At 41.7% G+C, this 275,612-nt stretch overlaps 17 protein-coding genes and 2 long non-coding RNA genes across 30 annotated transcripts; 9 read left to right on the plus strand and 10 right to left on the minus strand.

Moving 5' to 3' along the window:
- Positions 1-737: 737 nt before the first annotated feature.
- On the plus strand, positions 738-2,820 carry LOC106564950 (uncharacterized). Its single transcript, XM_014131498.3, has 3 exons — positions 738-1,079; positions 1,396-1,512; positions 1,733-2,820. The coding sequence occupies exons 1-3, from the start codon at positions 990-992 to the stop codon at positions 1,916-1,918; spliced, it is 393 nt and encodes a 130-aa protein (XP_013986973.1). The 5' UTR covers positions 738-989; the 3' UTR covers positions 1,919-2,820.
- Positions 2,821-3,854: 1,034 nt separating this feature from the next.
- On the minus strand, positions 3,855-13,084 carry LOC106564949 (polycomb complex protein BMI-1). The gene is made up of 9 exons (XM_014131497.3): positions 12,957-13,084; positions 12,128-12,255; positions 11,871-11,967; positions 11,682-11,737; positions 6,282-6,420; positions 5,281-5,317; positions 4,919-5,017; positions 4,610-4,690; positions 3,855-4,439 (listed from the first exon to the last, which is right to left on the minus strand). The coding sequence occupies exons 2-9, from the start codon at positions 12,243-12,245 to the stop codon at positions 4,065-4,067; spliced, it is 1,002 nt and encodes a 333-aa protein (XP_013986972.1). The 5' UTR covers positions 12,246-12,255; positions 12,957-13,084; the 3' UTR covers positions 3,855-4,064.
- A 549-nt stretch (positions 13,085-13,633) lies between these two features.
- LOC106564947 (phosphatidylinositol 5-phosphate 4-kinase type-2 beta) lies at positions 13,634-25,743 on the plus strand. The gene is made up of 10 exons (XM_014131495.3): positions 13,634-14,294; positions 16,769-16,866; positions 18,105-18,201; positions 19,120-19,272; positions 19,576-19,722; positions 20,336-20,374; positions 21,063-21,176; positions 21,439-21,697; positions 24,398-24,501; positions 24,666-25,743. Exons 1-10 carry the CDS (start codon positions 14,151-14,153, stop codon positions 24,744-24,746), a joined length of 1,236 nt encoding a protein of 411 aa, XP_013986970.1. The 5' UTR covers positions 13,634-14,150; the 3' UTR covers positions 24,747-25,743.
- A 337-nt stretch (positions 25,744-26,080) lies between these two features.
- Positions 26,081-28,072, minus strand: LOC106564948 (proteasome subunit beta type-3). Its single transcript, XM_014131496.3, has 6 exons — positions 27,867-28,072; positions 27,109-27,293; positions 26,888-26,995; positions 26,607-26,784; positions 26,421-26,515; positions 26,081-26,250 (listed from the first exon to the last, which is right to left on the minus strand). Exons 1-6 carry the CDS (start codon positions 27,867-27,869, stop codon positions 26,202-26,204), a joined length of 618 nt encoding a protein of 205 aa, XP_013986971.1. The 5' UTR covers positions 27,870-28,072; the 3' UTR covers positions 26,081-26,201.
- Positions 28,073-28,428: 356 nt separating this feature from the next.
- On the minus strand, positions 28,429-32,830 carry ccd49 (Coiled-coil domain-containing protein 49). Its single transcript, NM_001141796.1, has 9 exons — positions 32,665-32,830; positions 32,097-32,269; positions 31,640-31,876; positions 31,449-31,518; positions 31,193-31,341; positions 29,822-29,903; positions 29,431-29,699; positions 29,125-29,298; positions 28,429-29,035 (listed from the first exon to the last, which is right to left on the minus strand). The coding sequence occupies exons 1-9, from the start codon at positions 32,680-32,682 to the stop codon at positions 28,921-28,923; spliced, it is 1,287 nt and encodes a 428-aa protein (NP_001135268.1). The 5' UTR covers positions 32,683-32,830; the 3' UTR covers positions 28,429-28,920.
- A 3,666-nt stretch (positions 32,831-36,496) lies between these two features.
- Positions 36,497-50,873, minus strand: LOC106564946 (transcription factor Sp6). The gene is made up of 2 exons (XM_014131494.3): positions 50,641-50,873; positions 36,497-42,266 (listed from the first exon to the last, which is right to left on the minus strand). Exon 2 carries the CDS (start codon positions 42,093-42,095, stop codon positions 41,178-41,180), a length of 918 nt encoding a protein of 305 aa, XP_013986969.1. The 5' UTR covers positions 42,096-42,266; positions 50,641-50,873; the 3' UTR covers positions 36,497-41,177.
- Positions 50,874-57,598: 6,725 nt separating this feature from the next.
- Positions 57,599-58,688, minus strand: LOC106564945 (gamma-crystallin M2). The gene is made up of 3 exons (XM_014131493.3): positions 58,547-58,688; positions 58,084-58,326; positions 57,599-57,944 (listed from the first exon to the last, which is right to left on the minus strand). The coding sequence occupies exons 1-3, from the start codon at positions 58,574-58,576 to the stop codon at positions 57,645-57,647; spliced, it is 573 nt and encodes a 190-aa protein (XP_013986968.2). The 5' UTR covers positions 58,577-58,688; the 3' UTR covers positions 57,599-57,644.
- A 1,577-nt stretch (positions 58,689-60,265) lies between these two features.
- On the plus strand, positions 60,266-68,285 carry LOC106564944 (secernin-2). 2 transcript variants are annotated; one of them, XM_014131489.3, is made up of 9 exons: positions 60,266-60,367; positions 61,203-61,371; positions 61,920-62,101; positions 63,673-63,872; positions 64,456-64,671; positions 65,027-65,192; positions 65,657-65,837; positions 66,130-66,289; positions 66,408-68,285. In XM_014131489.3, exons 2-8 carry the CDS (start codon positions 61,204-61,206, stop codon positions 66,283-66,285), a joined length of 1,269 nt encoding a protein of 422 aa, XP_013986964.2. In that variant the 5' UTR covers positions 60,266-60,367; position 61,203; the 3' UTR covers positions 66,286-66,289; positions 66,408-68,285. The 2 variants fall into 2 exon arrangements, with proteins under 2 accessions (XP_013986964.2, XP_082814973.1); XM_082958847.1 differs by lacking the exons at positions 66,130-66,289; positions 66,408-68,285 and having other exon boundaries at positions 65,372-65,837.
- An 836-nt stretch (positions 68,286-69,121) lies between these two features.
- LOC106564943 (uncharacterized) lies at positions 69,122-75,853 on the plus strand. Its single transcript, XM_014131488.3, has 4 exons — positions 69,122-69,385; positions 72,169-74,788; positions 74,957-75,031; positions 75,261-75,853. Exons 1-2 carry the CDS (start codon positions 69,323-69,325, stop codon positions 74,488-74,490), a joined length of 2,385 nt encoding a protein of 794 aa, XP_013986963.3. The 5' UTR covers positions 69,122-69,322; the 3' UTR covers positions 74,491-74,788; positions 74,957-75,031; positions 75,261-75,853.
- Positions 75,854-84,272: 8,419 nt separating this feature from the next.
- LOC106564941 (uncharacterized) lies at positions 84,273-108,554 on the plus strand. 3 transcript variants are annotated; one of them, XM_014131486.3, is made up of 6 exons: positions 95,098-95,340; positions 97,446-98,022; positions 100,923-101,066; positions 103,926-106,927; positions 107,156-107,209; positions 107,303-108,554. In XM_014131486.3, exons 2-5 carry the CDS (start codon positions 97,486-97,488, stop codon positions 107,172-107,174), a joined length of 3,702 nt encoding a protein of 1,233 aa, XP_013986961.3. In that variant the 5' UTR covers positions 95,098-95,340; positions 97,446-97,485; the 3' UTR covers positions 107,175-107,209; positions 107,303-108,554. The 3 variants fall into 3 exon arrangements, with proteins under 3 accessions (XP_082814974.1, XP_013986961.3, XP_013986959.3); XM_014131484.3 differs by having other exon boundaries at positions 95,100-95,340; positions 97,446-98,157; XM_082958848.1 differs by lacking the exons at positions 95,098-95,340; positions 97,446-98,022; positions 100,923-101,066 and adding exons at positions 84,273-88,584; positions 90,295-90,423.
- A 93-nt stretch (positions 108,555-108,647) lies between these two features.
- On the plus strand, positions 108,648-117,033 carry LOC106564940 (uncharacterized). Of its 2 annotated transcripts, XM_082958849.1 has the most exons (5): positions 108,648-108,893; positions 109,332-112,865; positions 113,026-115,508; positions 115,791-115,896; positions 116,067-117,033. In XM_082958849.1, exons 2-3 carry the CDS (start codon positions 112,731-112,733, stop codon positions 113,719-113,721), a joined length of 831 nt encoding a protein of 276 aa, XP_082814975.1. In that variant the 5' UTR covers positions 108,648-108,893; positions 109,332-112,730; the 3' UTR covers positions 113,722-115,508; positions 115,791-115,896; positions 116,067-117,033. The 2 variants fall into 2 exon arrangements, with proteins under 2 accessions (XP_082814975.1, XP_013986955.2); XM_014131480.3 differs by having other exon boundaries at positions 108,648-112,865.
- Positions 117,034-120,261: 3,228 nt separating this feature from the next.
- Positions 120,262-123,397, minus strand: LOC106564939 (group XIIB secretory phospholipase A2-like protein). 2 transcript variants are annotated; one of them, XM_014131479.3, is made up of 4 exons: positions 123,006-123,397; positions 121,966-122,042; positions 120,970-121,135; positions 120,262-120,630 (listed from the first exon to the last, which is right to left on the minus strand). In XM_014131479.3, exons 1-4 carry the CDS (start codon positions 123,259-123,261, stop codon positions 120,512-120,514), a joined length of 618 nt encoding a protein of 205 aa, XP_013986954.1. In that variant the 5' UTR covers positions 123,262-123,397; the 3' UTR covers positions 120,262-120,511. The 2 variants fall into 2 exon arrangements, with proteins under 2 accessions (XP_013986954.1, XP_013986953.1); XM_014131478.3 differs by having other exon boundaries at positions 121,954-122,042; positions 123,006-123,394.
- A 447-nt stretch (positions 123,398-123,844) lies between these two features.
- On the plus strand, positions 123,845-134,250 carry LOC106564938 (uncharacterized). Of its 3 annotated transcripts, none has more exons than XM_045691257.2 (11): positions 123,845-124,386; positions 124,543-124,669; positions 125,119-125,350; positions 125,444-125,799; positions 125,951-126,067; positions 126,250-126,364; positions 126,552-126,661; positions 126,769-126,908; positions 127,298-128,979; positions 129,077-129,178; positions 131,192-134,250. In XM_045691257.2, the coding sequence occupies exons 1-11, from the start codon at positions 124,313-124,315 to the stop codon at positions 131,773-131,775; spliced, it is 3,639 nt and encodes a 1,212-aa protein (XP_045547213.2). In that variant the 5' UTR covers positions 123,845-124,312; the 3' UTR covers positions 131,776-134,250. The 3 variants fall into 3 exon arrangements, with proteins under 3 accessions (XP_045547213.2, XP_013986951.2, XP_013986950.2); XM_014131476.3 differs by having other exon boundaries at positions 131,249-134,250; XM_014131475.3 differs by having other exon boundaries at positions 123,846-124,386; positions 125,444-125,784.
- LOC106564975 (integrin alpha-L) lies at positions 132,573-167,009 on the minus strand. Its single transcript, XM_045691258.2, is given in 32 exon segments — positions 132,573-133,834; positions 133,939-134,049; positions 134,147-134,176; positions 134,277-134,390; positions 135,247-135,372; positions 135,494-135,535; positions 135,637-135,744; positions 135,987-136,065; positions 136,169-136,246; positions 136,448-136,527; positions 140,889-140,987; positions 142,554-142,695; positions 142,812-142,841; positions 142,843-142,880; positions 143,035-143,157; positions 143,369-143,535; positions 145,140-145,294; positions 145,471-145,601; positions 145,722-145,919; positions 146,113-146,253; positions 146,491-146,633; positions 148,428-148,551; positions 148,717-148,793; positions 148,995-149,130; positions 154,182-154,332; positions 154,463-154,605; positions 155,426-155,556; positions 155,774-155,888; positions 156,274-156,341; positions 156,578-156,675; positions 158,707-158,821; positions 163,688-167,009. Coding segments are annotated over 32 exon segments (3,402 nt in total). The 5' UTR covers positions 163,737-167,009; the 3' UTR covers positions 132,573-133,774.
- A 5,617-nt stretch (positions 167,010-172,626) lies between these two features.
- LOC106564937 (uncharacterized) lies at positions 172,627-178,086 on the plus strand. Its single transcript, XR_001319567.3, has 4 exons — positions 172,627-173,261; positions 174,076-174,238; positions 174,831-174,967; positions 175,830-178,086. It is a non-coding gene; the product is annotated as an uncharacterized LOC106564937 (long non-coding RNA).
- A 13,758-nt stretch (positions 178,087-191,844) lies between these two features.
- Positions 191,845-219,911, minus strand: LOC106564936 (integrin alpha-L). Its single transcript, XM_045691260.2, is given in 32 exon segments — positions 191,845-194,583; positions 194,586-194,846; positions 194,942-195,052; positions 195,151-195,180; positions 195,283-195,396; positions 196,500-196,619; positions 196,741-196,782; positions 196,884-196,991; positions 198,704-198,782; positions 198,887-198,964; positions 199,189-199,268; positions 199,620-199,718; positions 200,139-200,280; positions 200,397-200,467; positions 200,622-200,744; positions 200,956-201,122; positions 201,552-201,706; positions 201,882-202,012; positions 202,133-202,330; positions 202,524-202,664; positions 202,899-203,041; positions 204,844-204,967; positions 205,133-205,209; positions 205,412-205,547; positions 210,591-210,741; positions 210,872-211,014; positions 211,835-211,965; positions 212,183-212,297; positions 212,683-212,750; positions 212,987-213,084; positions 218,517-218,631; positions 219,789-219,911. Coding segments are annotated over 32 exon segments (3,624 nt in total). The 5' UTR covers positions 219,838-219,911; the 3' UTR covers positions 191,845-194,559.
- A 9,759-nt stretch (positions 219,912-229,670) lies between these two features.
- On the minus strand, positions 229,671-234,645 carry LOC106564935 (uncharacterized). Of its 2 annotated transcripts, XR_001319566.3 has the most exons (5): positions 233,262-234,645; positions 231,697-232,450; positions 231,334-231,399; positions 231,120-231,182; positions 229,743-230,873 (listed from the first exon to the last, which is right to left on the minus strand). It is a non-coding gene; the product is annotated as an uncharacterized LOC106564935 (long non-coding RNA). The 2 variants fall into 2 exon arrangements; XR_014379678.1 differs by lacking the exon at positions 233,262-234,645 and having other exon boundaries at positions 229,671-230,873; positions 231,697-233,255.
- An 11,097-nt stretch (positions 234,646-245,742) lies between these two features.
- LOC106564934 (nicotinate-nucleotide pyrophosphorylase [carboxylating]) lies at positions 245,743-253,837 on the minus strand. Of its 3 annotated transcripts, none has more exons than XM_082958851.1 (5): positions 253,231-253,837; positions 247,389-247,675; positions 246,807-247,148; positions 246,419-246,550; positions 245,743-246,162 (listed from the first exon to the last, which is right to left on the minus strand). In XM_082958851.1, the coding sequence occupies exons 2-5, from the start codon at positions 247,413-247,415 to the stop codon at positions 245,947-245,949; spliced, it is 717 nt and encodes a 238-aa protein (XP_082814977.1). In that variant the 5' UTR covers positions 247,416-247,675; positions 253,231-253,837; the 3' UTR covers positions 245,743-245,946. The 3 variants fall into 3 exon arrangements, with proteins under 3 accessions (XP_082814977.1, XP_082814976.1, XP_013986944.3); XM_082958850.1 differs by having other exon boundaries at positions 246,807-247,117; positions 253,231-253,836; XM_014131469.3 differs by lacking the exon at positions 253,231-253,837 and having other exon boundaries at positions 246,807-247,117; positions 247,389-248,247.
- Positions 253,838-262,615: 8,778 nt separating this feature from the next.
- LOC106564933 (protein phosphatase 1 regulatory subunit 12C) lies at positions 262,616-275,005 on the plus strand. 2 transcript variants are annotated; one of them, XM_014131466.3, is made up of 20 exons: positions 262,616-263,194; positions 263,730-263,904; positions 264,015-264,145; positions 264,427-264,545; positions 264,833-264,992; positions 265,203-265,347; positions 265,728-265,802; positions 266,115-266,194; positions 267,762-267,871; positions 267,971-268,035; positions 268,302-268,435; positions 269,709-269,796; positions 269,923-270,040; positions 271,356-271,465; positions 271,987-272,051; positions 272,144-272,183; positions 272,413-272,517; positions 272,997-273,047; positions 273,238-273,288; positions 273,738-275,005. In XM_014131466.3, exons 1-20 carry the CDS (start codon positions 262,971-262,973, stop codon positions 273,822-273,824), a joined length of 2,133 nt encoding a protein of 710 aa, XP_013986941.1. In that variant the 5' UTR covers positions 262,616-262,970; the 3' UTR covers positions 273,825-275,005. The 2 variants fall into 2 exon arrangements, with proteins under 2 accessions (XP_013986941.1, XP_013986942.1); XM_014131467.3 differs by having other exon boundaries at positions 262,618-263,194; positions 268,305-268,435.
- The last annotated feature ends 607 nt before the right edge of the window (positions 275,006-275,612 follow it).

Below are 275,612 nucleotides of genomic sequence, written 5' to 3' on the forward strand. Positions count from 1 at the left end.
AGCAACCAGTGGTTGCCAGCTCACTTCCCACCAGATTTTCCCAGTCGGACCTGAGATTCGAACTTGCAACCCTCCGGCCACTGGCTCACCTCTCTAACCGCCAGGCTACCTACATGTGTGTTGTCAAGAAGGCAGCACAGTGCATTGTCCAGAAACATATACAACATCTTTTCCATAAAATATATGTTTGTTTTTTCAAACTAGTTTTCATTGGGAAGGCAGATAAACGTTTGAATCTCATCATGGACAACTGTGCAACTACTTAGCATGTTAGCTCACCCTTCGCCTAACCTTAACCCTTTAACCTAACTCCTAACCTTGACTCAAACCTCAAGCCTAGCTTGGTTGCCACCGAGCTAACATTAGCTACAACAAATTGGAATTCGTAACATATCAAACGTTTTGCAAATTTGTAACATATTGTACGAACTGCAATTCGTAACATATTATACGAATTGTAAACCGTAACATATCATACAAAATGGATTATGCATATCTGCTAATTAATACATACAATACGAAATGTCATGTATACTAATTGAGTATCCCGGATTACGTTTACTATGTTACATATACCCCGGAGTCCAGGTTGCAAGCTCAGGAAGCAGCCCAGTTCCAAACTAATTCACTTTTCACTCGGTGAAACTCGTTCCAACGGGGTAACTCGGGACAGATAATCGAATCCCCTCAATGCCGCGCATCTTGGTTGGAGAGAAGCGCATGCGGCGGCTCACGTGACTAATTCCCGGAAGCCACCTCTACATGACCAGCGGTTAGCTACACAAAGTCTCCGCTCGTCCTTATCTCAAATTCAGCTAACGTTGGTTGTTTGTTTGTTGTTGATGCCATTTTCATGTTGTTACTAAATGTCTGTCACTAATATGAATACGTTGAATTTGAAGGCTTTATTTGGTTGTAAATAACAATATACAGACCACAGAGTAGAAGCCGCAGGCTACTTAATTAATAGCACGCACCCACAACCAAACATGAACACGATCATATCAGACAGAGTGCGCAAATTAGTTTCTGCAACCTTGATACAACCTTGGACATGGCCGATTATTACCGCCCCAAAGGTAAGCAAACGATTAAAGTCTCAAGGAAGAAGTTTGACATGGTCGACAACAAACACAACCTCTCTTGTGCGTGTAAACAAGTTGTCTTTGGTTACAATGTTGCAAGGGTTGCAAGTCAAATGTTGGGTTACAATGTTGAGGTGAGGATTTCCTCCTACTCTACAGCATTGGGAGGAAGTTACTTATTTTTATCTGTCGTAATAGAATTTTCCATGTTCTTGTTTGCTGACCACACAGGCATTTGTAGGATGCATTCACTTAATTTGCATAAAGGAAATCAGTTTTGCTTCCCTAAATCTGAAACTTATCGTTACAGGTCCAGCTCTCCAGTCTATCCAGTGAGCCTGTCATCGCTTCCAAAAAGCCTTTCAAGGTGGAGCTTGTAGGGGGAAAGCGTCACTCATGGTGCACTTGTGGACACAGCAAGAAGCAGGTGAGGGCCCTGCAATCATGCCACCATGAGCCCATTGCTCTTTCAATGAAACGGGTTCATTGAACTCTGTTATGATCCCAATGTGGTATTGGATCAGATTTGCTTTAGTATACCAACCCAGAAGATTATTCAGTAATGACCACAGAATCTAGCAGCAGTAACTAATTTAGCATTAGAGGTCCTCAGTTGCTGGCTTGTTTCTCCCATCTTTCTGTCTTAGCCTTTCTGTGATGGAACCCACAAGACTAAAGCCCAGGGCCTGATGCCTCTGCGCTTCATTCCTGAGAAGGACTCCAAAGCTTGGCTGTGTGGCTGCAAGTACACCGCTAACCCACCATACTGCGACGGCACTCACAAGCAGGAATTCATCCAGTCTGCCCTGCTCCCAGAGAACACAGACTCCTGAATGGATAGGCACTGAATATTTTTTTGTCCTATTCACTGAGGTGTGGGTCCTCTGAGTTCTGGTCCTGGAGATGTAGGACCAGAATCACTGGTTCATAAAGTAGCTCTGCACTTGGGTGATTGATGGCAAACAGATGACTTATATACATATCTTACATACTGTGACATGCTTAGATCGGATGTGAAAAGAGCTGATGTGATTGGTCAAAAGACTGATTAGTGGAAAAAATATCAGAATTGGGCTACCTGTCTAAACGCAGCCTTGGGAAACTGGGCTTAGCACTAGCTTCGAAAAAATCTCCCATTGTCATCCATACAAGATTTGCATGACATAAGAGCTCTGTGAACAACTCAATTAAGGATTCATCCTATGATAGGCAATCTGCAAAGTGATACTTGTTATGGGGCAATTCCACGATAACAGAATGATTCAGATATTTCACTTCTTCAGAATGTAAAAACCAATGATTAAAGATAATCAAACCATTCAACTTTATGCATAAGGACTAGTTTTAACAATTTCCACAAAACACATTTACTTGAAGAGTGCAGATGCAAAGTTTGGCAAAATAATCATTTGTTTTATCATTCTTTGCAATCATTGGTTTATGTTTGGCATACATTTTAAAGTGAAAAATCTGAGTCACGGCATCGTTCTGTTACCGTGGAATTGACCTGTGTGTGGTATGCACTGGTGCTTCTGTAAATGTTTGAAATTGTGATGAAACATATTTAAAATGTTAATGCTCTGCTAATGATACGCACAAGTATTGTAATAGAACACTAAATCTTAGGCTTGCTGTAAGTTGAATTGTTTAAGATGTGTTTTTATAGATCTAAAAAAAAGTATTATTCCCTCCATGTTGTATTCTGTCTGTGTTGAAATTAAAACGATCAAATACATTTTTTACTTTCTCTTACTTACTCACATTTTGCTATGCTATAACCGGTTTTGTACGTCACTTGTGAAGAAATGCAATGTTTCAACCTAAAACATCCTCTGCATTGAAGTCATGAAAATCCACAGCACAGTGGCCATGGATCCCAAGTTAAACATTCCTAAATAGCAGCATAATGATAATACATGCTTTAAAGCTCTGCTACTCATGAATTGTTGTTGATAGCAAGTTAACAGATTTCTATGTATTAAAGGTCCAAATGGAGACTTATCACAAGAGCACTGGCGAGTAATGATATTTGAACTACTCAAGAACATAACCCAAAAACGAATCAGAATGGGACACTGAACTCAAAACCAAGTAAGTAAACTTTTTAATGACCTAAACATGCACATATGGCTGATATTTTAGAATAATATCATTGAATGGTCAAAATATACATTGAGGGAATGTCAAAAGTGTATGAAAATACATGGTCAGATATACAATTCCCTTTGAGCTAATTTCTCTAAGTAGTACCGGTATGTAATGTTGAAAAACATGTACGGTAAGCTACGTTTTTCAGACAATTGTAGTGCTGCTTGGGGCTTGATAAATAATGGCTTTTCTAATGTCAAAGCACAGGGAAGTTCAGTACTCGTATACTGTGATCTGCATTTCAAAGAAAGTGCATCAAACGTTTTGTACATATCTATTGTCCTTGGTGATTGGGGCCATTACCAGTAGAAAGTACTGCATCTATCTACATACACCAGAGTTATATACAGTATGACTGACGGCAAGAAGACAGATCTTGCTTTTTTATTTCTAGATAATATTTATATATATATGGAAATTGGCATTGCAATGCCATTCAGCATTTTGTCAAAATTGATATTTTAAAGCCAAATTAATTCTGAAGAACTGGGGGAAGGAATCATTGAACCGACTGCATATTATACAGTTACAAAACAGTTACAATATCCTGTATAAAAGATACTCTATATACATGACCAGGTATGCACGAATGCTCACATTGGATGCATATTGTACATTTTGTATGTATGTTTTACTCTAACACACAGTCACACACACATTGAAATTAAATGTCTATTTGGCTGCACTTGACAGTCTTTTTGCTGATCACAATCGCCCTCAGTACTCTCTTGGCAGATTTTCTCCTTGTCTGTCCATTGGTCCATTGAGGGGCTACTCCGACATTTTGGGGCAATTCCGTTCCACTCTCCATTTTTCTGGGATTTATCAGATTTAGGTTGGGGGTGGTACAGCCCCTTTGTCCCCTCCCCTAGTCTCAGTCGCCGCTCCATTGCTTTTGCCGTTGACATTCACCTTGCGGGCGTTGCTTCCTGACTTGGAGGCTAGAGGGAGCCGTTGAGTACCGTTGGGTCCTGTGGTACCGCTGGGGCTCTGAAGGGTAGAGGGTTGGCCTCGGAGGGCAGGGCTGGGCAGGGTGGAGGCTCTGGGGGCCTGACCAGCCGGGCTCAGGGCCTTGTCGCTGTGGGAGTCGCTCTCAGAGGTGGGGCTTGTGTTGACACCGTCGGAGTGGGCCTGGGCGGCACCTTGGGACAGCCTTCGACGCTTCCGGGTGGGCTTGACCCAGTACTGCAGGGGGAGGGGGCCATTCTGCAAAGAGTCACAGAGAGAAGATGAGAACTCTCCAGACACGTGAAAGATCACTCAGATCCTAGGACCTAGCAACGTAGATGTTTAGTGAAGTTGGGATTAGGGTTGGAAGTGACAACTGAAGCTTGGTCAGTGTTGTTGTTATAGCCAGTGTGTCAGTTGGCACTTACACGTCGCCAAGAATACATGTAGGCAATATCCATCAACGTGTAGTAGTCCTTTAAGGGCTCATCAGCGTACAGCACTTCAATCTGTCAAGGTAGAGAGCACTATTACACATTAATAGCACACAAGTCCAAGAGAAGGGTGTGAAGTATGGGAATATTAGGGCTAGTCTAACTAAGCGAAAGCATGCATGATCTACTGTATAGGAATGCAGCTTGTCACTAAAATACAGTATTGCGACAAAGCTGTTGTTGGTGTATACTATGGCTTTCTATGGAGTTGTGAGGCGATTCTGTGCAGCCTGTAGGAATTACCCGTAAGGTGTTTGGAATGTCCATCTTGCTACGCAGGAACTTGGCTAAGTGCAGGACTGTCATGGCTGCCGGGCATTGCAGGAAGCGTTTGCTGTTGGTCTGAAAATGAAGAGAACAGTACGTGTGGTTAGAACAGATGTATAACTAGAGGGTAAGGGCAGGACATAATATGAAAGGTTATAAAAATGTGGTCCTGTATGGCTCAGTTGGTAGAGCATGGAGCTTGCAATGTATGCACGCATGACAGTCGCTTTTAAAAGCGTATGCTAAATGAGATGTATTGTCATTTAGATAGTGTGGACGACAAATTGACATTAGCGTTGGCATTTATTGGGTTAGCATTTTATGGTTGAATCACTCACATTGTCTCCTTCTGTATCCACAGGTTGTGTGTCACTTCTATAAGCAAATAGAAAAACAGCATGGGTTAAGATGAGCATAGCTTTGTTTTGAAATGATTTTTTTACCCAGCTTTCTGTTAACAAACTTGTGACCATGGACAACACCCTGTCGTTCTCCGCTAACATCAAGGCGGTGACCCGATCCTGTAGGTTCATGCTATACAACATTCGCAGAGTACGACCCTGCCTTACACAGGAAGCGGCGCAGGTCCTAATCCAGGCACTTGTCATCTCCCGTCTGGATTACTGCAACTCCCTGTTGGCGGGGCTCCCTGCCTGTGCCATTAAACCCCATACAACTCATCCAGAACGCCGCAGCCCGTCTGGTGTTCAACCTTCCCAAGTTCTCTCACATCACCCCGCTCCTCCGCACACTCCACTGGCTTCCAGTTGAAGCTCGCATCTGCTACAAGACCATGGTGCTTGCATACGGAGCTGTGAGGGGAACGGCACCTTCGTACCTTCAGGCTCTGATCAGGCCCTACACCCAAACAAGGGCACTGCGTTCATCCACCTCTGGCCTGCTGGCCCCCCTACCTCTGTGGAAGCACAGTTCCCGCTCAGCCCAGTCAAAACTGTTCGCTGCTCTGGCACCCCAATGGTGGAACAAGCTCCCTCACGACGCCAGGACAGCGGAGTCAATCACCACCTTCCGGAGACACCTGAAACCCCACCTCTTTAAGGAATACCTGGGATAGGATATAGTAATCCTTCTAACCCCCCCCAAAAAAAGATATAGATGTACTATTGTAAAGTGGTTGTTCCATTGGATATCATAAGGTGAATGCACCAATTTGTAAGTCGCTCTGGATAAGAGCGTCTGCTAAATGACGTAAATGTAAATTAGCACATAGAGATACAGCCCTATTGTAACACATTTGGTCTGTTCTATATGCAACAGAAACATCCTATCTAATTGGTTGCATGAAAAAGATTAAGAGATCACACATTCTAGAACTTACTTGTTCTTCTCATGGAACTGAATGGAGAGACTGATGATTTCATCTTCTGCAATAATAGTTGGCTCCTCCACCACTTCTCCTGGCTCCAGGTGTTGGTTTTCCTGGTTTGTGTAGAAGTCCCGCCTTCGTTTCATCTCATCTGATGTAAAAAAAAAGTCAGAGTGAAAAAGAAGTTGGCACATGTCCACTTTTAATTATTAAAAGGGGGCAACTGTTCATGTAGTGTCGGTCCCATTTTTCATGAGCTGAAATAAAATATTTAAAAAAATGTCCCATACGCACAAAAAACGTATTTCTCTCAAATTGTGCACCCACATTTGTTTACATCCCTGTTAGTAAGCATTTCTCATTTGCCAAAATACCTGACGTGTGGCATATCAAGAAGCCGATTAAACACCATGATCATTACACAGGTGCACCTTGTGCTGTGGACAATTAAAGGCCACAACACAATGCCACATGTCTCAAGTTTTGATGGAGCGTGCAATTGGCATGCTGACTGCAGGAATGTCCAACAGAGCTATTGCCAGAGAATTGAATGTTAATTTCTCTACCATAAGCCACATCATAAGTTGTTTAGTGAATTTGGAAGTACATCCAACAGATTACAACCTCTCACTTTTGGTTATTTGAAAATGAAATAATCGAAGAAATATTGCCATTTTTAAAACAAGTCTTAAAGTTGGTTGCAATTTCAGTTTAATCCACCAGAAAAGACTGAACAAATATTACAACAAATATTATGGTTAAACTCAAATATACTAACTGATCAAAGAAAAATTGAGAGAAAAAAATAAAAACTGTATAATCTTTGTAAATGACATCATAAATAGGACTGGTGGAGTCACACTAGCAGCTAACAGAAATATATGGAAATGTCTTACAACCAACTAATTGCAGCATTACCGCAGAGGAAGGGGGAAAGAGGAAAAACCTGTGTGTCGGCCCTGCATTATAGACCATAATTGGTTAAAGAAAATTGTGATAAAAAAGCATACCAGTTTCATTTAAGGACCAGACAATTGACAGCTGTGCCATTCAGATTGCAAAATAGTTGGGAAGAGATTAGGGATGTACTGATTCCATTGCACATGGTTTACGAACAGATACACAAAATGACGGCGAAAGTTAAATTAAAATTATTATACACAATTCTAGCAACCAATAGTATGAGATGTAATATATATATACACATACAGTTGAAGTCGGAGGTTTACATACACCTTAGCCAAATACATTTAAACTCACGTTTGTCACCATTCCTGACATTTAATCCTAGTAAGAATTCCCTGTTTAGGTCAGTTAGGATCACTTTATTTTAAAAAATGTTAAATGTCAGAATAATAATGATTTATTTCAGCTTTTATTTCTTTCATCACATTCCCAGTGGGTCAGAAGTTTATATACACTCAATAAGTATTTGGTAGCATTGCCTTTAAATTGTTTAACTTGGGTCAAACGTTTCGGGTAGCCTTCCACAAGCTTCCCACAAGTTGGGTGAATTTTGGCCCATACCCCCTGACAGAGCTGGTGTAACTGAGTCAGGTTTGTGGGCCTCCTTGCTCGCACACGTTTTTTCAGTTCTGCCCACAAATTTTCCATAGGATTGAGGTCAGGGCTTTGTGATGGCCACTCCAATACCTTGACTTTGTTGTCCTTAAGCCATTTTGCCACAACTTTGGAAGTATGCTTGTGGTCATTGTCCATTTGGAAGACCCATTTGCGACCAAGCTTTACCTTCCTGACTGATATCTTGAGATGTTGCTTCAATTTATCCACATCATTTCCCTCCCTCATGATGCCATCTATTTTGTGAAGTGCACCAGTCCCTCCTGCAGCAAAGCACCCCCACAACATGATGCTGCCACCCCCGTGCTTCACAGTTGGGATGGTGTTCTTTGGCTTGCAAGTCTCCCCCTTTTTCCTCCAAACATAATGATGGTCATTATGGCCAAACAGTTCTATTTTTGTTTCATCAGACCAGAGGACATTTCTCCAAAAAATATGATCTTTGTCCTCATGTGCAGTTTCAAACCGTAGTCTGGCTTTTTTAATGGCGGTTTTGGAGCAGTGGCTTCTTCCTTGCTGAGCGGCCTTTCAGGTTATGTCGATATAGGACTCTTTACTGTGGATATAGATACTTTTGTACCCATTTCCTTCAGCATCTTCACAAGGTCCTTTGCTGTTGTTCTGGGATTGATTTGCACTTTTCGCACCAATGTACTTTCATCTCTAGGAGACAGAATGCGTCTCCTTCCTGAGCGGTATGACGGCTGCGTGGTCCCATGGTGTTTATACTTGCGTACTATTGTTTGTACAGATGATTAGAGGTTGACCGATTAATCGGAATGGCCGATTAATTAGGGCCGATTTCAAGTTTTCATACCAATCGGTATTTTTGGCCACCGATTTCCCAATTTAAAAAAAATAATAATTACAACTTTATTTAACTAGGCAAGTCAGATTAAGAACACATTCTTATTTTCAATGACGGCCTAGGAACGGGGGTTAACTGCCTTGTTCAGGGGGGATTCGGGGATTCGTTTTTGCAACCTTCCAGGTTACTAGTCCAATGCTCTAACCACCTGCCTTACATTGCACTCCATGAGGAGCCTGCATTGCAGGCTGACTACCTGTTATGCGAGGGCAGCAAGAAGCCAAGGTAAGTTGCTATTTAGCATTAAACTTATCTTATAAAAAAACAATCAATCTTAAGATAATCACTAGTTAACTACACATGGTTGATGATATTACTAGTTTATCTAACGTGTCCTGTGTTGCATATAATCGATGCGGTGCCTGTTAATTTCTCATCGAATCACAGCCTACTTCGACAAACGGGTGATGATTTAACAAGTTCATTTGCGAAAAAAGCACTGTCGTTGCACCAATGTACCTAACCATAAACACCAATGCCTTTCTTTAAAATCAATTCACAAGTATATATTTTTAAACCTGCATATTTAGTTAATATTGCCTGCTAACATGAATTTGTGTCACTTCTCTAGTGTTCCATGCAAGCAGTCAGGGTATATACAGCAGTTTGGGCCGCCTGGCTCATTGCAGACTGTGTGAAGTCCATTTATTCCTAACAAAGGCCGTAATTAATTTGCCAGAATTGTACATAATTATGACATAACATTGAAGGTTGTGCAATGTAACAGGAATATTTAGACTTAGGGATGCCACCCGTTAGATAAAATACGGAACGGTTCCATATTTCACTGAAATAATAAACGTTTAGTTTTCGAAATGATAGTTTCCGGATTCGACCATATTAGAGACCAAAGGCTCGTATTTCTGTGTGTTATTATGTTATAATTAAGACTATGATTTGATATAGCAGTCTGACTGAGCGATGGTAGGCAGCAGCAGGCTCGTAAGCATTCATTCAAACAGCACCTTCGTGCGTTTTGCCAGCAGCTCTTCGCAATTCTTCAAGCATTGCGCTGTTTATGACTTCAAGCCTATCAACTCCCAAGATTAGGCTGGTGTAACCGATGTGAAATGGCTAGCTAGTTAGCGGGTGCGCGCTAATAGCGTTTCAAACGTAACTCGCTCTGAGACTTGGAGTAGTTGTTCCCCTTGCTCTACATGGGTAACGCTGCTTCGAGGGTGGCTGTTGTCGATGTGTTCCTGGTTTGAGCCAAGGTAGGAGCGAGGAGAGGGATGGAAGCTATACTGTTACACTGGCAATACTAAAGTGCCTATAAGAACATCCAATAGTCTAAGGTATATGAAATACAAATCGTAAAGAGAGAAATAGTCCTAATTCCTATAATAACTATAATTCCTATAATAACTACAACCTAAAACTTCTTACCTAGGAATATTGAAGACTCATGTTAAAAGGAACCACCAGCTTTCATATGTTCTCATGTTCTGAGCAAGGAACTTAAACGTTAGCTTTTTTTACATGGCACATATTGCACTTTTACTTCTCCAATACTTTGTTTTTGCATTATTTAAACCAAACTGGACATGTTTCATTATTTATATGAGGCTAAATTGATAGTATTTCTGTATTATATTAAGTTAAAATAAGTGTTCATTCAGTATTGTTGTAATTGTCATTATTACAAATAAAAAAATAAAAAATAAAAAATTGTAAAAAAATAAACTAAATAAAATAAGGCATAATAATCGGTATCGTTTTTTTTTTTGGTCCTCCAATAATCGGTATTGGCATTGAAAAATCATAATCGGTCGACCTCTAGTACAGATGAACGTGGTACATTCAGGTGTTTGGAAATTGCTCCCAAAGGATGAACCAGACTTGTGAAGGTCTACAATCTTTTTCTGAGGTCTTGGCTGATTTCTTTTGATTTTCCCATGATATCAAGCAAAGAGGCACTGAGTTTGAAGGTAGGCCTTGAAATACATCCACAGGTACACCTCCAATTTACTCAAATTATGTCAATTAGCCAATCAGAAGCTTCTAAAGCCATGATTTTCCAAGCTGTTTAAAGGCACAGTCAATTTAGTGTATGTAAACTTCTGACCCACTGGAATTGTGATACAGTGAAGTATAAGTGAAATAATCTGTCTAAACAATTGTTGGAAAAATTACTTGTGTCATGCACAAAGTAGATGTCCTAACCGACTTGCCAAAACTATAGTTTGTTAACAAGAAATTTGTGGTTAAAAAAGAGTGGTTAGTGGTAAAGTGGTTAAAAAAACGAGTTTTAACGAATACAACCTAACGAATACAACCTAAGTGTATGTAAACTTCTGACTTCAACTGTATGTATGTATGCATGTATGTACGTACACACACACACACACACAGTACCAGTCAAAAGTTTGGACACACCTACTCATTACAATATAGAATAATAGTGAAGACATCAAAACTATGAAATAACACACATGGAATCATGTAGTAACCAAAAAAAGTGTTAAACAAATCAAAATATATTTTATATTTGAGATTCCTCAAAGTAGCCACCTTTTGCCTTGATGACAGATATTTATATATATATATATATATATATATATAATATATATATATATATATATATATATATATATATATATATATATATAATGTAATTGTCTGCATCATTTCCAAAACCATACATATATATAGTCAATTTAAATAAATTCATTAGCCCTAATCTATGGATTTCACATGACTGGGCAGGGGCACTGGGGAGCCAGGCCGAGCCAATCCGAATGAGTTCCTCCCCCCCCCATTGGCCTGTGCCCTCCCAGGCCCACCCATCGCTGTGCCCCTGCCCAGTCATGTGAAATCCATAGATTAGGGCCTAATGAATTTATTTAAATTGACTGATTTCCTTCTATGAACTGTAACTCAGTAAAATCTTTGAAATAGTTGAGTTTATATTTTGTGTTCAGTATTTGTATAGAAAACCCCTTACTCAAGAGATATGGGTTTACCTTTGAATAATCCAGGCACCAGCTTGTATACAATGTCCTGTAGAGTCTTGTCTGACCTGAAAAAGGATATGTAAATGATAAAGCCACTTACTAAAGATAAGACCATATTGGTTGCACTTATAGACGCATAATAACATAAGTACTCCGAGAGAGACGTGTGCGCGCACACACACATGCAATGTAACTAACCTGATGCTGAGCTGTGGACACGTCTTGTGTACTTGCACATCACATCTGGGGCAGAACTTGTTGGTTTCCAGGAAGGCAACAATGCACGTCTTGCAGACTGGAGTAAGAAGACAGACTTAATGTAGGTGACTTACTATAGGACTTTTTACGAAAACAAAATGCATTGTAAATCTACATTCCTTTTCTACATCAGTTAATAGGCCATATAGTCTAGCCCATATGCATTTAGAATAATGCAGTGGCCTTAGGAATCTTACATGAGTGCAAACACTCCACGATGGTTGTGGCATCGATGAAGTAGCCCACACACAGTGGGCATATCAGGTTAGGATTCAGCTCTGTGATTTTTAGCCGACTGGGTTGCATTTTATCCATCTGGAAGGATCTGCAAAAAGAACAACCATCAGCCAAAGAATTACTTTGATTATTTATTGAGTAGCAAGATTTGAACCACTAAAGTACATGACACATTTAGTGACCTTTTTGTGCTGTTGTTGAATTGTTTTCAAACACAAAGCCTACACATACAAAATGTGTACTGACATATTGATGTGGTCCACGGATATTGTCTATAATATTATGGATCACTTGTTTTTGTTAGAAGCACTTATACTTCTTGTAATGGACCAGTGTCATAGCTACTACACAGAATGGCTACTAGTATATGACCATTTATTTTGTAATTATTTCCAGCCTGGTTGTTTTTTAGATATTACCCATCCACCAATGTAACAAAATACGTTTGGAACTGCTGTAGTCTAGACCCGACTACCCCAGTGGGGCCTCCTGTGCACGGTGAGGCACGTACCCCAAACCCCGAGAAGACCCACAATGAGCCCCTCCCGTTCCAGTGGGTTCTTATGCATTATAGAACATTTTTATAAAACTATGTAAAGATAGACGAAAAATAAGCTTAGATGGATAGTGGGAAACAAAGCAGCCATCTTAAATTCAGTGACAGGACTGGATGAGAAACGAACAAGAGAGAATCCAAACATAACACCGAGTACCTCAGTTTGTGAGTTGATGTACCTGTGCATCGCGTTATGCGAATAAAAACAATTGATGCTTTTCTTTGCTTCCTACCTGATTTGACATGAAAAAACACCCGTACCGCCCGACGTGGATACAGGTAAATTATTTTGAGTCGGTTAACGTTAGATTTTGCAGCAGCGCCAGAAAATGGCTTTTTTTTCCCCCCACATAGTCAGAGGACCGCCCATTGTGGTCACGTGATATTATTTTCAGTCCCTGCCGCCTGCCATATACAATGTATTTGCTACATTTTTTTTTTTAAATACAACTGTCGCTGATAAGTCGCTAAAACACCCCCTCTCTATACATGAACCACATTTGTTCATGAAGGAGTCATTGCATACGTTTTATTTTTGACAACCATCCCTAGACGGAATACCACGCCCCCTAGACAATGCTCCCCTTGAGAGAATCCTGAAGTTTTTACTACAGACCATTGATTACTATATTATTGGATTTATTGTAGAATTCTGCGGGTCAATTTGACTGTAAAAAGTGCAAGCTTCATAGCCATAGGCCTACACATGAAATGTATGCATTTCGGCTTCATCGCCATTCAATTAGAATGAGACATTTACTCTGATAAATCCTGATATCTGACTCATAGTATTCATTTTGCCATCAGCAGCTTTTACAAACACAGAGATTTACTCACCAAAATGTCGCTGCCTCGCACTTTCAAGGTACCAAACTACAGCACGAGCGCTTCTACTCTCTGCCTCTTGGGGGCGCACTTCGTTGCGATGTTCAGTCCAGACGCCATCTTGAGGAGACCCCAAAACTGGTGACAACAATCTCAGGCGCATCATAATGGGATTACTAACCTCGAAATAAAATCACCTCAAATCGTTGTGTGTAGCAGACGACACCAGAAAGGAGAGGAGTCGTCCACCAAGAGTGTATTACTTATCAAAGAAGACCGCGGCTTAGCTAAAGGCAACCTTTCCTGTAGCTAGATGGCCGGCTAACAATCTATGCCAGAAGCTGGTCTGTGTGCCGCTCCGGACTGAAACCGTGTGGCCTGCTCTGGAGGAAGGGTGGTGACCGCGCAACATGCAATCCCGTTAATTTACCACAGAATCTAATTTGATTCAAAGACCCTGCAAATCGGATAGCGGATACGACAATGCACTTATAGATATCACGCTCTTACTGAAAATTTCGTTGTCTGGAGTGATAAGACCCAGCTAGCCTGTTTGATTACAGTGCTGTCTTGCGTTGCCTAAATTATTCCCAACAGGAGACATGTCATCCAACTGTACCAGCGTTGCGCCGGTGAGCGCTAGCAAAACGAAGACGAAAAAGAAACATTTTATAGGACAGAAAGTGAAATTATTCCGTGCAAGTGAGCCTATTCTCAGCGTTTTAATGTGGGGTGTCAACCATACGGTAAATGTATTTTTGTTCATGTTCCCAAGCTAGCTTGTTTGTCTATGTGGTGTTTTGACTAGCTAACGGTAACGCGATAGCCAGCTGCTTGATTGACAAAAGCCAATTTTAGAACTCATCCATCGTCTGTAGTGTATGGGTGTTAGCCAGGTACTTAGTCTTATGCTCAGGTGAAAGCTGTTAACCCTTCATTCACCATTCTCCCTGGTCAGGAATATAAATGTAGCAACAATCTAGCTATTTGGTGTGCCAGTCGCGTGCGCTTTAAAAATGTGCAGCAGATAGCTGCGACGTTGAACATAAACATTTGACATTACCCGCGCACTTTGCAGGCATTATTTGGCACAAGCTGCATAACGTCTTCTGTTCTGTGGGATGTTTGGTTGTTTGAAAGTTAGTTGGTTAGGAGAGGAGGTCGTGATCACTGCTCCAACCTAAGCATGCATTCTGTCTAGCGCAGGCCAGAGAGGGGTGTGACTGTTGGAGAGCAGCAGGTTGTATTGAGTCCCAACCGCAGCCTGCCTGCCTATTATTTTACAGGCATCAATGAATGAGAAAGCGGCAAATCTAACATTTGGATATTCTAGCCTATATTCCTGATTTTAATGTGGTTTAGTCTGAAGTACACAATCGAACACTCAACCATAAAAATAATAGGTTCACAGTCTAATTTGAGTGGGAGAAGGATGGACAGTGTCTTCAACACATCCTAAAAGACACTTTATTGATACAGTTTTTCACCAAATGTATCACGTTTCTCACTCATATGAATGCAGCGATCACCAAATGGATTGCAGAGAGCTTCAAGGCTCCATTTTTGTGGCCAGCGGTAGTAGGCGAACACACCCCCTTCCCTGCTTGACTGACACCTCCAGATCAATATCTCTGGCATGAATTTGATGCCCCAGGCTTGCCGTTTTTGATTCACTTCACTCACCATTTGAATAACAGTGCTGATGCATAATTTCACTTCCAATGTTTGCATGCATTTCAATATGTTGCCTACACTAACATGTACATTACATCTTGCATGTACTATTGTCTGTAATTATTCTTGATTTCCCCCTCTATTTGCTGTGTTTTTAGTGAGCCTATTTTATGTATATTTCAATACCTTATATAAGAAAGATAAGGATAAATATAGACTATAGTCAAACACAGTTATTGTATGGAGAAGACAATGGCATTTAATTAACCAATTAGCATATTTAGTGAAGCTGTAATAATCATCCTGTGATGCATTCTGCAATAATCATCGTCGACAAGTTCAGTTTGTGTTGGATGCTGGGTGTAGATTGAAGGTGTAGGCGGCAGGCTAATTTAGGCGATTTACAAGAAAGACGTCAAAGAGCCTTCTCCTCAAAGCTCTCATAACCAGAATATATTTCATCTTGGTATTCAGTCGTAACATTGTTCTGCTAGTCACAAAGCTGGATGAATTCAGTTCTAAGCTAAGCTTTTGCTCAGAGAAGACCTTTGTCAGTCAGAGCATATAGCCAAATACAGATTTAATTGAAACTCCCTTCAAAAACAGATTCAGTCTTGATGGTAGGTAATGCCAGCCTTACAGGCTTTCCAACACCGGGAATAGCCTACATCTTCAAATCTGATATGAGCCTTCTTCATACTTATAATAAAATCTGCCATTTAGCAGACACTTTTATCTTTGGCGACTTACAGTCATGCGTGCATACATTTTACGGATGGGTGGTCCCAGGAATCGAACCCACAACCCTGCCTTTACAAGCGCCGTGCTCTACCAACTGAGCGACAAAGGACCACCTTCATCAAACTTTGTGTAGGTTGATTAGACATAATCCAACATATAGTCAGGATATCGATTGTCTGCCTGCTGAAGGCATTAAGCTATGCCTCTAATGACAAATAAATATGATACTTTTGAAGGACACAGTCTCTACCAGAGCTTAACCTGTGGGCATGTTAGACAGTGATTCCTTATAGCATGTCAGACAGTTGAATGAGAGTCTATCCCTTGAAGCAGCAGCTCTATGAGCATATTCCATACAACTCGATGTGTTTGTGCTCCATATGCTATTAATTTTCCACCTTCCACCTCCAAGATAACTTTTTAAATGTCTCCCCTATTTTAGTAATGTCTGTGTCTTCTGGATGTGTTCTTGTCTCCTTTTTCTTTGAAGCGTTTATTCACGTTCCCTCCCGGCCACTCCTCTTACTGTCTGGAGTTTATAAATCTATGAAGAAGGCTCACTCGGGGAATCAGTCTGTTCCTTACAGTGAATCTGTCTCGGTAGATAAGATCAACAGTGTGACAAGGGACTCAGCCAGAGAGCACTGCTGTCAGTTCACTTTGGTCCAAAGTGAATGATTGTCAGTAAATAGACACTGGTTCACTGCAATTTGGTCTGGTGTGGGGATTAGTGTGTTGACCTCCTCTTCCCTGCTCTACCATTCTATTCTGATCTCCTGCTCTTTCTATCTCCCCTCTGTTTCAGATCAACGAGTTAAGTAACGTGCCTGTACCAGTAATGCTGATGCCTGATGATTTTAAAGCCTACAGTAAGATCAAAGTGGACAACCACCTATTTAACAAGTAGGTATCCTGAGATCTAACTTTGCAACCTGCCATACCATATTACTGCACACCATATTACTGCCCATATAAACTCAAACAAGAGGCCAATTTAGCTGCATTGTCTAAAATATACAGTACGGTACTACCTGAAATCTGTTAACTCTATGTTATGCTACTGATTAGGAGAAAAAAGGTCTTGGCTTGGTTGGCCCAATGGTTTATGATGTGGTGTGCTTTTAAATCACTAGCAAGATCAAGCTCCTCTATCACCTGTAATATAACTCACCGTGGGTCTAGCGATCCCCACTACACTGGAGTTCTAGTCAAAACATTAGTTGAACACTTAACTGAGCAGCTTTGCAATGCAAATAATCCTTGTAGTGAAGCACCTCTAGTATGCTGGTCAAGAGCTTCTCACATTTCCTTTATCTAGTCCAGTGGGTTCCTCAGATTACATCAACACTCTGACTCTGCTAATGGACTAACTATAGAATTAGAATAATAGAATGGACATGAACCTTCATATGGTGGGATAACAGTCAGCCATTTGGGTCAGGGAGTTGGTCAACCATGATTTGCCAGTGCTGTGATAAGATATTGTGTAAAGTAATGCATTTGAAGAATTTAGCTAGCCAGACCGTTTTAGAGGAATGATTCCATACATTTTTCAAACGAACTGCCAATATGCCAACATTCCATTCAAACAATGCAATCAATCCACAGCCATAAACTGGCTGAAATCAGTTGATGATAGGACTTAGACAAGTTGTAATGTAACAAGTACTGATATTATGTCATGTAATAGCACTCCAAGAAAACAACACAAATTGAGACAATAATGGTCTGTTTACATATATTTTAGAAGCTATTTTTACCGAAAATTGGTTTAAATCCCGGATTAACTGTATGATTATATGACTATTTTAGCTTGGTAATAATTATATTACACATCTTCTGATATATCACATTCCTTACTTTGATTTTCCTGCATAAGTAAAATCAAGATTATGCCTCTGGCGATCTCTATTACGCTACACTATACTGGAGTTGTAGTCAAAACATTAATTGAACACTTAACTGTGCATCTTTGCATTGCAAATCATCCTCGTAGTGAAGCACCTCTAGTATGCTGGTCAAGAGCTTCTCACATTTCCGTTATCTATTCCAATGATTCCTCAGATTACATCAACACTCTGAATGCTAATGGGATAACACACTCTTCTATATTAACACTTCAACACTCTTGTACCTCTCAGAGAAAACCTGCCCAGCCGCTTTAAATTCAAAGAGTACTGCCCTATGGTGTTCCGTAACCTGAGGGAGAGGTTCTGCATCGATGACCAGGATTACCAGGTAAAATATGGTCTCCTGTGTGGCAATTAAGGGGAAGAATGTAGGATGGGTTAACTGAAGAGAAAGACCATTGAGGATGGGTTAACAGTAGTGAACTGAAAGACAGAATGAGGATAGACGTTTGCTTGGCACGGCTCAGTAATGTCAAAAGGGTACAGGACAATTAAGGAGAGAGCAGATCAGAGTACCAGAGGGAACTCTCTGTTGTTCCCTGCCCAGTTTGACTCATTGCAGATTCCAATTCTTCCCTCAGCCCAATGTAGTAAGGCTTTATCAGCATTTCATCCCTCAACCCAATGTAGTAAGGCTTTATCAGCATTTCATCCCTCAACCCAATGTAGTAAGGCCTTCTCAGCATTTGATCATTCAACCCAATGTAGTAAGGCTTTCTCAGCATTTCATCCCTCAACCCAATGTAGTAAGGCTTTCTCAGTATTTCATCCCTCAACCCATTGTAGTAAGGCTTTCTCAGTATTTCATCCTTCAACCCAATGTAGTAAGGCTTTCTCAGTATTTCATCCTTCAACCCAATGTAGTAAGGCTTTCTCAGTATTTCATCCATCAACCCAATGTAGTAAGGCTTTATCAGCATTTGTTGATATAGAACTAAAAGACTGTCCACTTTTTACTGAGTTCTCACACGTAAACAGTGGGTGTTTTTAGTGTTTAGCGATACCAAGCATAGTTTATCACATTAAGTTCAACTAACTTTGTAGCCTTGCTGAATGGATCGCTATGTGAAGTGTTTTTTGTTTAGCTTGGAATAGCTCTATGTAAATGAAATCCATTGATCCATTACTAACTTGTGAAATAATTCTGAAACATTCTTTATAGGCTTTTCATTCATGTCAAAGGCTCAATTTTCTGCTCTGTATGTCTCTCTCCCCCGGGCTCCCTCCTGTGGTGGATCATCATCAGAACTCTCTGACGAGGAGCGCCCCGCTGAACAGCGACTCCCAGGGGCGCTTTGGCAACCGCTTCCTGTCCAGCTACGACCACCGCTTCGTCATCAAGACGGTGTCCAGCGAAGACATCGCCGAGATGCACAACATCCTCAAGAAGTACCACCAGGTGGGAGAGTTACCACATACACAAATATAACACGTTTGAATTTTTTAAAGATATTTTCTGTACAAACATACACCCTCTTAATACATGTTGAAGGGAGCATGTTGGCTTCAAATATTGAGGACCTTTCAATGTGGTGCTGAAGAAATATCGGTGAATTGTTCAATTTGGTGGGACTATCCGTTTGTAATAGCTAACAATTTATGCCGACTTCATTACTGGAGCTCTCTCCCTGTTTCCTTTGCATTACTCATTCCCCTTCCTCTTTCCCCTCTCTCTCGCCTTTCCTCCATTGGGTGTCTCCAGTTCATAGTGGAGTGTCATGGCAGCACTCTGCTCCCTCAGTTCCTCGGCATGTATCGGCTAACAGTGGACGGGGTTGAGACGTACATGGTGGTGACCCGTAATGTATTCAGCCACCGTCTCACCGTGCACCGCAAGTACGACCTGAAGGTAGGTGTCGATATGCACACTAGCTTGGAGGGAACCAACCGAGAGAACACTTACTGGTAGTACACTAACTCCAGTAGGGCACTAGGAGCACACTTACAGCTGTAACACTGTTAGCGCTCATTGTGCTAAGGGCATTTGAAACAAGCTCAATGCATGGGGTTCTTGCAGAGTACTCCCCCTATGGGACCAATCACGGCCGGATGTGATACAGCCTGGAATCGAGCCAGAGACTGTAGTGACGAGATGCAGTGCCTTAGACCGCTGCACCACCCTGGAGCATTATCTAGAAGGGGAAATGGTTAAGAATGCTGCTCTTGTGGAAAAGCTCAGCAAATCTGTCTCTTTTTGCACGGGCAACAACACTGAGAACAGAGGTGTGACGGCGTGCATGCCTATTGGCTCTCAGAACACCATTTCCCGTACAACAAACAACTCTGTCGCTGCCAGACATTCTCAGGGGGAAACAGTTCTGCTTTCTGAAGTATGACAATGTTATAACCAAACTGTCAAGTCCAGGAGAAACAAAGGGGGAACAAAGATGCAAAGAATGTCTGTTTCTAACTCTGCATTCTGTTACATCTCTGTGAATTATCTATTTTTTTCTCTCATTCAGGGTTCCACGGTCTCAAGGGAAGCCAGTGACAAAGAGAAGGTGCGTTCTTTTACATATGTACGATGATGAGAGGAGTGTTGGGGTACAATGACAGCACCCCAAAAATAACTGTGTGGATCGTGCTAAAAAAAGCATCAAACTAACCAGCTAAAAACAAAACTCATTTACAGGCCAAAATACTTTTAGAAAAGTACAGAAATAATGATTTTTCCATCTAATGATAATGAAGCACAAATGAAATAACACATCCACAGTTGGGCCATGTCCGACTGCTGTCTATGCTGCGCAGAGGGGGAAGTCAAAAGGGGGTGAGTGTAGTCCATGTGGAATAGTTAGCTGTGTGTGCTCTAGTAGTATCCACCATGCGAGTTACATTACCCGCTCTGAAACCTAGAAGTAGTTATTTCCCTTCCTGGCTACGTCTTTTGTAGAGCGGTGCGTAAATATTGCTTTGTGAGTGCTGAGTTGTTGTTGGGAACAGAAGGTTGCTGGTTCACGCCCCGTGAGGGATGGACTGAACCTGGTGGAGCCATTGTCACTGGTCGTACTGCGGACCTCGCGATCGAGAAACCCAACGTCTTAACCATTACACCAAGAGGAAATACCTGAAATGGTTGTTCTTCCTAAAAAGTCAATCCAAGGATAATGAGTGGAAACAAAATCAAGACCTCTGTCATTTGTGCCAATCTCAGAATATTTTGATTCTAATTTCTATCACTCTGCTCAGGCCAAGGAACTCCCCACCTTTAAGGACAACGACTTTCTGAACGAGGGCCAGAAGCTGCAGATAGGAGATGACAACAAGAAGTACTTCTTGGAGAAACTAAAGCGTGACGTAGAGGTAGGAGACATCCCATGGCTGCTCGATTTGATGTTGTTTTTATTATCATTACAGTCATTGTTAAAATATCCGGGTAAATGGACTTCTGCACATTGTGTTTTGTTTCTAGTCCTTTCAACCAGTTTCACCTAAGTACCTGTGAACAAAGACATGACTTTAGGTTGACAAATAGAAGAAGAATAGTGAGTTTAATGTCCTCCAAATTTCCCAAAAGAACATTTGTTACAATATCTGACATCTCTCCCCTGTTTGTGTACATCAGTTCCTGGCCACTCTAAAGATCATGGACTACAGTCTGCTGGTGGGGATCCATGATGTGGACCGGGCAGAGCAGGAGGAGATGGAGGTGGAGGCAGGAGGAGAGGAGGAGGAGTACGAGAACGATGGGATGGGAGGAGCACTCACCGGCTCCTTCGGCACCCCTCCAGACAGCCCTGGGAACCCCCTCAACTTTGGCGGGTTCTTCGGCCCTGGCGAGTTCGACCCCTCCGTGGACGTCTACGCAATCAAGAGCAACGATAGTAAGAGACTCTCTTTCTTGAGTTTTGTCAAGTGATTTTTTTTTTTATGCAATTGTGCTATATTTGTGCTACTCTCTATCTACAGTGCCTTCAGAAAGTATTGACACCTTGACTTTTTCCACATTTTGTTGTGTTACAGCCTGAATTTAAAATGGATTAAACTTGAGATTTTGTCACTGGCCTGCACACAATAAATACCCCATGATGTCGAAGTGGACTTATGTTTTTCGAAATGTTTACATATTAATAAAAAATTGAAAGCTGAAATGCCTCGCAAAGAAGGGCACCTATTGATAGGTACAGTGGGGCAAAAAAGTATTTAGTCAGCCACCAATTGTGCAAGTTCTCCCACTTAAAAAGATGAGAGAGGCCTGTAATTTTCATCATAGGTACACGTCAACTATGACAGACAAAATGAGAAAGAAAATTCCAGAAAATCACATTGTAGGATTTTTAATGAATTTATTTGCAAATTATGGTGGAAAATAAGTATTTGGTCACCTACAAACAAGCAAGATTTCTTTCTCTCACACACCTGTAACTTCTTCTTTAAGAGGCTCCTCTGTCCTCCACTCGTTACCTGTATTAATGGCACCTGTTTGAACTTGTTATCAGTATAAAGGACACCTGTCCACCTCAAACAGTCACACTCCAAACTCCACTATGGCCAAGACCAAAGAGCTGTCAAAGGACACCAGAAACAAAATTGTAGACCTGCACCAGGCTGGGAAGACTGAATCTGCAATAGGTAAGCAGCTTGGTTTGAAGAAATCAACTGTGGGAGCAATTATTAGGAAATGGAAGACATACAAGACCACTGATAATCTCCCTCGATCTGGGGCTCCACGGAAGATCTCACCCCGTGGGGTCAAAATGATCACAAGAACGGTGAGCAAAAATCCCAGAACCACACGGGGGGACCTAGTGAATGACCTGCAGAGAGCTGGGACCAAAGTAACAAAGCCTACCATCAGTAACACACTATGCCGCCAGGGACTCAAATCCTGCAGTGCCAGACGTGTCCCCCTGCTTAAGCCAGTACATGTCCAGGCCCGTCTGAAGTTTACTAGAGAGCATTTGGATGATCCAGAAGAGGATTGGGAGAATGTCATATGGTCAGATGAAACCAAAATATAACTTTTTGGTAAAAACTCAACTCGTCGTGTTTGGAGGACAAAGAATGCTGAGTTGCATCCAAAGAACACCATACCTACTGTGAAGCATGGGGGTGGAAACATCATGCTTTGGGGCTGTTTTTCTGCAAAGGGACCAGGACGACTGATCCATGTAAAGGAAAGAATGAATGGGGCCATGTATCGTGAGATTTTGAGTGAAAACCTCCTTCCATCAGCAAGGGCATTGAAGATGAAACGTGGCTGGGTCTTTCAGCATGACAATGATCCCAAACACACCGCCCGGGCAACGAAGGAGTGGCTTCATAAGAAGCATTTCAAGGTCCTGGAGTGGCCTAGCCAGTCTCCAGATCTCAACCCCATAGAACATCTTTGGAGAGAGTTGAAAGTCCGTGTTGCCCAGTGACAGCCCCAAAACATCACTGCTCTAGAGGAGATCTGCATGGAGGAATGGGACAAAATACCAGCAACAGTGTGTGAAAACCTTGTGAAGACTTACAGAAAACGTGTTGACCTGTGTCATTGCCAACAAAGGGTATATAACAAAGTATTGAGATAAACTTTTGTTATTGAACAAATACTTATTTTCCACCATAATTTGCAAATAAATTCACTAAAAATCCTACAATGTGATTTTCTGGATTTTTTTTTTTCTAATTTTGTCTGTCATAGTTGAAGTGCACCTATGATGAAAATGACAGGCCTCTCTCATCTTTTTAAGTGGGAGAACTTGCACAATTGGTGGCTGACTAAATACTTTTTTGCCCCACTGTATGCAAAAAATACAGACATTGAATATGCCTTTGAGGAATGGTAAAGTTATTAATTCCACTTTGGATGGTGTATCAATACACCCAGTCACTACAAAGATACAGGCGTTCTTCCCAACTGGAGAGGAAGGAAACCACTCAGGGATTTCACCATGAGGCCCATGGTGACTTTAAAACAGTTACAGAGTTTAATATCTGTGATAAGAGAGAACTGAGGATGGATCAACAACATTGAAGTTACTCCACAATACTAACCTAATTGACAGAGTGAAAAGGAAGCCTGTACAGAATAAAACATATTCCAAAACATGGATCCTGTTTGCAATAAGTCACTTAAATAATACTGCAAAAAAGGACCTGGAAATAGTTGTCTTGCAGTGATTAACAACCAATTTGACAGAGCTTTAATATTTAAAAAAAAATAACAATGGGCAAATGTTGCGCAATCCAGTTGTGAAAAGCTCTTAGAGACTTACCCTTAAAGACTCATAGCTGTAATCGCTGCCAACGGTGCTTCTACAAAGTATTTACTCAGTGGTGTGAATACTTATGTAAATTAGATATTTCTGTATTTCATTTTCAATACATTTGCAAAAAACATGTTTTCACTTTGTCATTATGGTGTATTGTGTGTAGATGGGTAAGCAACCAGGAAATGCTGGAGCAATTTCTGTATAGTGCATCTTTAATTAACATTGAGCATTAAACTAATTTTAGAACAGACATCATGGGACTGCACAGTGAAAAGTAATACTTGCTATTTATACTCCTATGCACTGTCTTGCTCCTTGTGATAGGTGCTGTGAAGAAAGAAGTGTACTTCATGGCTATCATCGACATCCTCACACACTACGATGCTAAGAAAAAAGCTGCACATGCTGCCAAAACTGTGAAACATGGGGTGAGTAATGGACTAGCTTTGACCAAACATGAAGCCAAGTGTTTAGGCTGCAAAGATGCTAGATCATATAGTAGTTTCAAGGAGATGTGTTATTACATATCAATTGTAGTTGTATGTTCCTAATGTGAATATGTTTACACTGAACTATGTTGTCCCTACTTCAGGCCGGGGCAGAGATCTCCACCGTAAACCCAGAGCAGTACTCCAAAAGATTCTTTGAGTTCATGTCCAACATCCTGTCATAGAATCAGCTCTCCTACCCCAGCCAATCACATCCTGTCATCAGCCACACCCATCCCTCTCTCGCTCCTCCTGCCCCTCCCACCTGACTTAGCCCCACCCCTTACCCTCCCACTCTGGGGATGACAGACTGAAAGGATGCACAGACGACGAGCCTGTTACATTGACCCACAGAGAGGGGGCGCAGGACTTTTTCTTCTTCAAAAAAAAAGCTACGCGTCTCTTCTCCCCACTCCCCCTGCCTGCCTTCTCTGCCTCCTCAGTCTGAGCGCTCGACAAGGAAGGCTTGTGAAACAGAGTTCAATAGGATATTTGAGACCCTCCCCCTTTCTGCCTTCCCCACCACCTTATACTAGTCCTCACGCCAGCACGGGAACTGTCTCACTAATGCCTTGAAAGAGTGTTAGCTTCAGCAGTAGGAGTCTGTTTAGTACCGTCTGTTCGTTTCCGTTCATTATTATTTTCAGACACACACAAGTACACACACAAACCTCTCACAGACACAGAAGCGGTCAGATCGCATGAATCTTTTGACCGAACTCTGCCTCCTTGACTTGTCAGGAGATCCGCAGCCGACAGTATCAAAATTGGAAATGCAGGAGATTAATATAAGGGTTTTACGTAAATAAATGCAATATCAAAATGCATGGCTGAAATGTACATGACTCCGCCAGTTAGTTGAAACGTCAAACCACTGAATTTAGCATTATGACTAAAAAAGAAAAAACTTAAGTGTCTGAATGTTACGTTGCCATATTGTTCTGAAAACTTTTGACATTTTTACCGTGAACTTGGTTGGTAAAGGAAAATCCACATAAAAAAAAGGGGAATACTAAAGTAAATGCTTGTTTTATTACCATAAGAATCATTTTTATATCTTGTTTACATTAATGTAGCATTTGTGTTTGTATACAGTATTGTTTTGTAACAGACATTAGATCAGAAAAGTTACTTGAAAAGGATTCATTACATATTAAAGGGAGTTATTGTTTTTTTCCTGAATCCAATTTAATTCATTTTCTCACCTTTGACTAACAAAGATCATTCCTTTGTGCCTTGTAGCGGTGGTTTTAAATTAGGTTATTATGACTTATTCAGTGTCGAGAGACAATTGTCAGATAATAGCCATTTAGCCGCTCAATTCATTCAAATTAGTCCCTGGAGACTGTTCTTCTCACAAGGTTACTGAATTAGGCTCCTGGCTATCTTTCCCTGTTTTATTAAGTCACCACAGCACAGGTAATCCACACAATTATCAATCTGATAAATCTGTCATTTAACAAAGTTAAGCCCTCATCTTTCATTACTTGCTCACAAATAACATACCAGGCAAACCAGAGACATTGTAACACTAATAGTCATTTATTTTATTGAACACTATCTTAAGAAAAACAGTACACGCAGTGTTGATCACTTTCATACAAAATAGTGGGAGTTGGTAGAGATGAGGGAGAGGAGCTTTAATCCATTCTGGCCTTCAGGGTACGTGTGGTGATCTTGTCCTTCTCACTGTCAAAATAAGTCAATCAAGATATTGTCACTACAACAACACTGACCAGAGCATTACTAATATCACCATCTAAATGTCATTTGTATGAATCCTCTGATTAATTACACATTTGGCAGGTATTTCATCCAAAATGTAGGCAGTGGAAGAGGAAAAGTATGACTGTACTTACATGACTTGCACAATGACACCCATGCCTGAAACGGCATCCCTGTCCACTGCATTCAGCATGGCTTGGGAGATGGTCTCAAACAGGTCCTCTGGTTCCTGCAGGTGTCAAAAATAACCATTGTAAATAAAGACAGAGATAATCAACTATCACTCAATGTATTATCTTACAATACAGTTCACAACCTACCATGTCTGGCTCCCAGAGAGATTCACACATGCCGTACATCTGCTCTGAGCAAGTGCCGCTCACAACAAAGTCCTCTGTCACCATGGGGCAGCCAATCAGGTCCAGCGAGCAGATAAATGGCTCAAAGGTCTTGGGGTCCAGCCCAGCGATCACAGGCTCAATGTAGTATGGCCCAAATCTGAGACAAGGGATTCACGTTAGATCAGTCAAAGACTTGCCACCAAGGCGGAAGTGTAGACTTGTATATGAAATACTGTGCTTCTTCACATCAGTAAACTCACCTCCTCTCATACAGCAGGTTGGAGACCATGCTCATGAATGTCTTGGGTTTGATCTGACGCCCCTCCTTCAGCTCATAGAGGTTCAATCTGAACTTGAGCCTCTGGGAACTGTTAGAAAAATAAAGTGGATGATTAATATCACCTGCAAGGTCAATCTGTTGCACTAACTATCCAAATACTCTGGAACTTGGGAGAGAAGAGGTGCACTGATGGACACTTACACTGTCTGTACGTCAGTAGCCAGGCCAGCCAGGCCAATGTAGAGTCTGTCTCCCATGGGAAAGATCTTCTGGAAGTCTGTGGTCACCATCTGCGCCTGTACACCGAATCTTCGATCTGCTGCAATGGCTACACATTGCTTACCCTTCATCGCCATGACGGCACCACCATTATAGGACATAATAGACTGGAGATGGAACACAAGGAAGGAAACGAGGGAGAGAAGTTATGAGTAGCAATCATGACTGGGACAATTTCAAAACCCAAACAACATTGTTTCCATCACTAACTATTGAGTTAGTTACTAACTTTGACGGGTGACCTTGATTACTTCAAACATTGGTGAATCAGTAGAAACATTGGTATAACTATTAACTAGGCACGTCAAGATTATAAACTTCCATCAGACTCAAGTTGCATGATGTTGCATCCCTCTTCAGATAGCAAGTGCTAACATTAGCTAGTCAGCTCATTCATAGACTAGCGTTAGTGACAATAATCCAGTTTATAGCCAACTACGTAGCGAGTTACTGTTGTAGTTACGTTTGGAAAATGATTAATACTAGTTACTTTTTCGTTGAACTTGTTTGCCATGCCAAAAGTCACCTGCAATGGTAACTAGCTAGCTAAGGTTAGCAAGCTAAATGCTAGCTATCATACTGATTAGGCAGCCGGTTGCTAACGTTAGCTGAGCTAGTTTTACAAACCAATCTACGGACCACAAGTACTAGCTACATGCATACATTATTTGACATCTTACCATTGTGAATACGTTGAAATATCTTGTAAATGTTCACTATTTTTAATAACTGCAGATAACAATCCCACAGTGACTACAGGATTTGGAACAGTCTGAAATCAGCCAACCTTTCTGTTTGAAACGTCATTCGGTACTACACGATGATTGGGTTTGTAAAAGGTTCCGGGTGGCCATTGGTGTTATCGTTGACGGTTGTTAGGGGACTGTGCAAACGTTCCTAGTTTGTTTGAAGCGTGCTAAAGTGAAACAATAATGGAAATAAAGACAAGTTACGGGACCATACATTGAAAAAATGTACAGTAAGCTATGAGCCTGTGACTAAAACACCAAACCACTGGAGATGGGAACCTCTTAAATCCGGCATTATTATCCTATAAAACAAAAGGCTTTCATGATAGTCATTCAATAATGTATGTCTACTTTATGATGATGCTGGTGACAGTGTGCCTGAGAATTTCTTTATTTCGTCTTCATAGGACGTTTTCAATTATCATAGTTTTCTGAAGGTGTATCAAAGCAGTAATCAGCTTCACATACAACACATGTAAACTCAAAGACAGTATTTAGTTTGTTAGTCCCCAACTCAAGAACTTTAGGAACAATTTTTTATTAAGATACACAATTCTTCTCCATTACAGCAATACACTAAAGATTTCCAAGGAACATCATTTACAAAAGGGTTGTGTGTGATAAAAGTTTGAATAATTCTAACCATTACAGAGAACACAATATACAATTTCCACTTAAAATAAATCCAACATTGCTCATTCTATAAAGGTGAGTATGGCTTGCTGTTGCTGGTGAATGGCACGGGTGAGTTTTTCCCATTACAGAGGAAGTCAGATCCTTTGCATTGCTTTAGTCAGGGCAATGGTTAAGGGGCAGTTTCACAGGGCCCGAGTGCAAATGCATGGTGCCTCTGCAGTGTCTGTTTTGTTTATTAAATTATAAATTAGTTGGCAGTCCTGGCAAACCGGTGCACATATTTCAGTGTGGTAGCTGGTGCATATTTTTACTCTCTCCTCCATCAACCCATTCCTGCTTCTTCTAGTTCTCATCTCCTCATGAAATTCTTCTCCAGGGATGCGGGGGTCCTCTGTATGGAGTGGATGTTTCTCTTGACTCGATCCTCCAAGGAAGAGGTGGAGGCACTCTCCAGCTTCATGTTACTGCAGGGACGGACGCAACAGTTTTAGAGGACCAGACAACAGCCAGAGTAAGCATGCAATACGTGCGTGTCAGTCAGTGAGATACTTACTGGATAAAGCCAGCGTTGTGGTCATGCTTGCCACCTTTCTCTTTCTCCCGCTCCTTCTCCTGTTCATCCTGTCGTTTGTAACTTCTAATGTTGCTTTCACGCTCTTCGTCTCTCTGTTTGGCAAAGTCCATCATCTCCCTCCTCTTCTTCTCCAGCTCTTCAGCAGAGAGACATCTAAGAGAATATCAGACAGATAAATATAGGGATAAGAAAACACTTTAGGATGGGGTGGTGTGATTACCATTAGTTCACTGATGATTGAACCCAAGTGTGATAATTGTATAAACAGGTGCTGTGGACTCTTACTTGGTGGTACTGCTCTGATGCCTTTGGTAGCGATCTTTCTGTGGGCTGGGCGGGGCTTTGGGGCGCTGGAACTGTGGAACTTTGAACTGGTCTGTCCTGTGGGATGAGTGGTTCTCTGATTTGTGAGAGGAGTGGTTGTCTGTCCTGTGAGAGGAATGATGGCCGTTCCCGTCTGTCCTTTGAGGCGATCGAGAGCGGCTCCTCTCCTGAGAACGGTGCCTTAAGTGTTTGGGGGGCTTTGAAGACTGATGAAGCCTCACAGCTGGAAACTGAGGAGAGAAATTAGGCGATGAGCGGTACGCATCTCTCAGGAGGATTTAAGTAACTTTGAATTGATTGGACTAAGATCTAACAACGTTCACTGTCAATATATAGATTGAGCCGTACTGACCTGTAGTCCATAGCCAGCGGGGACACTGCGATGGTGGGAATGTGAGTGGGTTGTTTCTTTCGATTCCTCTTTAGAATGGTGCCTAAGTAAAGATACATCACTCAGTTAACCCAACGAGTCCCACCACAACGCTGGAATGTTTTGGACTTCTAACCCCTTTTAAACATTGTGTTTGAGCTACATACTTATGGGTTGTACCATTGGATTAATCTACTTATTCTGCATCCGTAGGTACTAAACATTAGTCTGTGTGATTATTAACAGCGGCTGAGCTAGAGCGGTGTTTGTGAGACAAGGGCGAATGTCTGTAGAGTCCGAATGGTTTCAGCTACCCATCTGTGAAAAGCTCAAGAACACACACGTAACATGTTTTGCTCTATGACGCTCACAAGCTACAAAGGAGTCATTAGAAGGTAAGAGGTTCTTCTACCTAGAATATCATAGGAAATCCAAAGACAGTGTCTATAATACTGAAATAAGCTCAGTTGTCCCTCACGACACCAGGACAGCGGAGTCAATCACCACCTTCCGTAGACACCTGAAACCCCACCTCTTTAAGGAATACCTGGGATAGGATAAAGTAATCCTTATAACCCCCCCCCCCCCCAAAAAAAAGATATAGATGTACTATTGTAAAGTGGTTCTTCCACTGGATATCTTAAGGTGAATGTACCAATTTGTAAGTCGCTCTGGATAAGAGCGTCTGCTAAATGACGTAAATGTAAATGTTGTCACTGACTAGTTGGATATCCATTTCCCGGTGAGCAAACAATTTCTGTAATTACAGCATTAATATATATTCATTTTTATCAGGTTTTTGCTTTGGCGGACCTTTTTTCTTTATGGACATTTGTCAATTAACGCAACTACTTAAGTCAAATTGTTTTGTGTTCTACTTGTAGCCCTGGTTGTCCTGAAAAGAAAAGAGTAAAACACTTCACTGACAGGCTAAATATAAGGGCTAGACATGCAGCATTTTGCTGGGGTCTAAGGACTGATAGGATTGGGGCGGCAGGTAGCCTAGTGGTTAAGAGCGTTGGGCCAGTAACTGAAAGGTTGCTAGATCGAATCCCCAAGCTGACAAGGTAAAACTCTGTCGTTCTTCCCCTGAACAAGGCAGTTAACCCACTGTTCCTAGGCCATCATTGTAAATAAGAATTTGTTCTTAACTGACTTGCCTAGTTAAATAAAGGTTAAATAAAATTCAAAAAAAATAACAATCTACCCCATCCAGAAGTTGCTGTCAACAATAGAAGCTGCAAGCTAGATTTTGTAAACTATCACAAAATGCTTTCAAGATCAAAACAGTTCAACTGAACATCTGTTTACTGATCCTGAGAAACCTCTATTGAAGTTAGGTTTCAGGTGCACCTGTGTTTTTTGTCTTCGTCCACAGAGCTTGAGCTCAAGCTCCTTCTCTTATGCTTCTTCTCCTTTCTCCTCTCTTTCTCCTCCCTTTTCTCCTTCTTGTCCTTCTTCCTCTTCTTTTTCTTGTCTTTCTTTTCAAGATTCTGACGCAGCTGAAAGAAAATAAAAAGTGAAAAACTATTGCTGCTTTAGAACCCAGTTCATCTGAAACTACAACAGGCTGAAACTGATTTCATCCCAGTTTGAATGGAGAACTTACCATTTCTTTGATCTTCTTCATTTTCACTGGGTTTGTCAAGACCTCCCTTTTCTTCTCCTCCTCCCGTTTCCTTGAAAAATATGACGTGTCATTATCATCAGCTCTTGGCTAACAGCAGAACATCAATGTATGGTATAACAGTTGCTAGCTGGACACACTAAATGGTAAAGAAAGAGACAAGAGTGACTGACTTGATATCAAACAGCGGGTCCTCTCTGATCTTGGCGGCCATGTCGAGGTTGGATGCAGGGGTGGAGGGGTTGAAGATTGAGCCAGGCAGGAGGCCGGTTTGTTCGGATGGACCGCTCTCTGGCTCCTCAAACTGCTGGGTGATCTGCTTGTCGACGGGGCGGCCCAGCAAGTACTCATCACGGGACACCTGACCACCTGGCCCCTGGTACATCCAGTCCAACCGGTCATCTTTTTTCCTGGAGTAAAACAAAAAAAAGCAGTTGTGTTAGTGACAACATCCAAGGGTAGTATCTCTGTCCATTTGTCTGTGGTGAGGGCACACATGAAAATTGGAAAAGTATCAAATAAAGCTAACTCATTTGACTTTTAAACCTAGACAGAACAGTGGTTTCTCTATAAAGGTGAGACCTATTACTTCCTCCTCATCATCATAAGGGTCTGTGAGGTGAGCATTACTTTAGAGCCCCAGTCTGCTGAGCGAATCTGGTTATATCTTCTCGAGCTCGTTCCTCTCTCAGCTCCTTCTGAAGCTCCTCAATCTTTTTCACCTCAGCCTCGTGCTTCTGTTCAGCCTTCCATACCCGCTCTATGTTTTTCATAGTCTGGGGATGCCAGCTCTTCTTCAAGTTCTGACAGAGATAAGGGAAAGTGATATTCGATATAATTAAACAAACAGGGAAAGACAACCATCATTTCTGAATTCCAATTGTTCTTCAGGGAAGGTAAGGAATTACTACTTCTGAGTAACGTTAACCATCTAGGTAGTTGTGTAACATAACTGGGAAAATATAAAATAAACACCTTCAAAATGTAATTTAGTTAGGGGGTCAACATAGTTAACTAGCTACGCCAACTAGTTGTCGTGGCAGTGATAGCGTTTCTCTTCACTAAACGCAAGTTCATAAGTTGGCAGTAATTGAATTGTATCGAACTTTTAGGTGGTTTTGTGATTAGTTAGCTTGCTAGACACAAACAAAACAAGCAAGTTAGTTAGCTTTGTAAGCTAATATTTGATCATACTTACGAGGTCACCTCCTCCCATCTTGACTTAGATCGTCCAATTGAGAAATACGATATGAATAAGCGTGTCCTCTACCTATGTGGTTATTGTACCTGACAAAACAATTGTATGTTATTATCTATATAACATCGACATTTGCATGCTAGGTTAGCGTGTTGTGTTTTTCTTTGTACTTCCGGACTTTCTGATTATTTTTCCGGTTGTTTAAGAGTGCGTTCTTCTTCTTCTTCTTCTTCTTATTATTATTATTATTTGGCTTCTTCTTCTTGGGGATTGGGTTGGCGGATAGCATCAAACTTTGAAGGTGCATACACCGCCACCTACTGTACTGGAGTGTGAGGCCAGTCACGGTGAAACTATACTGCTCAAAAAAATAAAGGGAACACTTAAACAACACATCCTAGATCTGAATGAATGAAATAATCTTATTAAATACTTTTTTCTTTACATAGTTGAATGTGCTGACAACAAAATCACACAAAAATAATCAATGGAAATCCAATTTATCAACCCATGGATTTCTGGATTTGGAGTCACACTCAAAATTAAAGTGGAAAACCACACTACAGGCTGATCCAACTTTGATGTAATGTCCTTAAAACAAGTCAAAATGAGGCTCAGTAGTGTGTGTGGCCTCCACGTGCCTGTATGACCTCCCTACAACGCCTGGGCATGCTCCTGATGAGGTGGCGGATGGTCTCCTGAGGGATCTCCTCCCAGACCTGGACTAAAGCATCCGCCAACTCCTGGACAGTCTGTGGTGCAACATGGCGTTGGTGGATGGAGCGAGACATGATGTCCCAGATGTGCTCAATTGGATTGAGCACATCTGGGGAACGGGTGGGCCAGTCCATAGCATCAATGCCTTCCTCTTGCAGGAACTGCTGACACACTCCAGCCACATGAGGTCTAGCATTGTCTTGCATTAGGAGGAACCCAGGGCCAACCGCACCAGCATATGGTCTCACAAGGGGTCTGAGGATCTCATCTCGGTACCTAATGGCAGTCAGGCTACCTCTGGCGAGCACATGGAGGGCTGTGCGGCCCCGCAAAGAAATGTCACCCCACACCATGACTGACCCACCGCCAAACCGGTCATGCTGGAGGATGTTGCAGGCAGCAGAACGTTCTCCACGGCGTCTCCAGACTCTGTCACGTCTGTCACGTGTTCAGTGTGAACCTGCTTTCATCTGTGAAGAGCATAGGGCGCCAGTGGCGAATTTGCCAATCTTGGTGTTCTCTGGCAAATGCCAAACGTCCTGCACGGTGTTGGGCTGTAAGCACAACCCCCACCTGTGGACGTCGGGCCCTCATACCACCCTCATGGAGTCTGTTTCTGACCGTTTGAGCAGACACATGCACATTTGTGGCCTGCTGCAGGTCATTTTGCAGGGCTCTGGCAGTGCTTCTCCTGCTCCTCCTTGCACAAAGGCGGAGGTAGCGGTCCTGCTGCTGGGTTGTTGCCTTCCTACGGCCTCCTCCACGTCTCCTGATGTACTGGCCTGTCTCCTGGTAGCGCCTCCATGCTCTGGACACTACGCTGACAGACACAGCAAACCTTCTTGCCACAGCTCGCATTGATGTGCCATCCTGGATGAGCTGCACTACCTGAGCCACTTGTGTGGGTTGTAGACTCCGTCTCATGCTACCACTAGAGTGAAAACACCGCCAGCATTCAAAAGTGACCAAAACATCAGCCAGGAAGCATAAGAACTGAGAAGTGGTCTGTGGTCACCAACTGCCGAACCACTCCTTTATTGGGGGTGTCTTGCTAATTGCCTATAATTTCTACCTGTTGTCTATTCCATTTGCACAACAGCATGTGAAATGTATTGTCAATCAGTGTTGCTTCCTAAGTGGACAGTTTGATTTCACAGAAGTGTGATTGACTTGGAGTTACATTGTGTTGTTTAAGTGTTCCCTTTATTTTTTTGAGCAGTGTATATTAAATTCCCTTCATTAGTCCTGTTCCTCTAAGAAAGTGAAATAGAGCCGTAGACACCACTTCCCTCCCCTTTCCTCCCCCACTACACCACCCAAACCCCAACCCCGTCCAGCCTCTCTGACCCTTTCACACAATCTCTCCCTGTCTACATCATACAATTCACAAAATATCAACACAGGCTCCACCTTTTTCTCCATTAAACATTCATCATACAGACCTGTTTCACGTCTCCCTATTATCCACAACATGGCATTCAAACCTGTGTGCCCAAATCGTAGTCTACTACACACAACTTCCTCTGTCCTACATCCCATACTCCCCACCTCTTACTTTACTGACCGATGCATGCAATAAAATGGCCTCCCCTTACTACTAGCATCCCACTCCCTTTGCCAAAAATGTAGCCCTTTTGCTCAGATCAAGGACTTAACTTCCCTGCGGCCCAGTGGGACCTGAATATCTACCCCCTCTCTCCTCACAGCACTCTTAGTCACCACATCGGCCTTCTCATTACCCTCCACACCCACATGGGCAGGAACCCAACAAAAGCTTGCCACCACTCCCATCCTTTCGAGTCTCATTAACAGCACCAAGTCTCCCCTATCCGACCTGCCCGTCTTCCTTCCTCCCGTCTTTAGTCCCCCTGTCCCACCTTCTTAAATCTGTCATCTATGATCAGGGTGAACAACATCGGACTAACCACACTTCCCTGAGGAGTACCATTGTCCACTTCAAACCGCATTGACAATTCTAACTCCACCCTCACCCGTATGACTCGATCGAACAGGAAATTCATGATCCAGTTATACAGACGTCCCCCAATTCTCAATGAACTCAACTGGATCAACAACCCTTCTCTCCACACGATATCTTAAGATTTCTCAATGTCAAAATACACAACACTCATCACCTCTTTTATTGTCAGGGCGCTGGTTATCTCTGTACTAACTGTCACCAGGGCAACCATGGCAGACCTCCCTCTCCTGAACGAGAGGAGGCTGGTGGGAGGAGCTATAGGAGGACAGTCTCATTGTAATAGCTGGTATGGAATAAATGGAACGGTATCAAACATATGGTAACCACGTTTGACTCCGTTACATTTATCCAATTCCATCCATTACAATGAACCTGTCCTCCTATATCTCCCCCAACCAGCCTCCACTGTCCTGAACCCTCTCTGTGCTAAGCTCATCAAACCCCTAACTCCCAAGAAATACATAATCCTACTCACTATCTTCTTTTCCATCAACATGTTGGTTGTCAGTGCGATAGGCCTATAACTGCCCGCCCTAGTGGGATCTGCACGTTTTCCACCCAACAGGGATCACCCCAGTCTTCTACACCTTGTTATACAACCCTAACACTGTTTCCAACACGCTGTCCGGTGCATGCTTAAACATCACATAACACACTTTATCTTCTCCACAGCCCTCCAACGCCCTTGTCATCTCAAACATAGAAAACTCTGCCTCCATTGCTTCTCCTGACTCCCCTTTTCTCTTTAAGACATCTCCATGCTCCTTTAACTTTCCCTTTGTCTACTCTTACTCACAGAATGTGTTCAAGACAAGAGCCGCTTCAAAAACCAGTACCGGGTGCGTTCAAGGACAATGCACAGCGCAGCATTGCGCGCACACACACACACACACACACACACACACACACACACACACACACACACACACACACACACACACACATACACACACACACATACACACACACACACACACACATACACACACACACACACACACACACACACACACACACACACACACACACACACACACACATACACATACACATATACACACGAGCTGGTTCCAGCAGTGTGTCTTATAATAAATCATGATGAAGTACTGAATAAATACACAACATACTACTTAGTGATATTTCTATTTTTATTTCCATAAAGGACATTTCTCGATTAAAATTACAAGCAAGTCTTAAAACCAAGCAATAGTACAGCAGTACTTAAATTATTACAAAATATTGTGTAAATTCATATCTACTGCGACAACATACTACAGTAATCCTTAAAATAAGGTAAGTTTTAAATAATATTTTAATCATCTTCAATCTGCTCCTATCTAACACATACAACTCAATAATAGCATTTATGATAATAATAATAGAGATAGCCAATAGGCCTATTTAATACATGTATCAAGTGTTCCTAGGTAGGCCTATTGGAAATGCAAAGCTACAACGGGGGTATTCCGACCCGAGTTAAGCGTGTGTAGAAGGGAATGTAATTCCCTTTTTATGCACTTTTCTCTCTACAGGTATTCTGACCTTGAACTTAAGCATGAGAATAGCATGCTATTTACTTGCTATTTGTTTGGGGTAGACATTTAAAAAAATGAAGGTGTGGGGAAGGTGTGTCTACAGATACGCCATATTCTTTTTATTTTAGTATTTTTCTCCCCAATTTTGATCTTGTCTCATCGTTGCAACTCCCCAACGGGCTCGGAAAGCAAAGGTCGAGTCATGCGTCCTCCAAAACATGACCCGCCAAACCCTGACAACCAAGGTCAGCCTGCAGGTGCCCGGCCCGCCACAAGGAGTCGCAAGAGCACGATGAGCCAAGTAAAGCCCCACCGGCAAAACCCTCCCTTAACCCGGAGGACGCTGGGCCAATTGTGCGGCGCCCTATGGGACTTCCGATCACGGAGGGTTGTGATACAGCCCAGGATCGAACCCGGGGTCTGTAGTGATGCCTCTAGCATTGCGATGCAGTGCCTTAGACCTCTGTGCCACTTGGGAGGCCCTCAGATACGCCATATTTGAACCTTGTCTTGGCTTAATTCCCTCATAATTCCACCACCTTTACCCAATGAAATGATGAATAAGGTCGAGCTTCCTGTTTGTTCCAAGTGGAACAACATCTAGTTAATTGTTTCTGAAAGAAGTAACACCATTCTCCACGCACTGTCATTTACACATTGATAAGAGCTTTTGATAAGAGCTAGGTAAATGAGTAAGCCGTTTGGATAAGGGGATTGTAAATATAAATGACAATTGTTTTCGATCTATTTTATCTTGTGATAGCTGGAGACAAATGTGAAACCAGTCATATGGCAGCAAACTGAAGAGTATCAACCTAATCTATCACCTTTTCCACAGTGAAGTTTATGAAATGCTGGCCTTACACTGTAATTTGGAAGGATGAATTGTGATTTCTAGAATGTTTTAATTATATACCTGGACTTTTCACTGTATTTTTTACAATTGGTTTTATTATTAGCCACTCTCTGTAGACACTGTCAGTTATACCCACATACTGTGCACTTTGCATTATTCCATTGCATCGTTAGTTTACCTTTTTTTCCTCTGTCACATTTGTGTGGTTGTTCCTGAGGATAGCTAGCAATAGTGGATCATATTAGGCTAACGTATTACAAGTTGGGCAATAATTTGGGACATGTAATCTATTTGAAACATTATGGAACGCAGACCATATGTAGCAGTTTAAATCTGGAGCCTGGTGCACAGTTTGGACGAATGGACCGTTATCATCAAAGTTACATGATTAGTGAGGATTATTAGGGTAGATTTATAGGACTACTGTTCAACCCCTATTGTACACTTTTCTCACCTCCCAATATTTCAGAATTGAACAATGGAATTTGGCAACTTTCAGGATAAATCAAACCACTGTATTTTTGATTCACCAATATATTTATCGAGTAAAGGCTCTCCAAACCTGTTTTTTTATTATTATTCACAGTGGTATAAAGTACTTAATTAAAAATACTTTACTTCTTTACTTTACTATTTATATTTTTGACATCTTTTACTTCACTACATTCCTAAATTAAATATTGTACTTTTTACTCCATACATTTTTCCTGACACCCAAAAGTACTACATACATTTTGAATGAAAGGAAAGGGAAATGGTCCACTTATCGAGAGAATATCCCTGGTCATCTCTACTGCCTCTGACCTGGCGGACTCAAATTCTTCGTATGAAAATGATGTGTGCCCCTAGCTATCTTTAAATGGAAAAAAAAACATGATCATTGTGCCGTCTGGTTTGCTTAATTAATATAAGGAATTTCAAATGATTTATACTTTAACTTTTGATACTTAAGTATATTTTACTAATTACATTTACTTTTGATTCTTAAGTATATTTCAAACCTAATACTTTTAGAATTTTACCCAAGAAGTATTTTACTGGGTGACTTTCACTTTTACTTGAGTCATTTTCTATTAAGGTATCTTTACTTTTACTCAAGTATGACACGGGGTACTTTTCCACCACTGATTATTCATAAATACTTTCCTAAATAATATACAAGATCTACCAATTGGTGCTGAAAAGGAGATGAATATGCGTGTATTTAGGCCTACATGGCTTTCTTTCGTTGATCCCTAATATTCTGAACTGTTCTATCCATATATTCTAATGAGTCTGTCGAGACAATTCTATTAAAGGTACACCAAATTTAAAGGGATCGCTTTAGATAAATGTACTGGAAACCCTATGGAAAGAAAACTCCACAACAAAATCTATTGGCCAGCATGTGGGAGGGTTTTCAGCGGTTTAATTAAATGTATCAACACGCGCAAGGGAACCGCACCTGCATAAGGTAAGACTGAATACCAACTACTGTGAAGTGCGTAGGAAAGACATGTGTAGCAAAGGCGTACATTTCCTAAGTCTGAATCGGGCCCCAAGTGATTTGCAATAGATGAGTCTCAAGGTGATGTCCTTTCATCACATTTGATACACAAAATGCAAGTAAACCATCAAAAAACATTATATTTAAATTTATTTATGGATGTTTCTAATGGGGACTACAATAAACACCTCAGTAAGAGATCTATACATAGCTAAACCTCAGCTCAGACCCTTTTAAGCACATTTTGACTAAGTCACTACTCAAAATGCAACAATGTTTTCCTAACAAGGCTAATTTGTTTTACAGTGAGCACTATAAGCTAAGAAGCCTAAACCACGACACACAGGCCTAAGCCTATTTAGAAAGGTCTATACTGGATTCCTAAAACTTTATCGAAGTGCATCTTCTATCAAGATATAAATGATTATTTATGACTATTAATATCAAAATGGGTTCTAAACAATTCCACTCTATCTGTTTTTGGCTTTATGCTTGAACAACCTTGGAGGAGGAATTGTTGCTTATCCTGGAAGTTGTTGTTGTGACAAAATATGGTTTACATAACTTCCTCTCAATTAGGGATTTCAGTTCAGCTTACATTTCAGTCTAGCGTACATTTCATGAGTAGTGATGCATCCAGCCTGTCTTTTGTCCGAGGAAATCCTTATCAACCTGTTACTACAGTAGGTTCTGTGAAGTGTGAACTTGGTATTGTGTGGATCATACACTATCAGGGACAAGACCATGGAATTACCCATTTCCTGTGAATGAGATCTGCTGTCATCATGTAACATTCACACCTGCATAGCCGAGATAAGGAGTGTCAAAAGATGAGCAACGGTGCTTTTCAGTCACAGTTGAGGGATATTTAAACATGATGATACATACGGTGCATTTAAGTGAAATACATTGATAACACAATTAATGTCTTCTTACTGTACATTAAACAGAAAATATATTTTTGACCTAAAACATGGAGTATGAATACCATGCCATAATGTGCTGTAGTGGGACATCTCTGCACTTCAAGTGCCATACTTTTAATTCATTTGCCATCTACAGAGCAAATGCAGTCATTTTTATTTGCACCGCCCACATACCGCACCAAAATGAATTTTAGTGGTGCTTACTGTGGTGTTCTTTGGCAAAAGGTTGATGCCAACATTGTGCGTGGTCAAAACCAAAAATACAGTGTGGAATTTTCCAGTGACATGTTCATACACTCACATACAGTATATTATACACAGCAAGTCAAGGGGGTGGGTTAAAGGGTGGGAAAATGAAGCCAACACAACATACCAACATATTCTAACCTTCTACTTCCATTGCCTTAAATTCAGTTAGATGTGTGCAGTGGAGACTGGAGAGATTGATGGCTTCTTGGAAATAAATATCTCTCCAAGTAGCTAGTAGTTTTACTGTAAACACATCAAGCACCATCTTCCGTTTAACTCGTTCTCAAAGTCTCTGTGGATGGATGGTATAATAGTAGTAGCAGCAATGGAAGTCCTAGCAGCTAGCAAGCTTTGGCTCTGGTTTGGTTGCCACCAAAGCTATCCTTAAATGGAAGACAACATCTGAAAAATAATTTTCCTTGATTCCTTAGATGGATATCCTTCCAGTAAAGCACTTGACAGCTTGTCCTCTGTTGGTGATGTAACATATGCTCTTTGGTTTTATGTCTGTCTATGCTGTATGGTGCTGTTATATGTGATATGATGCATTCTTAATATCAGAGGGGCCTTTGTTGCCTTATGTTGTTCAATGCATCTGGTAGAAATAAACTATCAATTTATAATATAAAACCCCCTATGATTCTACCTCCACTGGACTACATGTATTATAAACTATGGATTCTCTGTCTGATAGAAAGGGGCTGATAGTAGCCTACTGACTGTACATTATCTGTATAGCATTCCAGATGTGGGCGGGATACAGTTAGCTGGACTGTCCTGTCCCAGAGGGGTCTTTCTCACATTTCGGCTGCTTAAGGGATGCCTCTGTGTCAGAGGCAGTGGCGTGGGAGGGCTGAGGAGAAGGCGTGTCAAAGCTCTTCCCCATCCTGCCCCCCTCTCCATACATCCTCTCCTCCCCTGGCCCGGATGGAGACTCGTGCATGCGCATGTGCTTGGCCAGGTGGTCGTTGCGCATGAACACGCGGGGGCACATGGTGCAGCTGAACTTCTTGGCACCGGTGTGTGTCTGCAGGTGTCGCTGAAGTTCGTCGGAGCGCGTGAAGCGCTTGCCGCAGAAGAGCCAGTTGCAGACGAAGGGCCGGTCCCCGCTGTGCCAGCGCAGGTGGGCCTTCAGGTGGGAGGTCTTGGCGTAGGCCTTGCCACAGCCCGGGATGTGGCAGTTGTGCATGTGTTTCCTCCGGTCGTCATCAGTGCTCTGGCCCATCTGCTCGGCGTGGACACAGTTGGGGCACCGGCACACAGACTGGCCCGAGCCCCTGGAGGCAGAGCGGCGCTGGGGCTTGGGCCGGACCGAGGTGGCACCCTCCTGTGGCTCCTCCAGGGAGTATGACTCCGGCTGCAGGAGCTCAGGTCCTCCCAGCGGCTCCATCTTGAAGCCATCCTGGGGGTAGAGGTGAGAGTGAGCTGAGTGTGAGGCTGGGGCCAGCTGGGCTAGCTGAGCAGAAGTACACAGCTGGGGCTCGGAGCCGTAAGGCCCCAGGGAGGACTGCAGCCCCATGGAGCTCTGACCAACTGCCTGTAAGCCCACACCCTGGCCCGCCTGCAGGTCCATCCAGCTCCCTGGCCCGGTGTGGAGGTCCCACCATGAGGGAACGTTCATCTCGTCTGAGCTGCCACCAGGGGGTGCGGTCCGTAACCAGGGTTCATAGGGGTGGGCCATGAGACCAGCTGCTGTCTGTGGGATACTGTTGTTGAAGGCTGAGTCTGGTGAGGAGTGAGCGGTGGCCGGGTGGGTCCGGGGTGTGGTGGGCTGACTGATAACTGGGTAAAGATGTGTAGACTACCACATGGCTGGATGGAGAGCTTGAGGGTCCTGTTCACGATTACAGACCTGTGGGCAAAAAAATGGAATGTCAAATTGTAAAATGGTGTAGTAAATTCTTGTAAGATTACTGCTTCTAGCCAAATGACTTGAAATACTGTTGGGCTACAATGTAACAAACACAAAACATGCAAATACTCCTCCAACCACATGTAACCCCCCCCCAAACCCAACAGACACGCCCCCGTCTTTATGGACACCCCACCCCAGTTCTCACGCTGCCTGGCCGAGGAGAGAGCAGACAGAATGAGGGGAAGGAGACGAGGGGAAACGTGTCCGGACAGAAACCTGCCAAATGCATCCGATGCCAGGTACTTCCCATGGTGGAGGACAGTCAAAGAGAAAACAAAGAAAACAACTTCAGCAGCCCTATGAAGAGGCAGAGGCAGAGTGGAGATAAATACGAAAGGTGGTGGAGGAAGGAGGAGGAGAGCGAGAAAGAGAGAGAGGAGTGTTGACAGGAACAGCCCCGTGCAGAGATGGAGGTAAAAAGGAAGAAGATCCAGGGAGGTAATGGCTGCGGGCCAAGATCTACAGTGTTTGTACGTCTCTGAGATTTTCGGAGATGAAGCCTAGCAGACAGAAGAACCTGTTTTTTATGAATCACACATGATTTACAACAACATCCCTTCGAGGCGACTAACAAAAAAAAGAGACGTTGCGAGGAAAAACCGCCTCCTATACACTGGCGGCAGCATGCATCAACAGTTGCTGACTGATGGCTTTCAGGAGCCTGCGAATACAAGTCCAACAATAACACAAGAACAATGACTTTATCCATATAATTATGGCAGCATGCTCTAAGACAGTCAGCATCTTGTCCCCATTGCATTGCAGTGCGTAAACTCCAATAGACCATACAAATGCTATAATACATACCCCACAAATGAGGTTACCTTAGAATTTTGAGAGGTGACGGAATGCACCTGTTCAAATTATAGGAGTCGAGAGAACTTTTTGTCAAAAAGCTGTAACCCAATCTACAGGAGACGCTACCTTGGTTCAAAACACGAAAATGATTCCAAAAATATTCTGGCCCAAAATTATGTTGGCGTCCACCCCCCAAATATATGCCATTATTTTTACTGCAGGAAACAGTAAAGCAGTCTGGGTCTGAAAAGGTTACTACCTTGTTCGTCTGAAGATCCTAGGTTGTGATACCATATCTGGGAGAGAGAGACCATACAGCATTGGCCACTCAGACAATCAAGCTTCAATAGAAGGGTCAAGGTTCAATGGTAGACCTGCATCCTGTCCCTTGTCCACAAAACCATTAAAGCCAAGCTATTTCCACAACTTACAGAAACTTTGAAAATATAGCATACAACTTGCGAGATTCAGATTCACTCTTATCCCTTCCAGTGCTTGAAAGGGAATGGAAAAGGTATCAGTACAAGTTAGGTACTGGTACTCAAGCAATAGAACATTTGGGGTGTGGGTACTCCCTACCCATGAGCATGGGCCCAACTCAAGTGCTGATCCCTTCAATTGATTTTGAATTTGCTGAGACAACAAACAAGGCCTTGAAGACCAACAGGATTACGAGCTATGCTTAGAACTGGTCTTCCCATGGCCCTCTTCAGACACTAGAGAGGAGATGCTCTTGAGTTGGAATGAAATCGTAAAACGATTAGTTTGGAATTCCAGAATTAGAGGTCTGGTGTTAAAGGTCAAGCTGATTTATTTCATGTCGCCCCGGAGCCAGAGCTCCGCCGATGCTCTGTAATTTTGGGGGAATGCGAGTCAGATGCACCGTGGCGTGAAGCGTCCCCCTCTTTCTCTCTCTCTTCCCCCTCCTCTCGTTCGCTCTCTGATATAATAGCCCTGTAAACAAGTAAGAAAGTGGCCGATCCTCCTCCATTCACAAAAGTGGCTGGCTGGAACACTCAAGAGTATCCTGAGAGTAACAGCTGGCATGGGGCCCCTGGGGGTGGGGAGCCGGGGAGGAGGAAGGTGCAGGACGACAGGGGTGCATCGTAAAACCTGCCCGACCAAGACCTAACAAAGTCCCCGGTTTACTAGTCTGCCAGAGACAGAGGAGGCTCTGCCCTACCAAGACCCAGCACAGCCCCCCACCCACCCTCCCCTGGTTTACTAGTCTGCCAGAGACAGAGGAGGCTCTTCCCTACCAAGACCCAGCACAGCCCCCCACCCACCCTCCCCTGGTTTACTAGTCTGCCAGAGAGGAGAAGATGCTCCAGGGGAGGAACGCATCACGGTAGATGACGAACTGACTTTGGGGTTATTCCATGTTGGTTATCGTTCTGATTCAGACAGTAAAGGGAAAAGTACAGATACAGTTTAATAGCAGAATAAGATTCCCAGTCTTAGCTGTCACACCAATGAATAAAAACTGATAATGGACCGGAGTTTGTGGATTCTCCATACTTTTCTTTTTACCATCCTAAATGTATTTCTATCAAACACAGCCATTTAGAATTGTCAGTACAGTATGAAGTATCTGTACGCCTACTTCTAAATATCTATGTTTGTGTTTGAATGGTGTTTGAGTTGAGAAACTCTTGTAGTTTAGTCTGATATGTGATATAACGTCACCGGGTCCAGGACGTTATAGAAGACTAAGATCCCTGTAGGATAGTGACCGTCTTACAGTCGTTTGTCCACTAGTATCACGGACAAATGCAACAACCTTGATTTGTTGTATGTTCCTGTGGTTTTACATCAAATGTTGTAAATGTTACGCATTATGTGTCCAAATTTGAGCATATTTGTAAACACTCTTGCACAGACATGAAATTCCAATTCAAATACTCAATCAAAATGTGAAGATGGAGTAGAGGAAGTGTCTCAACTGGCGTGTCAATAAATCATCATGACTCATATCGAGACAGGTCTACACAGAGGAGCACAACCCATGTGTTGACAGTTGGACATAGAGTACATAAGTGATATGACACCTCCTGTCTCATTGTGTTAGACTACGAAAGAACCTTCTAATACACCTTCACATTTCTATGATTGAATGGGAAAACTCCATAGCCATTGTGAAAACCGTGAGACTTAGGGTCCTCTGAGGCCTGTCAACTTTGACATTTAAATGTCATTTAGAAAGTCAAGTGCTCTGGTAGGTTTGGCCCCCAAATTCCTTTTACACTTAATAACAAATTAGGGTATCCTTCTTAAACACCTATGTTTGAGGTAAGTATTTAGCTGTTTGACAATAAGCCCTAAATCGATCTCCAAGGTTGAGCTTACACAAGTAAGGCTAGTATAGCGATTATTGTGTAGGCCTACCATACACTGATTGATCAGTAGTCTACTCAAACTCACAAGTAGCTATGTACCTTGTACTGAGGAGTATTTATTTTGTTCGCTCATACAGGAGTAGTAAAGCTCTAGTTCACACAGGAGTAATACCATTTTGTGACTTACAAAATGTTTTATTTGTATTCAATTTCTATTTATCAAAGGGGTGCTGCAGCACCCTCAGCACCCCTACTTCGAATAACAGGAAGTGGTTGAAGAGCTTTATGTTAAGTGATGATAATAAACAATTATTTGTCAATCATCATTTATTTGAAAAACACAGTTTCCATCATCATTTGTCACAATAAAGAAAGTTAGACAAAATAAATATCCACCCGTCGAATGGATAAAAATGTTGTCGATCATGAGAAAAATGTGCTTATTACTGCCGTTTCCATTACACATGTCGCAATGATTTATTCAACATTCCTTTTGTCAAATAAACCTGGGTCAATGGAAACCTGCCTAGACAGTCTACAGGGAGGAGGTAAGAGCCTGGCAGACTGGTGCCAGGAAAATAGCCTCTCCTTCAATGTAAAAAAAACAAAGGAGTTGATCGTGACACTCTCCCAGTCAAAAGCTTCAAATTCCTTGGCGTGCACATCACTGAGGACCTGAAATGGTCCCACCACACCGACACCGTGGTGAAGAAGGCGCAACAGCGTCTATACAACCTCAGACGGCTGAAAAAAATCAACATGGCCCCTAAGACCCTCACAAACTTTTACAGATGCACCATTGAGAGCTTTCTGTCAGGCTGCATCACCAATGAGTACGGCAACTGCACCGCCCTCAACCAAATCGCTCTCTAGACGGTGGTGCGGTCTGCACAACACATCACCGGGGCACACGAGTCACGGTCTGTTCACTCTGCAACCAGCAGACAGAGACACTACAGGTGCATCAAAGCTGGGACAGAAAGAGTGAAAAACAGCTTCTATCTCCAGGCCATCAGACTGTTCAGCAGCCATCGAGACATCTTCTGTAGTAAGAGAAAAAGATAGACTCACTCACACAAAACACACACACACGAGCTTACACGCACACACACACCTCATACACACACAGACTCCTGTCTCACAAATAGACTCCCAAACACATGCACATAGTACACACACACACTCACACACACTCACACACACACACACACAGCCAACGCTGCTGTCCCATGTATATAGAGACATTAAACACTGGACCGTTTATTTTATACTTTTGTTTACTCTGTGTATTCATATACTGTATTCTTCATATAGCTCATTGTAATATACAGTGCCTTCAGAAAGTTTTCACACCCCTTTACTTATTTCACATTTTGTTACAGCCTGAATTCAAAATGGATTAAATATATGTTTTTTCTCACCCATCTACATACAATACAGAATCTATTGAAAATGTATTGAAAATGAAATACATAACTATCTAATTTACATACTCTACTGTTCAAAAGTTTGGGGTCACTTAGAAATTTCCCTGTTTTTGAAAGAAAAGCAATTTTTTTGTGGCTTAAAATAACATCAAATTGATCAGAAATACAGTGTAGACATTGTTAATGTTGTAATTGACTATTGTAGCTGGAAACTGGCAGCTTCATTAAATAGTTCCCACAAAACACCAGTCTCAACGTCAACAGTGAAGAGGCGACTCCGGGATGCTGGTCTTCTAGGCAGAGTTCCTCTGTCCAGTGTCTGTGTTCTTTTGCTCATCTTAATCTTTTCTTTTCATTGGCCAGTCTGAGATATGGCTTTTTTTAGCAACTCTGCCTAGAAGGCCAGCATCCCGGAGTCGCCTTTTCACTGTTGACGTTGAGACTGGTGTTTTGTGGGAACTATTTAATGAAGCTGCCAGTTGAGGACTTGTGAGGCTTCTGTTTCTCAAACTAGACACTCTAATATACTTGTCCTCTTGCTCAGCTGTGCACCGGGTCCTCCCACTCCTCTTTATATTCTTGTTAGAGCCAGTTTGCGCTGTTCTGTGAAGGGAGTAGTACACAGCGTTGTATGAGATCTTCAGCTTCTTGGCAATTTCTCGCTTGGAATAGCCTTCATTTCTCAGAACAAGAATAGACTGACGAGTTTCAGAAGATTACAGGCCATTTTGAGCCTGTAATCGAACCCACAACTGCTGATGCTCCAGATACTCAGCTAGTCTAAAGAAGGCCAGTTTTATTGCTTCTTTAATCAGGACAACAGTTTTCAGCTGTGCTAACATAAATGATAAACTTAGATTAGCTAACTCAACGTGCCATTGGAACACAGGAGTGATGGTTGCTGATAATGGGCCTCTGTACGCCTATGTAGATATTTCATTAAAAATCAACCGTTTCCAGCTACAATAGTCATTTACAACATTATCAATGTCTACACTGTATTTCTGATCAATTTCATGTTATTTTAATGGACAAAAATATGCTTTTCTTTCAAAAACAAGGACATTTCTAAGTGACTCCAAACTTTTGAACGGTAGTGTAAATATTCACACCCCTGAGTCAATACATGTTAGAGTCACCTTTGGCAGCGATTACAGCTGTGAATATTTCTGGGTAAGTCTCTAAGAGCTTTGCACACCTGGATTGTACGATATTGGCACATTATTATTTTTAAAATTCTTCAAGCTCTGTCAAGTTGGTTGTTAATCATTGCTAGACAGACATTTTCAAGTCTTGCCATAGATTTTCAAGCCAATTTAAGTCAAAACTGTAACTAGCCTACTCAGAACATTCAATGTCATCTTGGTAAGTATATTTGGCCATGTGTTTTAAGTTATTGTCTTGCTGAAAGGTGAATTTGTCTCCCAGTGTCTGGTGGAAAGCTAAACCAGGTTTTCCTCAAGGATTTTGTCTGTGCTTAGCTCTATTCTGTTTATTTTTATCCTAAAAACTCTCTAGTCCTTGCCAATGACAAGCATACCCATAACATGATGCAGCCACCACCTTGCTTGAAAATATGAAGAGTGGTACTCAGTGATGTGTTGTGTTGGATTTGCCCCAAACATAACGCTTTATAATCAGGACATAAAGTTTTTTGGCCACATTTCTTGCAGTTTTACTTTAGTGCTTTATATCAAACAGCATGCATGTTTTGGAATATTTTTAGTCTGTCATTTAGGTTAGTATTGTGGAGTAACTACAATGATGTTGATACATCCAAATGTTTTTCCTATCACAGCCATTAAACTCTGTAACTGTTTTAAAGTCACCATTGGACTGGTGAAATCCCTAAGCGGTTTCCTTCCTCTCCAGCAACTGCGAAGGACGACTGTATCTTTGTAGTAACTGGGTGTATTGACACACCATCCAAAGTGTAAGTAATAACTTCACCATGCTCAAAGAGATATTCAATATCTGCGTTTTTATTTTTACCCATCTACCAATAGGTGCCCTTCTATGCGAGGCGTTGGAAAACCTCCCTGGTCTTTGTGGTTGAATCTGTGTTAGAAATTCACTGCTCGACTGAGGGACCTTAAAGATAATTGTATGTGGGGTACAGAGACGAGGTAGTCATTCAAAAATCATGTTAAACACTATTATTGCACACAGAGTGAGTCCATGCAAGTTATTATGTGAGTTGTTAAGCACATTTTTACCCCTGAACTTATTTAGGCTTGCCATAATATACTTATTGACTCAAGATATTTCAGCTTTTCATTTTTCCACTTTGACATTATGGGGTATTGTGTATAGGTCAGTGACACAAAATCTAAATGGAATACATTTTAAATGTAGGCTGTAACATAACAATAATCTACTACTGTACATTGCATTCTGTTACATGTACTGGATTCTTGATCTACCGCTGTACATATTGTTTTTGGTGTATATACGCATAGATTGCATTTGGATTTCTAATACAGTGTTATTTGGGTTGTCAACTGGATTAGTTCTGACATTTGGGATTTCTTGTTTCTTGTTTTTGTACTTAAAATCACCTATGATTATATCATTCCCTTTCACTGAATGGGTTGTTCCCTGCCCCTGTTGATTACACATACATTATCAAGGTCCTGAATGTCTTGGATCAATCTGGGTTGAAGAGAATCAGGCCTACGCAGGTCTATATGAGGCATGATGTAATGTTGTTTTATTTTTGTCAACTAAAAGTCACCTCGTTATGCATTTCAGTCACCATAACATTCATACTGTAGTTTTGTAGTCTACTACAGCATTGGAATATATTGTATGAGAGGGTGCAAGATAGGCTACTCCCCTATACAAATTGGTAAAAGATTCACTATAATATATTCTAATGACTGGAATACCATTCATTGTAAAATAAAAAATGATTAGGAAAAAAAGTACCTAAAATGCTTTTTTGTTTATTTTGATTGTTGGTTTTGATGGTGATGATGGTTCACCATCATTCTCAGTGTGCTTTTCAACATTGGAAGACATACAGATTACTGGTGCTAATTGTTTCCCTCAATCATAATGAATACCCCTGTGTGCGATGAACAATTTCTAAATCGAGGTCTTTGGGGTGGTGAAAACACATAAAAACATGAGACATTCAGCAACCTTTTAGGGCCTCTTTACCTCCTGCTTTATGTTTCATCTGTGACCAGGAAACATTCCCCTAAATATTAACTCAAACTGGAAAGGAGATTTATTCAAATTTCTACTTTATTCTACTTTATTTTGATGCAAATTGTACAAATTATACTATTTTCAAATATGGTCTCAAATGCACAACCTGTCACTCAAACCCAATCCTTTCCATAAGTGGGGAATGAATTTGAACTAGGCCTACAATAATATATATAAATATATATATTCATGACTTCATGACTTTCATTACAAATTCTGAATTTAAATAGGTCTTTCCAAATCTAAATTAAAATATAAATTGAAGATAATAAATACTTATACTAAGATATTTCCAATATTTGTTTCATACTTTTTCTTAAAAACAAATACTTAAATATTTCCCATATTTCTTTATTTCAAGTGGTTCTAGTTATTCCAGGTACAGTCCTCTGTTTCATTGTTCATGCAATGCAATGCAATACCCGTCACTTCGATATTGTTCCACTACACAAGAAATAAAATGCGCACGGTTACCTCATTGGTAAACAATGCAATGCTTATGAAACAAAAACTTTATATTGAAACATATATAGCTACCTGTTTATCCAATGGTGCCCGTAGTTCTATTCCCGACGCGATGTAGGAATAGCTTTTTGTAGCCTATTATATTGACTGGTATGAAAATAAATAATTCACCTTGGCAGAAGTCAAGTAAAAGCCTTTGATAAAAATAAAAAAACTCGAATAAAGAAATAGATATCCTCGTATATCATAAAGTCCCCTCCATCTCGAGCAGTTCAGGTGAGACAAGACAACGCTTCCACGTACAGGTAAGCATACTCAATGGTGGCAAAGTTTATAATAGGCTATGTATCTTTTTCTCTTCGCAGGCTCCGCCCTCTTTCGGTGTGTGTCTTTCCTTGGAAGATGGTACATGGGCATGGATCTCTTACGTTACAATATTCGGACCCATTAGAAAGTTGACAACTCTTTGAACACTCTTGTTACATCATTTGGGGTTGTCTCAGTGTATGATACTTGTATTTCAAATGGCTCTAATGTTTGCCCACTGCAACTTACTCTCAGAAAAACTTTATTCAAAGCAATTCCATAATGAATTATGTCGCAATGCACTAATGCATTACTAGTAGCTAGTCACTTACAATACAGTAGCCTACTTGTTTATTTGATTGCGTGTTAAAAATAATAAATCATTTATAACTGAATAAACTAGGAATCATTAAAAAACATCAAAGCTGAGTTCACCAATACATGTCACATCTTCTTGACCCCATGGTGACACAGTGGCATCTGGTACCATTGCAATGGTCATTATTGTCACTGGTCTGGTCACCATGTAGGCTCCTATGTCATCCTATGTAAACTACTGGCAACAGGTCTCTATAGCACAGATTGTATCTCTTAATTGTTATGCATACTTAATCTACTGTAACCTGTTTATATAACCTTCAGTATCAGTTTAATTCTCAATCGTCAAGAGAGCACAATTTACAAAACAGTATCATATCCTTTCATCTTCTGCATGTTACAGGCAGTGTAGGTGCCTTTTCAAAGCTCAGTGGTGCCCAAATACATAGCTGGTCCTCTTACTTTTGCCAAATGAGAGGAAACACTTGTTAACTGTTGTCATACCAATGAAAATACGGAATAAATCCAATCCAACATCACTGCTCTTCACTGCTTTATTAGCCTCTTCTTCTAAAGATTTTATTTTTTCCCTCTCTCAGTTAATTCCTTTCCTGTCACAGCATGTTGGTGGAGTGACTTCAAATCAACTGACAAACAGAGACCACAGACAGAACGGCGGGAAGTGGTTTACTTACTGCCATCTTCTTCTCTTTCTCTGAAGCAGCAGTTTTTAAAACTCTGAGTTTGTATGAATGATGCCTGTACATTGTGTCTACGGTTTGGACTGCAACATAATAGGATACAGATGTATTTTGTTTTGTATCAAATTATGAAATATTGACTCTGATTCACGTTTTCAGTAAAAACAAAAAAGTCCTGATCATAACCATGAATGATACAGGGCCTTCAGAAAGTATTCATAGCCCTAAACTTATTCCACATTTTGTTGTGTTACAACCTGAATTCAAAATGCATTAAATGTATGTTTTTTTTTCACACCCATCTACACACAATACCCAATAATGACAAAGTGAAAACATGCTTTTCAAAATCTTTGCAAATTTACAGCCATTTTCAAGTCTTGCCGTAGAGTTTGTAGCAGATTTAAGTCAAAACTGTAACTCGGTCACTCAGGAACATTTACCATCTTCTTGGTAATCAGTGTGGATTTGCCTTGTGTTTTAGGTTATTGTCCTGCTGAAAGGTGAATTCATTTCCCAGTGTCTGGTGGAAAGCAGATTGAACCAGGTTTTCCTCTAGGGTTTTGCCTGTGCTTAGCTTCATTCTATTTATTTTTTATCCTGAAAAACACCCCAGTCCTTAACGATTACAAGCATACACATAACATGATGCAGCCACCACTATGCTTGAAAATATGGAGAGTGGTACTCAGTAATGTCTTGCATTGGATTTTCCCCAGACATAACACTTTGTAGTAAGGACAAAAAGTAAGTTACTTTGTCACATATTTTGCAGTATTACTTTAGTGCCTTGTTGCAAACAGGATGCATGTTTTGGAATATTTTTATTCTGTACAGGCTTCCTTCTTTTCACTCTGTCAATTAGGTTAGTATTGTGGAGTAACTACAATGTTGTGGATCCATCCTCAATTTTCTCCTATCACAGTCATTAAACTCTGTAACTCTTTTAAAGTTCACCATTTGCCTCATGGTGAAATCCCTGAGGGTTTCCTTCCTCTCCAGCAACTGAGTTAGGAAGGATGCCTGTATCTTTGTAGTGACCGGGTGTATTAATACCCATCAAAAGTGTGATGAATAACTTCACCATGTTCAAAGGGATATTCAATGTCTGATTTATTTTATTTTCTACCAATAGGTGCCCTTCTTTGTGAGGCAACGGAAAACCTCCCTGGTCTTTACGGTTGAATCTGTGTTTGAAATTCACTGCTCGACTGAGGGACCTTACAGATAATTGTATGTGTGGGGTACAGAGATGAGGTAGTCATTCAAATATCATGTTAAACACTATTATTGCACACAGAGTGAGACACAAAACCTCAATTTAATCCATTTTAAATTCAGGCTGTAACACAACAAAATGTGGACAGTCAATGGGTGTGAATACTTTCTGAAGGCACTGTATGTGCGTAGCGTGTTTCAATAAAACAGACTGACTGTGTATTACAACAGAAAACTGTAGCCTACATGCACCGTGCTATAAACGTGCTAAGTGATAAGGGATGTAGGCTTTTCTTCTATACTTACTATCTTTTCCAACCTGTATTGAAAAGTTCACGCAGAAAGAATTCCTTTCAATAGGGGATTGATCTTGTGTGCGTTCTCACTAGTGAAATTAATCTGGATACGCATGTACACAGAGAGGGATCAAGTTGCTGAATTGGGGACCACACACAATGCCTAAATGATGTTTACCAATGTCTTTCAATAGTCAGGCATATTTCCTTGTGAATAAAATTCTTCCAACTCCAAAAGAGACTGTTTAATAACATTTAATTACAGTGCATTTAAGATCAATTACAAGGGGCTTACAAATTCTCTTATGGTTTTAAATCTGTTTAGATGGCACGTTGGCCCCTTTTCTGTCAGTAGTTGCATTTTTTTAAGCGTCTTTCATAAGGTTGTGTGTGTTTCTAAATTGTCTGAGTATGTTCGTGGATTTGACCTTCAACCCCTCAAACTGACATCAAATACCATTTGATAGGGCTTGTACTTAAACTGTAGTCTGTTCAGATGTCAAAGGTGGTTTACCTAAAATTCGGTCCGCCCTCTTCCAGGCGTAGAGCTACTAGTAGGCCTATACACTGTTCACAGCTGGATTTGAACCTCTAGCAGTTGGTCGGAGATGCTTAGTCATATACTGTAAATATATAGTATATCGTATATACTGACAGTACACTGTCTCACAGACTCCATTTCAGGACAGGACACACCATAATTTTGTACCTTAAATCCTTCAGCTATAACCCGGGTGCCAAGAACCCACTATAGACCTCATCCACCCTATGTGTCAACTCATATAAATCCATTCACACTCTCGGAGGCTTATATAGCTCTCTAGTCCTGAGGCACATTCTGTATAGCTGAATCTCTCTAGTCGAATGCGGCAGAAGAATCCCACAAATCCCTATGAAATGAATCATCTATCACGTCGTTGTCACATTGTTGGCCATTCTCCTTGGATTAAAGCTGTTTCATTGAAGTATCCAGAGATAAACAATTCAAGGAACTTATCTTTTGTAGTTTTCTGTTACACCGTTGCCTTCATTCTCCGGTATCATTAAGAGGCGTCTAGATGGATACAAAAAATAAAAATAAATGCAAATGATAAAAGAAGACTATTATCATAATCGTACTCATAGTTGATGTGTTCATGTCTATGGTGTACTAGTTTATTTTCGTTTATGTCTATAGCTTATTTAACTTTTATTTGTACAGATTTGTCTCATAGAGATAAAAAAAATCTAATTTAAATCTAACCTGTTGTAAGTAGCCTAACATTGACTAACCAACCATGAAGCATGTTTTACGTGAGTCCCACGGGAACTACAATGGTGTCTCAGCTAAAGCCTAATATCACCGTTGGAGCCTCCAGAGGGATTGGCCAGGTAAAGCCTCATTTCCCCTCTGAGGGAAAAAAAAGTCAACTAGAGTACACAGTAAGTGTACAGTAGTAGACTTCCTATATCCTTGTTTACTATTCAAAATCCCATAAGAGGAGGTACCGGCTGCCGGGGGTTCTGAGTCTGACTGAGTCACGTTTTTTTTCTTCCCTTCTTCATGCAAACACACCTAGACACTCACTCACCACAGCAGCCCCCTCTCCCTCGCTCTCTGCCTCCCCTTTCAACTTCAAACCCAGTCATTTCTGCAAGCTGCTACTTTGATTGTACCAAACACCTGTATTTTTGGGGAGAGACTTCCTCAGTAGCCCCCGCCTCCCATCTTTGATTGTTAAACAGCAGTGGCGCCGCCATTACTGTCTGAGAGACTGATGCCGCCCTGCTTCCCCTCCTCCTCCTCCACTTAAGTTCCTTTTAAACCAGAACTTGAATTGGTCTCGGAGTACGGCGAGCTCCATTTTATTTTAACCAAATTCCACCATTCCAAAGTATCTCAGTTGTAGATAAAGACTTTGAATCTCATATTCCTGTCTGTGACAGCTGCGTAAATCAGAAAGAATCATAAAATAATCATCATGCCAGGAAGCAGAGCCATAACATTCTAGCTCTAAATCAGCTAGATCATGACTATTCTCCTGAATGTGAGGAAAGTGAGAATCAGAGGTAACTTTAGTAGAAAATGCTGTCAGAGTTGTTTGCCCTGTCTTAGGTTGTATAAACAGTGCAGAAAGAGTGTGAACAGACAAGACACACACACACACACACACACACACACACACACACACACACACACACACACACACACACACACACACACACACACACACACACACACACACACACACACACACACACACACACACACACGGCCCTCTTCCCCTCGCCCTTAATACCAGGCTTTATTATCCAACCTCTCATCCCTGCCATCCTGTCTTCCCCTCCAGATTAATGTCCTCTCCGTTCTCCACCAGCTGTTTCCGTGCCAGAACACCCCTCATCTTCCCGGGCCGCTGGCCTCTTGGTTCAGGTGGTGGATGGTAGTCAGTCTCTGGGGTTGGGCCATAGGGCCGCATTGTCGCAGTGCCTGCGTGTCTGTGAGAAAATAGCCGCCCTCACGCCCATTAGCAGGAGTGTCAGTGTGTTGACATCGCCACATGCCAGAGCACCTATGTAAATAAGAATTTGGTCATAATTGAGGTTATTTAAAAATTAATTACCTGTATAGACAGCTTTAAGGGAAGAGCCTTGTGCTACATAGCTAAACGTTTTGGAGGGCCCCCACCTTTTGTTGATGAAATAAAATTAAATGAAAGCCTTTCACTTTATTCATTTGGACTAAATCAGAAAATGTTACATTTTAGATTACAATACCATTTTGTTCATCATAATGCAACTAAATATAGAGATGTAATGTTAACTTACGTAAATATGCTGTGTACGTCATCAACCGGTGTTTGTTTTGAGAGTGACTTGGGGTGGGGGGGTGTACGCCCACTGTGTGTTTGTTTGTTATAAAGTGTGTCTGTTTTGTTTAGTCTGTGTGTGGTATACGTGAGTGCGTAAGTGTGTGTCTGACTGTGTGTGCATGTGTGTGTGTGTGTGTGTGTGTGTGCGTGCGTGCGTGCGTGCGTGCGTGCGTGTGTGCGTGTGTGTGTGTGTGTGTGTGTGTGCGTGCGTGCGTGTGTCAGTCTGAGCGGTGTTAACTGGGTGTGGCTGTCTGTGCCAGAGGTGGGTGTTTACTTTTCAGGGCTTTTAGTTTATTGTTTGTGTCTTAGCACAGACAGGATGTGCAGAGGTTGTCAGCATGGTTCATGAGATGAAAGAGCGGGGGGGGTGTAGTCGAGCCAGTTAGATAGCAGGCTGTCTACCTGAAAGAATCCAAGCCTGCTGCCTCCACCTCTACATACATTCCAAATGTGCTGCACAGTGCCACAAGGAAACACCTTTCACCACCTTAGTGCTTTGACATTCTTTTTCCTAGACACTCAACACCCAAACAAAGCTGGGCATAGCTGAGCACTGATATGGCCAAGTGTTCAACGACAACTGGAATCACAAGCCAAAAACCTGGAGGTTAAAGGTGTTTGTGTTTATACTTCACTTTCACAGGTATCATTTCATATGTGTGGACGACATTAGGCTTAGGCAACAACGGGAAATCCATTAGCTATTGATCAAAGCGCGTGAAGAGACTTGTAGACTTGTAGACTTGGAATGGACTCAACCCCTTTACTGGTGCCAAACATATTAGTTACAGAATGTAATAACAATGTCCTAAACTTAATTTTGACAGCAATTTCAGAAATGCTGTTTGGCTGGTTTATATAGTTTCCTTTTGTATTGCCAAGTTACTTCCATCGAGTATCATTGTCAAAACAAATAAACTCACAGACAGGGTCAGTGTCCTGAGGCTGACAGTCTAGTCCAGCTACAAGACCACCAACTGTGATGTAACATTGAGAGTTTTAGCACTGAAACAATTTGCATAGAAGGCCTAGTGCATGTTTTGCACGACAATGAGTGACAACTAGATACATACATACGTCATATCTTAATTTGATCACTCTGTTGTTGCTGCGAATCTTCCTGCGCTAAATGAAAATACCATCAAATAAAAGATGGCATTATGTACTGTCGCATCATATGAAACATTTCATCTCAAATCCAAAATACTCCAAATTTTAATTCTTAGCTTCACTGTCCAAATACATATGTAGGAGAGTGTATATGACAAGGGATGAAGGTGTGTGAACAACAAATCAGCAGGCACATTTTTTGTCACATAAAAAAAGGGAAAGATTTAATAGGTTTGTGAATTATTTTATTCAATGGCTTTACTGGCTACGGGTATTTAGTACCAGGAGTCCATGATACGCCTCATGCTCATGAACCTCATACCACTCATGCCGCCCATGGCTCCCATTCCCATGCCCATGCTGAAGTTGCTGTACTCTCCAGGCCTCATGTACATCATCCTGCCTCTGAAGTGGGGCTGCTCGTACATCAGCCAGTGGCCTTCCATCACGTTGCAGGACTGGCATTTGGACATGCGATAATGATCCATGATGTTGTCGCAGTCGTCCATCATCTCGTGCATCTGACCTCCGAAGTTCTCTCTCTCGTAGATCCTCATCCTGTAGTTTCGTCTGTGCTGTTGGGATAAAAGTACAGCTTTCATTGACGAGATCATTATTTAGAACATTGTTTAATATGAGAGTGTGAACTTTAAAATATGTTTTACCTTCAATGACAAGATGTGACTATTTTAAGCTGAGATATTTTCAACCTACCATGGCGATCATGCGGCAGGACTTGATGCAGTCACTCATTCCAAAGTGCTGAATGTAGTCAGGGTACTCGCCCCTCCTCATGAAGTACTGGTTTCCCATGTAGTTGTTGCGGTTGTACAGCATCCAACAGCCACTCTCAACCCTGCAGGAGTAGCACCTGCTCAGGTAGGAGCTCATGTCACTGCAGTCACTGCTGCACTCATAGGAACGACCCTGGAAATTCCTGTCCTCGTAGAAGATGATCTGAAAATAAAATGGAATAATTATGAATTCAATAATTGTATGAAAGAAACATTTTTAGAGACATTTGAGATAGTCTACTATTCAGTCACAATGGCAACCAGGATATTAGGATGAGTCAAACATTAATGTTTTAGTTTGTGGTGCTAGAGCACTAGAGCCCTTTTGTATACCAATCTAGAAAAATGTTGGTATGTATTTTCAAAACTTTCCCAGTGCTTACCTTGCCCATGTTCATGTTGGTGGTGGACATGTTTGCTAACTGTGCTGCTGGTCGCTGCTCCTGAACTGACTTCCTACCTGGTTTAACCCTTTATTTTATACCAGACCAAACCCAAAGAATCGTTAGCTTCATTGTTCAAACCCCTGACCCAGCAACATGCTATGGAGGCCTATTGAGGCCACTGAGGTTACATCCACCTTTCCAGAAAGGCAGCTTTTCAATTGGTTGTTTATCTTACAAAGTAACATAAAGCCTTTTGAGAGTTTACTCTCAAATTACTCTCAAATTTGAAAGTTCTTCATACATAAGTTTTCAAATCGTACTTGAAAGATAACTTTTATTGACTAAAAAAGGACATTTCCTGAAGTAAATTTGTGTGCTTGAAAGTCTTGAAGTATTTATGGTTGTGAAATAGTAGTATAGTGGTAGTGGTAGCAACAGCTGTAGTAATGGTAGGAATAGTATTGGTAGTAATTGGATTTTCATAGGCTATGGGTTAGTTATAGTTACCTATTTTGGGGTGGTTTGTTGGTTTGGAGTTATTATAGTGGGTTATAGTGGGCTAGTATAGTAAGATAGAGTGAGTACTATAGCATCATTAGCCATATTATGTGTTTTTAAGCTCTCAAAGGTCTTTAGTTTGAACATTCTGAAAGTTTTGTGGTAGTGATTTCAGTTTAGAATGTTGAACCCTGCGTTCTGCCTTTAAAATGAAATGGGATATAACAAGCTTTATAGTTTATGAAGTATGAATGGTCGCAACTAACTGTGTTGATTCAGTCCGCACATGTCCACATTGGGTTGGTGTTTTAAATTATTATAGTTCAAAAAGTACATGTGGTATAAACAATCTTCTGAAAAGCAATCTAAGTTGAGTCAGTCTGCACATTTCAACTTTGGGTTGGTGTTTGTAGCTGAAACAGTTCAAAAGCAGGGGCAAATCCACATTTTGCTTTAAATCTATGGAGCTTTTATGCAAATTTCAAACAGTTATGTTCAAAAAGTATACATAGTATCAAAAGGCTGCATACAAGCACACAATTACAGACCATCTGCACGTCTTAAAGATTGAATGGAGATTCTAGTTTTAACGGTTCTAGAGGAGTAGCGGCTCCATTTTTTACCTGTCCTCTCCATTTACACCTATGGCCATTAAAAGTTATTGGGGTTTATGCTAGTGTTTGTAGTGTGAAAGGTAAGCTATAAGTAGTATAAAAAAGTATTGTTCTTACAACCTGAAGACAGCAAGCCTGCACGTTTTAAAGTTGTTTTGGTGTTGGTTGCTTTTACAGTTTTGGGCTACAGGTGGAAACAGAAGGAGAATAATAAGTATGTCGGATTGTCGAAGTTGTTCTGGCTTTCAGCAAGCACATCCAATGATTTTACATGTTAGCACAAACAGATCTGGGACCAGGCTATTAGTGCGCTGAGAATAAAAACATTCTGGTTATTAATCATTATAGTGTAGCCTACATTCCATGGATCGGATGGATATGCACTTTTTGAGCAATTCAATTGTCTATTTGATAATAGAATATAGAGGACTTAAATCTAAAAAGTTGTGATGATGTATTCTTGAATCATGTGGCAATGTTTCCAATTACTTTATTTGGAACAATTTATTTGTGTGCTTGTTACACCAACATTTGTTGTCTAATTGTTGAAAAGGGCTATACACTTGTTTTTCTGTTATGTATTTGCAGCAAGTAATCAACGAGCCGAGACCTTTAAATACAACCTTTGGATACGATCACGTGGTACAGTAGCTCCACTACAACCTGCCTTCTCTTTGCTACCGCGTCTGGTTTTGCGATTAAAAAGGTAACAATTTTCCTGTAGGAATTTGCAACATATCAGTAGCTACAGTAGCCCTATTGCTCAACAGATTATAATGACAGCCAACCCTTGGATTGAAGTGAAATGACAGTCGTTTATTTGTGCATTTTAGCGTGATATCTCCTGAAACCGGGAAGGGACAAGGGCACATCGCTAACGTTACCGGTTTATATAGGCCCTATTTTAAATAAACGTTTGACTAAAGGCCATTTTAGGATATAATGTCTCCACAAGACTTCGATCACTTTGGTTCAAATGCTTCCGAATTTTATAATAGGATAGCGTTACTAAATAGCCATGTTGATAAGAAGAAGGAGACGACAAGGACCATTCGGATTTGTAAAGATTACCGAGAAGTGCAGTGCTCAAGACTGCCTCCTTATCGCTCTGTTTGTGAAGGGATGGGCAATGCACAAGTTGACAGGAAGAACATATTATACCTGAGACTTCCCTAAAGATACTGTATCTTTACAGTTATGGATGCCTTATGTCACGTGTGCCCATTCTATAGGCTTCTTAGGCTATATACAATAGTCAGAGTGGGAAATGAAACGGGAAAACTGTAAAAACATGACTAATTGATAGTGAATAGTGACAGTGATACACAGTATGTGTATATTATTGAGTTTGCTTAAACGCTTCTACAATTTATTGACCAACATAACTATGAGTCTTCCTGAATTTACCGATGTATGACTAAGGCTAGGACTTTTTCCTGATCATTTGACCTGACCAGGAAAAACTCCTGGCCTCCGATATGATAGCAGATTATTTCCTGGTAATATATTTATGGTGTTTGTTTGTCCTCTTGTTCGTGCAGGATGGCAGAGCATGAGCCACCCCTCTCGTGTGACTGCTTTGTGTCCTTGCCCCCTGGCTCGCAAGATGATCACGTGATTTTTGGGAAGAACTCAGACCGTCCTAGAGATGAGGTCCAGGAGGTTCTTTACTACCCTGCAACCAGTCACCCATCTGGGACCATGCTGGAGGTAAGCTAGGCCTAGCTTCACTTCTCCCCATAGATTGACCCTGCTGCAAATTACAAGCCTGCTACCATCTTGGATCGGGGCTCTCTTGAAAAAGAGATTTGATCCCAATGAGATTAAACCTGGATGAAGCATGGTTAAAGAACTCAATCTGCCCTCTGAACATTGTATGTAGGCCTGTAGTCAGAGTTATGTTAAAAATGGTCACAACAGGTGTTTTGCTCTGTGACCAACATCACTAATTGGATTAGAGTTGTTTTCACTAGTCAGTCTGGGCAATATAATGGAGAAGGGTTATCAAACCTCTAAAATACCCCACCTTGGTATACACAATCAACATTTTCTAATTTACTATTCTCAAAGTTTAAAGTTTGAATGATAGACTATAATTTATATGTATTTTCACGCCTTTGTGTTATCAACGGTTTATACGACAGGCTTAAGGTATTGGCTGAGTATGTGTTGGTATGGTTTGCCAGTAGATTTGATGTTACAATCAAAAACAAAAGAGAATTGGACAACAATGTAAGTCTCCATCTCGCCTCCTGCAGTGCACGTACGTTCAGATCCCCCAAGCAGAACACACCCATGCTGTGGTCCTCAGCCGGCCTTCCTGGCTGTGGGGGGCTGAGATGGGGGCCAACGACAAGGGGGTCTGCATTGGAAACGAGGCTGTGTGGACCCGCGAAGCTATCGATCCAGGGGAAGCCCTGCTAGGAATGGACCTGGTTCGGTAAGCACAGCTAACCGTAGGCCAGCATACCAAACAGTAGTGTTGTTTTGGGGACCAAGGAAATCCTAACTTCAGAATCACCTCCCGATCCGAAAGATAGAGAGACGAGCTGGCTGGGCTAGCTGGCTGTTTGGTCAGGTTCCAGGTTCCTGACCGAGCGGTCTGATTGAATGACTTGCCGGGCTATTTCAGACAACATTGGATCCGAGGACCAGGAACGATAGGGTAGCACTACCCTTTGAGAATCAATTTACTAACTTCAGAATCACATCACTCAAAGTTTGGTGTGAATAATCAATGCATTGATGTAATTGGAACATTTGTTGAAAAGTAGATATACTTAGTCAGCCCGTAGTCAGAAAAGCAATATAGGGCTATGCAGTAGCAGATGGGCTACAGTAAATGTACAAGGTAGACTTCCTTCATCACAGGTTAATACTTACATGTGTGCGTAGGGACTAGTCATGTAAACAAAGATAGGCCTACTGCCGAAACATTTCTATAGGAGTTTTGATTGAATCTGGCCCAAGTGTGTTTTCACTTATGTCATAAAGCTGTCTTTACATTGTCATAAGCATAACATTTAAAGGATTTTATAACGCTCACGCACCATGGAGCGTATTGAAGTGTAACGCTGAACAAATCATTGTAACAGTTAGCAGTTGGCAATGGCAGCCGCAGGTTGGTCCTGTTGTACCACTGACTGCAGTGATATAGCAGCAGCAGGACTAACCTACTCCAGGGGTTGCTGCTCTGTGGCTGACCCTATGCTGCTCTGTGGCTGACCCTATGCTGCTCTGTGGCTGACCCTATGCTGCTCTGTGGCTGACCCTATGCTGCTCTGTGGCTGACCCTATGCTGCTCTGTGGCTGACCCTATGCTGCTCTGTGGCTGACCCTATGCTGCTCTGTGGCTGACCCTATGCTGCTCTGTGGCTGACTCTATGCTGCTCTGTGGCTGACCCTATGCTGCTCTGTGGCTGACCCTATGCTGCTCTGTGGCTGCCCCTATGCTGCTCTGTGGCTGACCCTGTGTTGCTACCAGCCTCGCAGCTGTGTGTATGTGTGGTGTCCGTGGAATAATATAAGACAGAATTTTCTATTCTATTTGATTCTATTCTACTCATGATCTATTCTATTCTACCACTATTCTATTCCAGTTTCCCAACCCTGGTCCTCGAGTACCACCAACAGTACACATTTTTATTGTAACCCTGGACAAGCACACCTGATTCAACTTGTCAACTAATCATCAAGCCCTCAATGAGCTGAATGAGGTGTGTTTGTCAAGAGCTACAACAAAAAATTTGTACTGTTGGGGGCACTCGAGGACCAGGGCTGGGAAACACTGTTCTATTCTACCGGTATTCTACTCTGCTCTACTCTATTCTACTCTATTCTACTCTACTCCTTTCTACTGCTCTACTCTACTCCTCTACTCTACTCTATTCTACTCTATTCTACTCTACTCCTTTCTACTGCTCTACTCTACTCTATTCTACTCTACTCTACTCTACTCTACTCTACTCTACTCTACTCTACTCTACTCTACTCTATTCTATTGCTTGACAGCTTGGGGCTTGAGCGTGCGGACACTGCCTGGGGGGCGGTGAGTGTGATCACTGGTCTGCTGGAGCAGCACGGCCAGGGGGGGCCATGCAGGGAGGACCCGGCGCCCTTCAGCTACCACAACTCCTTCCTCCTGGTGGACCGCAGCGAGGCCTGGGTCCTGGAGACTGCCGGCAAGCTCTGGGTGGCACAGAAAGTCACAGGTGAGGAAACTGTTGTAACACCGTGGGAGCTGTAGTGTGAATGGACTTTGGGGGGGGGGGGGACTGAGGGTGGCACAGGAAGTTACATGGTGAGAAAATTGCTCTAACATCACTGGAGCTGTAGTGTGAACATAAGTTTTGAATCAGAGGTTAGTTTTGGGGTAATGTCTGTTAAGAAGTAAAATCTCACGTAACCTGGTCAGCTGAGTTATTCATTTCTTTGTTCATTCAGTCCGTGTTAGAAATTGAGAGTGGGAAATATGAAGTCCCCACCCTCGCATAAAGAAATCTCTCAGCCAAAGAAGTTTTAGCACCGCCTTCACCCAATCATGATACATGCAAATAACCAGTGACGAAAACCCCAAAACCAGAACTAATGCTGCTCCTTATCTCATACATCCCATTCAGTCTCTGCAGATTCTTCAGTCTACAAGCAACATCTGCCCACAGGAGATTATTTTTGTGGTTTTACCCTTATGGTTAGGATAGTGGGAGGGTAAGCTGTGTATATCTGTGCATATTTGAGCAACTTCTACCAGCAGCATACAACCATGCACCCCCCACCTGTCTTTGCTTCCCACAGAGGGGGTGAAGAACATCTCCAATGCACTGACCATCGGGACGGATATCTCGGCTGAGCACCCAGAGCTGCGGAGTGTGGCCCAGGCCCAGGGTTGGTGGAGCGGCGAGGGAGAGTTCTGCTTCAACGAGGTGTTCAAGTCTGAAAACCCCCCCGCCAGGATGGAACTGGCCAAGAAGCGCTACAGTGGGGGCACACAGCTCCTCCAACAGCATGATGGTGAGGGAGACTATTCTTTCTATTCTAATCTAATCTCATTCAACTTATTCAACTCCTTAGAACTGTAAAAACTCCCAAAATGATGTTAAAGCAGGCTCTATTAACAACACTATACATGGTTGGTTTGGGTGCCGTATTGTTTATACAGCTATTTTTATTACATGTAATAAAGGCCTGGTATCCCCTCTTACCATAGAAAGTACATCACATGTAACTAGCTATGTAATTTCCTGTCTCCTGCCATTTCCTGTCTCCTGCCATTTCATGTCTCCTGCCATTTCCTCTCCGGTCGGCATTCCCATAAAAATAGACGACTAATAACCTACTTAGACGATACATTTTCTGGGTTCCCCAGGTTCTGTGACGGCCGAGGTGATGATGTCCATCCTGAGGGACAAGCCCAGTGGAATCTGCATGGACTCTGGGGGGTTCCGCACAACTGGCAGCATGGTGTCCATCCTGCCCCGCGACCCCAGCCTGCCGTGCATCCACTTCCTCACTGCCACCCCCGACCCCTCCAGGTGCGTCACCTCACCGGCCTGGTCCCAAACGAATCACTCTGACCCTAACCCCCTTGTTGTCTACTCCTTGTGTTTAATCTTAATGAGCTGGATAAGTGTGTGAGAAATGTTTAGGAAACTCCTCCTAGCTTACCAGAGAGCTATGTGGTAATGTTGCTATTTTGCTGATACCTTTCCAGTTTTTTCAGATTGGCAAGAGGGACTCAACAAGGGTGTAGGAGAAGTGGCAAGGGATTGGTTTGGAACCAGGCCCAGGAACCCCTCAGGCTATCTGGAAGTGCTTCTTAAGATTCAGACTCAGATACGCTCTTTGCCATTTATCTCTGTATCGCTCTTTTTCATCTTCATCATTTCCCCCTTTGGCAAAACTGTGTCTTGATAGGAGTTTCTCTGTGTCTGTGTGTTTCATTTGGTCCTTACCACCTCCCCTCCTCCTCCTACGGGGCTGTCCTCCGTCCTGCCAGGTCTGTTTTCAAGCCTTTTATCTTCTCTGAGTCTGTGACCCCAGTGTCGAGGGTGATCTCCCCACAGTACGGCCCAGACGACCCGGTCAGGAAGCAGCCGCGCTTCCAGAGCCAAGTGGACCGCAGGCACGACCTGTACAAGGCCCATGAGGGGGCCCTGCAGACTATGGAGACCAACCCGGTACGTGTAGAAGGGGTTAGAATGAAATATGGGTCGAATATGCCACGGCCGAATGTAATAGGCTACACTTTCATAGAGTAGTTTTAAAAAAATATATATATATTTTTTTTACATTGATGAGTGTGGGTATGGACTGATGGATATTGTGTTACGTACATCACCGACTTTGAACTTTTATAATTCCCTATAAACTTCACAAATTGCTGTTTGTCAGGTCTTGTCTGCTTGTGCTTGTGTGTGGGGGGGCATTCATGTGTGTATTTTTGCGTGTGTGTGTGTTTCTGTACCTCAGGACGCAGGGAATGCTCTGACGGAGACATTGAGGATGTTGGAGGGCCAGTGTCTGACGGACATATCAGCCCTGCTCAGTGGAGAAATACCAGCAGATGAGGAACTGGGGGACCTGTTCTTTGACTGTGTGGACACGGAGCTGAAATTCTACCAGTGAGGAGGTAAGAACTGTGTGTGTGTGTGTGTGTGTGTGTGTGTGTGTGTGTGTGTGTGTGTGTGTCAGAAGTACAGTGACCTTCTCATTACGCCAATGCTGCCTCCAATTTCTCTCTGTTACAGCGCCCTCATGTGGAGATTGCTAGTGCTTGCAGATCGGCAGGAGATGGCCCTGGGACTGTTACATCTTGTGCTCCTGTTAGATTGGCTCCCTTCCGTCTCACGCATACGAACCCCCTGATGCCATTCCATCCATCATTAACACAGAATATAAATGTCTTAACGTTCCATGGGATTGGAGCATCATTATCATTTGTATCACTTTAGGGAGCAATGCTCGCCCCACATTAGTGAGTATGTGATAGACCACTACAGGAGTGTACATTATCAGTCAAAAGTTTGGACACACCTACTCATTCAAGGGTTTTTCTTATTTTACCATTTTCTACATTGTAGAATAGTAGTGAAGACGTCAAAACTATGAAATAACACACATGGAATCATGTAGTAACCAAAAAAGTGTTAAACAAATCAAAATATATTTGATATTCTTCAAAGTAGCCAGCCTTTGCCTTGATGACAGCTTTGCACACTCCTGGCATTCTCTCAACCAGCTTCACCTGGAATGCTTTTCCAACAGTCTTGAAGGAGTTCCCACATATGCTGAGCCCTTGTTGGCTGCTTTTCCTTCACTCTGCGGTCCATCTCATCCCAAACCATCTCAATTGGGTTGAGGTCGGGTGATTGTGGAGCCAGGTCATCTAATGCAGCACTCCATCACTCTCCTTCTTGGTAAAATAGCCCTTACACAGCCTGGAGGTGTGTTGGGTCATTGTCCTTGAAAAACAAATGAGAGACCCACTAAGCGCAAACAAGATGGGATGGCGTATCGCTGCAGAGTTCTGTGGTAGCCATGCTGGTTAAGTGTGCCTTCAATTCTAAATAAATCACTGACAGTGTCACTAGCAAAGCACCCCCACACCATCACACCTCCTCCTCCATGCTACACGGTGGGAACCACACATGCGGAGATCATCCGTTCACCTACTCTGCGTCTCACAAAGACACAGTGGGTGGAACCAAAAATCTCACATTTGGACTCTCAGATTTCCACCGGTTTCTTTGCAGCAATTTGACCATGAAGGCCTGATTCACGCAGTCTCCTCTGAACAGGTGATGTTGAGATGTGTCTTACTTGAACTCTGAAGCTTTTATTTGGGCTGCAATCTGAGGTGCAATTAACTCTAATGGACTTATCCTCTAAAGCAGAGGTAACTGTGGGTCTTCCTTTCCTGTGGTGGTTCTCATGAGAGCCAGTTGCATCATAGTGCTTGATGGTTTTCGCGACTGCACTTGAAGAAACTTTCAAAGTTCTTGAAATGTTCCGGGTGGACTGACCAGTAATGATGGACTGTTATTTTCTCTTTGCTTATTTGAGCTGTTCTTGCCATAATATGGACTTGGTCTTTTACCAAATAGGGCTAACTTCTGTATACCACCCCTACTTTGTCACAACACAACCGATTGCCTCAAATGCATTAAGAAGGAAAGAAATTCTATAAATTAACATTTAACAAGGCACACCTGTTAATTGAAATGCATTCCAGGTGACTACCTCATGAAGCTGGTTGAGAGAATGCCAAGAGTGTGCAACGCTGTCATCAAGGCAAAGGGTGGCTACTTTGAAGAATCTCAAATATAAAATATATTTTGATTTGTTTAACACTTTTTTTGGTAACTACACAATTCCAAATGTGTTATTTCATAGTTTTGATGTCTTCACTATTATTCTACAATGTGGAAAATAGTGAAAATAAAGAAAAACCCTTGAATGAGTAGGTGTTCCAAACTTTACTGGTACTGTATGTATGTGACTATGTGTAGATCTGTTTCACATTAAAACACCTACTGTAAGTACACCATTTGTAAAATGTGCTATTCATTGTTACAAGTGAATGGGGGATAGTTGACTGACTGCCCCGATAAAATTTTAGCTCTGTCTGCTGATGTGTCCTGTATTTATTAACACTGTAGTTTAAAACAAACACTGCGGTATTCAATTCAGTGATTCAGTATGTGATTCAGTAAATTCTAACTCCGTCCTGTTGGTGGCAGTTTTGCACTTCCAATCCTATAAAATATCCTAGCTCACAGCTTCAGAAGTCACCTAACCAAAGATTGTCTATTATATTGACAAGATCTTTAAGTGACCGCTCTAACAATGAAAATGGAAATACATGTCCTAAAAAATTGAAGACAGGTTTGAGGCGGCGAGATCAGGTGGGACCATTCAGCCAATGAGAGGGCAGATACGCGTTTGAACAACACCCATAGAGATTGATAGAAGACATCTCTTTATCTGCTATTTTTGTATCGGTAAATTTTATTTTTCGTTGTCTGAGTTCTTCCAACTCATTGGAATGCCCACCCAGTTGACTACTTTAAAATAGTGGAAGCCCTCAATTTCAATGTCCATGCTAAAACAGGTTACATCCATGATGTGTCCTCTATCTCTATGGCACAACTCTGATATAAAATCTTTCTGTTTTAAATTGCCGAAATGCCACGTGCATCCACTTATATTGGTGCATTCGCATAAACCTAGCCATTACGGAACTTCTATTCGATCAAATAGGCCTGACGTAGCAAATAAGGATAAAAAAATTTGTTGACCAAATTTGACACGCTCTCATTGACCTCAATACAAAAATTCCTCACTTCCTGGGCTTATTATTGTCATTGCCAGATTTTGGGTGGAGTAAAACCTCAAATCTTGCCTCTTGCTCTCTGACCTTACGTAGTCCCCACATCTGTTTTTCAGTGGAAACGGAAGTTAGGCTGAAAATACTGTATCCGTGAAAACCGGAAACATCCGCTTTCTCCCAACCCCGCTGGAGAGGTATGACTGGGAAAGCTAACTAGCTGTGAAACCACAGTTTATAAACCTTTTTATTTCTACTATAATACTTCAATGTTGTTTTCAAGTCAAAGAGCTCAGAGGTAGGGCGATCAACATTTTTGAACCCTCAAAATCCAGAATGAGACGACACACAACATATGATGAAGACCTGCGAGATGCTACCAGGAGGAAAAGCGAGAAAGTAAATAATCATTTTTGTCACTTCTTGCACATGCATTTCCAGAAGTATTGGCAATGTGACTATTTACATTTGGTGATTTAATTTATTTGCCGGTACCTTCCTGACTGGCATACTTATGTTTACATAGCCAGCCTGCTCTGAAAATGACATTAGCTAACGTTAGCTAATCTAACGTAAGATAGCTAGTTGCTAGGAAACTCTGATCTGCTTCTAAAATATGTGGACAGGATTTTTTTTAATATAATGTTTTTACAAGTTTAATTCAATGTAACGGGTATGACAACCAACTAAACTGTGTCTGACCTACCACATGCATGCACATCCACATCCAAGCATTCCTTACCAATTCGCTCAATTACCAAACTTCAGGTTTTATTTTGAAGATGCATATATTGTACATTTTGCAAGTTAGGAAAATAGTGGTTTGCCAAGTGTTCCCTGTGGCTCAGTTGGTAGAGCATGGTGTTTGCAACGCCAGGGTTGTGGGTTCGATTCCCACGGGGGGGGGGGGGGCAGTACAAAAAAAAAATGTATGCATTCACTACTGTAAGTCGCTCTGGATAAGAACGTCTGCTAAATGACTAAAATGTAAAATGTAAATGTAAGTGGATTCTTCTGTTCCATGCGCTGGCAGTCGAAATACAGAACAGAGAACAGTGTAGGTATGAGTTTCCTCCGTGTATTTCCAACACACAAAACTAACGCACAGCTAACTGTCTCACTTACTATTTACTACATCTACTACTACAAACCCAAGGTTATTATTTTATTTTATTAGGCGCCCTGTTAGCTGTTGTCAAGGCAGCAGCTACTCTTCCTGGGGAACGCAGAAATAAAACGTCATACCACCGGTGTAAAATAAACCGATGGCTGTCCATGGTGCTGAAATTGCGAGGGCATCTCTAGCTTTGCTTTGGCTAATGGATAAATGTTTATTGGTAGGCCTATTTGGTAGTCATTTTCTCATGTTAAGCCTAACATTTCAGGAAGCTATACATGTTGTCGCAATGTTGCCATTTTTAGACTGCTGACTGGTGCCAATAATGTAATTACTTGTCCAGTAATTAAAGTTGGAAATTCAAACATTGCAGATGGTAAAATAATGTTTTTACGCAACAGCATACTAATCAGCTACCAATGGATTGTTTATAATATACAACTGTCCTGTTTAGGCTACCTGAACCTGCATGACATGAGCCGTCCTCGTGCTCTCTCCTAGCTTGGATAGAAAGTTGTTGTGCGTAAAACCAGTCTATTAATGCCAAGTAATAGTCAGTCCACCCTCAAAACACTAGTTTACTAGGGATTGTTTCATTATTCAGTGTACATTCTATAGCTATGTACTGTATTTAGCTGCTTTTTGATAAAAAATTACACATCAAATAGCCTAACAAGTTTTCTCCCGAGTGGCGCAGTGGTCTAAGGCACTGCATCTCAGTGCTAGAGGCGAAACAACAGACCCTGGTTTGATCTCGGGCTGTATCACAACCGGCAGTGATCGGGAGTCCCATAGGGTGGCACACAATTAACCCAGCGTTGTCCAGGTTAGGGGAGGGTTTGGCCGGGGTAGGCCGTCGTTGTAAATAAGATTTTGTTCTTAACTGACTTGCCTAGTTAAAATAAAAACTGGGAAAAAGTATTTGGCTTGAGGGTAAAATCAGCCACTATTTATTGATGAACTCAGCGGGTTTTGACTGGCTAATAGCTTACACAAATAGGCTGCAATATTCAAGGTAAATTAAATCTAACTTGAGAGTCTCCTGAAGTCCTCATTTTTTTTGTGCAAATCTTTTCACCGCGGCCTGTAGATCCTTGCGGCCCCGACTGTTTTATTCTTGAATAATACATGCCAAGATATACCTGAGAGAAGGGACTGTTCATATTTGCAACCACACAACTCAAACACCGGTTCACCAGTATGAACGAAATCGCAAACCGCTTTTTTTGTTCAAGCCTCAAGAACGGTTGTCCGCTAAATATGATAATCTGAGTTTGCATCTGCAAATGTATTGTCTGTCCATTTATCCAGACGACCTGTCCATAGAGCTTTCTATACGTTAATTTCTTTCCGTAACGTGTTGAAGCCGGCAATTAAGGCGAATGAGAGGCACAATTAAAGATGTTGCAGAACTGCGGTATTTGAAGCACAACTCACTTCTGACCAGTTTCCCGGATGTTGCTATGGCAATCAATCTGTTTTTACAATCCTTTAACAGTCGCTTCTGCGGAGAGATCGTTTTCTAAACTAAAATTCATAAAGAACTAACTTCGAAGCATTAGGTTCTCGGTCTGATATGCGCATTTGAACACACGAGTAAACTCCACTCATTACACTGGCGCCGTCGTAGCCTTGACCTCGGCATTTGTTCACCGATATCCCCTCAATCAGTGATTGTTTTTTTTATGTTCTTCAAGGCCTGAGGCACTTTTTCGTTCACATTCCTGAAGCTCAAGAAACAAACACTTAGCTTACATATGGAAATTAAAAACGTTAATATTAATTACTTTTTTGAGTGTTACTGTCAAAGTGATGATTAAACGAGAGAAAATAGATGATCTACTTTGAGCCAGGATAGACTGACATACTGACATCCGTGTACATTTAAGGGCCAGACATGCTACTCTGTTCTGGGCCAACTGTACTTTGCCTATGTCTGTCTTTGCAGCACTTGACCATATAACTGGTATGAATCTTGTCAACCTTCATCAATTTTTAAGGTATAAAGCAAGCAGCTGTCTTAGTGGATGGTTATCCATTGATATTCTCTCATGTCTCCTGTTAGGACCCTGAGGATAAACAACACGAATCCACCATTTACTCATTCAGGACACAGGAGCAGGACACAGCAGCCACAGGCTTCCAGCGCTTCCTCAATGTCCTCAACAAAGGGGTGGACATCAACAAGCTCTCAAAGATTGTGAACAACGTGAATGAGTTACCCCCTATGCAGGAGGGCCATCCCAAGACTACCTACAGGAGTGAGTATAAGGGGGGGCCAGCTCAGAGCTCTCAGGATTGCTTGGGGCCCCACAGTAGAGCTCTGCCACAGGACCACAGTCACTCACACATTCGTGGAGAAAGGAGGCCGGATCTCCCACACAGCCAGCTCCAGAGCCTGCTGGAGTCCATCGGGCTAGACCTGGGGGTGGAGGAGTTGGGCCGACTGTCAGACCGGACCAAGGAGAGGCTGTACGGGATGAAGAGAGACCAGGAGAGGAGTCCCTTGATGTCAGACAGGCACTCTAGAACTAGAGACTGGGACAGAGAACGAGACGAGGACACAGAGAGGGACGGATCTAAGAGAAACGGAGAAAGAGACAGAGAGAGAGACTGGGCCAGTTCTGAGCGCGACCGAGAGAGAGACGGGGACAAATCTGAGAGAGATAGGGACAGGCGTTCTAATACCAGAGACAGAGACAGACACTCTGGTCCCAGGGACAGGCGCTCTAGTACCAGGGACAGACACTCTGGTACCAAGGACACTACCAGGGACAGACACTCTGGTTCTAGACACTCTGGTACCAGGGACAGCAACAGGGACAGGCGCTCTAGTACCAGGGACAGCGAGAGAGATAGGCACTCTGATACCAGGGACAGCGAGAGGGACAGGCACTCTGGTACCAGGGGCAGGCGCTCTAGTACCAGGGACAGAGACGAGGACAGGCGCTCTAGTACCAGGGACAGAGACGAGGACAGGCGCTCTAGTGCCAGGGACAGAGACGAGGACAGGCGCTCTAGTACCAGGGACAGAGACGGGGACAGGCGCTCTAGTACCAGGGACAGGCGCTCTAGTACCAGGGACAGGCGCTCTAGTACCAGGGACAGGCGCTCTAGTACCAGAGACAGGGACAGGCGTTCTAGTAGCAGCGACAGAGACAGGGACAGGCGCTCTAGTAGCAGGGATAGAGACAGGGACAGGCGCTCTAGTAACAGGGATAGAGACAGGGACAGGCGCTCTAGTAACAGGGATAGAGACAGGGACAGGCGCTCTAGTAACAGGGATAGAGACAGGGACAGGCGCTCTAGTAACAGGGATAGAGACAGGAACAGGCGCTGTAGTACAAGGGACTGTGACAGAGATGGCGACTGGGACGAAGAAAGTGACATGGATTGGTATAGGAACAAGTCCAAGGAAAGTTCTGCTGAGCTCAACACATACTCCAAGGACCCTATATATCCTTTTTCTCACCCTCCTAATGCATCTATGATGGCAACCTTCTCCACCACCCAGTTCTCTCTGTATACCTGCAAACCCTACGCCAATGCCTTCCCTCCAGGTTGGGGTTATCCCCCTGGCCTTATGCCCCCTGGCTTTAGGCCCCCTGGCTTTAGGCCCCCTGGCTTTATGCCCCCTGGTACCATGCCCCCTGGTATTAGGCCCCCTGGTATTAGGCCCCCTGGTATTATGCCCCCTTTTACCATGCCCCCTGGTACCATGCCCCCTGGTATTAGGCCCCCTGGTATTATGCCCCCTTTTACCATGCCCCCTGGTACCATGCCTCCCTTCCCATACCCCCCCCCTGGGTATCCACCCTACCCCAGCGCCCCACCACATTACTCTAATAGTACAGCAGCCTTAAGCCAGACATACGCATACACGCAGGCTGCTAGAAACCTCCAGCTCTCATCTACTCAGCCTGCTAGTAACCACCAGTTAGCATATATCCCACTCCCATACAACCAGCCCACTGGCACCCTCCAGCAGCTAAACACCAAGTCCACTGGCAACCTGCTCCAGCTCATGAACCTCCAACTCCCAAACAGCAAGCCCGCTAGCACCCGCCAGCTTACATACATTCAGCCAGCTAGCAACCCCCAGGTCAAATCTATCCAGCCTGGTGGGACCCGGCAGCTTACATACATTCAGCCCACTAGCAACCCCCAGGTCACATCTACCAAGCCCGCTAGCACCCGCCAGCTTACATACATCCATCCTGCTAGCAATCCCCAGGTCACATCTACCCAGCCTGATAGCGAACTCAAGTTCACAAGCACGGCTGTACTGACGCCAGCACTGAAAGTGTTGACCCCAGGCCCCATCTCCTTGAGCAAGGCCCAACAACTGAAGGAGCTGTCACCCCCCCCGCTGTCTGCATTACGTTAAGACGGTGGTGCCCAAGGGCAGCAAACGCCGCATGAGACGGTCAAGAGTCACGAGAAACAGGCAGGCGTTTGAAGAAAGGTGTAATAAATACAGGAAAGAGGTTCTGAGAAAGAGGAGAATATATCGAGATCTCCAAGGGAAGAGAGATGGACTGATTGCAAGAGCAGCAGCGAAAGTGGCCGCTCAGTTGGCTGCAAAGTATCCCAGGGCCCTCTCTGAAGCGGAGGCAGAGAGCGATGTTGAAGGGGAGAAAAAACCAATGCCTGAAGAAGTGATTAAAGGGAAACTAAAGAAGAAGGTTTGTGTAATTACTTCTGGAAGTACAGTATTATCATTGGTATGATAGACTTTGGCTTACTTCTATGCTGTTCTCATTTTGTCATTATTGCTTGTGTCTTTTTACTAACGATATTACTCACCATTCAGTCATATTTTTATTGACATGCGATTGTATACCCTTTCTCAGCTTGAAGAGTTCAACCTGAAGATGAAGCGGAAATCGACTCAACAGACACCAACATAAACTCAAAGGCAGTTTGTTGTAAGTAAAAGCAGTAGAAATACTCCATTTATTTAATCAAAGAATCCGTATTCTGGCGTGTTTACTCCACTTTGGTGAAATTTGTAAAGTTGAGTTGTTTCTTAAGTTAATGACCCTGGAATATTTGATTTGGGTCAGTTATGCAGTGATTCTCTTATCAAATCAAGAAAGCATGACTGTTTTTCTATAATAGCGAGTCATTCGTCTCAACTCTTCCTCTTTTCTGCAGATCTTCACTTGGCATCATGAGCTCATCTCCCACTAGAATAGAACCTGCTGCTGACCCATCCAGACGCTATGGACATCAGTTGGCTTACATTGATACCTATCATCCATTTATTGATTTGTAATGACGCTAACAAAGGATTTGTTATCTTTGAGCCACATCCTTTAAGGCTACATATTGAAGATTTTTTTTCAGTGTATGTTCAGATTGGATTTATATGTAGTAGCATGGGTATGGTCAGGGGCTTTTCTTGAAAATGTGATCTGACTAGCAAAAATGATTCCGTATATAGGCTTTTAGCTTTAATTAGGGCCTGGAGTTTTCCTAGGCTAATCATTTGGTCAGGAAAAACTCTTAACCCATTTCTGTGGATCCTCTTTCACTGTGTATATATACAAATAAAGAGTTATTTTATTTCTTTCTTTCTTTTTCTCAAAAAGTAACTTCAATATGGAAGTCATGCTGATGCTCTAAACTATGCTCCACACTCCGTCCTGTTGGTGGCAGTATTGGAATTTGAATCATAAGAAGGTGAAAAAAATCTACAAAAGCAGGTACAGCAGGAAAATAAAATACTTCTTGTCTTTGGCTAGCTAGATCGTTGCTTTTGTACTAGCTAATATATGCATTTTTATGCAATTGCGTGGAACTTGTTTGACGCCTCAAATTCTAAAGTGACACGGCGAACATAATGAGATGGTACCCTCTTTAAGGCCTAAGACGAACGCGGGTGAGGTTGCAGATTGGAGGTAAACAATAGTTTTATAGCTACTGCTTGCACATTATTTTTAAGAATGAGGTAATGTGTTTGGTTATGTTATAAACATTTATTGGGCTATATGCTTTTGTCACGCTCACAGCATGTTCTGAAAATGGCATAGCTACAAGCTAACGTTAGCTACCTAGCTTAGTAGAAGAGGTTCTGTTTCAGATTCATGCAGCTTTAGTATTCTGATCATAGTTAGCATTTATGGCTAACATTTGAAGCCAGCAATCGCGTTCCTCACGCTAGGAACGAATTTCCTCAAGTTATAATGAAAAAGTGCCAGTCGGTCCCAAAACACAAGTTTTATGGAGACTTGTGGGAGTACTGCTTATGACGTCGCCCACTATGCGCTTTCGTTAGCCTGATTGCATCCAGACTGAGAAGTCCGCATTGCATTCCGTGGTCAGCAAGATCTGAACACAATCAGCACAAAGCCACTTCTGAGAAGGTGACAACATTTGGTGCGATTATTCGCAAATGGAAGAAACACAAAAGAACTGTCAATATCCCTCGGCCAGGGGCTCCATTCAAGATCTCACCTCGTGGGGTTGCAAGGATCATGAGAACGGTGAGGAATCAACCCAGAACTACACGGGAGGATCTTGTCAATGATCTCAAGGCAGCTTGAGAATACATATACATGCCCGTCTGAAGTTTGCCAATGAACATCTGAATGATTCAGAGGACAACTGGTGAAAGTGTTGTGGTCAGATGAGACCAAAATGGAGCTCTTTTGCATCAACTCAACTCGCCGTGTTTGGAGGAGGAGGATTGCTGCCTATGACCCCAAGAACACCATCCCCACCGTCAAACATGGAGGTGGAAACATTATGCTTTGTGGGTGTTTTTCTGCTAAGGGGACAGGACAACTTCACCGCATCAAAGGGACGATGGACGGGGCCATGTAAACACACGGCCAAGGCAACAAAGGAGTGGCTCAAGAAGAAGCACAGGTTAAGGTCCTGGAGTGGCCTAGCCAGTCTCCAGACCTTAATCCCATAGAAAATCTGTGGAGGGAGCTGAAGGTTCGAGTTGCCAAACGTCAGCCTCAACCTTAATGACTTGGAGAAGATCTGCAAAGAGGAGTGGGACAAAATCCCTCCTGAGATGTGTGCAAACCTGGTGGCCAACGACAAGAAACGTCTGACCTCTGTGATTGCCAACAAGGGTTTTGCCACCAAGTACTAAGTCATGTTTTGCAAAGGGGTCAAATACTTATTTCCCTCATTAAAATGCAAATAATTTTATATTTTTGACATGCGTTTTTCTGGATTTTTTTGTTGTTGTTCTGTCTCTCACTGTTGAAATAAACCTACTATTAAAATTATAGACTGATCATTTCTTTGTAAGTGGGCAAACGTACAAAATCAGCAGGGGATCAAATACTTTTTCACCCCACTGTAAGTATCAAGTGTAGACACCAGGTCGTGTCTACACTTGACACTTACATGCGACTTATGGTATCAGCAGGGGTGCAACTTCCACTGGGGACGGCGGGACATTCTGAAATTGCATTTTTGTCATTGCTCCCCCCAATTTTGTCATTGCTGTGATACAAAACACAGTATCAGTGTGCTTTAGGACCATGCAGACGCCTTAGAGAGGTCGGGTAGGCTCTTTGGTGGTATCAGCCAGCTGGATTTAGGACCACGCCGACACCACAGAGCGTGCGGACAGGCTCTGTGAAGGAAAAGCTTCTGAAAGGCTGGCTTATAGGACCGTCACTGGAGAGATGAACAAAGGCAGGTGCTATGTGTTGTGCTTTTTCTTTGAGTTGTAAAAGCAAGCAGAGCAGAAACTGGCTACCCTTTATTTGACTGATGCAAGGTAACTGCTGTTTGACTTAACGGGAAAAAATTATTTATTCCCAGTGCTGAGCTAGTAGTGTAGCTAACTGACATGTAACATTAGCTAATGTTTCATCCCCTCTCGACTGAAGTTCTGTCTAAAGTGAATTAACTAGCTACAGTGGCTAGCTAGTAGTTACCACAACCAGTTCAGCTATAGCTATCTCAGCATCTGTCAGGTAGCAGAATTTAACAGCTGTTGTGTGAATGGAAATATTTTGTTTTGTCCTGTTTCAACAGAAGTAAATTAACTTGGCTAGTTTTTGCCAGTTGATGTACCATTAGAGCTAGCCAAAAGTTGTCTGATGCTAGCTAGCTCACTAACTTCAGCTATTATTTTTGCCTCAATCACACTAGATGAAACCAGCAGCCAAACGATTGAAGACTAACATTCAGACATTTTTTTTGACAGTGCAATGTGAGTTTATTAGAGTCAGTATATCAATGTAACGTTATTGATCTGGCGCAACTACATGACAGCAGTTTAAAGCTACAGTCTAGGATCTGTGAATAATGGTCATTTCAATTATTGAACCATTGGTTCTATTCTTGGGTAATAATGTATAAATGTACACAAAGGTAATTATTTGTAATGCCTCATTTTAACAGGATCAGATTGTGACCGGGGTCTCAGCAGGATCAAGAAACCAAGGAAGACCAGTCTGTGGTGCGGTAGGGTGAACTTATATGTTATGCTCTTGTGAAGGCTGGCAAAGAGTGTTATTTTATCTCAGCATATCTACAGATTCTCCTTTCTCCCTGTTTTTCTTTGCTTGGAAATGTTGATACTGGAGACTGATATCAGAAGAAACTATGTAACCTAGCATTTATAGCGGCTAAGAAATGCATCGCTATTAATTGGAAGGCTGGTTATCCTCCGACAATGTCACAAAGGATGGCAGAAATGTAAAGATTAAGGGTATACTGTGCAACTTTCATAAGGTCTGGATGCCTTATATGGAATACTGTACGCATGAAAACATGCCCACGTCAGGGGAGATACCTATTTAGGCAATCTCTAGCTGCTGGGCTGCTCAGTTCTGGCCCAGGGGTCAGCCGTACTGTTGGTTGTCATTCTGACCTTGGCCTAACACACCTGAAACCAATAATAAATGTTTCACTAAGATCCTAAAGCTGAGTAGGGACAAGACGGGGCGATCCAGCTATATTGTGTGCAAGTAAAAAGAGCTCTACAGTACTATTAGGCCTATGATATGAATTACAGTGCCCTCAGTAATTATTGGGACAATGAAGCATTTTTTTCTTATTTTGGCTCTATCCTCCAAAAGTTTGGATTTTAAATCAAACAATGACTATGAAGTTAAAGTGCAGACTGTCAGCATTAATTTGAGGTTATTTTCATCCATATCGGGTGGACTGTTTAGAAATGACAGCACTTTTTGTACATAGTCCCCCATTTTAGGGGACCGAAAGTATTGGGACAAATTCACTTGTATGTGTAGTAAAAAGTGAAGTATTTGGTCCCCAAATTCATAGCATGCAATGACAACATCAAGATTGTGAGTCTACAATTTTGTTGGATGCATTTGCTGTTTGTTTTGGTTGTGTTTCAGATTATTTTGTGCCCAATAGAAATTAATGGTAAATTATGTATTATGTCTATTTGGAGTCACTTATTGTAAATAAGAATATAATTTGTTTCTAAAAGCTTTTACATTAATGTGGATGCTACCATGATTACGGATAATTCTAAATGAATCATGAATAATTATGAGAGAGAAAGTTAGATGCACAAATATCATACCCCCAAGACATGCTAACCTCTCACCATTACATTAACATGGGAGGCTAGAATTTTTTTTGGGGGGTATGATGTCTATAACTTTCTCACTCATCATTATTCACAATTCATTCAGGTTTATCCATAACCATGGTAGCATCCACACTCATGTAGAAGCGTTTGGAAACATATTATTTACAGTAAGTGACCACAAAATTATGCCAAAAGGGTCATATTAGATTGTGTAGAAATGCAGGAAATTTGTTTGATGTCCCAAAAAATTGAGGGAGGACCCCCAGTCCCCCCTCCAGGTTATGTCCCCCCTCACTTCTAAAACCAAAGTTGCGCCCCTGGCTATCAGAATATGAAGATATCACAGAGAAGACTGGTCTAGACGCACAGAAGAAGCTGCTTGGCGACGTTGTAGCCCATTCCAGCCTTGTGTAGGTCTACAATCTTTTCCCTGACATCCTTGGAGAGCTCTTTGGTCTTGGCCATGGTGGAGAGTTTGGAATCTGATTGATTGCTTCTGTGGACAGGTGTCTTTTTTACAGGTAACAAGCTGCGGTTAGGAGCACTCCCTTTAAGAGTGTGCTCCTAATCTCAGCTCGTTACCTGTATAAAAGACACCTGGGAGCCAGAAATCTTTCTGATTGAGAGGGGGTCCCTGCCATCCAGGACATCTACACTATATACTGTACTATATATACAGTACAGTTACATTCTAGACGATTCTGTGCTTCCAACTTAGTGGTAACAGTTTAGGGAAGACTCTTTCTTGTTTCAGCGTGACAATGCCCCCGTGCACAAAGTGAGGTTCATACAGAAATGGTTTGTTGAGATTGGTGTGGAAGAACTTCACTGGCTTGCACAGAGCCCTGACCTGAACCCGATCGAACGTCAACTACGAACCAGGCCTAATCACCCAACATCAGTGCCCGACCTCACTAATGCTCTTGTGGCTGAATGGAAGCAAGTCCCCGCAGCAATGTTCCAACATCTAGTGGAAAGATGTTTTCTATCTATTCCCGGGTATTATCAGCTCATTGTTATGGATGTATCCAAATGAATGTCAATAGAAAACAGCTACTTTGCTGTTATTCTGCCTGCAGAGGTAGTGACTGTGTTAGCCGCAAGTAAGGGATAGGAATGTTGCCAGAGAGCATGGCAACAGAACATAAAGAACAAACGACTGGGTCGTGTCCAAAAGATGATAAAGTATGAATTTGTTGATATAAATGAAAATATCAACCTTTTTTTTCTACCTGTAAATGTGTGCTTAGTATTGTTTCTTTGGCAACAGTGGTATAAGCTGGATAAACTGCTGTTATTCTAGCTGCAGAGGTAATGACCGTGTAGCAGTAGCAAGTTGGCTGGCTAGCTAGCAGCAAGCATGGGATAAGAACGGAATATTAAGAACGAACGAGTGGGTCGCGTCTGTAAATATCAATCTAATCGAACGAACGACTGGGTCGCGTCTCTAGCAAACCAAAAGAAGAGAAAGTATGAATTTGCTTAAGAAAATATCAGCGAAAGATATGTATTTTTACCGGTAAATGTGTGCTTTCATATTGTTTTCTTTGGCAACTGTGGTATAAGCTGGATAAACGCCTCCGTTCTGTACATTACCTTGGAAAAAGGGACTCTGCTCCACCTCGTCCCGCTGCATCGTCCATTATTTCCAAGGTAATTTACAGAACATCGGCGTTTATCCCTTACATGTACTACGGGTATGACAAAACATTTATTTTTACTCTTCTAATTACATTGTTAAACAGTTTATAATAGCAATAAGGCAGGCACCTCTGGGGTTTGTTTTATATGGCCAATATACCAAGTCTAAGGGCTGTATCCAGCCACTCCGCATTGCATCGTGCATATAACAGCCCATAGCCACGGTACTGTGCATTCGGAAAGTATTCAGACCCCTTGACTTTTTCCACATTTTGTTACATTACAGCCTTACATGCTGACCACACCGCTCACGTGTGCGAGCTTTGCAAAATAAATGTACACATGCATGTTATTCAATCATTGCACCCACACTGCTCGCGCGCCTCAGCGAGCGTCTGGGTGGCCAGGCGCTAAAATAGAAATAGGTTCTATTTGTGACTCTCAATGCGTTGCAAAGTCCGGCCTCTCCAATCTCCTCATTGGTTTTTAGGAGCATATACTTACGTGGCATCTCCTCATTGGTTTTTAGGAGCATATACCCACGTGGCATCTCCTCATTGGTTTTTAGGAGTATATACCCACGTGAGTGATTGAAAGATGAACTGACGTCCACACTCCAATCGGTTGTAGTAATGCACTGTAAATTTGGTTGCCAACCACCATATAAAGTCCAAAGAAGTAAAAAAGAAGCTTGAGGAGAGATGACGAAAAAGGAATTCAGTTTACCGTTTTATCTGTGGATTAATTGTCGGAGTAGAGCACCTTGTGCATTTCAGGTAAAATAACAACCCACTGTTTATATCCCAGGACAAATTAGCTAGCAACAGCAAGCTAGCTAGCTAAACTGCCATAAATGTTTAATGCTTTTCGACTTGTCCCCAAATGAATATAATTGGTTCAGAGTTTGTTTTGATATTTCAACCTGCGTGTCCTGATTGTGTCTGGTGTGGGGGTACAAAATCAACCTGCGTGTCCTGGTCGTGTCTGGTGTGGGGGTACAAAATCAACCTGCGTGTCCTGGTCGTGTCTGGTGTGGGGGTACAAAATCAACCTGCGTGTCCTGGTCGTGTCTGGTGTGGGGGTACAAAATCAACCTGCGTGTCCTGGTCGTGTCTGGTGTGGGGGTACAAAATCAACCTGCGTGTCCTGGTCGTGTCTGGTGTGGGGGTACAAAATCAACCTGCGTGTCCTGGTCGTGTCTGGTGTGGGGGTACAAAATCAACATGCGTGTCCTGGTCGTGTCTGGTGTGGGGGTACAAAATCAACCTGCGTGCGATGGCGCATGCAGGCGCACGCGTGTCCGGTTTGGTCAGCATGTTATTCTAAAATTGATTAAATAACATTTCCTCATCAATCTACACACAATACCCAATAATGACAAAGCAAAAACAGGTTTTTATAAATTTTTACAAAAAATAAATAAAATAAAAACATACCTTATTTACATAAGTATTGCCTTGGTCAGGGAGGTGACCAAGAACTCGATGGTCACTCTGACAGAGCTCAAATTCCTCTGTAGAGATGGGAGAACCTTCCAGAAGGACAACCATCTCTGCAGCACTCCACCAATCAGGCGTTTATGGTAGAGTGGCCAGATGGAAGCCACTCCTCAGTAAAAGGCACATGACAGCCCGCATGCATTGTGCTAAAAGGCACCTAAAGTACTCTCAGACCACGAGAAACAAGATTGAGCTCTTTGGCCTGAATGCCAAGCGTCACGTCTGGAGGAAACCTGGCACCATACTTACGGTGAAGCATGGTGGTGGCACCATCATGCTGTGGGGATGTTTTTCAGCAGCAGGGTCTGGGAGACTAGTCAGGATCGAGGGAAAGATGAACGGAGCAAAGTACAGAGAGATCCTTGATGAAAACCTGCTCCACAGAGCTCAGGACCTCAGACTGGGGCGGAGATTCACCTTCCAACAGGACAATGACCCTAAGCACACAGCCAAGACAAGCCGGGAGTGGCTTCGGGACAAGTATATGAATGTCCTTGAGTGGCCCAGCCAGAGCCCGGACTTGAACCCGATCAAACATCTCTGGAGAGTCCTGAAAATAGCTGTGCAGTGACGCTCCCCATCCAACCTGACAGATCTTGAGAGGATCTGCAGAGAAGAATGGGATAAACTCCCCAAATGCAGGTGTGCCAAGCTTGTAGAGTCATGCCCAAGAAGACTCGAGGTTGTAACCGCTGCCAAAGGTGCTTCAACAAAGTACTGAGTAAAGGGTCTGAATACTTAAGTAAATGTGATAATTCAGTATTTATTTTTTATTTTCCAAAATGTCTAAAAACCTGTTTTTGCTTTGTCATTATGGGGTGTTGTGTGTAGATTGAGGGGGGAAAAAAACATTTAAATCCATTTTAGAATAAGGCTGTAACAGAGGAACTCTGGAGCTCTGTCAGTGACCATTGGGTTCTTGGTCACCTCCCTGACTAAGGCCCTTCTCCCCCGATTACTCAGTTTGGATGGGCGGTCAGCTCTAGGAATAGTCTTGGTGGTTCCAAACTTCTTCCATTTTAAGAATGATGGAGGCCACTGTGTTCTTGGGGGCCTTCAATCCTGCATACAATTTTTGGCACCCTTCCCCAGATCTGTGCCTCGATACAATCCTGTCTTGGAGCTCTACGGAAAATTCCTTCAACCTCATGGCTTGGTTTATGCTCTGACATGCACTGTCAACTGTGGGACCTTATACAGACAGGTGTGTGCCTCTCCAAATCATGTTGAATCAATTCAATTTACCACAGGTTGTCTCCATTCAAGTTGTAGAAACACCTCAAGGATGATCAATGGAAACAGGATGCACCTGAGCACAATGTCGATTAATTATTTATTTATTTATATATATTTTTATACATTTGCAAAAAAATCTAAAAACCGGTTTTCACTTTGTCATTATGGAATATTGTGTGTAGATTGATTTTTTTTTAATTAATACATTTTAGAATAAGGCTGTAACGTAACAAAATGTGGAAAAAGTCAAGGGGTCTGAATACTTTCCAAATGCACTGTACGTATAAAGCTATGATGGTAGAATTTTATAAATGCCAAAAGATAATTTGGTCGTTCGACATGGTGGGATCTTTTTGTGTCAGTAAATGTATTTTGCAAGAAATGGTGGTAGAAACGCCTTTATGCGCAAATATTGATCTAATGACCATCATATTAAAGTTGGAGTCACACGATGACACTGTGTGGTCCTGCCACTATGACTTGGGAGACCATGCAGTTTATTAGACTACAGCTGAGTTATGAAGAACTTCACGGTGTGATGAAGGTGAATGGTAGTGCTGAGCAATTAGTGCTTTTTGAGGTAGGTTTCGGTTTGATTATTAAAAAAATAACGGTTTTCGATTTAGGTTTTGAGGATTTTTAAATTAAATTCACTATGCATTATGTGGGTTGAATGCGCTAACATTGAATAGAATAATTAATTAATCGTAGTGACTGCCAATTACTGCTTATCAGTTATTAACCAACATTTATTCATATTACTTTAATAAAATATTTCAGTTGTGTATATTACATTTGTTTTATTTGATTCATATTATTTCATTCCAAGTCATCTCTATAGAGCTGCGGCCTTTGCCGTCTGACAAAATCACTTTTGTAGTTCAAAGTTAATAAGGCATGACTGGTGAATACCAACTATCAATCATTTAGATCATGTATTTTCAGTTAGAGATACGGTGAAAAGCAATAGCTGCTCTATATCCCCTTGCGATGGTGCATTCCTCTGCCTCTTCTGTAAAAAAAACAGACCGGACAAGTAGATGCACAATGAATTGTGGTCATTGTAGTTAATTGCCATGTTTTATGCTATAAACTATGATGAATATTGGCCCTGTTGGAAACTACAATTCCCTACCACATCGCACAGTTCAGACTGGATCTGATTTATCTCTAGAGAAACTGCTATGTGTTCATTGAGCTCACAGAAAAAAACAGAACAAAATGGAATTCAAATAATTGAACCGACATTGGTCAATTAGTTGTTGTTTAAAAAACAAAATATTGTAGTTTAAAAACAGAAAAAAATGACATTTAATTGCCCAGCACTAGTGCATGGTGATCTTGATGCTCCTTTCCAATAAATATTGAAGGTCTTATTAATGAAAAAAAATATATATTTCACCTTTATTTAACCAGGTAGGCTAGTTGATAACAAGTTCTCATTTACAACTGCAACCTGGCCAAGATAAAGCAAAGCAGTTTGACACACACAACAAAGAATTACACATGGAATAAACAAACATACAGTAGGAAAAAAGTCTATATACATTGTGTGCAAATGAGGTAAGATAAGGGAGTTAAGGCAATAAATAGGCCATGGTGACAAAGTCATTACAATGTAGCAATTAAACACTGGAGTGATAGATGTGCAGAAGATGAATGTGCAAGTAGAGATACTGGGGTGCAAAGGAGCAAGATTATAATAAATACAGTATGGTGATGAGGTAGTTGGATGGGCTGTTTACAGATGGGCTATGTACAGGTGCAGTGATCTGTGAGCTGCTCTGACAGCTGGTGCTTAAAGTTAGGGAGGGAGATATGAGTCTCCAGCTTCAGTGATTTTTGCAGTTCGTTCCAGTCATTGGCAGCAGAGAACTGGAAGGAAAGGCGGCCAAAGGAGGTATTGGCTTTGGGGGTGACCAGTGAAATATACCTGCTGGAGCGCGTGCTACTGATGGGTGCTGCTATGGTGACCAGTGAGCTGAGATAAGGCGGGGCTTTACCTAGCACAGACTTGTAGATGACCTGGAGACGATGGGTTTGGCAACGAGTATGAAGTGAGGGCCAACCAACGAGAGCGTACAGGTCGCAGTGGTGGGTAGTATATGGGGCTTTGGTGACAAAACAGATGGCACTGTGATAGACTGCATCCAATTTGAGTAGAGTGTTGGAGGCTATTTTGTAAATGACAACGCCGAAGTCGAGGAACGGTAGGATGGTCAGTTTTACGAGGGTATGTTTGGCAGCATGAGTGAAGGATGCTTTGTTGCGAAATTTTGGATTGGAGATGCTTAATGTGAGTCTGGAAGGAGAGTTTACAGTCTAACCAGACACCTAGGTATTTGTAGTTGTCCACATATTCTAAGTCAGAACCGTCCAGAGTAGTGATGCTGGACGGGTGGGCAGGTGCGGGTAGCGATCAGTTGTAGGGCATGCATTTAGTTTTACTTGCATTTAAGAGCAGTTGGAGGCCGCGGAAGGAGAGTTGTATGGCAATGAAGCTCGTCTGGAGGTTAGTTAACACAGTGTCCAAAGAAGGGCCAGAAGTATACAGAATTGTGTCGTCTGCGTAGAGGTGGCTCAGAATCACAGGCAGCAAGCGCGACATCATTGATGTATACAGAGAAGATAGTCGGCCCGAGAATTGAATCCTGTGGCACCTCCATAGAGACTGCCAGAGGTCTGGACAACAGGCCCTCCGATTTGACACACTGAACTCTATCAGAGAAGTAGTTGGTGAACCAGGCGAGGCAGTCATTTGAGAAACCAAGGCTGTTGAGTCTGCCTATAAGAATGTGGTGATTGACAGAGTCGAAAGTCTTGGCCAGGTCGATGAATACGGCTGCACAGTATTGTCTCTTATCGATGGCGGTTATGATATCGTTTAGGACCTTGAGCGTGGCTGAGGTGCACCCATGTCCAGCTCTGAAACCAGATTGCATAGTGGAGAAGGTACGGTGGGATTCGAAATGGTCGGTGATCTGTTTTGTTAACTTGGCTTTCGAAGACCTTAGAAAGGCAGGGTAGGATAGATATAGGTCTGTAGCAGTTTGGGTCGAGTGTCACCCCCTTTGAAAAGGGGGATGACCGCGGCAATCTCAGACGATACGAAAGAGAGGTTGAACAAGTGACATGATGATCGATGTTTGACTAATTTGACAAATAAAAAATATTCTCGTTCTTCTCCATAATAATCTCATCGTGTAGACTAGCCTACCAGCACAACCTACCTGCACTGTATCTGTGAGCTGTTGGCTAGAGCACATGTGCCGATACTAGTGTAAACACATTTGCTATTTTACACAACAGTTTTTGTGCCAAAACTATCGGTAGAGTTGAAAATGCGATAGAATTCAGTTCATGAAAACTTAGCGAAAAGGTACTTTTTGTGTGCACTGTATCATCACACACTGATTTCTATGACACCACTGGTTGGAAAATGCGCATATTTTCTTTATCCATATTCTCGAATATTCGCATAAATCTGTCTCCAAATGGATGGAAACCAAGCTAGTGACTGCCATTATTGAAGTTGTTTGTGGTGATGTCAAAATTAGGGTTGTACAAAACAGTCATCAGCGATTGGATCATTTCTAACCAGAGTATCAAAGCCAATAACGAATTTTAAAAACCCAATTGATCGGTTTCTGGGACCAATCGGAACGGTTAGAATGTGATTGCGTTCTAGAAATTGTCGGGGAGATACTCAGATCCAGACGGTTGTCACTAGTTACCACAACCACAAAGTCATAAACCCTGCCTATTTCTGAAATGTCTTTAAACCAAACCCTAACCACACTGATAATCTCATGCCTAACCTTAAATTAAGACCAAACAGCTTGTTTTTGTTTTCTTGAATCTTTAGATATAGCCAATTTTGACTTTGTGGCTGTGGCAACCAATCCATTGCAGATAAATGCATTAACATCCTTGGGCATAGCGTTTGGCCGGAGCAAGGAGTTTGGGTAGCCAGGCAACCTAGCACAACAGTACACAACAACATGTAGCTTACATTAAGTTTACCAATGTCTTCTTACATTTTTATTTTATGCTGCAGTGAACCTGAAGAGTCATCCCAGCTCAGGCACGCTGGAAGATAACATACCAAATGGAACCAGAGAGGTTTGGTGCTTCCTCTGCTATGAGCTACATTATGGATCCATCGTCCAGAGACGGGATCAAAGGCTCATTGAGGGGTAGCAGTGCTCCCCTCTCCACAGACACAGATGGGGATGTTGATGGCGATCCTGTGCAGCCCAGTGTGGACCTGGAACTCGCTCGTAAGAAGAAGGAGCTGGAGGTCATAGAGGAAAAGATAGCTCGCAAGAAAGCTGTTCTTGCTACACGACAGCTTAAACACGGAGCTAAGGACATGCCTAAAAAACAGACTGCATCCACAACAGTGAAGGGCATCTCTAAACAGACCAAGATAAACAATACAATATTCAAAACATACAACCATGTCACCGACAAGTCGTCACGCGTATGCCTACCTCTTAAACGGAGGGTGCTGGACATTCTGAGTAAGTTCAGAAGAACACCAGTTCGGTACCTACTGCGTAAGGTATGTACCTATTAGTTCTGTATTTATTAATCAGGGTTGGGGTCAATTCTGAATTTAGTTGCTAATTGGTCTTTCATTTCCATAAAATGTTGGGATTTTAATTGAATTGGCCACACACCACAGGAAGCAGAATTTAATTTGAATTAAAGGGATAGTTTTGGTCAAATTCCCCTTTGAGTTGTCTGTAGAATTGAATTAAATGAAATTCAAATAGATAATTTATTCCATACATCATTATGTTCATGTTGACATCATGTATGGTGACCAATAGTGTTTGACATGTTGTAGCCCTACAAGCTCGCCGTCATGTATACAGTTAATAACGTGCAAGTACATTTATTTAACGTTCATTCTTCGGGCGTTCAAGTTAAGTCACACTGAAATGACTACCTGTTTTAGCAGCACGTGTCTGTTGAAGATGTATTCATAGTCGGAAGACCGTTCTTATTAAATCGCCATTCCTCACATTACCTGTGCACAAGAAAGTATTAAAATCAAACGTGTACACTACCGTTCAAAAGTTTGGGGTCACTTAGAAATGTCCTTGTTTTTGAAAGAAAAGCAAACATTTTTTGTCCATTTAAAATAACATCAAATTGATCAGAAATACAGTGTAGACATTGTTAATGTTGTAAATGATTATTGTAGCTGGAAACGGCTGATTTTTAATGGAATAGCTACATAGGCGTATAGAGGCCCATTATCAGCAACCATCACTCCTGTGTTCCAATGGCACGTTGTTAGCTAATCCAAGTTTACTGTTACTCTGTAAATGTTGTTTATATTTTTGTTCAGTATAATTCACAATTCACTTTACGTGTTATTAAATGTAATGATAGAACATACATTTCTCAGAATGCATTAGATCAAACGCTCCATGACAAAAATACAAACAAAATACTGTTTGACATCATTGAGTTATAATCAAACTAGCATTTTAAAATGGTGTCTGTATTCTTTAGCTAGAGGTGGCAAATTATTTTGGCAAAGGTATTTGTCAATGGATTGAGACTCATATTCATGTCTCAGTTGAATTTCTTTGATTTGAATTAAATTCTACTTCCTTTATTTCAAATTCTGCTTCCTGTGGGGTGTGACCAATTCAAATTTCAATGAATGTCTTGAATATAATTTTTATCCCGAATTGACGTCAACCCTGTCATGAATAGATATTTCCTGATAGATCAAAAAGAAGTTGATGCTTAATAGTAAATAATTACAAAAAAGCATTTGTGCAAAAAACTTCCAGAATTAATCAAGGCGTGTAGTGGAAAAAAGTAAAACGCCTTTATTGTTTACGGCTTATGCGGAGCAAGAATAAAAAAAGAAGCACAATCAGGGTGACCACCAGATCTTTCTTGGTGTTTGGATTCTGATGTTTCTACTACATGGACTTAATAGTTAATGTAAGAACCAGGTTTTTCTACTGCTAAGAATCTAAGAGGTAAATAAAAACTGACCTTGGATCACTATCCAGGGGCAACTTCCTTACACATACTAAAATGGTCCTTTTAGTATGTGGTCCTTTGTAGATCAGTAGGTAGAGCGTGGCGCTTGTAACGCCAGGGTACTAGGTTCGATTCCTGGGACCACGCATATGTAAAATGTAGGCACGCATGACTGTAAATCGCTTTGGATTAAACGTCCGCTAAATGGCATATATTATATTAAAATATTCTCTCTTTTTTCCTCCGGGATACCCCTACCAAGCTGAAGAAACAAAACAAGATGCGAGCATTGGAGCTGATGATTAGAGCTCCCCTAGAAAATGAAGAGGCCCATCCTCTGAGACTGAGAGTGACGGCTTTAATGAACCAAAGACGCTCTCCCAACAATGAGGTATGTAGCCATCACAAAACAGAGGTCGGCAAAAGTATCATAAGGAAGTCAAGAAAACCATGGTTCCCCGATTTAATGCAATGGATTTCTGCGATTTGTCACCCATCCCACATATGCTAGATATTAACTGTCTACCTACTTGTACGCATCATAATCTTTTTTTGTGTTTTTATAGGCCTACAGTGTTGTCTAGAATGTCATGGCTATATTAGTGTCATCTCCGTCAACCACCTGCATGAAAATGTTGTTTTCCTTTCAGATGCATCAATTGCTACCTATCATGCTAACAGTCATTGAGATGGACTTGTAGCATAGCTAGTCAGATAACAGCCAATCATTGCTGAATGAGTAATTATGAGTAAAATGCAGTTGACAGAATGCAACCAATACTGTGCACTCCGTAATTATTGGGACAGTGAAGCATTTTCTTATTTTGTGTCTATTCCACAGGTTTGGATTTAGAAACAAACAATGACTGTGGGATTAAAGTGCAGACTGCCCGCTTTAATTTTAGGGTATTTTTATCCATATCGAGTAAACCGTTTAGAAGTTACAGCACTTTCTGATCATAGTCTCCATTTTAGGGGACTAAAAGAATTGGGACAAATTCATTTATGTGTATTAAAGTAGTAAAAAGTGAAGTATTTGGTCCCATATTCATAGCACACAATGACGACATCAAACTTTGTTAGATGCATTTGCTGTTTGTTTTGGTTGTGTTTCAGATTATTTTGTGCCCAATAGAAATGAATGGTAAATAATGTGTTGTCATTTTGGAGTCACTTTTATTGTAAATAAGAATAGAAAATATTTCTGAACACTTCTACATTCATGTGGATCCTACCGTGATTATGGATAATCCTGAATGAATTGGGAATAATTCTGAGTGAAAAAGTTAGATACACAAATATCATACCCACAAGACTAACCTCCCGTTATTGTAATGGTGAGAGGATAGCATGTCTTGGGGGTATGATATATTTGTGCGTCTGTAACTTTCTCACTCATCATTATTCACGATTCATTCAGGATTATCTGTAATCACGGTAGGAGCCACATTAATGCAGAAGTATTTAGAAACATTTTCTATTCTTATTTACAATAAAAGTGACTCCAAAATGACACAATACATTATTTACCATTCATTTCTATTGGGCACAAAATAATAGCAAGCCCATGATAACAAAGGTAGGGTGAAATGCACACACAAACGATACGTAAATGAAGTTTGATGGGCCGTCTTGATGATGCAAGCAGATCATACACTTTTTGTTTGTTTATAGCTGAAGTAGATAGATATTCATTGATGTTTCCTCATGTCTCCTGTTAGGTGGTTCCTGATGATAAACAGCATAATCCAACCATTCAGAGGCCAGTTCACTCACTCAGGACACAGGAGAAAGACATAGCAGCCACAGGCTTCCAGCGCTTCCTCAATGTCCTCAATGAAGGTGTGGACATCAACAAGCTCTCAAAGATCGTCAACGACGAAAATGAGCTACTCATTGTGGGCGAGGAGCTACCACAAGTTTGCCCGACTCTGCTCGAGGGTCATGTTGACTCCAGCAGTAGATCCAAGTCTTCTCCAGTTGAGGAGAAGGTGGTGAGGCTTGAGGATGAGCAGCGGTACGAGCAGATGCAGACCCTGCTGGAGATCGTTGGGCTGGACTTGGGGGTTGAGGAGTTGGGTCGGCTGACAGACAGGACCAATGATAGGCTGTATGGGAAGATGGGAGACTTGAAAGGGAAGGAGTTTGAGAATGAGAAGGGAAAAGAGAAAAAGGAGAGCGAGCCCTCATTAAAACATCTCGGCACTTCCACATTACCATCAGACAGCGCCAGCCCTAGCCCCCTTCTAAACCAGCACTCAAACATGACCGTTGAATACAGCAGCTCTAGTAACAGGGTATGGGACATAGAGACACACAGGGACAAATCTGAGAGGGACTGGCACCAACACTCTGGTACCAGAGATGAGGACAGAGAGAGGGAGGAGGATATAGTCAGAGAAATGGAGAGATCTGAAAGAGATGGAGAGAGAGATGGGCACAGAGATCGGGACAGAGAGGACAGCGCCAGAGAAGGGGACAGTCCTACGAGAGGGAGATACAGGAAAAGATGCTCTAGTACCAGAGACAAGGACAGAGTCAGAGAAAGGGACAGATCTGAGAGAAACCGAAAGGGAGACGGGCACAGACACTCTAGTACCAGAGAGCGAGACAAGGACATACCGGTAGTCAGAGAAACGAACAGATCAGAAAGGAACAGAGATAAAGACGGGGACGGAGACCCAGAGAAGGACTGGGACGGAGGCCGAGAGAGAGACCGGGACAGATCTAGGAGAGACGGGGGCAGATACAGATCTGAGAGAGACAGGGACAGAGACCCAGAGAAAGGCAGGGACGGAGGCCGAGAGAAAGCCCGGGACAGAGTGAGAGACCGGGACAGATGCAGATCTGAGAGAGAAAGAAACCGAGATATAGACAAGGATATAGAAAGGTGGCTGCAAAGGACCAGAGACAGAGACAAAACCTCTAGGGCCAGAGACTGGGACAGCGAGAGCGACTGGAACAGCCACTCTAGTACTAGAGACTGGGACAGAGCGAGATCTGAGAGGGATTGGTATGGGGATGAGTCCAGGGAAAGCTCCATTGAGCTCTACTCATACTCCATGGACCCTATATACCCTGTTTCTCATCCTCATCCATTTATGATGGCAAACTACTCCCCCACCCAGTACTCTCAGTATATGACATACCACAGCAATCCCTACACCATCGCCTTCCCTCCAGGGTGGGGTTATCCACCTGGTACCATGCCCGCTGGTATTATGCCCCCTGGTAACATGCCGCCTGGTACCATGCTTCCTGGTATTATGCTCCCTGTTACCATGCCACCTGGAATCATGCCAGCTGGTGCCATGCTGCCTAGTAACAAGCCCCTCCTACCTAACCCCCCTGGGGATCCACCCTACCCCAGCGCCCCCCCATATTACTCTTATGGCACTGCAGCCTTAAACCAGACATACGCATACACCCAGCCTGCTAGCAACCTCCAGCTCTCATCTACCCAGCCTGCTAGCAACCTCCAGCTCTCATCTACCCAGCCTGCTAGCAACCTCCAGCTCTCATATACCCAACCTGCTAGCAACCTCCAGCTCACATCTACCCAGCCTGCTACTAGCAACCTCCATCTCTCATCTACCCAACCTGCTAGCAACCTCCAGCTCACATCTACCCAGCCTGCTACTAGCAACCTCCATCTCTCATCTACCCAGCCTGCCAGCACTGCAGCAGTCTTGCCTGTCCTACGTAACCCCCCCATTTGTCACAAGAAACTAGCTCCCTGGTATAAAGAAAAGAACCATGCCCTGAAGCAAGTTTGCAGACAAATGGAACGGAAATGGCGCTCCACCAATTTGGAAGTCTTCCAACTAGCTTGGAAAGACAGTAAAAGGCAATATCGAAAAGCCCTCAATGCTGCTCGATTAGCCTACTTTTCCAACCAGATTGAGGAGAATAAAAACAATCCAAAATGTATTTTAGATACTGTTGAAAAGCTAACTAAAAAGCAGCATTCCCCAAGTGAGGATGGCCTTCACGTCACCTAAGCAGTTACATCCTGCCTGGTTGGCCCTGTCTGGGGGTATCTTCGGACTGGGCCACATTGTCTAAGCACTGGGTTCTGTCTAAGCACTGACATTTACTGGTGAAAAAGGCTTTATAAATACATTCATTTGATTGGTTGATCTTAACTCAGAGATACACATACATACAACCCTCTAGCAACCACCATCTCGCATACACCCAGCCCTCTAGCAACTGCAAGATGTAGTGAAAGTGTCCTGTCAGATGGTGACAAAGAAGTCCCCCTCTGAACCAGGGTGAATGAAGAAAGCAAAGGGGGTAAACAACATATTCTTCACATGTATTTTCATGAAGAGTTATCACAATCATAAGGCTCACCAGCACAAAATAAAGTGACTGCTTGCAGATGCGGCAGGGAAAGTGGCTCCTCAGGTGGCTGTAAAGGATTTCCCCTTTGGAGAGGAGCCCAAGATCCAGAAGGAGTAGCAATGATAGATGGGGAGAATCTACATGCTGACACTGTAGAAGAAGTGGTCCCTAAGAAGCTAGATGTGTAATGACACTAGCAAAAGATTTGTTATAGTTTAACCTCATCCTTAAATGCTTCATGTTGAAGCTATTTTCAGTGTAATGTTTTGTATTGTATGTGGTATGGGTAGGGCCAGTGGTTTTTCTTTACTATTATATCTGCTCAGCAAACGCATTTTCTCTCCCGTTATAAACCAAATAATAAGGGCGTGGCGTTTACTTGGTCTGGTCATGTGGTCAGGAAAAACCCCTGGCCCTGGGCATAGTACGTGTGTCAATGCAATGAAAAGACCATTGATGACATGTTTGTAAGTTCTCATGCCTGATAGCTGAAAGCAAGAAAACTGCCCATGTTTCATTCCCCACTTCAGTCTATAGATCAACTTTTACTTTGTATATATTTAATTGAATAAAATATTCTGTCTAATATTGTAAGTGTGGAGTATGTGAAAGGAATTTAACCAAGGCATTAAGCTTCACATTTCTTTTCAGGCATAACTTTCATTGGTTTGGTATTAGAAAATGCCATGCTCTTCGCACTCCGTTCAATTGGTGGCAGTATAGGAATGTCGATCCTATGAAACTGAAATCATAGACCAATAGATAGGAAACGAGTTTGTTGGTTGACCAGTTGCCGTTGTAACAAATTTAACCTAATCTATATAATTGATATGAAAGTCAAAGCATTCAGATTTTTAAGAGAGACTGGTATGCTAATTGTTTGACACCACAATATCCAGAATGAGACCGCAAAGACCTGCGCGAGGGTAGAATCAGCGCAGGAGAAGGGGGCAGACTCGAGGTAAACAATCACTAGCTATAGTCAATGTTTTCCACCACTTATTATGGAAAATGTGCAATGTAACTATTTCAATGTGGCAATTGAATGTATTTGTCGATATTCTATCTGGCATGCTTGCATTTACAGACGTTAGCTAGCAAGGTATATGCCAGGCTGCTCTGAAGATTACATTACAAACTAGCTAGGTAGTTAGCTATAGTTAACGTTAGCTGGCTAACGCTTGCACATTTCAGCTGACATTCAGAACAATAACGTACAAGCATTATAGAAGACAAATGCAACTACCTACTGTTGAGGTCGGAAATTTTACATACGCCTTAGCCAAATACATTTAAACTGGGTTTTTCACAATTCCTGACATTTCATCCTCGTAAAAAAATCCCGGTCTTAGGTCAGTTAGGATCACCACTATTTTAAGAATGTGAAATGTCAGAATAATAGTAGCGACTGATTTATTTCAGCTTTTATTTCTTTAATCACATTCCCAGTGGGTCAGAAGTTTACATACACTCAATTAGTATTTGGTAGCATTGCTTTTAAATTGTTTATCTTGGGTCAAACGTTTCGGGTAGCCTTCCACAAGCTTCCTACAATAAGTTGGGTGAATTTTAGCCCATCCTCCTGACACAGCTGGTGTAACTGAGTCAGGTTTGTAGGCCTCCTTGCTCGTACACGCTTTTTCAGTTCTGCCCACAAATGTTCTATAGGATTGAGGTCAGAGCTTTGTGATGGCCACTCCAATACCTTGACTTTGTTGTCCTTAAGCCATTATGCCACAACTTTGGAAGTATGCTTGGGGTCATTGTCCATTTGGAAGACCCATTTGCGACCAATCTTTAACTTCCTGACTGTCTTGAGATGGTGCTTCAATATATCCACATAATTTTCCTCCCTCATGATGCCATCTATTTTGTGAAGTGCACCAGTCCCTCCTGCAGCAAAGCACCCCCACAACATGATGCTGCCACACCCGTGCTTCACAGTTGGGATGGTGTTCTTCGGCTTGCAAGCCTACCCCTTTTTCCTCCAAACATAACGATGGTGATTATGCCAAACAGTTCTATTTTTGTTTCATCAGACCAGAGGACATTTCTCCAAAAAGTACTTTCTTTGTCCCAATGTGCAGTTGCAAACCGTAGTCTGGCGGTTTTGGAGCTGTGGCTTCTTCCTTGCTGAGCGGCCTTTCAGGTTATGTCGATATAGGACTCGTTTTACTGTGGATATAGATACTTTTGTACCGGTTTCCTCCAGCATCTTCACAAGGTCCGTTGCTGTTGTTCTGGGATTGATTTGCACTTTTCGCACCAAAGTATTTTCATCTCTAGGAGACAGGACGCGTCTCCTTCCTGAGCAGTATGACGGCTGCGTGGTCCCATGGTGTTTATACTTGCGTACTATTGTTTGTACAGATGAACGTGGTGCCTTCAGGCGTTTGGAAATTGTTCCCAAGGATGAACCAGACTTGAGGTCTACAATTTTTTTCTGAGGTCTTGGCTGATTTCTTTTGATTTTCCCATGATGTCAAGCAAAGAGGCACTGAGTTTGAAGGTAGGCCTTGAAATACATCCACAGGTACACCGCCAATTGACTCAAATGATGTCAATTAGCCTATCAGAAGCTTATAAAGCCATGACATAATTTTCTGGAATTTTCCAAGCTGTTTAAATGCACAGTCAATTTAGTGTATGTAAACTTCTGACCAAATAGAATTGTGATACAGTGAAATAATCTGTAAACAATTGTTGGAAAAATTACTTGTCATGCACAAAGTAGATGTCCTAACCGACTTGCCAAAACTATAGTTTCTTAACAACAAATTTGTGGAGTGGTTGAAAAACAAGTTTTAATGACTCCAACCTAAGTGTATGTACATTTCTGACTTCAACTGTATATATTGGAACTCAACTTGTTTGTTTAGAAGCCTGTTAATTCGTTTAAGTCTTTAGTGATGTCTTGCCTTGAACATGCATATATGGGCAAATAACATCCAATACATCCATAATCAACAGCAAACATGTTTATATTCATCACATACTTAACGTTAGTGTTTATATAGTTGTCACCCAGACACACAGTACAGTTCAGCACCTCTTTATTCTCTGCAGTGAACCTGGAGTATCAGCCCAGCTCAGGCACCTTGGCAGAATGTACCCAATGGATCCAGAGAAGCACAGTCACCAGAGGGAGTATGGAGAACCAGAGAAATGCAGTCAGCGGAGGGAGTATGGAGAACCGGAGAGGTACAGTCGGCGGAGGGAGTACGGAGGACCGAGCTCAGGACAATGGGACGATAGCCTTGAGAAGAGAGGCAATGGCCAGGCTATGCCCCGAAAGCCCTACAGTGACTACTCCAGCATGAGGAGGACTAGAGAAGGTGGGAAGGAGTATGGCGCTTCCTCTGCTATGAGCTACATCATGGACCCATCATCCAGAGACTGGGGCAAAGGCTCATTGAGGGGTAGCAGTGCTCCCTTCTCCCCAGACACAGATGGAGATACTGTGGACCTCAGTGTAGAGGACCTGGAGCTCGCTCGTAAGAAGAAGGAGCTGAAGGTCATAGAGGAAAAGATAGCTCGCAAGAAAGCTGTTCTTGCTATGCAAAAAGTTAAACGCGGAGCTAAGGACATGCCTGAAACACAGACTGCATCCGCAACAGCGAAGGGCATGTCTAAACAGAGGAAGGTGAACAATACAACATTCCAAAGATACAGTAATGTCACAGACCAGTCATCACGCATATGCCTACCTCTTAAACGGAGGGTGCTAGACATTCTGAGTAAGCTCAGAAGAACACCGGTGCGGTACCTACCTCGTAAGGTATGTACCTATTAGTTCAATATTTATTAATCGGGGTAGGGTTCAATTCTGAATTGGTAATTGGTCTTTAATTCCCATAAAAGTATTGGATTTTAATTGGTCACACCCCACAGGAAGCAGAATTAAATTTGAATTAAAGGAATAGTTCATGCAAAAATCTAGATTTGGGTCGAATTATCCATAATTTATTCTATAAATCATTATGTTCATGTTGACGTTGTAGCCCTACAAGCTCGCCGTCATGTATACAGTTAATAACGTTTAAGTACATTTATTTAACGTTCCGTCTTGGGGCGTGACATTGGAGTAGCGTTCAAGTTAAGTCACGCTGAAATTACTATTAATCAAAGATGGATTTCAATGTTTGCTCAAATGTTTGCTCGCACACACTCCATTTCTACTTCCTGTCTGTTGCAGCATGTCGCCCGTATTGAGAGGCTGATTAGTTAGGCCAAACAGGTGGGAAACACACAGGTGTGCGCGCAAAGCAATAACAGAAATTGGAATCCATGTTTGATTTGGAGGGGAGGGGGGTAGCATCCATCAATTGAATTTAATTATTTCCTGGGCACTGCTCGGCGAATCAACCATCTACCAACCACGGAAAGTCCCTCCGAAGTGGGAAAAGTGTCACCAAACAGGCACAATCTAGGGTCGGGAAATAAGACGCAAGGTGGGTAAGGGCTAGAGGTCGACCGATTATGTTTTTGTTTTTTTCACCACCGATACCGATTATTGGAGGGCCAAAAAAAAGCCGATACCGATTAATCAGCCGTTTTTTATTTATTTTTATTTGTAATAATGACAATTACAACAATACTGAATGAACACCTATTTTAACTTAATATAATGCATCAATAAAATCAATTTAGCCTCAAATAAATAATGAAACATGTTCAATTTGGTTTAAATAATGCAAAAACAAAGTGTTGGAGAAGAAAGTAAAAGTGCAATATGTGCCATGTAAGAAAGCTAACGTTTAAGTTCCTTGCTCAGAACATGGGAACATATGAAAGCTGGTGGTTCCTTTTAACATGAGTCTTCAATATTCCCAGGTAAGAAGTTTTAGGTTGTAGTTATTATAGGAATTATAGGACTATTTCTCTCTATACGATTTGTATTTCATATACCTTTGACTATTGGATGTTCTTATAGGCACTTTAGTATTGCCAGTGTAACAGTATAGCTTCCGTCCCTCTCCTCGCTCCTACCTGGGCTCGAACCAGGAACACATCGACAACAGCCACCCACAAAGCAGCGTTACCCATGTAGAGCAAGGGGAACAACTACTCCAAGTCTCAGAGCGAGTGACGTTTGAAATGCTATTAGCGCGCACCCGCTAACTAGCTAGCCATTTCACATCGGTTACACCAGCCTAATCTTGGGAGTTGAAAGGCTTGAAGTCATAAACAGCGCAATGCATTGCGAAGAGCTGCTGGCAAAATGCACGAAAGTGCTGTTTGAATGAATGCTTACGAGCCTGCTGGTGCCTACCATCGCTCAGTCAGACTGCTCTATCAAATCATAGACTTAATTATAATATAATGAACACACAGAAATACGAGCCTTAGGTCATTAATATGGTCGAATCCGGAAACTATCATCTCGAAAACAAAATGTTTTTTTCTTTCAGTGAAATACAGAACCGGTCCGTATTTTATCTAACAGGTGGCATCCCTAAGTCTAAATATTCCTGTTATATTGCACAACCTTCAATGGTATGTCATAATTACGGAAAATTCTGGCAAATTAGTTCGCAACGAGCCAGGCGGTCCAAACTGTTGCATATACCCTGACTCTGCGTGCAATGAACGCAAGAGCAGTGACACAATTTCATGTTAGCAGGCAATATTAACTAAATATGCAGGTTTAAAAATATATACTTGTGTATTGATTTAAAAAAAAGGCATTGATGTTTATGGTTAGGTACATTGGTGCAACGACAGTGCTTTTTCCGCAAATGCGCTTGTTAAATCATCACTCGTTTGTCGAAGTAGGCTGTGATTTGATGAGAAATGAACAGGCACCGCATCGATTATATGCAATGCAGGACACGTAAGATAACTACACATGGTTGATGATAATACTAGTTTAACTAGTGATTATGTTAAGATAGGTTTAATGCTAGCTAGCAACTTACCTTGGCTTCTTGCTGCCCTCACGTAACAGGTAGTCAGCCTGCCATGCAGGCTTCTCGTGGAGTGCAATGTAAGGCAGGTGGTTAGAGCGTTGGACTAGTAACCGGAAGGTTGCAAAAACGAATCCCCGAATCCCCCCTGAACAAGGCAGTTAACCCCCGTTCCTAGGCCGTCATTGAAAATAAGAATGTGTTCTTAATCTGACTTGCCTAGTTAAATAAAGGTGTAAAAAAAAAAAAAAAAACGGCAAATCGGTGGCCAAAAATACCGATTACCGATTGTTATGAAAACTTGAAATCGGCCCTAATTAATCGGCCATTCCGATTAATCGGTTGACCTCTAGTAAGGGCTATACTGCTAGACCCCTGGGCTGAACATGTTCTTCAAACACTTCATTTTTTAAAAACTCATCCTCCTAAAACAAGTTATAATTTCAGTGGTCTGCAGATATTCAAAGTTAGTTATATAGGTTGTCTGTAATTATGAATCATTCACTTTACGTGTTATTAAATGTAATGATAGATAAACATACATTAAGAGTCTGAGGTAAATAAAAACTGACCTTAGATCACTATTTAGAGACAACCGCATTACACATATTAAAATATTGTCTCTATTTTCCTCCAGGATACCCCTGCCAAGCTGAAGAAACAAAACAAGATGCGAGCATTGGAGCTGATGATTAGAGCTCCCCTAGAAAATGAAGAGGCCCATCCTCTGAGACTGAGAGTGAAGGTTTTAATGAACCAAAGACGCTCTCCCAACAATGAGGTATGTAGCCATCACAAAACAGAGGTCGGCAAAAGTATCATAAGGAAGTCAAGAAACCATGTCCCCCGATTAATGCAATTGATTTCTCCCATTGACTCCCTTTCCAAATACGCAGGATATGAAGTGCCTACTTACTTGTACGCTTCATAATATTTGTGTTTTTATAAGCCAATAGTTTTTTCTAAAATGGCACGGCTATATTAGTGTTATCCCTGTCAGCCACCTGATGCATCAATTGCTACCTAGCGTGCGAACAGTCATTGAGATGGACTTGTAGCATAGCTAGCCAGCTAAAAGCCAAACATTGCTGAATGAGTCATTCTGAGTAAAATGCAGTTGACAAAATGCAACCAAATACATTCGTTGTGACAATCAGATGAACATAGCAAGCCCATGATAACACAAAGGTAGTGTGAAATGCACACATGCAGTGAGGGAAAAAAGTATTTGATCCCCTGCTGATTTTGTACGTTTGCCCACTTACAAAGAAATGATCAGTCTATAATTTTAATGGTAGGTTTATTTGAATAGTGAGAGACAGAATAACAAAAAAAAAATCCAGAAAAACGCATGTCAAAAATGTTATAAAATGATTTGCATTTTAATGGGGGAAATAAGTATTTGACCCCTCTGCAAAACATGACTTAGTACTTGGTGGCAAAACCCTTGTTGGCAATCACAGAGGTCAGACATTTCTTGTAGTTGGCCACCAGGTTTGCACACATCTCAGGAGGGATTTTGTCCCACTCCTCTTTGCAGATCTTCTCCAAGTCATTAAGGTTTCGAGGCTGACGTTTGGCATCTCGAACCTTCAGCTCCCTCCACAGATTTTCTATGGGATTAAGGTCTGGAGACTGGCTAGGCCACTCCAGGACCTTAATGTGCTTCTTCTTGAGCCACTCCTTTGTTACCTTGGCCGTGTGTTTTGGGTCAATGTCATGCTGGAATACCCATCCACGACCCATTTTCAATGCCCTGGCTGAGGGAAGGATGTTCTCACCCAAGATTAGACGGTCCATGGCCCCGTCCATCGTCCCTTTGATGCCGTGAAGTTGTCCTGTCCCCTTAGCAAAAAAACACCCCCAAAGCATAATGTTTCCACCTCCATGTTTGACGGTGGAGATGGTGTTCTTGGGGTCATAGGCAGCATTCCTCCTCCTCCAAACACGGCGAGTTGAGTTGATGCCAAAGAGCTCCATTTTGGTCTCATCTGACCACAACACTTTCACCAGTTGTCCTTTGAATCATTCAGATGTTCATTGGGAAACTTCAGACGGGCATATATATGTATTCTTGAGCAGGCGGACCTTGCGGGCACTGCAGGATTTCAGTCCTTCACGGCGTAGTGTGTTACCAATTGTTTTCTTGGTGACTATGGTCCCAGCTGCCTTGATCATTGACAAGATCCCCCCATGTAGTTCTGGGCTGATTCCTCACCGTTCTCATGATCATTGCAACCCCACGAGGTGAGATCTTGCATGGAGCCCCAGGCCGAGGGATATTGACAGTTCTTTTGTGTTTCTTCCATTTGCGAATAATTGCACCAAATGTTGTCACCTTCTCACCAAGCTGCTTGGCGATGGTCTTGTAGCCCATTCCAGCCTTGTGTAGGTCTACAATCTTGTCCCTGACATCCTTGGAGAGCTCTTTGGTCTTGGCCATGGTGGAGAGTTTGGAATCTGATTGATTGATTGCTTCTGTGGACAGGTGTCTTTTTTACAGGTAACAAGCTGCGGTTAGGAGCACTCCCTTTTAAGAGTGTGCTCCTAATCTCAGCTCTTTACCTGTATAAAAGACATCTTTCTGATTGAGAGGGGGTCAAATACTTATTTCCCTCATTAAAATGCAAATTAATTTATACAATTTTTGACATGCATTTTTCTGGATATTTTTGTTGTTCTTCTGTCTCTCACTGTTCAAATAAAACTACCACTAAAATTATAGGCTGATCCTTACTTTATCAGTGGGCAAACGTACAAAATCGGCAGGGGATCAAATACTTTTTTCCCCCACTGTAAGTGATACGTAAATGAAGTTACGTTTGATGGGGCGGTATTAATGCAAGCGGCTCAAACACATTTTGTTTGTTTTAGTGCTGAGCGATTAGTGCTTTTTCGGGTTTTGATTATTCATTTTTTTAAACATTAAATGCATTGTGGGTTGAATGCTCTAACAGAGTAAAACAATTCATAGAAGTACCATGATGGTAGTGACTGCCAATTACTGCTTATCACTTATTAACCATAATTTATTCACATTACTTTAATTTAATAAAATATTTCAGTTGTGTATATTACATTTGTTTTATTTTATGACTTTATTTCATTCCAAGTCATCATCTCGTCTCTATAGAGCTGCTGCCAATGCTGTCTTACAAAATTGCTATTTTGTAGTTCTTCAAAGTAAATAAGGCATACTTTTATGACTACCTGAAAATACATGATCTAGTTGGTATTCAGCAGAGATGCCTCACAGAGCAACAGCTGCTCTCTATATCACCTTGCTATTGTGCATTCTTCTCTCTTCAGTAGCAGGCATAAAAGAAACAGACCGGACAAGTAGATGTGCATTGGATTATGGTCATTGTAGTTAATTATCACATTTTATGCGCTAAACCATGTATAATATTGGCCTGTTGGAAACTACAATTCCCTACTACATCGCACAGTTCAGTCTGGATCTGATTTATCTTGAGAGAAACTGTGCGATGTCCGCATTGAGCTCACAGAAAAAAACTGAACGAAATGGTATTCAAATAATTGAACATATGCAAAATTTTGGTTAATCACCCAGCATTAGTTTGTTTATAGCTGAAGTGGATAGATATTCATTGATATTTCCTCATATGTTTCCTGTTAGGTATTCCCTAATGATAAACAACATAATCCAACCATTCAGAGGCCAGTTCACTCACTCAGGACACAGGAGAAAGACATAGCAGCCACAGGCTTCCAGCGCTTCCTCAATGTCCTCAATGAAGGTGTGGACATCAACAAGCTCTCAAAGATCGTCAACGACGAAAATGAGCTACTCATTGTGGGCGAGGAGCTACCACAAGTTTGGCCGACTCTGCTCGAGGGTCATGTTGACTCCAGCAGTAGATCCAAGTCTTCTCCAGTTGAGGAGAAGGTGGTGAGGCTTGAGGATGAGCAGCGGTACGAGCGGATGCAGACCCTGCTAGAGATCGTTGGGCTGGACTTGGGGGTTGAGGAGTTGGGTCGGCTGACAGACAGGACCAATGATAGGCTGTATGGGAAGATGGGAGACTTGAAAAGGGACAGAGCCAGAGAAGGGGACAGTCCTACGAGAGGGAGATACAGGCAAAGATGCTCTAGTACCAGAGACAATGACAGAGTCAGAGAAAGGGACAGATCTGAGAGAAACCGAAAGGGAGACGGGCACAGACACTCTAGTACCAGAGAGCGAGACAAGGACATACTGGTAGTCAGAGAAACTAACAGATCAGAAAGGAACCGAGATAAAGACGGGGACGGAGACCCAGAGAAGGACTGGGACGGAGGCCGAGAGAGAGACCGGGACAGATCTAGGAGAGACGGGGGCAGATACAGATCTGAGAGAGACAGGGACAGAGACCCAGAGAAAGGCAGGGACGGAGGCCGAGAGAAAGACCGGGACAGAGTGAGAGACCAGGACAGATACAGAAACCGAGATATAGACAAGGATATAGGCAGGTGGCTGCAAAGGACCAGAGACGGAGACAAACGCTCTAGGGCCAGAGACTGGGACAGCGAGAGCGACTGGAACAGCCACTCTAGTACTAGAGACTGTGACAGAGAAAGATCTGAGAGGGATAGGTATGGGGATGAGCCCAGGGAAAGCTCCATTGGGCTCTACTCATACTCCAAGGACCCTATATTCCCTGTTTCTCATCCTCATGCATCTATGATGGCTACCTACTCCACCAACCAATGCTCTCAGTATATAGCATACCACAGCAGCCCCTACCCCATTGCCTTCCCTCCAGGGTGGGGTTATCCCCCTGGTACCATGCCCCCTGGTACCATGCCTCCTGGTACCATGCTTCCTGGAATCATGCCTGCTGGTGCCATGCTGCCTAGTAACAAGCCCCTCCAACGTAACCCCCCTGGGTATTCACCCTACACCAACTTCCCCCCATATTACTCTAATGGCACCACAGCCTTAAACCAGACATACGCATACACCCAGCCTGCTTGCAACCTCCAGCTCTCATCTACCCAGCCTGCCAGCACTCAAGCAGTCTTCCGTAAGAGATGCAGATACATCCAACCTGCTAGCAACCGCAAGAAAAAGGCACAGAAGCATGAAAGAGCCCTAGTGAAAGTGTCCTGTCAGATGGTGACAAAGAAGTCCCCCGCGGTATTGACCACTCAGATGGCGACAAAGAAGTCCCCTTCTGAACCAGGGTCCAAGATTAAAGCAAAGGGGAGAAACAATATATTCTTCACAGGTATATTCATGAAGAGTTATCACAGTCATCAAAGAAAGTTTCAGTATAATATGAAACAGCTTGCGAAGAAGAGGAATAAGGCTCACCAGCGCAAAAGAAAGCGATTGCTTGCAGAAGCAGCAGGGAAAGTGGCCCCTCACTTCCCCTTTGAACCGGAGCCCAAGAAAGACCAAGAAGGAGAAGCAATGATAGATGGGGAGAAACTACATGCTGACACTGCTGGAGAAGTGATCCCTCAGGAAGCTGTAAAGAATTTGGAGGCAGCATCTGAAACCGGGCCTAAGAAAGAACCAGAAGGCGAGAAACTACATGCTGATGCTGCAGAGAAAGTGGCTCCTCAGGTGACTGCAATGGACTCTGCGGCCTCCTCTGAAGAAGTGGTCCCTCAGGAAGCTGCAAATAATTTGGAGGCACAATCTGAAACAGGGTCTAAGAAAGAACCAGAAGGTGAGAAACTACATGCTGACACTGCTGAAGAAGTGGTCCCTCAGGAAGCTGCAAATAATTTGGAGGCACCATCTGAAACAGGGCCTAAGAAAGAACCAGAAGGCGAGAAACTACATGCTGATGCTGCAGAGAAAGTGGCTCCTCAGGTGACTGCAATGGACTCTGCGGCCCCCTCTGAAATCGTCCCCAAGAAAAAAAAGTTGTATCCAGGTATCTTCATGAGGATTCTAATGAGACGTCTAAAGAGGCATCAGTACAAGATAAAAGGGAAGAAGAAGCATTTTGCAAAGAGGAGGAAAAAGGCTTTCCAGTACAAAGGGAAGAGACCATTGGTAGACACTAAGGAGAAAGTGCCTCTTCTAGAGGCTGCAAAGGACTCTGGGAACCCCTCTGAACCATGGCCCAAGAAAAAGAAAAAAAAGAAAACACTAGAGGAAAAAGGAGGTATATACTACCCAGGGATATTCATAAGGGTACACAGAACCTATTTGACAAGGGGGAAACTGTCAAAGGCAAAAGCAGCTGCTGAAGGCACTGAGGCCATTTCTGAACCAGCACCCAAGATTGAAGGGGAGGGAGGAATGACAGAAGGGGAGGAACTGCTTGCAGACACAATAGAGAAAGGGGTTCCTCAAGTGGCTACAAATGACTCTGGGCTTTCCTCTGAACCAGGGCCCAACAAAGTTTCTTCCTCTCTTTCTGGTTCTATGTTAGAAGAGGAGAAACTGCTTGCAGATCATGTGGCGAAAGTGTCTGTAAAGGGCCCTCAGGTCCTTTTGGAACCAAAGGCTGAGAAAGACCGAGAAGGAGAGGACGACGCAATTATAGATGGCGAGAAACTGCTAGCAGACCCTGTGGAGAAAGCGGCTGTAACGGGCCCTGGCTTCCTCTCTGAACCAGAGGCTGAGAAGGAGACAAGGGGAGAAACAACAAGTGGCATGAGAATTGATGGAGGAACAATAAGGTTGGTGCTTTTTTTTCTTTTATTTTTAACATTTGTATTGCATTGTAATGTCTTTGGTATGGAAGTGAAGTTCTCCCTTGGTTATCTGAATTAACCTCATCTTAGTAAAAACCTGGGTATGTTGACCTTTTGTCTACCTATAACTTAGCGTTCACCATTCAACCACATTTTGTCCTTGTTACGGCAAAAAGCCTTTTAATGACATTGAATTTCTTAAATGTTCCTCAGCTTGAAGAGTTCAACCTGAAGATGGGCACGCCTAACATAGCCTGGCTAGCTGTTGTAAGTAAAAGCACCAGAAATACATCTGTTTCAAGAGAACATGATTGTATTCTATAGCAAGTCATTCATCTCAACTGTTTCTCTATTCTGCAGATCTTCACTTGGTATCATGAGCTCATCTCCCACTAGAATAGAACCTGCTGCTGACCCATCCAGACCCTATGGACATCAGTTGGCTTACATTCTTACCTATCAACCATTTATAGATTTGTAATGACGCTAACAAAGGATTTGTTCAAGTTTAGCCTTATCCTTAAATGCTTCGCATTGAAGTTATTTTCAGTGTAATTTATTGGTATTGTGTGTGGGGTATGGGTAGGGTCTAGCACATTCATATATGCTAAGTACCTTTAGCGCCTATTGATGATAATATCTTCTGGCCGGGGGAGTTTAATTAAGAGCCCCGACCCTTGCACTAAACGTTAACACGCATCGCTTGCGGTCCGATTTTGGAACATAAGGAACTATCTTTCATATCAGCAGGACAAAAATGCAAATTTATTGGGTTAGGGTTCCCACATGGCCATATTTCCATGTTACAGTGCTTGTTTACGGGAAACGGACAGAAGACGGAGTCGACTACCTGTGCTAATTACCGATCTGCATCCCCAAAACCCTGTGTGTAAACGAAAGATGGACACCACAAACTCGTTGTCACTGAAAAATACTGTCGGCTGCAACCGAAAAAAAAAGTTTTATAAACTGGGTGGTTTGAGGCTTGAATTCTGATTGGCTGAAAGCCATGGTATATCAGACCATATTCCATGGGTATGACTAAACATTTAGTTTTACTGCTCTAATTACATTGGTAACCAGTTTATAATAGCAATAAGTCTCCTCTGGGGTTTGATGTATGGCCAATATACCACAGCTAAGGGCTGTGTCCAGGCACTCCGTGTTGCGTTGTGCTTAAGAACAGTCCTTAGGCGTGGTATATTGGCCATATACCACAACTCCTCGGGCCTTATTGCTTAAATAACAGTAGAGTAAGTGTATATTTTGCATATGAAAGTAGATGGCTTTATGTTTATAGAACCGTACTGCAATTTAGACGGAGTATTTGGCTGCCAGAGACAATTTGCCTGTTTATAAACCAAATAAGGGCGTGGAGTTTACTTGGTCTGGTCATGTGGTCAGGAAAAATTCCTGGCCCTAGGCATAGTGCATGTGTATCAATGCGATGAAAAGACTATTGATGGCATTATGTTTGTAAGTTATCATGCCTGATAGCTAAAAGTAAGAACTGCCCTTGTTTCATTCCCCAGTGCAGTCAGCCCTCCTATTTCTATAGATCATCTTTCACTTTGTAAATAAGGATTTGAATAAAATATTCTGTCTATTGTAAGTGTGTAGTGTATAATATTTCTAATTAACTTCAACCCATTGAGCTTCACATTCCTTTTCAGGGACAACTTCCATTGGTTTTGTATTAGAAAATTCCATGCACTTTCGCATTCTGCCCTATTGATGGCAGTATTGGATTTTTGATCCTATGAAACTAAAATTTAACTAGAAGTAGGGTCCTGGAAACGAAACGAGTTTGTTTGATTCCAAGTCAAAGCACTCAGATTTTTCAGACTGGTTGTGTGCATGCAAGTTGTTTGAACAGATCCAGAATAAGACAGCGAACACACAAAGGCCTGCGCGAGGGTAGCATTAGCGCAGGAGAAGGGGCAGATTAGAGGTAAACAATAATTACAAGCAATGCTTGCACCTTTAAGTGGCAACGTGACTATTTCGATTGGGTTATTTTATACATTTGTCGATATTCTCCTACATGGCATGCTTACATTTACACTATTTAGCTAGCAAGCTATATGCGGGCCTGCACTGAAAATGGCATAACTAACCAGCACATTTCAGCTGACATTCAAAACAATATCTTACAAGCGGGTTAGCATTATATAAGGCAAATGCAACTACCTATATATTGGAACTTGTTTGTTAGAAGCCTGTTAATTAGTTTGAGTCCTTATGTCTTGCCTTGAACATGCATATCTGGGCAAAGAACATCATATATCATCAACGACAGACATGTTTATATTCATCACATACTTAACGTTAATGTTATAGTTGTCACCCAGACACACAGTACAGTTCAGCACCTCTTTATTCTCTGCAGTGAACCTGGAGTATCAGCCCAGCTCAGGCACCTTGGCAGAATGTACCCAATGGATCCAGAGAAGCACAGTCACCAGAGGGTATAGTATAGAGAACCAGAGACATGCAGTCACCAGAGGGAGTATAGAGAACCAGAGACATGCAGTCACCAGAGGGAGTATAGAGAACCAGAGACATGCAGTCACCAGAGGGAGTATAGAGAACCAGAGACATGCAGTCACCAGAGGGAGTATAGAGAACCAGAGACATGCAGTCACCAGAGGGAGTATAGAGAACCAGAGACATGCAGTCACCAGAGGGAGTATAGAGAACCAGAGACATGCAGTCACCAGAGGTAGTATAGAGAACCAGAGACATGCAGTCACCAGAGGGAGTATGGAGAACCAGAGAGATGCAGTCAGCGGATGGAGTATGGAGAACCAGAGACATGCAGTCAGAGGAGGGAGTATGGAGAACTGAGCTCAGGGCAATGGGACAATGGCCTTGAGAAGAGAGACAATGGCCAGGCTATGCCCCGAGAGCCCTACAGTGAATACTGTAGCATGAGGAGGACTAGAGAAGGTGGGGAGGAGTATGGCGCTTCCTCTACTATGAGCTACATCATGGATCCATCGTCCAGAGACTGGAGCAAAGGCTCATTGAGGGCTAGCAGTGCTCCCTTCTCCCCAGACAGAGATGTGGACGTTGATGGAGATCCTATGGAGCTCAGTGGGGAGGACCTGGAGTTCCTCCGTAAGAGGATGGAGCTGGAGATCATAGAGGAACAGATTGCTGGCAAAAAAAGATGCTCTTGCTATGGAAACGTTTGGGCCTGAATCAAAGGCCATCCGTAAACAGAAGACGAAGGACAAGGAAAATCCAATAAGGATGTTACTCTTAAAGCGAGGGTGAATAGCATTTTGAGAAAGCGGGCATGGACCAATGAATGTCACTCAAAGATATGTGCATGTTACATCTGTATTTATGAATAGATTTATTTCCTGATGTTTGGATGCACTGTTCTGTTCCATTACATAGACTAAGGAGAGGCAGCAGAATAACCCCCAAGTGCAGATCTAGAATCAATTACCCATAAACCTGTTCCATTAACCATTTAAAGGTAAAAATACTAAACTGACCTTAGATCAGTATTCAGGGACAACGTAGGCTTGATCAGCATCATACATCTTCAAATTATTTCTTAATTCTTTATTGTATGTCCCTTTCAGGAAATTTGTCTTACATCACAAACTCAACAGCACAACTTCACCACATATACATAAATACAATAGGGATGTGCTTCTTTCCCTTTCAAGATGATTCGATATGTATCTAGATACATGGGCTCTGATATGATACGGGAACGATATGTTTTAGTTTGAAATGATTCGGTTTGGTTAGAGAATTAATAGATTTGGTGCATAGACACGTTCATTTTCCATTCTAAACTCAAATATGCTTCTGAATGAAGCTCATGAGCTGGGCCTCTGAGCTGTGTGTGTGTAAATTGTATACAGTGCCTTCGGAAAGTATTCAGACCCCTTGACTTTTTCCACATTTTGTTAGGTTAGTCTGATTAAAAAAATTATGAAATCGTTTTTTTCCCTCATCAATCTACACATAATACCCCATAAGGACAAGCAAAAACTGGTTTTTATGCATTTTTGCTCATTTATAATTGAAAAAAAACCCGGAAATTATATATACATAAGTATTCAGACCCTTTACTCAGTACTTTGTTGAAGCACATTTGACAGCGACTACAGCCTCGAGTCTTACTGGGTATGACTCTACAAGCTTGGCACGCATGTATTTGGGGAGTTTCTCCCATTCTTCTCTGCAGATCCTCTCAAGCTCTGTCAGGTTGGATGGGGAGAGTTGCTGCATAGCTATTTTCAGGTCTCTCCAGAGATGTTCAAGTCCGGTCTCTGGCTGGGCCAATCAAGGACTTTCAGAGACTTTTCCCAAAGCCACTCTTGCGTTGTCTTGGCTGTGTGCTTACAGTCGTTGTCCTGTTGGAAGGTGAACCTTCGCCCCCAGTCTGAGGTCCTGAGCGCTCTGGAGCAGGTTTCCATCAAGGCTCTCTCTGTACTTTGCTCCGTTCATCTTTCCCTCGATCCTGTCTAGTCTCCCAGTCCCTGCCACTGAAAAACATCCCCACAGCATGATGCTGCCACCGCCATGCTTAACCGTAGGGATGGTGCCAGGTTTCTTCCAGACGTGACGCTTGGCATTCAGGTCAAAGAGTTCAATCTTGGTTTCATCAGACCAGATAATCTTGTTTCTCATGGTCTGAGAGTCTTTAGGTGCCTTTTGGCAAACTGCAAGCGGGCTGTCATCGGCTTTTTACTGAGGAGTGGCTTCCGTCTGGCCACTTTGCCATAAAAGCCTTATTGGTGGAGTGCTGCAGAGATGTTTGCCCTTCTAGAAGGTTCTCCCATCTCCACAGAGATGGGAGAACAGGATGGAAACAATGGAAACAGGATGCACCTGAGCACAATTTTGAGTCTCATAGCAAAGGGTCTGAATACTTACAGTTGAAGTCAGAAGTTTGCATACACCTTAGCCAAATATTTAAACTCAGTTTTCACAATTCCTGACATTTAATCCCAGTAAAAATTCCGTCTTAGGTCAGTTAGGATCACCACTTTATTTTAAGAATGTGAAATATCAGAATAATAGTAGAAAGAATTATTTATTTCAGCTTTTATTTCTTTCATCACATACTCATTGGGTCAGAAGTTTACTTACACTCAATTAGTATTTGGTAGCGTTGCATTTAAACAGTTTAACTTGGGTCAAACCTTTCGGGTAGCCTTCCACAAGCTTCCCACAATAAGTTGGGTGAATTTTAGCCCATTCCTCCTGACAGAGCCGGTGTGACTGAGTCAGGTTTGTAGGCCCCCTTGCTCGCACACACTTTTTCAGTTCTGCCCACAAATATTCTATAGGATTCAGGTCAGGGCATTGTGATGGCCACTCCAATACCTTGACTTTGTTGTCCTTAAGCCATTTTGCCACAACTTTGGAAGTATGCTTAGGGTCATTGTCCATTTAGAAGAACCATTTGCGACCAAGCTTTAACTTCTTTGGGATAGGGGGCGGTATTTTGACGTGCGGATGAAAAGTGTGCCCAAAGTAAATGTATAGTAATGTATCAATAGTTATCATTTACAAATGATCTATGACATAGCCAATGAATATATAGCACAACTTTGGATTTCACCCCATCTCAAAATTGAATGGTTTCAAAATCAAATGTTTTTATTTTTGGTTGGAATTGTTTGTTTAATTCTCTGATACTGGTGGTATTGGTACTTTCAATATTTTCCTCAATTTACTCCAGGAGGCTGCTGACCAGCAGGTCCCTCCCAAGCTTGTTCTCCATCCTCCCAAAGTGGTCAAAAGCTTTGTGGAACGGATGAACGAGTCCATCCTGCGCAAAGACAGCATAGTGAAGGACAACCTTACCCTGGACGTCCATGAAGAGGAGCATCCTCTGAAACTCAAAGTGGCTTTATTGGAACAGCGACGCAATCCCACGGTGAATAAGGAGGTATGTACTATGTAGCATATCTGGGATCAATTGTGTTTTGAGAGTCACCTCACGCTTAAAGAAGCGGACCAGCATACACATTTAAAATGTATATATCTGTTGCAGTGGTTGGTTATTTGTTGATGTTTCCTCATGTTTGGTCCCTTATCCCATTGTTCAGGACAAAGCAGCCAAGGGCTTCCAGTACATCCTCAATGTCCTCAACAAAGGGGGGGGGGACATCGACAGGCTCTCAAAGATTGTCAACAATTTCAAGGATTTACCCTCTGTGGGAGAGGAGCTGCCACAAGGTCAGCCGTTTCCACTTGATGGCCAGCCCGAGACCACCTCTAAGAGTGAGAGGAAGGTGCCCTCTCGCAAAAGGTGCTCCCGGTTTGATGGGCTCCCGCTAGGTTGGCTCAATATACTCTGGGGTCAGCCCACTCTACTCGGGGTTCAGCCCAATCCGCTTGGGGGTCTGTTGCGTAAAGTGGTCCCAGCAGGTAGCGTTCTGCCACAAGACCACAGTCTCTTACAAAGTGGAGAAGGAGAGATTGGGCAACATAGCCTTAGCTTGGGCTTCATCCAGGCTAAGGATAGCCCAAAAAACAAAACGCCCAAGTCTCCACAGGTGGAGGAGAAGAGGAAAAGGAGGCATAAGTCCAAGTCTCCACCTGTTGAGGAGAAGAGGAAAGAGAGGCATAAGTCCAAGTCTCCACCTGTTGAGGAGAAGAGGAAAGAGAGGCATAAGTCCAAGTCTCCACCTGTTGAGGAGAAGAGGAAAGAGAGGCATAAGTCCAAGTCTCCACCTGTTGAGAAGAAGAGGAAAGAGAGGCATAAGTCCATGTCTCCACCTGTTGAGGAAAGGGAGGCATAAGTCCATGTCTCCACCTGTTGAGGAAAGGGAGGCATAAGTCCATGTCTCCACCTGTTGAGGAAAGGGAGGCATAAGTCCATGTCTCCACCTGTTGAGGAGAAGAGGAAAATGAGGCCTGAGGATGAGCAGAAGTACAGACAGATCTATAGCCTGCTGCAGACAATTGGTCTGGATCTGGGGGTTGAGGAGTTGGGCCAACTGAACGACAGGACCCAGGAGAGACTGTATGGGAAGAAGAGAGACCAGGAGAAGAAGGGGGGCAAGAAAGAAAGCGTGTGGGAGGTTGAGAAGGATTGCAAGAAGGAGAAAGAGGAGAGCGAGAAAGATAAACAGAAAGAGGAAGAGGAGAGCGAGAAAGGGAAAGATAAAGAGGAGAGAGCATGCTCAAGCAAATGTCACAGTATTTCCTTGTTATCAGATAGCTCCAACTCCAGCCCCCCTTGCCATCGGTGGACCGCCGAATACAAACGCTCTAGCACCAGAGACCAGGACAGAGAGACTGGGGCAGATCTGAGAGAAACAGAGACAGACGCTCTAGTACCAGAGACCTGGATAGATATAGATGGTGGGAGACAGACAGAAAAATACGCTCTAGTACTAGAGATGGGGACAGAGAGTGGGACAGGAGCAGATCTAAGAGAGACAGAAACAGACTATCTAGTACCAGAAACGGATCAGAGAAAGATGGTGATAGAGACAGATCTGAGACAAGGACAGAGAGAGATGGTGGGAGCGAGGCAAAGACTGGGATGGGGACAAAGAAGGCTTCATGGGGCTTTACCCATACTCCAACGATCCTACACACCCTCATGCATCTTTGATGGCAACCTACTCAGTGTAGTACTCTAAGTACATGGCATACCACAGCAGCCACTATGCCAGCACCTTCCCTCCAAGGTGTGGCTTTTCCCCTGGTACCGTGCCCCCTGGTACCGTGCCCCATGGTACCATGCCCCCTGGTACCGTGCCCCCTGGTACCGTGCCCCATGGTAACATGCCCCTCCTCCCTAACCCCCTTGGGTATCCACTCTACCCCAACTGCCCACCTTATTACTATAATGGCACTTTAGAAATGTTTTTCCAGGCATACATACAGGCCACTGGAAACCCCCAGTTCACAAACATGGATGTACAAGTGCAGGATCCAGACCTATCCCTGAGCATCCCTGAACAGGACATAGAGACTGTGTGGCCCAGACTTGTCGATCCCAGCATAAACCAAGACTCAAAACCTGTCGGACTTAACCAGTTGAGTATAAACACGCATCTAAAGAGGCATCGCTATAAGATGAATTTGAGGCGTCGCAAAAATATACAAGGTGGCTGCCAAGGAGCCCCCCTCTGAGCCAGGTACAAAGAAAGAGCCGGAAGGAGAGGCAGTCATAGAAGGGGAGAAACTGCATTCTGTGGTCCCTCCGGTGGCTACAAAGGATTCTGAGGCACCCTCTAGAACAGGATCCCAAAATAGAAAATGGAGAAAAGAGAAAACACTGGAAGAAAAAGGAGGTATATACAACCAAGGTTTATCCATGAGGGTGAACAGAACCTATATGACAAGGCGGAAATTGCGTTTGGTGGAAGGGGTTGCAAAAGGCCTTGGGCTCTGGTTCAGAGGGGACCTCAAGACAGAGCCAGAAGCGGAGGACAAATCATTGACAGAGAATGTTTGCAGACGCTGTGGCGAATGTGACTGCAACGGATCTGAACCAGAGGCTGAGAAAAAACCTGACTGGGAGACCGAGCAGAAAAGGACAGACGAAGAGATGAAGGCAAAATTAAAGAAAACGGTTTGTGACATTTAGAGTTTGAGACTACATTTGCTCTAAAGAATCAAAGTACTGTGTTTGCTATGAAGGTACTTCACTAACCTGTGATGTCTTCTATTGGCTATGAAGAATGCATGTCTGCGTCTATTCTAAATGTTAATACATTTCATCCCCAGAAAGTGGCAGAAACACCAAAACCTTGACATATGTCCCGCTTGATTTCTACTAATTAAATAGTGAGGATTTAATATATCAATATGACAAAGCCTTTTTCAAGTCAATAATTCTGTAGTTTTTTCCCAGCTTGGCGAGTTCAACCTGAAGATGAAGCAATCAACACATTTAAAAGAAGCCCCAACAGAAGCCCCAACAGAAGCCCCAACAGAACCTGAAAGGGCGGTTGTTGTAGGTAAAATAGCTTGAAATACAACATCTGTTTCATATCAATGAATGTGTGTTCATATCATACCTTAAAAAGTAAGATGTCACTAATAATACCCATACAGTCTTTTATTTGTGACACTTATGCAATGACAACCATTCATCTCACGTCTTCTTCTTTTCTGCTGATCTTCACAGTGCGTCATGAGCTCACCTCCCCCTCAAACCTGCTGCTGACCCATCCAGACCCTGTGGACATCCGTTTGGCTAACATTCTCCATATCTATCTATACTCACTGGCCAGTTTATTAGGTACATACTGGGTTGGACCCTCCTTTTCCTCCAGGACAGCCTGAATTTTTGGGGGCATTCTACAAGTTGTCTGAAACGTTCCACAGGGATGTTGGTTCATGCTGACGCGATGGCATCACGCAGTTGCTGCAGATTGGACAGTGATACATTCATGCTGCGAACAGCCCATTCCATCTCATCCCAAAGATGCTGTATTGGGTTGAGGTCTGGGGACTACGCAGGCCACTCAAGTAAACTGAACTTGCTGTCATGCTCCAGGCAATGTTTTTCCACTCCTCGATTGTCTAGTCTTGGTGATCACGTGCCCACTGGGGCCACTTCTTGTTTTTAGCTGATAAGAGTGGAACCCGGTGTGATTGTCTGCTGCAATAGCCCATCCGTGATAATCATTGACGAGTTGTACGTTCCGAGATGCTGTTTGGCACACCACTGCTGTACTGCACAATTATTTGTCTGTTTGTGGCCCGCATGTTAGCTTAAACGATTCTTGCCATTCTCATTCGAACTCTCTCATTAACAAGCTGTTTTCGCCAACAGGACTGCCACAGAATGGATGTTTTTTGTTTGTCGCACCATTCTCAGTAAACCCTAGACACTGTTGTGCGTGAAAAGCCCAGGTAGGCGGCCGTTTCTGAGGTACAGGAGCGTTTGGCACCGACGATCATAACATGCTTAAAGTCGCTTAGGTCACTAGTTTTTCCCATTCTAACGTTCAACCGAACAGTAACTGAATGCCTTGATGCCTGTCTGCCTGCTTTATATAGTGAGTCACAGCGACGTGACTCACTTTCAGTAAGAGCGATCCATTTTCGTAAATGGGGTGGTGTACCAAATAAACTGGCCGATGAGTAGATTTTTGGGGTATCTGTACTTTACTATTTACTTCACTACATTCCTAAAGAAAAATAATGTACTTTTTACTCAATACATTTTCCCTGACCCCCAAAAGTACTCGTTACATTTTGAATACTTAGCAGGACAGGAAAATGGTCTAATTCACACACTTATCAAGAGAACGTCCCTGGTCAACTCTACTGCCTCTGATCTGGCGGACTCACTAAACACACATGCTTCATTTGTAAATTATGCCTGAGTGTTGGAGTGTGCCCCTGGCTATCCGTAAATTAAGAAAACACATTGTGCCTTCTGGTTTGCTTAATATACCTCTATGGGCTAGGTGGGACGCTAGCGTGCCACCCGTGGTGCACTCCATCAACAGCAGGTGCATTTCAAGAGCGGCAAATTTGAATCCAAATAAATGTCAAAATTCAAATTTTTCAAACATACAACTATTTTACACCCTTTGAAAGATAAACATCTCCTTAATCTAACCACGTTTTACGATTTCAAAAAGGTTTTACGGCGAAAGCATAAATTTAGAGTATGTTAGGACAGTACATTTACAAGAGTTGTGTGTAATGTTTTGTCAAGTCAAAGACAGGGTCACCAAAACCATAAAACCAGCTAAAAGGATGCACTAACCTTTTACAATCTCCATCAGATGACACTCCTAGGACATTATGTTAGACAATGCATGCATTTTTAGTTCTATCAAGTTCATATTTATATCCAAAAACAGCGTTTTACTATGGCATTGATGTTGAGGAAATCGTTTCCCTCCAATAACCGGCAGTCAAGTCAGCGTCACAAATGAAATAATTAAAATTAGAAAACATTGGTAAAATATTATATTGTCATTTAAAGAATTATAGATTTACATCTCTTGAACGCAATCAACTTGCCAGATTTAAAAATAACCTTACTGGGAAATCACACTTTGCAATAATCTGAGCACTGCGCCCAGAAAAATACGCCTTGCGATACAGACTAGACGTCATGTTGGGGAGATCTAAAATCGAAAATACTATGTAAATAATCCATTACCTTTGGATTACCTTCATCAGATGTCACTTCCAGGTATCACAGGTCCATAACGAATGTAGTTTTATTCAAAAAAGCTCATCATTTATGTCCAAAAATCTCCGTCTTGTTAGCACATGATCTAAGCCAGCCGGACTTCTCGTCATGAACGAGGGGAAAAAATATATTTACGTTCGTTCAAACATGTCAAACGTTGTATAGCATAAATCATTAGGGCCTTTTTTAACCAGAACATGAATAATATTCAAGGTGGACGAATGCATACTCTTTTATAACGTATTGGAACGAGGGTACCCAACATGAACTCGCGCGCCAGGTGTCTAATGGGACATCATCGTTCCATGGCTCTTGTTCGGTCAGATCTCCCTCCAGAAGACTCAAAACACTTTGTAAAGGCTGGTGACATCTAGTGGAAGCAATAGGAAGTGCCAAAATATTCCTCAGCCCCTGTGTTTTTCAATGGGATAGGTTTAAAGGTAATACAACACATCAGGTATCCACTTCCTGTCAGAAAATGTCTCAGGGTTTTGCCTGCCAAATGAGTTCTGTTATACTCACAGACACCATTCAAACAGTTTTAGAAACTTTAGAGTGTTTTCTATCCATATATAATAAGTATATGCATATTCTAGTTACTGGGTAGGATTAGTAACCAGATTAAATCGGGTACATTTTTTTTATCCAGACGTGCAAATGCTGCCCCCTAGCCCTAACAGGTTATTAATATAAGGAAGTAGAATTTTTACTTTTGATACTTAAGTATATTTTAGCAATTATATTTACTTTTGATTTACTTATGTAAATTTAAAACCCAAATACTTTAAGACTTTTTACTCAAGTAGTATTTTACTGGGTGACTTTTACTTGAGTCATTTTCTATTAAGGTAACTTTACTCAAGTATCAGAATTTGGTCGTTTTTCCACCAGATTGCATTCTACCATCTGGAATGTCATTGCATTCTACCACCAGAATATTTCTAGATTTGTACACTGAACAAAAATATAAACGCAACATGTAAAGTGCTGAAGAAAAAAAAATCCCTGAAATATTCCACATGCACAAAAAGCTTATTTCGCTCAAGTTTTGTGCACACATTTGTTTACATCCTTGTTAGTGAGCTTTTCTCCTTTGCCAAGATAATCCATCCACCTGACAGGTGTGTCATATAAAGAAGCTGATTAAACAGCATGATCATTACACAGGTGCACCTTGTGCAGAGGACAATAAAAGGCCACTTTAAAATGTACAGTTTTGTCATGCAACACAATGCCACAGATGTCTGAAGTTTTGAGGGAGCGTGCAGTTGGCATGCTGACTGCAGGAATGTCCACCAGAGCTGTTGCCAGAGAATTTAGCAGTACGTCCAACCGGCCTCACAACCGCAGACTACGTGGGGGGTGCTGTGGAGCATTTTTGTCTGTAATAAAGCCCTTTTGTGGGGAAAAAAACTTTCTGATTGCCTGGGCCAGGCTGTGGGTGGGCCTGGCTGCCAAGTGGGTGGGCTTATGCCCTCCGAGGCCCACCCATGGCTACACCCCTGCCCAGTCATGTGAAATCCATAAGTTAGGGCCTAATGAATTTATTCAAATGACTTATTTCCTTATATGAACTCTAACTCTGTAAAAACTTTGAAATTGCTGCATGTTGCTATTACATTTTTGGTCAGTATAATAATACTACCCTAGGATTTGTCTTCTGGCCGTATCCTCTGAGGATTCATATTGAAGCTTTTTTCAGTGTACTGTATGTTCAGATTGCTTCTATGTTATTATGGCATGGGCAGTACCAGGAGGTTGTTTTAGTTATAAAAGCCAGGAAACTGTCTGACTATTTTTAATTCCGAGCTTCTATTTCTATAGAACCTGTCCTGTTTCACTTTGTATATATTTAACTGAATAAACTGATGTCTTTGTATCTCAGGACTAAGTGAGGAGTAATGTATAATTTCTACCTAATGGGACTAATAATTTTTTTTTAATCATGAATTAAGTTATGGCGAGACATAAAACACATTTGAACTTAATATAAGATAATGTGTGGCCGTCATCTTTGTAAGTTCATGTACAGTATATTTGTATAGTTTATAGTTTGAACTTCAGATTTGTGTGCATTCTGTGTTCCCCTGTTTTCAGGAAGAGATGCAATCTGAAGCACATGGCATTCTCAGATTTTCCACAACTCAAGAAGACAAATACAAGATTGTATTGTAGTACATGTTTTTTTTGCAGATTTAAAAAATAAACCCAACAGTTGTTGCAAATATACAGCACTTGATCTGTTAAACAAAACCAGGTAAAACACACCAAATAAATTACACAAATAGCCAAGTCGCATCTCCAGCAGTCATTTGGAGTGACATATCCCATATTACTTGGTGAATAGGAGAGCTGTGCGTGTGTGTTGTGTGCATATATATGCGAGTGTGTGTGTGTATGTCTATAACCCTAATTTAAAGCTCATCCCTCTCCTCTCCTTCACAGAGGCAGGCTTCCCTCTGGCTGTTCATGTAGGGCCTGCAGCCCAGAGTCCAGACTGTGTTGAACAGGGTGTCTGCTACCGTCTCACAGGCTAGAAGGTAAAGAGGGACATGGGGATGAGAGTTAATTACTGGCCTATTTAAACATCTTGAGCAAAATATCAATAGGCCTGATGAAAGTGCAATGAAGTTCAGGTATAGGGCTGTAGGTGTAATCTGTGGCTCTGTATGAAAGTGTACAAGCTGTCAAATCTTTGATTTTTCCTCAATTCCTTGCACCCCCTCAAAGTTCATTGGAGAAAGTTTGTTGGGGAGGGATGTTGGAGCCTCCTGCAATGAACTTTGAGAGGGAGTTGAGGAATCAAGGGCTTGACGGCTTCTACACTTTTCAGACTTTGGAACTTTCCATGTACACTGCACTGTTGACTGACCTTCGGCCTTTGACATGAAGCCCAGGCTCTTCTTGAGGTCAGAGCAGATGCTGTGGAGACACCAGCGGAACTTGGAGTCGCAGCGGTACTTGTTGGAGCCGCAGGTGTCGTAACACATATCCAGCTGGTTGCAGCACTTAGTCATGGCAGGGATACCCAGATCAACCTTGATGGAACAGGACAAGGGTGGTGAGTGAGTGAGTGAGTGAGTGAGTGAGTGAGTGAGTGAGTGAGTGAGTGAGTGAGTGAGTGAGTGAGTGAGTGAGTGAGTGAGTGAGTGAGTGAGTGAGTGAGTGAGTGAGTGAGTGAGTATGCGTGCTATGATGGTGTTATACACTGAGTGTACAAAACATTAAGAACACCTTCCTAATATTGAGTTGCACCACCTTTTGCCCTCAAAACAGCCTCCATTTGTCAGGCATGGACTCCACAAGGTGTCGAAAGCGTTCCACGGGAATGCTGGCCCATGATGACTCCAATGCTCAAGTTGGCTGGATGTCCTTTGAGTGATGGACTATTCTTGATACACACAGGAAACTGTTGAGTGTTTAAAAACCCAATAGCATTGCAGTTCTTGACACACTCAAACCAGTGCGCCAGGCACCTAGTACCATACCCTGTTCAAATACACTTAAATCTTTTGTCTTGCTCATTCACGGTCTGAATAGCACTCATAAACAATCCATAGCTCAATTGTCTCAAGGCTTAAAAATCCTTCTTTAACCTGTCTCCTCCCCATCATCTACACTGATTGAAGTGGATTTAACAAGTGACATCAATAAGGGATCATAGCTTTCACCTGGTCAGTGTTCCTATTGTTTTGTACCCTCAGTGAATGTGTACTGTTCAATCTGTATATTATTGGAGTTGTATGACCAATATACTATTTTGATTTGCATTCTATAAAAATACTTGATTGTGGAAATGTTTCACTGAGCATTAAAGTGTGTGTGCGTGTGTTTCCAATCATCTATATTTGCATACACTATTGGGTACCGGAAGGCCTAGGAAGTAGGAGCTGCATCCGTTGGGCTCCTGCATCTGGTAGTCAGGGCGAGGAAGAGCAGCTTTACCTGAGGTAGAAAGAATGTTACAGACATCAGTTCCCTTCAATTCAAGAAATGCCATGAGGAATATTTTAATTCCACTTATGTTTTTAAAATCCAATGAGGAAAAATAGGAACTGGAATTTCCGTTTACTTCATAAATTGACTGAATTGACTTGAACTGGAACGGAACCCAACCTTGATCGCCATCCACACTTGATTGATCAACCCAGCAAAGGCAGCCCACTGGGCACAGATGTAAATTCAAAGTCTAATCCACATTGGTTCAACGTAATTTCATTGACATGATGTGGAAACAATGTTGATTCAACCACTGTGTGCCCAATGGGAGGTTGGATGTCCGTAAGTTATATGTCAGACAACAGACATTGTTGGGGAAGATTATCAGTTCATAAATGGTGGTAACCAAAACAGGGTCCATGGTCAATACAGGTAAAGTCCATAGACATATGATATCAATGGTGAAGACTACAGTCTAGCTGTGAATCGCTGAGTATTTCACACTTTACCTCATGACACCTCTGCTAGCTATCTCTCCTTGCTCATAGTCCACTGACTAAGGTGCATTATCAGATGTGAGGTGATAAAGGTTATAAGTAATGTCAAAGGAATTCCTAGTATAAGCTCTACCTAATCAGTTATATGGTGTTCTTGCATTTAAGAGTTTGAATGGCTTTAACATGAGGATGTGTTAAGGCTTCAGAAAATCTTGATGTCCATGTTTATCTCCATTGTGTACCATCTCCCTAATCTATAATGGATCTCTACCTGCCGGATAATCATTACACAATTTGAATTTAGGATCAGATGGAAGCGGTCTGTACAAAACAGAATATCTCGGCTAACTAATCACAAGCCTGATTTAGATCTAGATGGGCTTGTTTAGCTAACTCCTCTGACTATCGTTGGCATGCCACGCATATGATACATGTATGATAGGCTAGCCAGAGGAGTTGGTCATGTTCTTACCATATCGACAGCGGTACTGGCATACTCCATCGCGTCCGCCCATAAGCTCCAGCATGGAGTCAAAGTATCCATTGACGGCTTCAAAGCCTCCCCTAACGGAGTTCAGTCCCCACTCGTCCTCCTCCTCTGCCTGGGAGGGGTCGACAGGGGCCTGGCTTGGGTCCACTGGTGCAGGTTCCTCAGCATCCTGGGAGAGGGTCCCCTGGATGGAGAGGCCCAAAACCAGAAGGAGAGCAAGGGAGGCCCAGTGTGTCATATTGAGGTTCAGAGAAGCGGAGGGACAGCTAGGGACACAGCGTTGATCCACAGAGTTCAGCTGGAGGAATGAGAGAAGCACAAATACACAGAGAGAGAGAGGGAACGAGACAACTCACTCTGTCGCGTCAACCGGCACCCAGACCTGGACTTTGAGCTAGACACCGGGACAGCCTCCACTGTGGAGGAACGAAGGTCAGCTCCTATCTAGATTGTATTTATGTTTTAAAGGTGCCCAAGGTGTGCTATATTTATCTGTCAGTAATGTTACTGTGCTTCATTGTAATCATATTGGTCTCAGTGTTTTGACTATGATCCTATAAAGACTGATGATCTGTCACCAATTTTGACTATAACAATAGACTGGTGATTATGGCATGAAACAGTCAACTAACTAATTGTACTTCACACAAATGACGGTTAGAAAAATAATCAATGCACTGCATTACTAGACATGACTTATTCAACAAATTCAAAGATAACATAGGCAAAGCTTGGCCCAGAGACCTAATGGTGTCATGAATACGACTGATAATTATCTTTCAACATGTTCCAGTGTGCTGTAGAACGTGCACTTCGACCAGTACTAGTTCTGAAGGAACGCAGTTGGCAGTGGCAGGTAGGCGGCGACGTAGTGCACACGTGTTCGGAAGTAAGCAAGGAAAACGTAATGTCGTTCTCTGGTGAGTTGTTTGTTTGGTGACAGCACTGGCTTCGTAATCGAAATTATATTTTGGGAGTACTTGTCATGGAAACATGTTTGTGCTGTTCGCTCGTCTAACATATCGAACCGTTTGCAAGTGAAGTGCGCGAGCGTCAAGATAGAGGGGTGCAGGTGCACGAGCCAACACACGCATGCAACGTTGTCTGCAGTGAGCATTAGTACAACATTGGCTAGCTACTGTTTTAAACCGTTAGCAAGCAACCTGGCTAGCTACTGCAGTATATAACTATGACCTAGACACATTTTGTAGTGGTCATGAATGAATAACCACTCATTTCTATTTGGAGGAGACGAGTAGGCCTACCCGACACAACAGTTTGTCAGCAACATGGCATTCACCAGTCTTTTTTCAAGTCTTCCAAACAAAGAATTTGACACGGCGCCTTGTGAGCCGAGAGAGAGGTAAGCTACTATAATACAAGTAGTAATTATTTCTACCGTCTCTCTTATACTATGCTGGATTAATGTAACTAGCCATCTAACTTAGTCAAGTGTTTCAGCTTTGAATTGGGAGTACATAGCCAACTGTGAGAATTGATTGTATCCAATTTTTCTCAGATTTCAAAGGGATGAAAGGCAACTGGAACCAGTTAAACTGGAGGAGAACGAAAGGGATGCCCAGTCCAGTCCATTGCTAAGGGGTCAGCAGAGTGGCCCCAGGAAGAGGAAAAAAGGGGACCAACAGGTGAACTTGTCATGTACTAAACAGGTGCTGAATAGGCCAGTTCAGAATGGAGAAGTTTTTTTGCTGAACATTGACATAAGCCTGACTAACACAGGCCTATCTTGCGTTTGTGCCGTGCTTTATACTACTAGGCGAATTGCACACCACATACCTGTAGATCAGGCCTCTCCAACCCTGTTCCTGGAGCGATACTCTCCTGTAGGTTTTCGCTCCTATCCCAGTTGTAAGTAACCTGATTCAGTTTATCAACCAGCTAATTATTAGATTGAGCTGTGCCATATTAAGGTTGGGGTAACAACCTACAGGACGGTAACTCTACAGGAACGTGGTTGGCGAGCCCTACTGTAGATTAAAAAGTTGGTGTAGCCTATTTCTATAAACCATTACCATTTGGTATTGCCCCTTTTGATTTTATGTTATAACGTTACCCTTTTTCTGTTTTTCTGCAGGAGCAGTGTGGCCAGGCCAAGAAAAGTAAGCTTCATAAATGCCCACCACAATCTTATAAAGACTTTGACTCTGTGGCCCGAGACTACAACATGGTGAAGTGTGATTTCGAGCAACCAGGCTTTGACTTCAGTAGAGACCTGGACTTCTACAGTGATAGCAAGGAGGGTGCATCCCCAGGTCATGCTACAGAGAAGTCATGTAGGAAGAACATGAGGCCCGGAGAAGCCAAGGGTGGGTTTTTATGGATTAACCCTTTACTATTAGCAATTCATTCAGACTTTAAAAGGTGTGTAGGATTTTAATTTCATTTAACTTTTTCCACAGATCCTGATCAGAACAAGGATGTTCAAGGTGAAAACGAGAAGAAAGGACAAGAGCAGAAGAAGCAGCGATGGGAGCCCCAGCAGCAGAGACTTGACAACCAGGCCAGAGGCAGAGGGGGAAACTCTGCCAGGAGGGGTGGGGATTTTAGCGGAATGGGTGGATGCGGAACTAACCAGCCCAGAGACTTCTCTCACAGGGGTGGAGGTGGTTCCAACAGGGGTGGAGAGTGGAGCAATAGAGGCCGGGGCTGTGACAAGAGGGGCGGTTTTCTCAGAAGAGGTGATTGGTCAAAGCGAGGCACTGACCGGTCACGTAGAGGTGAACGACAGTTCCCAAATGATGTACGTTTAACACTGGTAATTCAAAATGAAATCATGCATACTTCCTTGTCAATACCCATAGAAATGTCATTTGTAGCTTTACGATGTGCTCGGTTACAGCTAAGGTTCCCAAGTCGGTGATTTCAGTCTAATGTACATTTTCACAGCTGATTCCAACCTCTTCCAGGAAACTTTGACTGGAAAGGGGAAGAAGAACATGACAAAGGAATTCAAAGACCAGAATGCTTTGGAGATTGACGGAAGGTTAATCTGTCGACATTTCCTCAGGGGAAAGTGCATCAAGGCAGGTTTCTGTATTTTATCATTAGAAATTGTAACAATATTAATGGCCACTTGTCATTGAACCTAAACCCAATATATTCAAATGATAGTCGGGTATGTTTATGTTGACTTCTTTTACAGTCAATACTGTCAGTGGCCTAACCCATTTGTATAGAGACCCCAACAACTTATTTTGTTTTGCAGGGTGATGACTGCCAGCTAGAACATGCTCTGGACGTCAACTACTCGATCAACGAAGTGTGTAAATTCTACGTCCAGGGATCCTGTTCGAAAGGAGAGAGCTGCATATACATGCACAATATCCTTTTCTCAGCTTATTCTAAATGTCCCTTATGTAGTGGTTGACACTGGGTGGGTGAGGGGGGGAAATGACTGTACTCTGTTTTTAGTGCTGTTTCCTTGTGTATCTGTCCTTTTTCCTCTTGTTATATTTTGTGGGGGTAGATGCAGATGTTTTTGCTTTATTTCCTTGACCAAGTACCCACAGAGTTTCCCCTGCAAGTTCTTCCATACTTATGAGAAGTGCTATCAAGGAGACCAGTGCAGGTTTTCCCATGAACCCCTGACTGAGCTTACCAAACAGCTACTGGAGGCAGTCAGTAACTGTCTACCCTGAGAGACACTCCTGCCCTTACACAGACTGACATATTGGTGCTCCCTGTTACCATTATCTACTAACTAGGGCTTATGTCTCCAATGCAGGCATTGAAGAGGGACAAGGACATTGAGGAACTGGCTAAAAAGGACAAGCCAATCAGCATGGAGGAGCCAGTGGCCACAAAGGAGTCGGTGACCGCTGAGGAGACAAAGCCTGTCATTGCCATATTCCTGAATCCGCTAAGGTTAAGAATGCGAGTGCACGCGCACACGTTTCTTTTACTGTCCTTGTGGGGACTGAAAATGTATTTTCATTCATTTTCCCTAACCTTTAATCCTAATTGTAACCCTAGGCTTATAATAGCTTAAGTTCTCATCGCAACCTGAGAAATGTCCCCACGAAGGAGTATTTTCCTTGCTTTACTAGCCCACACACCACAGTAGTGTATTAGAATAGTAAACATAGTAAGCCCCCCGCACCACAGTGGTGTATTAGAATAGTAAGCCCCCCGCACCACAGTGGTGTATTAGAATAGTAGTGTATGTATGTGGTTGAGCTTTACATTTTACACTTGATAGTAAATCAACGTTATTCACTAGTTTTATTGATTTGCTACGTTTGTCTGGATTTCAGGCCAAACTTTTACAACAGCTCATGCCCCTCTGAGCCACATGGTGAGGAAAGTACCCCCGTGTGTCAGAATGAAGTGTCAGTTGAGGTCGTGGAGAAGGAAATTTCCCCTCCTACAGAGTCCGTTCGGTCTCCTGATCCTCCCCCAAACGCTGGCTTTAAGAAACCGGTTTCTTATTCAGTTGAGGCTGTGCTTGGGTCCCATAGGCCCCTTGAAAAACCCTTCCGCAGCTTCTTTGCAGCCTCTATCAGCCAGACCTCACAGACCCAACCAGATCCCCCCACAACTACATTAGTTCCTCCAGACTCTATCCACCCTCGTGATCCACCCCTGAACTCTACATGCGGCAAGAGAAATGTTCCTTATTCAGTCGAAGCTGTGCTTGGATTCCAGAAGCCTGTAGAAAAACCCTTCTGCAGCCAATTTTCAGGATCCATCACCCAGACCTTCACACTCCCCACACAGATCCAATCAGATTCCCCCAGCACTACATTCGTTTCTCCAGACCCCATTAGTTCGTCTGATCCTCGTCTGAATAAGAGGCAGGCTTCTTATTCAGTTGATGCTTTCTCTACGACCCAGAAGCCAGTGAAAAAACCCTTTTGCAGTCTCTTTGCAGGGACGATCAGCCAGACCTCCACTACACCTCTCATACAGAACTCTGCTAATTCTCCAATCAACACCCTAAAGTCCCACAAGCCTGTGGATAACCCTGTCACCAGCCTCGTTGCAGGCCCCATCACCCAGTTCTCTCGCCACTCTGATATACAGACCCAGCTAGATCGTCCTAGCACTACATTAAATCCTCCAGACTCCATTCGGCCCCCTGATCCTCCTTCAGTCTATAAGAGGCCGGCTTATTATTCAGCTAAAGCTGTGCTTGGATCTCCTAAACCTTTGAAACCATCCTTCAGCAGCCTCTTTGCAAGCCCCATCAGCCAGACATCTCCCCAACCTTCCACACAGACCCAACCAGATTCCCCTAGCACTACATTTGGTCCTTCAGTCTCTGCTCCTCCTGCAGGCTGTAAAAGGCCGGAGTCGTATTATGTTACGGCTGTGCTTGAGCCCTATAAGCCTGTGGAAAATCCCTTCTGCAGCCTTTTTGCAGGAACCATCAGCCAGACCAATATCGACCCTCCCTCACAGTCCCTAAACTCCCCAGGTTGTAAGGCACCAGCTTCTAAAAAGCCCATGGGAAAACCCTTCCTTAGCCTCTTTGCAGGCCCCATCAGCCAGACAACCCTCCCTGACCCTCCCAGACAGACACAACCAAATCCCCCCAGAACTGCATTTGGTCCTTCAGACCCCATTCGGTCTTCTGAGCCTCTTCCAGTATGCAAGAGACGGACATCCTCAGTTGAGGCTGTCAGTGAGTCCCAAAAGTCCATGGAAAAACCATTCCGTAGCCTCTTTGCCGTCCCGCTCACACAGACCTCCACTTCCGGCCATCCAACACAGACCCAACCAGATCCCCCTAGAAATTTCACTGGTTGTAATAGACCAGCTTCTGATTCAGTTGAGGCTATGCTTGAGACTCAGAAGCCAGTGGGAAAACCCTTTCGCAGCCTCTTTGAGGGCCCCATCAGCCAGACAACCCTCCCTGACCCTCCAACACAGACCTGGCCTTATCCCCCAATAGTCAAGCCTAAACCGGAGGTGCCAGACCCAACACCGCTCACCGGTAAGGGCCTGCTTTACTCAATACAATACTTTAAATGTCCCTTTGCGGGAAATGCAACTATATTACTGACATTTCATCACCACTTCTTGGCCTCCAGAGCCATCCACAACCCATTCTGTTCTGAGGACCCTCTTCCTACGCCTGAGCCCATGCCGCCAGGAGGGGGAGCAGGCGATCAGTAACGGCTGCAAAGATCCAGGTACAGTCGGACACATCATGCTACAAGTAGTGCATTTGTCAATTTGTAATTATTTATTTTTTTACCTAAATGCATTGTGGTGAGTTTGCATAGATTTTTATTTTATTTCACCTTTATTTAACCAGGTAGGCCAGTTGAGAACGAGTTACACATGGGATAAACAAACGTACAGTCAATAACACAATAAACTCTATATGCAGTGTGTGCAAATGAGGTAAGATTAGGGAGGTAAGGCAGTAAATAGGCCGTAGTGGCGAAGTAATTACAATTCAGCAATTAAACATTGGAGTGATAGATGTGCAGAACATGAATGTGCAAGCAAAGATACTGGGGAGCAAAGGAGCAAAAAATAATAATATAGGGATGGGCTATTTACAGGTGCAATGATCTGTAAGCTGCTCTGACAGCTGATGCTCAGTTAGTAAAGGAGATATGGGTCTCCAGCTTCAGTGATTTTTGCAATTCATTCCAGTCATTGGCAGCAGAGAACTGGAAGGAAAGGCGGCCAAAGGAGGAATTGGCTTTGGGGGAGACCAGTGAAATATACCTGCTGGAGCGCGTGCTACGGGTGGGTGCTGCTATGGTGACCAGTGAGCTGAGATAAGGCGGTGCTTTACCTAGCAGACTTATAGATGACCTGGAGCCAGTAGGTTTGGCGACCCAATATGAAGCGAGGGCCAGCCAATGAGAGCATACAGGTCGCAGTGGTGGGTAGTATATGGGGCTTTGGTGACAAAACGGATGGCACTGTGATAGACTGCATCCAATTTGCTGAGTAGAGTGTTGGAGGCTATTTTGTAAGTGACATCGCCAAAGTCAAGGATCGGTAGGATAGTCGGTTTTGCGAAGGAATGTTTGGCAGCATGATTGAAGGATGCTTTGTTGCGAAATAGGAAGCCGATTCTAGATTTAATTCTGGACTGGAGATGCTTAATGTGAGTCTGGAAGGAGAGTTTACAGTCTAACTAGACACCTAGTTATTTGTAGTTGTCCACATATTCTAAGTAAGAACCGTCCAGAGTAGTGATGCTAGACGGGCGGGCAGGTGCGGGCAGCGATCGGTTGAAGAGCATGCATTTAGTTTTACTTCTATTTAAGAGCAGTTGGAGGCCACGGAAGGAGAGTTTTATGGCACTGAAGCTCGTCTGGAGGGTAGTTAACACAGTGTCCAAAGAAGGGCCAGAAGTATACAGAATTGTGTCGTCGTGGGGCGGCAGGTAGCCTGGTGGTTAGAGCGTTGGACTAGTAACCGAAAGGTTGCAAGATCGAATCCCCGAGCTGACAAGGTAAAAATCTGTTGTTCTGCCCCTGAACAAGGCAGTTAACCCACTGTTCCTAGGCCGTCATTGAAAATAAGAATTTGTTCTTAACTGACTTGCCTAGTTAAAGGTACATTTAAAAAAAAAAATGTTTTAAGTCTGCGTAGAGGTGGATCAGAGAATCACCAGCAGCAAGTGCGACATTGATGTATACAGAGAAGAGTCGGCCTGAGAATTGAACCCAGTGGCTCCCCATAGAGACTGCCAGAGGTCCGGTCAACAGGCCCTCTGATTTGACATACTGAACTCTATCGGAGAAGTAGTTGGTGAACCAAGCGAGGCAGTCATTTGAGAAACCAAGGCTGTTGAGTCTGCCGATAAGAATGTGGTGATTGACAGTCGAAAGCCTTGGCCAGGTCGATGAATACGGCGGCACAGTATTGTCTTTTATCGATGGCGGTTATGATATCGTTTAGAACCTTGAGCGTGGCTGAGGTGCACCCATGACCAGCTCTGTAAAAAGCATATATACAAAAAGAAAAAATATATACATGCATACATACACGGGACAAGACAAAGACGTCTGACTGCTACGCCATCTTGGATGAGACAATGTTTTTTTATACTTATTTTCTCTCACCTACTTCTGGCTAAACTATTCTAATTTTTTTGGCTCGTAGTGTGTATCAAAATATATTCAGGATTGTGTCCGTTACCGTTGGAAGTGTGTCAGACCTGTTGTGACCGCTTTCAGGAGGCGATGGCCTGTGTTCCCGTGAAGACAAAATCACCAGAGGATCTACTTCCACAGGACAGCAGCGGCAGAGCCAAGAGGTGGAGGTTCATGAGCTGGAGAGTGAGCGAGAGGAGCCAGAGGAGTGCGTTCTGAGAGATGAGCTGTTGGTGATTCCATTAGAACCGTTAGTGCCTTACGTGCCACTCGGTGACCCTCGCCACCATCGCCAGGCTGATATCACCCTGCCACGGTCCACCTTTGCTCGGGACGGGGTGTGGTCCTTTGAAGACCTTGTCCCTCTTCCTCCCCCCTCACTCAATAACCAGCCGTCTGTCCCTCTGGCCTCCCCCTCTACTGAGAGAACATCAGGTCCTGCTGTTGGACTGTCCAGCCCTGCAGGACTCAGGCCACAGCCTTCCCCACAGGACTCCAACTCTCAGGAGCATCTCATTCCCTCCAGGAATTCAGGTAGGAGACAGGTCCAGGTGGATACCCCCGGCATTCACAACCTTCCAATCCAAGCGATGATACGGCTCACTCGACGTAACACTGATGTACAATCAAATCGACTGTCTGGCAACTGGTGGGCATTAGGCTTCTAAGGCTGAACCAGCAGAGTGTGTTTTAATTACAGTGCTTGAAAAAGTATTTGGCCCACATCACTTTTTCACATTTAAGTCTCACAGCCTTGGATTTTGATGCATTAGATTGGGAACTTTTATTTGTGAGTCACACTCTTCAGAACCCCCCCCCCCCCCCCCCCCTCCAGTCAGGGCTTCTTCCTTGCCACTCTGCCATAAAGATCCTTTTTGTGGAATGCCTTGGAGATTGTTGATACATCATCGTCCATTGCAGCCACTGACTAATGTAACTCATTTAGAGTCACAGTTGGCCTCACAGTAGCTTCCGTAAGTGCCTTTCCTGTCCGGCAGCTAAGTTAAGAGTGGGGGCCTGATCTAGGGAGTGTTGTGGTAGTTTATTTTTTTCACTCGGACTGCACTGAGCTCAGAGGGACTTTCAGTGACGTTGAAATGGTTGTGTACCCTTCCCCAGATTTGTGCTTCTCTATAATCACATCTCTGACTTGCTCCTTCTTTTGAAAGTCTCTATCATACTGTGGGACCATACAGAGAGGCGCTATTTATCCTTACAGATTAATTTAAGGCAGGTGATCTATACATTTCTTACACAGGTGGAGTCCAACACATTGTGACTTGTTGAGGAAATGTAAGCTTTAGGCTTTCAATTACAAAGGGTATGAATACCTTTTTTAATCTGATTTCCACCATCTCACACATTGCACCTGGGCTGCCACCATGAAGACATTACAAAAGGCACATAACTACAAAGTATTGATCATTTTGATAATCTCAAAGCACAAGTAATAAATCCAGCACAATTAAAAAAAAAATTGGACCTTTATTTAACTAGGCAAGTCAGTTAAAAACATTCTTATTTACAATGACGGAAAAGAGAACCAAAAAGTTGGCCCCCACCCAGCCAACATGTTGTGCAATAATTTGGGAGCCTGGCACACGGTGGCTGGACTGTCATACAGCTCCATGATTAGGATAGGACTATTCAAAACTTATTGTACATTGCTTTTTTTGCTTTTTTTTTTTACACCTTCCAAAATGTCATGGTTTGAATTTGACAACTTTCAGGATGAATCAAACTGCAATTTTATTATTCAATATATATTGTGCCTAAAGGCTCTAAAGCAGTTTTTCTGATTCATACTTTTCTAACCCAAAAATGTCCCTAAATATACCAGTTGGTGCTGAAACAGAGATGAATATGCATATTTAGATGGCTATTTTTCATTGATCCATATATTCTGAACACGTTCTCTATGTATTCTAGTCTGTCAACAAATTCTAATTAAAGCTACACTGTATTTAAGGGATGGCTTAAGATAAATGTATTGAAAACCCTATTGAATGACAACTCCACAAGGAAATCTGTTGGCCAGCAAGTGGGAAGGTTTTCAGCTGTTTAATTAAGTGTGCCCAAGGAACCCAGGCATGCAAAGCCCGTTGCACACCTGCATAAGTTAAGTCTGTATACCAACTACTGAGAAGTGCATAGAAAAGGCATACATTTCCTAAATCTGAGTCAGGCCGCTTAGAAAATGTATGCCCTTCTCAGTATAATGGTTTGATTAATCCTGAAATTTGCCATTCAGTAATTCAATTCATTAAATATTGGATATTTACATTAGATAAATGTACTGAAAACCCTATTGAATGAAAACTCCATGAGAAAATCTGTTGGCCAACAAGTGGGAGGGTTTTGGGTGGTTGAATTACATGTATTCAGTGTGCATAAGGAAGCAACATAAGGTAAGTCTGAATACCAAGTACATTTCCTAAGTCTGAATCGGTCTTTTTTTGTTGTTGCTTAGACTACTACTCCTTTAGCCTGCATCTGACTCCAACACATCCTGTTTCTCTTTTGGTCCCTACCCTTCCCCCTCATTGCTAGCATGGAAGCCATTGCTGTCTGAATGTCAACAAGGAGAAGTTTTGACTCCACTCGGGCTGTGGCTGCTTCTCCAAAGCATTAGCATTGACATTGTTAACCTTAGCAGCGTCATCTTGCTTACTCTATTCCCCCTTCATTCTCGTCATTATCAAGGCTTTTTCTCTGGAAGCATCCCATCTGAGTAGAAAGGAAAGGGGAAAACAATGTTGAACAGTTCAACAATCAAAGTGTTGGTCCTTACAATGCAGAAGCAAAGGTTCCGTCGCATCATTGATACTCACCATATACATGGCCATTGTGATGATGATCAGGAGAAAGAGTCCTACTCCAACTCCTGTCCCTAGTATCAGCTCGCTTTGTGGATGAATGATCATCTCAGCCTGAACATCAATCTGGAGGAATACATTTTGAGACCATCCGTGACGATAAAACAAGCATTTTAAAACAACTCTTATGCAGTAAATCAGTTTAATTCCACAAATTAATTACCTGTATTTGGTGGAAGCTTGTAGAATTATCCTAATGAGCAAAGAAATATTACAAAATGTATGCTTTTGTGAATCTTTGCTCAATAAATATTTATCTTTGTTGAACGTTTTTTTTTTTACAGGAAACTTACCCCTGGCTCACTCGCTGTCTGGACATATCGTTTTTTGTCATAGCTGAGTTTGACAAAACTGATGACATTGACTGTTTCTCTATCCCCAGTGAATTTCTTTGGCAATGACAAGCTCTGTAGAGTGAGATATTGTTAGTCGAACAACATTAAATAAAATGGTGTGCCTTGCTTCAATTCTTTAAAAGCATTTTGTGGTAGTAGAAGTGTTCTGATTTCAGATTTAAATAGCAGAGAAGTAGTAGACCCATATGTTATGTCTAAGTTGTGGTCAAAATGTCAGTTTGTAAAAGTTGACAGAAAACGTTGTCGCAGTAACTAACAAAGCTGCATCATTTGATAGGAAGATATCTGTTCTGATTTTAGATTTAAAAAGCAGATAAGTAGACCAAGATATCATACCCTATAAGTCTTGGGAAAAATAGCTGATTTGTCAGTTAATACGCCAGGCAAGTGACACATTCCCATGTCATACTTCCATGTTCCTGGTCTTTTGCAGGGGCTTATCATAAAATCAGATGCCTTTTATGACGTTTTTGAAGACCAGTCAAAAAGCCTACAAAAGTTCAAAAACTACTAGGCTACTTGCATGGCGTATTCAGCAGTGGGAAGTTAATGGATGAAGTTGATGCAGTTATTAAGACATCTGTATCTCTTGATTTGTATAATAGAATGTTGAAATTCATGGGAGTCTGTAACAATGGACCTTTAGAATGTTGAAGAAATCCCATGGAAGTGGATGGAGGACAAAAAGCTCAATAGTTTAAAAAGTATAATTTTAAATATATCAATAAGTCCACTCTGCACATTTTAAAGTTTGAATGGCATTTATAGCTTAAATGGTGTAGCCTGCTAAAGAATAAGAACTATGACAAAGATTTAAAAGTGGGATGTTTGCTGTCTCAAAGTCTCATTCGTTATTAGCATGTTGTTACTCTGTACCATCTTTTGTTAAAGTTGTCTTAATACAGACCTTTGCATGTTGATCAAGGTCCTTGAATGAAACATTTCCAGACAGCACAAATGTAACTGTCAACAACTTCTTCAAAAGGAAGCTTTCACACTCGATGGACTTGCAGTATTTTTCTGGAGAGCAGTACTGTAAACACAGCCAGAAGCAAAATGTGTGTTTCAGTAACATGATTTACTATACTGATTTGTAACCTGATTGGATCGGTTACCAACAATGTCAAGAGTGAGTGGCATATTTGAATTCTCACCTCTGTTGTTGAATTGATAACCTTTCCACATTGAGTGTGGTTCTTCAAAGAAAAGAAAGGAAACTTGCATTAGGCTGTTTCCTATTGAAAGAAATTGTGGCAGCAAAATGTCAGCATTTTCGTAAGAGATGTGAACAGTTTACCTGTAAGACAGATATTTGGTAGTCCTTCATTTCAAATCTGTGCTCAAGCTTAGTTGGGAAAGTGAAGGTGACTGTGACTGGTACAGACTTAAATCCCAAGTTCTGCACCTGTAAACAATGACACATTCAATCAACCAACCTAACAATAACATTTATATTGAGATTTTATACAAAGGCATTTGTCACAGAATTTGTAACAAAACATAAACCTTAACTCCCAAAAGAGCAAGGCTAGAGCGACGGAGACATTAAAATAGTTTTTGGAGTATAAAAAGATCTAGCACATTACCCCCACATCGTGTGAATCACACTTTCAAGATCAGTCACAGCAATAGCAGCTGATTGTTTACCTCATATACATTCACCAGTCCTTTAGGTGATGTGTCCTCCAGAGTAAAGTTAATGTAAGTGGTGGAGTCTTGGGGAAGGCTTCAACAACAACAAAAAGATACATAAGTCACCTTGATTTTATTGAATTAACTTGGTGGAGTCATTCTCAACAAAATGTAAGTATAGGCTTGTAAAGACTTACGCTTTCGCTACCAGGTCAACTGCAAATTGAACAGGGATGGTCTTGGTTAGGGAACTATTGGTTGAGTTTCCATTGTCGCTGTAAATAAAGCAAATGCATTTTTTGTATACATAAGTGGAATGCTATGAAGTCCTTCAGCTAATTGAGTAGAAGGTATTGGGGTTGTATAAAACTAGTTCGTTTTAATCAATGTCTGTTCAGTACTTTGACTGCATGTGGAAATTTGTTTACTGGACTGATTCTCTCACACAATTTACATTGTGGAAGCAAATTTTCTACCTCAGGCCGATGACGGTCATTTCCATTGTGTCGTTCCAGTTGTATGTATTCAAAATATGGAATTTACTGGTGAACACTGCCTGAAAAAGAAAATGGCATCGTTGACAAAGTCAGACTTGATTTGAAATTGGATCATAACTGTGGAAGTGGAAAAGAAGTGGAAGGCATGCCTTCAGAAAGTATTCATACCTGTTGACTTATTCCACATTTTGTTACAGCCTGAATTCAAAATGGATTAAATAAAAAAATCTCACCCATCTACATACAATATCCCATAATGACATTGTAAAAGCATGTTTTTTAATTTATTTTTGCAAATGTATTAACTTAAATGGAGAGCTCATTTACATAAGTATTCACACCCTTGAGTCAATAGTTTGTAAAAGCACCTTTATCAGCGACTACTTCCGTGAGTCTTTCTGGGTAAGTCTAAGAGCTTTCCACACCTGGATTGTGCAACATTTGCCCATTTATTAAAATAATTCTTCAAGCTCTGTCAAATTGATTGTTGATCATTAGTAGAAAACCACTTTCAGGTCTTGCCATAGATTTTCACGTAGATTTAAGTCAAAACGGTAAGTCACTCAGGAACATTCACTGTCTTCTTGGTAAGCAACTCCAGTGTAGATTTGGCCTTGTGTTTTAGGTTGTTGTCCTGCTGACAGGTGAATTAATCTCTGTGTCTGGTGGAAAAGACTGAACCATGTTTTCCTCTAGGACTTTTCCTGTGCTTAGCTCCATTCTGTTTATTTTTTATCCTGAAAAACTCCACAGTTCTTAACGATTACAAATATACCCATAACACGATGCAGTCACCACTATGCTTGAAAACATTGAGAGTGGTACTCAGTAATGTCTTGTATTGGATTTTCCCCCAAACATAACAATTTGCATTCAGGACAAACCGTGAATTTCTTTGCCACAGTTTTGCACTATTACTTTAGTGCCTTTATGCAAACAGGATGCATGTTTTGGAATATTTGTATTACGTACAGGCTTCCTCCTTCAAATCAAATGGTTATTTGTCACATGCGCCGAATTCAACAGGTGTAGACCTTACAGTGAAATCCTTACTTACAAGCACTTAACCAACAATGCAGAATAAAATAAATAAAAGTAACATAATTAAAGAGCAGCAGTAAAATAACAATAGCAAGGCTGTATACAGGGGGTACCGGTACAGAGTCAATGTGCAGGGGCACCGGTTAGTCGAGGTAATTGAGGTAATATGTACATGTAGATAGTTATTCAAGTGACTATGCATAGATAATAACAAAGAGTAGCAGCAGTGTACAAGAGGGGTGGGGGGGCAATGCAAATAGTCTGGGTAGCCATTTGATTAGATGTTCAGGAGTCTTATGGCTTGGGGGTAGAAGCTGTTTAGAAGCCTCTTGAACCTAGACTTGGCACTCCAGTACTGCTTGCCGTGCGGTAGCAGAGAGAACAGTCTATGAGTAGGGTGGCTGGAGTCTTTGACAATTTTTAGGGCCTTCTTCTGACACCACCTGGTATAGAAGTCCTGGATGGCAGGAAGCTTGGCCCCAGTGATGTACTGGGCCGTACGCACTACCCTTTGTAGTGCCTTGCGGTTGGAGGCCGAGCAGTTGCCACACCAGGCAGTGATGCAACCCATCAGGAAGGTCTCAATGGTGCAGCTGTATAACCTTTTGAGGATCTGCGGACCCATGTCAAATCTTTTCAATCTCCTGAGGGGGAATAGGTTTTGTCGTGCCCTCTTCACGACTGTCTTGGACCATGTTAGTTTGTTTGTGATGGACACCAAGGAACTTGAAGTTCTCAACCTGCTCCACTGCACCCCGTCGATGGAAATGGGGGTGTGCTCGGTCCTCCTTTTCCTGTAGTCCACAATCTCCTTTGTTTTGATCACGTTGAGGGAGAGGTTGTTGTCCTGGCACCACACGGCTAGGTCTCTGACCACCTCCCTATAGGCTTCTTCGTCGTTGTCGGTGATCAGGCAAACTTAATGATGGTGTTGGAGTCGTGCCTGGCCGTGCAGTCATGAGTGAACAGGGAGTACAGGAGGGGACTGAGCACGCACCCCTGAGGGGCCCCCGTGTTGAGGATCAGCGTGGCGGATGTGTTGTTACCTGCCCTTACCACCTAAGGGTAGTCCGTCAGGAAGTCCAGGATCCAGTTGCAGAGGGAGGTGTTTAGTCCCAGGGTCCTTAGCTTATTGATGAGATTTGAGGGCATTATGGTGTTGAACGCTGAGTATGGTTTACGGAAACTTTGCTAACGGAGGTCATACCTGATTCCCATGTAGAGGTGGTTTCACAATAATCAGAGCTGACAGGAGCTCTGTACTTTCGGGGTTAAGTAGGGCGGAGGCGTCTGTCTGTATGTGAACAATCAATGGTGTCACACTAACCATGTCACAGTGAAGAGGGTCTGTTTACCTTATGTGGAGATATTAGCAGTGGGCTGCTGACCATACTATTTACCAAGAGAGTTCCTTAGCGTGATAGTGATTGTCTACATCCCGCCGTCCGCAAATTTTTAACTGACCACAAAGTCACCACATTACCTACTCAATCGATCACCTGACTCGGTTGTTATCTCTGGAGATTTCAACCACTGTTTGCACCACTTCCTACCTTCAAACAGTATGTTAAAGTTCCAACTCATCTGGACAAGACCATTGACATTCTCTACACCAATGTGAAAGATGCCTACTGCTAGACTGCTCTGCCTCCACTGGACAATCTGACAACGACCTCGTCCAGCTGCTACCAAAGTACCGCCCACTGGTCCAGAGGTAACGCGGTGATTCACAAATGGACACCCGAAACTGGAGTGGCGCTACAGAGCTGCTTTGAAGGTACAGATTAGAATCCATTTATAGATGACTGGGAGGAGGATCTTAATGGTCGCTGAATGCATAATGGACTATGTTATCTTCTCTACTGACAATATTGTGCCAAGCAAAACATGAATACGTACTGACATTTAAACGCAAGCAAATAACATGAAGGATATCTGGTATGGTAGGAATAAAACAGGTTACAGTAACAGGGGACAACTACAGAGTGATGAGGTAAGGGATAGTTTTATTTTTTTTTCACCATTTTTTTTTTTTACCAGATTCGATAAGTATGAGTATGCTAATATCTTCTCACACAATGAACTGAGCCACTTACAGAAATTCTCTGACTCTGCTATAGTAAACTGTGTCATGAGAGGAGGCGATGCTCTTCACAGGGATACAACTGAGTCCTTTTGAAGTGGTGTGAGGCCAATTACTTGGACCTGAATGTACTGAAGACCGAGGAGCTAGTGGTAGATTTTAGGAAAAATACATGTTTTTAAGCCCATTTCTGTTAACGGTGACTACAAAAAAGTGGCTACCAAAAAGCCCAATCCAGAATGTACTTTAAAGAAGCTTTGAACTTTTAAAGTATGTGACAAAATGCTTCGTATGTTCTATAGCGATGTCGTGGCGAGTGTAGCGACCTATGCCATTGTGTGCTGGACAGGGAATTTAGCTAAGGAGGCCATAAACATGCTTGACAAAATCATTAAGAAAGACAGTGCTACAATTGGCTGCAGGCTGGAATCAATGCAGGACATGTTCATAAAAAAGCTGCACATAACACACCCACTCCACCAGGGCTCTAATGCAACACAGGAGTAGCTTCGGTAGCAGGTTAAGCCTGCCCAGATGTTCCATAGATAGGTTTAGATGGTCATTTATACAGACAGCCATGAGGCTTTTTAATGACTAATTGATTAACGGTTATGAGGTCTTCCTATTGGAAAATGTTGTTGCCTGTTTTTTTTCTCTCCCAAAGTAGGATAAAAAAAAACAGCACTTGAATCAGATGATTATTTTAGGGATAGTATGGTGCATGTGCCTTTTTATGTCTAAATGTTTGGTTTTTATCATGTTGGTCATTGTTGCGTGTCCTGTCATTTTAAGTCATTGATGCATGCTGTGATAAAACAATTTCCCAAGTTGAGATTAATAAAGTAATGCTCTACTCTCTACTCATCATTGCACACAGTGAGTCCATGCAATTTGTGACTTAAGCACATTTTTATTTCTGAACTTATTTAAGCTTGCCATAACAAAAGGGTTAAACTGAGTCAAGACATTTCAGCTTTTCATTTTGAATTAATTTGTAAAAATGTCAAACATAATTCCACTGACATTATGGGGTATTGTGTGTTGGCCAGTGATAAACAAAAAAACTAAATTTAATCTATTTTAAATTCAGGCTGTAACAACAAAATGTGCAAAAAGTCAAGGGGTCTGATTACTTTCTGAAGGCACCGTATCACTCAAATCAAAGCTGTCACTCAATAAGACATTGACTTACTGCTTTTAGCTCTGAGTCTTTATCATTTAAGGACAACATTTTAAAGCTTTACCGTGTATTCACAGTTGAGCATTATTTACTGGTATATCTAAGTAATCACTCACTGTAGTTTTACTACGGTAGACCGGTATGCTGACACTGCATGTAGTTCTGTCCATTTCACCTTCCAGACCACCACAGCTGAACACCGTTCTCCTTGTGGACTATGGAATACAGACAATACGTCAAGTGTGTAAATAATTCAGAGTCATTGACAGTCTAAAATAAACAAGTATGCATGTTAAAAATGAACCACTTTACAGAACTAATCAATTCAACACTTTATTTTGTAATTTTATCTTTATTTAACTAGGCAAATTCTTATTTTCAATGACAGCCTAGGAACCTGCTTTGTTCAGGGACAGAACGACAGATTTTTACCTTGTCAGCTCAGGGATTCGATCTTGCAACCTACCGGTCACTAGTCCAAAGCTCTAACCACTAGGCTACCTGCCACACTTGAAGGTGCACTACGCATAAATTGCCATATGTACGTTTTTGGGCGACCCGACCAAATTCACATACAAATGGGAGTTATAGATCTGTCATTCTCATTGAAAGCAAGTCTGAGAAGGGGTAGATCTGTTCAATGTCTGCTATTTCTGTTGGATTCAAGCTTCAAATATACTTATTCATGTTACCATACTAGAACATATTGATTACTCTACATGTATAGAAATTTGGTGTATGGAAAGTTACTGAGTGAGACAAGGGGAAGTGCATAAATGTAATATTCTGTTGAAAGATGTTATTGTTGAATATCAATGTTCCTACAGAGAGAAGCAAAGGGCAACAGTCTAGCTTCAGTTCCTGATGAGGCAGGGCAGCTGCAGAACTAGGGAGGACTGATGAATTTGGCTCAAGGTCAAGTCAACAGATGAAGTAAGAAGAAATCTCTGGGAGGGCAGCCAAAGGGGCCGACCACAACGACCCTCCTATACAGTCCTATCGCACACACAAACACTTCCATTCCCACGAAGGTTTGAGCATCAGGCAGGGCCATGACTACACCAGTGAGAGGAACCAATTAAGTTCCTGCCTAGCAACAGAGATGTAAAAGGGGTTGACCCCGGCTAGTAGGAGGTTATACATATATATGCTTGTGTAATCATACCATGTCTTTGCAGCTGTATGACCCAGTGGGTGAATAAACTTCGTTTATGGTTTTTCTAGTCGTCCATTTTACTTTTTACTCTGTTTGTTAGGAACCTAACACTGCTTCCAGTTACGTTTTGTTTTTGTGTCTTACTTTCAGTTTCGTACACCAGCTTCAAACAGCTGAAAATACAATATGTTTGGTTTTGGAAAATATTTCCCAGCTGTTTAGATGGTAAAATGATACTCTACACTATACTTGCTTGTTTTGTCACAAACTAAAATTAGGCTAACTATTACAATTTTAGTAACCAGGAAAGGGTGGAGTGATTTCTGCATAGTGCACCTTTTAATATTTTATGAATAATTAGCACATGTAGGGAACATTTAAATGTTTGGCTGCAAACTAATGTTTGAATCAATGTTCTTCTATCCTGGTTCTGCAGACCCACAAGTTGAGCAAGAAAAGCTTTTGTTCCAGCCCAGGAGGAAGACCCCTGATTAAACTAATCATCTAACCCTTGATTGGCTGAACATGGTTTGGGTCTCCAGGTTTGAATAACACTGGTTTAGACGAGAGCAGAAAGGAAACATCAGAATGAATTACACAATAGATGGAGGGGTGCCGGTATTACCTTCAGAAGATGCATCATGGAGAATGAGAGGCCAGGAGGGTAGAGGAGGGTTAGACTGGTGTTGTAGGAGTCGTCCCCGTGATTGGACAGTCTTATAGTCACGTTGAAGTAACTCTGGTCCACCACTAATAAAGTTGATGTGCTGATAAGAGAGACAAGACCGTACAGTCAGAAAACATGCTTTTTTTGAGCAGTCAGTAATTATTATAGCTACAAACAAGTTACTTTAAGTTGTCTCTATGTTTATCAGACACTTACATAAAGTTGAAGTCCACCTCAAGCTCTGCCACACGTTTCATTTTCTTTGCAGTTCTTTTCAAAGGGCACCTATGATGAATTCAAGACAACTGTGAATGTGTTTAGATTACCTGTTTTCACAGGTCTTTGGCTAAATTACAGTACTCCCTCCACAGTAATTGCTAGTGCTGTTGATCATTGTAAGTGAACAGGTTTTAGTCAGACCCAGAATGTATCCTCGTACCTCGACCACAGCCTGTGTAGGACTGTCAGTATTCAGAATGGCAGTACGACCCTCTTGTTGGCTTTCAGATTGAGATAAATTAAGTTTCATGATTATGGGCGATAATGTGTCAATCACGCATTGCTGGAAGAAAAGAAAATGTGGCATTAATTTCTCTATCCATAGTCCTGAAAAACCCTCATTCTTCTCATCACTGAATAAGATCAATACACAATAACAATTCAATAATAATTCAACAACCTAACAACTTCATTTTATTCATTAAATCCCCTCCTTACGAGAGACATTATGGTTGTTGTATTGTTGCATAGCTACAGTTTCTCATTGATCATACTGTCATGTAGACTGAGTGGTTGAAGCAAGTCCGCTGTTTTCTCAGCTCCACAGTAGAGAGAAGTCTTCTGGCCCCTTTGTTCGTGTCACTGTAAAAGGCTCGGCTCCTCTGTCTCACTGGATCCACATCCAGCAAGTAGGAGATGTTTATCCCTGCACTCAGTGCCCCTGGAAAAGTACACAATAAATCTTAAATGGCCTCCTTATCAGGGAGAGAAGTTCAGAACCTCATGGTTGCCTGCTGATGGACAGCATTGAAGTAGAAAGCAGAGATGGAGTCAAGACCTTAACTCTCGAGTCCCAGATCCTCACCAAGGAACAACCTTGGTACCTTAATTGGGGAGGACGGGCTTGTGGTAATGGCTGGAGCGGAATAAGTGGAATGGTAACAAACATGGTTTCTATGTGTTTGATGCCATTCCATTCGCTCTGTTCCAGCCATTATTATGAGCCGTCCTCCTGTCAGCAGCCTCCACCGGTCTTCAGACTGGAAAGAGACCAAGATCCACTTATTGTTGTCAGTAATTTGCTATGCAACGAGGCTCTGACCTAGACCACCAAGGCCACAATTACACTATATATACACAAAAGTATGTGGACACCCCTTCAAAGTAGTGGATTCAGCTATTTCAGCCACACCCGTTGCTGACAGGTGTATAAAATAGAGCACACAGCCATGCAATCTCCATAAACAAACATTGTAAGTAGAAGATGAGACTAAAGAGCTGTGACTTTCAACATGCCACATGTACCACAGTCATTGGATGCCACCTTTCCACCAAATCAGTTCATCACATTTCTGCCCTGCTAGAGCTGCACCGGTCAACTGTAAGTGCTGTTATTGTGAAGTGGAAACGTCTAGGAGCAACAACGGTTTCAGCCACGAAGTGGTAGGCCACACAAGCTCACAGAATGGCATCGCTGAGTGCTGAAGTGCATAAAACTCGTCTGTCCTCTGTTGCAACACTCACTACCGAGTTCCAAACTGCCTCTGGAAGCAACGTCAGCACAAGAACTGTTCGTTGGGAGCTTCATGAAATGGGTTTCCATGGCCGAGCAGCCACACACAAGCCTAAGATCACCAAGCGCAATGCCAAGCATCGGCTGGAGTGGTGTAAAGCTTGCCAGGATGCCAGGAGAACGCTACTGGCCTGAATACGTAGTGCCAACTGTAAAGTTTGGTGTAGGAGGAATAATGGTTTAGGGCTTTTAGGGTTTTTCATGGTTTGTTCCAGTGCAGGAAAATCTTAACACTACAGCATACAATGACATTCTAGACAAATCTGTGCTTCCAACATTTTGGCAACAGTTTGGGGAAGGCCCTTTCCTGTTTCAGCATGACAATGCCCCTGTGCACAAAGTGAGGTCCATACAGAAATGGTTTGTTGAGATCGGTGTGGAAGAACTTGACTGGCAGGCACAGAACCCTGACCTCAACCCCATCGAACACCTTTGGGATGAATTGGAATGCCGACTGCAAGCCAGGTCCAATCGCCCATCAATGCCCATCCTCACTAATGCTCGTGGCTGAATGGAAGCTAGTCCCCGCAGCAATGTTCCAATATCTAGTGGAAAGCCTTCCCAGAAGTGTGGAGGCTATAGCAGCAAACGGGGGACCAACTTCATATTAATGCCCATGATTTTGGAATGAGATGTTCGACGAGCAGTTGTCCACATTCTTTTGGTCATGTAGTGTATGTAGTCTCAGATCACTCAATTTCTGTTGAAAAACACAAAGCCATCAGTGTTCCAAAAGTTCTGAGAGTTCTTACCAGCTTTACTCTTTGTTGCCTCTGCCATGTTAAAGCAGGCTGTCAAAGTCACCACAGGGGAAATGGTCTCTTTTGCCAGACAGTCAAAGTTATCAGTGCTGATCTCCGAGGGATGGAAGTGGAGATGAGCAGAGATGCTGAGGACCGGTCTGGACCTGTGAGCAATCGAGGGTAAAGATTGGGATGTTAGCCTACATTGTAAGATGTTGGGTACCACCGCCCACACCTCATTGAGCGCAGCCCCCATTCACTGCAGATCACACACTAGTGGCATATTTTTACTGTCCTTTTAAACCAACTGTCTTTTCTTATCCTTTTTTTGGACTCGTACCTCAAGACGACAACTGCGCCTCGCGCTCCTACTACGATGTCAGTCAGTCCATCCTCACCCAGGTCCATCTTTCCATCAATCGCCTGGCCAAAGAACTGGAGCTTAGATCTCATCATCGCAGCTGAGATGCGCTGCAGTAAGAAGACAAACATTTAATGAAAAGGCATTGATATTGATATCCCAGGAGGGATGTCTGTTTTCTTTGATCATGAAGAGCCTTTTTGAATGATTTCCATCTTCGTCTGTCTCACCTGGCTGAATTCAGGGCGGATCCCCTTTAGCTTTTCACCCAGGTAGATGTACACGGCCCCCCTGTGATCGTCCTCAAGTGGAGCACCCACAGCTACATCCTTCAGCCCATCTCCATTCAGGTCTGTGAGAGAGGAGATGGAGGAGCCGAATCTACCCTGAGCCAGCACTGAAACACTCATCTCCGTCCTCAGTTCCAGCTAATAAAGGAGAGATCACATAAAGATAAATCCATATTACATTGTCTTTTTGTGCAGTGTTATTGAAGAGGATGGATATTTATATCCAAATGAATCAATACCGGCATCCAGATCACTTTGTCCCTGATGAACATATTCAACCACAAATTGCAGCATTTGAATCTGTTGTTCAGAGATTCACAGTTCAGCCCACCTTGTCAGTCAGTGTGTAGACGTAGATCCTGCCCTCTCTCGGTGGTTGGTGAAACATTGGTGCACCCACCAGGAGGAAGTCTGTGTTGCCGTCTGAGTCTATGTCCACAGAGCACAGCTCTGCCCCGAAGTAGGAGCCCATCTGAGAAAATCCAAACTTACATTCTTACAAAAATTGTTTTGAAATTTTTTAAGAAGTCTTCTGGTTTTTGAATGGAACTCATAAGTAAACATAAAAAGTGATATCATGTGTTCCTCTTTACTATCGGAGGAGTGAATCAATCGTTGAAGTAACCCCAAAAGCTGGTTTCATGCTGTCCCTATTGTATAACTTGATTGATATACCACAATGCTTACATATATATCTAATGTTACCAACCTGTTCTCCAGACAATCTTTGTGCCACAGTCCAGTTGTTGTTAACCTTGTTGAAAAGAAGGATCTGTCCCATGTGTTCAGATCTTGGTGCTCCGGTAAAATATAGAAGATTCTCATTCTTCTTCCCAACAGCTACAGAGTATCCTATAAGAACAATAAAGAACTGTAGGTCCATTGTAACTACACTCCCTTCTCTGAAACATCTGAACTAATGGAGCCTTGAATATAGTGTTTGTTCAAATCAAATCGTATTAGTCACATGCACCGAATTCAACAGTGAAATGCTTATTTACGAGCACCTAACCAACAATGCAATTTAAAAAAAATACGGATAAGAATAACAAATAAAAGTAACAAGTAATTAAAGAGCAGCAGTAAAATAACAATAGTGAGACTATATACAGGGGGGTACCGGTACAGTCAATCCCCGGTTAGTTGAGGTAATATGTTCATGTAGGTAGAGGTAATAAAGTGACTATGCATAGATAATAACAGCAGAGTGTAGCAGCGATGTAAAAGAGGGCGGAGGGGGGGGCAATGCAAATAGTCTGGGTAGCCATTTGATTAGGTGTTCAGGAGTCTTATGGCTTGGGGGTAGAAGCTGTTTAGAAGCCTCTTGGACCTAGACTTGGCGCTCCGGGAGAGAACAGTCTATGACTAGGGTGGCTGGAGTCTTTGACAATTTTTAGGGCCTTCCTCTGACACCGCCTAGTATAGAGGTTCTGGATGGCAGGAAGCTTGGCCCCAGTGACATACTGGGCCGTTCGCACTACCCTCTGTACTGCCTTGCGGTCGGAGGCCAAGCAGTTGCCATACCAGGCAGTGATGCAACCAGTCAGGATGTTCTCAATGTTGCAGCTGTTCAAATTCACTTTTGAGCAATATCTTTTTTGGAGCTTCAAACTTCTTATGGCCAGGCCCTTTTTCTCAATTTCCGCCTGAATGACGTGCCCAAAGTAAACTGCCTGTTGCTCAGGCCCTGAAGCCAGGATATGCATATAATTGGTACCATTTGGAAAGAAAAAACTTTGAAGTTTGTAGAAATGTTAAAATAATGTAGGAGAATATAACACAATAGCTATGGTAGGAGAAAATCCAAAGAAAAACCAACCAGAATATTTTTGTTTTTGAGAGCCCATGCTCTAACAATGGAAAGTATAGGGGCATACTGAATTCTAGCTCTCAGGATGCAATTCCTATGGCTTCCACAGGGTGCCAGCAGTCTATGTTCAAGGTTTTAGGCTTGTAACTTCCAAAACGAATAAGAAATATCAGTTTTACTACAGGGACAGTCTTGGAAATTGGTGTATGCGCGCTCGATTAAGACAGAACGCACCTGCTAAAATCGGTTTCCTATTGAACATACTTCTTCCCGTAAGAAATATTATAGTTTGATTACATTTTAGGGTATCTGAGGAGGAAATATAAACTTATTTTGACTTGTTGAAACAAAGTTTAGGGGTAGATTTTCGGATTCATTTCTCTGCATGTTGAACGAGTGGATTACTCAAATCGATGGCGCCAACCAAACTGACTTTTTGGGATGTAAAGAAGGATTTTATCTAACAAAACGACACTACATGTTATAGCTGGGACCCTTTGGATGACAAATCTGAGGAAGATTTTCAAAAAGTAAGTGAATATTTAATCGCTATTTCTGAATTTATGAAACCTGTGCCGGTGGAAAAATATTTTGATGTGGAGCGCCGTCCTCAAACAATCGCATGGCATGCTTTCGCTGTAATAGCTACTGTAAATCGGACAGTGTAGTTAGATTAACAAGAATTTAAGCTTTCAACCGATATAAGACACTTGTATGTACCTAAATGTTTAATATCCATAATTTTTATGATAATTTATTTGAATTGCGTGCCCTCCAGTTTCACCGGAAGTTGTCTGGCTAACGGGACGCCTAGCCCTATGTTAATGTTCCATTACCCATATAGGAGTCTTTGTCCAATGTGGGGTCCTGAATTTCCCTTTCCTCTGATCTCAGACCCTCAGTCTCAAAGAGAGATCCACGCCAGTTGTTTGATCCCACTGAGCCCAAAACCAAGGTGTCCTGTAGATAAAATAAAACAATGGGTAATATTTTTCATTAATAAGCATTAATTACCTATATATTGCGTCCATAAACTAGTTGCGTCCATAAACTAGTGGTCAGTACATTTATAAAAAATGTAAGATGATGATAAAACAAACTGTACATACTATCGCGATATCTCACCTTATTAACGTAGACAGCGCTGAACCCACTCTGAGACATCTCTTTAGTCAAGTTGCCAGCCAGAGCAGTCTTGGAACCTAGAATATACGAACACTGATATTAATTGCGATACATTGATACTTCTACTGTGGAATGTTTTGAGTAAGGTGTATATTTCAGGAGGGGACCAGTATTTCCACTTTAGTTTTTTTTATGAATAACAACTCTCTGTTGACAGGGACTTTGCTGAAAAATAAGTAAGTATTATTAAGAGATTTCAACTAAATCTGGAGTTGTACCTTCAATGTTGAAGATCTTTTTTTGAAAGTTGTCTAGGATTCCTTTTAGTCCGTTGTAGTCCATGATGAGGAAAGTGTTGTTCTCTTTTGGCTCTGATGCCAGGGACTTTAGTTTCTTCAAATTGACATTCTTGACCTGCCAAGAAATATATCACTTGAGGACTGGAATTATAGTGAAGTCTAATTTCCTTTTCAATATGAATGATATTTAAACATCCACATCTTAACTGGGAAGTTGGACTGGACCCTTGAGACTACTAATAACAATAATAATAAAAACTATATTTGTATAGCACTTTTTAATACAAGTACCAGTAAGAGAATAAAAAAAGAAAGCTAATTAAAATCATCTTTATAAAAGCGTCTTCAGCAGGGATTTAATCATCTATTGACTCACCCGTGTGTCAATCTAAGTAACATAGTAAAAAAGTCCCCATCAAAATCCGTCAGTTTAAGATAGAGATCTGTTTTTATGCATCGCCTGCGTGCGTCACTCCCACCGCATCTGCCTATGTCGGTCTTCCGCATCTACAGTGGAAGGTGACCGAGCTACAGTGGTGTTTGTCAGACCATGAGACATACAGAAAATCGGTCTTCTTACGAAAACGTCTGTAGCGTCCGAAAGGTTTGGCCTACAAACTAGTATGACCACTCTATGGAAAGCGGAGACTTTCACGAACATACAAATTAATGGAAGTATGGAGGTAGTTTGGTGCCACATATATAAGGGGTTAAATGTGTCCAAAAAACAACAATATTTCCTGAGCTTTGTTATATCTCCTAGATATAGGACAGACATTTCAAATCCGTATTTCTTAGTATTTTTTATTTTTTTTAGCATTTATGAACGTGTTATTCAAAATATTTTCTATGGTCTATAGTAGTAAAGTCCAAATGTAATATTTAATGAAATTATTTTTGTTTTGTTTTTTTGGGATAGCTAAAGGAAAAATAGCTAAAGAAAATCAAATACAGTGGGGAAAAAAGTATTTGATCCCTTGCTGATTTTGTACGTTTGCCCACTGATAAAGAAAGGATCAGTCTATAATTTTAATGGTAGGTTTATTTGAACAGTGAGAGACAGAATAACAACAAAAATATCCAGAAAAATGCATGTCAAAAATGTTATAAATTAATTTGCATTTTAATGAGGGAAATAAGTATTTGACCCCCTCTCAATCAGAAAGATTTATGGCTCCCAGGTGTCTTTTATACAGGTAACGAGCTGAGATTAGGAGCACACTCTTAAAGAGCGTGCTCCTAACTGCAGCTTGTTACCTGTAAAAAAGACACCTGTCCACAAAAGCAATCAATCAATCAGATTCCAAACTCTCCACCATGGCCAAGATCAAAGAGCTCTCCGAGGATGTCAGGGACAAGATTGTAGACCTACATAAGGCTGGAATGGGCTACAAGACCATCGCCAAGCAGCTGGTGAGAAGGTGACAACATTTGGTGCGATTATTCGCAAATGGAAGAAACACAAAAGAACTGTCAATATCCCTCGGCCTGGGGCTCCATGCAAGATCTCACCTCGTGGAGTTGCAATGATCATGAGAACGGTGAGGAATCAGCCCAGAACTATACGGGAGGATCTTGTCAATGATCTCAAGGCAGCTGGGACCATAGTCACCAAGAAAACAATTGGTAACACACTACGCCGTGAAGGCCTGAAATCCTGCAGCGCCTGCAAGGTCCCCCTGCTCAAGAATACATATACAGGCCTGTCTGAAGTCTCCCAATGAACATCTGAATGACTCAGAGGACAACTGGTGAAAGTGTTGTGGTCAGATGAGACCAAAATGGAGCTCTTTGACATCAACTCAACTCGCCGTGTTTGGAGGAGGTGGAATGCTGCCTATGACCCCAAGAACACCATCTCCACCCTCAAACATGGAGGTGGAAACATTATGCTTTGGGGGTGTTTTTCTGATAAGGGGACAGGACAACTTCACCGCATCAAAAGAATGATGGACAGGGCCATGTACCGTCTAATCTTGGGTGAAAACCTCCTTCCCTCAGCCAGGGCATTGAAAATGGGTCGTGGATGGGTATTCCAGCATGACAATGACCCAAAACACACGGCCAAGGCAACAAAGGAGTGGCTCAAGAAGAAGCACATTAAGGTCCTGGAGTGGTCTAGCCAGTCTCCAGACCTTAATCCCATAGAAAATCTGTGGAGGGAGCTGAAGGTTCGAGTTGCCAAACGTCAGCCTCGAAACCTTAATGACTTGGAGAAGATCTGCAAAGAGGAGTGGGACAAAATCCCTCCTGAGGTGTGTGCAAACCTGGTGGCCGACTACAAGAAACGTCTGACCTCTGTGATTGCCAACAAGGGTTTTACCACCAAGTACTAAGTCATGTTTTGCAGAGGGGTCAAATACTTATTTCCCTCATTAAAATGCAAATCATTTTATAACATTTTTGACATGCGTTTTTCTGGATTTTTGTTGTTGTTATTCTGTCTCTCACTGTTCAAATAAACCTACTATTAAAATTATAGACTGATCATTTCTTTGTAAGTGGGCAAACATACAAAATCAGCAGGGGATCAAATACTTTTTTCCCCCACTGTAGCTAAAGAATCCATAGTATGACAATCTTAAATCAATTCCATATTCTAGCTTAGTAGAACCCTGGGTCTGATTAGTAAATAAAGGTATCTGCATAGCAGTGAAACGGAATGTTGTGATTGTGGATGATGTCACCAAGGGGAAGCATGTACAGGGAAAAAATGATGAAATCCAGAATTGACTCCTGAGGGACACTACAGTGAATAGGTGCTGGGGTCGATACCGAAGCACCCATGCCCACTGAGAAACGTCTGCTACATAGATATGACCTGCACCAGTCGAGGGCCACTTTCTTTACAATTCTGTAAAGAATCTTAAAAACTGTTTGCAGAGATCAGGGGATGCGAGCCTGTCCCTGTTAGGGGGGGCACCAACAACATGCTTAAAAAAACAACTGTATTTTCAAATAGTCAGATTCCTCAGAGATCAGGGTAGAGAAGTAGTTTGCTCTTGCCTCTTTAACCGCAACACTGTAATTTTTCATCAGGTCCTTCATTATCTCATAGAATACTTGACGTTTGCAGACCTTCCATTTCCGTTCTGCATTTCTAAGTTTTCACACTTTTTAAGGCAATAGTGTGGTCATTTAACCAAGGCATACAGTTTATTTGTGGTTTTAACTGGTGAAACTGAACCTGTTCAGTAAATCATCAGTGTGATGACAGAACAGGATCATTAGTAGAGGACAAAAGCATTTTGTAAATGTACTGGCAGTTGTGGAGGTATTGATGGGAGTGGGAACAGACACATTTTTAGGTGGAGGAGAAACTACTATTTGCCAATATATTTGCACCTCTGTTAACTTCAAGTGAAACAATTTGAAAATGTACCTTAATACAGGGATGGAAGGTGTTGCTGTACTACTAATTATCCCACAATAATTTAGGGTAAATAGAGAAGATAAAATACTGCTGCTTTAGCATGAGCTAACCAGCATGAGGATGAAGAAGGCAGTTTAATTAAAAACGAGCAATATTTCAATCTTCTCCATTCACCGTAAATTGTTGTGGGATAAGTACTGTAGGACTACAGCGAAATCTTCCATCCCTGGATTGAGGTACGTTTGCAAAACATTTCACTTGAAGTTCACAGAGATGCAAATATATTGGCATTTGGTCGTTTCAACTAGGAAGAGAGCATACCTCCTAGTCAAAATGTATTGGCTAGTGATCAACCAGCTGTAGTTATGGGAATGAAACAGTTGTAATGGAATTAAAGTGCATTCGGAAAGTACTCAGACCCCTTGACTTTTTCCACATTTTGTTACGTTACAGCCTTATTCTAAAATGGATTAAAAACATGTTTTTTCTCAACAATCTACACACAATACCCAAAATGAAAAAGCAAAAACAGGTTTTTAGAAATGTTGCAAATCTATTAAAACTAATAAACAGAAATACCTTATTTACATAAGTATTCAGACCCTTTGCTATGAGACTCGAAATTGAGCTCAGGTGCATCCTGTTTCCATTGATCATCCTTGATGTTCCTACAACTTGATTAGAGTCCACCTGTGGTAAATTCAATTGATTGGACATGATTTGGAAAGGCACAAACCTATCTAAATAAGGTCCCACAGCAAAAACAAAGCCATGAGGTCGAAGGAATTCTCCGTATAGTTCCGAGACAGGATTGTGTCGAGGCACAGATCTGGGGATTTGTACCAAAAAATGTTGCAGCATTGAAGGTCCCCAAGAACACAGTGGCCTCCATCATTCTTAACCATCTCAACCATCTCTAAAGCACTCCACCAATCAGGCCTTTGTGGTAGTGGCCAGATGGAAGCCACTCCTCAGTAAAAGGCACATGACAACCCGTTTGAAGTTTGCCAAAAAGCATCTAAAGGACTCTCAGACCATGAGAAACAAGATTCTATTGGCCTGATGAAACCATGATTGAACTCTTTGGCCTGAATGCCAAGCGTCACATCTGGAAGAAATCTGGCACCATCCCTACGGTGAAGCATGGTGGTGGCAGCATCATGCTGTGGGGATTTATTTCAGCAGCAGGGCCTGGGAGACTTGTCAGGATCAAGGGAAAGATAAACAGAGGAAAGTACAGAGAGATCCTTGATGAAAACCTGCTCCAGAGTGCTCAGGACCTCAGACTGGGGTGGAGGTTCACCTTCCAACAGGACAATGACCCTAAGCACACATCCAAGACAACGCAGGAGTGGGTTCAGGACAAGTCTCTGAATGTCCTTGAGTGGCCCAGCCAGAGCTGAGAGGATCTGCAGAGAAGAATTGGAGGAACCCCAAACACAGGTGTGCCAATCTTGTAGCGTCATACCCAAGTAGACTTAAGGCTGTAATCGTTGCCAAAGGTGCTTCAACAAAGTACTGAGTAAAGGGTCTGAATACTTATGTACATTTGTTATTTCATTGGGGGGGTTGCAAAAATGTCTAAAAACCTGTTTTTGCTTTGTCATTATGGAGCATTGTGTGTAGATTAATGAGGGGGAAAAAACTATTGAATCAATTTTAGAATGAGGCTGTGACGTAACAAAATGTGGAAAAAGTCAAGGGGTCTGAATACTTTCCGAATGCACTGTAAGTCATACAATTGTGTGGTGTTGTGTTGGAGGTATGCAGGCTCTCCCATTTTAAGGACTTACCCCGATGATGAAGCGGATGATGTTTTTCTCATCACTTCTATTGATAGCGTTATTTCTATCAGTATCACTGGGATTTCCATCTGTTATTATGACCAGTACTTTAGTTGCATCTGCGGTGGCGCCGGCGGCTTGGTTTTCAAAAATGTTTTTCCTGAATTAGATGTATACAAACAACAGATCAAGATATCTTTCATACACCACAATCCCCTTTGATCAGACTCTGAGTATTCGGTCAGAACTTTGAAAGTAAAACTGATTAATAATGATCAACTGTGACCTACAAGACAAAGTCTATTGCCTTATGTGTGTTGGTTAGATCAGCCATGTGCTCTTCTTTCCAAAGATTATCCAAGGCTCTCCCCTCTTGGTAGTCATTGAAGTTGAAAACTGTCCTGGCTCTTGATGAGAACTGAACCGCTGCGAACTGTGGTTTAAAAAAAGAGCAAAAGATGACTAATATTGATTTCATTCCATACTTTCCATGCAGCGACCTGGGTGTATAGCACATACACTCTTCGAATTAGTGGTGACTCGAGGAACCCTGAAGATCCTCAAGGAACCCCTGAGGTTCTACAAGGAACCATTGCTAGTCAATGGTTCATATTTGCACTTTCGGTTAGTTGAGGGATTTTTGGAGGAACGTTTAATGGATATTTTTTCGGTCACCCGTTAGAGTAAATGTCATTCCTGTTCATCTGATCTGTTGTATTGTAATCCCATGTTAAGGTTGAATACCGACAGTTTTGTAGCTTCAACAATAGAGGCAAATGAGATCCTCAAGAGCCTATGCCACTCCCGAGGTTAGAATAGTTGCCACGTTATTACTATATGTTAACATAAATGTAAATATTCTTAATATTATACTAGAATAAATATGTATAAATATTCAAGTTTATTGTTTTGCAGTGTACAAACGTTTACGCTATCCGGTGGCCAAAAATAATCATCTGAAAGCGACACCTCCAATAAGCCACTCCTACAATCTGATAGGCTGCCACCTCAAAGGTTCAAAATTTAACTCCTCCCATCACAAAAAGGTTCCGGTTTGAAACTTTGCACAGGGGTTCCTCGAAGACCTTTTTCAGAGGGGTTCCTCAAGGAACCTGTTTGAACTGGAAAGGTTCTGCCGGTGTGGCAACCCAAAAGCTTCTTCTAGGCACCTTTACTTCTAAGAGTGTAAACAGATGTATGTTCAGCAATCTCACAAGCATGATTGAAGTTATGAAATTTAAAAGGAAGTTTACCTTGATTGAGGAGTTTGTTAGGGTTGTCATGATATTGTTTATGAAACCTTTGTTCTTATCAAATTCATCCCTTGTCATGCTTCCTGATCCGTCAAAGAGGAAAACGAGGTCCACGATTTTCTTAGTACATTCTGGAAGAGAAAGTGAATTACATAAATGTATATGATGTACAACACTCATAACATTCTTTACATATTCAGGAATCCAGATCTTATCATTCACAATAAATATTTTGTGACCTAATCCTAATGTAATTTAGCATGACATGAATAAACAGTCAATGTATACCTAAAACTCTTGGGTTATGTTATTATTATCGACAATTGTCTTCAAGTTTCGCCGTTATACCTTGGAAGGCAGGTGTGAAGTTTGACGTGATGTGGAGCTGGCTGTTGAACTGATAACAGATACTGTTCAGATAGGAGTTCCCATCACACTCGTGTGCCAGGCCAGGGCTGCAGGCCTGAATGAGGAGAATAAATAATTGTAAATGTGATAAAATAATGGGTTGTCTGGTGGACCTCAGATGGCTTCAAAAGAGATTTACAGGAATTTGCCATGATCATTTTGAGATTGCTGAGGTATTGTTTTATAACTCAAGTGAAACAAGTAATTTAGATTTAAACAGGCAGCCCAATTCTGATATTTTTCCCACTAATTGGTATTCTGTCCAATCACATGAGATCTTTTTCAGAGCTGATCTGATTGGTCAAAATACCAATTAGTGAAATCAAGATCATAATTGGGCTGCCTATGTAAACACAGCCAAACACATGTATTACACATACTCACATTGAGTATTTGAAAACAAGAACATGATCAAATTAACTGTTTGGTGGTTATCTTACAGTGAACGTTGGAGGAGAAGTAGATTGTCCAGCCATAGACAGTCCAATGTACTTGATTGTGTCAGTTTCTGTTGGAAGGCAAAATGCAGACTTGCAGAATCAACTAGTGTTTCTCATTTTCAAGATCTTGTTGACATTTCAGCCATATTTTAATACTCTGACAAATATCAATTAGTCATGGTTACCGTGATAGGTGTTACATGTTCTAACAATTCGTATAATTATTCATTTTGTTAAGGTAACCACCTTTCTAAATTGCAGTCCAGTAAGTACAGTATAGTGTATCATCAACATCCATCTCTACCTTGAGGAGTGTAACAGTCTGTACAGTTTGTTCGGTTTTGAGCACATCTACAGATTCCACCAGATCCGTTCTTCTGATATGGAGCACTGACCATTACCCTGTGGGTGAGAAATAACAGTATACACTGACCATTACCCTGTGGGTGAGAAATAACAGTATACACTGACCATTACCCTGTGGGTGAGAAATAACAGTATACACTGACCATTACCCTGTGGGTGAGAAATAACAGTATACACTGACCATTACCCTGTGGGTGAGAAATAACAGTATACACTGACCATTACCCTGTGGGTGAGAAATAACAGTATACACTGACCATTACCCTGTGGGTGAGAAATAACAGTATACACTGATCATTACCCAGTGGGTGAGAAATAACAGTATACACTGACCATTACCCTGTGGGTGAGAAATAACAGTATACACTGACCATTACCCTGTGGGTGAGAAATAACAGTATACATTGGTTGATTTAGATCAGCCTGTGTCACTACTTACATATACATTCAGTTTATTAGGTACACCCTTTACCTCTAGAACAGCCTGAATTCTTCGGGTCATGGGTTCTACAAGGTGTCGGAAACGTTTGTTGCTCAATTGGTACTATGGGACCTGACGTGTGCCAGGAAAAAATTCCCCACACCAGTACACCACCACCGTTGGTACCAGGCAGGATGGATCCATGGACCTATGCTGCTTACGCCAAATCCTGATTCTACCATCAGGATGAAGCAACAGGAACCGGGATTCATCGGACCAGGCAATGTTTTTCCACTCCTCAATTGTCCAGTGTTGGTCATGTGCCCACTGGAGCCTCTTCTTGTTGCTTTTAGCTGATAGGAGTGGAACCCGGTGTGGTCGTCTGCTGCAATAGCCCTTTGCCTTAATGACAGCTTTGCACACTCTTGGTATTCTCTCAACAAGAACTTTGAAAGTTTCTTCAAGTGCAGTCGCAAAACCCATCAAGCGCTATGATGAAACTGGCTCTCATGAGGACCGCCACAGGAAAGGAAGACCCAGAGTTACCTCTGCTGCAGAGGATAAGTTCATTAGAGTTAACTGCACTTCAGATTGCAGACCAAATAAATGCTTCACAGAGTTCAAGTAACAGACACATCTCAGCAGGAGACTGTGTGAATCAGGCCTTCATGGTCAAAAAGAAGCCACTACTGAAGGACACCAATAAGAAGAAGAGACTTGCTTGGGCCAAGAAACATGAGCAATGGACATTAGACCGGTGGAAATCTGTCCTTTGGTCTGATGAGTCCAAATTTGAGATTTTTGGTTCCAACCACCGTGTCTTTGTGAAGGGATGAGTAGGTGAAGGGATGATCTCTGCATGTGTGGTTCCCACTGGAAGCATGGAGGAGGTGGTGTGATGGTGCTTTCCTGGTGACACCGTCTGTGATTTATTTAGAATTCAAGGCACACTTAACCAGCATGGCTACCACAGCATTCGGCAGCGATACACCATCCCATCTGGTTTGCGCTTAGTGGGACTATAATTTCTTTTCCAACAGGATAATGACCCAAAACACACCTCCAGGCTGTGTAAGGGCTATTTGACCAAGAAGGAGCGTGATGGAGTGCTGCATCAGATGACCTGGCCTCCACAATCACCCAATCTCAACACAATTGAGATGGTTTGGGATGAGTTGGACCGCAGAGTGAAGGAAAAGCAGCCAACAAGTGCTCAGCATGTGTGGGAACTCGTTTAAGATTGATGGGAAAGCATTCCTCATGAAGCTGGTTGAGAGAATGCCAAGAGTGTGCAAAGCTGTCATCAAGGCAAAGGGTGGCTACTTTGTAGAATATAAAATCTAAAATATATTTTGATTTGTTTAATACCTTTTTGGTTACTACATTATTTTATATGTGTTATTTCATAGTTTAATGTCGTCACTATTATTCTACAATGTAGAAAATAGTTTAAAAAAATAAGAAAACCCCTTGAATGAGTAGGTGTGTCCAAATTTGTGATTGGTACTGTATATAGTGCTGTTTGCAGACATACGTGCATTTTTCTGGTTATTTTTGTTTCCTCAGGTGTGTAATTCTGTTTTGCAGATTAAGTTTGTAACATAATGCATTGCATTTTTCACAACTATGATAACAGTAACACTTGCCCTTTCTCCTTGCCAGATATGAATTGCAGGACTTTGTATCCAAAGAAATCCTGTTCCTCCCCTTTGTAGATTTTTGGGTTTGCTTCATCAATGTTGAAAGCCATTGAAGAGACAGCTGGCAAAGAAGGGTAGAGAAGCACAATCAGATGATTAGCTAGGTGTCCATCCAATTGGTGACAGATTTTCATGCGAATATTCTAAAACCTCCATAAAAACAATATGCACTCTTTCTCACCAGAGATCAAATTGACTTGTTGAGGATAAAAGTGTATGCGTGATGACATTGTGCACATAAAAAAGCTAGATTTAAATTTAAAAAAACAACAATTTGATGAGCATGTCACCAGAATAAGACCCTCGATATTTATTGGAAATTATCATCAAGCTCATTATCTTGCACTTTCACCACCCTGTGAAGTTCATCATAATTGATTTAATCAGTAGACTAATAAAATGCATGCTTTCCCGGTGAGTCGTAGTGGGAGGACATTTTAGACATTTTTTTTTTTTTGTTGACATTTTAGTCATTTAGCAGACGCTCTTATCCAGAGCGACTTACAGTAATGAATGCATACATTTCATACATTTCATTTCATGCATTTTTTTGTACTGGCCCCCCGTGGGAATCGAACCCACAACCCTGGCGTTGCACACACCATGCTCTACCAACTGAGCCACAGGGAAGCCAGGACAACACAGCATGTTATCGCATGACTCGATATGACTATTATATCAATACTTCTCTCATGATTCAGTAAAAAAAGATCCCACCTTATCTAGTTTCCATCAGGCCTGTCATCTTAGATATCAGATCTTCCATACAACATTGGGAAATTGGCATAATTTACCGTGCACTATGTTAGATTTATTTTCACTGAGCATTATCTATCAACAATTGAATATATTTCTACATCATCTACAGCAGGAGCTGCGTGAATTAATTAATTATCCCTGTCTGTCCTGTAGACTAAGTTCGCAGTGTATCAGTACAGAAATATAGACTATCAATTTATCATCACCAGCCAATCACACTACACCAGAGCTCCACGCTAGCCATTCAAACTTCCTGGAAGTTCTCATTGCCAACGCTGTAGCCTATTTTATACTCAGCATGCAAAAGCAAACTGCTTATCCCCTCGAATATTCGTTAAAAAAAAAATAATTGCTCAAAATAAGTGACCAAACTTTAATGCTATTACTGGGACTCGCATTGAGCTAGGCAACTCATCTAAGAGCTATTAGGAATGGAGAGAGGAGAGGGTACGCGAGGCCAGTGGAGCTGATGCCAGTGGAGATGCGTGAATTGTGCAGGACAGGAACCGTGAAGATCGAGAGATGTGTAAATAAGAAATTAGGGTAATTAATATATTCATCGTATAATTCGTAGGCCTATGCTGCCATACCACCTGACCTGTGCTATGCAAGACAGAGGCAAATAATATCCATTAGAGACAGATTTTGATATCATATGGGCCTTCATAATATAGGCCTACTATCACAAATTGAATTGAATTGATTTTGGGTAACAGACATGTACAACAAAATGTACAATGTGAACCCAGAGGATATCACTGTAAAGTATTAAAACGCATGTTTCCAAAGTGATCCTCGATGGTAAAAACAATAACACATATAATGATTAAAAGGCAAGATAAAATTACAAACAACAATATATCCATTCATTTATATTGACATCCTAAAAAGTGGCACTATTCACTGCAGTTTTCCTTAGCCTTAAGAATCATTCCATATTCATTTTACATTAAAACAATCTATTCATTGCACATCATAACTATCATTCAAATAAATACACCTGACCGGCAGTAGGGGGCACAAGGGGCAGTGGAGTGGTTTCTCTTAGACAACCTTGTCCAAATGAAAACCTTTGCCTGCTTTTTAAAGCTATTTCTACTTTTTCTTTGATTGATCTCCAAGGGGAGGCTATTCCATAGACAAATGCCTGTATCGAAAAATGTGCCCCTCGCAGTACTGTTTACTCTTGGGATTTTACAAGACATAACACTAGCTCTGGTATTGTAACTGTGTTGGTTAAAGACCATATCAATGTGTTTTTTCATATAACCTGGGGCACAATCATTTAAGATATCAAACATATGATTAAGTTTAAATTGGTCCACTCTGGACTCCAAAGGCAACAAGCCCACCTCCCGGAACTCCTGTACCCCTATGTGGGTCCTAGGGTGGACATTTAGCATATACCTGATAACATTATTTTGCATGACCTGCATTCTCTTTTTTTTTTTTTTTTGATAGCCCACTATACCAAGCAGAGCAGGCAAAATTAAAATTACACTGAATCAAGGTTGAGACAAGCAGCTTCTTAACTTTGATCCTTAAATATCTGGTGTTACGATATAAAAACGTCAATTTGTTCACCATTTTAGATTTTTTTTTTGCAGAAATCAGGTCTCCAGAAAGGGATTGATCTAGTTTTAGATTCAATCTTCTTGTCTGCACAGTTTACCTTTATCTTGTCAGCCCTAAGCAATCTACGTTTTGTTCCAAAAAAAAAAAAAAAAATCGATTTAGTTTTTCCCAAATGTAGCGACAAATTTGTTGTCAGAGGGTCTCCTCTATGTAAACTGTATCATTCCCTGATACAAGTATGGCTGAGTCATCAGCATAAAGCAGGAGTTTCCACTTTACTGTATCTGGCATATCATTAACGTATGTAAGAAATGAGAGAGGCCCTAAAATTGATCTCTGCAGTACTCCACAGGATATTTCTTTGGCCTCTGACAGAACATCACCAACATTACATACTTGTGTTCTGTTGGTCAGATAAGACCTAAACCAATTCCCTGCTGCATAATTTAGACCCATGCATTTCAGTTTCATCAGGAGAATATCATGGTCCAGTGTCAAAAGCTTTCTGCAAGTCTAACATGACCATACATGTATAGTTCCCCTTCTCACTTTCATGCTTGATGTAGTCAAACAGGTGGATCAGGCAAGTATCAGTGGAATGAGCTGTTCTAAAGCCAGATTGGAGTTCATAAAGAAGTTTGTGATCGAGAAGGTATTCCTAAAGTTGATTAAAAACGAATCTCTCAACTTTGGATAAGGTGCTGAGGATCAACACAGGCCTGTAGTTTCCTACATTTGTTTTACTGCTCTTCTTGTGGAGCGGAACCACCCGGGCTGTTTCGAGATCATTGGGAAATGTACCACTACTAATAGAAAGGTTTACAATATGCGTTATCATTTTAGCAGTGACACAAGCACTATGCTTTATGAATCTTGCCGGAAGGTTGTCCAGCTCAGTTGCTTTGTCTGTGCTCATTAAGCATAGTAGATTGGAAACAAGCTAAATGTTACTTTGAGAGTTTACAGCTTAATCATATGACAAGGTTTGGATATCTCCACACTTTATGTGAACAAACAAATCACAAATGTCTCAAGCCACCACTTTTGAATTCTTCCTTACCACAGTTTGGCCATAGTTTTTTAGCTTGCTTTGTGGTGTTTGGGCCATGCGATGTGTGTACTTCGCCACAGAGTAGCAGACTGAAAGTAACAAGCAGCTTGTTGGTGTTGACGCCGGTTATCCAATGCCTAAGTTTTTATTAGCCAACGTTTTTAGGAAAAGAGAAGTGTGACTTGCTCGTGTGTTTGAAATGCGCTGGTGGCTTTAAACGCTGGGTCCTTTTGACGGGTATGCTTGTGAGTTTGCTTATCCTCTCTATGTCCTTTCAGAACGTTTCCTAAAGTAAATTCATTCATTTCTGTTGTTGTGCATTATGATGAGACTGTCGTGTTATCAATTTGGCCGAGCGCTTGGCCTCTGGCCATGGTACTGATATTGTCACTCCCACCGCGGAGACGCACAAAACAGCTAATCAATGTGCTGGCACATCATCTGGATGACACAGGTGAGCATTAACGTGTCTCCATTTTACCTGGGCTTCTCCCAAATCGTTACAACATACCATATCGGTGGCGCTGAATTACATTTAGGATAACAGTTGGTTAAAGACGTTCTTGCCATGGGCCCCATCATTGTTTAGTCCAGCCCAAATAAATGGTGCTGGTCCAGTGTGTGTTGGAAACTTCATTGTTAATGCTTTGCTTATTGGTTATGTGGTCCATTGCCACAGAACCATGTTGGTGGACGATTTGTTGAATATATTATATATATCCTAACTAGAAATATAGCATCGAAGAGTGCCCTCCTTTGAAAAAAGAATGACCCGCAGCTGATCATAGTCTGGCACAGGCGTTGGTGTAAACAAAGTTCCGTCTGTAAGATGTGCACATGGTTGAAAAGGTGCATAAACGTATTTTGAGGAATCCTCATTTCAACATTTTTGACTGAACATAGGTGTGCTATAGGCTACTGTGGTTCAACCAGAACTGCCATCAAAAGTGAATGTAGCTGTAACATTGTAAATAACTTCTTTATGACTTTTTCACCATGAAAAATGGGTGATAAATGGCCAATAGTTCATGCCTATCATTGACTGTCTCAAAAACATGAATGCATTATAAAGCGTTATCTAGGTTTAAAAGATTAAGTGACCTATGTTTCCAACCAACTATTGCCTCAAAACCAAAAAGCTTTTTGGTGGAAGTGGGTTATTGTTATAGACGTAAAACCACAAATAAAGATATGACTAGTTCTGTGAATTAAATTTAGAGCATTAGATTTTATTGGGGGCCCCATTAGCCCACGCGAATGACTACATTAGGCACCTTCCTTTCACATAAATTATCCCTGTGCAAGTTAAGCATCCATCTTGAAAACATATCCTCCACTACTTCAACTATACTTATTGATTACTATGGTGTGAAAGGTTCAACATACTGGAGTATTTCACACTGAGGAAAAGCTCACATTTTCTTTACTGTAATATAAAATATATAGTAATGAAAGTAATTTAGTTGAGCTGATGTTTTGTCCAACCCCTTTAATATGTAATTGAATATTAAGCTGAGGGAAATCCTGTGAGTCGGCGCTTACCCATGGCTGTCATCCAGGTGAGCAGAGAGAGGGGTCCCTGCCCGGACATTCTCCTTCGCTTTGTTCACTAGCATGCAGTGAGGAAAATATTGCAACACTCAACCTTTGCAAATGAAACTTACTTGTCTTCCTGCACTTTGTTTCCTGTGTGCCTCTTCTTATAGGAAGGAGGTGTCGCCACCCCCAAAAATATCTACCCCTTGACTTTTTTCACATTTTGTTGAACAGCCTGTATTTAAAATGTATTAAATAGATTTTATTTTTATTTTTTCACTGGCCTACACACAATAAATACACCATAATGAGTACGGTTACATGCACACAATAATCTGATTATTGTGGATATTCAGATTAAAATAATAGTTAGATTAAAACATTTACATGCTTTGGAAGAATAACAATTTCTTAATAATTCTGTTTAAATGGACGCTTCTGAAATCAGGCTACCTGATGGCACTCTGATAAATGCAGAAAATCGGCAATCAAAATAAATGTTCTTCCACAGTGAACATGTTATTTTTGGGAAGCATATTTGATTATGAATTCTAACATATAAAGTTTATGAGAAAATGTATTAAAAATGAAAAGATGGAATGTCTTGAGTCAATTCAACCCTTTTGTTGTGGCAAGTCTAAGTAAAAATGTGCTTAACAAGTTACATAATGAGTTGCATGGAATAATAGTGTTGAACATGATTTTTGAATGACTACATCATCTCTGTACCCCACACATACAATTATCTGTAAGGTCTCTCAGTCGAGCAGTTATTTTCAAACACCAGGGAGGTTTTACAATGCCTCACAAAGGCGGCCACATATTGGTAGATGGGTAAAAATAAAATAAAAAACAGATACGAAATAACCCTTTGAGCACGGTGAAGTTATTAATTACACTTTGGATGGTGTATCAATACACCCAGTCACTACAAAGATACAAGCGTCATTCCTAACTCAGTTGCCGGAGAAGAAAGAAACCGCTCAGGGATTTCAGCACGACTTTAAAACAGTTACAGAGTTTAATGGTTGTGATTCCAAAACATGCATCTTGTTTGCAACACGGCACTAAAGTAATACCTCAAAAGATGTGGCAAATCAATTAATTTTTTGTCCTAAATACAAAGTGCAATGTTTGGGGCAAATCAAATACATCACATTACTGAGTACCACTCTCCATATTTTCAAGCATAGTGGTGGCTGCATCATGTTATGGGTATGTTTGTAATCATTAAGGTCTGGGGAATTTTTCAGGATAATTTTTTTTTTACAAATTGGAGCAAGTACTGGCAAAATCCTAGAGGAAAACCTGGTTCAGTCTGCTTTTCATCAGACACTGGGAGATGGATTCACCTTTCAGCAGGAAAATAACCTAAAACACAAGGCCACATCTACACTGGAGTTGCTTACCAAGAAGACAGTGAATGTTCCTGAGTGGCTGAGTTACTGTTTTGACTTAAAAGATCCGAAAATGGTTGTTGGTCATTGCTAGACAGAGCTTGAAGAATTTATAAAAGAATAATGGAAAAATGTTGCACAATCCATGTATGGAAAGCTCTTTAGAAACATACCCAGAAGGACTCACAGCTGTAATCGCTACCAAAGGTGATTCTAACATGTATTGACTCAGGGTTGAATACTTTTCCAATCAAGATATATTAGTGTTTAAGTTTTCATTAATGTTTTACAAATGAGCAAATTTCCCTTCCACTTTGACATTACAATGTATTTTTTTGTAGATCGTTGACAACAAATGACAATTAAATCCATTTGAATCCCACTTTGTAACAACAACATTTGGAAAAAGTCAAGGGGTGTTAACACTTTCTGAAGGCGCTGTACATTTTTTTTGCTCGTTCCTCTTTTGCATGATTGGTGTTGGTACATTCCCTGAGCCCCTTCTTTTACACTTCCCCAGTGAGAATACCTAAGTATCAAATGTGAGAAAACTGAGAAGAAAAGCGGCACAGACTACATACTACACCCAATCTATAACAATGTCTTATTTGAGTCAGAACAGGTGGCTGGAAGTGATGTTTTGAATGAGGCAACAACAAACATATGAGGAAGGTTAGAGACACAGGACAGGAGTGCTTCTGTGGTTTATAATTACTATACTATAGATACTATAGAACAAAAAGAAGTTGACACTAGATAGTAAACAATGCCGGAAAAACGTTTGTCCAAACAAACTTCCAGAAGAACTCAAGGCACTCATGTAGTGGAAAATGTTTAAAGCCTTATGGCTTATGCATGGCAAGAATAAAAAAAACACTGACGCGTTGTGGCTACAGCAGCCTTCGTCAGGGTGACCCTGAGCTTATTTGGCTATTCAGTTGAGTTTCATTTTATTTCACATATGAATATATATCAAATTTTGCCCCAATTGCCACATTGACATTTGCTTTAATAAGACAAGTAGAGTATGATAGCTCAGCACACAAAAAAACCCATCTGTGAGAAGATGGGTTTCGGTACTTTTTTAACCACAATGCTCTTTGGCTATGTAGAGACATTAGTTTGACACTGACACGTACAGTGTGAACTGTTGATTAGTTTCGATACCCTCATGTTGCTCTAATAAGTTAAGTAGAGTATGATAGTTCAGCACACAAATAGTCTGTGAGAAGATGGGTTTTGGTACCTTTTTAACCACAATGCTCTTTGGCTATGTAGAAACATCCGTTTGATACTGTACAGTGTGAACTGTTGATTAGTTTCAATACCCTCATGTTTGCTGTTTGTGCAGTTTTGCATTTTGTAATTGATGTGTCTGTCTTTGTAATTACAGGCCTCATTAAGGTTAAATATAAGAAATAATACAAGAAATCTTACATAAGTGTTGATAAACCCATTGTGTGTTTTATCTGTCAGTGCACCGCTTATTGCAGTGTGTTGCATAGTGCAAAATTGAGGATGTCGTCTGGGGATTTCAACATTCCCCTTCTGTTTGTGTCTACACACCATCACAGAAGTTTTGTGTTGTCTCTTTCTTCCCGCCTCCTCTTCAACCCTAGCCCAGGTAATTTGTTGCCATTTTTGTGTTGGTTTTCTTCATAGTTGCTTATTTTAACACCTTTGGGTTTTAGAAAAGTGCTATAAAATCATATGTATTAAACTAAAAGCCTCATTTCTGCAATTGAAGAACTGTAGTTTCATTTAGCCCTACATTTCTACTGATCTAGTTAGAAATAACAGAACTAAGTAGTCCCACTCTGTATCTGTGACTTCTGTATTCTTTGTGGGATTAAGAATATTCTATTTCCTGTCGTTTCTAGTCTTTTGGTTTCATAATTGATATAAAAAAGATGTTTTCTCTTATAGGTCAAGCAGCCTGTAGACCATAGAATTTGATCAAGGTGATCTGGCCACCGAAGGAAACCACCATCCTACCCAACATTTGATTACTGAACTTTACTCAAAACTTTCTCTTTATCTGTTGCTATTTGTGGAAAGTTTCATCATAATAACAGTACAAAAAACATTATAGTCTCTGAACCAGCTTGGAATATTGTTTTGATTGGTTGATTTTTATCCTGTCTTTCCTGTAGCCTGTTGGGTTAAAGGCTAATTATCTGTGCAACTTTAAACTAGCTTAATAGCGTAAAGGAAAAAAAATGTAATGCCAATACGAATTGAATTTACAATGAGAGTAATTTTGTGCAAATCAATGAATATCAGTATTTCATTGTTTGTGTTGATTTATTTGACCCCTCCACCCCCACTCTTACCCTGTTTGAAGGATAACTTTTTTTGTTGCGCACACATCCACTCCAACTTAATGTGATACAGAAATACAACTGCATTGACAGACACTAGTTTGACAATGAGACAAGATGCTGAGGACACATATAAATATTTACAAACAAATAAACTACATATCAACCCATCTGAGAAGATTTACATCCAATTTACAAAAATCATCAAATGACAAATAGGAGGAGTGAATGTTTTGGGGTAATGTATATCAATATTGTCAAGTCTACTCCTGCTGCTCCCCTCCAGCTTTCGATGTCGCCGGTATACTAACCACCGGCATCAATCATTATGCACACCTGCACGTCATCAGCAGGCACACCTGGACTCCATTACCTCACTTATTACTGGCAGCTTCATTAAATAGTACCCGCAAAACACCAGTCTCAACGTCAACAGTGAAGAGGAGACTCTGGCATGCTGGCCTTCTAGGCAGAGTTACAAAGAAAAAGCCATATCTCAGACTGGCCAATAAAAATAAAAGATTAAGCTGGGCAAAAGAACAGACACTGGACAGAGGAAGTCTGCCTAGAAGGCCAGGGTCCCGGAGTCGCCTCTTCACTGTTGACGTTAAGACTGGTGTTTTGCAGGTACTACTTAATGAAGCTGCCAGTTGAGGACATGTGAGGGGTCCGTTTCTCAAAATAGACACTAATGTACTTGTTCTCTTTCTCAGTTGTGCACCAGGGCCTCCCACTCCTCTTTCTATTCTGGTTATAGACAGTTTGTGCTGTTCTGTGAAGGGAGTAGTACACAGCTTTGTACGAGATCTTCAGTTTCTTGCCAATTTCTCACATGGAATAGACTTCAATTCTCAGAACAAGAATAGCCTGACGAGTTTCAGAAGAAAGTTATTTGTTTCTGGCCATATTGAGCCTGTAATTGAACCCACAAATGCTGATGTTCCAGATACTCAACTAGTCTAAAGGCCAGTTTTATTGCTTCTTTAAATCAGGACAACAGTTTTCAGCTGTGCTAACATAATTGCAAAAGGGTTTTCTAATGATCAATTAGCCTTTTAAAATGATAAACTTGGATTAGCACATCATGCCATTGGAACACAGGAGTGACGGTTGCTGATAATGGGCCTATGTAGATAAAACATTACAAATCAACCATTTCTAACTACAATAGTCATTTACAACATTAACAATATCTACACTGTATTTCTGATCATTTTTATGATATTTTAATGGACAAAAATGTGCTTTTCTTTCAAAAACAAGGACATTTCTAAGTGACCCCAAACTTTTGAACTGTAGTGTACATTATAATAACAAATCCATCACAGATCAGACTTGCAAAGACTAGGTTGCCAATCATACATCCCTGATTTTGCATTTCTTGATGTCGTGTTTCTGTTTGGTGTTGTTGCCAGGGCTAACTACAATGACAGAATAAAAAATAAAAAAATGTTTTAATGCACATGACCGTGGGAAAATCAGAACTGTGTCCATGGTGACCACGGAAACAATTAATTTAGACCCAAAACGGGTGTTTATTTGCTGAAATGTATGCCGTTGCCCAGCTATTAAAAGGGACTCTAGGGCTATTTGAGTTTTACGGTAAGTATAAGCACTGTAATTAAGTGCATGTATTGTCAAAAGTGGATCACGTTAATAAATGGATCACTAATCACTTTAAACAATGGCACTTTAAATAATGGCACTTTAATCATGTTTACATATCTTACATTACTCACATCACATGTATATAATGTATTTTATACCATCTACTGCACCTTGCCTATGCCGCTCGGCCATAGCTCATCCATATATTTATATGTACATATTCTCATTCACCCTTTAGATTAGTGTGTATTAGGTAGCTGTTGGGGAATTGTTAGATAACTTGTTAGATTTGTGTGTATTAGATAGTTTTTGGGAATTGTTAGATATTACTGCACTGTTGGAACTAGAAGCACAAGTATTTCGCTACACTCACATTAACACCTGCTAACCAAGTGTATGTGACCAATAACATTTGATTTGATGTGGACTTGTGCGTAGAAAGTGACTTTTTTTGAAAAAGTAATTTCTTTAAGGTCTTTACAGGTAATGTTGGTGTATTAGGATGTGGATAAGGTATTTTAGATTAATTTCTACATTAAATGGGATCCTATGGGCAAATGGCATAACATGATATGCCTATAAAGTATCTATATCTGGGATATGGACCACAAACTGTCTTGGGATATCAAACAGTATAGGTAAGTTCTGAAACAGGTACACTTCAAATGGGGGATATCCTCTTGTAAGTGGTGAGATTGCTCTTTGCTGAAACTCCAGATAGTGGCTTTAAATAAATCTAATGGGGTTTATACAACCATATTTTTTGATAACCCCCACTTAATCAAATAACTGATGTTTTACAAAAAACATCTATACAGGTGTACTGTATTGACAATTTCACAATAACGCGAGATCACATTTCCAGCATGGCCGACAACCAGACCTCCATTGACTGCCATAGGAAGCAAACTGGTAATTAATAAATAAGTGAGCATTGCATTTGCAGTTCCTAAATAAATACAAATATTTACGTCACCTCTGAACGAGCTCCGGCAACTCGTGGCTCAGCTGGCTAGCTTTACTGACATTGCTAGACCGTGGTCGCGTTGCTAGCCCTCGGCGCGTTCCAGGTAGCAGGTTGACACGGGTGCGTTCATTGCTGCTGCTTCTTCTATGAAGTTTAACGGCGGTTGGCATCCAATTTGTTGCATTACCGCCACCTACTAGACTGGAGTACAACTCCCTTATACTTTGCTTGATAGATAAAATGTAAAAAAAAGAAGAAATACCCTACCATCTAACACTACACTCACTAATTTCAAAATTATAGAAAATAAAATGAACACCACCCTACTCCACTAATTAAATGTATTTATTCCTACATCACCACTTAACACACCCTGATGTCAAGTCTCGCACAACCAAATACCTCTCTGCAGCTGCCACTACAACCTCAATTTTCTGTGACTTCCGTTCCATCCCAGCCGTACAGTTGATAACCATTGCTATAAATGCTAAAAATCCAATCTTACTGAACCTTATATCACTTTTTGGCTTATCCCTCTGTATTGGTATATCTCTACTACTCTCACCACTCCTCCCCCTTAACCCATCTTCCTCTACTTGCTTCACTGCCTCAGCATATGACAACTTCTGCACTACTCTAACCCTGGAAACCTCAACCTGCCTCTCTCGTACAGGACATTTCTGATCCCCAGCCCATTGGGCACCCCTACAATTAACACATTCCAATACTTTCCCCAATACTACACATTCCTTTGTCTCATGCTCTTCTGCACACTTCTCACACCTTGGACCCTCCCTCCTACACACTGCTGCCACATGCCCATAAGCTTGACATCTGTAACATTGTAATGTATTCGGCACATACACTCGTACAGGATAACTTATATATCCTAGCTTCACTTTGTCAGGCAAAGACTCAACTGCAAAACTCAACAGAACAGACAATGACTTCTGTTTCCCACTGTCGCCACCCTTTCTGCGTCACATCAAACGACGAGCATCACTTACACCGGGAATCTTTCCCCTCAGCTGGTCAACTTTTGTATTTACTGCTACCCCAGTTATCACTCCTTTCATCAGCGCCCTTTTCTTGAGAGCGAAACAATTCACTTTTCTTGCCCCCATTTGTTTTACTCTGAGCGCCTTCTCCCTCTGACCAGCAGAAACACAAACACTTATCACTAGACCACTTCTGGTTACCTTCACCGATTCCACATTACCCAACTATTTTTTCACCCACAGTGAAACCACAAATGGATCAGCCAAAAGGCAAGTGTCCATTTCTTCCATAAACTTCATTCCTACTGTCACAGACTCATCTTTATCCTGACCCTCGGTGCATACCTCGGTCTCCGATAGCTTCACCACACCTACCGCCTCCTATACTTCACCCTCATTCACTTCCATTTCTCCTCCTGTCTTCAGCTCCCTCTGCTTACACATTTCCCCCTTCTTCTTTAACAAACCATTCTTATCCGACTCAAGCTCACCCTCTTCTTCCCTCTCTCTCTTAGACCTTCTCTCCCTCTCCATTTCCCTCCATTCCTCCTTCGTTTTCCAAGTACACCTCTCCTATTGATAATACTGCACTACTCCTAACCACCATCTCGTTCCCGCCTTGTCCAGGGACTCCATTTCCGTCCTCTCCCTCTGCATTCATTGCTAGGCTGCGGTTGCGTTGCTAGCCCGCGGGCTCGTCGCAGGTCTGCATGGGTGTGTTCCAGGTGGTCTTCATTGCTTCATCATTTCTGCGTGTATTATAACAGATTAGCATAATTGGTTCAGATTATTTGATGATTTATTGGCCTCTACTTTTATTTATATTTTACAAATCCCAAATCACTATTGCAGGGCTGACCAACTCTGTTCCTGTTCCTGGAGAGCTACCATCCTGTAGGTTTTCGCTCCAAACCCAGCAGGGTTTCGCTCCAAACCCAACTAACGTGATTCAACTTATCAACCAGTTAGTTCGGCGTGCTAGATAAGGGTCTGAACGAAAACCTACACTCCCATTCAAACCCAGAATCCTATACTGGATTTCTCCAGACTTCCAAGACAAGATTTGGATGGATGGCCACGCGAGGCTAGTGTTGAACATAACACCTAGCCACATACTGGTAGTGTTCCTGCCTGATTACGTTGAAGACGTTGCATTGCATCAACCAATGGTTGTGCGCCACGTCATCGACTATTAGGCATTACATTCCTATATCATATGATGTGGTTAGCTGATATGTTAAACACCTATCCAAGCTTTGCGAGATCTGGAAGGCGTCTGCAATGTAGTCAGGCAGGAATGCCACCCATATGATATAGCGGAGCGGTATAGAGATCTAATGCCCCGACTGCGCAGTCGATTACGTGGCATGCAAATCACGTGCTATGCAACTATTGGTTGATGCAATGCATTATCTGCAATTTGGTCAGGGCCTGGAAAATGACCCTCAACTAGCTGAATCAGGCATGTTAGGTTAGGATTGGACTGAATACCCACAGGATAGTAGATCTCCAGGAAGAGAGTTAGGTAGATCTGTTGTAACCTATGTAAGTACTAGGTCATATTTATTAGTGCGGACCGTAGCAGAATTCCCCTTTTCAATGAAAAAAAAAAATGCATTTCTTACAGGACAAGTTCAGGTAGTCCTTGCAGTTTCAGTCCATTTTCATTCTGTTTGGTTCCTATTGAATACGACCCTGTACTGCCTCCAATCAAGTCCCAGGCTTTTGTGGGCACACTGCCCCTCGACAGCTCATTTGCTCTTCTATAGTTTCAGTTTCGTTTTTCTGTAGAGAGCAGTCTCGCGTTGCTCATTGACCGATGGCTGACCCAGATTCTACTTTATGATTTCAGAAAAGCTCAAAACGGGAAAGCTCAAAAGGAATGATGTGACAGACTAGTCCTGGTCTCCCATTTCATCTGTGTGTAGTGTTTTTAGATTGGTCTGTTATACTGGTCGCAGCCAGACTCTTTATTGCCACACAGAGTTGGTGGTAATTGCTTTTGGTACAGCACGATAGGCAAAAACTCTCACAAGGTTTTAGTTTCAATTTATTAGTAGACAGGTAGAACATTTTAAGGCACAGGGTGACTTGCATTGACTCTGAAATGGCAAGAGACAAAATAATATAGAACAGCAAAAAATACATGAAAAAACAGACATTATACAGCTGTGCCAGGAAAATAACCTCTCCCTCAACGTCAACAAAACAAAAGAGCTGATCGTGGACTTCAGGAGACAGCAGAGGGAGCACACCCCCATCCACATCGACGGGACCGCAGTGGAGAAGGTGAAAAGCTTCAAGTTCCTCGGCGTACTCATCACTGACAATCTGATGGTCCACCCTCATAGACAGTGTGGTGAGGTGTAACAGCTCCTCCTCAACCTCAGGAGGCTGAAGAAATAACATCTGTTAAATATGTGAATGCAACCAATACAATTTTATTAGAATATATCATATAATCATGTAGACGTTAAATGTATCTTCACAGTATAGAGTCTGTTAGCATAAAGTAGGAAATAGTCGGAATGTCTTTGTCCTAGCAGGTAGAACTGAGAAGCTGTGAACTGTCAGTGCTCTCTGAGTTGAGGGAGGTCGTGAAGGGGGTGCGATGGATCTTTGAGGAGTACAATTATGGCTTTGAGGAGTACAATTATGGCTTCCTATCTACATTTCGTTAAAGTCACCATCCATGGCCAAAAACGTGAGGGTAGAGCTGCGGAGCAAGGTGGAAAAATATAGCCGTCTGCATTTTACTGGCTCAAGCTCCTTCTCTAGCTCTTTGGTGCAACTGACAAGCTGAACATACATTTACATTTTAGTCATTTAGCAGACGCTCTTATCCAGAGCGACTTACAGTAGTGAATGCATACATTTCATTTTTTTCATTTCATACATATATTTTTTTTTTCGTACTTGGCCCGCCGTGGGAAACGAACCCACAACCCTGGCGTTGCAAACACCATGCTCTACCAACTGAGCTACAGGGAAGTTGAGGAAGCATGAAAATTGACATGCTGACTGCAGGAATTTCCAACAGAGCTGTTACCAAATAATTTTATGTTAATTTCTCTACCATAACTCTCCTTCAATGTCGTTTTAGAGAATTTGGCAGTATGTCCAACCGGCCTCACAACCGCAGACCACGTTTAACCACGCCAGCCCACAAACTCCACATCCAGCTTCTTCACCTGCGGGATCGTCTGAGACCAGCCACCCGGACAGCTGATGAAACTGAGGAGTATTTCTGGCTGTAATAAAGCCTTGTGAGGAAAAACTAATTCTGATTCGCTGGCGAATCACAATACTCCAGCACAGCATACTAGAATACATGAGGCCTTGTAAAATTCTTATAATATTCTTATAATCCATCTACTGTATATCAGCAGCATGTCACCAGGTCAAATTCCTGGTACATGTAAATGTTCTTGGTGAAGCTTGTTCTGATTTTACAGTCCGTTTCTACAATGTTATTTACAAACAGAAGCAAAATCACCATAGCAACACAACACAGTAACATAACAATAGTGTATCACATCAGCCAACATCTCATGGAAACAACCTGTGAGTCCTAACAATAGCCAGTGGAGTAGGTTTTTAGTGTGTTAATGGCTAAGGGCACAAAGCTTATACTGAAACATGCCTTATTGCACCATACAGTACCTATGGCTGTATGTGAATAATGTGAAGTCAGTATCATCTGTCATTGGGCTTACCTTGCGTGTAATATTGTATTATGCCTTAGTGATTTCTTAGCTGATTATGGCCCACTTCTCATATGAAGTCTGTAATAAGTATACTGACCCCTATATAACAATGGATTAGGATATGTCTTAACAAGTGTCATTCTGTTCTTAGGACAAAGAAGATTGTACATTTTTCCTGATCAAAGAGAGGTTTTGAAAGCCTTATTTGACCAGGGAAGGACCAGGAGAGGGTCGCCTCTGCTGGCTGAGACAGCCACCAGAACTGGACTGTCAGAGAATGTAGTGGAGGTGAGGGTCATTAATGTTCTGTTTTGTATTCTGTGAACATAAGAAAGGGTTTTGCCTTTTTGTAATATTTGGCTTAGGATTACTTAGGAAACTTCCTATGGCCTTACTGATGATTCATCGTTTATATATGACATTACAGTTTTTCTCAATTGCTAAAACACAATTTCTGAAACCTTGCTCCATTTCCTGAAAACATTAAACACAAAACCTCATCTTCAAGCACTATTTACATAACCTCTGACTCCTCTCGCAAAATGAAACATTTGCCTCAAAACAGTTTTACCTGTGTTCAAAATCAAACACTGCTCTCAAATCATAAACAATGTGATCAAAATGATATACACTCTCAAGCAGTCAGTTAACAATCCACCGAAAAATAGAAAACACATTGTTCAAAACATACAATTCTCAGGAAGAAGTACATTTTTAATTAAAAAAAATATTCATATTTTTCCATCATTGTCTTTTGATGAACGAAAACATGTTCTATCATAGTAGCTCAAAATTTATCAGAAATTATTACTCTGCTTTGCTCTTTGCAATTTTGTTTTTTGTTCTTCCTCCTCCTTGTACCCCTATTTTTACAGTACTGTACCCTGCATCTCACAACCTTGTCCTTTGTCTCTGTGATACTGTAATTCTTGTTCTTTGTTGATATGAACCTGCAACCAGTCAAAATCTATTGACCAGTCAGTACTGTTAATAAATGGAAAGCACAATGTTCAGGGCCATACAATTTGTCTATTGTACAGTATACAGCCTACAATGCACTGTACTACAGTATACAATACTAAAAGGGACAAAAATCAAAAGGAGTAAACATGTGATCAATGTGCTTCTTCTTGTCTTTGGGCTGGGTCAGGCCAGAGCACTTCGTCGACATCGCAAGCAATATTGTCCCTCCTGAGGCAACGGGGGAAGAAGCCTCTTGTGTGCCGTATCCAGCCCTGACATGATTCCTCACCTATATCACCACAGGCTAAATCCATGGCTTGCAGCAGATTTACTCTGGTGTAAGGTTGTCTATCATACACTTTCCATCTCCAAGAGGAGAAAAACTCTTCAATCGGATTCAGGAAAGGTGAGTATGGAGGGAGGTACAAGTTCATAAACTGCCCATTGATGTTAAACCATTCCCTTACCTGAGCAGCTCGGTGGAAACTGACATTGTCCCACACTATCACATAGGTGGGAATGGGATTCTCATTTAGCTCTTGACCCTGTTGCTCTTGAACCTGTTGCTCAAATAAAATATCTCTTAGATTGGCAATAAAGCTTAGAAGGTGCTGGGTGTTATGTGTAACATGGTGATGTAGAACACTATGGTTTCTGATAGCAGCACAGATTGTGACATTGCCACCTCGTTGACCAGGGACTTCAACAATGGCCCGCTGTCCAATCATGTTTCGGCCTCTCCTTCTCCTCTTTGTTAGATTGAAGCCTGCTTCATCGACAAAGATGAACTCATGGGGTCTGTCCAAGGATTCCAAGTCAAATATTGTCTGTGTAGAAATACAATATACTGTATGTAGGATTTTGTAAGTCGTACAGAGACAGTGCTATACTGTAGAGTACAATTAGGCCTACTGTATGCACTTCTGATTCACATACATTGTATGTACCGAAGAGTAATGTCATTCACATAGTATGTGTTAGTACTGTAGACAATCTGGATTACAGTAAATGTTTCTGAATGTACACTTACTTGCACATACTGAGCTCGCAGTTCTTTCACCCTTGGTGAGTTGCGCTCAAAAGGTACTTGTTTCATTCGCATCCTGGTACGATAGGGGGACACGGTCAATTGTGGAAATGCTCACACTGTCGATTCCCTGGAAGTGTGTGTTGTCTTGTATCACTCGTTCCTGGATTTCTCTGAGTCGTATTGCATTATCTTGAAGGACCATGCCAACTATAACGGCCTCTTGCTCCCGAGTGAATATAGCTGTCCTTCCACCTGCATGTGGCAGCCTTGCAATTCTACAAAAAGTAGTTGTGCAGTTACAAAACATATTCATGCAGTACAATACATACAGTGATTAACTTTACAAATGTCTATTGAAACAGCTGCATATAGTGTAGTACAGTAAATTTGCAATTACAAAAATACAATAGTTTACTGTACCTGTTCTCTTCTCTGAATGTCCTTACTATGGTGGACACAGAAAATCGGCTCAAATTGGGTTGCACTCTAAGTCCTGCTTCTCTCATTGTCAGTCCATGGACAAGAACATGGTCTATAACTGTTGCTCGAATTTCATCAGATATTGCCACTCTTTGTCTTCCTCTTCATCCTCCTCTTCCTCTTTCTTGCCCTCCTCGTCACCCACCTCGCATACGCACTCGTCCTCTCACATTGTTTCTTCTATCTTCTATATTCTCAGACTTTCTCCTTCCCACCTTCAACAACCTGTTTGCTCTCTGAACTGGCTTATATTGGTTGTGTCGCATCATTTGAAACAGGTTAAATCAATTTTGAGTGGTTGTGTTCAATCAATGACATGTGTTCTCTATTTGTATTTGATTGTTGCCACTTGTGTTTACCAGTATGGATGACATGTGCATTAGAGTGCAGAATGTGTTTTGAGAATGAGAATGTGTTTAGAGTTTTGCTGAAAAGTCTAAGTGAGATCTGCAAATTGTGTTTTACCATGTGAAATGGTTTAAGGTATTGACAACAGACTGCATAATTAGCTAAATGAGTCCAGGCAACTGAGAACTTTGTTCAGCCAATGGGTTTTAGTGTTTTAGCATTTGAGAAAAACTGTAATTGAAACCATCTTAACCTTCTACTTCCTTGTGTCACGTCCTGACCAGCAGAGGGAGTAGTTGTTTAGTATTTGGTCAGGACGTGGCAGAAGTTGTGTGTTGTATGTAGTTTCTAGTTGTTCTGTTTCTGTGTTAGTCTGTGTGACTCCCGATCAGGAACAGCTGGATATCGTTGTTCCTGATTGGGAGTCATATATTAGGTGTGTGTTTTTCTCTTGGGGTTGTGGGTTGTTTTATTTTGCACTGGTGTAAGTAGCTATATAGCCTGTAGAACTGTCGGGTTGTCCTTTGTCATTTTCTTGTTTTTCCGTGTTCTCATTATTTAATAAATTATGATGTTGAGCACGCAATCCGCTGCGCCTTGGTCTTCTCTACAGTACGACAACCGTTACACCTTGGGTGGTATGGTTCAGCAGCGTCAAGTCTTAAAGCTTCCCATCCCTCTACAAATCAAGAACCATCCATAAATCCAGACAATTTGACTTAGACACACCCACTATATGACTAGTACCAACAGCTTCTGTCAGGTCAAAGGTTCAAAACCCCACTCTGTAAAACAAACAGGGCACACAAGTCATTCATATCAACCAGCATCATGTTCCTAAATCCAGGAAGACTTAACCATAACACACCACCTACAGTATACCTCTATCTATTTGTCTGTCTGACCTTGTCTTGTGAAGTATGGCCTGTGATATTTTATGTATTTAAGTGACGTGTTGAATGTTCTGTGATGTGTTACAGTACGTTTGCCATTATTCCCAAACAAATGCCGCTATGGAACAATGAAGGGTTTGACTTCAAATTCGGATCTTATCCTTTGCCTTCGGATCTTATCCTTTGCTGTTGCGATAATAATGTTGATTATTATGTTATTTCAACTTTTTGTGTTTTGCCTCTAGTTTCATATTGCCCAGATTGCCCAGATTCAAAACACCCCGCTGGTTGTGACACAATGCAGATAATAAAAAGGGCTCCTTTTTCAATCATCTGCAAGATAAAAAGCTGAGTTGGTGGAGCAATAGTTTTGTGTTTACTCTTTTAATAAACTATTATGTGCTGATTTGAAAATGTGATGCAGTGTTCTTTACTGTTGTGTTGTCTTCCTATTGTTTCCTCTAGAACTGGTTAGGGAATGAAAGAAAAAAACTGGCCCAGAGTAAAGCTGTCCCTCAACAAAAAACGAAGCTCTACAAACGTAATGTGTCAGCTTACAACCTGTTTATGAGGGACCACCGTAAAGCTAAAGGGTTGCTTTAATTACCTGTTTGCAATTACAAGAGCAAGGCTTGTATTGTGGACTGTATGCATTTCTCAATCGGTGTGTCTTTGATGTAGGTTAATTATTGTTATTTTTAGATGAATGATCAGAGGGGTTTCTCTTCAGAACATTATGGGTCTAACAACAAATTCTAGTCTACTGACTCTATCAGAGACATATTTGTACTTTGTTTCAACATGTAAATGTTTTGTTGTTGTAAGGTCTTGATAGAATAGATTGTTTTATCAATGTCACTGACATTGTCATGTTTTCTGTTGTATGTCAGGAGTTATGGCAGGTACACAGGGCAATTGGCAGGCATTACCACCTGCCACAAAAGCCCATTACAGTGAGGAGGCAGACAAGCTACAGGCAGGAGGTCAGGAGTTGAAGGGGAACCTGAAGGCATTAAAAGTCAAAGATAATTTAAGACGGGAATATATACTATAGGGTCACAATAGTAAATCGTGACATTTCGAAACTTTTACTTTAAAAAAGTAATGTGTTTGGATTTGAGTTAGAGATACAGAATCTGAGATACAGGTTTAAGATAGAGGGACCAGGCATTTTTCTTACAGTAGGATTTTAGTCTTTTCGCCAACTCTTTTCCTATAAGGATTTTTAGGTATCGTCTTTTTTTTACATCTAATTTCATTTATTATTTATCTTGTCTATTTCTACATATTGTTTTGTTAGGTTATCGAGTTGGAAGCTATGGGGGTCGACACAGCATTCCTTGTCCACAACCCCGAGGACCCCATACCAGTCAGCACAGCCTCATCTGGGAGGGGAAAGGAATTTGTTGAGGGCCAGGATCTGATCGGCAAGTTTTCTGAACACTTTTCTGGTACACATATTTTAAAAATAACTTTGGTAACGCTTAACCTCAAGCATACAGATGTAACCCTTCATTTGATCACCCTGTTGCAGGACCACTTTTCTGCAATGCAGGACGTTTTTTACTTGTAGTGTATTTGAAGTTTGAAAAGGCTTCTGAAGTTTCTAATTTCCACGTAGAAATTTCAGACTTGATTTTTGCGATAAATGTATCAACCCCCATCAAAAATGTCAATTCATTATAATCCACATATCATATTTCTTGTTACTGCAGGATTATTTTCCTGATACTGCAGGATTATTTTCCAAATGTAACAAACTGACTCAAATTAAGATCCTACATCTGTACATCTATAATACCTTCAAACACACTCATACAGTACCGTGCCTCTTTTATTGTTACATCTAGGCAAACCTGCAGCTTCACAGTCAAAGGGGTTTGACAAGGCTAGAGTGCAGGGAGTACAAGCCTTATTCAACCAGAAGGATAGTATGTATCATTTTATTTGAAAGAACTATTAAAATGTACTGTATATCTGTAATTCAACATTTAAATAACGGTCCTGCTCCGCTTTTAAGCAAGCTTAAAAAAATGTACCACTAAAATTCCACTAAAGCACTAAAAACGGCTGACATTTGATTCATAAAAACGTATGTGGTAGCTGTGCCTTGTCGGTTTACATTGTTGATATTCAAGTAAGCAAATTTCTGGATCACTGATTGAAGCTTGGAATAATGTGTACACTTGATCTTCCTTCACTAAAGCCTTCTTTCTCTTTCTGTTTAGATGAAGCAGGTGGACAGGGCAGAGTTCCACACATGGCTGTGGCTGCCAAGAAAGTGGTCATTGTAGTAGAGTAGAGGGCATGCCAGCTGGGATAGAGTTGAAAAATAGAGTTGAAAAAGCCCTCCCACTATGGAATGGACCAACTATCTTCCATTTTTGAGGCAGGCCTTGGCATCAAGTTCACAATAAGTAAGATGCAACAAATGCGCTCTAAAATGTTTCAATGCAGAATTGGAATGTCTTGGTCATTGAGATGAACAACATTGACATGTACAGTACAGGCAGTGACTTGACCCATTACTTTAGACAATCAGGACATTCCCTTTGAACCGATACTGCAAATAGTCTGGGTATCCATTTGACTAGGTGTTCAGGAGTCTTATGGCTTGGGGGTAGAAGCTGTTTAGAAGCCTCTTGGACCTAGACTTGGCGCTCCGGTACCGCTTGCCGTGCGTTAGCAGAGAGAACAGTCTATGACTAGGGTGGCTGGAGTCTTTGATAATTTTTAGGGCCTTCCTCTGACACCGCCTTGTATAGAGGTCCTGGATGGCAGGAAGCTTGGCCCCAGTGATGTACTGGGCCGTACGCACTACCGTCTGTAGTGCCGTGCGGTCGGAGGCCGAGCAGTTGCCATACCAGGCAGTGATGCAACCAGTCAGGATGCCCTCGATGGTGCTGCTGTAGAACCTTTAAAGGATCTGAGGACCCATGCCAAATCTTTTCATTCTCCTGAGGGAGAATAGGTTTTGTCGTGCCCTCTTCACAACTGTCTTGGTGTGCTTGGACCATGTTAGTTTGTTGGTGATGTGGACACCAAGGAACTTGAAGCTCTCAACCTGCTCCACTGCAGCCACGTCGATGAGAATGGGGGCGTACTCTGTCCTCTTTTTCCTGAAGTCCACAATCATCTCCTTTGTCCTGATCACATTGAGGGAGAGGTTGTTGTTGTGGCACCACATGGCCAGGTCTCTGACCTCCTCCCTTTAGGCTGTCTCGTCGTTGTTGGTGATGTTGTGTCATCGGCAAATGTAATGATGGTGTTGGAGTCGTGCCTGGCCATGCAGTCATGAGTGAACAGGGAGTACAGGAGGGACTGAGCACGCACCCCTTAGGGGCCCCCGTGTTGAGGATCAGCGTGGCGGATGTGTTGTTACCTACCCTTACCACCTGGGGGCAGCCCGTCAGGAAGTCCAGAATCCATTTGCAGAGGGAGTTGTTTAGTCCCAGGGTCCTTAGCTTATTGATGAGCTTTGAGGGCACTATAGTGTTGAACGCTGAGCTGTAGTCAATGAATAGCATTCTCACATAGGTGTTCCTTTTTCCCAGATGGGAAAAGGCAGTGTGGAGTGCAATGGAGATTGCGTCATCTGTGGATCTGTTGAGGCGGTATGCAAATTGGAGTGGGTCTAGGGTTTCTGGGATGATGGTGTTGATGTGAGCCATGACCAGCCTTTCAAGGCACTTCATGGCTACAGACGTGAGTGCTACGGGTCGGTAGTCATTTAGGCAGGTTACCTTAGTGTTCTTGGACACAGGGACTATGGTGGTCTGCTTAAAACATGTTGGTATTACAGACTCGGACAGGGAGAGGTTGAAAATGTCAGTGAAGACTCTTGCCAGTTGGTCAGCGCATGCTCTTAGTACACGCCCTGGTAATCCATCTGGCCTTGTGAATGTTGAGCTGTTTAAAGGTCTTACTCACATCGGCTGCGGAGAGCGTGATCACACAGTCTTCCGGAACAGCTGGTGCTCTCATGCATGTTTCAGTGCGATTTGCCTCGAAGCAAGCATAGAAGTAGTGTAGCTCGTTTAGTAGGCTCGTGTCACTGGGCAGCTCTCGGCTGTTCTTCCCCTTGTAGTCTGTAATGGTTTGCAAGCCCTGCCACATCCGGCGAGCATCAGAGCCGGTGTAGTGCGATTCGATTTTAGTCCTGTATTGACGCTTTGCCTGTTTGATGGTTCGTCGGAGGGCATAGTGGGATTTCTTATATGCTTCCGGGTTAGAGTCCCACTCCTTGAAAGCGGTAGCTCTAGCCTTTAGCTCAGTGCGGATGCTGCCTGTAGTCCATGGCTTCTGGTTGGGGTATCTATGTACACTCACCGTGGGGACGACGTCATCGATGCACTTATTGATGAAGCCAATGACTGATGTGGTGTACTCCTCAATGCCATCAGAGGAATCCCGGAACTTATTCCAGTCTGTGCTAGCAAAACAGTCCTGTAGATTAGTATCTGCTTCATCTGACCACTTTTTTATTGATCTAGTCACTGGTGCTTCCTGCTTTAATTTTTGCATGTAAGCAGGAATCAGGAGGATAGAATAAGGGTCAGATTTGCCAATTGGAGGGCGATGGAGAGCTTTGTATGCGTCTCTGTGTGAAGAGTATAGGTGGTCCAGAGTTCTTTTTCCTCTGGTTGCACATTTTACATGCTAATAGAAATTTGGTGAAACGGATTTAAGTTTCCCTGCATTAAAGTCCCCGGCTACTAGGAGCGCCGCCTCTGGGTGATAGTTTTCTTGTTCGCTTATGGCATAATACAGCTCCTTCAATGCTGTCTTAGTGCCAGCCTCTGACTGTGGTGGTATGTAAACAGCTACAAAGAATACAGATGAGAACTCTCTCGGTAGATAGTGTGGTCTACAGCTTATCATGAGAAACTCAGGCGAGCAATAGCTCGACACGTCCTTAGATATCATGCACCAGCTGTTGTTTACTAAAAATACATAGACCGCCGCCCCTTGTCTTACCAGACGCCTCTGTTCTATCCTGACGGTGCATCGTATAACCAGCCAGCTGTATGTTGATGTTGTTGTCATTCAGTGATAAGGGAATTTATATGTTTAAAGGTTATGACTAAACAATTCCACCCTGAAACGTAATTATAACATTATGTAACATATATAATGAATAATTAGACAAACGTAACTATTAGTAATTATTCGATTCTGTAACATGTATAATTAATTAGAATGATAAACTTCAGTCTAATAAGGTTTGGTCGAGACAAGTAGAAATGTGTGTGTGACTAAGAAAATACAGAGAACAATTAAACTGTGTATGACCTGACCTGGCTAGAACTCTGAGAAACTTACGGCAGGAAAGGGAGTCCCATCAAGGTCCCTCTAATCTCGGGGGAATGGAACTGCAGGCTTGGTAGTGATAAACAGTCGTGAGAACTATGGGGAAGGATACATCCCACCTACTGTTCGTGTGTATGTATGTGCGTAGGCTATCTACTGTTTGTGTGTAGGTATGTGCGTAAGTAGGGAGGGAGTGAGTTATAAAATGACATGTTCTTTGTATTTTGACTTTAGAACGTTCTCATGAATAAACTTTACGGACCTTTTGCATAAGCTGAGTCTTTGCCTAATTATTATTAAACCCAGGGTCTTACAAACCTCGGGGATTGGTCAAAGCTTATTGATTGTTAGTTATTATCATTGGGATTGAAAAGTCTCGTGACATTCAGCCACGACTCTGTGAAGCATAAGATGTTACAGTTTTTAATGTGCCGTTGGTAGTTTAATCTTCCGCGTAACTAGTCGATTTTTTAGTCCAAAAAAATTGCACGTTTGCTGGCAGAATGGAGGGAATTGGGGGTTTATTCTTAGAAGGCAGCCGGACCTTCGGCCCCTCTTTCGCCACCTCCTCTTCACACAGATCACGGGGATCGGGGCCTGTTCCCGAGGAAGCAGCGTATCCTTTGCGTCGGGCTCGTCAGAGTCGTGGAAGGAAAAAGAGGATTCCGCCAGTAATCGCAGTCCTGATGTCTAGAAGTTATTTTCGGTCATAAGAGACGCTAGCGGCAACATTATGTACAAACAATGCAAATAAGCGAACAAAAAAACACAATCGGCTGGGGGCACATAAAACGCCTTCCATCTTCTCCGACGCCATCTTATGGGAGTGGAGATGGAAATGGGAGTGAAGCTGGGCCTGGAGCAGGAACAGGGCCTGTAGTTGGTGCTGGGTCTGGGCCTTTAACTGGTGGTTGGGCTGCACCAGGACCTGTGTCTAATTCCCCAGAAGTTGGTAGTAATATATGCATGTACACAGAGTATACAAAACATTAAGGACACCTGCTCTTTCCATGACATAGACTGACCAGGTGAATCCAGGTGAAAGCTATGATCCCGTTGATGTCACTTGTTAAATCCACTTCAATCAGTGTCGATGATGGGGAGGAGACAGGTTAAAGAAGGATTTTTAAGCTTTGAGACAATTGAGACATGGATTGTGTATGTGTGCCATTCAGGGAGTGAATGGACAAGACAAATGATTTAAGTGCCTTTAAATGGGGTATGATAGTAGGTGCCAGGCGCACTGGTTTGTGTCAAGAACTGTAACGCTGCTGGGTTGTTCACGCTCAAATGTTTCCCGTGTGTATCAACAAAGGACATCCAGCCAACTTGACACAACTGTGGGAAACATTGGAGTCAAAATGGGTCAGCATCTCTGTGGAACGCTTTTGACACCTTGTAGAGTCCATGCCCGATGAATTGAGACTGTTCTGAGGGTAAAGAGGGGTGGGGGTGTGGTGCTTGGCTTAGTTCAATAATACTCAATTCCAGATAAACAACAGTGCACTGCACCTGCCTTTAAACAGCAAATGTATACTGCATGATAAAAGAGTATAAGAGTAATTATAGTCAATGACCAGAATCTTTGCTGGCATAGAAAGTCAGTTCAGAATTAGATATTTGGTACATGTGTGGAAACTCATTTACCACACAATGTAATGAATGAGGTGTTTCAGTGCAGACACCATATTAAAAGCACATCTGTTTTTCGGTATTTTATCAAAATGTACTGTGAATGTACTCAACAAGTCAACCTGTATTTTGTCTTTGATTATGAAGAACATACACGACCGTTCAAAAGTTTGGGGCCACAAGAAAAGCACATTTTTGTCCGTTAAAATAACATCAAATTGATCAGAATTACAGTGTAGACATTGTTAATGTTGTAAATGACTATTGTTGCTGGAAACGGCAGATTTTGTTATGGAATATCTACATAGGCGTACAGAGGCCCATTATCAGTAACCGTCACTCCTGTGTTCCAATGGCAAGTTGTGTTAGCTAATCCAAGTTTAGCATTTTAAAAGGCTAATAGATCATTAGAAAACCGTTTTGCAATTATGTTAGCACAGCTGAAAACTGTTGTCTGATTAAGGAAGCAATAAAACTGGCCTTCTTTAGACTAGTTGAGTATCTGGAGCATCAGCATTTGTGAGTTCGATTACAGGCTCAAAATGGCCAGAAACAAATAACTTTCTTCTGAAACTCGTCAGTCTATTCTTGTTCTGAGAAATTAAGGCTATTCCATGTGAGAAATTGCCAAGAAACTGAAGATCTCGTACAACGCTGTGTATTACTCCCTTCACAAAACAGCACAAACTGTCTCTAACCAGAATAGAAAGAGGAGTGCGAGGCCCCAGTGCACAACTGAGCAAGAGGACAAGTATATTAGAGTGTCTCGTTTGAGAAATAGACACCTCACAAGTCCTCAACTGGCAGCTTCATTAAATAGTACCCGTAAAACACCAGTGTCAACGTCAACAGTGAAGAGGCGACTCCGGGATGCTGGCCTGGGTGGTAAAGCTACCAACAAAGATACAGTTAGTGTATATTTTGTTCCTATAGAACTCACATGCACACACAGACATTCATCACTCAACCAGTTTCATCTTCTGAATCACTGTCCTCCGATTCACTGTCCTCCTCTACATCTGGGCTGATCGAGCCATCACCAACCAACATTGAAAATGCTTGCTGGAGCTTTAATATGTTCTGCATTTTATTTCGGAGCAGCGCAGAAGCACCCAGGTGAAAGCGTGTTGGCTCGGCCTCACAATGCCCAAGAGAAGCAAGGGCCTCTTCAAAAAACAACAGCTCTCGCTGGCAATACAGAAGGCCATTGTGTAGGTCTGCCTGTATAAGCTGCCTCTCCTCCGCTGCCCTAAGGCACATGTTATGTAGCATCACGGCACGCTGCTTTGCCCGGAGCAGACTGTCCCCCAAGCTGTTGGACACCTGGGACCAGACTGGATGGTCTTGCTGGAGAACCTCCGTGTACTCCAGTCTTGGGGGGAATTGAGGTGACTTGCTCCTTCCATTGTAGGCGTTGATCTGCTGTTTTATTCTCTCCGATGTCCGCTTGATTTTTCTGGAGAGCCGCACAGCAATGGTTTGTCCATCTGAAAAACAATTTCAAGAAATGGTCATGAAAATCTTGAAGTTTGATAGAAATCTTTCATATAGTTCAAAGCAGCTGGGTGAATGAGACTTAGATAACAACAGCAGTGATATGCCAGGCTGTGATGCCGTGTTCAACAACACTGAATTGGCTGCAGTACCTGCATACTTTCTGACCAGGCCACAATAGAAAGAGCGCTCCAGGACAAGCCTATGGATTGTGGCCAGCAGACAGTGAGTCTTCTTAGTCTGCAGACTTTTCAGAATTGGTGCACAGTGTTGAAGAGACCAGTGTACAATCTGGTTTCCCTTCTGCATGGCCTTCAAACTTTTCTCCAGTTTCCCTTCTCCATGGCCTTCAAACTTTTATCCAGGCTAAAATGTGAAAATGTATGTTAAAAGGTTTAAAACCTATATTGACTAGCCCCAATATAGTGGGACAAATATGATGGAGACAACATCCTAAAAAAGCTATTTACATTTCAAGCTAAGTAGCCAACTGAGCATTCCTTTCATCAGTGATTGACGGGGACATCAAGTCAGACCTAGACAATATTCTACAAATATATAAGCAAAAATATAACAGTATGAAAGCATCTCAACATAAAACTAACCAGTTTAGGAAGGAGTGTAGATTTGAGTGTAGAGTGGATTATGCAGCGTGAAGTGTTGGCACAAAGGTCAGAAGACTTCATGTAGAATAGATTATGCAGGGGAGGGGGGCACTCAAGCTTCTGGGATAGGTAGTGGAAAGGGGCAGGTGAGAGCAGGAGGTAGTGATAAGAGTATAAAGTAACAGGAAGTAGCTATGCAGATCCAAGAGATGGTGAGTAGGACACAGAAGAAAGGAACGTGGCAGTCATGACTGGTAGGGCTAAGCCAGACAGAAAGGGGTGTTTAGAGATGGGATAAAACCTTAGGTCAGAGATGTAGCAACTACTTACGTGACTCGATGTTACTCTGCGACAGTTTCCACGTATCTCTCCTGCCAGGTAAGGAACAAAGTCCTTTTGTCTGTGAGGGTCTCATTCATCTGATGGTTGGCACTGCAAATGTGGTGTTCACCGTCAGATCGGGACTGATTTCCTAAATGTCAAAATAGGAGCAGTTAATTTTGTGCACTTTTGTGTAAAATACTACCTATGATTGCAAAGAGGTATGGAGCAATCCGTTTCAAGCCATTCATAAAACCGAATCAAGCCATTCATAAAACCGTATCAAGCCATTCATAAAACCGTATCAAGCCATTCATAAAACCATATCAAGCCATTCAAGAATCTCTTACTACAGGGTAGTGGTTAAATATTAAATACATGATCTAATGTATTATAATAGCTAACATAGATTGATTTATCAATTTGACCTGTAAATGAGGCTTCATCTGGCATGCAATGTCATAGTGAAGAAACGTTGTGATGTTTGGTCCCTGCATTGCTTTCAGGTCCCCCAGCAGGAACACAGCATTTGCAAGCCTGAAATGACAGTTCAACATCAGTCATCGTAGCTAATGTTATATACAACTAATATACATCAGCAATACATCAGTTACACATCTGAAGCATCCATCCATCCACATTCATCCATCAACATACTTCTCTCCTCAGGTTCAGAAACTTCAGCGGATGCTCGTGCCTGCACGCCATCCCAAACACACCAGTTATGTCCAGTTTCTGGGTTTTGGGTTTGGATCGCAGCGCATCCCCAGCTTGAAATCCCGGGCACCCCTGTGAAATGAAGTGAATAAGCATGATTGAAAGTCACCTTCACTAAGCAGCTCATTGTTTCATCTAATCTGTTCAACTTTATGGACAGAATAGTCCAATGCTAGAGATAAATCACTAAGGATAAATGGCATCTCCTGATTTCAATTAAACCTTTTAACTTCTCCAACGTTAGACCAGCACTGGTTATACACAGGTCACACAAGTCCCACGGAGGGCTAGTGAAATCAACTGATTGTGAGATACATCCCATTCTTCCAAATCCAGTATACCTCAGTTGGTGTGTCTGATGCTCCTCCTACAAAGCAGCCGACTTTGTGTTGGTCACAAAAGAACCGCCCAGCATGTTTGGGACCCTCAATGCTGCTCCCAGACAATCTTTTTCTGGGAAGCCCAAATAGGGCATCAGCTGCAATAACTTGATGACCGTTTTCCTTTAAAACAATAATGCAAAAAATGTATTATACAAAATGATTAGGGATACAGGGAATGGACATTTATTACTAAAATGCTTTTGCTCTTTGGGAAACATAGGTCATTTACTCTGTAGTTTATTCGTGAATGTCTCTGTAATCGGTAGTATTCACTAAGCAGATGATTGGTCCACCTTGCTTTAACAGAGTCCCGTTATCCAGCATGTTGTGGATCCAGACAGGCCTTCGTGGCAACCATAGCGGCCTGGGTGGCAAAGCCACCAACAAAACGTTGACCTGTCTGGCAATCCCGTACTTTACCTGTTTCCACCTCCCACGACTTGGACGAAGGGTTGGGTTTTTGAGGCTTGCAATGGTATTGCTGCATTACATTACTACTGTTTGGCAAGGCAATGATATAAGATATATGAGAAATACAACTGAGGTGGGATATATTTCCCCTCATCAATTATGAAAGACACTCAATGCAAATAAGAATCCTAGCTTACTAAGACTTTATAGTTGTTCCGTAATTGTTATCATTGAAATACCTATGGACAGAGAGGACACTTTGTTCCGTCCGAGGTCGCCAACTTCCTGACAGTCTCTCGTTAAAACTGCCAGTGTTTGAACTCCTCAAATGACTCATTTGTGAGCTTCCAGTAGAGCTCAACTGTCTGGACATAGAAAAATAAGAAAACTACTCATCATAGTAAAAAACACTTACATGTATGATTTGATTTCCAATTTAAATTACAATAACTGCCTTCCAGCATACATTGGATTTATGGAAAACCAAGGTAATCCCCCTCAAAGAAACCCCGCACCCCAGCTGCAGGGCTGCAAACTGGCGCAGGAGTTCCACTGAAATTGCTGTTTGTGGCAGATGGGTGTCAGGCCAGAGTCTGTTGCAGATCAGGGTGACAGGTTTCAACTCACAGCTGCAAAACTGCAGCCAGACGTCATGAGCTCTTCCTGAAATGAGGCATTCCGTTTCTTAGATTGCATTGCTAAACATTACATCCGTTGTTGGTGAGATGCATGCCTCTTAAGAACTTTCGAAATGACTCCATGTTTTCAACTTAACAATCGAATGAACGGGGATATCGTAAACTAGATCAAGTGAAATCAAAATCAAAGTTGTCATTTGAACAGGAATACAGCATAGTGTGCACAATTCAATGAAATAAGTAGATAACTACAGTGTATTAAGTACAGTAAACAACCTCTCCCTCAATGTGAGCAAGACAAAGGAGCTGATTGTGGACTATAGGACAAAGAGGGCCGAACAGTCCCCCATTAACATCGACGGGGCTGAGAGAGTTTCAAGTTCCTTGGTGTCCACATCACCAACAAACTATCATGGTCCAAACACACCAAGACAGTTGTGAAGAGGGCACGACAACACCTTTTCCCCCGCAGGAGACTGAAAAGATTTGGCATGGGTCCCCAGATCCTCCAAAAGTTTTACAGCTGCACCATCAAGAGCATCCTGACCGGTTGCATCACCACCTGGTATGGCAACTGCTCGGTATCTGATCGTAAGGCACTACAGAGGGTAGTGTGTACAGCCCAGTACGTCACTGGGGCCAAGCTTCCTGACATCCAGGACCTATATACTAGGAAGTGTCAGAGGAAGGCCCAGAAATCTGTCAAAGACTTCAGTCACCTAAGTCATAGACTGTTCTCTCTGCTACCGCACGGCAAGCGATACCTGAGCGCCAAGTCTAGGACCAAAAGGCTCCTTTTAAGCTTCTACCCCCAAGCCATAAGACTGCTGAACAATTAATCAAATGGCCACCCGGACTATATACATTGACCCCCCTTTGTTTTTACACTGCTGCCAGTCGCTGTTTATTATCTATTATTATATATTTATTATTATCACTTTACAAATGATCTCGACTAACCTTTACCCCCCCACATTGACTCGGTACCGATACCCCCTGTATTTAGCCTCTTTATTGTTGTGTCATTTTCTTGTGTTACTTTTAGATTTTTTCACTTTCATTTATTTAGTATATATTTTCTTAACTCTATTTCTTGAACTGCATTGTTGGTGAAGGCCTTTAAAGTAAGCATTTCACAGTAAAGTCTACACTGGTTGTATTCGGCTGTCACGGCTGTTTGAAGGATCGGACCAAAATGCAGCGTGTTCGTAGTTCCACATATTTATTAAACGTGAAACTGAATGCAATACATAAATTACTTGAAACACAAAAACAACAAACCGTGACGCAGGAGGAACAAACACACTCACAAAATATAATCACCCACAAAACACAAGTGGGACAAACATCAACTTAAATATGGCCACCAATTAGAGACAACGACAACCGGCTTCCTCTAATTGGAGGTCATGCCAAACAAAAACCAACCTAGAAATACAAACTAGAATTAAAATTTACACCAAAAACCAAATGTGTGCGTTAATTCATTTTTATGATAGCCAATTTTGACATTGTGGCTGTTATCTAGCTATGTGGAAACCACAAAACCCTTAAGCCCATTCGAAAAACAGTGTTACTCATATTAATATGTGGGTGGCAGGGTAGCCTAGTGGTTAGACTGTTGGACTTGTAACTGAAAGGTTGCAAGTTCAAATCCCTGAGCTGACAAGGTACAAATCTGTTGTTCTGCCCCTGAACAGACAGTTAACCCACTGTTCCTAGGCCATCATTGAAAATAAGAATTTGTTCTTAACTGACTTGCCTAGTTAAATAAAGGTAAAAAATATATATCTTTACTTAGCAACAGCTAATGTTACTGATGAATAGTCAGCCTAGTGTGTCTCGGTGTTCATTGTTTGGGGATTTTACGTTAGATGAGGCCTACAGCTCACAACAATTCTGAAATGTTTTTTTGACATAATTAATCAACACTAATCATGTTCATTTTAATGTTCATTTAATTTGATTAAAGCAGAAAGTAACATACTAGAACACTTAGCCAGTAAACTAGTAACAACGTACACTTTCTCTCTTCCTCCACTCCTGCTGACTACATTTCCTGTTATTCGATGAGTGAACAATGAAATGTTGTTACACTCAACTGTTCCCATGTGTAAAATTATATACAAAAAGTTTTGCATGTATTGGTTCTCCCTCCTTATAGTAAGATATATTATGTTGAGCCTTTTCAGGATTTGGCAAGGATTAGTATTAAATGTTAGTTCATAGTTTTTGTTTCTTTTGCATGTTAGTTGTTTTTTATGATCTGATCATGAATTTTTCTCAACTTAGTATTTACAGTAACTCAAAAGTACATTGGTGTGCAATTCACAAATACACTAGATCTTGACTATACAGTACTTCCCCTCTATACTCCACCCACTTAAAGTTCAAATAAAACAAGTCAAATGTACAACTGAAAGTAAAGGTTTTCTTGCCCTCAGAAAGTATTCACACCCCTTGACCTTTTCCACGTGTTACAACCTGACTTTAAAATGGATTAAATTGAGATTTTGTGTCACTGATCTACACACACCACCCATAAGGTCAGTGGAAGTTTGTAGAAAATGTATGTCTTTAGTCAATAAGTATTCAACACCTTTGTTATGGCAAGCCTAAATGATTTATGGAGTAAAAATGTGCTTAACAAATCACATAATAAGTTGTATGGACTCATTCTGTGTTCAACCACAAAGACCAGGGAGATTTTTCAATGACTCACAATGAAGGGCACCGATTGGTAGATGAGTAAAAATGATAAAAGCAGACGCTGAATTTCCCTTTGAGCATGGTGAAGTTATTAATTAGGCTTTGGATGGTGTATCAATACACACAGTCACTACAAAGATACATGCGTCCTTCCTAGCTCAGTTGCGGTAGAGGAAGGAAACTGCTCAGGGATTTAATCAAGAGGGCAATGGTGATTTTAAAACAGTTACAGTTTAATTATTAATGGTTGTGATATGAGAGAATTGAGGATGGATCAACAATATAGTAGTTACTCCACAATACTAACCTAAATGACAGAGTGAAAAGAAGGAAGCCTGTACAGAATAAAAATATTCCAAAACATGCATCCTGTTTGAAATATAATGCAGATAAGTAATACTGCAAAAAATCCAACACAACACATCACTGACTACCACTCGTCATATTTTCAAGAAATGGTGGTGGCTGCATCATGTTATGGGTATGCATTACTGAGCTCTTCAGTAAGGCCATTCTACTGCTAATGTTTGTCTATGGAGATTGCATGTCTGTGGGCTTGATTTTATACACTTGTCAGCACCGGGTGTGGCTGAAATAGCCGAATTCACTCATTTGAAGGGGTGTGCATATACTTTTGTAAATATAGTGTACATCTTACAGAATAATGTGAAACTCATGAAACAATAAAGCTCGTTGCCAATGTACATTTCTCTAGTAAGAACATAGCACTTTAAATTAATGACATTACAGTAATCATACAAAGATTAAAAAAATGTCTACCTTGACATAATTGCAAAAGGCTTTTCTAATGATCAATTAGCCTTTTAAAATGATAAATTTGGATTAGCTAGCACAACGTGCCATTGAAAAAGTATATAGTATGTATAATACTGAATCACTTTGGTCACATTTTATCAAACATCAATGTCCATGAAACATCTACACTACCGTTCAAAAGTTTGGGGTCACTTGGAAATGTCCTTGTTTTTGAAGGCCAGCATCCCGGAGTTGCCTCTTCACTGTTGACGTTGAGACTGGTGTTTTGCTGGTACTATTTAATGAAGCTGCCAGTTGAGGACTTCTGTTTCTCAAACTAGACACTCTAATGTACTTGTCCTCTTGCTCAGTTGTGCACCGGGGCCTCCCACTCCTCTTTATATTCTAGTTAGAGACAGTTTGCGCTGTTCTGTGAAGGGAGTAGTACACAGCGCTGTACAAGATCTTCAGTTACTTGGCAATTTCTCACATGGAATAGCCTTAATTTCCCAGAACAAGAATAGATTGACGAGTTTCAGAAATGTTTCTGGCAATTTTGAGCCTGTAATTGAACTCACAAATGTTGATGCTCCAGATACTCAACTAGTCTAAAGAAGGCCAGTTTTATTGCTTCTTTAATCAGACAACAGTTTTCAGCTGTTCTAACATAATTGCAAAAGGCTTTTCTAATGATCAATTAGCCTTTTAAAATGATAAATTTGGATTAGCTAACACAACGTGCCATTGGAACACAGGAGTGATGGTTGCTGATAATGGGCCTCTGTACGCCTATGTAGATATTCCATAAAAAATAAGCCGTTTCCAGCAACAATAGTCATTTACAACATTAACAATGTCTACAATGTATTTCTGATCAATTTGATGTTATTTTAATGGACAATTTGCTTTTCTTTCAAAATAAGGACATTTCTAAGTGACCCCAAACTTTTGAACGGTAGTGTATTTTTGAAAATGTATTTCAGACTTAATCACATATTGAGTGATATGCGTGGTTCTGTGGTCAGGCCAGACTATATTAATTAATCTAACAATTATTCTCTGAGTTGTTTTTGCTTGGACCTCTACTCCTTTCTCTAACCTGCTACGTCAATTATCTTAACCTGCTGCGTAAGTTCTAACCTGCTATGAAAAAGTCCCTTCCATATGGAAGTGGCGTGAAAAGAGTTTCTCTACTCCATTAGCCTGCTTCTGACTCTGACACATCCTGTTTCTCTTTTGGCCCCTCACCTACCGCCTCACTAGTGGGAAAGCCATTGTTTTCTGTTTGACTGTCGTCAAGGAGAGGATTTGAATCCACTGCTCCAGTCTCAGGCTCGCTCTCAGGCTCTAGCTTTATCTCTGTTATGGTAACACAGATCTTGATAGGCTGAACAGCGTCATCTTGCTCCCTCTGTTCCCCTTCATTCTCATCTTCCTGTGCATTATCAACAAGCCTTTTTCTCTTGAAACATCCCAGCTGAGTAGAAAGGAAAAACAATGTGAAGAATATGAATCAAAGTGTTGATCCTTACAATGCAGAAGCAAAGGTTCCGTCACATCATTGATACTCACCATATACATGGCCATTGTGATGATGATCAGGAGAAAGAGTCCTACTCCAACTCCTGTCCCTTTTATCAGCGCTGTATGTGGAGGAATGATCATCTCAGCCTGAACATCAATCTGGAGGAATACATTTTAAGATCATGAGTGACGATGGAACAAGCATTTTAAAACAACTCTTATGTAGTAAATCAGTTTAATTCCACAAACAGAATTACCTGTGTTTGGTGGAAGCTTGTAGAGTTATCCTAATGATCAAAGAAATATATACAAAATTGATGCTTTTGTCAATCTTTGCTCAAGAAATATTTGTATCTTTGTTGAAGAATTTTTTTTTACACGAAACTTACCCCTGGGTCACTCGCTGTCTGGACATATCGTTTTTTGTCATAGCTGAGTTTGACAAAACTGATGAAGTTGACTTTTTCTCTATCCCCAGTGAATTTCTTTGGCAATGACAAGCTCTGTAGAGTGAGATATTGTTAGTCGAACAACATTAAATAAAATGGTGTGCCTTGCTTCAATTCTTTAAAAGCATTTTGTGGTAGTAGAAGAAGTGTTCTGATTTCAGATTTAAATAGCAGAGAAGTTAGACAAAAATGTAGAGCTTCGTCTAACATGTTGGGAAAGTGGTCAAAACGGCAGATGTTTCAAAAAGTTCAGATGAAAAGTAGTTAATGTGGTTACTATGTGGTTACTAGCTGTCTGATTTCAGATTCCAATAGCAGAGAAGTAGACCCATATGTTATAATGTCTAAGTCGTGGTATAAAATGCTCAGAAAGTGGTCAAAATGTCAGTTGTTTGTAAAAGTTGATGCAGTCAATGCAGTAACTAACAAAGCTGCATCATTTGATAGGTAGAATATAGGTGTGATATTCTGTTCTGATTTTGGATTTGAAAAGCAGAGAAGTAGACCAAGATGTCACACCCTCTAAGTGCTTGTCTAAGTTGTTGGGAAAGTAGCTGATTGGTCAGTTAATAAGCCAGGCAAGTGACGCGTTCCTACGTCATACTTCCGTGTGCATGTCCCTGGTCTTTTGCATGGGCTTCAAGTTTATATCATAAAATCAGATGCCTTTTATGATGTTTTTGCGATGAAGACTATTGCGGTATGATTTTGCGTATTGAAAACGATTGAAAAGCCTACAAAAGTTCAAAAACTACTAGGCTACTTGCCACGTCTCTTCTATGGCGTAGTCAACAGTGGGAAGTTAACTTAATGAATGAAGTTGATGCGGTTATTAAGACATCTGTATCTCTTGATTTGTATAATAGAATGTTGGAATTCATGGGAGTCTGTAACAATGGACCTTTAGAATGTTGAAGAAATCCCATGGAAGTGGATGGATGATAAAAAGCTCAATAGTTTAAAAAGTATAATATATATCAATAAGTTGTATGCAAGCACACTGGTCTTTACCACTCTGCACCTTTAAAAGTTTGAATGGCGTTTCTAGCTTAAATGGTGTAGCGTGCAAAATAATAATAAATATGACAACGATTTAAAGTGGGATGTTTGCTGTCTCAAAGTCTATTTGTTAAAGTTGGCTGTATACAGACCCTTACACGTTGATCGAGGTCCTTGAAGGAAACATTTCCAGACAGCACAAACGTAACTGTCAACAACTTCTTCAAAAGGAAGCTTTCACACTCGATGGACTTGCAGTATTTTTCTGGAGAGCAGTACTGTAAACACAGCCAGAAGCAAAATGTGTGTTTCAGTAACATGATTTAGTATACTGATTTGTAACCTGATTGGATCGGTTACCAAAAATGTCAAGAGTGAGTGGCATATTTGAATTCTCACCTCTGTTGTTGAATTGATAACCTTTCCACATTGAGTGTGGTTCTTCAAAGAAAAGAAAGGAAACTTGCATTAGGCTGTTTCCTATTGAAAGAAATTGTGGCAGCAAAATGTCAGCATTTTCGTAAGAGATGTGAACAGTTTACCTGTAAGACAGATATTTGGTAGTCCTTCATTTCAAATCTGTGCTCAAGCTTAGTTGGGAAAGTGAAGGTGACTGTGACTGGTACAGACTTAAATCCCAAGTTCTGCACCTGTAAACAATGACACATTCAATCAACCAACCTAACAATAACATTTATATTGAGATTTTATACAAAGGCATTTGTCACAGAACATGTAACAAAACATATATCTAAGCCCCCAAAAGTGCAAGCCGAGGGCAACAGAGACAGTGGAGACGACTGAGTGGATGGCTCATAATAATGGCTGGAACGGAGCAAATGGAATGGCATCGAAAACATGTAAACCATGTGTTTGACATATTTGATACCATTCCACTGATTCCGCTTCAGCCATAGCCACAAGCCCGTCCTCCCCAATTAAGGTGCCATCAACCTCCAATGGATGGAGAATATGTTTATATGCACACTAATAATTCAATATTAAACTGATAATGTCATGTAAACACCTTTCTCTGATGATCTTACTAGGCGTAAGGTCATGAGCAAATTAAGCATGAGCAAGGTCATGAGCAAAAAAAATGTGCATACAAACTTTATACACTGAGTGTACAAAACATTAAGGACACCTGCTCTTTCCATGATATAGACTATCCAAGTGAATCCAGGTGAAAGCTATGATCCCTTATTGATGTCACTTGTTAAATCAACTTCAATCAGTGTAGATGAAGGGGAGGAGACAGGTTAAAGAAGGATTTTTAAGCCTTGAGACAATTGAGACATGGATTGTGTGTGTGCCATTCAGAGAGTGAATGGGCAAGACAAAATATTAAAGTGCCTTTGAATGGGGTATTGTAGTAGGTGTCACGTGCACCGGCTTGTGTCAAGAACTGCAAGACTGCTGGGTTTTTCACACACTACAGGTTTCTGTGTGTATCAAAAATGGTCCACCACCCAAAGGACATCCAGCTAACTTGACACGACTGTGGGAAGCATCAGAGTCAACATGGGCCAGCATCCCTGTGGAAATGCTTTCGACACCTTGTAGAGTCCATGCCATAACGAATTGAGGAAGCTGTCTTTCATATTTTGTACATGCAGAATCAAATGGGCTTCCCAAAAATGATATGATCACTGTGATAGAACGTATTGTGATAGAAGATCCATCGGGTAGCCTGATTTTCAGCTGTCCATGTAAAACGGATTGTAAGGGAAATTGTTATTTTTGCAATGCATTTAAACATTTACATCAAACTATTATATTAATCAGAGTATTCACACTAATCATATTATTGTCACGTCCTGACCATAGTAAGTTGTTATTTTCTATGGTAGAGTAGGTCAGGGCGTGACAGGGGGGTTTTCTAGTTTAGTTTTTCTATGTTGTTATGTTCTAGTTTTTGTATTTCTATGTTGGGTTGTTCTAGTTTTGTATTTCTATGTTGGGCTGTGTTTGGGATCTCCAATTAGAGGCAGCTTGTCATCGTTGTCTCTAATTGGAGGTCATATTTAAGTTGGTGTTTGTCCCACAAGGTTTGTGGGAGATTAATTTTGAGTAGTGTGTTTCACCTCTGCGTCACATTTTTTTTGTTTTTTTGTCATTCAGTTTATTTATGTATTGCATAGTTTCACAGTATAAATAAAATGTGGAACGACACACACGCTGCACTTTTGTCCGCTCATTCCTACAACAACCGTGACAATTATTGACTGCATGTAAACGGCTTCAGTAACAGTAAAAGTATGTTGTGTTTTTAGAGTGTAAAGCATCAGAAAAAATGTCCCTCACATAGAGTGAATCACACTTTCAAGATCAGTCACAGCAATAGCAGCTGATTGTTTACCTCATATACATTCACCAGTCCTTTAGGTGATGTGTCCTCCAGAGTAAAGTTAATGTAAGTGGTGGAGTCTTGGGGAAGGCTTCAACAACAACAAAAAGATACATAAGTCACCTTGATTTTATTCAATAAACTTGATGGAGTCATTCTCAAACAAAATGTAAGAATAGGCTTGTAAAGACTTACGCTTTTGCTACCAGGTCAACTGCAAATTGAACAGGGATGGTCCTGGTTAGGGAACTATTGGTTGAGTTTCCATTGTCGCTGTAAATAAAGCAAAGGCATTTTTTGTATACATAAGTGGAATGCTATGAAGTCCTTCAGCTAATTGAGTAGAAGGTATTGGGGTTGTATAAAACTAGTTCGTTTTAATCAATGTATGTTCAATACTTCGACAACATGGGGAAATGAAGGTTGTTTCCTGGACTGATTCTAATCTCTCGTCTAGCTACTGCTCTAACATATTCACACTGGAAGCAGATTTCTACCTCAGTCCAATGACGCTCATCTCCATTGTGTCATTCCAGTCGTATGTACTCAAAATATGGAATTTACTGGTGAACACAGCCTGAAAAGGAAGATGGCATAGTTGAGAAGAAAAAATAAAGACGATTTGAAATGAGATCATAAAAACTGTGGAAGTGGAAACAAAGTGCAAGGCATGCCTTCAGAAAGTATTCAGACATCTTGACTTATTCCACATTTTGTTACAGCCTGAATTCAAAATTGATTAAGTATCATTTTTTACTCACAAGGCATATATCACTCAAAGATCAAAGCTGTTTAAATGAGATTGAGTTACGGATTTGTCACATCTTTTAGCTCTGAGTCTTTATCATCTAAGGACAACATTTTAAAAGCTTTACCAGTGTATTCACAGTTGAGCATTATTTACTGGTATATCTAAGTAATCACTCACTGTAGTTTTACTACGGTAGACAGGGAGGCTGACACTGCATGTAGTTCTGTCCATTTCACCTTCCAGACCACCACAGCTGAACACCGTTCTCCTTGTGGACTATGGAATACAGATATCATGTCAAGTATGTAAATAATTCTGGTTTGTACATCTGAGTCACTGACATAGTGTAAAATAAATAAACAATCTTGTTAACAGTTTAAGGAATTAATACATTCAACACTTAATATGTTGCTACATTTTATGACTAATTAGCCCATGTAGGGAACATTGAAATGTTTGGCGGCAAACTGATGTTTGAATCAATGTTCTTCTATCCTGGTTCTGCAGACCCACAAGATGAGCAAGAAAAGCTTTTGTTCCAGCCCAGGAGGAACACCCCTGATTAAACTAATCATCTAACCCTTGATTGGCTGAACATGGTTTGGGTCTCCAGGTTTGAATAACACTGGTTTAGACGAGAGCAGAAAGGAAACATCAGAATTATTTACACAATAGATGGAGGGGTGCCGGTATTACCTTCAGAAGATGCATCATGGAGAATGAGAGGCCAGGAGGGTAGAGGAGGGTTAGACTGGTGTTGTAGGAGTCGTCCCCGTGATTGGACAGTCTTATAGTCACGTTGAAGTAACTCTGGTCCACCACTAATAAAGTTGATGTGCTGATAAGAGAGACAAGACCGTACAGTCAGAAAACATGCTTTTTCTGAGCAGTCAGTAATTATTATAGCTACAAACAAGTTACTTTAAGTTGTCTCTATGTTTATCAGACACTTACATAAAGTTGAAGTCCACCTCAAGCTCTGCCACACATGTTTCATTTTCTTTGCAGTTCTTTTCAAAGGGCACCTATGATGAATTCAAGACAACTGTGAATGTGTTTAGATTACCTGTTTTCACAGGTCTTTGGCTAAATTACAGTACTCCCTCCACAGTAATTGCTAGTGCTGTTGATCATTGTAAGTGAACAGGTTTTAGTCAGACCCAGAATGTATCCTCGTACCTCGACCACAGCCTGTGTAGGACTGGCAGTATTCAGAATGGCAGTACGACCCTCTTGTTGGCTTTCAGATTGAGATAAATTAAGTTTGATGACTATGGGCGATAATGTGTCGATCACGCATTGCTGGAAGAAAATAAAATGTGGCATTAATTTCTCTATCCATAGTCCTGAAAAACCTTCATTCTTCTCATCACTGAATAAAATCAACACACAATAACAATTCCATAATAATTCAACAACCTAACAACTTAATGTTATTCATTAAATCCCCTCCTTACGAGAGACATTATGGTTGTTGTATTGTTGCATAGCTACAGTTTCTCATTAATCATACTGTCATGTAGACTGAGTGGTTGAAGCAAGTCCGCTGCTTTCTCAGCTCCACAGTAGAGAGAATACTTCTGGCCCCTTTGTTTGTGTCACTGTAAAAGGCTCGGCTCCTCTGTCTCACTGGATCCACATTCAGCGAGTAGGAGAAGTTCATTCCTGCACTCAGCACCTCTGGAAAAGTACACAAGAGTCTGAAATGGCTTCCTTATCAGGGAGAAAAGTTCTGAACCTCAAGTCGCTCTGGATAAGAGCGTCTGCTAAATGACGTAAATGTAAATGTGATGAACACCATTAAAGTAGAAAGCAGAGATGGAGTCAAGACCTTAACTTTTGTGACCCAGATCCAGACCAAGGTCCAACCTTTCAAAACACTTGGACTTCATCTGGGTCTTCACCACAGGTCGGTGGCACCTTAATTGGGGAGGACGGGCTTGTGGTAATGGCTGGAGCGGAATAAGTGGAATGGTAACAAACATGGTTTCAATGTGTTTGATGCCATTCCATTTGCTCTGTTCCAGACATTATTATGAGCCGTCCTTCCCTCAGAAGCCTCCACCGGTCAGAAGCCATCAGTGTTCCTAATGTTCTGAGAGTTCTTACCAGCTTTACTCTTTGTTGCCTCTGCCATGTTAAAGCAGGCTGTCAAAGTCACCACAGGAGAAATGGTCTCTTCTGCCAGACAGTCAAAGTTATTAGTGCTAATCTCCAAGGGATGGAAGTGGAGATGAGCAGAGATGCTGAGGACCGGTCTGGACCTGTGAGCGATTGTGATAAAGACAATAATGTTAGCTTACATTGTACGATGTTGGGTAGCACCGCCCACACCTCATTGCGTTCAGCCCCCATTCAGTGCAGATCACACACTAGTGGCATATTTTTACTGTCCTTTTAAACCAACTGTCTTTTCTTATCCTTTTTTTGGACTCGTACCTCAAGACGACAACTGCGCCTCGCGCTCCTACTACGATGTCAGTCAGTCCATCCTCACCCAGGTCCATCTTCCCATCAATCGCCTGGCCAAAGAACTGGAGCTTAGATCTCATCATCACAGCTGAGATGCGCTGCAGTAAGAAGACAAACATTTAATGAAAAGGCATTGATATTGATATCCCGGGAGTGATGTCTGTTTTCTTTGATCATGAAGAGCCTTTTTGAATGATTTCCATCTTCGTCTGTCTCACCTGGCTGAATTCAGGGCGGATCCCCTTTAGCTTTTCACCCAGGTAGATGTACACGGCCCCCCTGTGATCGTCCTCAAGTGGAGCACCCACAGCTACATCCTTCAGCCCATCTCCATTCAGGTCTGTGAGAGAGGAGATGGAGGAGCCGAATCTACCCTGAGCCAGCACTGAAACACTCATCTCCGTCCTCAGTTCCAGCTAATAAAGGTGAGATCACATGAAGATAAATCCATATTACATTGTCTTTTTGTGCAGTGTTATTGAAGAGGATGGATATTTATATCCAAATGAATCAATATCGGCTTCCAGATCACTTTGTCCCTGATGAACATATTCAACCACAAATTGCAGCATTTGAATCTGTTGTTCAGAGATTCACAGTTCAGCCCACCTTGTCAGTCAGTGTGTAGACGTAGATCCTGCCCTCTCTCGGTGGTTGGTGAAACATTGGTGCACCCACCAGGAGGAAGTCTGTGTTGCCGTCTGAGTCTATGTCCACAGAGCACAGCTCTGCCCCGAAGTAGGAGCCCATCTGAGAAAGTCCAAACATACATTCTTACAAAAATTGTTTTGAAATTTTTTAAGAAGTCTTCTGGTTTTTGAATGAAACTCATAAGTAAACATAAAAAGTGATATGTGTTCCTCTTTACTATCGGAGGAGTGAATCAACCGTTGAAGTAACCCCAAAAGCTGGTTTCATGCTGTCCCTATTGTATAACTTGATTGATATACCACATTGCTTACAGATATATCTAATGTTACCAACCTGTTCTCCAGACAATCTTTGTGCCACAGTCCAGTTGTTGTTAACCTTGTTAAAAAGTAGGATCTGTCCCATGTGTTCAGATCTTGGTGCTCCGGTAAAATATAGAAGATTCTCATTCTTCTTCCCAACAGCTACAGAGTATCCTATAAGAACAATAAAGAACTGTAGGTCCATTGTAACTACACTCCCTTTTCTGAAACATCTGAACTAACAGAGCCTTGAATATAGTGTTTGTTCAAATCAAATCGTATTAGTCACATACACCGAATTCAACAGTGAAATGCTTACTTACGAGCCCCTAACCAACAATGCAGTTTAAAAAAAATCTGAATAAGAAACAAATAAAAGTAACAAGTAATTAAAGAGCAGCAGTAAAATAACAATAGTGAGACTATATACAGGGGGGTACCGGTACAGTCAATGTGCGGGGGCACCGGTTAGTTGAGGTAATATGTTCATGTAGGTAGAGGTAATAAAGTGACTATGCATAGATAATAACAGCAGAGTGTAGCAGCGATGTAAAAGAGGGCGGAGGGGGGGGGCAATGCAAATAGTCTGGGTAGCCATTTGATTAGGTGTTCAGGAGTCTTATGGCTTGGGGGTAGAAGCTGTTTAGAAGCCTCTTGGACCTAGACTTGGCGCTCCGGGAGAGAACAGTCTATGACTAGGGTGGCTGGAGTCTTTGACAATTTTTAGGGCCTCCCTCTGACACCGCCTAGTATAGAGGTTCTGGATGGCAGGAAGCTTGGCCCCAGTGACATACTGGGCCGTTCGCACTACCCTCTGTACTGCCTTGCGGTCGGAGGCCGAGCAGTTGCCATACCAGGCAGTGATGCAACCAGTCAGGATGTTCTCAATGTTGCAGCTGTTCAAATTCACTTTTGAGCAATATATTTTTTGGAGCTTAAAACTTCTTAGGGCCAGGCCCTTTTTCTCAATTTCCGCCTGAATGACGTGCCCAAAGTAAACTGCCTGTTGCTCAGGCCCTGAAGCCAGGATATGCATATAATTGGTACCATTTGGAAAGAAAAAACTTTGAAGTTTGTAGAAATGTTAAAATAATGTAGGAGAATATAACACAATAGATATGGTAGGAGAAAATCCAAAGAAAAACCAACCAGAATATTTTTGTTTTTGAGAGCCCATGCTCTTACAATGGAAAGTATAGGGGCATACTGAAGTCTAGCTCCCAGGATGCAATTCCTATGGCTTCCACAGGGTGCCAGCAGTCTATGTTCAAGGTTTTAGACTTGTAACTTCCAAAACGAATAAGAAATATCAGTTTTACTACAGGGACGGTCTTGGAAATTGGTGTATGCGCGCTCGATGAAGACAGAACGCACCTGCTAAAATCGGTTTCCTATTGAACATACTTCTTCCCATAAGAAATATTATAGTTTGATTACATTTTAGGGTATCTGAGGAGTAAATAGAAACTTATTTTGACTTGTTGAAACAAAGTTTAGGGGTAGATTTTCGGATTCATTTCTCTGCATGTTGAATGAGTGGATTACTCAAATCGATGGCGCCAACCAAACTGACTTTTTGGGATGTAAAGAAGGATTTTATCTAACAAAACGACACTACATGTTATAGCTGGGACCCTTTGGATGACAAATCTGAGGAAGATTTTCAAAAAGTAAGTGAATATTTAATCGCTATTTCAGAATTTATGAAACCTGTGCCGGTGGAAAAATATTTTGATGTGGGGCGCCGTCCTCAAACAATCGCATGGCATGCTTTCGCTGTAATAGCTACTGTAAATCGGACAGTGCAGTTAGATTAACAAGAATTTAAGCTTTCAACCGATATAAGACACTTGTATGTACCTAAATGTTTAATATCCATAATTTTTATGATAATTTATTTGAATTGCGTGCCCTCCAGTTTCACCAGAAGTTGTCTGGCTAACGGGACGCCTAGCCCTATGTTAATGTTCCATTACCCATATAGGAGTCTTTGTCCAATGTGGGGTCCTGAATTTCCCTTTCCTCTGATCTCAGACCCTCAGTCTCAAAGAGAGATCCACGCCAGTTGTTTGATCCCACTGAGCCCAAAACCAAGGTGTCCTGTAGATAAAATAAAACAATGGGTAATAGTTTTCATTAATAAGCATTAATTAACTATATATTGCGTCCATAAACTAGTTGCGTCCATAAACTAGTGGTCAGTACATTTATAAAAAATGTAAGATGATGATGAAACATACTGTACATACTATCGCGATATCTCACCTTATTAACGTAGACAGCGCTGAACCCACTCTGAGACATCTCTTTAGTCAAGTTGCCAGCCAGAGCAGTCTTGGAACCTAGAATATACGAACACTGATATTAATTGCGATACATTGATACTTCTACTGTGGAATGTTTTGAGTAAGGTGTATATTTCAGGAGGGGACCAGTATTTCCACTTTAGTTTTTTTTAATGAATAACAACTCTCTGTTGACAGGGACTTTGCTGAAAAATAAGTAAGTATTATTAAGAGATTTCAACTAAATCTGGAGTTGTACCTTCAATGTTGAAGATCTTTTTTTGAAAGTTGTCTAGGATTCCTTTTAGTCCGTTGTAGTCCATGATGAGGAAAGTGTTGTTCTCTTTTGGCTCTGATGCCAGGGACTTTAGTTTCATCAAATTGACATTCTTGACCTGCCCAGAAATATATCACTTGAGGACTGGAATTATAGTGAAGTCTAATTTCCTTTTCAATATGAATGATATTTAAACATCCACATCGTAACTGGGAAGTTGGACTGGACCCTTGAGACTACTAATAACAATAATAATAAAAACTATATTTGTATAGCACTTTTTAATACAAGTACCAGTTGGAGAATAAAAAAAGAAAGCTAATTAAAATCATCTTTATAAAAGCGTCTTCAGCAGGGATTTAATCATCTATTGACTCACCCGTGTGTCAATCTAAGTAACATAGTAAAAAAGTCCCCATCAAAATCCGTCAGTTTAAGATAGAGATCTGTTTTTATGCATCGCCTGCGTGCGTCACTCCCACCGCATCTGCCTATGTCGGTCTTCCGCATCTGCAGTGGAAGGTGACCGAGCTACAGTGGTGTTTGTCAGACCATGAGACATACAGAAAATCGGTCTTCTTACGAAAACGTCTGTAGCGTCCGAACGGTTTGGCCTACAAACTAGTATGACCACTCTATGGAAAGCTGAGACTTTCACGAACATACAAATTAATGGAAGTATGGAGGTAGTTTGGTGCCACAAAAATAAGGGGTTAAATGTGTCAACAAAAAAAAACAATATTTCCTGAGCTTTGTTATATCTCCTAGATATAGGACAGACACTTAAAATCCGTATTTCTTAGTATTTTTTTTATTTTTTTAGCATTTATGAACGTGTTATTCAAAATATTTTCTATGGTCTATAGTAGTAAAGTCCAAATGTAATATTTAATCAAATTATTTTTGTTTTGTTTTTTTGGGATCGCTAAAGGAAAAATAGCTAAAGAAAATCAAATACAGTGGGGAAAAAAGTATTGGATCCCCTGCTGATTTTGTACATTTGCCCACTGATAAAGAAAGGATCAGTCTATAATTTTAATGGTAGGTTTACTTGAACAGTGAGAGACAGAATAACAACAAAAATATCCAGAAATACGCATGTCAAAAATGTTATAAATTAATTTGCATTTTAATGAGGGAAATAAGTATTTGACCCCCTCTCAATCAGAAAGATTTCTGGCTCCCAGGTGTCTTTTATACAGGTAACGAGCTGAGATTAGGAGCACACTCTTAAAGAGAGTGCTCCTAACCGCAGCTTGTTACCTATAAAAAAGACACCTGTCCACAGAAGCAATCAATCAATCAGATTCCAAACTCTCCACTATGGCCAAGATCAAAGAGCTCTCCAAGGATGTCAGGGACAAGATTGTAGACCTACATAAGGCTGGAATGGGCTACAAGACCATCGCCAAGCAGCTGGTGAGAAGGTGACAACATTTGGTGCAATTATTCGCAAATGGAAGAAACACAAAAGAACTGTCAATATCCCTCGGCCTGGGGCTCCATGCAAGATCTCACCTCGTGGAGTTGCAATGATCATGAGAACGGTGAGGAATCAGCCCAGAACTACACGGGAGGATCTTGTCAATGATCTCAAGGCAGCTGGGACCATAGTCACCAAGAAAACAATTGGTAACACACTACGCCGTGAAGGCCTGAAATCCTGCAAGGTCCCCCTGCTCAAGAATACATATACAGGCCTGTCTGAAGTCTGCCAATGAACATCTGAATGACTCAGAGGACAACTAGTGAAAGTGTTGTGGTCAGATGAGACCAAAATGGAGCTCTTTGACATCAACTCAACTCGCCGTGTTTGGAGGAGGAGGAATGCTGCCTATGACCCCAAGAACACCATCTCCACCGTCAAACATGGAGGTGGAAACATTATGCTTTGGGGGTGTTTTTCTGATAAGGGGACAGGACAACTTCACCGCATCAAAAGAACGATGGACAGGGCCATGTACCGTCTAATCTTGGGTGAAAACCTCCTTCCCTCAGCCAGGGCATTGAAAATGGGTCGTGGATGGGTATTCCAGCATGACAATGACCCAAAACACACGGCCAAGGCAACAAAGGAGTGGCTCAAGAAGAAGCACTTTAAGGTCCTGGAGTGGTCTAGCCAGTCTCCAGACCTTAATCCCATAGAAAATCTGTGAAGGGAGCTGAAGGTTCGAGTTGCCAAACGTCAGCCTCTAAACCTTAATGACTTGGAGAAGATCTGCAAAGAGGAGTGGGACAAAATCCCTCCTGAGGTGTGTGCAAACCTGGTGGCCGACTACAAGAAACGTCTGACCTCTGTGATTGCCAACAAGGGTTTTACCACCAAGTACTAAGTCATGTTTTGCAGAGAGGTCAAATACTTATTTCCCTCATTAAAATGCAAATCATTTTATAACATTTTTGACATGCATTTTTCTGGATTTTTGTTGTTGTTATTCTGTCTCTCACTGTTCAAATAAACCTACTATTAAAATTATAGACTGATCATTTCTTTGTAAGTGGGCAAACGTACAAAATCAGCAGGGGATCAAATACTTTTTTCCCCCACTGTAGCTAAAGAATCCATGGTATGACAATCTTAAATCAATTCCATATTCTAGCTTAGTAGAACCCTGGGTCTGATTAGTAAATAAAGGTATCTGCATAGCAGTGAAACGGAATGTTGTGATTGTGGATGATGTCACCAAGGGGAAGCATGTACAGGGAAAAAATTATGAAGTCCAGAATTGACTCCTGAGGGACACTACAGTGAATAGGTGCTGGGGTCGATACCGAAGCACCCATGCCCACTGAGAAACGTCTGCTACATAGATATGACCTGCACCAGTCGAGGGCCACTTTCTTTACAATTCTGTAAAGAATCTTAAAAACTGTTTGCAGAGATCAGGGGATGCGAGCCTGTCCCTGTTAGGGGGGAAACCAACAACATGCTTAAAAAAACAACTGTATTTTCAAATGGTCAGATTCCTCAGAGATCAGGGTAGAGAAGTAGTTTGCTCTTGCCTCTTTAACCGCAACACTGTAATTTTTCATCAGGTCCTTCATTATCTCATAGAATACTTGACGTTTGCAGACCTTCCATTTCCGTTCTGCATTTCTAAGTTCACACTTTTTAAGGCAATAGTGTGGTCATTTAACCAAGGCATACAGTTTATTTGTGGTTTTAACTGGTGAAACTGAACCTGTTCAGTAAATCATCAGTGTGATGACAGAACAGGATCATTAGTAGAGGACAAAAGCATTTTGTAAATTTACTAACAGTTGTGGAGGTATTGATGGGAGTGGGAACAGACACATTTTTAGGTGGAGGAGAAACTACTATTTGCCAATATATTTGCACCTCTGTTAACTTCAAGTGAAACAATTTGAAAATGTACCTTAATACAGGGATGGAAGGTGTTGCTGTACTACTAATTATCCCACAATAATTTAGGGTAAATAGAGAAGATAAAATACTGCTGCTTTAGCATGAGCTAACCAGCATGAGGATGAAAAAGGCAGTTGAATTCAAAACTAGCAATATTTCAATCTTCTCCATTCACCGTAAATTGTTGTGGGATAAGTACTGTAGGACTACAGCGAAATCTTCCATCCCTGGATTGAGGTACGTTTCCAAAACATTTCACTTGAAGTTCACAGAGATGCAAATATATTGGCATTTGGTCGTTTCAACTAGGAAGAGAGCATACCTCCTAGTCAAAATGTATTGGCTAGTGATCAACCAGCTGTAGTTATGGGAATGAAACAGTTGTAATGGAATTAAAGTGCATTCAGAAAGTACTCAGACCCCTTGACTTTTTCCACATTTTGTTACGTTATAGCCTTAGTCTAAAATGGATTAAAAACATGTTTTTTCTCAACAATCTACACACAATACCCAAAATGAAAAAGCGAAAACAGGTTTTTAGAAATGTTGCAAATCTATTAAAACTAATAAACAGAAATACCTTATTTACATAAGTATTCAGACCCTTTGCTATGAGACTCGAAATTGAGCTCAGGTGCATCCTGTTTCCATTGATCATCCTTGATGTTCCTACAACTTGATTAGAGTCCACCTGTGGTAAATTCAATTGATTGGACATGATTTGGAAAGGCACAAACCTATCTAAATAAGGTCCCACAGCAAAAACAAAGCCATGAGGTCGAAGGAATTCTCCGTATAGTTCCGAGACAGGATTGTGTCGAGGCACAGATCTGGGGATTTGTACCAAAAAATGTTGCAGCATTGAAGGTCCCCAAGAACACAGTCGCCTCCATAATTCTTAACCATCTCAACCATCTCTAAAGCACTCCACCAATCAGGCCTTTGTGGTAGTGGCCAGATGGAAGTCACTCCTCAGTAAAAGGCACATGACAACCCGCTTGAAGTTTGCCAAAAAGCACCTAAAGGACTCTCAGACCATGAGAAACAAGATTCTATTGGCCTGATGAAACCATGATTGAACTCTTTGGCCTGAATGCCAAGCGTCATATCTGGAAGAAATCTGGCACCATCCCTACGGTGAAGCATGGTGGTGGCAGCATCATGCTGTGGGGATTTATTTCAGCAGCAGGGCCTGGGAGACTTGTCAGGATCAAGGGAAAGATAAACAGAGGAAAGTACGGAGAGATCCTTGATGAAAACCTGCTCCAGAGTGCTCAGGACCTCAGACTGGGGTGGAGGTTCACCTTCCAACAGGACAATGACCCTAAGCACACATCCAAGACAACGCAGGAGTGGGTTCAGGACAAGTCTCTGAATGTCCTTGAGTGGCCCAGCCAGAGCTGAGAGGATCTGCAGAGAAGAATTGGAGGAACCCCAAACACAGGTGTGCCAATCTTGTAGCGTCATACCCAAGTAGACTTAAGGCTGTAATCGTTGCCAAAGGTGCTTCAACAAAGTACTGAGTAAAGGGTCTGAATACTTATGTACATTTGTTATTTCATTGGGGGGGTTGCAAAAATGTCTAAAACCCTGTTTTTGCTTTGTCATTATGGAGCATTGTGTGTAGATTAATGAGGGGGAAAAAACAATTGAATCAATTTTAGAATGAGGCTGTGACGTAACAAAATGTGGAAAAAGTCAAGGGGTCTGAATACTTTCCGAATGCACTGTAAGTCATACAATTGTGTGGTGTTGTGTTGGAGGTATGCAGGCTCTCCCATTTTAAGGACTTACCCCGATGATGAAGCGGATGATGTTTTTCTCATCACTTCTATTGATAGCGTTATTTCTATCAGTATCACTGGGATTTCCATCTGTTATTATGACCAGTACTTTAGTTGCATCTGCGGTGGCGCCGGCGGCTTGGTTTTCAAAAATGTTTTTCCTGAATTAGATGTATACAAACAACAGATCAAGATATCTTTCATACACCACAATCCCCTTTGATCAGACTCTGAGTATTCGGTCAGAACTTTGAAAGTAAAACTGATTAATAATGATCAACTGTGACCTACAAGACAAAGTCTATTGCCTTATGTGTGTTGGTTAGATCAGCCATGTGCTCTTCTTTCCAAAGATTATCCAAGGCTCTCCCCTCTTGGTAGTCATTGAAGTTGAAAACTGTCCTGGCTCTTGATGAGAACTGAACCGCTGCGAACTGTGGTTTAAAAAAAGAGCAAAAGATGACTAATATTGATTTCATTCCATACTTTCCATGCAGCGACCTGGGTGTATAGCACATACACTCTTCGAATTAGTGGTGACTCGAGGAACCCTGAAGATCCTCAAGGAACCCCTGAGGTTCTACAAGGAACCATTGCTAGTCAATGGTTCATATTTGCACTTTCGGTTAGTTGAGGGATTTTTGGAGGAACGTTTAATGGATATTTTTTCGGTCACCCGTTAGAGTAAATGTCATTCCTGTTCATCTGATCTGTTGTATTGTAATCCCATGTTAAGGTTGAATACCGACAGTTTTGTAGCTTCAACAATAGAGGCAAATGAGATCCTCAAGAGCCTATGCCACTCCCGAGGTTAGAATAGTTGCCACGTTATTACTATATGTTAACATAAATGTAAATATTCTTAATATTATACTAGAATAAATATGTATAAATATTCAAGTTTATTGTTTTGCAGTGTACAAACGTTTACGCTATCCGGTGGCCAAAAATAATCATCTGAAAGCGACACCTCCAATAAGCCACTCCTACAATCTGATAGGCTGCCACCTCAAAGGTTCAAAATTTAACTCCTCCCATCACAAAAAGGTTCCGGTTTGAAACTTTGCACAGGGGTTCCTCGAAGACCTTTTTCAGAGGGGTTCCTCAAGGAACCTGTTTGAACTGGAAAGGTTCTGCCGGTGTGGCAACCCAAAAGCTTCTTCTAGGCACCTTTACTTCTAAGAGTGTAAACAGATGTATGTTCAGCAATCTCACAAGCATGATTCAAGTTATGAAATTTAAAAGGAAGTTTACCTTGATTGAGGAGTTTGTTAGGGTTGTCATGATATTGTTTATGAAACCTTTGTTCTTATCAAATTCATCCCTTGTCATGCTTCCTGATCCGTCAAAGAGGAAAACGAGGTCCACGATTTTCTTAGTACATTCTGGAAGAGAAAGTGAATTACATAAATGTATATGATGTACAACACTCACAACATTCTTTACATATTCAGGAATCCAGATCTTATCATTCACAATAAATATTTTGTGACCTAATCCTAATGTAATTTAGCATGACATGAATAAACAGTCAATGTATACCTAAAACTCTTGGGTTATGTTATTATTATCGACAATTGTCTTCAAGTTTCGCCGTTATACCTTGGAAGGCAGGTGTGAAGTTTGAGGTGATGTGGAGCTGGCTGTTGAACTGATAACAGATACTGTTCAGATAGGAGTTCCCATCACACTCGTGTGCCAGGCCAGGGCTGCAGGCCTGAATGAGGAGAATAAATAATTGTAAATGTGATAAAATAATGGGTTGTCTGGTGGACCTCAGATGGCTTCAAAAGAGATTTACAGGAATTTGCCATGATCATTTTGAGATTGCTGAGGTATTGTTTTATAACTCAAGTGAAACAAGTAATTTAGATTTAAACAGGCAGCCCAATTCTGATATTTATCCCACTAATTGGTATTCTGTCCAATCACATGAGATCTTTTTCAGAGCTGATCTGATTGGTCAAAATACCAATTAGTGAAATCAAGATCATAATTGGGCTGCCTATGTAAACACAGCCAAACACATGTATTACACATACTCACATTGAGTATTTGAAAACAAGAACATGATCAAATTAACTGTTTGGTGGTTATCTTACAGTGAACGTTGGAGGAGAAGTAGATTGTCCAGCCATAGACAGTCCAATGTACTTGATTGTGTCAGTTTCTGTTGGAAGGCAAAATGCAGACTTGCAGAATCAACTAGTGTTTCTCATTTTCAAGATCTTGTTGACATTTCAGCCATATTTTAATACTCTGACAAATATCAATTAGTCATGGTTACCGTGATAGGTGTTACATGTTCTAACAATTCGTATAATTATTCATTTTGTTAAGGTAACCACCTTTCTAAATTGCAGTCCAGTAAGTACAGTATAGTGTATCATCAACATCCATCTCTACCTTGAGGAGTGTAACAGTCTGTACAGTTTGTTCGGTCTTGAGCACATCTACAGATTCCACCAGATCCGTTCTTCTGATATGGAGCACTGACCATTACCCTGTGGGTGAGAAATAACAGTATACACTGACCATTACCCTGTGGGTGAGAAATAACAGTATACACTGACCATTACCCTGTGGGTGAGAAATAACAGTATACACTGACCATTACCCTGTGGGTGAGAAATAACAGTATACACTGACCATTACCCTGTGGGTGAGAAATAACAGTATACACTGACCATTACCCTGTGGGTGAGAAATAACAGTATACACTGACCATTACCCTGTGGGTGAGAAATAACAGTATACACTGACCATTACCCTGTGGGTGAGAAATAACAGTATACACTGACCATTACCCTGTGGGTGAGAAATAACAGTATACACTGATCATTACCCTGTGGGTGAGAAATAACAGTATACACTGATCATTACCCTGTGGGTGAGAAATAACAGTATACACTGATCATTACCCTGTGGGTGAGAAATAACAGTATACACTGACCATTACCCTGTGGGTGAGAAATAACTGTATACATTGGTTGATTTAGATGAGACTGTATCCACTTCTTATATATATATATGACAAACTTTAGATCAAGAATGGTTACATAACATTTCTGACAGTGTGGTAAATGACTTTTGTATATCTGCTTTCTTTTGGTTACTAAGGTCCGAATAGCAGCTGCATGGTGAAGGAGGAAAGCAGGATGTTGTCAGAGGTGTGATATGATGAAACACAAGTCAGAATTTCCATTCCGTCAACGTATGCATAACTAATTCACCGATGCACATTAGTCATGGGCATTGGATGCAGCTCACATCATTTAAGAAACTAAATAAGAATCGAATATGTTATCGAAACACTTCCACATTAATGTGGATGCTACCATGATAAAGGATAATCCTCAATGAATCTTGAATAATAATGAGTGAGAAAGTTACAGAGGCATAAATATCATACCCCTTAAAAAAATGCTACCCTGGTGAGAGGTAAGCATTCCTTGGGGTATGATATTGATACGTATAACTTTGTCATTATTCAAGATTCATTGAGGATTATCTGTTATCATGGTAGCATCCACATTAATGTAGAAGTGTTTAGAGACATATTCTATTCTTATTTACAATAAAAGTGACTCCAAAATGACACAACACATTATTTACCATTCATTTCTATTGGGCACAAAATAATCTGAAACACAACCAAAACGAAAAGCAAATGCATCCAACAAGTTTGTAGAGTCACAGCTTGATGTAATCATTGCGTTCTAGGAATATGGGACCAAGTACTAACATTTTTACTACTTTAATACACATACAGTGCATTCGGGAAGTATTCAGGCCCCTTGACTTTTTCCACATTTTGTTACGTTACAGCTCCCGAGTGGCGCAGCAGTCTAAGCCACTGCATCTCAGTGCTAGAGGCGTCACTACAGACGCCTTGGCTCAAATCCAGACTGTGTCACAGCCGGCAGTGATTGGGAGTTCCATAGGGCGGCGCACAGTGTGGTCCAAGTTTGGCCGGTGTAGACCGTCATTGTAAATAAGAATTGGTTCTTAACTGAATTGCCTAGTTAAATAAAGGTTAAATACATACCTTTTTTTAAAGCCTTATTCTAAAATGAATGAAGTTGTTTTTTTCCCCTCATCAATCTACACACAATTCCCCATAATGACAAAGCAAAAACAGATTTTAGAAATGTATTAAAAATATAAAATGTAAAGATCACATTTTACATATGTATTCAGGCCCTTTACTCATTACTGTGTTGAAGCACCTTTGGCAGCAATTACAGCCTCGAGTCTTCTGGGCATGACGCTACAAGGTTGGCACACCCGTATTCAAGTTTTTTCCATTCTTCTCTGCAGATCCAATCGGGGGAGATGGGATGGGGAGCGTCGCTGCACAGCTATTTTCAGGGCTCTCCAGAGATTTTCGATCAAATTCAAGTCCGGGCCCTGGCTGGGCCACTCAAGGACATTCAGAGACTTGTCCCAAAGCTACTCCTGTGTTGTCTTGGCTGTGTGCTTAGGGTCGTTGTCTGTTGGATGGTGAACCTTCACTCCAGTCTGAGGTCCTGAGCACTCTGGAGCAGGTTTTCTTCAAGGATCTCTCTGTACTTTGCTCCGTTCATCTTCCCCTCGATTCTGAGTCTCCCGGTCCCTGCAGCTGAAAAACATCCCCATCGCATGATGCTGATGCTGCCACCAAGCTTTGCCATAGGGATGGTGCCAGATTTCCTCCAGACATGACGCTTGGCATTCAGGCCAAAGAGTTCAATCTTGGTTTCATCAGACCAGAGAATCTTGTTTCTCATGGTCTTGAGAGTCTTTAGGTGCCTTTTGGCAAACTCCACGTGCTATCATGTGCCTTTTACTGAGGAGTGGCTTCAGTCTAGCCACTCTACTATAAAGGCCTGATTGGTGGAGTGTTGCAAAGTGGAACTCTAAAGCTCTGTCAGAGTGACCATTGGGTTCTTGGTCACCTGCCTGACCAAGGCCCTTCTCCCCCGATTGGTCAGGTTGGCCTGGCAGCCAGGTCTAGGAAGAGTCTTGGTGGTTCCAAACTTCTTCCATTTAAGAATGATGAAGGCCACTGTGTTCTTGGGGACCTTTAATGCTGCAGAATATTTTGGTAACCTTCCCCAGATCTGTGCCTCGACACAATCCTGTCTCAGAGCTCTACGGACAATTCCTTCAACCTCATGGCTTGGTTTTTGCTCTGAAGTGCACTGTCAACTGTAGTACCTTATATAGACAGGTGTGAGCCTTTCCAAATCATGTCCAATCAATTAAATTTACCACAGGTGGACTCCAATCAAGTTCTGGAAACATCTCAAGGATGATCAATGGAAACACAATGCACCTGAGCTAAATTTTTAGTGTCATAGCAAAGGGTCTGAATACTTATGTAAATAAGGTATTTCTGTTTTTTATTTTTAAGAAATGTGCAAAAATGTCTAAAAACCTGTTTCTCTTTGTCATTAAGAGTATTTAAAAAAAACAATTTTTTGAATAAAGCTGTAACGTAGGAAAATGTGTAAAAATGCATTGCGAATGCATTGTATAGGTGAATTTGTCCCAACATTTTTGGTCCCCTAAAAAGGCGGCACTATGTACAAAGTGCTGTAGTGTCTAAACGCTTCCCCAGACATGGATGAAGATACCTGCAAATTAAAGCTGCCAGTCTGTACATTAACCCCATAGTCATTGTATAATTTAAAATCCAAAGTGCTGGAGTACAGAGCTAAAACAACAAAAAATGTGTGACTGTCCCAATACTTTTGGAGCTTACAGAGACATTTATATTTCTAAATACATTGCTATGGATATATAGTTGAAGTCTGAAGTTTACATACACTTAGGTTGGAGTCATTAAAACTTGTTATTCAACCACTCCACAAATTTCTTGTTAACAAGTTATAGTTTTGGCAAGTCGGTTAGGACATCTACTTTGTGCATGACACAAGTAATTTTCCCAACAATTGTTTACAGACAGATTATTTCACTTATAATTCACTGTAACACAATTCCAGTGGCTCAGAAGTTTACATACAATAAGTTGACTGTGCCTTTTAAACAGCTTGGAAAATTCCAGAAAATGATGTCATGGCTTTAGAAACTTCTGATAGGGTAATTGACATAATTTGAGTCAATTGGAGGTGTACCTGTCACGACTTCCACCAAAGTCGGCTCCTCTCCTTGTTCAGGCGCCGTTCGGCGATCGACGTCACCGGCTTTCTAGCCATCGCTGCTCCATTTCTCATATGTCCATTTGTTTTGTCTTGTTCCATACACACCTGGTTTTCATTCGATGATCACAGTGCATGTATTTAGTCCTCTGTTCCCCTCCATGTCTTTGTGTGTAATTGTTTCTTGTTATGTGGGTATTGTCAGGCGCTATTACGTTTGTTAAGTTCCGTGTTTTTGGCACGCTTATGTTGTTATGTGCTGTCAATTATTGACCGGAATTAAAGTGTGCCTATTTACCACATTCTGATCTCCTGCACCTGACTTCGCCTCCGTACACACCCTTGACAGTACCTGTGGATGTATTTCAAGGCCTACCTTCAAACTCAGTGCCTCTTTGCTTGACATCATGGGAAAATCAAAAGAAATCAGCCAAGACCTCAGAAAAAATTGTAGACCTCCACAAGTCTGGTTCATCCTTGGGAGCAATTTCCAAACGTCTGAAGGTACCACGTTCATCTTTACAAACAATAGTACGCAAGTATAAACACCATGGGACCACGCAGCCGTCAAACCGCTCAGGAAGGAGACGCGTTCTGTCTCCTAGAGATGAACGTACTTTGGTAAGAAAAGTGCATATCAATCCCAGAACAACAGCAAAGAACCCTGTGAAGATGCTGGAGGAAACAGGTACAAAATTATCTATATCCACAGTAAAACGAGTCCTTGATTGACATAACCTGAAAGGCCGCTCAGCAAGGAAGAAGCCACTGCTCCAAAACTGCCATAAAAAAGCCAGACTACGGTTTGCAACTGCACATGGGGACAAAGATCGTACTTTTTGGAGAAATGTCCTCTGGTCTGATGAAACAAAAATAGAACTGTTTGGCCATAATGAACATCATTATGTTTGGAGGAAAAAGGGGAGGCTTGCAAGCCGAAGAACACCATCCCAACCGTGAAGCACGGGGGTGGCAGCATCATGTTGTGGGAGTGCTTTGCTGCAGGAGGGACCGGTGCACTTCACAAAATACATGGCATCATGAGGTAGGAAAAGTATGTGGATATATTGAAGCAACATCTCAAGACATCAGTCAGGAAGTTAAAGCTTGGTCGCAAATGGATCTTCCAAATGGACAATGACCCCAAGCATACTTCCAAAGTTGTGGCAAAATGGCTTAAGGACAACAAAGTCAAGGTATTGGACTGGCCATCACAAAGCCCTGACCTCAATCATATAGAAAATATGTGGGCAGAACTGAAAAACCGTGTGCAAGCAAGGAGGCCTACAAACCTGACTCAGTTACACCAGCTCTGTCAGGAGGAATGGGCCAAAATTCACCCAACTTATTGTGGTCAGCTTATGGAAGGCTACCTGAAACGTTTGACCCAAGTTAAACAATTGAAAGGCAATGCTACCAAATACTAATTGAGTGTATGTAAACTTCTGACCCACTGGGAATGTGATGAAAGAAATAAAAGCTGAAATAAATAATTCTCTCTACAATTATTCTGACATTTCACATTCTTAAAATAAACTAGTGATCCTAACGTACCTAAGACAGGGAGTTAGTACTAGGATTAAATGTCAGGAATTGTGAAAAACTGAGATTAAATGTATTTGACTAAGGTGTATGTAAACTTCTGACTTCAACTGTATAGAGTGCATGTTTGCAGACACAGGTGCATTTATCTGGTCATTTTTGTTTCCTCAGGTGTGTGATACTGTTTTGCAGATGAAGTATGTAACAGAATACTTAGCATTTTTCACTATGATGATAACAATAACACTTGCCCTTTCTCTTTGTCAGAAATGAATTGCAGGACTTTGTAACCAAAGAAATCCTGTTCCTCCCCCTTGTAGATTTTTGGGTTTGCTTCATCAATGTTGAAAGCCATTGAAGAGACAGCTGGCAAAGAAAAGAAAGAAGGGTACAATCGGATGACAGACACAACTATTTGGGTTAGATGCATAAAAATGATATTCGTAAATATTAGCTGTCTAGTAGGCCTCATCCACGATGTACAATAAAATACATCATTTAAACAGCACTGGAACAGAGCCAAATGAATGGCTCTGGTCCAGTGTGTGTTGGAAACTTCATTGTTAATGCTTTGCTTATTGATTATGTGGTGCATTGCCACAGAACCATGTTGGTGGAAGATTTGTTGCATATCTTATATATATCCTAACTATAAATATAGCATCAAAAACAGTGCCCCCAGCTGATCATAGTCTGGCGCAGGCTCTGGTGAAAACAAGTAAAAGTTCAGTCTGTAAGATGTGCGCATGGATGAAAAGGTGCGTAAACGTATTTTGAGGAATCCTCATTTCAACATTTTTGACTGAACATAGGTGTGCTATAGGCTACTGTGGTTCAACCAGAACTGCCATCAAAAGTGAATGTAGCTGTAACATTGTAAATAATTCTTTATGACTTTTTCACCATGAAAAATGTGTGATAAATGGCCAATAGTTCATGCTTATCATTGACTGTCTCAAAAACATGAATCGACAATAAAGTTGTATCTAGGTTTAAAAGGTTAAGTGACCTTTGGTTCCAACCACCTACTGCCTCAAATTGAAAAAAGGGGAAGTCGGTTACCGTTATTGACGTGAAACCACAAGTAAAGATACTGTATGACTAGTTTGGTTTTCTAAAAAGCCCCCAAAATAATGACAATGGAGCATCTAACAACTAAATAAAATTTAGAGCATTAGATTTAGATTTTATTGGGATCCACATTAGCCGACGGAAATGGCAACATTAGGCACCTTTCTTTTACATAAATGATCCATGTGCAGGTTAAGCATTCATTTTGAAAACATATCCTCCTCTACAATACTTCAAGTTTGTCTATTGATTACCACGGTGTGAACAGTTCAACATGATTAGATTTAGATTTAGTCAGGCATAGCAAAACTAAAACTAAACTGTAATTTAAAACGTGTAGTATTGAAAGTAATTTACTTGTTTTTACTATTTGAGCTGATGATGTTTTGTCCAACTCCTTTAATATGTAATTGAATATTAAGTTGAGTGAAATCCTGACAGTCAGTGCTTACCCATGGCTACCATCCAGGTGAGCAGGGAGAGGGGCCCCTGCCTGGACATCTTCTCCTTCACTTTGTTCAATATTGCAACAGTCAACCTTTGCAAATGAAACTTACTTGTCTTCCTGCACTTTGTTTCCTGTGTGCCTCTTCTTATAAGAGGCGTCTCCACCCCTAAAAGTAGCTGCGGTGGATCACAATCTTTTGGGTGAGAAAGTGGATGTACATGTTTTTTGCAATGTCCTATTTTGGATAATTGGTGTTGGTACTTTGCCTATATCTTATAAGTATCAAAATGTGAGAACCCTGTCAACAAAACCGGTATCGAGTACATACTACAGAGGCAACAACAAACATTTGAGAAAGCTTATTTGGCAATTCAGTTGAGTTTCATTTTATTTCACATATGATTATAGTTTGAGTTTTATTGATTGTGTTTGAAATCACATAGGCCTAGTAGCAGAGCCAGAAAGGTTACTTTGTCAGACCTCAGACACTCTTGGATACCAGTTTGATTGAGATTCTCCTTGATTCAATGTTACATAATAATTTTAATCAAATTTTGTCCCAATTGCCATATTGTACATTTTCTCTAATAAAATAGTTAGCTAGTTTCTAAAAGTCTGTCAGAGGAAGGGTGTTGGTACTTTTTCTAACCACAATGTTCTTTGGCTTTGCAGTGACATCAGTATGACACTTGCACTTACAGTGTGACATTTTTCAACACCCTCATGTTTGCTGTTTGTGCTGTTTTGTATGTCATCATTTATTTGATGTGTGTATCTTTGTAATCACAGGCCTCATTTGCAAAAGAGACATTGGTCACAATATGCCTCCCTGTCAAAATAAGGTTAAATATAAGAAATATGATATAAGAAAACTTACATTAGTGTTGGGAACCCCTATTTGTGTTTGGACTGTCAGTGCACGACTTATTGCAGTGTGTTGTAGAGTGCAAAGTTCAGAGGATGTCCTCTGGGGATTGCAACATTTCACTTCTGTTCTGAACTACTGTATCTACACACCATCTAGAAGTTTTTGTTTGTGTTGTCTCTTTCTTCCCGCCTCCTCTTCCACCCTATCCCAGGTAATTTGTTGCTTTTTTTGTGTTGGTTTTCCTTGTAGTTGCTTATTGTAGCATCTTTGGGTTTTATAAAAGCGATATAAAATCATATGTATTAAATGAAAAGCCTAATTTCTGCAAATTATTAATTGCAGAACTGCCTACATCCTGGCTTAAAACCCTATAGAGTCTATTGACGCTCCGAAGAGTCAATCTATGTAACATAATACAAAAATCTGTCAGTTTAAGCTAGAGATATCAGTTTTTTGCACGGGCTATGTCTAAATCCACCGCATCCGCTTATGGCGGCCTTCTGCATCTGTGGTGGAAGGTGGCAGAGCTACAACGGTTTTTGTAAGACCATGAAATATCCTGAAAATTGGTCTTGTCACGAAAATGACTAGCATTCGGACGGTTTGGCTTGTATGACCAATTTATGGAAAGATAGTGTTCTCTGTTTTGCTCTATGACCCCGACAAGTGTCAGGAGACTCATCTGAAGGTAACCAGTGCCAGTTTAAAAAATGAATAGAAGTATGGAGGTAGTTTTGTACCTACCCAAAAAAAGGGGTTCAATATGTGTAAAAACATCCAGAGCTTTCTTATACAGTATCTCCTAGATATAGGACAGACATTTTAAAACCTTATTAATTTTTTTACTGTTTTAATTGCCATTCATGAATGTGTTATTCGGCTTAGACTCTTAAGTATTATTAACAGCTCTACTGATCTGGTTAGAAACAAGATTAACAAGTAGTGCTATTCTATTTCTGGAACTTCTGCATTTTCTGTGTGATCCAGACACCTGTCAGTCTATTCTATTCCTAGTTCTTTGGTAGCCGTATATATATCCCAATATGTTTTCTCTTATAGGTTAAGAAGACTGTAGACCATATAATTTAAGCAAAGTTGATGTGGACACCGAATGAAACCACCATGCTACTCAACATTGGCTTGCATAACTTTCTCCTCCAGTTGTATTGATACTAGTGGCAACATTAATCCTCTCTTTCGACTTTATTTTTATGCTTTTTGTGTCTTTCTTTTGCTTAAAATGGTGTTTGTTCCCTGTGGTGCTTTTATGCTATACTGCATACCACGTGTTATGATTGGGCGAAATTCTTCTTTTTGTAACACTCCTAATCTTGCAGAAAAGAGCAATCGCAGAATTCTGACAAGTGGAGTACTTCTGTACTACCTTCGCTTTTTTTGCTCTACATATATTACATGGATTCTGCCTGTTCATGCCCTCTGTTCCAGAATGCAGATGATTGGTTTCACATAAGAATAAGGAGACCATTGAAAAGACTCTAAGCAGTGAACTGACTAAAGTCAGTAAGTGGTTATCCGACAACAAACAAGCCTCTGCATTTAGGCAAGACAGAATGTATCCTGTTTGGTTCCAAACACAAAGTTAGAAACTTCCAACTTCTCAGTCAAGTGTAATGGTCTAGCGGTGAAGGAGAAATTATGCATAACATACTTGGGATGTTATCTGGACCAACACATGACAGGTGAATTCATGGTTCTGAAGGTCATTGTTCTGAAGGTTCACTACAGGACAAAGTTCCTGGCAAGAGTCACCAAGTTCCTGGATACAGAGACTATGAGGACCCTGACAACATCTCTGATCCAGTGCCACTTGTCGTGGAAAATGACATAATTAGTCATGCTATCCCGTTTTTTTACTGCCTAAATAATAGTCTCATGTTATATTCTAGTGTTTTTTCTAAACTGATACAAACTTGTCTTTCTGTGACTTAGTCATAAGACTGGGCTTACAGCTAAGAGCCGTTTGGGTGCGACCACAGCATGTGACATCCCGTGGTTTTATTATCTACAAGAAGTCACATGTATGTACATTTGCAGAAAAGAGCACATTATAGTGTTTGCTGTTGTGAATGCAGTTAGATGGTTGAGCCCTTGGGCTATCAACCTCATGCTATCTATGGCAAGGAAGTGAGTTTGTGTTTATACATGCTTCAGTAGGCTCTGCAATTGGGTTACACCCTCCATACAGAGCCTAATAGGCTGACCACACCGCTCGCGTCACATGCGCGAGCGTTGCAAAATAAATGTAGAATTCTATGTTATTCAATTATTCCAACCACACTGCTCGCGAGCGCCAACAAGCGTCTGCGTTGCCAAGGGCTAAAATAGAAGTCATTCGTATTTCTAACGTATATCGAGCTGCAAGTCCTGCCTCTCCCATCTCCTCATTGGTTTATAGAAGCAGGTACCCACGTGCCATCTTCTCATTGGTTATACCCACGTGGGTGATTGAAAGACTAAATGTTTTGCTGGTTGTCGTGGTAATACTATGAAAGTGTAGATGCAATCACCATATAAGTTCAAAGATGAAAAAGCCGGGAAGGAGGAGAGATGACTAGAAACGATTTGGTTGGCTGTTTTATGTGTGGATTAATTGTCGGAGTAGAGGACCTTGTGCATTTCAGGTAAAATAACAACTCAATGTTTATATCCTAGGACAAATTAGCTAGCAACAGCAAGCTAGCTAAATAGGACAAATTAGCTATCAAGTGCAAGCTAACTAGCTAAATTGCCCTAAATGTTTAATGCTTTTCGACCTGTCCCCAAATTAATGTCATTGGTTCAGAGTTTGTTTTGATATTTTAACCTGCATGTCGTGATCGCGTTTGGTGTAGGGGGACAAAATACATGTATGCACGATAGCGCACGATGGCGCTTGCGCGCAGCCGTTTGGGTTCCGTGTAAGACCACATTTTCAGATCAAGCATAAATTTGCTTATAGGCTTTTGTAGGCTACAGTCCAAGCTATGTTTTCCAATGGTGTGACTGCTGTCAGCATCCAAAGATGATCCAACTTGAATAAACGCTTGGAGGTAAGGACGACAGCAATGACGTAGCCTACGGGCGACACGGATATCACTTATTATTGATATCTACATAGCGCATTGATGTGAATCACACTACTGCTCTTTCATTTAGCTATGTGTGACAGTGGCGACCCGTCATTCAGTGCAGGTAGGCCAGTGCCCCACATTTTTAGCACACATTTATTTTTACAAATATGGAGTGTAGGGGTTGGTAATGTTCTCTAGTTGCGCTCATATTGGCTCAGTGTTCTGTCACTCATGGGGACACTACGTCACTGACAAATCTAACGGTAGAGCTTGAAAATTCAAGCCCCTTGGGTGCTGCTATAAGTGCCCATCCAAGAAGGCTCAAGGTCATTTGCCACAGATCAAATTACGCCAAATCATATGTACAGTAGCTTTGATTGGACTGATCATGTCAACGTCATACTTTCAAAATCTTAGCTAGCAATCATCATCATGAATCAAGTCGACAGTCTACTGGCAAATCCTTTTTATTCGTTGTCATATGAAGAGAAATAATGAAGAGAAATTATAGATAAAACGTATCGGTGCTCATCGGCCATTGGACATAAACATTACACAAGTTGGAAATCGCAAATACAACAATGAGTGGTTTGGAAGGAATCAGTGGCTATCTGCTAGCAATGCAAAGCAATCACTAGCCTGCTATTCAGTGGAGTGTGTGTGGTCCCAATTCTCTGTTTAAGGGTCTCTTTTCCAAGCTTAAAATGATTAACATTCAACATTGGCCATGCTGTCAATCCAGCACGATTTCTGCCGCGCTCAAAACAACTGTTCACTCAGAACTGGGAAATCTGACTTCAGTGAGTTCAAGACAACTGGTAACTCAGGAAAAAACGATCTCCGACTGGGAAAATACGTTTTGAACGGTCATCCAACTCGGAATTGTAAGTTGGGAACTCTAGAGCTACGACCTGAAGATCACTGACTTCATCATGATTCTACCTTGTTTTTTTCAGAGTTCCCAGTTGTCTTGAAAGCACCATGAATCCAGTGAATGCCAGACTTTGATGACAAAGTTTGATGACAAATTTGCCCACAAAGGACCGCCACGCCACCTTCCTGTACAAGTGAGCACAGTACAACAAGCCAAAAATGTCTTGTATGCTGCTGCATAAATTATGTAATATGCCAGGGATATACAGTACCAGTCAAAAATGTGAACTACTCATTCAAGGGTTTTTCTTAATTTTTAATATTTTCTACATTGTAGAATAATAGTGAAGATATCAGAACTATGAAATAACACATATGGAATCATGTAGTAACCAAAAAAGTGTTAAACAAATCAAAATATATTTTACATTTGAGATTGCTCAAAGTAGCCACCCTTTGCCTTGATGACAGCTTTGGAAAATCTTGGTATTCTCTCAACCAGCTTCATGAGATAGTCACCTGGAATGCATTTCAATTACAGTTTTTTACAATCGCTTACACACTAAAAGTGGTACTTGAGGCACACTCAGTGAAACAATTAACTCATGTATCTAATCTTCAGACCAAGTCTGCAAAACTGCAAGCACATTATCTGCTTTACACTCAGTTTGCAATTATAAAACACACTTTTTGCAAACTACTAAACACAGTTCTCTACATTAGACGCATCATTCAAAACTAACAGGTCTTGTGTTTCGTTTGGAAAACACTGCCATTCCAAATGCCACACTCATTTACCGATTACCTACACCCAGTGCTCACGTGTGAAAACACTTATAGCTAATTTCTGCACTTAGAAATCAGAGCTTGAGCACTATAAATAGGCTTCAGGTTGGCTTTCTTGGTTTGGACAACAATGGAGGCCAATTTTGGAGAGAGAGTTAGAGGAAGAGGAGTGAGAGTAAGAGGGGGACGAGGAAGAGGACAAAGACAAGGAGGAGGACGAGAAGGACAAGCCTATTTGTTTATCTTCTACTGTATTTGTTTTGTCTGTTACTGTTCATCCTGAAATCTGGATGAAAATGAAAGATTTTGAGAAAGAAATACATTTTATTTTTCCCCCCTTGTATTTCTGTTGATAGTGTAAATATATACTGAATATGCATACATACTGTATATATCTGTGCACATACATGTATGTGCGAGTGCTATGACAAACTGCCGTGGACTCCACCGAACATGCAAAAGACACAAGATAGTAGTATTTTACATGTGTCACATCCGTGTGTAGTTGGCGTGTCTAAGAGCTAATCATTTGATGGTTTGTGTGGAGTTTTTATGCAAAAACACAATTCTGAGAAGAGTTAAAATTGTTTTGAATTAAGTGTTTGGTTTTGCAAGAAATGTGTGACGTTTTGCATTTTGTGTGTGTGTTTTGGGGTTTTGTTTGTAGAGTCTAGAGAAAAGGAGCCAGAGTTTCAGAAATCATGTATAAGCAATTGTCAAACTGTAACAGGTGTGCCTTGTTAAAAGTTGATTTGTGGAATTTCTTTCCTTCTTAATGCGTTTGAGCCAATCAGTTGTGTTGTGACAAGGTAGAGGTGGTATACAGAAGATAGCCCTATTTGGTAAAAGACCAAGTCCATATTATGGCAAGAACAGATCAAACAAGCAAAGAGAAATGACAGTCCATCATTACTTTAAGACATGAAGGTCAGTCAATCTGGAACATTTCAAGCACTTTGAAAGTTTCTTCAAGTGCAGTCGCAAAACCATCAAGCGGTATGATGAAACTGGCTCTCTAGAGGACTGCCACAGGAAAGGAAGACCCAGAGTTACCTCTGCTACAGAGGTTAAGTTCATTAGAGTTACCAGCCTCAGAAATTGCAGCCCAAATAAATGCTTCACAGAGTTCAAGTAACAGACACATTTCAACATCAACTGTTCAGAGGAGACTGCGTGAATCAGGGCTTCATGGTCGAATTGCTGCAAAGAAACCACTACTAAAGGACACCAATAAGAAGAAGAGACTTGCTTGGGCCAAGAAACACGAGCAATGAACATTAGACCGGTGTAAATCTGTCCTTTGGTCAGATTTTTTCAAATTAAAGACCGCTGTGTCTTTGTGAGATGCAGACTAGGTGAACAGATGATCTCCGCATGTGTGGTTTCCACCGTGAAACATGGAGGAGGAGGTGTGATTTGTGGGGGTACTTTGCTGGTGACACTGTCTGTGATTTATTTAGAAATCAAGGCACGCTTAACCAGCATGGCTACCACAGCATTCTGCAGCGATATGCCATCCCATCTGGTTTGTGCTCAGTGGGAATATAATTTGTTTTCAACAGGCCTAAATGATTACCGCCCCGTAGCACTCACATCGGTAGCTGTGAAGTGCTTTGAAAGGCTGGTCATGGCTCAGATCAACAGCATCCTCCCTGATGCCCTAGACCCACTCCAATTCGCATACCGCCCCAACAGATCCACAGATGACGCAATCTCAATTCCACTCCATGCTGCCCTTTCCCACCTGGATAAAAGGAGCACCTATGTGAGAATGCTGTTCATTGACTACAGCTCAGCGTTCAACACCATAGTGCCCACGAAGCTCAACACTAAGCTAAGGTGGTACCGCCCCCAGGTGGTAAAGGTAGGCAACAACACATCTGCCACGCTGATCCTCAACACGGGGGCCCTCAGGGGTGTGTACGTAGTCTCACACGACTGCGTGGCCTAACACGACTCCAACACCATCATTAAGTTTGCTGATGACACAACAATGGTAGGCCTTATCACCGACAACAATGAGACAGCCTATAGGGAGGAGGTCAGAAAACTGGCAGTGTGGTGCCAGGACAACAACCTCTCCCTCAATGTGAGCAAGACAAAGGAGCTGATCGTGGACTACAGGAAAAGGTGGGCCGAACAGGCTCCCATTAACATCGACGGGGCTGTAGTGGAATGGGTTGAGAGTTTCAAGTTCCTTGGTGTCCACATCACCAACAACCTATCATGGTCCAAACACATCAAGACACTCGTGAAGATGGCACAACAAAACATTTTCCCCCTCAGGAGACTGAAAAGATTTGGCATGGGTCCCCAAATCCTCCAAAAGTTCTACAGCTGCACCATCGAGAGCATCCTGACCAGTTGCATCACCACCTGGTATGGCAACTGCTCGGCATCTGACCGTAAGGCGCTACAGAGGGTAGTGGGTACGGCCCAGTCCATCACTGGGGCCAAGCTTCCTGCCATCCAGAACCTATATAATAGGCGGTGTCAGAGGAAAGCCCATAAAATTGTCAGAGACTCCTGTCGCCCAAGTCATAGACTGTTTTCTCTGCTACCGCATGTCAAGCGGTACCGGAGCGCAAAGTCTAGGACCAAAAGGCTTCTTAACAGCTACCCCCAAGCCATAAGACTGCTGAACAATTAATCAAATGGCCACCGGACTATTTACATTGACCCCCCCCTCCCCCCAATTGGTTTTGTACACTGCTGATACTCGCTGTTTGTCAATGCATAGTCCCTTCACCCCTACCTACATGTACAAATTACCTCAACTAATCTGCGTGTGCATGTGACCAATCTGCGGCGCATGTGACAAATACAGTTTGATTTGACAATGACCCAAAACACACCTCCAGGCTGTGTAAGGGCTATTTGACCAAGAAGGAGAGTGATGGAGTGCTGCATCAAATGACCTGTCCTCCACAATCCTCCGACCTCAACCAAATTGAGATGGTTTGGGATGAGTCGGACTGCAGAATGAAGGAAAAGCAGCCAACAAGTTCTCAGTATATGTGGGAAATCCTTCAAGAGTGTTGGAAAAGCATTCCAGGAGAAGCTGGTTGAGAGAATGCCAAGAGTGTGAAAAGCTGTCATCAAGGCAAAGGGTGGCTATATGAAGAATCTCAAATCTAAAATACATTTTGATTTGTTTAACACTTTTTTGGTTACTACATGATTCCATGTGTTATTTCATAGTTTTGATGTCTTCCCTATTATTCTACAATGTAGAAAATAGTAAGACATAATGAAAAACCCTTGAATGAGTAGGTGTTCTAAAACTTTTGACCGGTAGTGTCCATTTTTGTATTATTCTATTGGCTCTTAAGGGGAAAGTAATGAGATTACGTTACTGAGTTTGGGTAATCCAAAAGTTACGTTGCTGATTACAATTTAGGACAGGTAACTAGTAACTGTAACTGATTACATTTAGAAAGTAACCTACCCAAACCTGCAGATGAATTATACTTAAACTCAGCCCTAGGATGAACATTGGTCCTAATAATTTCAGAGAACTGAACAGGCTTCCAGTTGATTTCCGGGAGGTGCAGATTAAACTGTTTATGTTTTTTAAAGTTATATATGACCTTGCCCCCAGTTACCTGTATGGTTATCTTAATTTCATTGGAGACTCTGTCATCACACCAGAGCCATTGTTGCCAAAAACATAGTTATTTTCTTAACACTTGTGCAGAGGAACTGAATGGTGTACCAAACTACACTACCGTTAAACAGTTTGTCACTTAGAAATGTCCTTGTTTTTGATAGAAAATACATTTTTTTGTCCATTAAAATAACATCAAATTGATCAGAAATACAGTGTCGACATTGTTAAATCTGTAAATGACTATTGTGGATGGAAACAGGTCATTTTTTTATGGAATATCTACATTGGCGTACAGAGGCCCATTCCCTTATCAGCAACCATCACTCCTGTGTTCCAATGGCACATTGTGTTAGCTAATCCAAGTTTAGCATTTTAAAAGGCTAATTGATCATTACAAAACCCTTTTGCAATTATGTTAGCACAGCTGAAAACTGTTGTCCTGATTAAAGAAGCAATAAAACTGGCCTTCTTTAGACTAGTTGAGTATCTGGAGCATCAGCATTTGTGAGTTCGATTACAGGCTCAAAATGGCCAGAAACGAATAACTTTCTTCTGAAACTCGTCAGTCTATTCTTGTTCTGAGAAATGGAGGCTATTCCATGCGAGAAGTTGCCAAGAAACTGAAGATCTCGTACAACGAAAACAAGGACATTTCTAAGTGACCCCAAACTTTTGAAGGGTAGTGTAGGGTAGTTGTATTGTTGAAAATTGCCAAATAAAATCAACAAAAAATCAATGCCAATAAGAATGTAATTTACAGTCTGAGAGTCATTTTATGCAAATCAATGAATATCAGTACTTCATAGTTTGTGTTGATTTATTTTACCCCTCCACCCCCACTAGGCACCACCCTTTCCCTGTTCGAAGGATAACTTAATGTGATACAGAAATACAACTAAATTGACAGACACTCATTTGACAAGGAGACAAGACACTGAACACATAAATATTTACAAACAAATAGACAGCAGATGTACTTTTCTGAGGAGAATTAGCTACACAAAAATACATCCAAGGACTAATGGGAAGAGTGAATGCTGTGGGGTAATATTTACACTGAGTGTACAAAACAATAGGGACACATTCCTAATATTGAGTTCCCCCGTTTTGCCCTCAGAACACCGTCAATTAATCGGGGCATGGACTCTATAAGGCGTCGAAAGCATTCCACAGAGATGCTAGCCCATGTTGACTCCAATGCTTCCAACAGCTGTGTCAACTTGGCTGAATGTCGTTTGGGGCGGTGGACCATTCTTGATACACACGGGACATTTTTTTGCATGGAAATACCCAGCAGCGTTGAAGTTCTTGATACAAACAGGTGTTCTTAATGTTTTGTACACTCAGTGTATATATCAACATCTACATCTACACTTACTAAAGCCTCTTTGGCTACACCTATACCACTTACCAGAATATTAAAGAGGCCAACAAACGACAGATGAGTGAGAAAATAAATAGATACTCAACATATTTACATGTCAGTCTAGATTGTATAACCATATATCCTACTGTACAGTATTTACAAAACCCTAAGAGGGTACCAATGCCATATTTAGGCTACAGTGGCCTAGTTCACACTGAGGTGATACAACTGATCTTTACACAACTATTGCCAATTTGTTTGTATGGAGACAAACCCATTTAAAGGATCCTTAAAGTGTATCACAGCTGATGTGTGAGATGCGTTGTACAACAGGAGTGTGAACTACGCCAATGTTTTGATGACCAAGCCACCCAACAGATGGGTAGCTAATGAAGATTTTAAAGGCTGTCTTCATTTAAAGGCTGTCTTCATTTAAAGGCTGTCTTCATTTAAAGGCTGTCTTCCTCATCTTTTCTTTCTCTCCAGATGCAGAAGCTGGGATTTCTTGAGGTGATCTGTAACACCCAGATGACAGTGGGTTATTTCTATGTAAAATATTCTGTAACAAGTGTTGTTTTTGGGCTCAATGGTGGATCTATTCATAATTATTTAATTTTTGTTTTGTTTGCTCAAATATTTGAAGAAGTGAGTGATTGTCCCCAAAGCTGTTAGTGAAAGTACTACAAATGTGCAGACACGTGATGTACAGTATAAATCCCGTTAGGTCTGACATTTTTGACATAGGAGGACCAGTGACATACCCAGTCCATTTCCTCATTGTGGTCCTCCTCCTGACAGCAGGTCACTCCAATTTCCTGATCAACCTGTTTAGACAGACAAGACAACAACGGCTTGTCACATAGTTTCCATAACCACACCTTTTGGCGTGCGCACGCGCGTGCGTGCGTGCATGTGTGTGTGTGTGTGTGTGTGTGTGTGTGTGTGCACACTAGTGAAGAATAATCAACCACATACCCAGTCCATCTTCTCATCTCCATACATGTTCAGATGGTGGAAGTTTTTGATGAGATCTGTAAAATCCTGGAAGATAAGAAAATATCACAAATCTGAAAATCTTCTTCATAAAATATTGTGTTTGGCGGATTGGAGTACACACTATCTGCTTCACTTGAACGTGGTATTACTTTTAATATGACAGATTTATCTGGTCCGACATAGCCTACTCAAAGGCAAAGAATATTACTGTTCATTTTGAACTAGTGTTGAGTGTAGTTCTTGTTGGCTTTAAACTGTAAATGTTCAGATGGAGAAAGCATGCTGATGTGGACAGAGCCATGGTGAAAAGATGTGTATGACATATTATTGTATACAACTTACTCCATCCACATTGTCCTTTGCTGCAGGGGAAACACCATCTGTCACTTCATAATTCTGGGGAAATTATTCATAAGTTAGTTTATTCAAATTATTCATAGTTAGTAATTGACTTTTGCCCTCAAATGTTTCCATACATAAAATGTATATAAAGGAAACATTTGATGTCTTATCAATTAAATGAAATTGTAGAATGTTACTTGATTTTACAAATACAAGGTAATGGCCTACTTTATGAATAGATATACAATTTCTTGCAATAAGTGCACAAAACGTATGTAATTTATATGAGAAGATGGAAGAGAAGAGAAAGCTGACTGTTCTGGACATGGACCGCGTCACTGACCCACGATTAGCATTGACTGTTATTAACCATGGGCCGCGTCACTGACCCACGGATTAGGTCGATGGCATCACCCATCAGTTTTGGTTTGTATGTTATAAGGCAACATACAGCCTGTTCGCTCCCTTTCGGCCAGAGGTGAGTGAGAGACACTCAAAAAGGAGAGAAGAAGAGTCATATAAACATTAGTGTAACTCAGTACATCATCAACTATATAATTTTCACTTGAAGAGTTTTCGTTTTTTACATTAGTTTAAGCAAATTCAGAAAATCTAAATAACTCCCTGAAAATTCATGAATATTGAATTGATCTTTCTCCAACGGTGAACTGCCAGATTACCATCTTGATTTAGCTGCAAATGGTGTTATTTTCTTCAAGGTGTTGTAGGAGCTTCTTGATGTTGTCCACTGAAGCTGCAATGTAGAGAAAATGCCATTCTCATCGAGGCCTAACCTAATGTATTATTTTGTTATTTTGTTTTCCACTTTTTTTTCAAACTCAATGGTGCAGACATTAAAGTAACTGTCCAGTGAAAATCTCACTTTCAAAAGTTAATATTCTGTTAAATTATACCCAAATAATGTTGTTGACTCATCCTATACTCTTATTTGTGGCCAAAGCATAAATTGGAGAGAAAAAGAAAAGCGCTTCAAAAAACCCACCTCAAACTTGCGTCTCAAACAGACGTTTCAAAAAGTATTGCTTTCATCATAGAGGATGATGTCATCCTCCTGAGGAGAATGAGCTGGCCAATCAGTGGTCTACTGCTTTTCAATATAGTTATTTTTTTTTTTTCAATTGGAAGGAAGAATGTTTCACTCATATTGTAATTAATATAAGTCATATTTCATAGAAGCCTGGATTTGAACGGTCATGGCTGCGGTGCCATCATGGCTCATGGTGCCACTCCCTTTCTGGTTACACAGTAATGTTGTCTGTGTCAGTTGTCTAACCAAATACATATTTTGTTTGTGTATATCCTCCTCTCTAACACCACTCTGTAGAGCATATAACATTTTACATTTAAAATGTTAGTCATTTAGCAGACTTTGTTATCCAGACACTCTTTGAAGTTATAAACAATTTTATTGAGCCATATTCATTTAATTGTCTAGAATCCATAAGCAATGTAAGCAACTGCAAGCAACATGACTTTACAGATCACATTTGTATAGTTTGACATAATGCAAGAAACAAGCTAAGCCAGTAAAAAATGTTACTTACCAATGACAATAAGGAGATCACCTGCTCAAACTTGTAGTGCACAGGTATTTATACTCTAGCCAGCACAGACTTTACATAAGCCAGCCACGTCATATGAGGGAAATACTGCCTACTTACAAGAATTAAAAGTGAAACTTAATTCCCATGGTTATGTACAAATAATCATATTAATGTTACGCCTCACCAATATCCAATGGTATAGCGTGGCGCGAAATACAAATACCTAAAAAATGCAAAAACTTCAATTTCTCAAACATATGACTATTTTACACCATTTTAAAGACAAGACTCTCCTTTATCTAACCACATTGTCCGATTTCAAAAAGGCTTTACAACGAAAGCAAAACATTAGATTATGTCAGGAGAGTACCCTCGCAAAAATAATCGCACAGCCATTTTCAAAGCAAGCATATATGTCACAAAAACAAAAACCACAGCTAAATGCAGCACTAACCTTTGATGATCTTCATCAGATGACACTCCTAGGACATTATGTTATACAATACATGCATGTTTTGTTCAATCAAGTTCATATTTATATCAAAAACCAGCTTTTTACATTAGCATGTGATGTTCAGAACTAGCATACCCACCGCAAACTTCCGGTGACTTTACTTAATTACTCACGATTAACGTTCACAAAATACATAATTATTTTAAGAATTATAGATACAGAACTCCTTTATGCAATCGCGGTGTCAGATTTTAAAATAGCTTTTTGACGAAAGCACATTTTGCAATATTCTGAGTACATAGCCAGCCATCACAGCTAGCTAATTTGACACCCGCCAAGTTTGGCCCTCACCAATCTCAGATTTACTATAAGAAAAATTGGATTACCTTTGCTGTTCTTTGTCAGAATGCACTCCCAGGACTTCTACTTCAACAACAAATGTTGTTTTGGTTCGAAATAATCCATAGTTATATCCAAATAGCTCCGTTTTGTTTGTGCGTTCAAGTCACTATCCGAAGGGTGACGCGCCGGCGCATTACGTAACAAAAAAATTCCAAATATTCCATTACCGTACTTCGAAGCATGTCAAACACTGTTTAAAATACATTTTTATGCTGTTTTTCTCATAAAATAGCGATAATATTCCAAACAGGCAACGTTGTATTCGTTCAAACACTGAAAGAAAAACATGGAGTCGTCTCGTGCACGCGCGCTCCAGTGTCATTGTTCTCAGCAGGACCACTCACAAAAACTCCTGCTGTTTTTCGCCCAGAAACTGGAGAGCTCTCATTCCACTTTCTGGCGCCTTCTGAGAGCCAATGAAAGCCTTAGAAAATGTCACGTTACAGCAGAGATGCTGTATTTTTTATATAGATGCCCTAGAAGGAGAACAAATTGTCAGACAGGGCACTTCCTGTATAGAATCTTCTCAGGTTTTGGCCTGCCATATGAGTTCTGTTATACTCACAGACACCATTCAAACAGTTTTAGAAACTTTAGAGTGTTTTCTATCCAAATCTACTAATTATATGCATATTCTAGTTTCTGGGCAGGAGTAGTAACCAGATTAAATCGGGTACGTTTTTTATCCGGCTGTGAAAATACTGCCCACTATCCCAAACAGGTTAAATGCAGACCCTCCTCTCTTCGAAGGGTACAAGAAGACAAAGCTTCCAAAGCCGTGTTTTTCCCGCAATTGCATTTTGAAATGTTATACAATCAGAACACATTTTTCTAGCGCTTGGGGGGAGGAGAGTGCCTTGCTCATCACATCAGCAGGCCCCAGAGAAACAGGAACAAGGCAGGGCAGAATCTTTCATTACAGCAATCATGACGATAATGCATTTTCAGTGGTGTGTACTCATGATTACCAAGAAAAAAAACATTCTAACAAAAAACTATACAAAATTCACCTAAAAAAGTATATATATATATATATTTACATTACCAGTCATTCAAGTACCAGTCATTCCAGGGTTTTTCTTTATTTTTACTATTTTCTACATTGTAGAATATATGGAATCATGTAGTAAGCAAAACAAAGTTGCCAACCTTTGCCTTGATGACAGCTTTGCACACTCTTGGCATTCTCTCAACCAGCTTCACAAATTGGTCTACATGGACAAGTTCTGGCCTGGTTTAGATCTTATCTGTCGGAAAGATATCAGTTTGTCTCTGTGAATGGTTTGTCCTCTGACAAATCAATTGTAAATTTCGGTGTTCCTCAAGGTTCCGTTTTAGGACCACTATTGTTTTCACTATATATTTTACCTCTTGGGGATGTCATTCGAAAACATAATGTTAAATTTCACTGCTATGCAGACGACACACAGCTGTACATTTCAATGAAACATGGTGAAGCCCCAAAATTGCCCTCGCTAGAAGCCTGTGTTTCAGACATAAAGAAGTGGATGGCTGCAAACTTTCTACTTTTAAACTCGGACAAAACAGAGATGCTTGTTCTAGGTCCCAAGAAACAAAGAGATCTTCTGTTGAATCTGACAATTAATCTGGATGGTTGTACAGTCGTCTCAAATAAAACTGTGAAGGACCTCGGCGTTACTCTGGACCCTGATCTCTCTTTTGAAGAACATATCAAGACTGTTTCAAGGACAGCTTTTTTCCATCTACGTAACATTGCAAAAATCAGAAATTTTCTGTCCAAAAATGACGCAGAAAAATTAATCCATGCTTTTGTTACTTCTAGGCTGGACTACTGCAATGCTCTACTTTCCGGCTACCCGGATAAAGCACTAAATAAACTTCAGTTAGTGCTAAATACGGCTGCTAGAATCCTGACTAGAACCAAAAAATTTGATCATATTACTCCAGTGTTAGCCTCCCTACACTGGCTTCCTGTTAAGGCAAGGGCTGATTTCAAGGTTTTACTGCTAACCTACAAAGCATTACATGGGCTTGCTCCTACCTATCTTTCCGATTTGGTCCTGCCGTACATACCTACACGTACGCTACGGTCACAAGACGCAGGCCTCCTAATTGTCCCTAGAATTTCTAAGCAAACGGCTGGAGGTAGGGCTTTCTCCTATAGAGCTCCATTTTTATGGAATGGTCTGCCTACCAATGTGAGAGACGCAGACTCAGTCTCAACCTTTAAGTCTTTACTGAAGACTTATCTCTTCAGTAGGTCCTATGATTAAGTATAGTCTGGCCCAGGAGTGTGAAGGTGAACGGAAAGGCTGGAGCAACGAACCGCCCTTGCTGTCTCTGCCTTGCCGGTTCCCCTCTTTCCACTGGGATTCTCTGCCTCTAACCCTTTTACAGAGGCTGAGTCACTGGCCTACTGGTGTTCTTCCATGCCGTCCATGGGAGGGGTGCGTCACTTGAGTGGGTTGAGTCACTGACGTGGTCTTCCTGTCTGGGTTGGCGCCCCCCCCCCCCCCCTTGGGTTGTGCCATGGCGGAGATCGTTGTGGGCTATACTCGGCCTTGTCTTAGGACGGTCAGTTGGTGGTTGGAGACATCCCTCTAGTGGTGTGGGGGCTGTGCTTTGGCAAAGTGGGTGGGGTTATATCCTGCCTGTTTGGCCCTGTCCGGGGGTATCATCGGATGGGGCCACAGTGTCTTCTGATCCCTCCTGTCTCAGCCTCCAGTATTTATGCTGCAGTAGTTTATGTGTTGGGGGGCTAGGGTCAGTCTGTTACATCTGGAGTATTTCTCTTGTCTTATCCGGTGTCCTGTGTGTATTTAAATATGCTCTCTCTAATTCTCTCTTTCTCTCTTTCTGTCTTTCTCTCGGAGGACCTGAGCCCTAGGACCATGCCTCAGGACTACCTGGTATGATGACTCCTTGCTGTCCCCAGTCCACCTGGCCGTGCTGCTGCTCCAGTTTCAACTGTTCTGCCTGCGGCTATGGAACCCTGACCTGTTCACCGGACGTGCTTGTTGCACCCTCGACAACTACTATGATTATTATTATTTGACCATGCTGGTCATTTATGAACATTTTAACATTTTAACATTTTGACCATGTTCTGTTATAATATCCACCCTGCACAGCCAGAAGAGGACTGGCCACCCCTCATAGCCTGGTTCCTCTCTAGGTTTCTTCCTAGGTTTTTGGCCTTTCTAGGGAGTTTTTCCTAGGGACTTTTTCCTAGCCACCGTGCTTCTTTCACATGCTTTGCTTGCTGTTTGGGGTTTTAGGCTGGGTTTCTGTACAGCACTTTGAGAATATCAGCTGATGTACGAAGGGCTATATAAAAATAAATTTGATTTGATTTAATCACCTGGAAGGTATTTCAATTAACAGGTGTGCCTGTTAATTTGTGGAATTTCTTTCCTTCTTAATGCGTTTGAGCAAATCAGTTGTGTTGTGACAAGGTAAGGGTGGTATACAGAAGATAGCCCTATTTGGTAAAAGACCAAGTCCATATTATGCCAAGAACAGTCCATCATTACTTTAAGACATGAAGGTCAGTCAGTCTCTCTGTATTTCATAATTTTCCTTCAATTCACAAGGGGCTGAATGTATCTCACAGGAGAAAGCAGAAAGAGTTTAACATTGTTGCCGCCCGTAGCATTGAATACTAGGGACCCAGCAAGCATTTGGTGTCCCTTGATAAAAAACAAATAAAATAATAGCCAATCAGCGCTGAGCTAAACTCAGTGAGCTCAACGGTGATTGGTCCTGGCGCACCAAAAAAAGTGTTAAAGGAAGCTAGTTTGGATTTGGCTTCACACCAATCACATCAAAAGCAGAACGTAATTTACAGAAAAAAACTTGAATTGTTGCATCTCGTTGTGTCGTTGTCCTCCGGTGACTAGATGGCTAAAATCCTCCCTTTACTAAATTAGCCATGGATGGTGATGAGAATTTGGACTTGAGAGAGGAGGATGTCATTGGCATTTCTCTATACACACACACACACACACACACACACACACACACACACACCCACACACACACACACACACACACACACACACACACACACACACACACACACACACACACACACACACACACACAAGTACCATGAACAGCAACAAATTGTTTTTGGTATCTTTTAGTTGTCACTGTATTAAGCTAAGCATAGGTGATTTGATGATGTTGAAAGGGTTGTGGAATAGTGGAGGCAGCTCCAGTTTTCTTTGTGACTTGTGGTAACTCTCTGTGGTTCTAAATCAATGGTTGTTTAGTAGTCTGAAATATTGGATCGCTAAGAAATACAACTTTACATTCTGTGTAGTTTACCAATAAAATGGTTGCTATTGCTATTTTTAAAACAAACCACAGAAAGCTGGTTGCAATTTCAGTTTAATCTACCAGAAAATACAACAAATATTGCAACATTATGGTTATTTCAAATATACTAATGGTTTAAGAAAACAAAATGATTAAAAAAAAAAAGAAAACGGCATAACCTTGTAAAATATCACAAATAGGACTGGTGGAGTTGTCACACATGGGGGTACATTTTTGGGGGAAATGTCTGCTCTATCCAAAATGAAATCCAACTGATTGCAGCATTACTGCAAAAATGGAGGAGGCAAGTGGAGGGGGGGGAAGGTAAGGAACGTGTCTGTGTGCCCTGCATTAAAGACTAAAATTTGTTAAAGAAAATGGTGAAAAATAAAAAAGTATACCAGAAGGACCCCAAAATTGTACAGCGGCGCCATACAGGTTGCAAAATAGTTGGGAAGATACTTTTGATGTACCAATTCCATGGTACATTGTTTATGAACTGATACACAAAACAACGCCGGATTCAAAACTCTTTCTTGCAAAATTCTTGCAACCAATACAATGTTAGAAATATGGAGGATTCAACCATCCCAGCTCTGCAGATTTTGCTGCGAAGAGAGAATAATTAGATCACTTGTTTTGGTACTGTCCATATGTAGCTTGATTTTGGTCACAGGTTCAGGAATGGCTGAAGAATAGCAACATTTATCAGGAGCTAACTCTGCAATAATCACTGCTGAGTGATTTGAAAAGTCATAGTCAATCGATAAATAATATAATAATCTCTTAGCAAAAAAAAATATTTTTAACAATCTGTAGAAACTATGAGAATAGAAAGGTTCAGAAATTTGGTGAAACCTCACAGCTAAGTTTAACAACAATTAGATATCAAAACTAGATAGTCTTCAGAGATAGATAGGAGGGATTGAGTGTAACTGAAGTGTGGGACTAAAAACAAAATAAAGTAAAAAATGTAATGTAAAATATACCGTGTCAATAAAATGTGTATACACTAAACAAAAATATAAACACAACATGTAAAGTGTTGGTCCTGTGCTTAATGAGCTGAAATAAAATATCCCAGAAATTTTCAGTATGCACAAAAAGCTTATTTTACTCACATTTTGTGCACAAATGTGTTTCCTCCCTGTTTGTGAGCATTTCCCCTTTGCCAAGATAATCCATCCACCTGATAGGTGTGGCATAACAAGAAGCTGTTTAAACAGCATGATCATTACACAGGTGCATCTTGTGCTGGGGACAATAAAAGGCCACTCTAAAATGCAGAGATTTGTCACACAACACAATGCCACAGATGTCTCAAGTTGAGGGAGTGTGCAATTGGCATGCTGACTGCAGGAATGTCCACCAGAGTGGTTTCTAGATAATTCAATGTTCATCTCTCAACCATAAGCCACCTCTGTTGTTTTAGAGAATTTGGCTGTTCTTCTAACCGGCCTCACAAGCGCAGACCACGTGTATGGCGTCGTGTGGGCGACCGGTTTGCTGTTGTCAATGTTGTGAACAGAGTGCCCCATGGTGGCAGTTTGGTTATGGTATGGGCAGGCATAAGATAATTGTATTTTATCGATGGGAATTTGAATGCACAGAGATACTATGACGAGATCCTGAAGCCCATTTTGGTGCCATTCATTCGCCACCATCACCTCATGTTTCAGCATGATAATGTATGACCCCATGTCGCAAGGATCTGTACACAATTCCTCTCAGCTGCATGCTCACCAGACATGTCACCCATTGAACATGTTTGGAAGGCTCTGGATCGACGTGTACGACGGCGTGTTCTAGTTCCCGCCAATATCCAGCAATTTTCTTTCATCACATTCCCAGTGGACCAGAAGTTTACATACGCTCAATTAGTATTTGGTAGCATTGCCTTTAAATTGTTTAACTTGAGTCAAACGTTTTGGGTAGCCTTCCACAAGCTTCCCACAATAAGTTGGGTGAATTTTGGCCCATTCCTCCTCACAGAGCTGGTGTAACTGAGTCAGGTTTGTAGGCCTCCTTGCTCAGATGAGCTTTTTCAGTTCTGCCCACATATTTTCTATAGGGTTGAGGTCAGGACTTTGTGATGGCCACTCCAATACCTTGACTTTGTTTTTCTTAAGCCATTTTGCCACAAATGTGTAAGTATGCTTGGGGTCATTGTCCATTTGGAAGACCCATTTGCGACCAAGCTTTATCTTCCCGACTGATGTCTTGAGATTTTGCTTCAATATATCCACTTAATTTTCCTCCCTCATGATGCCATCTATTTTGTGAAGTGCACCAGTCCCTCCTGCAGCAAAGCACCCCCACAACATTATGCTGCCACCGCCGTGCTTCACGGTTGGGATGGTGTTCTTCGGCTTGCAAAAACGAGTTAATGGCTCCAACCTAAGTGTATGAAAACGTCCGACTTCAACTGTAGTACCAGTCAAAAGTTGACACAACTTCTCATTCCATGGTTTTTCTTAATTTTTTAGAATGTGTGAAGACATCAAAACTATGAAATAACACATATGGAATCATGTTAAACAAATCTAAATATATTTTACAAAGTAGCCACCCTTCGCCTTGATGACAGCTTTGCACACTCTTGGCATCCTCTCAACCAGCTTCATGAGGTAGTCAATTAAGGTGTGTCTTGTTAAAAGTTAATTTGTGGAATTTCTTTCCTTCTTAATGTGTTTGAGCCAATCCGTTGTGTTGTGAAAAGGTAGGAGTGGTATACAGAAGATAGCCCTATTTGGTAAAAGACAAAGTCCATATTATGTCAAGAACAGCTCAAACAAGCAAAGAGAAATTACAGTGCATCATTACTTTAAGACATGAAGGTCAGTCAATCTGGAACATTTCAAGAACTTTGAAAGTTTCTTCAAGTGCAGTTGCAAAAACCATCAAGCGCTATGATGAAACTGGCTCTCATGAGGACCGCCACAGGAAAGGAAGACCCAGAGTTACCTCTGCAATCTGAGGATAAATTCATTCATAAGTCCAGCCTCAGAAATCGGCAATTAACTGCACCTCAGATTGCACCTCAGAGTTCAAGTAACAGACACATCTCAACATCAACTGTTCAGAGGAGACTGTGTGAATCAGGCCTTCGTGGTCAAATTACTGCAAAGAAACCACTACTGAAGGACACCAATAAGAAGAAGAGACTTGCTTGGGCCAAGAAACACGAGCAATGGACATTAGACCGGTGAAAATCTGTCCTTTGTTCTGATGAGTCCAAAATTGAGATTTTTGGTTCCAACTGCCGCGTCTTTGTGAGACACAGAGTAGGTGAACGGATGATCTCCTCATGTGTGGTTCCCTCCGTGAAGCATGGAGGAGGAGGTGTGATGGTGTGGGGTTGCTTTGCTTTGCTGGTGACACTGTCAGCGATTTATTTAGAACTCAAGTCACACTTAACCAACATGGCTACCACAGCATTCTGCAGCAAGATGCCATTACCCCTGGTTTGCGCTTAGTGGGACTATCATTTGTTTTTCAACAGGACAATGACCCAAAACACACCCCCAGGCTGTGTAAGGACTATTTGACCAAGAAGGAGAGTGATGGAGTGCTGCATCAGATGACCTGGCCTCCACAAATACCCAAACTCAACCCAATTGAGATGGTTTGGGATGAGTTGTGGGGCCACAGTGTCTTCTGATCCCTCCTGTCTCAGCCTCCAGTATTTATGCTGCAGTAGTTTATGTGTCGGGGGGCTAGGGTCAGTCTGTTACATCTGGAGTATTTCTCTTGTCTTATCCGGTGTCCTGTGTGTATTTAAATATGCTCTCTCTAATTCTCTCTTTCTCTCTTTCTGTCTTTCTCTCGGAGGACCTGAGCCCTAGGACCATGCCTCAGGACTACCTGGTATGATGACTCCTTGCTGTCCCCAGTCCACCTGGCCGTGCTGCTGCTCCAGTTTCAACTGTTCTGCCTGCGGCTATGGAACCCTGACCTGTTCACCGGACGTGCTTGTTGCACCCTCGACAACTACTATGATTATTATTATTTGACCATGCTGGTCATTTATGAACATTTTAACATCTTGACTATGTTCTGTTATAATATCCACCCTGCACAGCCAGAAGAGGACTGGCCACCCCTCATAGCCTGGTTCCTCTCTAGGTTTCTTCCTAGGTTTTTGGCCTTTCTAGGGAGTTTTTCCTAGGGAGTTTTTCCTAGCCACCGTGCTTCTTTCACATGCTTTGCTTGCTGTTTGGGGTTTTAGGCTGGGTTTCTGTACAGCACTTTGAGAATATCAGCTGATGTACGAAGGGCTATATAAAAATAAATTTGATTTGATTTGAGTTGGACCGCAGAGTGAACAAAAAGCAGCTGTCAATTGTTCAGCATATGTGGGAACTCATTCAAGACTGTTGGAAAAGCATTCTTCATGAAGCTGGTTTAGAGAATGCCAAGAGTATGCAAAGCTGTCATCAAGGCAAAGGGTGGTTACTTTGAAGAATCTCAAATATAAAATATATTTTGATTTGTTTAACACCTTTTTGGTTACTACATGATTCATGTGTTATTTCATAGTTTCGATATCTTCAATATTATTCTACAATGTAGAAAATAGTAAAAGTAAATCAACTCTGGAATGAGGAGGTGTGTCCAAACGTTTGACTGGTACTGTATATATTTACAAAAAATATATACTGAACAAAAATATGGCTGCGCCCCTGCCCAGTTGTGAAATCCATAGATTATGGCCTAATGAATGCTTTTCAATTTACTGATTTCCTTCTATTAACTTTAACTCAGTAAAATCTTTGAAATTGTTGCGTTTATATGTGTCCAGTATATATGGGGAATTGGAAATGATGCAGACAAATGTGTCATCATACCCAGTCCATTTCCTCATTGAGTTCCTCTTCATGGCAGCAGGTCACTCCCATTTCTTGATCAATCTGTTTTAACAGAAAAAGCCGTTTCATGTCCTGTCCATTCCACCCTGTGTGTGTGTGTACACTTCTGGTGACTGCCCATACCCAGTCCATCTCCTCTACCACAGGTGTAGATGTTGGAATTGTGCGATGATATCGTTAAGGTCCTGCATGAAAAAGATGGCCAAGACCAGCCTTTATACTAGCTGATTTACAAATATGTCTGTACTGTTTCTTTATGTTGTATTGAATGCTACGGTAACAACCAGGGACCATGCCATTTTGAATGACTAGTCTGGGTGATTTTAATATAGGCCCTAGTTGTTGATATGGTGACGAGGTGTATCATGACCTAGTCTGTAACTTACCCTGTTCCTTTTCTCAATTGTCCCTGGGAAAGTGTTGTCTCTCTTTTCATAATCCTGGGGACTTGGTTTCTCAAATTAATGGGTTGTAGACTTTTGGCCCAAATGCTTTGATGCATGCAGTCATATCCTGTCATTAACATTAAATGACCGATTGTGACTGTCTGACAAATGCACAAAATATGCTATCTTCTTTGTGTGAAAATTAATGAAAGTATACTTGACAGAAGACGACTTAACTGACAGTGGCACTCGAGCCGGTCTTTGGTGGCTTTTCAGCCGATAGTGTCATTTCAATCCCTATCGCGTAAATTCAGTGTTACATCAAATTTAAAAGCATTGTTCCAGCGTTGGCGTAGACTGCATTCATGGTAAACGCTGCAGATGTCATCACAATAGGAATTTACTCTATTTGTAACACTTCAGCGATACAGATTGAATAGAGCCTTCAGTATCAATCACATAATACTTCCTGTACTTTCGTTTTTAACCGTTCATTTTACATTTGCTAGCCACCTCAGATTACCATAGCACGCTTTCCTCTAGGTCTAGTCAATTGGAGCTTCTTGGTGTTTCTGTAATGAAGCTGGCTGCAATAGGAGAAAAATAGGAGAAAAAGGAGAAAAAGAATCTACTTTGTCATTTTTTCTCTCAGTTTAAGGATTAAATGCAGCTCTCCTTTATGGTCCTGCATGTCATGCCACTCCTGGTGGTTAGGAACCAGAAAAGCACCGTCTTTAGGTAGACTGAACCCAAAATATCTTCCTGTTGGCAAATGTATCATCCTATTAACACCTCACAATAGTTAAATACAAACCACTTTTGACATTTATGGAGCCAAAATCTACTTTGAGTTTCTAAAGTCAAAAGCAAATTGAAGCAATGTTTAAAATTGACAGATTTTCTTGCCATCATGAACTTCACAAATGTACAGTTCTATATTCCAAAATGTATGGTTACTTCATAGTTTGTTACTTTAATAATTACAAATGTGAGAAAAAAAACAAATAGCTAACAAAATCATCTAACTTACCAAAAAGGAACATGTCTTGAAAGAACTCTGGTTATAATGGCAGATAATCTCTTCCTAAATGGAACTGATTTCCTGAAACCTTATGCCCTAGCCACCCACGTCATATCAGGGAAATGGTACACGTTAACCATAATCAAAACTGAAACTTGTTTCACAGTTACATGCTGACCACATCGCATTGCAAAATAAATGTACACATACAGGTTATTCAATCATTGTGCCAACGAGCGTCTGCGATGCCAAACGCTAAAATAGAAATCAGTTCTATTTGTGACGCTGAACGCGGTGCAAGTCCTACTTCTACCATCTTCTCATTGGTTTATAGAAGCATAAATCCACGTGCCACCTCCTCATTGGTTATACCCACGTGGGTGATTGAAAGATGACCTGAGGTCGGTTGGTTGGTCAGCTGTGGTAATACACCTTATTATGAAAGTTAGATGCCAATCGCCATATAAAGTCCAAAGAAAAAGAAGCCTGGAAGGAGGAGAGATGACTAGAAACGATTCGGTTGATCGTTTTATCTGTGGATTAATTGTCGGAGTAGAGGACCTTGTGCATTTCAGGTAAAATAACAACCCAGGACAAATTAGCTAGCAACAGAAAGCTATCTACCTAAATTGCCATAAATGTTTAATGCTTTTTGACCTGTCCACAAATTAATATAATTTCTTCAGAGTTTGTTTTTATATTTCAACCTGCGTGTCCTGATCGCGTTTGGTGTAGGGGGAGAAAATCAATTTGCGGACGCGGTTTGGGCATGATGTTATTAGGCCTATATAATGTAAACTCAATGATGGCGATTTTATGCATGTTTAACTTAAGTGTTTTGAATACTGATATCTGGTTTATTCATTTAACAGGTGATGGCACTTTTAGTGGTGGAAGTGCAGTGTGTTTTAATCCATATGAAGCTTTAACAGTATAGTGACTTAGTTACTAATTTGTCATCTTTTCTCCCGGTGGATCATAAAGATTTGGGATTCTAAAGAATATCCCATATAATAGATGATCACTTTGGGACAAAACAAACTGAGGGAACAGTCTTCACAGTTTTAATGATTTCTAAATTAGTTGTACGCAGCATAGAAATTATACAGTCATCTCTGAATGTCATAGTTTTAAATCTCACGTAACATTTCTGGATTTTTTTTTCTCTTGATCATCTCCTGGATGAAAAGTGAGGAAATTGACCGTTGCTTTTTATTTTCACTTTATTAACAAAAATCCTGAATTGCCAAAGTTACTTTAATTGGAAAATAATTGGAAAGGCAACAGGCTTTTGAACCTTGAGGGAGAAGTCTACCACTGGGCAGCCCTGGGTGATGCAGCCCAGAGAGATGATGTCCACATGGGGGGAGAAATACTGGGGCAGGGAGTCTGAGGTCACCCCTCCACTGGCCTCGATTAGCACAAAAGGGAACTCCTCCTTCAGAAGCTGGGCTGCTGCATGGAGTTCCTGAGAGAGGAAGGGACAGACGAGGAATAGAGGCCGGAAGAGACGAGTGCGGGAAGAGACCGTGTAGGAAAGAAGAGATTGAACGAAATGCACAGCACTGACATACAGGAGGAAGAAGAATATTACATTGATAGTCCAATGTACATGAATGTCCAACGGAAATATTTCTTCTGCTTTATCATAAGCCCTCCAGTACGTCTCTACATTACTTACATTACTTCCCTGATGGCTTTGGGAAGTCCTTCATCAGTCTCACCTGTGGCTTAAAGTTGTCCAGCATGACAATGTCGGCTCCTGCCGTGGCCGCCTCACTGCCCTCCTCACGGCTGCCGCACTCCACCTCAATCTTACTGCTGAAGCCACACACCGAGCGGGCGTCCCTCACTGCCTGGAAGACCCACAGGTAGGAATTACATCAAATCAGTTCTCTATCAGAACGCAAAATTAATCTCTATTCAAAATGCACAGAGGGAAAACTTCAGCTCTCATATGAGAAAAAGGCCAGATCTAATGGTACATCTTGGAATATGAAAGACTTACATGTATTTCATGCATTTGTAAAAGCATTTCAGAGGAATCGACAACCACAATAGTATAGGTTGATGTCAAATGTTGTACAGTTTGAGACATCCACCCTTGCCTACCTGTGTGATACTCCCTGATGCCCATATATGATTGTCTTTCAGCATCACCATCCCACTCAGATCCTGTCTGTGCATGGACAAGCCGCCCACCAACATGGCATACTTCTCCACCAGCCGGAACCCAGGGGTGGTTTTACGCGTGCCAGCCACATGGCCATGCCAGCCTGCCTCCCTGGCGATGCTCTGTAGCTGGGAGCAGCGGGTGGCTATCCCCGAGGCCCGGGCCAGGCAGTGGAGGGCCGGTCTCTCCCCGAGGAGGATACACCTTGCTGGGCCTCTGACCACAGCAGTCTGGGCCACCGCATCTGGACCTGGTGGAGGTGAGGTCAATGTAGAGTTTACCTAAAAATTACAAACATCATGTGAGTGAACTGTATCTAATGGTTAGATTGTAATCAGTTGGAATCTATTCCAATGGAATTTTGTGAATGCCAAACTCAAAGCTTGTTTCCACAATACCTTCTCCAAATGAATTTGGCAGTGTGATCAGAGTTGGTGTATTGTCATCACATTTGTGAGGCATCTGTGTATTCTCTTAAACCTCCAGCATGCTTTTGACCAGGTTCATAGTTGGTCTCTTACCCAGCTGTGCTCCCTCTGTGTGCCCATTCCACAGTGCAGCTGAGCTCAGTGAAGACAGCAGTGAAGAAAGGCCTGCCTGCCAGCATGCTGCACGGCGTTTTACACAACAACCTGGCCTCGACCTCATGTGACCCCACACACAGCCCTGCAGGGTCAAAGTTCGGTGTGTCCTCTGCCAGCCACTCCCGTGCCAGCCGGGTCAGCGTGTGGGGAGGGAGGGTGTGTGACAAGTCATACTGTGGAGTTGTCATCTTGAGAGGTGAGGTAAAACGTTACGCCGGAAAGTTCTGTTAAGAATGGAGAAAGGGGTTAGTTCCAGTGCTTTAAATCTGATGATAGTTAACAGTTTGTAGTTTAAATTGTACCCTACAAAATGTCCTGAGTTCTGGTATGAATGAATCCCTGCTCTCAATGTGCTTTTTAGACCTGTTGCTTTGTAACAGTGTCCGTCTTCAGGTTAAGATTCACCACAAACAAAGAACGTTGGTGTGGTGGCCTCAAGGGGGCCGATGTGTTTGAAATGCCAGAGCCAATTTCTGATCCCTGTCTGCTCCTGCGGGTGTGGTAATATAACTGGAGTACAAGTAACGAGTGCAGATTGCAAAGAGCGCTCTGTAAGCCACACCCTAGTGGGCGGAGCTAGGCATGTTGTTTGTGAACTTGGACACATTTTAGTAAGGAGATATCATACGGAGATAGAATCTCATTTTACAATGGGCCTGCGGTGGTTCTGTGTAGTCATGCTAATATACGAGTCAAGTACATTGCAGTCAATTTTATCTATGACCTAATAAGTAGGATCTTAGGGATGCGCTCACTAACCCCTTTTCTATTTCTCTGCATCTCCCAGGACAACGGCTGAGTGCACCCTGGCCGACACATGGACGTGCCTGGTCCCCCCTCTCTGCCTGTTGCTGCCTCAGTCTCCCCCTCAAGTCGCTGCCCCCCCCCCACACACACACCCAGAAACGTGGATTTCTTTACTTACCATGACATCTATGAAAAGCCATCTGACCATAGGGTCTTGAAGTGTTTGTACCCTCTATAGCCTAGCTCTGGGTACTGTCTGAGCCTGCTGGTCACATATGACCGTGATTTAATACTGGATGGAAAACAGGCTGTTGCTCTTTCCTTATTGAAATGCATGGTGTATAATGAGGTCAATGTGTCAAGTGTAAGAAATGCAAATTACAATGAATTAACAACAGCGGTCTTGATTTTATGTTTCGTACAGTCCGATTTGGCAATTCTGCTCATTGACAAGACAACCCTGGTTTAAAAGAATAAATAATTTCACCTTTATTTAACCAGGTAGACTAGTTGAGAACAAGTTCTCATTTACAACTGCGACCTGGCCAAGATAAAGCAAAGCAGTTCGACACATACAGAGTTGCACATGGAATAAACAAACATACAGTAGAAAAGATATATATATATATATATACAGTGTGTGCAAATGAGGTAAGATAAGGGCGGTAAGGCAATAAATATGCCATGGTGGCGAAGTAATTACAATATAGCAATTAAACACTGGAATGGTAGATGTGCAGAAGATGAATGTGCAAGTAGAGATACTGGGGTGCAAAGGAGCAAGATAAATAAATACAATATGGAATCAGTATGGTTGTCTTCATTGTTGTCAATAAGACCTTATTGTAAACCTTGTTCTGTCTCTACATCATACACAATCATCCAAGTTGGGATCAATAAATGATTACTACTAGGGTTGAGGTCAATTCCATGGAAAAGCAATGCAGAATCATTTCAACCTTGCCAATCATAACCCAAGAGCTAAAGCTGTATTAGACCATCTATAAATCTGAATGGTTATATTTTTCCAGCCTCTCCCCCAGTTTTACAAAAACGTGACAGGGCCAGGCTGTTGCAATAGCAGAATAAACATTCTTTATTCTGTTGGTGTGTGTACCTTTGTGTGCTTGTGTGATGGATGGGTCAATGTTTATAATAAATTGAATGACAATTCAGCCCAGTGGATCTTTATATTCTACAGATTCTGAACAGTCATGGAACAATTGTTACATGTGTTTTTGTTGCCATGTAGGCCTAGTATTTGGCCTTTGTTGGGGTTAGCCAAGGGGAATGTAAGTCCTTAGGTGCTGGTAGCTGAAGATGTGTTAGCTCCCAGGTGATGAGGCAGTGAGTGAGAGACTCTGGACAGTGGACACACATGTACACTGTGTTCAACACAACGTGTCAATAAAATAAATACTTGCAGTATTTATGAATTTTGATAGTTTAAGTCAACTGTAATTCCACGGTCGAGCATCTGTGCAGTCCCGTGTGGCTCACTTGCAGGGTTGTGTGTCTGATTCTCATGGGGGACCAGTATGAAAATGTATGCACTTACTACTACTGTAAGTCGTTCTCTTAGCTCCCCCCAACAGACTGTGTAAAGGCGTCAGCATGCTTCAGTTCAGCTGGCTCCTAGCTGAACCGAAACGTCCCTTTTTCAGGACCCTGTCTTTCAAAGATAATTCGTAAAAATCCAAATAACCTCAGATCTTCATTGTAAAGGGTTTAAACACTGTTTCCCATGCTTGTTCAATGAACCATAAACAATTAACATGCACCTGTGGAACGGTCGTTAAGACACTAACAGCTTACAGACGGTAGGCAATTAAGGTCACAGTTATGAAAACTTAGGACACTAAAGAGGCCTTTCTACTAACTTTGAAAAACACCAAAAGAAAGATGCCCAGGGTCCCTGCTCATCTGCGTGAATGTGCCTTAGGCATGCTGCAAGGAGGCATGAGGACTGCAAATGTGGCCAGGGCAATAAATTGCAATGTCTGTACTGTGAGAGACGCCTAAGACAGCGATACAGGGAGACAGGACAGACAGCTGATCATCCTCGCAGTGGTAGACCACGTGTAACAACACCTGCACAGGATCAGTACATCCGAACATCACACCTGGGGGACAGGGGCAGTTGTTGCCATCCTGTACGTGTTACACCAGGAACGCACAATCCCTCCATCAGTGCTCAGACTGTCCGCAATAGGCTGAGAGAGGCTGGACTGAGGGCTTGTAGGCCTGTTGTAAGGCAGGTCCTCACCAGACATCACCGGCAACAACGTCGCCTATGGGCACAAACCCACCGTCGCTGGACCAGACAGGACTGGCAAAAAGTGCTCTTCACTGACGAGTCGCGATTTTGTCTCACCAGGGGTGATGGTCGGATTTGCGTTTATCGTCAAAGGAATGAGCGTTACACCGAGGCCAGTACTCTGGAGCGGGATCGATTTGGAGGTGGAGGGCCGTCTGGCGGGGCGGTGTGTCACAGCATCATCGGACTGAGCTTGTCGTCAATCTCAACGCTGTGCGTTACAGGGAAGACATCCTCCTCCCTCATGTGGTAGCCTTCCTGCAGGCTTATTCTGACATGACCCTCCAGCATGACAATGCCACCAGCCATATTGCTCGTTCTGTGAGTGATTTCCTGCAAGTCAGGAATGTCAGTGTTCTGCCATGGCCAGGGAAGAGCCCGGATCTCAATCCCATTGAGCACATCTGCAACCTGTTGGATCGGACGGTGAGGGCTAGGGCCATTCCCCCAAGAAATGTCCGGGAACTTGCAGGTGCCTTGGTGGAAGAGTGGGGTAACATCTCACAGCAAGAACTGGCAAATCTGGTGCAGTCCATGAGGAGGAGACGCACTGCAGTACTTAATGCAGCTGGTGGCCACACCAGATACTAACTGTTACTTTTGACCCCCCTTTGTTCAGGGACACATTATTCCATGTCTGTGGAATTTGTTCAGCTTGTGTCTCAGTTGTAGAATCTTATGTTCATAGAAATATTTACACGTTAAATTTGCTGAAAAAAAAACCCTGCAGTTGACAGTGAGAGGACGTTTCCTTTTTTTGCTGAGTTTAGATATGGTTCAGTGCTGTGGCAAGACAAGACAATGATAGAAGTTCCACTCGTGATGTTAAATTGCAGGCGCAGATCCTCTGATTTCAAAACGATTTGGAGCACAGTTGAACACGTGGACAATACAATGGACTAAGTAGAAAAATAAATGCAGTACTCCTCAATGCGTGAGATAGAGGTGTGCCGTGAGAGTGAGAAGAGGGTCAAATGCGTGTGTCTCACGGTCAATGCGTGAGAGTTGGCAGCTCTGTCATTACTACACGTCAAGTTTGTTTTTGAGCCAACTTCACCGTTGACCAGAGCGAGTCACCTGACTCACACCCGCGAGGCAGCCTGGTTCCAAAACAGATGCAATCAGTTTTCACCCAACTACCGGGGCAACTAGCCCAGATAATCAAATACCGTCAGTGGTTCCCACTACATCACACAGCCAAAATTGGCTATGTCATAAAAATTCACATAAACTAAAAGTAGCTTTTTGGTCTTAATTTAAGGTTAGGCATAAAATTAGCAGTATGGGTAGGGTTAAGGTTAGGCTTAAAATAAATTGTAGGAATGCGTTTATGACTTTGTGGTTGTGTTAACAAGTGACAACCCTTTGCAATCAATAGTAATGGAGAGTTTTTATAGGCACTAAATCTGCAATGGCTCATTGGCCTAATGCCTCGTTCAAGTATGAGTTGGAACTAGGAAACTTGTAATGTCCGACTTGATAAGTGGTTGACGTGCCACGTGTATAAATACATTCAGTTAGCAAGTCGGAGATTTCCGAGTTTCCTAGTTCCGAATCGCACGTGAAAGCGGCAAAAGCCTAAGGGAAAATTAAGTATTTTTGGGGATAAACGCCAAAGGTCTGTGGTAAACACAGGCTTAGGATATCTTATGTTTTGTTCTATAACATAATCTTCATCAGCTAACAACACTTGTGTATTCAAAACAAGCACATAAAGGCTTCACAATTCATAAAAGGTCATGTTAACGGACTGATAGTCTCAAAAACAAAAAGTATAAGAACTCCTAGACCTTATTTTCGGCGTTTATCCCGAAACCCCATTCACTTCCCCCATATGAATGGCTGAACGAAATAGAGGTAACTCCTTTCCGGTTTTTAGGACAACAAGCTGGCAAGCTATATGGACGCGTTCATCTGCCCAGGCGTTGCTTACGCATGCCATATCTTACAACGGTTGGACAGGTATTTTAAGTATCCGCTAACCACATATGTTATAGCAATCGGTCAGTCGATGATGTTGTACACAACATTGTTGACGCATGCAACGTCTGGGAACAAGACCTAGCTATTGCCACGTTTAAAGACAACTCGGGGGAAAAAAACGAGCCCCGACTAGTAAAAATATTTTTCACTGTAATTCCAACTCGGAAACTCGGGCATCTTTCTAGAGCTCCGACTTTATGACCTGAAGATAACTAACATCCTTTTTTTCGAGTTCCCATTTCATTGGTCGAAATGTTGTAATCAAGCACGCTATATTTAAGCAATAAGGCTTGAGGGGGTGTGGTATACGGCCAATATGCCAAGTCTAAGGTCTGTTCTTATTCACAACGCATCGCGGAGTGCCTCGACATATGGCCATATACCACAATCCCCCCCTGCCTTATTGCTATTATAAACTGGTTATCAACGTAATTAAAGCAGTAAAAATGTGTTTTGTCATACCCGTGGTATACGGTCTGATATAACACGGCTGTCAGCCAATCAGTATTAAGGGCTCTAACAACCCAGTTAATAATTATTTGTAATCATCTTCTCTTCTTCCGAAATCCATCGGGTATTCGTTGGTACTCTTGATGATGTGTTTATCTCTGCACCCAATGTGCTTTTTCGACGTGTTGTGTTTTTTAACAGTGTCCTTCTTCAGGTGAGGATTCCCTACCACAAACGAAGAAAGCTTGCCTGCAAATTGTGGTTCGGCCTTTCAATACTTACAAAAACATTTCCTTCAAAATGCAACCACGGGAAAGCTTTCTCCCACTGTGCGTTGTATTTGTATTGTTTCCCACCGGCAGTGGTTGGCGAAACGGGGGCAAAGCCGGTGGCAGTGTTAAGGCTACTGCTAGCCGAATCTTGTGTTGGTGGCTCGGCAAAATCAGTATCGACAAGATCACTGGCCTCCTTGGGATCCTGTTGACATTGTCGCATAAAATGTAATTGGATGCTCTTCATTCTCCTTTACAGTCGCGAGTCAAAACGGGCGCACGGTAGGTACTAGTCTCAAAGGCTCGCGGTTCCAGCCCCTGACTAGTCTATGATTGGCGCGTTCAGTTACGCAAAATTAAACTCGGCTACTATTGGCTCGTTGAGCTGCGCGTTGTCCTGCTTACTTCTTTGTTCAAGGTCCGTACTGATTTTTTAATGGACTTCAAGTTTATGTCACAGAACAATGAGACTGATATCTTGCCGGATGTATCAATATGAAGCATCCGCTTTGCGTTTCCACTCAGATGAAGCCCAGTGGCCGGCAGTGGGAGAAAATGGAACGAGATGGATTTTTACCGACATTCTGCAAACTTTCATCGATGAAACATTTGAAATCAAAGGTTCGGTTCACAAAACTAAAAATCTGTTACGAACAGAGTGGTCTAAGTTTTGTAGACTTTACCCTTTGCCAAAGTTTTTATTTTATTTTAAATTGCGTCGTTTAGGAGTGCAAAGGCGAATTTAATTGCACAGCGCTCTTCAGAGTAGGCGTTCCCTAACGGAAATATGCAAACATATGCTAGAACGCATCAATAGGAACTCACTAGCTTGTGCTTGCTCTCCACACGTCTTTGTTTTTCTGCCCACAATAACTCAATTGTTCCCATTTGAAAAGACAGGCTGCGGTCTCTTGGTTTAGTTAAAAATCTTTATCATAATTCATTAAAACGTTGTCCTTTAAGATATGTACAATTATATTTACTTCTACCTGATAGTGTTTTATTCCCTTCATATTCTAAAACCTTCATAAAAGGCATTGGTTAAAGGTAAATTAATCCACGAACACGAATATTATTTAACATTTCTTAAAAATGACCCAATTTTCAAGAATTTGATTATATAAACTGAAAGCCCATTCAAAAAAAGCACTGGACTTGGACCAGGAAGTAGGCGGGTATGTGGTCATGACCTTTCAGTTCGCACACATTTTGTTGCATATGTGAGTAAAATGGTCGCACTGTAGAGCCCTGCAAGTGTCAAAATATGAAATGTTAAGTATTTGCATAATGGATCGTCAAGAAGAACATGGAAAAGTCTAATGGTGCATTCAAGTGCTAGTGGAAACTAGGAAACGCCAAAAATGTCCGACTTGCTAACTGGTTGCACATACCGGCTGTTTGTTTTGTCCCGCCTACTTCCTGGTCGAAGTCCTGTATAACTACCCCCAGTTAATAAGTCGGAAATGTCAGTTTCCAAGTTCAGACTAATACATGTAGGTTAAAGGTTAGGTTACTCTTAGCTCTCAAACGCCAGGTAGCCATTCTGCCCCGTGAACTACAATCCTGACTTTGTGCTTTAACGTTTAGAAACGTCAATAATCATCGCTTGCTATACGGATTTCGAAACATATTGCCCTTATCTTTCATCAGCGAGAAAGAATCCTTCAAATAAAAAAGATACTTACTGTAGCAGTTTTGCACAGATCAATACAGCCAAGGGTTCCTCCATCCAACGAAATTACACTTCCCGAGTTACGCTTACAGAGGTGTTCTGAGTTGTGTAAAGTACTTAACAAACGAAGCATTTGTGTTTAGTGTGTCCGTCAGATCAGAGACAGTCGGGATGACCAGGGATGTTCTCTTGATAAGTGCGTGAATTGGACCATTTTCCTGTCCTGCTAAGCATTCCACATTTACTTTTGGGTGTCTGGGAAAATGTAAAAGTACATTTTTCTAAAAGTTGTCAAATATAGTAAAGTACAGATACTTAAACTACTGAAGTAGTACTTTAAAGTATTTTTACTTAATGATATGAGTGTTGGAGTGTGCCCCTGGCTATCTGTAAATAAATACATAAAATGTTGTCTGGTTTGCTTAATATAAAGAATTTAATGATTTATACTTAAGTATATTTATAAACCAAATAGTTTTATTCAAGTATTATTTTTCTGGGTGACTGTCACTTGAGTAATTTTATATTAAAAAAGGTATCTTTTCTTTTACTCAAGGACAAGAATTTAGAACTTTTTCCACAACTGGGTGTTCGGAGCATGCTAGATAGCCAATTAGCACAGGTGGTCGCCTCGTCTTCGGTCTGTTTTCGTAAACAAGCGCTGTAACGTTGAGATATGGCCATGTGGGAACACGAACCCTATCAAGATGTGTATCATTGTAACCTTTTGTTTTTTGAAAATGATTTCTCACTGATATGAAAGATAAGGTCCTTATGCTTCCAAAACAGTACCAAAAGCGATACATGCCAAGGTTCAGACCGAGCATCTGGGATCTCAACAAATCCCCCCCCCATGATCAAGGGCTTGGTTATTCTGAACCACAGCTGTTTGCATCCTATTGCACCTGTTGCATCAAACGCCTGTTTGCATCCTCAAATGGCAGCTATGATGTGCTTATCAACTGAAGACTATTTTAGAGACTTGCAAAAATTATTTTGATACAAAAAGTCTATTGTACAGTAAAAAGTCATTTTGTCTGCAGAGATTATCCATTGTAATAACATTTGGTCCACAGCAATGGTTGTGTATAACAGTGGTTCTCAAACCTTTGCGTTATTGTATCTCCAATCACATTTTGCTCTGATCCAAAATACCCCCTTATGTGCAAGTTCTTACGCATCTCAGGACCTACAGCAACAAATGTTATAGTAATGTTTACAATTTTGGTGTACTTAAACACTATTCAACAATACAAATACAATAAATCAAATATCCAAATGACATTATTAATATGGATATACAATGGGCTACAGAGGAATGTTTATTCACCACAAAATGAACAAAAGTAACAATGTTCCTCTTTTCTTTATTGATTTGATTCATTGATTGTTTAGGACATTCAAAGCAGACAACACCAGAAAAGTGGAATTTGCTCATGTTGTAATGTTTACAAGCTAAGTGAAGAATGTGAAAATCAGTCACATTGAGTTACAGCTTTAAAAAACTATTTGTCTTCTTGTTTTTTCATGTGTTTTTGTTGAACCAGACAATCTGAGCAAAACAACAGTTCTCAGAGACATTTCAAGTTTGGGATGATCTTCACTGACATGTCAATTTAATTTCAGAGTCCCCCTTATTGGTCCCAAAGCCTTAAAAGTTATGATCATAATGAATTTAGATTGCCTTACTTCTGGAACTATAAGTTATTCTAAAGCACAGCAGATGTCACTTTCCTAAATGCAAAGTGGTGGTTTTGTTTCTGAAATATTCACCTGAGTGTAGTGCAATATGCAGTTCTGACAAGAAGTGAAAGGGATGCAGGGCTGCCTTAAACCTACAACTTATAACACTGCACAATATAAACAGAGATTGTTTATGATGATGTCAGACAACTCTTGCGCGGCACTGCGCAGACGGGATGCTCTCAAACGCATCCCGTAGCCTCACTAGAAATGGAAGAGCAAGCAAAACATCTCACTCGCTCCATTTGTTCTGTTTCATATGCTGTGTAGTCAATTAACTAGCTGAGAAGACCAGACCATCTTGGCACTCCCCCACCATTGTAAAAAAGATTTGGGAAGCTATAGAAATTCATTAATGTCTACATTTGTTTTGCCACATTTATTCTATGACAGACACCTTAATGCACTTTTAAATTATATTATCTGAGCTACATAAAAGTAATTTTGTCCTTGAATCATTTAATTCTAAACTGCTTCTTCTGAGGAGTGCCATTATAGCTGACCGGTGCTTTCAAAGCCTCTCATTGGCCAATACATAGCATCAGCATCAGCCCTTGATCATGACTCAGTTCCATACATTACCCATAACAACTGGGAAGTCAGAAATCTCAGACTTACAACTTCAGTGTGTTAAAGACAACTGGGAACTTGAGAGAATAAAAAAAACTAGCTCTGACAGGGAAAAATCATTTTCAACAGTCATCTAACTCGGTACTCCAACTCAAGAACTCTGGCTTCTTTCTAGAGCTCGGACTTTCTGACCTGAAGATCACTGACGTCATGATTTCACCTTGTATTTTTCTGAGTTCCCAGTTGTCTTGAACGCACCTTAATGCATTGGTCTACCACAGTATGAGTCATAATACCCATAAAACCTAGCGGTCAAACATGGAAATGGTTACAATCGTTTTTACACCATTCGGTCATAAATAAGGTTACATAACCTTGCCCATACTAATGATCTGCTGTCCAGAGGGTAACAGCAAACAATGTTTTTCTGCAGTAAACACACTTGATTCGAGAGGATGAATCAGTCCATCTGTGAAACCTCAAAGCCAGACTAAAATAATTCAGCGAGCTAGGGTAGCTATAGGTCAAGTAGTCCTTGAAGCAGGCTACCCACCCCTCACCCACAGACATTACTAGTTACTAGTCAAGGATCATATCACCTCCACCTTACCGGCCACCCTAGACCCACTTCAGTTTGCATACCGTCCCAACAGGTCCACAGACGACGCAATCGCCTGCACACTGCCCTATCCCATCTGGACAAAAGGAATACCTATGTAAGAACGCTGTTCATTGACTACAGCTCAGCTTTCAACACCATAGTACCCTCCAAGCTCATCATCAAGCTGGAGGCCCTGGGTCTCAACCCCACCCTGTGCAATTGGGTCCTGGACTTTGACGGGCCGCCCCCAGGTGGTGAAGGTAGGTACCAACATCTCCACTTCGCTGACCCTCAACACTGGGGCCCCACAAGGGTGGGTGCTCAGCCCCCTCCTATACTCCCTGTTCACCCACGACTGTGTGGCCATGCACGTCCCCAACTCAATCATCAAGTTTACAGACGACAACAGTAGTGGGCTTGATTAACAACAACGAGACAGCCTACAGGGAGGAGGTGGTGTCAGGAAAACAACCTCTCACACAACGTCAACAAAACAAAGGAGATGATCGTGGACTTCAGGAAACAGCAGAAGGAGCAGCCCCCTATCCACATGGAAGGGACAGCAGTGGAGAAGATGGAAAGTTTTAAGTTCCTCAGCGTACGCATCACAGACGAACTGAAATGGTCCACCCACACAGACAATGTGGTGAAGGCGCAACAGTGCCTCTTCAACCTCAGGAGGCTGAAGAAATTTGGTTTGGCACCCAAAACCCTGACAAACGTTTACAGATGCACAATTGAGAGCATTCTGTATCACAGCCTGGTACGGCAACTGCACCGCCCTCAACCGCAAGGCTCTCCAGAGGGTGGTGCAGTCTGCACAACGCATCACCGGGGGCAAACTACCTGCCCCCCATGACACCTACAGCACCCGATGTCACAGGAAGACCAAAAAGATAATTAAGGACATCAACCACCCGAGCCACTACCTGTTCACACCGCTACCATCCAGAAGGCGAGGTCAGTACAGGTGCTTCAAAGCGGGGACCGAGAGATTGAAAAACAGCTTCTATCTCAAGGCCATCAGACTGCTAAACAGCAATCACTAACTCAGAGAGGCTGTTGCCTACATTGAGACCCAATCACTGGCCACTTTAATAAATAGATCACTAGTCACTTTATACAATGCACTCTAAATAATGCCACTTTAATAATGTTTACATATCTTATATTACTCATATCACATGTATATACTATATTTTATACCATCTATTGCACCTTGCCTATGCCACTCGGCCATCACTCATCCATATACATATTCTCATTCTCCCCTGTAGATTTGTGTGTATTAGGTAGTTGTTGGGGAATTGTTAGATATTACTGCACTGTCGGAACTAGAAGCACAAGCATTTCGCTACACTCACATTAACATCTGCTAAACACGTGTATGTGACAAATAAAATTGCATTTGATTATCAAGAACACCTAGCCATAGCTTCCCCAAGTTAGCTACCATGCTAGACTGTTGGTTTATAAAAGCCAAAGAAAGAAACGTGTTTTTATTAATTTCTCATGCATTTAAATGGCTATGCAAATAGCCTGGCTAGATGGCGAATAGCAGTCTAATGTTGCTAACTAACTAACCAACCATGAGCTACCTAGCTAGATAACAGGCATTTTTTATAAAAAACTTGCCCAAGACAGTTCACAGAATTGTCCATTTAAACAACTTGAACCAATTTATGAATTACTAAATTTAGCACTTAATCCAGAGATTCTTAACTTTGTCTCGATTCTGCAGTCTCCTCCAGATCATCATGGCCCTGGTGAGATGTGAAGCTTGAGACAGACATTTGTAGTTCTATATGATTACAGATTAGCAGCTAATTAGCATTTCATTTTTGGCAGGCAAATACAAGTCACCTTGTCCAAGAGAGATTTGCACCGGTTTCAAAACATCATGCCAGTGTAAGTCTACACGAAACGCAGCCCATTTTTTTTTGAAGTGTTTCTAAAATCCACAAAGGTTTTATAGGTATAATGACAGGTCCACTATGGGGCACAGTGGAGTTGTCATAATACCCATAAAACCTAGTGGTCAAACGGAAATGGTTCCAATAGTTTTTTTCACCATTCATTTTATCCATTGTGGATTTTCATGAGTAAAGGTTTGATTTGATTGATGACATTACAGCTGTAGAATATTTAACTGTCATTTTCACATGAGGACAAGTGCAGTTTTTCATTAAACATTTAATTGATAACACTTGACATATCATTCAAATAGTGGGAAGGATCCTATAAATCAAGACTGTGAATGCATGTACCACTCCGAATAAATAAAGCCTTTCAAGATTGGTTCTGAAACTACAATACATGCTGGATGTCTAAACAATTCAATTCTGGATGTCAATAGATTTTTTAGATTCAGTCTCATCAATGACAACATTCTAGAACGGCATTATCACTCATCTAAGTCTTTTATCCGGGGTAATCTGATGAGTGATTATACAGTGCATTCGGAACATATTCAGAGCCCTTGATTTTTTCCCAGATTTTGTTATGTTACAGCCTTATAAAATTGATTAAATCATTTTTTCCCCTCATCAAGCTATACACAATACCCCATAATGACAAAGCAAAAATATATTTTTTTTTCTGCAGATGTATATTAAAAGAAAAACTGATCACATTTACATTAGCATTCAGACCCTTTACTCAGTACTTTGAAGCACCTTTGGCAGCGATTACAGTCAAGTGTTCTTGGGTTTGATGCTACAATCTTGGCACACCTGTATTTGGGGAGTTTCTCCCATTCTTCTCTGCAGATCCTCTCCATCTCTGTCAGGTTGGATGGGGAGCGTCACTGCACAGCTTTTTTCAGGTCTCTCCAGAACTGTTTGATAGGGTTCAAGGCCAGGCTCTGGCTGGTCCACTCAAGGACATTCAGAGACTTGTCCCGAAGCCACTCCTGCGCTTGTCTTGGCTGTGTGCTTAGGGTCGTTGTTTTGTTGGAAGGTGAACCTTCAACCCAGTCTGAGGTCCTGAGCGCTCTGGAGCAGGTTTTCATCAAGAATCTCTCTGTACTTTGCTCCGTTCATCTTTCCCCTCAATCCTGACTAGTCTCCCAGTCCCTGCCACTGAAAAACATCACCACAGCATGATCCTGCCACCACCATGCTTCACCCTAGGGATGCTGCCAGGTTTCCTCCAGACATGACGCTTGGCATTCAGGTTAAAGAGTCCAATCTTGGTTTCATCAGACTAGAGAATCTTGTTTCTCATGGTCTGAGAGTCTTTAGGTGCCTTTTGGCAAACTCCAAGCGGGCTATCATGTGCCTTTTACTGAGGAGTGGCTTCAGTCTAGCCACTCTACTATAAAGGCCTGATTGGTGGAGTGCTGCAGAGATGGTTGTCCTTCTGGAAGGTTCTCCCATCGCCACAGAGGAACTCTGGAGCTTTGTCAGAGTGACCATTGTGTTCTTAGTCACCTCCCTGACCAAGGCCCTTCTCCCCCGATTGCTCAGTATGGCTGGGGCGGCCAGCTCTAGGACATGCACTGTCAACTGTGGGACTTTATATAGACAGGCGTGTACCTTTCCAAATCACGTCCAATCAATTGAATTTACCACAGGTGGACTCCAATCAAGTTGTAGAAATAATCCAAGGATGATCAATGGAATAGGATGCACCTGAGATACATTTCTTGTCTCAGCAAAGGGTCTGAATACTTATGTAAATAAGGTTTCTGTTTTATAAATGTGCCAAAATGTCTAAAAACCTGTCTTCACTTCGTCATTATGGGGTAGTGTGTAGACTGATGAGGAAAAACATTGATTAAATTCATTTTAGAATAAGGCTGTAATGTTACAAAATGTGGAAAAGGTCTAGGGGTCTGAATACTTTCCGAATGCACTGTATAATTGATAAAGTAACTCTTCCCTTGTAGAATGTTGACAGCAGTATAAGACATTGTATTTTTTAACAGGATAAACTTTATCCCTCATGGCCCTGACCAAACCGGTAAATTGCCCGTCAATCTTCTCCACATGGCCAGGCTTATAGTGGTCTTCTCCCCCTTTAATGCTCTTATGCTTATCCTTTAAAAATGCCATAAGGTCTGAGATAGACACCAAGTCGACATACTGTACAAGCAATTATCTAGGCTAAGTAATACAAAATGATTTTATGATCTACTGCTCTGCTAGCTGAACAATTATCTAGGCAAAGTAATACAAACATATATTCTGATCTACTGCTTTGCTAACTAGGTAGCTAAAGTGTAGTCAGTGGCTAAATTAGACAAAGGGGACAGAAGAATTTCTACACTTTATTAAATTAATTTAAATACAGCACATGGAATCATCTTGGATTTGATACAGGTCTCTGATTGCGCTTGCTGAGGTCTTCTATGTTGGTAATTAGCGTTTCGAATGTGAGAGTAAATTGAGGCAAATATATTGATAAAACTCACCTTGTCTGAGAGAGAATTAAACGGTTGTCAAACCGTCACAGCAAGGTAAGCCTACACCAAACACACACTTAATTTAAAGTGTTTGTAAAATTCCCAACGTGAAAAATGTATGGAATTATTTCCATGTTTTACCGCTAGGTTTTATAGGTATTATGACCCGCCCACTGTGGCGGACTATTGGGCAAAACAGACAGGGTTGGCTAAGATTGTTGACAACATATAAACTATATTTTGTGTCCAATGTTTATTGAAAACATAAATACATTTGCACAGTGAGCACTTGTCTCTCAAATACATAGTTACATTGTTCGTTAATTAGCTAGCACAGTTTTGTCACATTAGCATAGACATTGCATCAGTCTCAACACCCCAACACAATACATAGTATCAATAACAAGATTAAACTAGCTGAAATGAGCCACCTACGATGTCCCAACATGGCAGCTTCTTGTCATTGTTGCTATCTGGCCATCCAGAATCACAACAACACACAGACTTCTGCCTCCATTGAAGCGTGCGCATCGTTTTCGTTGTCAGCTAACCCATCTATGGGAGAGCCGCTCCTTAAGCAGACCGGAACTGTGACATTTTTTTTCAATGGTTAACGGCCTGAGTGGGACATCTTCATTTATGCACCATCTTTGGCTTCACACCCAGTGTTTTGAATAAGGAAGTGAAACTATACACATGGAGGGTGTGTCTTTTCTATCGAATATATATTTTATTGGATAAAGTCCTCGTCGGATAATAATGGGTGACACAGCAAAGGATAAACGGCAGGAACAATTGAAGCGCTGGTCCGGTTCAAGCACCGACAGAGAACCGGGTGTGCCCAGGCGAAGGTGGCGGGGCAATGTCGAGGATGCAGGCGGCTCGGAGGCCTTGAACAACGTCGTTTCAAAGGACCATTCTCAGGGTGTGGAGGGAAGCGGATCGACCACCGGGGAAGCCCATAGTATTCTACTCAAACGAAGGTACTGTATTGTCAGATTGCTGCATTACTAACTAGCCAGCTAGCTAGATTCTCGCTAGCTAGCTAGTACTATACCGGATACTATTCAGGAATGCTATGCGTGGGCTAGGCACTTGCTAGCTTGCTTTGCTGAAACTTCAATGTTTACCTCGCTAACTAGCTACGTCTGTAATCACAACAATAGTACATTCGTGTGTGCTTGTCTAGTAGTATATTTAGATCAGTTCTCTACAGTATTCGACAGGATATGCAGCTAACTCACCCACATTGGCTGGCTAGTCATTTTGGAAAGCTAGCAGGCAGTTAACTAGTCAGCCAGCAACATAGTTAAGTTAGCTAACTACATATCTAGTTAGCTACAGGCCACCACTGTTGTTGACAACCACTGGGTTTAACATGGACTATTTGGAGGAGGGGAATATGACCTGCCTTTCATGTATGCAAATAATGAGGTTTGAGTAGCTGCCATGGAGTGCTGGTAAAATATTCACTTTAATATCCTGAGTAATGTCACTAAATGATGACCTCAACTGTAGGAGGCGAGTGCGGTTTGATACTGCTGCAGAGTTCCTGGCAGCTTGTGCCAGTGGTGACACGGATGAGGCCCAGGAAATGCTGAAAGATGCAAGAGAGACAGAAGGCAAAAATGGAGACTTTCAGGGAGAGGTTGTGAATTGTGCCAATGCTGACGGAATCACAGCTCTTCACCAGGTAAGGACTTGTGGTAAATGAGTAGAATCAAGTGTCTGTGTATTGACTCTACAACCTATAGTCATACTGGAGCTATGAATATCATCATCCTCTCTCCTCATTCACTGTAGGCTTGTATAGATGGGAGCATGGAGGTCATGGTCTTTCTCCTGGCTCAGGGTGCCAACATAAACCAGGTGGACAGTGAGGGCTGGACTCCGCTGCATGTGGCAGCCACCTGTGGGAACCTGGAGATCACCGAGTATGTACAGTATATCACTTCAACATCAGGCAATAGAATAGGGACTACCTATGAAAGCTTTCTACATTCCTCTGTTATAATGTTGGGCTGTCGTTGCAATTGAGTTAACCTGATTTTGTAGCCTTAGCCTCCCTGTGCCAATGTTTCTCCATTCAACAATGCTGTATTGTTGTCTGGTACAGCAGGGCCTGTAAAGCTGGCCAACAGCTTTTTGTTTACTCTTGGTTATGTGGCCTGTTTCTCTCTTGTGGATGGTTTCAAACTCTCTTTCTATATCTCAGTTTCCTTTTGCAGCAGGGTGCGTCTCTCACTGCTGTGAACTGCGATGGCGACGTCCCCCTAGATATAGCTGAAGACGAGGCCACTGAGTCGCTCCTGCACCAATACACAGTGAGACAAGGTGAGTACTGTACTACCAACACAGGGAGGAAACAAAGGATAGATTCAGGGTGATAAGTGTTGTGGTGTCTGATTTATAAAGACTTACTTAGGTACTGAGAAGGAAGGGAAGCCAGGGCACACTCTTAGCCAATTTTTGGCTTGTGATGCTGTCACATTTTATATTGAGCTAAACAAGAATAAGGCTCCCCCTTTTTCAGTGGAGTTGAGAGAGGAAGAAGCTTCATGACTACCACTTTTTCCACATTCTTGTTCAGTTGTTGATTATACATTTCATTCCCGTCTCAGGTGTGGACGTAGAGGCAGCTAAGCGGGTGGAGGAGGAGCAGATCATGAAAGACGCGAGAGCCTGGCTGACAGAGGGGCCTCCCTCAGAACTACGGCACCCCAAAACTGGGGCTACTCCCCTGCATGTGGCTGCAGCCAAGGGCTACCTGGAAGCCATCAAGTGAGTGTCCATGACCGTGTCCCAATTCTCTCAAAAACCCTATTTTTCTTGTCTCTCCCTCACAGCCACTCTGACAAGCTCAATAACTCTTTGAGTTTATGGAAAAGCAGGGCATTGTTAAAAAACAAAGAGACAAAATGAATTAACTCAATTGCATAGGCTTTCTGCTTTGCTCTCTGTGCTAAGCCACTCTGTGTTGTTGTGGTTCAGACTGCTATGCCAGTGTGGTCTGGACGTGTCAGAGATGGACTGTGATGGCTGGACGCCTCTCCACGCAGCGTCACACTGGGGTCAGGGAGATGCCTGCAGGATACTGGCTGAACAGCTCTGCGACATGGAGGCCTGCAGCAATGGGGTGAGACCGACAGACAGACTAGAGCCATACACATGTATACCAGTGGAGGCTGGTGGGAGGAGCTATAGGAGGACGAGCTCATTGTAATGAATGGAATTAATGGAACGGAGACAAACGCGATTTCAGTATGTTTGATGTGTTTGATTACTGTTCCATTTATTTTATTCTAGCTAATTACAGTGAGCCCATCCTCCTCAAGACACTCAATGTACTGGGAAATATTGTCGACTGCTTGTATACCAGGTCTCTGTAGTATTTGTTACTACTTTTTGAAATTCTAGGCTAATATAGCTTCGTCATGTGGTAGGAAGTGTGATGCCACATAATGTCTTGCTGCTTCCTTTGTGCTCTGTTTTCATTTTGCAACGTAAACCCTGCAGGGTCAGACTCCGTTTGATGTCGCTGATGAGAGTGTTGTGTCACTGCTGGAGGAGCTGTCACAGAAACAAGCCAATGTGAGACTTCCCTTTTTTGTCACTGTTCATGTGTGCAAAATATTTCTCTAGGTGGCCAATACAAAATTGCCTGATTGGGAAATATTAATTGTAGATTTCACATCTTTTCAGAATATTTTCATTTGACTTGTTGCCATATTTGCCATGTAATATTGGGCTGTTCTGCAAAAGGCAGTCTTCCTATGTTTCTCTTACTGATGAGTGATGTTGCCATGACTCTTGCTACTTTATCTGCCTTGCAATATTATTATGTGTGTTATCTAATGACAGTGGTCATATTTTTGTCACTGATGACGGAGTGTCCCTTCACAGTGGCGTAATGAGCAGTCCATCATGGACAGACAGAACCCTGCAGGCTCTACTGCTGCAAAAGCTGATAACAAACGACGGAGGTCAGTATATGCCTTATTACTACTGCATCTTATAACAAACAACAGATATGCCTTATTACTACTGCATCTGATAACATACAACTGAGGTCAGTATGTGCCTTATTATTACTGCATCTGATAACATACAACTGAGGTCAGTATATGCCTTATTATTACTGCATCTGATAACATACAACTGAGGTCAGTATATGCCTTATTATTACTGCATCTGATAACATACAACTGAGGTCAGTATATGCCTTATTACTACTGCATCTGATAACATACAACTGAGGTCAGTATATGCCTTATTACTACTGCATCTGATAACATACAACAGGTCAGTATATGCCTTATTATCACTGCATCTGATAACATACAACTGAGGTCAGTATATGCCTTATTATCACTGCATCTGATAACATACAACTGAGGTCAGTATATGCCTTATTATCACTGCATCTGATAACATACAACTGAGGTCAGTATATGCCTTATTATCACTGCATCTGATAACATACAACTGAGGTCAGTATATGCCTTATTATCACTGCATCTGATAACATACAACTGAGGTCAGTATATGCCTTATTACTACTGCATCTGATAACATACAACTGAGGTCAGTATATGCCTTATTATCACTGCATCTGATAACATACAACTGAGGTCAGTATATGCCTTATTATCACTGCATCTGATAACATACAACTGAGGTCAGTATATGCCTTATTATCACTGCATCTGATAACATACAACTGAGGTCAGTATATGCCTTATTATCACTGCATCTGATAACATACAACTGAGGTCAGTATATGCCTTATTATCACTGCATCTGATAACATACAACTGAGGTCAGTATATGCCTTATTATCACTGCATCTGATAACATACAACTGAGGTCAGTATATGCCTTATTATCACTGCATCTGATAACATACAACTGAGGTCAGTATATGCCTTATTATCACTGCATCTGATAACATACAACTGAGGTCAGTGTATGCCTTATTATCACTGCATCTGATAACATACAACTGAGGTCAGTATATGCCTTATTATCACTGCATCTGATAACATACAACTGAGGTCAGTGTATGCCTTATTACTACTGCATCTTATTTTCTCCTGTTTCTTTTCCTCTTCTGATCTGTAGTATTTATTTCGCAGTTAGACTGTAGTTGGAGTACATTTGCAGTTAGGCTGTAGTTGGAGTAAATGTGGTGGGCTTGGCCTCAACTATCAAATATATATATTATTTTCATGCAGAAAGATGGTTTTGTCTTCATTAGAAATGTAGATGAGATTCGGTTGGATAGTTCTTCATTGACTGTTATTTTACAAAGATGGCTGACTATGAAAAAGGCGTCTTCCTTATAAATAATAGCAGGGATTGTGTTGGACAGTGTCAGAACTGGATGCCTTCCTCCTACATTCCGATATTATCTCCCATGTATGCACCAATCCAAAGCTTTTCAATGCATGGAGGGGAGTGAACGAGAGCACCCTTTGGGAGAAGGGTAAAGAATCTGAATGCAGCCTGTTTCTGTGAAATGCAGATAGTGATCATCTCTGTGTGTTTCAGGACCTCCGTGTGCAGGATGAGCAGTAGGGAGAAGATGAATGTGCAGGACCAGTCTAAAGAGAGGAGGTCTAAAGGCCTGGAGCTCAGCGAGGAGAAAGAGAGCAGCCCTGGTATAAAATATGGCTGATCTCACACACACACACACACACATTTTGAATACCCATTCATGATTACCCACTGACTAGAGTACACCTGTCTGTCTTTCTTAGAAGGCTCCACTCTATCCAGTCCAGACACAGAGAGTGCCAACTCCACCGTCAGCCCTGCTGAAAAGGTAAGGCATGTCTCAATGCATCTTAAGCTGTACTGTAGATGTTGTGTAGTCTACCTGGGCCTGTCATGCTTTACACACTTACCTATTCCTTATTTTGTATCTTCGCTGTTGACGTTCACAAAATGTCCTTTACATTTGAACGTCAAGAAAAATGTGAATCATCAGCCTACCAACAGTGACTCGATTACTGTCAAGAGGAATGTTATTATTTCTCTGTATCAACACGGTCCTGTCTTGCCCGTGGTCCTGTCTTGCCTGTGGTTCAGCAGACTCCAGAGGAGAAAGATGTGGAGGAGCGGGACCAGGACAGAGCCAGTCGTACAGCCCGGGTCCAGCCCACCCCCCAGAGGAAAGACCCCCTGGCTGATAGTCCCAACAACACCAACCCAGACAGACGGAAGTAAGAGCCACATGACACACATTAAAGCTTAGTGGCCTGGCACAACTATAGGAAAGATAGGTGAATAGTTGGTGTAGCAGGAGGCAGGGTGTGGCACATAAGAAGGAAGTGATGATGAGAGCTAATGAATGACAGACTCAACACACCGGCAGTTGTTCAAGCACTATCAATGTGTTTTAGTAGAGGAGTGTGTGTCTTCTGATGTAAATTAAGTGGATGTGCTTTTATGGAGCTGTGTGGATGTGTTCTTATGGAGCATTCTGAATATACATCTTCTAGTGGAGCTGTGTGGATGTGTTCTTATGGAGCATTCTGAATATACATCTTCTAGTGGAGCTGTGTGGATGTGTTGGAGCATTCTGAATATACATCTTCTAATGGAGCTGTGTGGATGTGTTCTTTTGAAGCATTCTGAATATACCATCTTCTAATGGAGCTGTGTGGATGTGTTCTTTTGGAGCATTCTGAATCTAAGGGTTCTAATGGAGCTGTGTGGATGTGTTCTTTTGGAGCATTCTGAATCTAAGGGTTCTAATGGAGCTGTGTGGATGTGTTCTTTTGGAGCTTTCTGAATATAAGGGTTCTAATGGAGCTGTGTGGATGTGTTCTTTTGGAGCTTTCTGAATATAAGGGTTCTAATGGAGCTGTGTGGATCTGTTCTTCGAACCAGCGACATTTCGGTTACTGACCCAACGCTCTTGTTAGTCTTGATCGCCCACTGGAGTTTATAGTTTACCCATTACCTACCTCTTTTAACACTACATCACTGACGTTAATACAGAATTGTAAGTTAATATGCTAATAATTCATGTGAATGTGATAAAACGTGTGCTCCGTTGATGTCTGTGCGGAGCTTGATTAGTAATGCCTTGGAAGAGAAACGTGAACTCTATGTAAGTTAAGAAAATGGAAATCTATGTATAGAGTTGATTATTTTATGTATAGAGTTGATTATTACAACTAACTGAACATTTTCTGATGCTGCGCGTCAGTGTGGATCATTTCTGATATTTCCCCCCTTTCAGGGGTATAACATTACAGTCGTGTATAGCTAATAGGCTTTGCGTTTGTAGATCGACTGAGGTGAATGAACCTACAGCAGCCAAGGTGATAATGGCGGGGGTCGTTTTTTTTGCTGTTCTCCAAATAGCATTTAAAAGTTTATTTAATTGTAAATAAATGCAACAAAAAAACTCCTCACTAAAACCCCAACCCTGGTTACGGCTCTGAATCTAAGGGTTCTAATGGAGCTGTGTGGATGTTTGCCCCTCAGGTTCCAGGCCCCTGTACGAGACGAGGAGTCTGAGTCTCAGAGGAAAGCACGGTCACGCCTCATGCGCCAGTCTCGCCGCTCCACACAGGTACCGGCCACAATAAACCATCTCTTTACGTCTCTTACAGAGGACTTCAAATGGATCTCGTCACCTTAACTGACCACCTTTTTAGCATAAATAATAAACATGATTTTTGCTTGTTTCCTGTGAAAGGGTGTGACGCTCACTGACTTGAAGGAGGCGGAGAAGAGCGTAGCCAAACCAGCTGATCCAGCACCCAGCAACATCCTGCATGTCAGCCCTATAGTCACCATAACACCTGCTGAGAGAGGTGAGTGGGACTGTGGTGGGGGAAAAAATGTGCTGTTTTCATTTAATTAATATTAATGCCATTCAGGAAGACAGGATTATGAATCCTAATTTAAAAGTATTTTAGTGTCATGAAAACATCATGTTGGCAATATCAAACGCATCCTTTAGCCTCTAGCCTTGGTGTCTGTTAAGGGCTCAAAATTGCAACCAAAACTCGTATTTGTGACCGTTTGACTTGGCAGTGCAACTCACATTTTTAATTGGATGCTACGGTGCCAGTGAATTATTATTTTTTTTCTTCGCGTTACTTTTTGGTTCACAATTTTCAGCTTTTTTTTTTATTATTATAAAGGTATGCAACAATGGGTATGCAGACCAGGTATTCATAAAGTTTGGTCCGAAGTCTTGGTTTAATCTTTGCAAAGCAAAATTGAGTCATGTGCTGTTTGAATGAACATTCCTAAAGGCTTTCCCAGAAAACCTTATCAATTAAATACCTGGCTGAATGATATCTTGATGATTTGTAACAATTGCACGGCATTTGTTTATCAAACTGTGCCATCACATGTAGCCTACATTGTACAGTACCGCTAGCCGAACACAATGACCTCTTGCTAGGTGCACAATTGAATTGAAGGGCAACTACAATTTTGTTTTTTATTGTTCCCAGATCTCAAAAGTGTTCTCCCGATGTGGTTTAAGCATTGTTGTGGACAGAGAAAATCAAATTTGAGGAATTTTTCAACCCCAAGTTGAAATTCTGAGGGAAAACTATTAATTTTATTGGGCCCTACAATCGCTAGCAATAACACCCTTTTTAAGATTGCTCAAAGATGATATTTTTTTATGGAGGGTAGGTCATTATAGGCCAGGGCTTTCCAACCCTTTTCCTGGAGGTTTTCATTTCAACCCCAGTTGTAACTTTCCTGAATCAACTTATCAACCAGCTTATTATTAGAATCGGTTGCGCTAGATTAGTGTTGGAGCGAAAACCTACAGGACGGTATCTCACTAGGAACAGGGTTGGAGAGCCCTGCTATAGGCTACTTACGCAGCCTGCAAATGAAACATTTTAATTGATGCGCGCATCATCTGCTTTCCTTGGCCAGCATTCTTTTCATTCGGGCCAGTAACTTTCAGTTGGCATTGGCCCAGTGTGCCACTGTCAGGTCATTATCAGCACGCAGCGGCAAAAAAATTGGTGCAACCATATCATGTGCTGGTGGCGTCAACAGGAAAAATTGTGTCACCGGTGGTAAAAGTTAGTTTTGAGCCGTGCTGTTGAATGCCTTTGATCTATCAATGTCTGTCATTCTGTTCCTATTGTATTGTAGACACTGACCCAGTGAAGGAGGTCGGGTCTGAGGGAGAGACGCGGCTAGGAGTGAGGGACCGACGGAAGGGAAGGAGAGAGAGACGCTCCACCGGGGTGGTTCAACTAGGGGTAAGCGGAGGAACCCCTTCATACATATTCATAGTATTCGTGCTAGAGCTATTGACGTCTTTGTTCTCATCGTTTGACCATTTCCTCTTTTGTATAAACTGATTGAACTTTAATTTGACTATCAACCAATATCACTCTTTCTTGTCCACTTCCAACATGCCACAAGTACAAAATAAATATTATGTCCAACAAAGACAAAGAGGAAATGCAACAGTATGTTGTAACCTCATACTCAGAACAGGAACTCATACCCCACCTGAAATGTTGGGGTTTTTTCTTCCCTTTTTCAGTTGTGTAATTGCTACATTTCTGTATTTTGACTGCTTTATAGTGTAGACCTGAAATATAGGACTTTCCCCCCCCACACACAAAATGTTGGAATCTGATGGTTTGTCACAAAAATGGTCTTGTATTACAATGCCTGGTAAAATATTAGTGGTCAATGTCAAACGTACCATTGTTAACGTGGTATTTGTTACAATGTTCATTATACACTGTAACTATTTTTTTTTTTTTACAAGAATGAACATTTGGATGCAATGGATGAAGCCCAACAGGATGAAAACCACTGTCATAGTTCACCCAGGTAAGTGTTTTTTTAATTTCTATACTACAGTATCCTGAATTACTAAACCTCTTTTGTATTGCGTAAATCATGTACTCTGTCTATCTTTGCAGCGAGCCTCAGTTGGGAGATTCTTCACCAGAGTACAAAATGGTATGGTATTGTTGACAACTCCCGGTGATTTTTAAATACACACATTCTTCAGGCACTTGAAAGATGGAAGCTAAGGTTTTAATAAGTGAGAGAATAACATGCTCTGAGGGGAATGAATGGATGCAACTCACGAGCTGGGGAATATGAGTTTAAGCCGCTTAAACTGAATGTATTTAGAACTGCAGAGGCTAGGCTATGACCGAATCCCTGTATTTGTGTCGCCCCCTAGCTGTACATGTCGGTGCTGCAGGAGAACGGCCTGCTCAGAGACAAGCTGCAGGAGACGGCGCTGCTGCTCAGCCAGAGCAAAGTGGAGCTGGAGAGACTCCGACAGGTGAGGATATGATCCTGTCTGGATGTTGATGGACCATGGTTCAAGATCTATGGTGTATAACAAAGCCATGTGCCATGACTCTTTTCCTTGTCTTCTCCCGCTCATAACTACAGATAGGGAACTACAGATAAGTCTGGATATGATTATCAGGTATTCCATTTCAATATATTAGATCCACATAGCAGTGGAAAGGAGGGAGACGAAGAGTATTGGGACACTGTCAGTCTGTCAGGGAGGCAGGTCCTAGAAGTGCTGTCGCTGGTCATGTGGCGGGACCTGACGGTGTTCTGTGTCCGCCTCTGACAATGTGGAGAGAAGTTACGTTGTGTAAGACAAACAATACACAGTATTGTAGGAACACAAAGATGGATTCCAGATTATAGCACACAGAATGTGTTGGAATTTATACTGCTCAGCTTCTGTGTTGAGCTGTGCATGTCAATCACTGGCCCTGTTGTAACTGTCTGTCGCCATTTCAGAGTCAAGAGAGCAACACAGAGAGGCCGGCCCTGCTGGAACTGGAGAGATTTGTGAGTCCCCTCTTAAACTGTCTGTATTCATTTTTTAGGGTCCATTTCACTTTTAGCTTCCCAATTCAGGAAATTATTTATTTATTGAATCAATTGAGGTCAAATGGAATATAACCTAATGTCATTAGCTGTAAAGGCTGCATACCTATGTGGGAGAGAGTTATAAAATCAGTATCTGTTTTACTCGCAGGAGAAGAGAGCACTCCAGAGAAAAGCAGTGGAACTGGAGGATGAGCTGAAGGTATAAGGGCATTGTTCAGTCACCGGGGCTAGCCTATTTAACTCATATCTTGTCTGTTCAGACTTTAATTAACCTGCATAATTGTTAGCATTGATTTATGTTGTTTGGGATCCTACTAACTACCCAGAACAACCTCAAGCAACCCAACATACTGACCGCATACCCCCCCCCAAAAAAAACGAAACTACTGAAAACATTAACCACATAAAAGTACTCAAACCAACTCCAAATTACACAAACAATTCATGACAATCTACCCCAAACACTATGTAAAACAACCCAAAAAATGTGTTCTGAGAATATGGTTTTATTCTGTACTGTTCTACATTGCATTTATCTGTAACATACAATGACCAATAGATTTCCATCAACTGATCACGATGATAAAAATTAAAAAATCTATTTGTCCCTGATGTTTTCTACCCTCCCTTGTTATCGTGTATTTCCAGGTGCTGGTGGATCTCCGAGCAGACAACCAGAGGCTAAAGGACGAGAATGCCGCTCTCATCCGTGTCATCAGCAAACTTTCCAAATGAGCCTCATCTCCCAAACCTCTAGATGGAGAAAAGTGTTAAAAGTTCCTGTCTCTTGCCCAACTCACAAGGCACATACCGGGAACAAAACCCAGCATTAAAAAACTGCGTTCTGCTCTGATAGAAGACCAACGATGCGTTTGTTCAATGACATTTTTGGATTTATAACTGGAAAGAATAGTTTTTGCAGGGTTATTATTCGCCTTTGGTTTGGCTTCACTCATTACTCGATCTACTGTATAACAAGCTGAACTGCACCTCCTATGGATTCACAGGGTACTGTACGGTGTTCCTGTTCAAATTCTTTAAAAGTTTTTTTTTTTTTTTTTTGGACCAAAATATTTTGTGCTTTGCTTCTGCATTACCTTGTTTAAGGATACATGTGTTTTTAAGATATACTTTAATAACCATGCAAAGTGCGCGCTTACGATAACATGGTTTTACTTCAGAGTACATACCACTAGACACCTAAACAGACTGGGGGGGGCGATGCAAACGGAAGGTGCTTCAGTTCTGAGGAAAGGCAGAGAAGGTTGTTATTAGGTTTTGACATGCATATTCCACAAAAATGTGCCAAAAACACACACCCCCATTTACGGCTTGTTTGGCATGTTGTTTGGGGAAAGGTGAAGTGAATGGTATGTCTCTCTCAGGACGAGTCTGGGTCAATACTGTACTTGAGCTGACTACTGTTAAAGTTGGACCAAACTGTATGTGCATGTTAAGTTTTTTTTGAATGTATATTTATGTGTATATTTATGTACAGGGGCCCTCTCCTCTTCCAGTGATGTAGTAGTAATGGTCTCTTTTATTTAGGAAAGGATGGAGATGCTGGGTGCTCGTACTGTGACGGAGACCTGTTAGTTAGTCGACAGGCAAGATGGGTCAAGTTTTTTTTGAATGTTTACTGCGTTTTTTTGTTTTTTAAAATGCATGCCAAATTGTATTTTGACAATGTGCCTTTCTATATATATTTGTAATTAATATTTACACAACGTCAAAAATAAAATACAGTATGGTAAATTAAGCTTGCCATCTCCCACCCCACAGTTCCTGTGTGGTGAAGAGAATAAAACTCATGATCAACACCTTACCTAATGGAGACATTAAGGAAGCACTGTATGTGGAAGTTGATGCTCATTTTATTTATATTGTGCTTTTCATTAAAGGTCCAATGCAGCTGTTTTTATCTCAATATCAAATCATTTTTGGGTAACAATTAAGTACCTTACTGTGATTGTTATCAATTAAAATGGTAAAGAAACAGCTTCTTAGCAAAGAGCGATAATCAAGCAATAATTTTGCTAGGACTGTCTGGGAGTGTGGAGGGGGCAACTGAAAACTAAATGTTTAGAACTCTCTTTCTTATTGGTCTATTAACCAATTTAACCACCTGGTGATGTCACCAGGCAGGCCAAAACTCCATCCCACCAAAACAGGCTGAAATTTTAGGCGGTCTTTTCAAACAGCTCTTACACTAAAAGGGTATTATCATTTTTGCAATTTCACGGTATTATTCCAACCTCATAGTGTGGAGATATAACACAGGAAAAATCAAGTTTTTGACTGCACTGGACTTTTCAAGAGGAATCTTAGTAGGTAAAAAGAAACATGAATAATTACATCACAATCAGTAATGACTCCACAGCTGAGTTCTGAGTTTCCTCTTTTTCTGCAACACTTGCAAGTGTATCATTTTACAACAGACATAATATCCACTAGATCAAGGCTCTCCAACCCTGTTCCTGGAGAGCTACCGTCCTGTAGGTTTTCACTCGACCCCTAATCTAG

Source organism: Salmo salar, chromosome 12 (assembly GCF_965601325.2).
Source record: "Salmo salar chromosome 12, fSalSal1, whole genome shotgun sequence".
NCBI classification, from domain to species: Eukaryota; Metazoa; Chordata; class Actinopteri; order Salmoniformes; family Salmonidae; genus Salmo; species Salmo salar.

Bases quoted from the DNA above. Each gene is read 5' to 3' on its own strand.
- LOC106564945 (XM_014131493.3), bottom strand. From the start codon at position 58,576: ATGTCCACCACCAACATGAACATGGGCAAG. The intron at 58,327-58,546 runs GTAAGCACTGGG...TTTTATTTTCAG, and splicing joins CCAACATGAACATGGGCAAG to ATCATCTTCTACGAGGACAG. The intron at 57,945-58,083 runs GTAGGTTGAAAA...TTATCCCAACAG, and splicing joins CCTGCCGCATGATCGCCATG to CACAGACGAAACTACAGGAT.
- LOC106564938 (XM_045691257.2), top strand. From the start codon at position 124,313: ATGGCATTCACCAGTCTTTTTTCAAGTCTTCCAAACAAAGAATTTGAC. The intron at 124,670-125,118 runs GTGAACTTGTCA...GTTTTTCTGCAG, and splicing joins GGAAAAAAGGGGACCAACAG to GAGCAGTGTGGCCAGGCCAA. The intron at 126,909-127,297 runs GTTAAGAATGCG...TCTGGATTTCAG, and splicing joins ATATTCCTGAATCCGCTAAG to GCCAAACTTTTACAACAGCT.
- LOC106564941 (XM_014131484.3), top strand. From the start codon at position 97,486: ATGTACCCAATGGATCCAGAGAAGCACAGTCACCAGAGGGAGTATGGA. The intron at 98,158-100,922 runs GTATGTACCTAT...ATTTTCCTCCAG, and splicing joins TGCGGTACCTACCTCGTAAG to GATACCCCTGCCAAGCTGAA. The intron at 101,067-103,925 runs GTATGTAGCCAT...GTTTCCTGTTAG, and splicing joins GACGCTCTCCCAACAATGAG to GTATTCCCTAATGATAAACA.
- LOC106564934 (XM_082958850.1), bottom strand. From the start codon at position 247,515: ATGAGGTCGAGGCCAGGTTGTTGTGTAAAACGCCGTGCAGCATGCTGG. The intron at 246,551-246,806 runs GTAGGCAAGGGT...TGGGTCTTCCAG, and splicing joins CATCAGGGAGTATCACACAG to GCAGTGAGGGACGCCCGCTC. The intron at 246,163-246,418 runs GTGAGACTGATG...TTCCTCTCTCAG, and splicing joins TGGACAACTTTAAGCCACAG to GAACTCCATGCAGCAGCCCA.
- LOC106564944 (XM_014131489.3), top strand. From the start codon at position 61,204: ATGGCAGAGCATGAGCCACCCCTCTCGTGTGACTGCTTTGTGTCCTTG. The intron at 61,372-61,919 runs GTAAGCTAGGCC...CGCCTCCTGCAG, and splicing joins CATCTGGGACCATGCTGGAG to TGCACGTACGTTCAGATCCC. The intron at 63,873-64,455 runs GTGAGGAAACTG...TGCTTCCCACAG, and splicing joins GGTGGCACAGAAAGTCACAG to AGGGGGTGAAGAACATCTCC.
- LOC106564940 (XM_014131480.3), top strand. From the start codon at position 112,731: ATGAACGAGTCCATCCTGCGCAAAGACAGCATAGTGAAGGACAACCTT. The intron at 112,866-113,025 runs GTATGTACTATG...CCCATTGTTCAG, and splicing joins ATCCCACGGTGAATAAGGAG to GACAAAGCAGCCAAGGGCTT.
- LOC106564946 (XM_014131494.3), bottom strand. From the start codon at position 42,095: ATGGCCCACCCCTATGAACCCTGGTTACGGACCGCACCCCCTGGTGGC.
- LOC106564949 (XM_014131497.3), bottom strand. From the start codon at position 12,245: ATGGATAAAATGCAACCCAGTCGGCTAAAAATCACAGAGCTGAATCCT. The intron at 11,738-11,870 runs GTTAGTTACATT...ATCCTTTTTCAG, and splicing joins TGTCCACAGCTCAGCATCAG to GTCAGACAAGACTCTACAGG. The intron at 4,691-4,918 runs GTAATTCCTACA...CTACCTTGACAG, and splicing joins ACATTCCAAACACCTTACGG to ATTGAAGTGCTGTACGCTGA.
- LOC106564947 (XM_014131495.3), top strand. From the start codon at position 14,151: ATGTCATCCAACTGTACCAGCGTTGCGCCGGTGAGCGCTAGCAAAACG. The intron at 16,867-18,104 runs GTAGGTATCCTG...TGTACCTCTCAG, and splicing joins GACAACCACCTATTTAACAA to AGAAAACCTGCCCAGCCGCT. The intron at 20,375-21,062 runs GTGCGTTCTTTT...CACTCTGCTCAG, and splicing joins AAGCCAGTGACAAAGAGAAG to GCCAAGGAACTCCCCACCTT.
- LOC106564933 (XM_014131466.3), top strand. From the start codon at position 262,971: ATGGGTGACACAGCAAAGGATAAACGGCAGGAACAATTGAAGCGCTGG. The intron at 265,803-266,114 runs GTGAGACTTCCC...GTCCCTTCACAG, and splicing joins TGTCACAGAAACAAGCCAAT to TGGCGTAATGAGCAGTCCAT. The intron at 272,518-272,996 runs GTGAGGATATGA...TCGCCATTTCAG, and splicing joins AGCTGGAGAGACTCCGACAG to AGTCAAGAGAGCAACACAGA.
- LOC106564939 (XM_014131478.3), bottom strand. From the start codon at position 123,261: ATGACACACTGGGCCTCCCTTGCTCTCCTTCTGGTTTTGGGCCTCTCC. The intron at 122,043-123,005 runs GTAAGAACATGA...TTTCTACCTCAG, and splicing joins CCAGTACCGCTGTCGATATG to GTAAAGCTGCTCTTCCTCGC. The intron at 120,631-120,969 runs GTCAGTCAACAG...TTTACCTTCTAG, and splicing joins CTTCATGTCAAAGGCCGAAG to CCTGTGAGACGGTAGCAGAC.
- LOC106564950 (XM_014131498.3), top strand. From the start codon at position 990: ATGAACACGATCATATCAGACAGAGTGCGCAAATTAGTTTCTGCAACC. The intron at 1,080-1,395 runs GTAAGCAAACGA...TTATCGTTACAG, and splicing joins CGATTATTACCGCCCCAAAG to GTCCAGCTCTCCAGTCTATC. The intron at 1,513-1,732 runs GTGAGGGCCCTG...TTTCTGTCTTAG, and splicing joins GTGGACACAGCAAGAAGCAG to CCTTTCTGTGATGGAACCCA.
- ccd49 (NM_001141796.1), bottom strand. The intron at 31,519-31,639 runs GTCAGTCACTCT...ATATTTTTCAAG, and splicing joins GACCCGCTGTTTGATATCAA to GAAACGGGAGGAGGAGAAGA. The intron at 29,904-31,192 runs GTGCACCTGAAA...ATCTTTACTTAG, and splicing joins GACGAAGACAAAAAACACAG to GCACCATTCTAAAGAGGAAT.
- LOC106564948 (XM_014131496.3), bottom strand. The intron at 26,996-27,108 runs GTAAGTGTCCAT...TTTTTCTAACAG, and splicing joins GCTACTGACGTACAGACAGT to TTCCCAGAGGCTCAAGTTCA. The intron at 26,785-26,887 runs GTGAGTTTACTG...CCCTTGTCTCAG, and splicing joins AACCTGCTGTATGAGAGGAG to ATTTGGGCCATACTACATTG.
- LOC106564943 (XM_014131488.3), top strand. From the start codon at position 69,323: ATGAGACGACACACAACATATGATGAAGACCTGCGAGATGCTACCAGG. The intron at 69,386-72,168 runs GTAAATAATCAT...GTCTCCTGTTAG, and splicing joins CCAGGAGGAAAAGCGAGAAA to GACCCTGAGGATAAACAACA.